Genomic DNA, 231,536 nt, shown 5'->3' with positions numbered 1-231,536 from the left:
ATTTCCTGTCAGCATGAAGCTCTGGTTCCGCTTTCAGAAATGAGAAACAGCACAATTCAAGCATACACATGCATTGAAAGGAACAAGTCTGTTGTCCACTGAAATCACATGCTCACTTTCAGTTTGACAATTGAAGATATTAAAGACAATTTTGCCAACAGTACAACTTTGAAACACGGCAATTATTTTTGCCATAGAGGGCATACTTCGAACAAATAAAAATACAAAAGGTTGATGTGACTATGATTTTGCTGACACACATGACCACCAGAAAAACCATTTTCTCATTTGCACCTTAGTATTATTACTATTAGGTATGAAAATTATTCATGAGAAATGTAACAAATACAAGTATGTTAAGAGTGTAGAAAATATTGTTGCACTTTATGGCAAAAACAACTTGTATCCTCGGGGCGGACATCCAAGCATTTTCACTAAAATTAATTCCAAGCAAAAATAAAGTATTCCACAGTATATAATCAATTAAAAAATAGTTTTTTTACATATTGTCACTATTCTCATCTTGGTTCACAAGTACGTTGGTAACTGCAACTATATTCTCTACATACTTGTTGAGATCATGGACACCATCAGATTTACTGAAGTCTGTCAGATTGTGCAGGAGTCCACTACGTTTAGGATCAAAGTCTTCAACCTGTAGAATAGAACACGCACGCATGAGACAAGCAAACATACTTACTGGTAGCTAACCCTATAATTTCAATATTTCAAGACATAGCTAAATTCAACTGAAAGTAAATACTAAAATGACATGGTTGAGATTCTGCTAATAGGTTCATTGAATTGCATTAACATGCATATAGCTATTTCAAAGTGTTGTCAACTTATTCATTTGGTGAAACACAACTATCTACTATTTATTGTTACAACAACAATATTAGTAGTGTAAACACTGGGGGTTCTACACTGACTTATGAAATTTCGCTGTTTTAAAGCGATCATACCATGAATATGGTGAATGTTTTATGAATTACTGTACATACCTGAGGAAATGGTAAATGGTCCCTATCATCTGGTAAAGGTGGAATGCCCAATGTATCAACAAAATGGTCATTGAGTATTGGGTGACACTGTAACAATAAGATGCATGTTATTGCATGATCAGACATTCAATGATACTGTGTACATTGTACATCTTACTACTGGAAAGAGAAATCAACACTTTATTGCAGTTTGAGGTCGACTTGATATCAATCTCACCAATATCGATGGGAGTTTTTAGATTCCAAATTCTCATCAATTTGAAGGAATTTAAATTTTCATCATTTTTTTAAATATTTTCACTGACAAGCTGGTGAGAATTTGCATTCTTATCAATGAAAATTTGGGTTCTAACAATTGAATGGAGAGAACACAAACACTCATCGGCATCAGTGAGAATAATATCAAGTTTTGGCAAACTGCCATCATTAGTGGTCTGTATTACAATATATTGATGGCTCAATCATGTATTATGAAAGCAAAAGCCATTCTGACTAATTGAAATGTTTTCAGATTTTTGATCCAGTACTTTTTTTCATAAGCTAAACAAAATGTGAATATATTTCTTCCAGATTCTAACAGTGTAAATCATTTACTAATTGGTTCTGATTTTGATATAAACATATCCATCATCACAAATTTCAGTTACGTACTGTTCAAGAGTCAATCTCTGAGCTGTTTATACTGTGCAGATACATGGCAGTGGTCTGCAGTAATTTTTAACATTAATGATATATCTGTTGAAGTTTCATTAAAATCTTTGGAGCAGTTCTTGAAATGTAGATGCTTTAAAAAAAATTTCTACCTTTTTTTTCCACTTTGCACCATTTGATTCAAACTGTTTTATAGATTCATCTACATTGACAAGTTCTTCTTCTTTCTTTTTCAAACACCTATAGGTTTATAAGAAATGGCATGAAATGGAGACATCTCATGTTTTGTGAGCGCATCAACACAAGTACACATTCATATACCGGCATACCAGAATATCATCCCACGTACATGTAGGCTTCTTTTTCCCAACCAATCACCAACTCATCATTGCACACACAGCTTAGTGACTTTCCTTGAGAAATTCCTCCTTCCGACTCATTCATAAATTCAGATTCAAAGAAGAAGCCAGATACGAAGTCTTGATATTATTTCAATTATCGACATGCGAGCCTAGCGTACATGTTATCAGTTTCATCTGAGTTAAAGATTATCTAACATGGCCGATAAAAAATGTGCACATCATTTTATTTTTTTGACATTTCTTAGTGCATGCACATCAGTTATGGAAAACAATTGATTGATTTATTTCACTAGAAAAAAGTAATATACAAGGTAATATACGGTAATATGTACACAATTTGAATAATTCTGGTGTGGACCATGAAAATAGTTCAGCAGAACTCGCCAAGTTCATTGCCCTATCACTTAAAACAAGTCATTGAAAATGACACAGTCCCCGTTAAATTTTTGAAAGTTCTCTTTGCGCTCATCATATTAAAGCGGAGGGGTTGTCTCAAGCGTGTCCTTGAAACTTGAGTTCCAAGTGGCGTATACAACAGATTGTTTATTTACATCAAAACCGTGTTCCGTGTAGTAGTAATATGGCCAAAAATAAAAACAGCCGTTATTTGGCCATCTTAGATCTGATTATGAAACACACTGATATGTATGATGTATGTGCCAAATACAAATAAAAATGGTACATAAATTGTGGAAATATAGTAGTAAGGCCAAAAAGTCAGATGGCTGTCAATCGGCCATCTTTGACCAGATTTTGAAACAAATTGTCATGGACATGCATCCTAACATGTTTACAGTACATGTATGTGCCAAATTTGAATGAAAACTGACTGACAGATTACATCTTGTTTTTGTTTTTTTATCTGGTATCTTGGACGTGCCAAGATACCAGATAAAAACAAACAAACAAGATGCCTGCCAGTCGACCATCTTTGATCCAATTGCGAAATAAATCGTTATGGACATGTATCCTACCATGTATAATCTATGTACCAAGATTGAATGACAACTGACAAAGCATGTCCAAAATACAACATTCTCAAAAACAAGATGGCTGCCAGTCGGCCATTTTGAATCAAATCGCTAAACCACTGCATGTGCATATGTCCCAAATAAGGTACTAGGCACATGCAAAGAATGAACTGAATCGATCCACAGGATCCTGAAATATGACTCTGGACAGACTGGCGCACGGACAGACAGACACACGGACGGACCGACCGACAGACAGACTCAGAAACTCACAGACGGTCAGGGACATGTATCCTAACATGTATGATCTATGTACTAAATTTGAATAAAAACTAACAAAGCATGTCCAAAAAACGACATTTTCAAAAAACAAGATGGCTGCCAGTCGACCATCTTTGATTCAATTGTGAAATAAATCGTCATGGACATGTATCCTAACATTTATAATCTATGTACCAAGTTTGAATGAAAACTGACAAAGCATGTCCAAAATACAACATTTTCAAAAAACAAGATGGCTGCCAGTCGACCATCTTTGATTCAATTGTGAAATAAATCGTCATGGACATGTATCCTAACGTGTATAATCTATGTGCCAAGTTTGAATGAAAACTGACAAAGCATGTCCAAAATACAACATTTTCAAAAAACAAGATGGCTGCCAGTCGGCCTTTTTGAATCAAATCGCTAAACCACTACATGTGCATATGTCCCACATAAAGTACTGGGCACATGCAAAAAATGAACAGAATCGGTCCAAGGGATTCTGAGATATGACTCCGGACAGACGCACGGACGAAGACCGTATTATAAGTCCCTGTTTTCAGACTTCGTCCGAACGGGGACTAATAAATGACTAGTATGAAAAGAAAATGGTATGGTAACATAAATGAGTACCGGTAAGTACGTAATCAGAAAAAAACACGAGTAAATTAAATATCTAAGTTAAAACAAAATAGCAGTAAGTGGTATGCATCATTTGGACGACAGGATGCTCACTGTGATATAAGCAATTTTTTTGACAAGAAACTTTTAAATTTTCCTTCTGAGCCCAACCATCCCTTACTATCATGGGACGTTTCAAGTATCTACAATAGTAAATTATTCAGCTGCGACTTACTCGTCTAGTTTTTTCATTTGTCCCTCCATGACCATCATTTGGTTAGATCCTTGCAGTAAAACCTCATCCATATATTTCTATTGAGAATAAAATGGTTAACAAATTATATTACATACATGTATCAACTATTTTATAATTTTTGTATCTATCATCAGTGTATCATGTTCGATCCAGCTTATATTTCTGCTGTTGACTTTATAAGACTGGTTGTCAACATAATAAACAGGCAGTAGAGGGATGTGATCTTTTACTCACGGAAACAATCTTAACCTTTTTGTTGGACCCAAATTTATCTGCATTTTTTTTTTATTCTTCGATATTTCTAGAAATTAACCCTAAATAGTGAGGCCAACAGGCAAAATTTGAGTAAATTTTCAGTTTTACTTGAAAAATTTAGCTATTTTTGTTCCAAACTTCTGAAGTAAAATACAGAATATAAACGGAACTATATTTGTGAATTTGTGATGAAAAGAGGGAACTGGTGGTGAAAAGGTTGACATAAGATTTTGTGGAATTTGTGAATACAAATTTTGTGAAAGTCACTGACACTCTTTGTTGTAGAACCCTGGAGAAAATTTCACTACTACAAAATTTCTGCAATTTTCATTGACTTGACTCACAAAATTAAAGTGGTTTACACAGTTGGTCATAGCATTTTGACAAACAAAATTTAAACTCCATTGCGAAGTACCATGGTTAGGCAACAACCTTCTCGATATAGGTGTGTGTGGCTAGTACAATACTTGACAACTACCGGTATGAATGTACAAATTACAAAAAGTTTTCTAATGTTGATATTGCAGTACAGCTTGCATGCATTTTTGCACTCGCATAGCCAGCTTGTACATCACACTTTGAGTGCATCACCTTTGCATCCTTTTTTCAGCGTAGTGGTGCATGATCTAAATTCACTTTGAAAAATCACAAATATTTCTGACTGTCTTCGATGATTCTATGTCAGCGAGATCATGTTTTTTTAATTTAATAAAATTAGCATGACTATTTGCGTGTGTGATAGATGGACAATGTTAATGGTAGATGCCACGACAAGAAATGCACTAGGTTGAATGAAAACTGACTATGCAACATCTGACCATGAACCAACAGTTAGATATATATAACTTACACACTGATTGTCCATCCTTTTGTAGTCATTGTACCTGACAGGTGGTACTTTTAATTGAGTCAGCCTAGATAAGAGTCTAAAAAAATAACAGCATATATAACAAACATCATTTACAAATTTTATCCAGTATCTTTCCCTTTCTATGGTATGGTAAACGTTGTTTATCACAACGATAAAAGAATGTCAAACTGCACTACAGTAATTATTCACATGATTACATTGTCTAATTCTATGCACTGTCTGCCATGACTAAACGTAGTAAATTAAGATTTTTGTTCAAAATTTAATAAAAATCTCAAGAAGCCCAGCCATTCCTTGTTTTCGAAACTCATTTATCACGTATACTATTGTCATTGCCATATTGTTCTGAACGCCAAAACATCAACATTGCCAGCTAAGTTGCTGAATGATTTATTATGCACGTCTCGAGATCGTTACATGATTAAAACTGGTTCAAACCAACTTTATGCAGGTGCGCAATTCGGCAAAATGTGTTCATTTATGGGTATTATGAAATACAGACGTACCATCACTGTGTTACCTATAGATTTTGTTTGGATAACTTTGGCATTTATTATTTATATACAAATTTATATGATTGAATGACAATTTGTAAGGCATTGCATCGTGATCTTCTATTTATATTTAGTGTGTCCGAGTTAGACTATTAGATTGACATCTCTTGTCTCAACTTGTTCCGATCGCATAACAATCTCCAAGCGTGCATAGCTAACCAGTCAAATACTTCGCTGGCAATGTTGCTGTTTTGGTGTTCAGAACAATATGGTGGTGACAGTAACACTCAAAAAAAAATCTAGAGAGCACCCAGATTGTGTGTAATCACCATAGATTTAACATGATTCAAAAACATTCATTTGTGGCTGTCCGCGTTGGTGATGCAATTAAAACCACTTTTTAACACCTGAAACAGGGTTTTTCAAAAAGAAGTCCATATTTTGGGAAATTCAAGACTCACGTTTTTTGCATCAAAATTTATGCGTTGAGAAGACTCATCTATGCTCAATAAAGTCAAGCCCCATACTGAAGTTGGCAGACAGAATGTCTCTATTGCACAATTTGAAAATTCCTTGCATTTTTAAGGCATTTTTACTCTGAAAGTGAAGGTGGTTGATACTCAAGGTTACTCACTCTTATCAGCTGTACCATATCATGTGATATGAGATTTTAAATACATCTTACCTGGCTCTCATAATGTTTAGATGCTCTTGCACATTACTGTAACTTACAGCACTTGTATCATTCAATGTTGACCTATTAAAAGAATATAAATACTGTCTGTATTGTGTAGAGTGTATATGTTATGCCAAACATAATGCCTGTGGAAATATTATCAAAAAGAAAAAAAATGTTTACACAAGTGATACACAAAAGCTTGAAAACAGACAATTCTGTCGTATTTGTCACAGTTAAAACATCACCAGCTGAAAGCCTCCACAGCCGAAATTGTCAGCAGATGTGTTACTGGTGAAACTCCTTGATACTGATTAGAAATCACGTACAAGGTAGCCAATCTTTTTATACTAGTTGCCAATAAATCAAAATTTAAAATACTGTTGGGTAAGTCATGAGAATTGGCCAAATGCATACTTTGCATTTTTAACATTATAGCCATTTCAGCATTGGATGCTATGTACGGTAATTCCTCATGCTCAGTTACATTACAGTTAAATGCAATAAAACGCTTATAATGTGATATAATATGTGGCATTTTAACATGGAATCCTATGGTTAAAAGTAAAAATGCAAGCTTTGCCAAATCGTATGAAAAAATCTCATGACGCGTAATCTCATGACATGCACATTTTACTACTAACGTAGGCAATAATGTAACTGAATATATAGCCTATGATGTATTATTGCTGCAACTCGGGCTACAATGCATATTGGACCATCCAGTGTCGGCCATAGCTGGGGTAAGATTTATTTCAGATTTCTCACTGAATGCACTTACATGATAGCACCATCTATCATGTTGACAACCACATCCTTTGTAGACTTTTGTACTGGTTTCCATTTACCAAGAGTCCTTGCTGAAATTTTACGTTCCGTATACACATCGCTCTCTTTTTCTAAAATAAGACAAACAACATTTGATTAATAAGTCAATGATACAAAAACTGTGGCAGTGAATTACTGCTACAAATGTCATTGCATTTTATTACAGTACACATGTTAATCATAGCAAAATAAATTACAGTAAAACATTTATTCCTTTGCAATGTTATAATTTGAACATCTTTGTGAAGATGTAATTTCATGAATGAAGTCACTCATCCCTCTGCATTAACGACCCCCAATAAAATTGTGTGATTTTCCTTAATTTGTGAAATTTCGCAAAAATTATACTCTCATGAAATAAAAGCAGTATAGTGTTATACAGTACCTTGTGGTGGTCTTTGTTTTTCATGCCTCGTCTGCTTGGCCTTAAGGATAGACAACCATAACGCATTGTTATATTACTACAAGTATAGATTATATTATCTCACAGACCCTCTATCACTGGTCTGGAAACGCCTATTGTTTTACATGTACGTGTGAATCGGCGGGATTAGTGGGCTAACGCTTGTAACGGCTCTCCGCGAAGAGCGGTACTATACTGTTGATAGCTTCGAGATACATCGCGTTCAGTGCTGTGATATATTGTTTAACGTTTCCAGAACATATTCGATACCGTATACAAATATTTTTTACCATAGTTGATTCGTAACGTCTTTGTTTTAAAGGAGAGTAAATTTCGTTGTATACAATATGTTGATGCTAGACGTTTTCTTGTGTGAAATTATGTCTTTTTCACCTTTTGTAGTAGAGGGACTGTGCCATGACTTGTAAACTGACTTGTTTTTTCTGTTCCTCTCATTAACGGTACATTCTTGACAACATGACAACATTTATGTTTTTGGTAGATTTGAAATACGTTTAGCACAATGGTCATGTTGAATATACGATTTTGATGATTGTTCGTTCAAAAAATGACACTTATTTTTAAGAAGTAAACGACGTCGTTAAAAACAAAATGGCCGGTCCCAGTTACGATGTTGTACACATTTTACTTCGGTAATTATTTTTTTTCTGCTTATTTTGTTTTTCAGGCATATTAATTGCAACAACTATGTATATCGGCAACACAATCAATTGAAATACTGTTTAATGTCACAAGATGTATGATTTTTGGGTCTTGGTTTTGCACGTCATTGTATTCACGACGGCGCCATTTTGGATCACATCATTCTCTCAGTCGTATAATTGTAACGCTATGCGCTAGTTTCTGTTCCGATTACAAGGGAATGGGGTGATTCTCCAATTCCATTTTTATTTGGTGGTTAAAGAAACTACTTCTGAAACTAATGGGGTGGTTTAATTCTGTTTGGGATGTAATAAAGAGTTTAATTTCATAGACAAATTTTGTTTACGTTCAGACAGCAGTCGTGGAGTTTTGACAGGAGTGTGGGCGTGGCAATCATGCCTCGTAAAAGGTTTCTCCGGTATGTTTTCGGCACTGGTTGAACTACATGGTTTATCTTTATGCACTTCATGGATTTCTTCATCAATGACGTCTTTTAAAACAAAATCCCAATCAATGTTGTCATCGTCGAATTCGACAAAATCGCCGCAAGCCTTCCACATGGTAATGTTGTGATCCGTGTGCTGGTAATGACGCATGCGCAATGACCCAAATCGCTAAGTGTCATGGTAACTTCCAGTGGGTTAATGATATGCACGACTACATCAATGGAAGTTTATTTTCGGGATAACTTGGCGTAAGGTGTCAACGATTTATTTGCCCGTTACGAGGGTTAGTACAATAGAATACTAGGCGTTTCCAGACCGGTGATAGAGGGACTGTGATTATTTTGAACATGTCATGGGACTGAAAAGGGCTTTTTCTCGCTTCTCAAAATTTTAATTCTCACTAGGACCTCTCGTATTCATGTGTTCAGAATTGTTTTGCTAAGCTATACTTTGTGATTGGCTATATGAACGTTCAACAAATAAAGCCAAATTTTGTTTAAATTATGAACCTCTGAGGTCATCAATTCATGTCATAATTGACAATCACCTCCCATCAGCACACAGTCAGCTGGAATACACGTGATAATAAAATAAATGCGATATTTACTACATTGTATATGGGGGCCGCCATCTTGAATGGGGTTATTTAGTTTTATGCCGCATTCAAGATGCCCCCCCCCCCCCCCCGATATAGTAAATATCACATTTATTTTATTATCACGTGTGCGCCAGCTAACTGTACATCAGCGATATGGGAAATGAATCAAAATCCATGAAAATATGTTTATCAAGAAATTTAAAAGCTTTTATATCGATACTTAATCACGTTCATTCACAAATGATTTATTAAATTGTATTAGATGAGGTGACATCAGGGTATCATTTTTACGCTAAGATTATTCATTTTGCTTTCCTCAATTAAATATGCAATTTTTTTGTTATACCGGTAAATGAAGTTTGTTATTTGTTTGTTATGTCACGTTTCTTTGTTGTTTTTGAATACATTTTTGTAGATTAAAAAAAATTGTTATATTTAAGCAATTTAAAAATATGTGGTTTAGCATGTGATTGATGTAATAATTAAATTGCATTTTAATGAAAAAAATCGCATTATTTAAAACTTAAATTGCAATTATTAAATTATACATTCTTGTGTTTCGGTTTTGCACTTTATAGACAATCTAAATAATACCTTGGATGTCGTTAAGCCCCCAGAACTTGCCGATGATGATCGTTTTCTACTCGAGGTATTCCTGTCCTTGTCTGTGTCACTTGAAGATGAAAAGACCAAATGCGATTTCGACTTCGGAGTTATTTTGTGTTTTGAGACATTTTTCGTCGATTTTTCTTTACCATGTATTTTGAGTGGTATCCTCATTGTTTTCTTCTTTTTCGGTCTGCTGGGAGGCATCTTGCCTATTTCAATATTAAGGGCCGAATAGCGTAAATGTATCTTCACCAGGAAATGTGTCCATCATTGTCAAACAACAACAAAACTCGAACTTTCCGCCATTACAAGCCTCGGTGTACGCATGCTCAATGAACTCAGCCTGCCCGACACTCCAAAGAAGAATATGCAACAGAAACACTAAATATGATTGGTCAAACGCTAGACTATTTTTAGTCGTCATCCAATCAAAACTGTCAGAACAGATCATGTTTAGATTTCTTTATATGGCGCGAAAATATGGCGACCGAAGAAATGGAAGTGAGTGCAAGTACATCAAAACAGAAAATGTCAAAGTCTGGCAAGTCGTCGGGTTATGAACTTCCGTGGTATGTACAACAGTGTTATTGTTCAAACTAATGATATATAATTCAACCTAAACAAAAATATTTCAGGGTAGATCCTAATACCTCTATGGTATTCAGTATTTGCAGTCACTCTACTAGTAGAGTGACTTTGCAGTAGAGTGACTGTGGTATTTGTGATGGTATTTTAGTTGGTACACGTATCTTTAATATTGTTATTTTCGCATGTGTGAAACACAGAAGAGCTATGGTTCCTTTGTTGAACACAAATAAGAATTACAAATAATAATCTATACAAAAACACCATTTTCTCAGATCAATAACATATTATTTAAATCCCCACTTTCCAGTCTGAAAACATATCAATAAGTTCATTATCCTTATTAATTAATTAATACAAATGTACTAACCATTCTAAACTAATTAGACATGTGTCATGGTATAAAGTGTGTTTTAAAAAAACACAAACTGCATTCATTTTCACTGACTGGTCTTATGTTATTTTAACATTCTGTTTTACTTGTTACCTTTCCATTTATTTCCATTTATTACTTTCAGCCCAAAATGAATTTGTAATTTCATTATGGTTTAATAAAGCTTTATTATTATTATATTATTATTACATATTAAACACTAAAAAAAACAAAAACGTACAGTGACAACCAAAAACATTGACAACAAAACAATCAGTTTCATGTTGTTTTCCTGTGTTTAAGGTTGGTATTAGACTGGCGCAGTCGGGGCGATTAATTTGTATTTGTAGTTTAAATAAAATTAAAAAAATCGCGAAAAGGAGGTGTTAGCGCGAAATCCCCTGTAACTGCGAAATCACCCCGACTGGTTTATTCTGCATGGCTCTCTATCGACACTGCAGGAACCCGTTGATTTTTCAACGGGTAATTATGTTAATGAGTGTTCGGCACAGATCTAGAAGTAGTACCTACACACGAATTGGTGACGTCATAAAATACATGACCTTCAATCGGGGTCGTTTCCTCGGTATATACGAATTGGTATATACAAATTACAATAAAGATACTTAAGACATTACACATAAGGTAAAACAAATCATGTGACAATATAATGATAATAACGGTAATAAATCCTAGCTTAACAGTTGAACAGAACGATCATATAGTCAGTCGGGTGACGCCGAGGGTCACGCACTGTGTTGCATAATGGCCGTGGTTGAAACTGGGTCATGGCGTGACGGGTGAGGAAGACATCATTAAACACTCAAAATCACAATAAAACGGGGAAGTGGTTGCATATTACGGCGTAGCCAACATGGGAAATAAAAAAACGCCCAATACAAACGACATGGGTTCGAATCACACTAGATACACACTCACCAGAACCGAAGCAATCAGAAACCAGCAATCGTTTTGGCTTTTCCGTTCAACTCATCGGAACACTGGAGTAGTTAGAAAAATGAACACCACTTAATGACCAACGTCGTGGCGTGGTACACAAGCGTGCCATCAAATTAAAACAAAATTAGCTTGAAAAGACAGTGGGTTCGAGTCCCGCTCAGAGCTACCGTAAAAACGTAAATCAAATAAACTGAAATCTCTCAAACCGTAAACAAGTAAACAAAGAACGTTGCAAAAAATTAATAAACCTCACAAAACTGAATGAATAAATAATAAAATAACTAACGTCTTAAACTGGACGACGCGCAATTTGTTCAACAGTTTCCAGATTGTGACAAGAGATAAACAAGACCCAAGTCAAGGTAAGTTTTGTTAAAGTGTCGATAGCGTTCCCTATATTACGAAAACAATTCAGGCAACAGACGAATATCTTCTGTGGTGTTGTTGAATTTATACTGTGTCTGCGGAATTGTTGATTGAGGGTTCGAAGCCAGCAGTTAACATTTTGTTAGAAAGTTTCACAATTAAATCAAATATCCAATGATACCAGTATATTTATTTCATTATTTTAACAACTTGCAATGGTGGAAGTTGGTCAAACACGAGTTCTTACACCTAAATAAGTATCAAATATTTGTCGACACATTTATTCTCTCAACCTTGTAGAGGTGGAAATTAATTTAACAACTTGTAATGGTGGGAATTAATCAAACGAGAGCTGTCTACACCAAAATAAGTCTAAAATATTTGTCCGCACATTTATTCTCTCAATTTAACAACTTGTAATTGTGGGAATTAATCAAACGAGAGCTGTCTACACCAAAATAAGTCTAAAATATTTGTCCGCACATTTATTCTCTCAATTTAACAACTTGTAATGGTGTAAAATAATTAAACGAGAGCTGTCTACACCAAAATAAGTCTAAAATATTTGTCCGCACACTTATTCTCTCAATTTAACAACTTGTAATGGTGTAAAATAATTAAACGAGAGCTGTCTACACCAAAATAAGTCTAAAATATTTGTTCTCACATTTATTCTCTCAATTTAACAACTTGTAATTGTGGGAATTAATCAAACGAGGGCTGTCTACACCAAAATAAGTCTAAAATATTTGTCCGCACACTTATTCTCTCAATTTAACAACTTGTAATGGTGTAAAATAATTAAACGAGAGCTGTCTACACCAAAATAAGTCTAAAATATTTGTCCATACATTTATTCTCTCAATTTAACAACTTGTATTGGTGTAAAATAATTAAACGAGAGCTGTCTACACCAAAATAAGTCTAAAATATTTGTCCGCACATTTATTCTTTCAATTTAACAACCTGTAATTGTGGGAATTAACCAAACGTGAGTTGTTTACATCAAACTAAGTATTAAATATTTGTTGAGACATTTATTCTCTCAATTTAAGGATGTAGTAGACATAACAGTCACTATTTTATACATTTTTTGTTTATTGTCTATTTTGGTGGCATTTGTCTATCTGCATGCAATGGATGTGTTTCCCACTCAAAATATTAACCAGTACACCCAAAAAAGGCAATTTTAACAAAAAAGTTAGGATATGTGTTTATAACAGCAGACCGCTCACTTTGATTTCAGGATAATCGGCTTTGAGCGCAAACAATAAATATTGACCTAATTTGCATAAGTTGGCCTATTTAGCAACGGAAACAACGCACGCACGCCCTGTCTCTGTGATCGTTCTATATTAGTACACCGTGTGTGACACATCAAAAAATTAGCGCTCCTTAAAATTGTTATCAGAATTATTATTAGAAAAGGAAGGAACAAAAAAGGAAGAATATGACTCCAATATCCGAAGAAGCAAAACTTCGTCTCAGAAAAAATAACATCGATCGCGGTTCGGTAAGTTCGGACTCCAACGACGGTGCAACATTTATCTACATGTAGCTCAGAATTGAAGAACTAGAAAAAGTGTCAAGAAGTGCATAAGCAAGGAAATTATCGTCACATGGTGACGATGATGGGGTGGCTGACGCAGATGGATCGCTGAGACTGATCGATGTCTACATTTTAAATAGCGAACTTTTTCGGCGCCATTGCGGTGCTCAAGTTGCAACGAAGGGATTTGACATTGGAGGAAGACACACGGCATGGCTGGGGACCCCACTTCCAAATTAAATGTTCAAATTCAGAATATTATTTTTCCTCAGCCGAGAGAATTTTCACGTCTTTTGAAAAACAAGAAAAAGAGTTCCAAGTAAACAGGAAAATGGTGATCGCCGGAAGAGTGATCGGTAAAGGCCGACGTGTGATGGCAAAATTTGCCAAGTACATGGGTTTACCGGCACCGATCCACGGGGGACCATATAAACAACACGTTGATGAAGTGGAAAACGGGGCCGAGAACGAACTTGAGAAGGAATTCGTAGAAGCGGCGTTAAGCTCAGACAAATAAAATTCAAATCAAGAAACGTTTCAATCACCTCACTCCTTATACGGATTGTCTCCGCCCAATTATGACGTCAAATGTTCAGAGCTGAACTGTACTGCATGTTTACTTCCTGCATGGAGCTCCATAATTCCTGTATACCAGGCAGGGTTATCTTTTTACAGGCCGGCTTTGGGTATGGCAAGGTACTTTTTTCACACGTTGTCCCAAACGACAAATTATTTATCACAACTAAATTTTAATATCCAGTAAAAAACTGAGAAATAAATACAATTGAATAATCGTTACGCCAGTCCCGGTTGCCGCTCGACCGAACAGCGAAACACATACTCTGTCGGATCGAGCTGTTTCTATCTCTCGTCTCCAGCTAGCACGCCTGCATCTACATTAAGAAGGCACATATATATATATATATATATATATTTTTTTTTTTTTTTTTTTTTCTAAGGGGGGTGACCGATATGATCGTTGTCGGCAACTTGGACATTGTGTAGAAAACATGCGGCGATTCACACTGATCACAGTTGGCCGACATTAAAAATTGCAGTAGCTGCCACAATAACCCTAGTCGTGCGGTTCCCGGTTACTAAGGAAGTAACCATAATCTCTCACTTATGTCCAGTCAATAAACAACCTTTGTATGCGCATAGGATTACGTAATTTATCTTTAGTAACTGTACAACGCTATTTCGATGAACGAGTCTCGCCAGTGCTTTGGAGCCTGGTTTACGTTGAATATTGACGATACGCTTGATCACTTTGTAACTTGAACCACACAATCTATAAAATAGAAGTATACTCTTCGCCCGAGTGTAACATTTTTTCTCAAACGACGTCCCAAACTGAAAATATTGGCCAGTTTGTTCAGTGGAAAGGTTATTTGCCGTTTCTGCCAAATGAAAACGGACTAATTAGTGAACTACATTATCGAGTACGCTGCGTTCCCTGGGTATCGCATTGGCTTGAATTTTGCATGGGCTGTTCTACCGAAAGTGTCAAACATGCGGGTGAGAGCGTTTTATCCTAACAATAATCGTTGGCGAGAAATCTTGTTATAAACTAAAAGTAAATTGAGTGTAATTCAGTGACCGCGGTCCAACATTTCAAGCTGGTCTCATGAAATAAATGCATCTCGCTGGGCAAAAATCTTGTCACCCGATTGGATGGGACACCCTGTGGTTAACATTACGATGTTTGTTACTCATCTAACTAGTTCCAGTTTCCTGCAGTACTCGTTTTTTTAAAATAACATTTTTGTTTGTTTACTTAGCAGTCACGTGATAACCATTAAATTCTATCCAAAATTACCCAGAATTTCAGAAAGTGTGAGATAAGAGGTTTCATAAAATATATGGTTTACTATAGTTCAGGACAATTCTTATATGAAAATATCAAGCCTAACTATAACATACTTATGTCTACTACATCCTTAACAACTTGTAATGGTGTAAAATAATTAAACGAGAGTTGTCTACACCAAAATTAATCTCAAATATTTGTCCACACATTTATTGTCACAATTTAACCACTTGTTAATAGTGGAAATTACTTAAACGCGACTTGTTTAATCAGTTGACATCAATGCAACTTGCCCGCAGACAGTGCACAACAGAGTATCATTATTGAGCAATTATAAACAGGAACGTGTCTTGGCATTAGGGTTAGGGTCGGGTCAGGTATGGGCAACAGAATTATTAACAGGAACGTGTCTTGGCATTAGGGTTAGGGTCGGGTCAGGTATGGGCAACGCAAATGGCAAACACCCAATTGGCAAGATGTACACTAACGGGTTATGGCATGCATATAGTTTACACAAGTAAAAACACAAAATTGGCAATTTTTTGGACAATTGTAACTCAACAATAGAAATATGTTGTATTTCTATATATATACACACACTATATAGTCTTATCAAATGCAAACACATCCAGTCAATCCATTGTGGTCTTGTGGGTCAGTTCTCTACATAGTGATCAGGAGGACCTGGGTTCAATTCCCTTGCCTGCCCATCTTTTTCTCGCAAACACCATTTGGCAATAAAGCTAAATATGACAACAAATTATTTAATTTGCATGACTACCCACATAGCTCAGTTGATTTGTACTATGTCAGCAATGTGAGCAATCGCTGGTTCGAATCCAGTATGTTTAGTTAGATTTTTGAATGCTAGTGAAGACAGTGCTCCTATGAATAGGACTTAAATCCTAACTCCTGTGTGAAGACACTCGTGGTACAGTGGACAAGACAGTGCACTGGGAACTCAGAGATCGCAAGTTCAAATCACGGATTGGACACTCCTACAAAAGACATGAAAGACGTTAAAATCATAAACAGCAGATTCAAAAACTCAAGTCAGAAAAACAGAACACAAGAATACTACCCCACATGGAAGCCAGTCGAAGTCGTCGAATAACGAACACAGTTGACAGTTGTAGGTCACGTGCAACAACAGACACGAGGAGCATGGCTGCTCTCCAAATGGGTCCCTTCTTTTGTATTGACCCCCTAAGGATTGCTAATCCCCCTTTCTAACTCTTCCCCCAAAAATAATATATCGCCCCTTTTAAAATGTATTGACTCACAAATTAATGAATATTCATGAGCACAGAAACTGCTACGTCATGAATAAATTAGCATAATTTAAAAAAAATTTGCATAAAGTGTAGGTACTCCTTCTGGAGCTCTGCCGAGTGTTCTAATTGACAATCATCTAAGCCAATCACAACGTCTCTTCAACTGACCTCTGACCGGGAAGACGTCGGTTGATTGAAGCAGCCGATTTTTTTTCAATTCTACGACAGTACGAGTTACATTTTTACACATTGTGATGAATAAGAAACGACGTCTACGGCAAACTCGAATTTCAGCGTGCGGCCATGTTGGGTCTGCAGTGTGAACTGTACCATGTTGACCTCATTATGCACGTATTTCCGCGCCCACTTCATTATAATATGTGCTCATGAATATTTAATAGCAATGAATTTCCTGCAGAATAAACCAGTCGGGGTGATTTCGCGCTAACACCTCCATTTGGCAATTTTTTTTATTTTATTTAAACTACAAAAACAAATTAATCTCCCCGACTGCGCCAGTCTAGGTTGGACCATACATAACTCCAGTGGCAGCCATTTTCACTGTCTTGTACTTTGCTGTTACTAAAAGGTGTGTAAAATAAAATGCATGTTAATAAGCATATAACAACAAATTTAAGAGGAAGCACACCTTTGTTACCATTGGTAACACTTATTTTTTATGACTGATCATAATCTACTGACTGTTGCAGGTTTGATAAGAGGGTGCAAACCTGGGCTAAAAGGGGCTGCGCTCCGGTTCCCCTGTCCGGAAGAACCTCTGGCAATAATGTAACTTTGATTTCATGTATTTGAATAGTTTGATTGCTGCGATTGCTTGGTCGTTTACCATTGAGCATTATTACAATTCATCCAAGATTTTAAAAATTTCATTTTATTGCAATAATGTTTGTACAAATTCATCTTCATATGTGCACATGTATAATTTTTCTATTCAAATGTTCCAGAAATCTGGCCAGTATATGAAATACACAGGATCAGTCAATTATATAATATGCTAGTTAATATACATAATATTTGTCACCACATTTGTATAACAAGATGTGTATGGAGGCAAAAATAGCTAATATCACTTTAGGATTAGTAAGATTTCATTCAGTCTTATTTTTGGTACAGGTCTTGCTTGTCACAGTGACAATGCAATGCTTCATCAAAATATTCATCACAATAATTATCAAAAAATTTAAATAATTCTAGATGAATGTATTTGCTCTTACTATTAGTGGCAGATGCACTTATAGAGCGATGGTGTTTCGTGCTGTGGTGTGTTCATTATGCAACATATACAACACGTGTACATTGTTTACATGATATTCAAACACGTGCTGCATGACGACCGCTGCCCTTTAACTAAATACATAAATGCTCAAACTGAGTCATATTTTATTCCAATATTTAATAATTAAGTAAATACAATTTTTGGTTTGTGAGTTGTCATCTGTAAAAGAATGCATGTATAAAGAAAATATAGCAGTCTCAACATTGCTTCATTTTCTGAATAATTTTCTGAAAAGCTTGTCTAAACTTTCGATTACGCCATGCGTAGATCACTGGATTAATACCAGAATTTATAACTATTAAAGTATCTGCTACCATCTGACCGATTACATCACAGCTTCCTGGAAACAATGGATGGATGCTAACCATGATAAGCTGCGGCAGCCAGCACACTAACAACACGCCTAGAACAATGCATGGAGTAATGGCAGCTTTCAATTCTGTCTGTAAACGGGAATTTTGTTGAATGTGATCAGTCACTTGAAGCTGGTTGTTTATTTTACGAAGCTGTGTTCGCGCAGCTAGGAAAATCCTAATGTATAAGACCACCATTATAGTGAGTGGGATAGCGAAAGATGTGACTAAGAAGCAACATGCTTTCCATCGTCAGTAACATGTCAAGTTGGTCGCACAGGTATGTTTCTGCATCTGTGTCTTGCCCTTTTACCATAAACACGGCAAACATGGTGAAGCCTCCTAACCAGATTGTTGCTATGGCAACCTGAGCTCTAAAGGGAGTAACCCATTGGTGGTAGTGTAAAGGATGAATAATTGCTATGTATCGATCAATATCGATGGCTAACAAATGGAGAATCGAAGTGCAGAATGGATGGTACATTATAATTGATATAAAAATGCATATTCTGGTCTCTGTGACTGTACCAAGGTTGTGAAAAACTACCAAGACCGGAACACTGTTTATGCCGATCATCTCGTCAACAATTGCGAGACTAGCAATAAAATAATTTGTGATTGTGCGGAGACTTTGTTGTTGATAGATTGCGAGTATCACTAGTAGATTACCAAAAATAACCGGAATTGACAGGATCGTGAGAATGCTAAGTTTCACAAAGTACTCCTGATGGTAGGTTAAAATGTTTGTCCTGCATTTATGGTGATCTTCTATCTGCATGTACGTTATATTATTAGTTACATTTATGCCCATCCTGATGTTGTGAATTTATATCAGCGACGTATTATCAATTCAGAGGGTATATATGCGTACGTGGCGGCTATTCAGCTTTAGACTAATTGTGTCCCTCTACCCACCAAGTGAACTTCATACCAGACTTCATAATAGAAATACTAACTCTTCCAATGTAGTTTCAGTTATTATCCCAGGAGCATCATTTGAGTACATGTATTTTCTCAAGATTTTTCAATGATCTGTAAAACAAATTCATGAATACTGTTCAGCTTCTAGAAGAAAATAATATGTCTGCCATATTTGCTTACTTGGTCTATTACAGTGAAAATAACTCGCATTAGAATAATTCAGTATACAGTAAATGTAATAGAGCAAATACACTTCTGTCTTTTCTGAGAATATTGATATTCATATAATGCTGTTTAGTTTCTGTTTGTGAATTTTTCAATGTCAAAATTGCATGTATTGTGGAATCTCATGTACACTTTCACTTTTGAAATAGTTCACATTTGCATTACATTATTTTAGAGATAACATGTAATATTATTCTTTAACCAAGTTTTGTCAGAAATTTGTGTTCTTACCTTTGTTTTGCTCAAAACAAACATGCACACATAGGTTTTTCATGTGTTCTCTGTTGAATTCGCTCGGCAAATCTGGCTTTGAAAAATGAACTGCGAGAAAGAAATACATTGATCACGTACTCATCACTTGTTTTGACATCCTAATGGCATATATGTATGACTGTCACATTTAATTGCATTTTATGATGGTTTTTGTTTGTAAAAAGCTTTTTATCCATGGATAGTTTTGCCCAAAGGTGAACTATTATGTTTTTGTTTCCCTGTCAGTTGAATAATGCAATGTTAGTGGAATAAATGTTACATGTATAACTGCAGAGACATCTAAATGACTGTGATGTCACCTCTATTTTAAATTGCATTATTTTTGGGTGTACATTTGTGTTGCCAGGTAAAAACACAGAAAATGTAAAAGCTTTGCAAATTGTTTTGAAATGTTACATGTATGTCAATTTGATCAAATAAATGACAAACTATGAATTAGTTAAAAGGGTGGCACTAAAGCTTGTTTCCCTGGTTGCAGGGACTGATGTACGTTTGAGTCTGTGTGCAAAACACACAATGGGAGTCTTGGGACTGGTTTGTAGAAAATTTAGCAGTACAGGTCACATGAATGATTTACCTGTCTAAAATGTCAGGTGGCATGCTAAAAGTCTAGTGGCATGACCTAGGAGCCATGGGTAATTAAATAATATTAACACATTCATAGCAAATGTAATCATTTAACATTCAACCTCCACTCCTGAATAAAATCGTAACAAAGTAAAAAAACGACTTGTGATGATTGTTGTTTGCTATGTTAATTATCCATGTCTCCCTACTCTAATTGATCAGTCATTTTGTTTTAAAGGTGTTATCTCTGACGTGCGTTGATTGATCACTATTGTGAAATCTGCCCCAGGACTTAATTATTTATTTTTTCCATTTTTTCAATTGTCTCAATTCTTTATGTACAGGGTTGAAAAATACAGACCACAGGTGCTATCAGAAGTTGTTGGAAATGAAGACACTGTTAGTAGGCTAGCTGTCTTTGCTAAGGAAGGAAATGTACCTAATATCATCATTGCTGTGAGCAAATGTTTTTTTTTATATGAACCTAATGTTTTATGAAAGGGCTCGAATTTAACTTTTTCTTTGGTAGTCCAGATGGACTTTAAATCTGGTAGCTCAAGATCAATCACTGGTAGCCCTATATTGTTAAAGCAGTATTAATGCCGTAAAAATAAAAAAGAATATTTAGTCCCCGTTCGGACGCAGTCCGAAAACGGGGACTTATGTTTTGACCTCCGTGCGTGCGTCTGTGCATGCGTCCGGACCTGTATCTTAGAAATGCCTGGACCAATTACAATCAAACTACATACATACATCATACATGATATTATACATATGCACGTCAATTTGTTTCTTGATCTGATTCAAGATGGCCGAATGGCGGCCATTTTTGTGCTAAAAAATCCTAAAAATCAAGCATTTCTCGGCTGTTTACAGTTGGATTTTGTTCAAACTTGGTATATACATTAGACATTATGGGACCTTGATGCAAATAATTTTGTTTTTCAGATAAGATTAAAAATGGCCGACTGGTGGCCATTTTGTTTTAATGAATGTGGTTCTCGTGCCATATCTCTGACTTGCTTTCACTGATTATGTTCGAATTTTAAATACATCATGTCATAGATAGACAGATATATTGGTTTGACGATCCTATTCAAAATGGCCAAATGGTGGCCATTTTCGTGCTAAAAAATCATCAAATATCAAGCATTTATGGATGGATTTCGTTGGTACATATATTAATCATTACAGGTTCCTGGTGCACATCATTTATTTTTCAGATTGGATTCAAAATGGCTGTCTGGTGGCCATTTTGTTTTAATGAATGGGCTTCTAGACCCATATTTCCGACTTGTTTTGACTGATTATATTCAAATTTTAAATATTCATTATACATCATATCATATATAAACATGTATTCAAAATGGCTGATTTTGAATGCTGTTCCAGAGCAATATCTCTCAATATGAACACGTACTTTTTTGACGATCAGATACAAATGTCAATAATTTTAATGTTAAAAAATCATATTCCTGACATGGTTATATTCCAGCTATATTACTATAAACAAAACTATATATCTTAAATTTGATAACTAATGGGGACTGTGCCATGCATGGCTTGTTTTTCTATAAACAAATGTCATGTTCAGTACATTATTTTGACAGGTAGATAATGTTTCATATATTTGAATGTACCGGTACTAATTTCCTATAGACAGGAGAACCTAACTGAAATAGAGAGTTTATATTTTATAGTTTCACTGCTTTCACTCATTGTGCATTGTGAAATACTGCAAATTCCAAGTTTAAAGTTTTAATGTTACAGTATTCAATTTTATGTCATAAAACTTAAATTGCCACAAAAAAATTGTCTTGATTGTACCGTATAATACCTCATTTAGGCGCCACTTGGATACATTTTCATTTTTGTCTGGCACTAATTTGAGGTCACATTTTGGCAACTTTGTTGCAAATGGTGCTTTATTGAGATCAGTCATTTCTCACACACTCAGAACTAACACTACGGTAACGTAATCCTGTCTATACAATGTTTGTTTTTTAAAATAAAAGAAATCATGTTTTTTTTATTAAATATTTTGGCGTAATTGGACATTTAAATCATTCCAAATGCGTACTATAGTCTAATTTAAATTTTACCGTAGTCAAAAGTATGATTTTTATTGTGACTAGCGTGAATGGGTAAGCTTCGTTTCGACTATGAGCTGTTATCACTAAACAATGCTCAGTATATCTTTTAAAAAAATCATGCCGTTTTCCCATCTAAATCCAAGCCAAAAGATTGTACTACAATACCGACAAATCTCTTCTGTGATGCATTCAATAACATTAACATATTTAAATGAGCTTTGAGCACGTTGGCATCATCCACCATTTTGATTGGTTAATTTACGATTATCAGGTCAAAGAACTCTGTCCCAGGTCAAAGCATGGCGGATATTCTCCAGCATCGAGCATTTAATTTGCGTCCAGAATCATTCACTTACGATGAAACTAAGTTGCATTTCTTAACAATTCAACAAATTTTTTTATACGTTAATATGATCACTACTGAGTAATAATCAAAAATTGGACACGCGAAATAATTAATTAAATCACACAACAAGCGGGAAGGACAATTCAACTCGGCAAGTTGCAACACACGCACTCCAGAAACTCAATGCAGGCTATTCCAACTTAGGTACGCATACCCGAAGAAGGTAATGTTTTTTAAATATAAGGACGCACAATATTAAACGAAATATATGGGAGGGTGATTGTTATTTGTATCAGCAAGCTAGTTGCCGTGTCATAATCAAATACACGCACAGGCTATCATTAAAAGAATAGGTGGGCAATCGCGCGTCCTAGAGTAAATATGGTCTCATCCCAGATTTTTGGTAACCCAGTTGGGCTACCGAATTTGAAAAGTGGTAGCGCCAAGAAAGAGACTGGTAGTGTGTGGATGCTGGGTTACCGCTAATTTCAAGCCCTGTATGATATGTGTATAGTAAAGCCATATAATGCAAAGGTCTTGTGACGTTTTAGAACACAAACGTCTAATTCCATTTTGTGGTTTTTACCGTTACCTTCACCTTCAGTACTTTTTTTTTTTTTTTTTCATTACAAATTTACAAAAAAATCACCACTATAGTCTGCACTTTCTTTCACAAACAATAGCCCAATTTTTTTAATTGACTCAAATTTTGTCTGTTCACTCCAAAATTTGGGTTCATTTCCAGAAATGTTAAAGAACGTAAGGAAAAAGTGAACAAGAAGATCTGATGGTGAAAAGATTAACCCTCTAAATGTCAAGTCAACTTTTTTCCATTTCATAACCATATAATTGTTTTCAAAGTTGGTTTGCAACTTTCCATCAAGCTTTGTAGCCAGTGGGAAATTACTTCAGTCTGATCCAAAATTGTTGACTAACCAAACGATTTGGTAGAATTTTCTGTAATTTGAATTTTAGGCTATATGAGATCTGGCATTTGAATTTAATTGCATCAAGTGAATGATGAAATTCACTGTGACTTCACATAGGATAGATATCACAAACGTCTGAAACATCACTTCCAGAACAAGCTAAATGATTTTGCCAAATTTTTGTTGCTTTTGCTAAAAAATTATTATATTTTGAATGTAGGATATCCTGCCCTGAATTATTTAAGAAGAATCTTTATATTCATATTCTGCAGCTAATTTAGTTCATTTACCATTCTGCAATCAGTTTATGGTTTATCATATTTGGTCTATTAGAAGTGATGCACTAGAAGCGCAATATCCTTGGGGCGGAGCTACGTCACAAGACGTTGCTAGGACGCGCATCACTGTACTATGTATTTCTATGGGGTCTGCGCATGCTGCTGTGGAACGCTTGTCGAAGAGCCAGTGAAAATAGCTAAATTCAGGAAAACACAAACTCAATTTTGAAGTAATCCTGAACAGCCAAATTTATATATGTTGCACACGCAGGAGTAATCTTCTTACACTGTTCAGGAGGGTCCCAACAACTATCCAAAAGTATGTTTTTTCTGAGTTTTCGGCTTTGTTTTCACTGTGATGGTTGCCAGGCTGTGAAAATGCCTGGATATCCGCCCCCGAAAATAAACCCACGAATTGCTTTTGTTACATGCTGTATCATTAAAATATTATTTATTTTGACAATAGAAACACTTACATGTTCTGTATGTAATGTACATAAGTGCATGTGCTACTACCGGTAATAGAAATATTACGGTTTATGGACCCTCAACGATTTATTAAATGGGACTGCAAATATCACCAATACAGAAATACTTTTCTGAAATATTGGGCTGGGCTGTTTTAGACTTACAGAATCTAATGAGTGGTTTAGCGAGCAGAGGGTAATTTCTGACCATCATGTTGACTTATTTATTTCATCAGGGTCCACCAGGAATTGGCAAAACTACCAGTATTCTATGTTTGGCTAGATGTTTACTTGGAACTGCTTTCAAAGATGCCGTGTTGGAACTAAATGCATCCAATGACAGGTATTGTATTCATATCATTTCATGATGCAGAAACATACCTGTGCGACCAACTACTCATGATGGAAAGCATGCTGCTTCTCAACGCCACATCTTTTGCTATTACGCTCACTATCATGGTGGTTCCTTGGGTTGAATAAAATAAAATGTGCAAACAGTATTTAGATGGTGGTCAAATAATTAACTCTTTGGGGGACATCAGGGTTTTTTCTAGAAAAAAACTGCAAGAGGGAGCACTGCAATTCAGCGGCGCCACCAAGTGGGGGAGATAGGGTTCTCCCTACCTACCAGGGTGTGGAGATTTTGATAATTAAAATTATAAAAGTTAAAATGGAGCATACTATGGCTTCCTTGGGGCCAAAATTACCATCAGACAGGTCACAGTTGAAGACTGTGGCCACATGTGATCCCTGGTCAATCAGAATTTTATGGTTGCCAGAGGATCTGCTCCCCAGGGTAAGGAGGCGCATGGCCATGGCATGAGGGCGCTGGGCCCCTGTTCCCTTGTTTAAAAAAATCCCTGGGACATTGTCAACGTTTGATGTTGTATAGTCTGCTCTATGAAATGTTGGTAAAATTGACAAACCTTTTGGTCTAAAAGTAAAAGCAATATGCAAAAGCAAAATGATGATTAAATTTAGTGACAATTTTACAAAATGTGAAATACTTTCACTGAATTTTGGACGGGAAAAATATCTGGCAGTCAAAGGGTTAACCATGTTATTTTATGAACCATGAGCCATTGACTAATTTAGATCCAGTTTAATATTGGATTTACAATGTCAATGAACAATGGAGATTTTTAGTAGTTACTTCCAGGTCTACCTGTTTATGTTACTGTGTATCCCCTAAATTCTTCAGCCAGAAACAAAACCATTCCTTTTCAGCAGTTTATTCTGCTTTGTGTAACCATCTTTTGTAATGATTTTTTACTTCAGAGGCATTGATGTTGTAAGAAATAAAATCAAGATGTTTGCCCAACAGAAAGTAACACTACCCAAAGGAAGACACAAAATTATCATCCTTGATGAGGCAGATAGGTGAGTAGTATTCATGTTACCATGGTGACAGTGATGTCCAAGGTGTAATTGAAAGAGCTGAACTGTTGTGTATCTTTTGATGATGGTCTTCATCCTACTTTCTAAAAGCATGCATGATGTCATGTCTTGTACTTGTTGAAACCAACAGTACACTTAACGTAACCAAGATAATTATAAATGTCTGTCCTTCGTCTGCCTGTCTGCATGCATCCATGACTTGTTGCTGACTGCATTGATGTTTATTTGCAGTATGACAGATGGTGCACAGCAAGCTTTGAGGCGAACTATGGAAATTTATTCAAAAACAACTAGGTTTGCCTTGGCTTGCAACACTTCAGATAAAATTATAGGTAAGGTCTAGAAAAAATGTTTCATGTTTCTGGGCATTGCATAGAAAATTTGTGTAAAGAGCTTTTTATTTAGCTTTTTTTCAGAATTTTAGTTTAAATCATTTGAGTTACCAGTAATTGCCTAATTGAATAAATTGGGTAATTTTCTGATTACTCAGTAACCATTCAATGCAACGTTGTGCAGATGTGTGTTTGGGTTTATTTATTCCTTTTGTTTTAGAGTTCCTAGTTTTCTAGTGGCATAAACCTCAGTACAGTGGATTAGATTGCTTTCACATTGTGCATTTCAAACCATATTAGCCAACAGGCTGCTGGTTTGAATACTGATCTAAAAAAAAATATTAATTTTAAATACCAGTAGTCACTATTTCTTAGAACACAGGAGTTCTTTCTAAAGGTATTTTGATCTGTTATCATGTTCATTGAAAGGTGTATAGTTAGTGTATTTTGTGTTTGAAAATTCAACTGCCATTAACAAATAGGAGTAGATATTGTATTCACTGCCTCTACTCACCCCAGCCCCATGCCTTCCTCTACCCCCACATATCACTGTAGATAACATAATCCAAATGTCAGACACTGAATGGGTAGCCATAGCCCTCAATTGATGACACTGACACATCAATATAACTTTATGTTGTAGAACCTATCCAATCTCGGTGTGCTGTGTTACGGTATTCCAAATTAAGTGATGCCCAAGTATTGAAAAGATTGCTGGAAATATCTGAGAGAGAAAATGTGACTTATAACGATAGCGGACTAGAAGCAATTATATTCACTTCGCAAGGCGACATGCGACAGGTAAACTTCATATTCGTTGATTGTTGATATTTCACTGCATGACACTTGTTTCCTTAAAACACTCGTCAGATCTGTGCATGTTCACATTTCTACTGGTCCATGCTGGTTGATTGTTGAAATTTCACTGACTATGAATGTCAATATTTAAAGAGACACAAGTTAGATGTGTGCATGTGCATTATCTGCTGTTGGAAAGACCTTTACCTACATCACATTAATAAGCACTACAGTGATGTCACTTTATTTATGTGCAATACATGCCATGGAATAATTTGACTTTGATATAATGAAGGACAATTTATGTGGGAGTTGTTTCGTTATTTTTACGAGTAGGGTTTTGTGTTCCCTTGTTTGCTACATTATTGACTTGCACGCCAGTGACAGACAACTAGACATTTCTGTTTGCCTCAGTTTTTCACAAATTGAATACACCTTATTGTTGTCCCCAGAGACATCATACATATGCCAAGATGTTATAAATTCTATTCTGCTCTATTGTGTGTGTATGAATGTTTCTTCATCTGTCTCTTTATACAACCATTCATTCACATTTTTGCTGTTGTCACAGGCTCTCAACAATTTACAATCAACGTGGCAAGGTTTTGGTGATGTCACTGGTGAAAATGTATTCAAGGTAAGATGGAGAAAGCCAGCCAGCAAATATTTTTACTAATTTTTGCTACATATAATTCCTCATCAAATTTGCTGTCAAATCGGAAAACAGACTAGAATTTTTCCAGCACACCTACATCACAAACAAATCTGTGCATGTACTTTTTTCCACAAAGTTGGATTTGCATGAGTGATGCAAAGCATTGCACCCCCTAGGCTCTGTAGAATAGCTCGTATGGCTGTTTTTGGACTCCCTAACCTTGTAACTAATAATTTGAAATACAGTAACTGGTATTTAGAATGAAGGGGAGTATATATCACTTACACAATATGCTTTACTATATGCCATTGATGTAGTGTTCAGACAAGGTTGAAGCAAATTCATGCATGTGCAGTAATGGCTGTTTTAAGATGAATGAAGTCATTTTGTCAAAGATCAACATTTGCTTATCTCTGCTTTGTTATGTCAAAGGTTTGTGATGAACCACACCCACTGGTGATCAAGAACATGCTGGAGTACTGTGTTGACTCTAACATAGATGAAGCTTATCGATTAATGAGGCATCTATGGATGATGGGATACTCGGCTGAAGATATCATTAACAACATGTTTAGAGTCTGTAAGACGGCACAGATACAAGAATATCTCAAGTTAGAATATATTAAGGTGAGTCTTTATGGATACAAATTTCATTGCTCCAAATTTTCATGAAAGTTTTGAACCTTTTTACCACTTTTAATGTATTGCAAGTCACTTTATAATGTTATCAGCATTTCATTAAACTGTCCGTGAAAAAAATAATCATTAGACTGCACAACACTCTTGCAGACATTTACTTAATTGCACTCGTCATCTTAACTTGATGATTTTCTGTAACCAAGGAAATGATCACAGTTCACAGTGCTTTACAAATCAAATCCTCAGAACTAGTTGATTTGTTTTGTCCACATATGTACATGTCCAGCCTTTACTCGCACATGAATGAGCAGTTAACTAAGAAAATTATCAACAACTTGCAAACATTTGCACCAACATTTTTACTAAAACATCAAATTATACTGTTCTCTTTCTTTGCTGCAGGAGATCGGTTACACTCATCTTCGAATAGCAGAGGGTGTACAGACGCTGTTGCAAATGGCTGGACTGTTAGCAAGATTGTGTCAGAAATCTCTTCCTTCGTAAAAACACTCCTGGTTGTATACGATGTTACCATCTATAAAACATGTTTAACTGCTGAAATCCACATTTTAGTATGGAGTATTTTTCCCCCAAAATGCCAAAACCAGCATAATATTGTCATTTCAACTTCCCAAGTAATAGTTATTTAAATCTCTGGCACAGGTGCCTCTTAAATCATGTGTTAAATACATAATTTGGTTACAAATGGCCACTGAAATCTCGTTGAGAGTGAGAGAGCCACACATCTCATGGAGATCTAACAATGTATAAGATCTTGGCCACTATTTTCGTCTATCAATGTTATGTAAAAACAAATAAAATTCATTCTCATCACATTTGTCAAATTCAAAATCTCAGTCATTACATCAAGAATGTATGTACAACTGTAAATAAGAAGAATGTGTTTCCATTTCTTGTACATGTTTCACAACACAACATATATGTAATTCGATGTTTTATAGCAAGTTTTAATTATAAATCACACAGTAGTGGGGGGAGAATCTTGTAAACTATCCAGACCCATAAGATAATACACACAACAGCTTGATAAACACATGACAAATCATACAATTTTTCTTAAAAAAAGCTAAATTGTAGCCAAACAGCTGGATTTCCTACAAATGCTTACATGCCTTGTTAAAAACTTTTTATACATCACACATCTTGTTGCACGTATTCACATTTATCTGTTTGACCATCAGAATCAAGATGGAGATTAACAGCCATTTTAATATTAATCAAAACCCATCATTTCTGCCGTTGCGGAGTCAGATCATTGTTGTACATAGACAGCTATTGTCAGTTTGGTTACCGTACATACATTGAACACATATAACAAGACAAATGTTTTTTTTCAGAACAGATTCAAAATGTGCTTTTTTAGAGCCGTGTCTCTGACATGCATTGTCTGAATACAATAAAACATTACATTATACATCATATCAATTGTGTTATGTTTACTGTTATACCAACAAGGACTGTCTTCTCATGACTTGTTAACATATAATAACATGCACTTAGCTGGGAAATTATTGGTTGATCATTTTCCAGCCAGCATGTTTAATCACAGCGCCCCCGGTGTTTTAAACGGAAGTTCTTTTTGTTTTATTTGTACTGTGGCATAAATGAAATAAGATTTCAAGATTTAGTACGTTTACTCTGTAAATTGCCTAACAATAAATAATATTGTGATACAAATTGTAGTACTTGTTATATTAAACTTTGGACTTTTATCAAGAATCGAGTATTAAAATCATATCTGTTCTTATCTGCAGTAGTGCTCAAGATATTAGTTATGCATATTAATTGAGGTCGAAAGACACTATTCATGGAAGTAGGTAATCTGTTGGATTATCCAAAAGCATCCATGTACGAAGTGGAATACCTATAAATTGGGTTGCACCGTTTAACCCTAAACATGTCAGATATCGGTACACTAATCGGTCTGTGCAATGCAATGATGGAAAACCTGAAAAAGTTGCTAATTATTATGCAAACTAATCTTGTGTGTCCCATCAAATTAGTTCTTGAAATGGTGGAACAGCCAGACACTAACTGTAAATACTCCCATTGTGACTTTGAATAACCAGTTAAAAGCATTAGCTTGACTTGTAATAGTTTTGTTGAAGATCTCGTGCAGTGACTTGATGCTGGAAACTTGCAGAAATGTTCGATGAATAGTGTTTGAATATCAATAAAATAGACAAAGAAAACACAAGACAGTTTTTCAATTGATATATACTATATAATTTAATGTTTAACTTAAGTCTAAAAGCTTAAAAACCTTCTACACAGAAAAAGTGCCCCTTTTAATTAAGCTTATTAACCAATAAAAGACCAAGTACTAAATGTCTGTAAATTTCAATGACAATTTTCCAATGCAAGATTGTTGTGAGAAAAAGTGGAATACTTTACAAACTAGAAACACCTTGTCTTTGACAACACTGTATATCACATCACTTTCAACTGCCATGCTGCAAGTGTCCACTATTATATACATTTCCAGCATTGCTGGTAACAGGGAATTCCAATAGTATATTGTCCATGCCAAGAAAGTGACATTTTACCAGAAGTACATGCATTTATCAGTAGACATTCTCTTCTAAGATGTAGGAAATCCGATATTGATCAGAAAATTTTTGTTTTTGGTACAACTTCATGATTCCAGTCAATTCTGCTGCACCGTACATGTCTACAACGACACGTGAGGGTTGTGGCAAAGGGAACATTAACTAGGATATATATTGAAGTCGCAGTTGTCAGAGGGTAATTTTCTTCACAGCATTATGAAAACCGCACCGCACTGCATACATGATTTGTAATTACATTACTGAACATTTCCAACTAAGGCATGTCACATTTTAACTGCCATCCTCTTGGCATGTTTATTTACCAGTTGTGTTGATGTGCGGACACTCTCGCAAAAAGACTAAGAGGTCATAGCCATCCAGGGTACACGCATCTTGTAAAATGCTATAGGTCACCCAATCTAAGAATTCACAATAAAACAAACTACAATCTACCTTTTTTTTTTTACATTTTATAAGCAAGAGAGAAAACACTAAAGCACCCTCCTCTGAAAGAAAGCTTGTACATTCTCGGCACCCAGGACAAAATATTCAAGCTCAGTCAGTAATACTGATATGCAAATGAAACGGTTCAAATTGACAGCAGTACTTTCCCCTCCCTCTCCAAAATCACAGAACGGTATTTGCTCCATTAAAAGTTTTACTTATTCTGCTTTGTTGTGTTCCTATGGGTCACATTCAGAATACAAGTTTTTACTCGAGGTATAACGCTTCTAATAAAGCAAATATGGCAGCTGTTTGAATACCGCAACACTAAGATGCCTTGGATCTTATTTGCATGACAAAAAAGAACTCATCTTAAATCCTGTACTTTTTGTTGTCACCCTGTAAAATAAATTTGGCTAGTTTGGAAAGAAAACAATTTCAATGATATACATGTATATATATATATATATATTATATAAATTTCTTTTTTGTGCTCAGTTTGGCAAACTAGTCACCTGAGTGGATGAATTATTTTTTCTCAGTGATCAGCAAATTTGGAGAGAGTTCATTTCTTGCAAAAAAGAACTGAAACACCCTTTTCTATTAGACAAAAGTTAAAGTCACCTGCCAACTGCTTTTCAGAATGACCTCTGACCCCATTTGTCTACATTCCATGTGTTGACCTTGTGACCAAAGTTGATGTGATACTACTGTTTTGAACAGATAATCTTGTTTCATTTTGTGCAAAATATTTTAATTTGCTGTGAGAAAAACAAGATCAATCTTCAAATAAATATGTTCCACTGCGCATTGGATAAGCAAAGCACACACAAAGTACGGGAAAGTGACAAAAATAAAGAATAAAACATCTCAATCTACAAAACAACTTCTTTACGCTGTCTTTGTTTTTTAAGTCCTTCAACGCGTTTCTTTCGATCCACCACTTTGTTCCCCATGGTCTGTTTCAAAGCAGGTAGGCTGACATGCTCTCTAGTTTGAAATGCTGCTTCGGGAAGTTTCCGTGATTGGCCCTTGAACGGTATTTTTGGCAATTTAGCAGCCCTAGGGACAAAGAAAACAAAGTATTAAAAGCTCAAAAGTGGTTTTAACAGGAAGGTCGGGATAGATATGCCAATAGGTATTCAGTTCAAGGGATTATTGTTTCCTAGGAAACTGATAATCGAAGGGGTGTCAAACATGGCATAATTAATGAGCAACAACCTGAAAAATGTACTACATTATAAACAACAAAACTGCTTGTCTGAATGCTGTTGATAATTTCACTTTCCCCATTTGTTTGTTCATTTACAAATGTTTCAACACAATGCACATAGATTAATTTTGGGAGAAGAGGAAATCAGGATCAAGATAATCTGTGATTTTCCGTTCACTGAGATCTAGCATAATGCATGAAAGGCGTGAACTAAACATCTGCCACAAAAATCAAATGATATTATTTTGAACCCAAATTACCCTTACTTCATCAAAATTGTCCATCAACAAATGGAAATTTGGCAAAAATAGTTTTGTGTTTGTCAAACCCCACATAATGTTTTGAAGCCACTATAGAGATATGATTTTTGCTTTGTCCTGTTCAATTTTCAACAACCAATTTCACACATTACGCAGGATCTCGCAGTGAACCGAAAATGGTATACTGTCCTAAAACATCAATAAAGATATAAAAATATCTTGAAAAGCAACTTTTATCACCCCTGGAGAGAGATATAGATTGGAGGGCTTAATGTAAATTGTGCATCTCTATATATTATAAGACTTACCCTGTTAGTGGATCGTGATCTCCTTCTTCTGCTGCTACATATGCTTTAGCTAATAAATATGCGTCAGGTGTCCATTTATGTGAATAAAGAACATCTTTTAGGTCTGCTTTTAATCTCATTAACTGTGGAAGACAACATAAACATGTCTAATTAGGAATTGGTATCACAGGAAAACTGGTTCTGATTATTTTTTTGATTATTCTACTGGCCTTGAAGCAAAGAAGACGAGAAGTGTCTGGACCCAGCTGACTGGCATCTACAATGATTCTACTGGCCTTGAAGCAAGGAAGACGAGAAGTGTCTGGGCCCAGCTGACTGGCATCTACAATGATTCTACTGGCCTTGAAGCAAAGAAGACAATAAGTGTCTGGGCCAAGCAGACTGGCATCTACAATGATTCTACTGGACTTGAAGCAAGGAAGACAATAAGTGTCTGGGCCAAGCAGACTGGCATCTACAATGATTCTACTGGACTTGAAGCAAGGAAGACAATAAGTGTCTGGGCCAAGCAGACTGGCATCTACAATGATTCTACTGGACTTGAAGCAAAGAAGACGAGAAGTGTCTGGACCCAGCTGACTGGCATCTACAATGATTCTACTGGACTTGAAGCAAAGAAGACGAGAAGTGTCTGGACCCAGCTGACTGGCATCTACAATGATTCTACTGGACTTCAAGCAAGGAAGACAAGAAGTGCCTGGGCCCAGCAGACTGGCATCTACAATGATTCTACTGCCTTGAAGCAAAGAAGACGAGAAGTGTCTGGACCCAGCTGACTGGCATCTACAATGATTCTACTAGCCTTGAAGCAAAGAAGACGAGAAGTGTCTGGACCCAGCTGACTGGCATCTACAATGATTCTACTGGACTTGAAGCAAAGAAGACGAGAAGTGTCTGGGCCCAGCTGACTGGCATCTACAATGAGTCTACTGGCCTTGAAGCAAAGAAGACGAGAAGTGTCTGGACCCAGCTGACTGGCATCTACAATGAGTCTACTGGCCTTGAAGCAAAGAAGACGAGAAGTGTCTGGACCCAGCTGACTGGCATCTACAATGAGTCTACTGGCCTTGAAGCAAAGAAGACGAGAAGTGTCTGGACCCAGCTGACTGGCATCTACAATGATTCTACTGGACTTCAAGCAAGGAAGACGATAAGTGTCTGGGCCCAGCAGACTGGCATATACAATGATTCTACTTGACTCTAAGTAAGAAAGACATGAAGTATTTGACCCAGCAAACTAGCATCTACAATGATTATTCTTCAGGACCTGGAGCACAAGAAACAAAAGATACTTACCTCATGTGATTGTTTATCATTTTGCCTTTGGAAATGCCTAATGATCATTTCACATTCTTCTAGTGTGGGTGGTCTAGGTGGCTGTGATTTTGGATGTACTTGCAATGGTTCCAATGATGGATTCAATGCTTCTACTGCTAATTGCAACTGTGAATGGGGCCTTGATGGCTTTGCTATCTCAGAAATACTACCTCTGTAGATAAATAATAGAATGAAGAGAGCACCGGTGGAGAGATAATTATTGCACATTAAGGGCAGAGTACTGAAAAAGGTGGTTATTATTATGCACAAACCAAAGGAAGGGGTGGAAATAATCATGTAACTGTTGAAGGGAAAAGTGAATATAAGCAAAAGAACAACACTGGAAAAACAAGCAGCCTATCGGCTGAGATAGCTCCGCTGTTAGCAATGCACATTTCAATTAAAGAACTGAAGACATCATTAGAAAATGAACAATATGAATAGTATCAAAGCAATCGGACTTACAGTTTTTAACAAGAAGTCGAAAATATCACTTTTTACCAAAAATTACAAAAATATTCACCAAAATAAATAGAGAATTGAAGATATCATCACAAAACAAACAAATCTGAGAGAGGTCCACATGTAGTACCTATATATGTAATATCAAAGCAATCGGACTTACAGTTTTCAACAAGAAGTTGAAAATATCACTTTTTACCAAAAATGACAAAAATATTCACCAAAATTAGAGAACTGAAGATATCATCACAAAATGAACAAATCTGAGAAAGGTCTACATGTAGTATCTATATATGTAATATCAAAGCAATTGAACTTTTGGTTTTTAACAAGAAGTCGAAAATATCACTTTTTACCAAAAATTACAAAAATATTCACCAAAATTAGAGAATTGAAGATATCATCACGAAATGAACAAATCTGAGAGAGGTCCACATGTAGTACCTATATATGTAGTATCAAAGCAATTGGACTTGCGGTTTTTAACAAGAAGTCGAAAATATCACTTTTTACCAAAAATGACAAAAATATTCACCAAAATTAGAGAATTGAAGATATCAACATGAAATGAACAAACCTAAGAGAGGTCTACCCAAGGTACATATACACCAAGTATCAAAGCATTCAGGCTTGTAGTTTTCAAGAAGAAGTCGAAAAAGTAAAACATTGACACGGACGACGACGGACAATCACTCATATGATAAGCTCCGCTCGACAAAGTCGACGTTGGAGCTAATAAAAGTGGTTATATCACAGTCTGTATACTGAAGGCGAAATGAATGTGTCATATCACAACCTAAACTTGCCTGTACACTGGAGGTGAAGTAGTTATATCATGGCCTGTACATAAGAGATAATGTGGTCATGCCTTGTGCAATGAGGGTGGGGTGTTTGTATCATGGCATGTACATGTGTACATTTAAGGTGAGGTGTTTGTATCATGCCTTGTACAATGAAGGTGAGAAGGTTATATCATGCCCTGTAACACTGGAGGGGAGGGTAGGTGGTTGTATCATATGGCCTGTGCACTGAGGAAAGGTGATTGTATCATGGCTTACACTGAAGTTGGGGTGGTTATATCATGGCCTGTGTCAACAATTTCAAACTATGTTAAACATTATCAGAATTACCTTGCAGAGTATGGTAAAACTAATTATCAATTTTCAGCCAAACACGAGTTGATAAACAGTGCTTTAAAGACAAAATAATTATTTCATTTAACAATAATATTTTTTAGTTTGCAAACCTCTTTTGAATACATTTTACAGAGATTAGATTAGTTTTTGATCTACAATTGTTGTGTAGTCCGCACAAATCTGCCCAGTAAATTTTCCTCTTGGTTACCAGCCTTGTTTACTTGGGGGGAAAAGACTAATGACATCAGGTCTCATACTACAATTTAAACATCCTATAAAGGACAATGTGAAAACTTAAATAGCAGGTCTACCAGTATTTTGCAAATAGAGCCATCAGCATCATCACAGATGTTCCAAAATGATCGAACTACAAATTGAGATTGGAAATGTTGAATATACAGTGCATCAGCCCACCATTTCAAAACCAATTGGTTTCCGCTAAAATTCAACTTTCAAATCTAATGCATGATCATTGTGGTATCTTATTAAATGAAGACAGCATGCTAACCCTTGCAAAAAGTTGTTAAATAAATTGAGCGGATTACAGGGATGCCTATGTGACCCTGCCCGCGTCTTGATACAAATTCTAATTGAGGTGCGAAACCTAAAATAAGCCAACAGGTCTGCTCAAGACATTTCAAAAGTATGTAATCAGTATCAAACAACGTCATTAAATTTCTATAAACTATAACACAAGGTGATTTATCTATTTATAAGTTTGTCAAATAAGCAAGTAATTTGTTTTCGACTGACATTGGGAGGGGGGTAAAATCAATAAAGTTTTGTGGCATGTTGTTCGACTTTGTATACAAAAAGATTGCACTATAACATTATATTTTGATTTCGATCGAACACACACATGTAATAGGATTTTTGAAGTACAAGAGAATAAATAAATAAACAGAGGATACTATTGGGTTATCAGGAGCAGACAAGGTGTGTTACCGTATGTGACATTATAATATCTGTAGCGGTGATATGCGGAAAAATGTGAAAGCGTGTGATAAATAATTGCTTTGTGCTTTGATTTAATTTTGACCATCAAAATTGAATATCAATACAAAACATGTGAACATGAATTTTAAAGTACTCACAACCAAATTAAATTCAGTGCTCAACCTGAGCGGTATTTTCAAAATGGAGGATGAACATACCATTTTTTAACATACATGTTATAACTTTAAATAGCATATCTTCACAACCATTTTTCTAATAATCACTTTAAGTACTTTGTATAAAACTAAATCTTTGAATCTTTGTCACATACCGTACATAATTACCTAAGTCGTAAAATAAATCGCATATACCGGGAATCCCACTTGTCTGCAGGAATGTTTGAATAAAAAAACAAACACACAAATACCATAACCAATCTAGTAATTTACCTACCTACGAAAGATATTGCTTCTGTCTTTCTGTTTAGACAAATTATTAGAGTGGCTATGGTATATTAAAAACTAGAACAGCACATTGATGGAAGGAAAGCACAACACATTGGAGCTACAATGCTACTCTAGGACACAGGAATTGTTGTATGATGCTAAGCTGGTATTTGGCTGCAAGGATAGTCTAACGACGCCAATGACAAAGTGAACTTTGTATCAAGCATGAGAACACTGTACAACAAAGTTAGCTTTGTATCATCTTTATTTGTAGCAGCCTGACAACGATGTGAAACGGAACTAGCATGACAATGCCACGGGAGGAGTGCATACCAGCCTAGCAACACAAAACAAACTTTCCACTGAAATGTCACAACAGCATAATTACTAATGGTGCAACCATGGTGATAGCAACAACTAATAAACACCACAAACCGAAAGCAATCAGGTGTCAAATGTTTCTGCGGATACAGCCAAGAGTGTTCACCATAGCAATGACCCCAGGAAGTGATTAGGCACTGTTAACTCCAAATTTGTGTTGTTGCTTACCTTTTCGTTAATGTTTGCTCTACTATCTGTTGAAGATAAGCATTGTGACTACGAGCATCTCGCAAAGCGTACCTCAGATTATCAATTTCTTCTTCAAGAAATAATTTCTTCAATTCATCTATTTTTTGTGCTGCAAGAAAAAACATTGACAAGTAATTATGGGATTGCGATATTTGTCGAATATACTGTAATATCACCTGTAATTAAAATATTACACTTACTAACTAGAGCCAAGAAAAGTTTAATTTTCACAGAACAAGCTTTCCAAACCATTAGTATTTTATTTTGCATATCTCTGAATATCAAGCCATTCAGTCAGCTAGCTAATTTCTTTGATTGTTTGCAACATTACCAGCCATATCACGTAATGGTATAGTAAGCATGATTTCAAAACACAGACAGTACAGCACATGTTATGTCTGTGTGCAGCAAATCAATTATGTTTTTTAATAGTCATAATATCAAAAGACAAAAATATTTCATTCATTTTCGACATCCAATAACAAACGCATGAAACAGATGACATACAATCTTCACCTGGACCTATTAAAATTGAGATTCGGGGTAAATAAGCTAAAAGAGCAGGGAAATACTGTTGTTGAATCAAGAAGAACTATTGATAGAAATGCCATGGTTTGCTTGTCACATTCCTATTATGAAATCCTAGAGTAGAGGAGCCCCAAAAGATCGTTTCATGGCAACCAAATTATCAAATTAATGTCATGACACTTTGAACTACAAATGTCATCATGCCTGACTTGAATAACATATCAGTAAAACTTTTGAACCATGAAGCCATAACTCTTCCTTCCATTATAATCATGACAAGGTTTTCCCAACCGTTACCATAAACTACAGTGGTCTTTTTATGTACCGGTAAGTCTGTGTTTATACTACCAACGCAATTTTCCTGTTTATCATGTATTGCCCACAATATGCACAAATTCAGACCATCAAACCCCAATAAAGCCCTACAATGTATGAATGCTATGAAAGTGAAACATTAAAAATACAGTGAAATCAATTCAAATCGATTTTATTCATAAAAGTGCATATACATTTATAAGACCTCTCCAAATTGAAACATTTTTTCAATCGTGTCAATGTTCAGGTTAGACAGAATTAACTGAACTTGTATGGTGAAGAGATAAAATAATAGTTGAATTTATACACCTGTATAAATATCTTGTTCGTCTGGATTGTGTCATTTCATAACTATAAACCACTGCTTAAAAACCTAAAAATTTTTTTATACTTTTCAGAAAACTATTCTTTGCTGGGATGAATAATAAATCGTAACAGAACTGCTCCGAAATAAAGTTGCACCATTTCTGAATGTCTATAAAAGCCACAATTTGAGTGGTTATTAAAGCCTAAAAAACAAAAAAAAGTTTCTCTGATTGGCTAGATGGTTATAGAATTAGGTTTGGATTTACAAACTTGAGTGTATATTAAACTAAATAATTTTCAGACAGTAGAAGACAAAAGATTTGTTGGTTAGCGTGCGAGAAAGTTAGTTAGCATAGGGGAAAACAGAGATGTTAATTCAAAAATTTATTGTCTATATTTGTTTGTGATTGGTCCTGGCACAGTTTGGGAATCATGATGTACATGTAGCTCTGTCTTTGAGAATATTCAAGAGAAAACAAACAAACACAATCTGTAATTTTCCATGTGACAACAAAACAAGACAAAAGTCGTAAAGGTAGGGGTACTTACTGACACACATAATTGGTCAACAATGTTTTATATTATTTATTCAACATAACTTAAAGCAGGCATGATATCGATGTCTCTTTGCAATGAAATCAAATTACAGCTTTTGAGGTCACCAACATTACGGCCCACATATGTACGTGCAGGGCATACAAAAGCCACAGTAACATGAAAAGAACTGTTTTGCCTGCAGTTTATCCCATGAAACCTCAAAGCAACAAAAGGCTACACCCGAGATCTTTAACACTAAGAGGTGGTTGACAGGTCTAATATTCAATGTTAACCACTGCATGAACTCCCTAAACTCGCAAAAAAAAAAGTATATTGATTTTTCACTTGTATATAATCACGAGTCATTCTGACATAGTTTTCAATTATAGCAACCTAGACAACTTTCTCTCTAAACCTATTCACTGGTTGTCACATGCAGAGTTGTTAACAGACAGAAACAAGTCATGCAACTCCAAAACCCTTTTTTCAACACCGTCAACTTTCCCCACTATAACAAAGCAGTATGACGCCTTCAAGATCTGCAATTACTGTAAATGCGAATTCTATCATGCATTTGATAAGCAACAAACAGGGGCATTTAGATTAGATTGTAAAAAGGCAATATATACAGTGACCAGAATGACAAAAATTTGTAGTTATTTTTTTAAATATCTTTGTTGACACAGGTGTTGTTTGATTTTTAACCTGAATACTTTTCCTTCTACTTTAATATCTTATTTAATACAGAATTTTAATCTTGCCCCAAATCAACTTTATTCACATTCCACACAAAAAGTTTAATCAAGACTTGTTGGCAATGGAAAATTATGTCTTTTATGTTAAAACTATTGATTAAATTTATAATGAAGTATTCATTATGTAGTAATTTGTTTCTGAATTTTATGTGTACAAACTGCCAATTTCTACGTTTTCAGGTTAAGCTTAATCAAACTAAGTGAACAGAAGACATACATAGAAGACATAGACCATGCTATTAAGTAGAAAGGGGAATTATCTACATAAAACAAGGAGAACCATGGGCAAGGAAAGGACAAGAAAAAAAAATTCTCTCTTTAATAAAATGCATACAAAAGTGTTCAAACAACAAAATCACATGAAACCATTTCAACTAAATTTGTTTTCACATCAGCTTTAAACAGTGGTAACTTCATGCATACAGGAACAACAAAGCACAAGTTGACTGGGAGTGTTCAAAATAAACATAGATTTACCATGGCAACGATGTTAATGTAATCCAATACTGGGGGCTCTTTGGTAACTAAACTACTCACTTTTCACAAGTAATTAAGCGGTTCTGTGGAGCATGGCTTTGTTCCTCTCCAATAACACACAGATTTCACATCATTGTCAACAACACTCACAGAGAACATTGACACACAACAGGCGCATTCAATTTTACACGGGTGATTAAAAAGTGTAGTGTAATCAAAATACAGTACAATCTTGATTGTTATTTTCAGCAACAGGGGTGGGGGGTGGGGGCATTATCTGATTTTCAGTCCTCCAATGGCTAAATTGACATTCAACTGGTATACAAACAATACTATTAATTTAGCCACCTGTCGCTTTTTAGAAAAAAACACACTAATGATTGCAGAAGAAGAAGAGTAGTCCAATTTAACCATTTAAACATCAACACATTGGTTCTATTAAACTAAGAGTGCGAATGATAAATTTTTACAAAGAGACGAAAACTGGACAGAATAATTGGGGATAGAGCTCAAAGGATGGATTGTGCGAATTAGTAGCAGTAGTGGTATTATATGTATCATTAAAAAAATAATCCACCCAGAACAACACAATAGAAAACCATGTCTACAGTCGTATTCGATCACTAGGGGGAAAAAAGTTTCTATTGAAAATGTTTCTTGGACAATGTCCTTTGGAACTCAATAATGGTAGCAGCCCTTGGGAGAGGTTCTCATGACACAGATATTGAATAATCTATTGTATGGTGGCTGCAGTGAAATGTCTCTAGATGGATAACGTCTATACATAAAAACAGTTATGATAAATCACGGGCGTGACATTGCAGGCAGTGGGGGAGAAAATAGTATTATAAGGTCATTTTATATTTGTGCATTCAGTGTCGCAGGGTTTGTTGCAATATAAAAATGCCAAATGTTAGTGTGCATTGAAAAAGCTGCAGATTACCATGAGGTACCTCTCTGGTGGGACAATACGTGTGACTACAATTGTGGACAGTCCCCAAGTGTGGATCACTCAGATTTCATCCCAGAATGCTCATTGTAGGAAGCTGCTTTATATACTTTATTAATCTTATGACACCCATGTTGTAAACACTCACCTTGTGATCGACTACTGCTACTACTGGCATCTCTTGAACGGAGTGACACCTCACTTAATTCTTAAAAAAAAAAAAACAAAAAAAAAACTATATTAAAAGAATGCACAATGTTTAAGCATCCAAGCAATTCTACTAATTTGCCCATGAATAAATAACTATTTTGGGGTTGTCTAAATTATTAGCAGAAAAACAGTCAAATAATTTATAAGAATATAATTTTGGTAATCAGACTGCAGAACTGGAAACATAAAAGAAATACTGAATTCTAGCAATAATGACTACAAGAAAGAGTAGGGGATCAATTAACAGTAGGATATTTTTTAAAGTTTTTTCATCATAGTCCTTGTGTAAATTTTGTTGAAACATTGTAACTTACACGTGTTGTACATGTCTATCTAAATCCACAAATAAGTAAATTTCTAGAAATGGTTTCTATCTTAAAAGTAAACCTAATTATTTTGCACGGGAGGGATTTTCGTGAGTCGATGAGACTTGCAAAACTTTGTAGCAGGGTCCTGGGAGGTCATGTAGTCACATCAACTTTACACTGGGATCCTGAAGACGTGTAGTCACAACGACTTTTCACTGGGGTCTTAAATACATGTTGTCATAGCAACTTTTGTGCAAATTTGTCCTCATGAATGTCACTGCCATCATCAAATTGCAGTGAAAATTTACATGCTTTACAGTGTGAAAACTACATGTCACACCATAAACTTACCTTTTTTAGGAGTTATACCTTTTGCCATGACTAGTTTGAAATGTAAATCTGTGAATACAAAAAAACATAAGGAGTTTAAAATAGTCAATCATTTCTCTTGTTTACAATTAGCAGTCTGATAATTTTCTTGTTTTCATTTTATTTTTTGAAACACAAGTTGAGTTTATTATTACATATTTATTTTTATCTGCCTACTAGGAATTCAAATAACTAATTTAAAAAGTCAAAATACTGTAAAATACTATATTTTAGCTGGAATTAATTTTCACTGAAAAGTTATTTTCACTGATTTTAGACGAGTTAAATGTAAAATATAAGAAAAAAGGTATATTCACTGGACTTTATTTTCAATCAATCATTTTCTCAGTGAAAATTAATTCCAAGCGAACATAAAGTATTTTACAGTATAGAAATTTTTTTTTAAACATTATTTTTCAGTCAAAGACACCTGTAAACAAATTCTCATAAATGGAAGGATGTATCCTCGTAAATGAAAATGTGAGAGTCTTGTAAGCATTCAGGATATGTAGAGTACATATTTGATGGTGATCTAAACAATGCTAATATTTATCACATGTTGTTTTCTCCTAAATTAAATCAACTGACAGCGAAACATTCTTAGCAACTGAACTGTTTAGATTTAATGTTTCGGCCAGGACTATTACGCCTAAAAAAAAATTCAATGAGAACAGACTTTTTAATTTTATTTGCCAGCAATTAATTATTTGTTCTAGACATATTTGAATTGAGTATATGAACAAATTTAACGTTTTACACATAACGTTAATGTGCTCAATTCAGCTCATTACCAACAGCAGTGAATCAATCAATACATGCATACAGAATACAAATTTCACGTCTTTAATTCACATTTATAATGCATCAATAGCTGAAGCTGCCAAAGAAAATGGTCCTGAATTGTGATCGACTATATTCTAGGACTTCTGTCAGATGTATTTTGTTGAAGTACTACATTTTTTTGTATTTTCAATAAAATGTCATATTGTTTGCAATGTCTACGGTTAATTAATTAATTTCAATATTTTAATGAAATGTTCAGACTGGAGAGATGCTATTGTTTGATTTAATGTCAGGGTTTTTTTCTGAAATACATGGAGTAAAAATTTTAAATATCAGTAGATATAATTTAGCATTAATGCTTGACTGGAAACTTTGAAGCTGAAAGGTACCATTTACAAATTAAATATGAAGTCCGGAAGAATTCAAGTATTACTGCTTTTAATATCAAAGTGGCAACTGGTCACAACAAAGAAAACTACCTTTTAACACTAAACATGTTTGGCGTAAAGAATTTTAAGATATCACAAATTGTGACAATTAGAGACAATTATTATTAATAATTTAAAGATTGAAGAACGTTCATGAAGAATAATTACAAATAAATTGACTCATTAATTTAAGATTAATATATTATATATGACTTTGTTACATATTTTGGCATGCAGAAACTATCGGTACACGTAATGTACTGGCATTTGTTCTAGAAATATTTGAATTAAATGTGTTAAGTGGTTAGATTTAATTTAATATTTATTTGCTCTCCACCAATATTCAATAGTCATCTGATACCTGAGACTGGTTATACACAAAGTGGCCTTTGTTCAAAGTAAAGTAGTAAAATGCTAGTAGTGGAACCATTTTGACGCCTGTCTAACTTGACAACAAATTGTACTCATTTATATGTAACTGTCAACAACTACAAACAGACCTAAAGTTATTGAATCTTCTGTGTAATTTTTTAGGGAGATGTGGCCTTATTATAATTTTAGTTTCAGTGTTTGATCTATGGATTCCTCAAATGAAATTTCATCGGTATAACAAATTAGAGGACACAGTAGGGAAATAAAATCAGTGCAAAATACGGTCTTGGTTTATTTAAAATTCACTAAGTGGATCTCTATTATTTCAGAATCTGTATTAGCAGCTGCATCCCCAATATAGGCTACAACCATTCTTTTTAAACAATTGAGAACCAAAAGTTCCAAATGTATAGATGCACCAATAAAAGCCACATCATCTCTGTTGCATTGTACATTTACCATTTTAATAGCAATCGAGGCTTCTAATAAAGATTTTACTGTAGCCACGGAAACTAGTATTACATGATAGTTACATTTGAATCCTGTGTAAAAAAAAAATGAGAGAATGCACAGCAAATTGATGTGTACTGCTTTAAACCAGTCGAATCAAAATCTGAATAAACTTAAATTTTATGAATTTTAGTCAAACTTTCATTATGGGAAATGTTGATTATTACAAATGTGTATATTTAATACCTAATGTAAGTATCGGTACTGTATATTATTTTGTGCGTTAGTAAAAATCAAGCAATTTTATAGTCGTGAAAATCTCTCTGAAAGCTAACATGGAGTGTCAGAGACTTTCACAAAATATTGTCTAATGAATGTCATACAATTCTGAATGTAAACATTTCTAGCAGTGAAAATAAAATGATTTACGGTATTTCTCATTCTTACAATGTTTAGCAATCTTAACAAGCATTTTCACCCCTAACCTCACACACACAGATTTAATCCAATCTACCCAACTCATAACCTTGTTTTTTCTTTCAATGATGTTAGTCCATACTGAAGCTGATTGTGGAAGCAAATAATCAAGTCTGAAGCAGGGAAATCATCTTGTTCTCATATAACCCCTCACCAAAACCACCCACATTAAATTATACCTTTATTATCTCGTTTAAGACCATCAATTTCTTCATGAAGACTTTTAAGAACGTCTTGGTGTTGCTGTTTGAGAAATTCCAGGCTTTTTTCCAGGTACTGTATTCTCTGCACAGGGTCCATGTCTGCAAGGTCTGCTATATCAAAACCGTCCTCTAACGACATCTCTCGTCTACTCTGTGGGTGTGGTAGTACTTGTAGACGATCTTTCATAAAAGGTTTTGGATATCTCGCCTTGTCCAACGTCGTGATCCGCGACCAGTGCGGAAGGTTATGTAGCGGTGGCAACGAATATCCCGATGCCGATGACATTTGTGTTTCAGAGCAATGTCTTGATAAATATAAAATACTAACTGCGAGTGTTATTGGTCACTCCCACGCTATATACGTCATTTGATATCGACACCGAAAAAAAATGTTTCGCCTGCGAAACAAATGAAAACTTTAAAATTCAGAACAAAATTGCGTTTTTTTTATAGCAACTAATAATTCACTAATGTTAATAATGAGATAAGCAATTCATAACAATGCGTCGCACGCGAGATGACTTCACGTCGACTGGATTTGTAGAGCCTCGCAATTGGGAAGTTACAAAACTCTTGCAATCTTGGGGATTCGTGTTAAAAAAATGAGCGGCTATTGGGATTTTATACTGAATTTCAATACTTCCCATGTAGCGTCCCCGATTGTTCACCGAGCTTCAAGATGGCTGCCTTCATTTCGTGTATCCACAACAAAAACTCAATATCGCAGACAGACGTCAAAAATACGGCTGAATCGCATATATTTGGTGTTCACACTCCGGTTAATAATAGCTAAAATGTATTCCTTCCACTGCTACTGTTTTTCACTCCCGTATATTCGCGAGTATTTCACAGTGAATCCATCAGTTCGGGTCAACTCAGTATTGTCAATGATGCCGCTAACATGGTATGTGTATGCAAATAAGGTGTTGCCATGTGACGCGATTTGCATATCGCCAGCACAAACGCGCTCTCGATGAGGGCGTCAATAAACTTGGGAAAGTGCTGCACTATGTTGGCATTGAGAAATCACACCTGGGGAAGCAGTTTTTTCCCATTACACATCTTTAGAAAAGAAAAAAAAATTCTAAAAAATGTGTATAACCGATTTAACAAAACTGCAATGTTTTTCGAATGAAATCGAACACCCGGTCAGCCTGGGAGGTCAGCAACCCCAAGTCCCCAAGGCAGTCCAAACTCAGAATCGATGTAAAATTTAAAAGAGGTCGATTCCGAGATCAATTATAACATTACTGTGTCCTTGATAAAAGACAAAAGAAATGATCACTTTTATGTGTAAGAGCTTACCTCGTAAATTTCATTAACTCACTCTAGTTTTATTGTCCGCCTGATCTGTTCACCGGGTTTCCAATGCTCAGTGCAGATATTACATGTAAGTAAGTAAGTAAGTAAGTAAGTAAGTAAGTAAGTAAATCTTTATTGCTATCGTATCCCATTTGAGATCTTGACATAAAATACAATAAAGTCAAATACATGTAATAATAATAAAAAAATGAAAATACTAAAAAAACAGGAAATACTAAAAATACTGTAAATGAATGAAATAAATACATATCTCACAATAAGAGATAAATGAATAATTGTAATATAATGTAAATAAATGTAAATCTGTGATGTATTCCCCGGACCTATTATTCTCGAAAAAAAATGTCGCCCCTTTTCCATACATTGTTGATTTTTAATATATATATATGTAATAATATTACTAATAGTTTATATAATACCTCAACTTTCAAATTGATTTATATAATTTTTCCCACCAACATGATAGGATCATGATACAGGGGTCAACTTTTGTTGATTGTTTTTTTCAATTGTTGTCAGTCGTTTGTTTTATGTTCTTTGACTTGCAATTTTCTTATGTGAGTTTTGTTCTAACATCTAGGGTTGGGTTCGTTATCAGGGGCGGACACAGGATTTTTTTTATGGGGGGTCCAAACTTTAAAATCGCCAGACTAAGTTAATGATCATGATTTTTTTATAATATACAAAAACAAATTCCGCCACTGGTTATTTTCACTTTATAAGGAAATCCCGACGGCTACTATTTATTTTTTATGACGCGGAAATAATTTCAAAAGGCACAGTTTTACATTGTTTTGGGGATTCCCCCTTTCCAACAAATATCTCGCCTATCTTGGCCAAATAAATCTTGTAACAAATGCATTTTCCCCCTTAGGGTTTGTCACTAGAGGGCGCGATTCGTAAGACAAGTCTATTGTGTGAAAGTTCACGAAAGTTCATTTTATTGGCTTGGACATACATGTAATATACAACATTACGGATGGGTCCGGATTATACGTACAAATAATACGAATATAATCGAGAGAGCGGAAGGTCAACACTGCCAATATAAGTCATGGGAAATATAATTTGTTGAATTTTTCAAGTACATATGAATATATGCGATGTGGATAACTAGTTTTGAGCATGTTTAAACACTAGGCTACGGGTTATCGTGAAATAACAAAGAAAACGTTGTTATGGCAACAGACGTAGACGTATTCGTTCGACGAATTAAGATCGTTCGCCGGCATTTACGTTTTAAATACAGAGTTGACCATTAGAAGCTCTCGTACATTTTGAAAAAAATAAGTAAATTCCCAGAAAAAATTCAAAACCAAAAAATGTTCCAGCAGCAACGTCAAACCTAACTATAAATCAAAGTGAAGAAAAGCAATAATTTACCAAATAGCCCCGCCAGATCATAGTTTATAATGGCGGAAGCGCTTGAGTGACAACAGCTGACACGAAGGTTGTTCGCAAATATTGGGTTAGTTTGTGGTCTTTGTTCAATAAAAACAATGTTTTTGAGAAGATATACTACATTCTAAATATCGAACAACCAAAGGGTTTCCCTTTGAGCGATATTGCTTTTTTTTGGCGTCATATAAGCACGGTTACTAGTAACCGTAATATAAGCGATTTGTCAAGAAAATGTCACCTATAAATACATGCCTCAATGCCATTTTGTTAGATCACAGTCCCTCTACTGTGGTTAGATACACAACTTGTTCTTGATTGCCTATGTTTTGTGTGGTGACATAGGGGTCACCGAACTTTACTTTGTTGGTTGGTTCATGGAGGTAGAAACCTCCATGGTTGGTTTCAGAACTTCAAAAAAAGTCCATTGTTGCCATTGTGTAAGTTATGCAACTTGTATACTTAAAGGCGTGGGTCGTCGCGCCACGCATGCCCGGGATATGGGTCTCATCAATCTGATTAAATCTGATGTAGTGTATGGGCTTTAATTATTTTGGCTATAAACTTATTGTTATTTTATTTTTTATTACTTTTGTTATTAATGCCTTTTTATTTTATTATTTTATTTTGATTTCGATTTTGTTTTTTTGTTTTTCAATTCTGCCCTTGTTGGCTTTCGCAATTACCAAAACTTCAAAAAATAAATACTAGATCAAAATAAAATAAATATACCAAAAAAAAAGCCAAAACTAGTATCTGATTTGAATCAGATTGGGGTCTCATATAAACAAAGTGACGACTTTGAGGTTGCGCAGATCACAGTCCCTTGATCACCGGTCTCGAAACGCCCATTGTCTTAGGGGGGATTAGCAATAAACATCCAGTGAATGTGTGTATAGCGGTTGTTGGCGTCGCACAGTCACGTGACAATATAGAGTCGTGATAGAGGGACTGCATAGATCAACAAGTGAGATGTTACCAAGCTTTATAGACATATTAATCAGGTATTTTTAAGTGGTTGGAAGGTATCGAAGGAGTCACCGGCGGTAATTGGTGCAAGCCGCGCACAGGTCAAAACTAATACTTGTGATTTCCAGAGCGAATCGGATAGTGAGAAAATCAATGTTTATCAACACAAATGGCACACATGCGCAGTGCGACAACCACCACCCTTTAATGATTCCCATGGTGACGATAACTTTCCATATCTCGACATTGTTTTTATATTTTTTTATTTTTGTTCATTTATAAATATTTTTTTGTTTTACTTGCGTTATTAAATTTTTTAATATATCGGTAGTCAAGGCGATCGAGATACGGCACGTAAAATATTTATAAGTAAACAAAAATAAGAAATATACAAATTAAAAACAATTGTTTAATCAGATTGGCCTTTGGGTGGTTTATCGGCTTTCGACCCGTCAAACAGGACGTCACAAATTTATCACAATGTTGTTTCTCGTCATAATTTGGGCGAAGTTTTGAGTTGTTGTTCTGTGATCTGTAAAATAAAAAATGACCCATTCCCACTGATTTATAATTTAAAATTATCCCCTCACCTTTGCGAGAAAAACATTTTGTTGGTTTTTAAAACTCAACTTTTTAATAATAAAAGTAATACCAACTGGATATAGTAAAAAATTATGTATCCGTGCAAGGTCTGGTCATTTTGAAAACCTGCATTTATACAAAAAAAACACGTATATTTGAAGTTAGATCCCGGGTTCGAGGTGGCTTATTTTCAAACTTATATTTCACAGTGAAGATAGTATTTTAATTTATGAATGTTACATATTTTGGGTTAGTTCTAATTACAAATTTTATGAAAATGTTTGTTGTCTCTCAGTATCCTATGGGTCCGGAATATTATTGTTTTCCTCGAAATCTTTTCCGTATTTTCGCTCAAAATAAACACAGACAAAACAGCCATTTGTCCCAAACTTCTTGTCTATTGTTATCAATAGTAGCATCACTGGCAGTTAATTAATTGATAATTATTCTGAGGCTTAGAAAACTATGAAAACAGCCATGTCAAGTTTGTATCCTGGGACATACCTTGAAAATTCAAGTTTGATCCAGTGAGCTGTAAGCCTCAAAAAGATGCAATGGTACTGTTGTGATACGTGAGAATCGTCTGTGAATAGATTGTATTACTCCACAGCTTTAACACTTAATATGTGTATTGTCACGAGCTAGAAAAGCAGAAAATAAAAAAATATGTTTTTCTGGCCCTGTACATCCCCCTTATTTTATTGCTCGAGAACAGATTGAAATTAGACAGTTCAAGCCAGTGAAAATAAACCTACCGCAATTAATATTTAAACGTTTTGAAATGACGTCGTTGCGCATTGCGCTTGTTGATTGATTAGCTTATGTACAGATTATAACTGTAAAGATGAAGGGAACGCCTTTGTTGCGCTGAGAGTAATACACTAAGGGGAAAACATATTTATATTAACATAAATCATGCACCAAGCGCAAAATGGAAAACGGAAAAACGGAAACTCGTTTTTGTCAAGAATATTTTCAAGTCTGCTCTTTCTAAATTCTATTTGTTCTTGAACCTTTCGCTAACAAACGATTATAAGTTTCAGTTCATCCAGGTTAGTTTTATTAATTCCCTGTCGATTACAAACTTTTGTTTCTGATGGATTAACATCCAACAACTTGACAAATCAGCAGGTGGCATATCAAATGTCCGTCGTCTGCAACTGCATTTCTCGCAACATCTCGCGATAAATTGGGCCACGTGACCAAATATCCAACATGGCGGACGGTTTGAAAGGTCGTAATTTGTGTTTTCTTACGTTTTCTTCGTGATCTCCGCTCTTCTTTCTTGTTTCGTGATCTGATCAGTCAGGTAAGCAATATGTGTATTATACAGTGAATTTGTCTGTGTAAAGATTGCTAAAATTGTCAGAAAACATGCAGAACCACGCGTGTTTGTAAGGTTGACCAACCCCAATTTGGTTTGTTGACAAAAATGACAAGCCCGTGCATGTTTCTTCCTGGGTATTCGAATCGATTTTCGAAATTTTAGCTTTTAAATGAGTATATTATACTGTCTCGTATAATGTTTACGTGATTATACAATTTCGTTGACCGGAAGTGTTATTGTTACAACATATTGACCCAAACGTAGATTGTTCTTCAGTTATTTAAAATTTGAACTCTTCGGAAGAATGAGACAGTACAGTCAGTATTTATTGTTATTTTCGACATACTGGCGGATCGACTGCCTGCCGCATACTATGTATTGTGAACCCGTGATATTCTATCTGCTATGATAGTTAAGGTCAGACAATATTTTAGTATTCCAATGTTTTATTATAATGATGATAATCGTTTATTGCTTAATCGTATTCTTATTTGGATATTCAGGTGTACTAGTATTTTATAGAAATTGAACAGTTCCTTTTATACAAATGTATATTATGAGGTTTACCGGTATATGCATAAAGACAGGAAAAGTATCGACAGGCGCATACCGGAGGAGGTCGGTGCAACTGTGTACTGTCTGATCGCATACTTTCCGATATTCTCGTAATAACCTTATCATACATTTGTAAATCTTACCAAAACAATCGCTTGGTACAGGAAGCCCAGAATTGATCAAAATGATTAAAAATATCTTTTTTTGCTATAAACTTTGTTCTTAAAAGTGTACGCCATCTTACATACTGTATAGGAATACTGCATACTTGTTCCATATTTGGAATGTTGCAATTCTTAATATTGTAGGATGCAGATACCCTGTGCATGATAACAAAATTACAGTTATAATTTATGAGTTTACAACAACAGATGTAAAATAAGTATTGTTTATATTGTATATGTTCCAAACAAATCGTGATTGGCTATATTTTAAAATTGTTACTACATGTATGTGGAACTGTCAAGTAGTCCAGCTACCGTTCCTGAATTGTATACTGATGTCATATTACCATAGAAAACTTTCTAATCTGGCATCTTTGAAGACGAGCTCTTGTGCAATATTCTAAATATCAATTTGCATATGGTCAGACATTTTTCTCATATACATGTATGGCTACCATTTAACTAAAAACTGTGTATGTCTATGGTGCAATCACTCATACTTCATTGCAGCATGCATATACTGTGAAATACTTTATTTTACCTAGAAATAATTTTCACTGAAAAGATTTTTTGAATTATTTGTATGGAGTTTATTTTCAGTAATTCTTGATGAATTGAATGTAAAATATAGGAAAAAATGTATATTTGCTGGATTTTATTTTCACTGAATCATCCTTTCAGCGAAAATAAATTCCAAGTGAAAATAAAGTATTTTACAGTATTTGGTATGTGGCTGCACCCAACAGCTGTTACTGTGAATATCATTTCCATGACAACAACTATTCAATATCAAGGATGAGAATATGTGAAGGTATCTCCACTGCTTGATCAATTTAGTTTCACGTTGATTTTTGTACAGTCTTGTGCATAAGCATTTCTTCATCAAGCTTGATCAATTTCTTGAAAGTTTATAATAAATGTAAATTACATGTATTTAACTGGAAATATGAATGTAATACTGTAAGACAACTTTAATTTGACATGAGTCAAATTTTTGTGAATTTTGAGAGTCAGTGAAGATCTTGTAGCAGTGAATGTCTTCATAAACATTCTCAAATGGCTATAATATTTAGCAGTGAAAATGATTCACAGTAGTTCAATTTTATTCCCACACTGAACTTTCAAAAAATGTTTTAAGGTTAACCAGAAAATGGTGATGTGAAAACTGTATGGATTATTCTCAACTGACAATGTCATCATTAGTATTAGTTGTTGGCATGGAAACTGTATTCACGGTGGCAGCTGTTGGGTGCGGTCACATACCAAATATATGTATGCAGTGATGAAGTATTAAAGTGATGCACAATGTTTAATGAGCTTTTTTTTCTGTCTTCCACAGTGTCGTAACACAACCATGGCAGGCAAAGTCATGCAAAGAAACCAGCTAGATTTCACTGTTCCTAGTGATCAGACGTATAAACCATATCAGCAAGGTATAATTCAAAAATCACTTTTTGCGGTTCCAAATGATGTCATTCCAAAACATGCACATTATCACCAAAATCAGTTACAGTTCAATCTTGATGCTCCCGCGGACCCGACAAACCTGACAACGAGGAGTCTCAAACCAGGACCAATTGTCATTGAAAAGTTGGGCTCGCCACACAGGACTAGAGATCATAGACCACGTTTTTCCCCTTTGAAATTTTCTGTCATCTCCGAGGATAAAATGTCGCTTGCAATGAGGCTGGTTAAAAGGGATATCAAAAGAAAACTACTAGGACAGGGATTCAACATTGCGCAATATCACGAGATGGAATCCCCTAAGAAGACAAAGGTCACATACAGCAAGGAATATAAACAAAAACTCAAACAGAAAAAAGCAAAAGAAAAAACAAAAAGCTCTCATGTAAAGCTTGAGGAGAGGTTTCGTGGAAGTGATGTGAAGTCATCTGAAACACAGACTTCAAGACCAAAGCTCAAAGACCGACATCTACGGTCCACCAAGGTCAAAGACTCTGCAAAGGAGAACACTGTACAAGTTCATATGCAACGTCCATACCAATCCAGTAGAATAGATGGTGCAGCATATCCAGAAAGAGACACTGATAGCCCAGCGACAAAACAAGCAAAGGAGATACGACGGCTGAGGAAAGAGTTGAGGTACTATATTCAGAAGATTGATCAGCTGTCAACAAAAGGTATTATTATGATATATTTTTTTTTAAATATCAGAAAAATTATCATTGCTTAGTTGGAAAGTGCCTGTTTAGTTCACATTCTGCTAGATAGATCAGTTGTACTATATTTTTGTTCTCAACAAATTGTTGATGACAAAAACCTTTGCAAAACATCAACACATGACATGTAAGCAAAGTTTTTTAAGTTATATATGTTTACCTGTGTATAATTTTATTTTTCATAGATGACACAGTTGATGAAGACAAAATACTCCCAGTAAAACCTGATGTAACGAGTGATGGTGAAATGGCTGCCAGAAAGCTATCTCGGCAGTCGGAGCAGGCGAGTAGGAACGCTAGATTACTGTATGCTCTTCAACAACAAGTAAGTTATTTTATATGACCCCCCCCCCCTTCACTTCTCATCTCCAGTTGTGCATGCATAATAAGCAATTTAAATTGGATACAAAACTGCTCAAAAATCACGCATTCATCCATTCCAGAACTGGATCTCTAGCATCGCTGAATGTAAAAATAAATTTCATCTAATACATTCATAGAATATCATATCATCTTGACGCCTGTTAATTTTCTTTCTCAAAACTGTTTAATTGTATTACATGTATATCAAACATAGTAATAATGCTGTGATTCTAATGCATTGCAAACACTGAATATACAATGATTTATGTCAACTTGAATCTCCCTGAAATTAAATTTCCAGATTTAAAAACCTTCCACAACCATTGTGTGATCAGGTTAGTAGGCAGATGAAAGAAAAATGCCTCATACAGAAACTCACCTTATACATGCCTTGAATTTATTAGTCGTGGTTTGATACTACGTTATTTTCATCTGATCTTTGTTTTAACAAAAGATATAAATACGTTTACAATTTGTGTTTTATCTTTCTAGGTTCGTGAAATACAAGATGAATTAATACAAACTGGACCAGATAGTGTCAGTCATTCACAAAAGGTATTTTTTTTTTATTTCTTAAATGCATGATGTCAAACTTGCTTTTTTGCATGATGTGGAATTACCCAGAATCCTTTGCATGCTGTGGAATTACCTAGCTTCTAATGGTTGCTCATTGTTCTTGTACCTTTTTAGAGTCGTACATTGACGAGGCTAGCAGCAGCACATCGCGGGGCAGTAAGAGCATTGCAAACCTTCATTCACCATATGCCATCACATCCCGATAGTAAAAGTGGATTACCAAAGGTGTACAATGAACTGTCTGCACTCATCAAGCAACTATCCATGGTATGCGCCCAGCTGGAGATTGGTGAATCAGGTGTTCCGGATATGATATTGAAGGTTCCAAAAGTAAGTGATCAGTTGATTTGATTTTGACCTCTTCACTGCCATTACTGGCTATTGTCAGTCGATCACCGATAGCATAGTGAATGCTATATGGTTTTCTGAATCAGTAGACCCAAGGAAAAGAGTTCTTTTTGCAATCCCACCCCTAACCCTAACTCTAATGATCACCCCTGCCCCCAGTTCAATTGTAAATGTCTAGAAAACTGTAGGTGTCCTTAGGAGGAGCGTATACAATTAAATTGGGAGGAGTGCTGGAGGGTTGGGGTAAGGTTCGAGCTAGCGATGGGGGTGCATGAGGAACTCTTTCCAACAAGTTAAAATCTTCCTTGGAGTTGAACACGCTAAAAGAGGTTGATCCAAGATTGATGTCATATTTGTATATTCTGTCTTTTTAAATGAAACAGAACGAACATGAGTTATTCAGTCACCAGCTGCGTTCCCCATCGTTCATATCAGACAGTGATTTTATGAGCAGCAAACACGGCTCTAGAAGGCAACTACTGGGTGACTTCCATGACAGTCAGTTTAATAGCCATCCTGAGAGGGAACTATGGGAAGGGAGAAATGACTGGCTGAGAGAAAGGGTGAAGCAGAAGAAGAAGAAAAATAAAAGTGAGTCTTGTCATGTCTTTCAGAATTAGAATTGTAATTAAGGGAAAATATTGCTCTGAGTTTGTGAGTTATGTTAAAATATTTGTGTTTGTCAAAATCTATATCTGACATGCCTCAATAATATGGCTCACATAACACATATGGAAACATATTTATTCAACAAATCTTACAGTGTGGAAAAACTCTCTCAGCGCCTTTCGACAGAACCTAATTTTTATATCAGGGCCTTTTGTAAATATTTATGATTGATTGACATATGTATGTTTCACGATCCAATTCTGAGTTTAGATGTAAAAAAAATCACCAAAATCAAGTTTAGCCACCACCAACACTATTCTGGTATATTTTGTTCAAGTTGACAAATATTTACTTAACTGTAAACATAAAATCCAATTCCAATCCTTGTGTTCTATTTTTTTTCAGAGAAAACCAAACAAATCAAGTCAACTCCTTTAGTTCAAGAAACCTTGTACCAAAGGCCGGGGATAAAAACAGTAGACAGACTACGACAAGATGTCGCCAGGCAAAGAGGTAAGATGAATAACATTACTGTAAACAGAATGTAGTACAAAATACATGTACTGCATCTACATTGTACAGATACATGTAAGAGATCATGTATTCTAATTACATTGTAAAAGCAACTCAGCATTGCACACACACACATTCCATAGGGATTTATCTTTGCATTCCTATCACAAGACATGGGTCAATAAACCATTGAATGTCAAAGTCAACTTCGTCCCCTGGCCTTTCACAAAATAAGACCTACCATAAAAACACTATTATTTCACTGTCTCTATTAATTCATACTCCCAGTTCATTTAAAAAAACTAATTATTATATTACCCTAAATAATCTTTTAGCCGACATATTTCAATCTGACCCCTAAATTAGAGTCCAATTTAGATTTATCATAGTCACTTATGCCTATTCAAGAGTACAATGATTATTGTGACTAGCATGACTGGGTAATGTTTCAACAATGAGCTGTTACATTGTATCATCGTTAAATGTATTTTTCAATGCTTAGTTTATTTTTTAAAAACTACTAATTTTTTTACTTAAAAAAAATATGCTGTTTTCCCACCAAAATCAGTGCCAAAAGATTATACTACAACATTGGTAGATTTCTTCCATGTTGCATTCACCATTCAGTGAGATCACTGAACCATCATTAATATATTTAAATGAGCTATGGTGATTCAAACACATTGGCACTATCAGCATTCCGATTGGTTAATCATTAGCTTGACTGCATATGGGGAAAAACATTGCGAATATTGTATTGCTTTTGACTGAAAACATTGGCTTACGATGAAATTGAGTTTTACTCAAATCTCATAACAATCCAGGGAATTGATTTTTTGTATGTTACAACATTTGCAACACTTCAAAAAACAAGCAGCATGACCGGGTTATGCTATCATGATCATTTGCTACTAAGTAATGCATTTTATTTGGAACTTTTTCTAGACTTTACTTTTCATTATCAACAGCTATTTTAGAACCAAAATAAGCCCTTTCACTCCTCCCTGACACCTATATTAGAGTATTTATGATATACTTTTAATTCGCGGTGCTGGATAATGTAAATCTCTATTTATTTATTTGTTTAATTCTCATGGTGGTGATTTATAATAATAATAAATCTCCCACCACATTTGGAGATGCAATAATTATCTTATTTAAACTCTTCTTCTCGTCCAATATGATGCTGTTGTGGATTCATTATTGTTTAAATACGTGGATAAAGACAGGGATCTGTGCAATAATAGGCAAGAAGTCCCCATCTAAATAAAAATAGTTAATAGTTTTTGAGTATTGTAAGAATATTTATATTTTTTTTTTTCATTGCAGCGGAATCTCATGACACGCCAGAACGTGATGCCGCTATCAGAGCTGGCATAGCAGCTTTGTTGAGAGCAGCTGATGAGTCAGGAAGAAGGGAGCCACCAAAACCAAGAAAGTCTCAGGCCAAATATGCAGCAACTAAACATAAACCAGTGCAGAGTTCACATCCAACAGTGTTCAAACCATCTACAGACAAAACCAGTGTATTATTACCACAAAACCTTAGGGTAAGTTCAAGGCTTTCCACCAACGAAAATGTGCATAATTTGCATATGATTTACATATTCATTTGCTGGATTGGAACTGGTTCAGTAGCTTAATAGTCATTGCCTATTTATTTATATTGTTATAACAGCTTATATGATTGCAAGCAACTAATAATATCGAGTAAATTTATTAAACATGTGGGTCCTGCAAAATAGATGATTGGATTAAAATACATTAGGATCGAATATGATGTGATGTGATTTGATGTGATGCGAAGCGATGCGATGCGAAGTAATGTGCATTGCATTGCATCTCCAGCTCTGGGATGCAGTTTCATTGTTCCCTTTTAATAATGGAATTTTTATCTTCATCATTTAATGAATGTATCACACATTTGGTTGTATGCTTTTGTAACATTAAGTATATTTTCATTTCACAATCACAGTTTAAGAAAACCATCAAACCAACCATCCCTGATATTGACCATCCACACTTCACAGAAGCCACTGTGGCTTCCAAAATGAAAGTGAAGACAGTGCATAGGGAACCGTATACAGAGGTGCCTGACCCAAGACCAATATGGTCCCCACCTGGTAGTCCTAGCAGCAAAGCCAAAGGTGTCAGACCTGTGGGTGAATTGAGTCTCTTAGGGGATCTTGGCTCCGGTATTAGAAGCCCAAGACGTTTGTGCATGGATCCAAGTATTGGAATGTCTCCCGTAAGTAAATTGTGGACATTGGCTATACTTTGCCATGTTTTGTTGCGTTTCATCTAGACCACCCACTGTCCAGATGTTTATTTGGCCAATCCTGTGTACTAGCTTTGTCACATGACTTAAACACCCCAAATTGATTGTGTGTAAAGTCGATGGTCACTCGGTAAGGAAGTACAGTTGTCACATGTTCATATTTCATGTATGTACACATTGTTATGGAACTCGTATGAAACATGACAATGTGCGGTGACTATAGTACTTCAACCTTTTCACCGCCAGTTCCATCTTTTTTTCACAAATTCGTAAAATAGTCCTGTTTATATTCTGCACTTTCCTTCAGAAGATTGGGACAAATTTTTTGAGTAAAAACCAAAAATTGACTCAAAGTATGTTTGTTGGCTCCAGAAATATTGAAAAATATAAGAGAAAAGTGCAGAAAAATTTGGCCAAGAAAGTCTGTAATGGAAAGGTTAAAGTATTTGAATATCTACCAGTAGTAACTCCCTGTAGGCATTACAGTACATCAGTAGTATCTACTGTTAAAAGCATGGTTTACATCCTTTGTTAAACTGCTAATCCAAGAATACATGTTAGAAAAACTCTTGTTTTTGTTTAATTATGTATTAAAGGTTTTGACTATTGTATATTATGGTTTTGCTTGCAGGTTAAACACACTTACAAAAACAAAGAAGCACTGACTGATGCCGAGGAAACGCTCAAAAATAAATTACAGCCTATATTAGACCAAGCGGATGTGAGCATACAATGTTTTTCTGTCTATGTTGTAGTAACTTTTATTAGTTAATATGGATTTGAAAAATAAGGCTTCCTGGGGGATTGGGGGTGGTGTGGTGAATGATTGACTTGAACAAATAAACCTGTTTGCATCGTGCATGCATGCTTTCAGTTCAGTTACATTTCAAGCACAACAGTTATTCAATAGGAGATGTATACATCATGTTATTCAGTTTAAATTTGGGGATGTGTGACAAAAAGTTGCCTTTGGTATTCCAGCTGATGTATATTTTCTGTAAAATACAAAATCAAGTATGGAAATAACAGTCAATAAATAATACATTATATTTTATTATGGAAAACAAATATTTGTACTGAGAAAAATCATCTTTCAATTTTTATTCATAGACTTAAATACAAAGGTTTTGTGATTTGTTCTTGTTAATCCCTCAGATAGTTTCCCATTATGTCCTGTCATTGCGTCCATCATTATGGAGCAATATATGATGAAGAAAGTTGTGTGGATCTCATTTCCTCAACTGAATCTCACAGGATCTCAATAGCCTTATTATGACTAATAATGAGTTTCTGGTGTAAGCCTGACAATTCATTAAAAAATTTCAACTTGTGTTTGCAACTGAGTCATATAATCAGATAGACAGGTTGAAAGGCTATAATCTACTCACTCTTTTATTGCAGGAAATAGCGGACAAGTATCGAGAATTACAACGTACTACTCAACAATCATTGAGATATAATTTATCAGAGAGGGCTTCACAAGCAGTAAGTGTTATCATGTGTTTAGCCTTCTACTTGGAATTATGTAACGGAAATCATTGAAGGACTTTGAACTTTAAATATGTATTATCATCTCACTCAGATGGAAATATGTCATCAAGAATTGCTATACAAATCAAACAGACAGTTCACTATAAGTTGACACTCATCAGTTGTGCATTCAAGGTGTAATGTCTCAGACATTTTATTCAAGCACTCAATTACAGTATAAATCGTAGACCATCAAAGTGTTCAGACGTATACAATCATAAATTGGAGCCAAATTTTTGATTTTGAAGCTTTGCGAAGGCTTTCAATCTCTTCAGCAAAGAAATATACAAATATGTTCTGTAATATCCTCCTATGCATCAGCTTTCAGAAACTGTATCCATTGCTATAGTTTGATAATTATGTGACTGTCTTAATTACAATTAATTATTGTTTTATTTTTGAAGGCTGCTGCTAACGCAGAACTGCTGAGTGAAATGTTACTTGAGGATATACTCTTAGATACTGCAAAGGAATTTCAGAAAATAGAGAATGACAATGAAATGGAACAGAGAGCTATCGCGATACAGGAAGCGCCAACAGTAGAGAATCTTCTACAGAGACTGGAAAGGATGGAGGTGAGTGCTAATTGCAAATTATGTCTACATACATTACTTTTCAGCTCCACTGAATCTGTTGTTCTTTGTTCGTTCATATGCATCCTTCTGTCTGTAGATTTCTTCTTGAAGATCACCTGAGTGTGTTATGGTATGCAAAATGGATTCTATATTTTCATTCATTTTTTTTATTTTTAGACGGAAGAGGACAGAATAAGACAACGATGGAACCAAGTTCAATATGTAGATCCAGAAAAGCGTCATTCATTGACAACCACTGACAGACAAAATGTGCCATCGAGCACACTTGTGTACTCTCAGCCGGAACCTATACATATGTCATCTAAAAGAGCAGATTATGTTGCCACGGCAACTGATGAAGAAGATGACGGTTTGAATATTAAACCAGTCGATGGAGACAGACTAGAGAGGTATAATGATGTAGTTGTGTTATTCTCTTAAAGTTGAGCAACTCTTTTATGTCTCAGATGTCGGATGAACGAGAGAGTTCGTCTAGACACCAACCTCCCGTTGTACGAATTTTAAAAAACACATGTAGGGTGGATACAAAGTGCAAAGCTCACTTTCAGAATGGACTTCTAACTCATTAACCATAGAATTCAAACATGAACAATACAATAGCCAAGTATGAATCAGGAAAACCAAATGACAATGACCTGTCGTGAAAATTGGGAGGTACTAACTGTCAGCCAGCCTTTCTTGTGAAGTCAGGCATAACAAGAAAACGAAAAACAAATACTGCTTCCTGCAAAACTTGAGTTAATTGTCGAAAATTATGCTAAACCTTGTGTATTTATGAAAAACATAAAATTGACTCTTGTTTCTATCTTAAACTTGCTACTATTGTTATTTTGCATGACAATCGGTGTCAGAGAAATAACAAAATTGCTATTAACTTTTCGTTTCAGATGTACTGACGATGAGGTGCCAATGTATACATCATTACACTTCAGTCGACTTCAGCCAGAATTGTCAAAGCATGCTCAAAGCAAAGATAAAAGGCAGGTGAAAGATGACAATACTGAGCAAAAAAAAAACTTGATTCCGTTGTTTTTACCAAGTGAATCAATGCAGCGAATCAATGACTATCGAGAGAAATTTGATGATCATTTGAAGAGGACATCAACTCAATCATATGGCAGTTTTGATCCATGGAAACTTGTATCTGAGTAAGTAAACATTTGGATGTTATATATTTGGATTACTATGGTATATAGATCGCTTTATATCTTTCTCAGTTTTGGTGCTTAATCTAAACGAAATCTACTGTATTGTTAAATGTCACCATATAAATTGGAATAATGCAACACAGTCCCTGTGTATTACAACATTGACTTTCCAGTCAGCTTTGTGTCTTGTCTGATACCATTTCGCAGTCATACATAACTCATTCCTTTTTGACTTGTTTCAAATGCAACAGAACTGGTTATGTATCATTTTAGTTTGATTGCATATGTTTACCTGATTAATTATTCAACCTACTTTTAAAGACAATTTCTCATCATTTTTCAGACTTGCAGATGAGATTGTAGATGATCTGTTTGATGCAGTTACCAAGGAGATGGGTGATGTTTGTGAGTCATATGTGGATGGTGTATACACTGCAGAGTTCAATAAAGAATAGGAATTTTATTATTGCATGACAAATATGTAGTTGATTTTAGACTGTCATCATGCACTTCAGTGATCTGTAATTATCATTCACACGGCTGTACAAAACTCTTTGCAGTGTCATATCAAATTTACATTATTGTGCCATAGGCAGGAAATGCAAAGTCAAAAGCAGAAGTAACAATTGATTGCAGCGTCAAATAGCTTATAAATATTTGGCCCTTGTATTCTTTTCTCTCCCATTGTCATAACCACTGTTCTCCAGATCTCTCAAACCACAATATGAGGGGAAATGAGAGAATAAAATGCTATTTCGGTCCAAAACAAGTCTTGTGGCTATATGGTTTATTGACACATAAACACTAATATTAATAACATCAATCAATGCTTTCATCTGTAGATTGGTTTTACTTAATTCAGTAGTACACAGATTAATAATCATAGGTTGTATATGAAAAAGAACATGTACTAGGTTGAATGCGAAGGTCAAAGTTTGTGAACCATATGTACCTCACACATATTTATAACTACCTTATTATTTATCATTCATTCTTTGTTTGTAGACAGTACAATTCAAACCACATAGTTTTGATAGAGGGTGCTATTGGCAGGTCCACATAATACTTTTTGAATTGTAAGAAGCAGAATGTAGGTTTCCATGGGTACAAACTCCTCATTGTGAGCAATACTGTAAGCAGAATTAAATTTAAGTATGTATATAAATGTGAAGATAAAATAACATGTACTATAATTGTATTTTCATACCTTATTTTAAATCTATTAATATGTAAAATACCGGTATATCGGTGATTGATAGTCATTTTGAGGACATGGCTGTTTAAAACATTTCTTCTTGTCAACTGTTACTCTTAAAGAATTAAAAAGAACTCTTAAATCTTGCCTTAAAACTGTTACTCTTAAAGAATTAAAAAGAACTCTTAAATCTTGCCAAACGAGGTAATTAAGGGAAAAGTCGTATTATATATATACCGGTATATTCATGTTTGTATGTATTAAAATATTAAAATGACTTCATTCATTCATTCATTCATTCTGATTATTGAAAATATTGATTTCACAGAGCACTGTAACCAGAATTTTTCATCACTATTGAGTGCGATTTGCATAGTGATGTCTGGTCACCATCTTTCCTTCTATTCGCCAGGAACTGTTGAATATCTTATATTTCTGGCACAAAAATATTGCACAGTAGACCTGTAGGTGCATTGTTTATTTAAAGATTGTGCACATTAAGTTCATTCACATTTTTTCAGTCCTTACTACATGTACTATTAAGTCTGTCAGCCTATGTTGATGTAAGTTGGTTGGAAATACTGATTTTAATATTAAAATTAACCATTGTACTTAGGGAGAACAAATACTGAAATATTTAAATTGTGATTTCAAAATATGAGAACTGGTATTGTTGCCAGAAATGCTTATTTTGCCAACATTGATGCAGTATTATAAATCAACTTGTATTTTTTAATTAAAATGATTACATAATGAGCAAGAAATGCAGTTGTTTGTATATTGATGTTGACGTGTTAGTATCTCTCAATGACATACTAGTTACATGTGCTGATTACTAGGTTCTACATGTATGTCACTAAACATGGTACAAACAGAAGTACAAATGCTCATTGTAATTCAACCACTGTTTGACTCCCATGTGCAAAGCACACAATGGGAGTCTTTGCAGTCAGTGTCTGTACATGTACATGTGTGTATGTGTGTGTATATGTGTCCCCCTATTTCAGTCTGCTATCGTAAGAACCAAATGTTCGTAATTTGCATAAGAATTAGTCAACACAATAAAACTTAGAACGTTCGTGCTCTAGAATACACAGATCTATTTAGTTTGGGGTTGAAATCTATGTATAATAATTGCTTAACTTGCATAATCTTATAATAATAACAATCTTTTAAAAAACCATTTCATTAAGACTTGGTATATAAATTTCTGGGAACAATGCATTAGTATGACCGATTATTGCATACTAGTACTCAACACATTTCATTGAAATTTGGTTCATAGATGCTCTGAGGTACAGACATGATTAGTTTAATAATGAAAAAAATGCATATTGATCATCTAATTATTATTAGCCACTTTCTTGTATCTCAAAAAATCAGATTTAAATTGAATAGATGTAAAATAAAATGTATTTTCCTGTAAGTATTGTGAACTTCAATAATGCTGATCACATTGATTTCAAATAGTAGACAAATATTAGTTGCCAAGCTTCTTGTTTGGAAGGCTAATTAATTTTTAATATTTCTCCAATACTCTCAGTGCATGTAAATAGTTTCTAAGCTTTCTTTGATTTTTGAAGTCAACTGAGGCCTCTGATTTGCTTGTTTTAAACAAAGTCAAATACTGTGGTTTGTCAACATCACAAATATTGGTGAAAGATGAGATGTCCTTGAGTACCATTTCATTTGCTTGATTGGCTTGGTCCATTGAGCAACGTTGTTAACCCACACATACATGAGTTGCCTCTGGAGAGGTCTGTATGTATGATCCTCGTGAAAATGTTATGTGCACTCAAATTTTTCATGCACCCCTTTACTGTGTACAGTCCTGCTCCTTGTATGTGTGTGTGTGCCACCATGTATATCATAGGGTGAGTGGTGAGTGCGTTAAGGCTGCTTTAGATGAGAAATTATCATCTCATTGTCCCAGCTGATTACTAGTGGATTTATCCAACAATGAAAGCAATCATGAATCATGGGCCATTTCTGTTGCTACAGGACATACGTCATAGTAATCGCTATTCCTGTAAGCTTGGTGGGGACAGTGATCATTTAATCGCCAAGGAGCTTGTGTTGGGACATCACGTCACTTCAGAATGAGTTAGATCACCTTTAGGACTTGACTGCATCCACATGGTCTTCAAACAAATGTATCAAGAGCTCCAGTCACATCATTTGACTGGAAAAAGCTACTTTTATAAACTTTTATTTAACAGCCTCACATACATACTAGCACCCCTAGCTCACCTTAGGTACGCAATAGCTCACCATAGGCACGCAATAGGTCACCATAGGTAAGCAATAGGTTACCATAGGTACGCAATAGGTCACCATAGGTACGCAATAGATCACCATGGGTACGCAATAGATCACCATGGGTATGCAATAGGTTACCATAGGTACGCGATAGATCACCACAGATACGCAATAGGTCACCATAGTTACGCAATAGATCACCATAGGTACGCAGTAGGTCACCATATGTACGCAATATATCACCACAAGTGTGCAATAGGTCACCATGGGTACGAGATAGATCACCATGGGTACGCTATAGATCACCATAAGTACACAATAAATCACCATAGGCATGCAATAGATCACCATAGGTACGCTATAGATCACCATAGGTACGCCATAGATCACCATAGGTACACAATATATTACCACGGGTACGCAATAGATCACCATAGGTACGCAATAGATCACTATAGGCACACAATAGATCACCATAGGTATGCTATAGATCACCATAGATATGCAATAGATTATCACGGGTACGCAGTAGATCACCATAGGTATGCAATACATCATCACGGGTACGCAATAGATCACCATAGGTATGCAATAGATCACCATAGGTACGCAATAGATCACCATAGGTATGCAATAGATCACCATAGGTACACAATAGATCACCACATGTACGCAATAGATCACCATAGGTACACAGTAGATCACTATATGTACGCAATAGATCACCACAGGTACGCAATAGATCACCATAGGTACACAATAGATCACCATATGTACGCAATAGATCACAATAGGTATGTAATAGATCACCAGAGGCACGCAATAGGTCACTATAGGCACGCAATAGATCACCATAGGTACACAATAGATCACCATAGGTACACAATAGATCACCATATGTACGCAATAGATCACTATAGGCACGCAATAGATCACCATAGGTACACAATAGATCACCATAGGTATGCAATAGATCACTATAGGTATGCAATAGATCACCAGAGGCACGCAATAGATCACCATGTGTACGCAATAGATCACCACAGGTACGCAATAGATCACCATATGTACGCAATAGATCACTATAGGCACGCAATAGATCATCATAAGTACGCAATATATCACCATAGGTACGCCATAGATCACCATAGGTACGCAATATATTACCACGGGTACGCAATAGATCACCATAGGTACGCAATAGATCACCACGGGTACGCAATAGATCACCATAAGTACGCAATAGATCACCACGGGTACGCAGTAGATCACCATAGGTACGCCATAGATCACCATAGGTACGGAATATATCACCATTGGTACGCAATAGATCACCATAGGTATGCAATAGATCACCAGAGGCACGCAATAGATCACTATAGGCACGCAATAGATCACCATAGGTACACAATAGATCACCATAGGTATGCAATAGATCACCATAGGTATGCAATAGATCACCAGAGGCACGCAATAGATCACCATGTGTACGCAATAGATCACCACAGGTACGCAATAGATCACCATATGTACGCAATAGATCACTATAGGCACGCAATAGATCATCATAAGTACACAATAGATCACCATAGGTACGCAATATATCACCATAGGTACGCAATAGATCACCATATGTATGCAATAGAGCACCATATGCACGCAATAGATCACCATATGTACGCAATAGATCACCACAGGTACGCAATAGATCACCATGGGTACGCAATAGATCACCATTGGTACGTAATAGATCACCACGGGTACGCAGTAGATCACCATTGGTACGTAATAGATCACCATGGGTACGCAGTAGATCACCATGGGTACGCAATAGATCACCATATGTACGCAATAGATCACCACAGGTACGCAATAGATCACCATATGTACGTAATAGATCACCACAGGTACGCAATATATCACCATTGGTACGTAATAGATCACCATGGGTACGCAGTAGATCAGCATAGGTACACAATAGATCGCCATAGGTACACAATATATCACCATAGGTACGCCATAGATCACCATAGGTACGCAATATATCACCGCGGGTACGCAATAGATCACCATAGGTACGCAATAGAACGCCATATGTACACAATAGATCACCACGGAAACGCAATAGATCACCACAGGTACGCAATAGATCACCATAGGTACGCAACAGATCACCATAGATATGCAATAGATCACCACGGGTACGCAATAGATCACATTCTTGTGAGAATTTAACACTGCATACAAATTCCTGTACAATATTTTCAAATTAATTTAACAAATTACAGTACGAACATACATATATCCTATCTGCATAGCACTTGTAACTGCATTGTTTTCTGGCGCCTCTCAAAAGTTGTGCCAGTGTGCAGTTTAAATGGCTGTAATTATTTAAATTGCACAGTATCACAACAAACTTACTTGTCTCCGGGACAAGACACAAAAAAAAACATGTAACACACATGGAATTCGTAAAACCCTCTAATGAATGTATATTTTGTGTACATTTTTGGGGACTCCTGTATTCCATATTTTTTAGTGGTATAACTCTTTTCAGTCCACGAGGTTCGTAAATTGAAGATGCGGGAAACTATATTCCGTACGACTATTTACTATTTTACAGACTTATATTTTTTATAATGTATTGATACGTAAATAAAAAAATATGTTTTTTATGTCTACCTCTGTATGCATGAACTCTTGGGTATCGTGTATACGATTTTAGTTACACCCAACGAATCCTGGGACATATGCGTGAGAGGTACCCGATAGATTTGAGTTACAAGCGCAGGTACCCTACAGAAATGTGGAGATATGCACATTAAAACTCGGTAGATATGCGAAAGGTATGCAGCAAAACTATTTGAATGTCAAGTACGTATAATACTCACAAGTACGCAAGAAACTATATCCAAGAAGTACTTGAGAAATACGCAGCGTGTACGTGGGAACTATACCCAACAGAGGGGCAATTTCTATCAGAGTACACCTTATATGTTTCATTATTTTGCTAAAATTTCTTATTATATAGGCATCAGTAGCAGTATGTCACAGTCTGGGGGATTTATTTCGTTTTAAAGATTAAATTAAATAAAAACTGAATATCGCGAAAAGGAGGCGTTAACGCGAACTCCCCTGTAACAGTATTGGTTTCGCGTTCACCCCAAACTATTTTTTTTCCAAGTTTTTTATTATTATAATTTAACTGGAAAAAATCACCAAAGCTGGGCCAGTCCAAGGCAACAGCAAAGCTGGTTACTAAGCAACAATCTCCATGGACACTTTCTAAAGTAAAAGAACCACGATATAAACAAAGACAGAGCTTTTATTTTTACAGGGTATCAGGAAACAGTATGTCATACTTGTGGTGTCACGTGATATCATCGATAGTATTAGCTCATAATTGTATCAACAAGCTCTATAAACAATACACACTTCTACGTGAATCGACCCAACTCATCACAATATAATGTTAGTAACTAAATACATATAAATTATGGAAAATGAACACCCCCCGTTATCCATAGAATGTATTTCCCTGAATACAATTTGTGAATTGATAATGTAGTCGCCGTACGGGTGCCACATTACGATAATAAGGGGCTAATCGCGCGTTAATTTCCCGCAAAAAATGAACTGGCCTGGTTAACTAACCCCCCCCCCCCCCCCCGGTTCACCAGAGTTGAAACGTAACAACTATTCCATTTGCAGGGGAGGGACTTCGATCAAACTGAAACTAATGGTGGTATATTGTCGGATGACAGTGTTCAAACAACATGAAGTACTACGATTAAATTTACATTGATTCTAAATCACGTTTATAAAGTTACCATGTTGACCTGGCAGTTAGTTTTCAAATAAATTAAATATACCGCAACCCCCTACAAGGAAATGGTGAAACCATCTCATGATTGATTCGCTTCTCTGGCTCAGCGAGAAATCCGTCATTCTGATATATCGACCTATAGTCATGGCACGGAAAGGTAAGAAACGTGCGGCTGTTAATGCTGCCGAAGATACCGCAGAAAATGTGGAGTCTACCGCCGACAAGGCTACTACCCCAGCCTCACCAACGAAGAAGTCGAAACAGAAGGCGATAGATAAAACAACTGATGCACCTGCCGAAGCAGACATTTCTGACCACGATGGTACTGATGTTGTTGACGAAGATGACAAGCCAGAAGAGGTCGAGGTAAAACCAAGCCAAACAGAAGGCTCCTACAACGAAGACGGCAATGGGAAAGATTCAGAAAGCGATGAACCTTCGAAAAACCTTGAAGATGAAAACGGAGATGAGAAAAAAGTGTCAGAGCCCCCCAAAAGTGGGCGTGGTCGCAAAAAAGCAACACCAAATCCAGACGCAGGGGAAAGTGAAAGTAACGCTGATTCTGCCGATGAGCCACCCAAAAGAAAACGTGGTCGCCCAAACAAAAGAGGTACAGCCAGTAAGACGAAAGAAGCAACTCCGCCGATTGAGGAAGTGAAAGAAAAAAAGACGTCAACTCGTGGTAGGAAACCCCGTGCCGCCAAAACAAAAACGCAGTCAGATGATGAGAAAAAAGAAACTACAGAAACTGGTAAAAAACGTGTCCGTGGCAAACCAACACAAAACAAAGGAGGCGGTGGGGATTATAGTCAAGTTAAAGTCAATATTGAACACTGGTAAGTATTGCCATATATCCTTTTCAAGATACTCAAAATTTCATTTATTTCGTAAATATATCATCTTGTTGCCACCATTAACAATAACATGACGATGACAATGACAGCGACGAAGACTGTATTTCTTCAATAGGCGTCAGTTCTGCCTACTTGATATGAATACTAATTACTGTGCAAACCAGTATTGATACCAGTACAAACCAGTTTACTATACAATGTATTCGGGTGAAAGGTTGTAATATACGATGGTGGTGACACTGGTGACCTTTGTGTGTGGTGATGGGGGGGGGGGGGTATCAGTTTTAAAAGATGATTCATGTGGAGTAACATTAATTTATGCTCTCCTTAACGGTGGTTACAGTGAAGGGCACAAAGCTGGGGACTGAACTTGAAAATATAGATCAGCTTTCATTCAAATTAAAATATTTATTGATTGGTTCAAGAGCTAAACATTGTCTATGACCATAATATGCATGCAATCCCCCACATACTGTGGAATACTTTATTTTCGCTGGAATTAATTTTCGCTGAAAAGGCTTTTTGGGCGTTTTGTATGGAATTTATTTTCACTGATTTCTGATGAGTTTAATGTGAAATATAGGAAAAAAAGTATATTCGCTGGATTTTATTTTCACGGAATCGTCCCTTCAGCGAAAATAGCGAAAATAAATTCCAAGCGAAAATAAAGTATTCTACAGTATTCAAAATGAGACGCATGCTGATTGGATAATGTTGAACTAACTCGTTAATATTATTTTTGAATTAACAATGGCACAATACAAATTTCTGGCTTTATCAATTTGATTTCCAGCATTAATTTTGATTTAAAAAAATGTGTATTTATAGAACAGTTTTAATGACTCCAGTAATATGGTCTTCATTATATTGGTTAATTCTTTGATAGACAAAGGCTTTACTGGAAAGACTCAATTTTAAAACTTGTACTTATTAGTTTAAAAAAAAGTCTATAAACACATTGTCTGATTCTTATGGTTTTGTTGAAGCCATGTGTGACAATACATTGCCATCCCTAACAAATTGTGCATGATTGTGTTAATAAAAAAAAATAACCTTGGCTAATTGTATGATTGTGCATGTCAAGGAGCTGGATCAATCAGAGTTCCTGTAACAATTTGCATTAATTTCAGATTTAAATCAATAGATTTTGCATACATATACACTAGACCTTGGCAGATTCATTCAGCATATTTAAAGGGTAGTAGTCGTCGTGCCACATATGCGCGAGATATATGGGTCTCATATAAAAACAAAGATGGCGACTTTGACTGTTGCGCAGATCAACAAGTACAAATTGGGACGCTACAAAGCTTTAATTAGGTATTTTTTAGGTGGTTGGAAGGTATCAAAGGAGTCACCGATGGTAATTAGTGCAAGTCGCGCACAGGTCAAACCTCGTACTTGTGATTTCCATTCGAAGAGCGCATTGGATTATGGGAAAATCAGTGTTTATCAACTCAAATGTCGCACATGCGCAGCGCGACGACTGCCACGCTTTAAACTTTGGCTTTTTTGGCAAGTTGATATACTACTTATTTTTATTTCTTTTGCATCGTCTTTTGTTGTAGTAAATCTTGACATGTTTATAGACGCAATGCTAAAGTATTAAGCGAGACGTTGTGCAGTGGGTTACCTGGTATTTCAGTGGAATGTAATATTGGACGATCTAAAAGTTTTGAATGTGAACTTATCAAGGAAGATGGCACAGGTAAGTAGTAAGTTTAAAATACAGCCCCCGCCCTAAATTGAGGTGGGAATGTTCGTAATGGGATTGATATGTGAAGTGCCTGAGTGACTTTTAAACTTAGAGCTTACTGACATTAGAACCTATGAGAGGCAGTCTGGCTATTAAATAAAATGTTGGTAGTAATCAATGAGGGTTTATAATTTATCCAAAATAAATTGTACATACGGTATTTGATCTATTAGAAATGTATGCACCTTACATAAATGATAGAAGTGTGTCTATGGTCAAAACAAGGCGTATTTTAATGATCAACTATACAATCGTTTTTGCTAGCCAAGGTACATTTATTTTGCTGTCGCCTCACGATTAAAGCGAGAGGGTCGTCACCTGCGCATGTGTGGGTATTGAGTCCCAAGCGATAACAACACGCGCTAAAAACGCAAAGGCTTGTTAGTAAACAATGACACGCTATGGCCCATCTGACGCATGTTTAGGTGACGACTCCCCGCCGCTTTAACCTTAGTAGAATTCCTACTGTCAACCTATATTCACTGTTGATGAAATCAAATACAACAGTGCATGCTCTGGTGTTTCCATGGTAAATGGAACACAAAGTCAAGTTTTGTGGCGTGTTTTCATGGGAAATCAAATGAGAAGTTGCAAGTTTTTGTCAGTTAATACACATCGTGATGTAAGACTGCTAAATCTATCAGTTTGACGCACCTATTCAAATCATTCCATTTAACAAAGATCAAATAAGATTCCTAACATGATCATGCACAGGTTCATAGAGACGGCTGGGAATGGTTGCATGGTGAAACTGGTGATGGTTTAAAATAAATGCATTTTTTTGTCTATAATATGTGCTTCTAATGGAGATGTGCTTGTAATACCGTACTAGTCCAAAGGGAAAATTTCATCTGATTTAATGTTTATTTACAGAGGTACTAATATGGAGTGGCATTGATCTTCCCCGGAAGTTGAAATTCCCTGAGCCAACAAGTGTTATTGATTTGATCAAAGAAGCTGTATAACAAAAGGCATTACTGAAGTAAGTACAAATCTGAGATTTGGGGGTTGACTAATAGAAACTAGCGTCTTCATGTTTTGATTGTACAGTAACCACTCGCCAAGTCGGGCCTCAGTAAGTTAGGTTTTCGGCCAATTCACAGGTAGTTTGAAAATTCCATTATGTTTTGCAGACAGTTTTGAATTAAAAGAACTAATGTTTCAGTGCACAGTGTATTTAATTGACTGTTAAAGGGCTGGAGGAGACAACTTAACACCTACTGGCCGTCAATTACCAAGCAGTTAGTGAGTCCATTATTCGGGCATGGTAAAAATGGAGGAAAGCCGAGAAAATTTGCGAAATAATTCGACAATGACAACATCGATAAAGCTGTGATAATAAATAATTCTTAATTACAAATTTATTTCAACTTAATCTAGACAGAACTATTGTTTGACATATTGCTGGTTTTTCATCACTGGGACTGGGATATATGGTTTTTTTTTTTTTAGAGGGAGTCTGTTTACTCAGGGTGGGCATGGCTTTGATTGTAGCAACAGTTACATGTACAAATAATAGACAGTGGAGTTTGCCTCCGTGATTATATTTACATTTATTGTTTCAATAAAATAATTTACCAAACAAGACATAAATCTTAAGGTATGTACATGAAATCAATCAATAAACATTAAAATAACTGTTCAGACAAGGGTAAGTACTGCATATTGTATCTGAAGGCGTTCATATGTTCATCAACTTGCTGAATGAGGTTTCTGATTTCTTATTTGTCGTCTGCAGTCCATCGTCAATTTCAGTTTCAATATTGAAGCCCTCTTTACAGAAACATTTTGTGATTGTTCCTGATTTAGTGTTGGTCCATGCACTGTTGATCCATTATATCGCATCAAGTACGTTGACTGACTTGGCTACTTCGCTGGCACATGGTGGGGTGTCGATCATTGCAATAACTGAGCGTAAAAGATCTTTTTCTGTAGCAAGCTTTAAATGCATGAATAATTTCCTGGTCAAGCGGTTGTAGCACATATGTTGTATTGGCAGGGAAGAACTTCAGCGTGATGTTAGACAGCCCAATGTTTGGGCAGTGTGAGGTGGCATTGTCGAGAAAAAGCAAGGTTTTACGGTATCTACGATGCATCAGGCTATTCAGATCACGAAAATACTTCTCAAATAAAACACTTGTCATCCAGGCTTTCTTGTTTGAATTCCAATACACTGGCAGAGTCGTTTGGTCGATATTTTTGAAGCACCTAGGTTTTTTTGATCACAAGCGATTTTTTCACTCGTCATGCTGCACGTAAAACAATACTGTCAGTCTGTCCTTTGAAACATTGCCGCCCTTGCAATTATCAGCTTTTTCTGCCAGTGTTTTTTGGGGTAATGCTCTAAAATAAACTCAAGTCGATCATCTCGTCAGTGTTAACGATGTCTACATTAGTACTTTCTCTGTTGACTTTGAACGATTTTATCGAGTAGCGCCACTCCAACTTTCAAGCTATCCATTCAAAGTTTTGAATGCACACATTACCATTGTTTTACTGCACCAAAAGCTATTCATTACTTGTAGTTTGAAATTTGGTATTGGTTCTGTGACGTTCACGGTAAATTGAACACAATGCATACTTTTTAGGTCAGGCAGACCTGATTACTAGACGGCGTATGTGATGCGGCTGGTTGATATATTCAGGGTGAATATTGGACTCAAAGCCGATGCAGGGTTTGGAGTAGACGGTGGTAGATTTTCACAGGTTGTTTTAACAAGAAATTTTGGGGCTACATAAATCGGTCTTTTCTGACAGATCAGTTTATCCAGGGATAAATTTGGACAAGTTTCATTGTAGTTTAAATCATTTTTTTTTTCACTGGCTTTTAATTTCACTATTTTGATGTTTGAGCTTTTCACTGGGTTTTAAGTTCACACATTTGACAGACAGTAGGTTCCATTGTTACTTTACATATTCACATGTATCTAATGTTATTTAAAGGGCGGTAGTCGTCGCGCCACGATGTATGGGTCTTGTATAAACAAAGATGGTGACTTTGTCTGTTGTGCAGATGAACGAGTACTGACACGTTACAAAACTTTAATTAGGAATTTTCAGGTGATTGGAAGGTATCGAAGGAACCACAGGCGGTATTCAGTGCAAGTCGTGCCTAGTCAAACCTCATACTTGTGATTCCAATTAGAAGAGCGCATTTGATTGTGGGGAAAATCAATGTTTATCAGCACAAATGTCGCACATGTGCAGCGCAACGACCCCGCCCTTTAATTGTCTGTGAAAATAGCAATTAAAAACTAAATAATTATGTCTACAGTACTTGTTTTTCAATTATTTCATTTTACCATCGCAACCCACTTGTCATGTTGAGAATGCAGATTCAATTGATATTTGACCCAAGTCTATTCACATGATGGATTAAGCCAAATATTAATCCATCTGATTAAAGCCTACTTGATGCAGTACCTGAAGTGAATGGGAATAAAAATAGCGTTATCAGGCAAATGTATTAACCAATCAGAATGTTGCAGTACAAACTGATTTTGGTGGAAAAATTATATTTTTAAACTCTTAATTTAGCGAGTTTCCAGCTTAATAGTTTTCCCAATATTGACTGTGGGAAGTTTTCTCCCATAATGCATTGCTTGTATGCGTATTGACATGTTCAGTAGTACAAAATTTTAATTCCACTGAAACTGCCTTAAACAGTACACTTTTACTGCATACTTGGCAGTTGAGCCCCTACTGAATATTGTATAGAAAACTGTTGTATAACAAAAATTCATTCTTAACATATTTTTTTTTTTTTACACCTACAGATACAACAGTCTGGTAAGAAGTTTCATGTCAGTATCAGCATTAATGACGGAATGTAATGAAAGAATTATTTCTGTTGCAGTCCTGAAGCTGTGGTTGTTACACTGTATCTTCTTACCAAACTAACTTTGTATTCCAGTTGCAAGTTGTTTAAGTACCCAAAACATGTTCATTCATACCCACATTATAAAACAAAGGGGGGAGGGTGGGTATAGACAAAACTATTATCTATATACTTGTAAGCTTGTTTATCGTTAAATTTAGAAGTTTTGCTAACCAAGGGACATGTAATAATGGATGTCCTACAGTGGGCGCAAGATATTTACATTCACTTAACTCCTGCACCTGGTAGACTACTTTTCTGAGCACTTGATTAACTGGTAACACACCGGACACTGTATTTGATGTGTGGGCATGTGGCACGGCATAGTTGAACTATTCCATTACTTTGTAGGTACAATAATCATTGCTGTTTATCATGTGAAAGAAATATAAAACTGGGAATGAATATTAACAAGAAATGATAAATGTAAATCCCGTTGATTGGTAGTTTGTTGATATTTGATGTTGTCATTGAGCATATATAAATAATATTAACATTGTCCCATTCTACATTTCTCTTGTAATGGCATGTCCCATTGCCCGTTTCCTTCTAGTTTCACCTCCATACTGTCACCTTATACCAGTTTCAAATATCCTTCAGATCTTGTGTTTTGCAATGATATTAAGAATATGATGTACCATACACACCAAAGTGAAGATTCCTGTGCACAAACATTTCCCATCAATTGTGACAAGCATATTTCCTTTGCTGTTAGAGTGGGGTTTTGTGAGACTAAATTCGATAAAATCAATGATTTCATTTTCAAATTCCTTTATAAACAATTTCAACCTAATAAGAGGCAAATAATCTGTAATTTATACAATTTTTCATAATAGCAATAATTTTCATAGTACCGGTAAATGATGCATTCAAATCTGAAACTTAATTCAACTTTAGTGGGTTTTTGTTAAATAATTGTATCAACAAGGTTTATTTCGTGGAATGTTCAAAATAGAATTTATTAAATGAACAAGCAATCATGAAAAGAAATTTCCAACAAAAACAATGAATAAAACATTGATATTTTTTGAATCCTTATAAGTTGTAATAGTTGAACCCATATGACAAGGCCGTTATTTTGATTAACTGTCATGTTAGCGGGCATATAACGTATCGAGTCTCTGGGGATGTTGCCTTGGTAACTGCCTACCGGTGCTAAAGTTAGGTGTGTAAATATCGTGCGCTCACTGTAAAAGGTCTTAAGTGGTTGACCATTAGAAACTCCAGGTGGTTGCAGAATTGAAAACAAATTTGCACATGAAAAAAATTGATGGGGAAAATGATCTTGCAGGTTCTTTAACAGAAAAAAAAACAAAAAATTGGAACATAATTTTCCTCCCATCCCGTTAGTTTCTAATGGTCCACCAGCCAGTGTAAAATCTGTTGTTTTTTTTTGACAATGTCCTCACAATTGATAATTCGAAACCAGTTTTGACAGTTTATTATTATGAAGATTTAGACTTTCTATATTTTGTGTTCTGTTCAATTTCTTTTGGCCATAGAGGTCAACCTGCATGTTTAATGTGTTTTGTATTGAATGTTATAAAAATTTGTTATGATCTTCAAGAGGTCTGAAATGTGAAAAAAAACTTGTTAATGTCTCCTTTCGTTTACCCATCACAAAAGTTGATCTATTTTTCTATTTCACGTGTATTTTTTATTGTAAATGTTTTAACAAAGCCCTATAATGTTTTGATTTATGTGAGAATAAATACTTTAGTCATGATCTCATTGCTGGTGTGTCAATGTGTATAATTAGCACTGTTTGGACATGCTCAAGAAACTGGCTTGTTTTCACCTCTGCGTCTACTCCTGTATCTTGGTTATGCTTGTTGTCAGATTATGCTTGCACATTAGTTTTGTTTCATGATCCAATTCAAAATGGCCAAATAGCAGCCATTTAATGCTAAATGTTTATCAAAATAGACTCTCAATTTGTAACTGCATCTTGGTTGTGCATAGACTTGTTTAAATCAAGCTTGTCGTGTCCATTACACAAAATATTTCTTGTTGCCCACAATTTTTCTTCCAGTTTGGATTCAAAATCCCCGACTGGTATCAATTTTGTTTCACTGAATATTGTTCAGCAAATACCAGAACCTTGCCCCCCCCCCCAAACAGATTAATTACCATTAGTGTCCTTGTAGCTGTGGTTGAAGTATTAATCACACATCCTATCTTTGCTGTTTGAAGTGCAACACTGACATTGGTCATCATTTACAAGATGTTAAGTGTGACAGCACAGCCATGAAATGTGATTAATGACAAATACTAAATGTGTGTGGCCAATCGTGCACCTAATATGGCCAACTTTAAATGTGTGTGGCCAATCGTGCACCTAATGTGCCTAATCCTAAATAATGTGTGTGGCCAATCTTGCACCTAATTTGGCCAATCCTAAATGTGTGTGGCCAATCTTGCACCTATTGTGGCCAATCCTAAATAATGTGTATGGCCAATCTTGCACCTATTTTGGCCAATCCTAAATAATGTGTGTGGTCAATCGTGCACCTAATGTGCCTAATCCTAAATAATGTGTGTGGCCAATCTTGCACCTAATTTGGCCAATCCTAAACATGTGTTGCCAATATTGCACCTATTGTGGCCAATCCTAAACATGTGTGGCCAATCTTGCACCTATTGTGGCCAATCCTAAATAATGTGTGTGGCCAATCTTGCACCTATTGTGGCCAATCCTAAATAATGTGTGTGGCCAATCTTGCACCTATTGTGGCCAATCCTAAATAATGTGTGTGGCCAATCCTAAGTAATGTGTGTGGCCAATCCTAAACATGTGTGGTCAATCATAAACACGTGTGGCCTAAATAATGTGTGTGGCCAATCTTGCACTGGATGTGGTCATTCTAAATACCAAATGTGGCCAATTCTGAAAAGCAAATGCTGTTTTATGACCGCATTATATCCTCAGATAATACATACAATGAACACTGCTTCCATAAGATAATTGGATTATGTTTGTAATAAATAAATTGACTTATCCTATTTCATATATTTCTATATAGACAATATGACGCCATATACATTTCAACCATGCATTCAATATTGTGGTGCGTATATTGAATATACGTATGTGAGTTCGGTCATTTATTTGATGTATAATAATTTTATGACACATGAAAAGATTTGCATGACCATATACATAAGGTGAAAATAGTTCTGCATCTTTCTTTCTGTTATTGGTATTGCTTCATCTGACAGTTGGTGGCGCTGTATGAATGCGCCCAGGGGCGACCGGACACTGGAAATTAAGTGTATACATCGCATGTGTATTTCGGAATTCATTGTTTTTTCTTCTTCTCAATATCTAGAAGGATATTATTGTTTTGTTTTGCGTTTTATTTTTCAAATGAGGCAAACACATAGAATGTGAGTTGGGTTTTGACCGTCGTGGGATAGTTGGTTACTTGCAATTGCAGTAATTAAAAATTCGTTAGCGACTTTCTAATCGAAGATGTAAAAGCAGAAACTTCAAGTTTGTCAAGTTTATTCAGCATGTCACTGATATCTTGTTGGAAGACATGAATGCCGAATTCAGAAGATTGTCGTGTCGAGTGATACCGGAGATTTCCCAATGAACAGTCATAAAATCCTAACACATATCGGAACTATCGTGCACAGTTTTGATATTTACAGTGCGAGCGTCAAGTTAAATGCAGGTATACATCATCGTGATATCAGAGTGTACATGTTGAATTATATTGCCTGTAATTGAAATAAAGGCCGAATAAAACAATAATTTACCAGATTATGTTTAAAGTAGTGGCTATAGGAAATACATTCAATAATTAGTTGGAATTAAAATATTTATTATTAATGTGTACAGTTCCAAGGAACTGGAGTGCTGTGTCATTCTCTATTCATTATTTGCAAGAAGGGGCGTTATGAAACATATGCCTTGCTTTATTATTAGTATAATAGTTAAGCAATAACAAATCCCATACACACTTCGCTGAAGGATAAGTAAAAACAAGAAATGTTTCCCCATAACTTGATCCTCCTGACTGACAGCTATTGCAGTCAGACACCATATTGGACAAACACACGTGCATTTTTGTCACCATCAAATTCAAAATGGCCGACAAACTGTCATATTGTTAAACAAATGAAGACATCACTCATAAATCATACATCAGGTTATATATTACAAACGAGAACTATGTCATTGATAGTGACATGTTCATTTTCTAAATTGGTCTAATCCTTATCAATTCTCTTTATTTGATACATAGAGTACGTTAAATAGACATTGGGGTTCAAATCACGAGACATTGTCCAGTTATCACATATAAATACGCGCAATTCGTCCCAGCATGGCAACTCTATCCCATAAATATATGCCCTTCAATTGACCCTCACGGTCAAGTATAACAAGACAGTGTAACTAAGATACGATTGTAGATAGCTACGAAAGATCTCACTGCAAAGCGAGCAATCCGCCATGTAACATTGATCAAGCTAAACACAACTCAACGCAAGACGATGGGATACTCGTGTAAAACTTTCGCTATTGAGATTGCGTCATTTACTCGTACATTAATAATAATATGGACTCCGTTGATATTATTGCCCATGCTTATTATTGTCCCGAACAAGGTGCGTACCTCTTATTTGTGTCACTGTTTCATCTCTCGACTATAGTCGTTAATGATAATGCCATCCAGATTAATTTTCTAACTTGTTGTATTCATTTGTATTCGTGTAGATTATAGCAATATATATTTATATATTTAATATGCATAAATAATATATATGGATTTTTTCTTTGTATAAAAAGGTTCATGACCTTACTATATGCATCCATAACTTTAATCATTTACAAACTCAAAGGATATACCATTATTTCTATGGGGGTATATGGGTAAATTAGAAACGAGAAACGAATATTTGTCGAGTAAAACAATAAGGGACATAATAATCTGAATAAATGAGCTCGCATACAAATGTTAGTTACGTTTATAGAATGGGTGACTTAGTTTGTGATCCGAAATAAATGGTTCAATGCAAATATTGTACACACATATATTTATTAATAGTATAAACCGTCATATGTAAATCAATGTAGGTTATTACGTCACTGAACCAAAATAACGTCATTATTATCCAGATGTATTGAGAATCTCTGTATTGGCAAATATTATGATGATATTTACAGAGAATATGTCAGAACAAACTTGAAATTATTAAATTGCACGTGTATTTCAACGTTATTTTAACATATACATAGTATAAACTATCACTAACATATACGTCAATTAAATTAAATAACATAAAAATAACAATGCTGTTCGTGCATGATATAGTCAGGCCCATTTGAGATCTAAAACATGCCCTATTTTAAACAACACAGTGAGATTGTATACTACGTTTTGAATATGACAGTCTAATGCAAACAACAACAACCACCAAAACTCAAACGGTAATAATGGCCCGTTATTTACCGTATGACGATTAACTGGGTTCACGATTCAATACGCGGCCAACGTCACATGATAAATATTCAACATCCTATTTTATCTTCATATCTGATAACAAAATATTTTGACCTTTTCTAACAATATGCCTATAGATAAACACACAACCCGTCGTGTATCATCGCGGGCATAATAAACACCACTTCATCCAGACCCGTGCTTACCCAATTCAGTGTTGTGGGCCTTATTAGTGAATATGTTAACAGGCTTCTTTCTCTCCTTTGGCATATATAACCATTAGTTTCCAAAATCCAGCTCAAAAATGAGTAACAGGGTAAATATGTTTTCACCATCTTGCTTTCCAAAATTTCTATTGGTCAAACCCATATTTGTTATAAGGTCAGCGTCTTTCACAGATATTTATGGTTTTCTTCAACAGAAAGTTTGGGTGGCAAGATAGTAGAAAATGTAAAATTCTTCGTTTGTGAGTTAGATTTTCAGGATGATATTTTCCTTCAGAGAATATGTGTTGCAAAAATCTACCCTGAGTTTCAATGTGCGTATTTATACGATGTGAACATAAAAACGATGAGTAAAGTGTGCCACGTGATACTTAATATCGAATACTAGTATTCGTGGTTCATATTTGGTGGCCACTATTCGTCGTGCCTTCTACTGCTTGGTTAAATGTTTCCATGGCAACGAAATGATTTTAAATTTATTCTCTATATGTTTACATTGATAAAACTCAGAACACGCAAAAGGTTAAAGGATGTGCTATAGGATATGTAAATATGTAAATTTTATAATGTAATATCGATTATTCTCGATTATGCGAATGCCGCATTTGGTTACGGATTCACTCGAGGTACACACCATGTATATGCTTATTTATTAGAATGTCAAACTCAGTCAACATCAAACACTTAAAGCGGGAGGGTCGTCACCTGCGCACGCGCGGGAATTGAGTTCCAAGCGACGATAGCAACACATGCTAAAAACGAAAAGGCTCATGGGTAGACGCTTGTTTGTAAACAATGACACGCTATGGCCATCCAACGCATGCGCAGGTGACAACTCCCCCGCTTTAAAGGCTTGTCAGATCATTAGGGCTTTACACACGCTGTACTGTATCATGATGCTCTTGTAAAGTCCTGATATATATCCTCTTAATTAAAACTGTTCAGAATATTTCTAAATGTCTACCATACATTTTTCCATTTTTGCCTAACTGTGACGTGTGATATGCTTACAGGAGTCTTACTGTGGTTACGTATTGCTACTAATGGCAGTATTCTGGATGACCGAAGCCGTTCCTTTACCGGTGACCTCGTTGTTGCCTCTTGTATTATTCCCCTATTTCGGCATAATGCGATCAAGAGACGTGTGCATGTTATATACCACTGATACTTGTATGATGATACTGGGTGCATTGATGGAAGCTGCTGCAGTAGAAAAATGGAATTTACATCAACGGATAGCCTTGGCTACCTTGAATTTGATTGGATCCAAGCCTCGATGGTAGGATTTCGTTTCTGTATTATAATGAACACAACAGTATGAATTACCATTCATAGCAACGTATGTAAAATGTTGCTAAGCTGTAATGTTTTGGATTTATAATTAATTAATTCAAATAGTGGTATGGAATATTCCTTGATTCAAATTTTGATAATAATATTTATTATAACATATAATAACATATCCCCAATAAAGGGGATACAATAAAATATGCAAATGAAAAATAATGAAAGATACTTTCGTGCAAAGAACTAATCTGTGAAATCAAATCTATTACGAAACTGATGAGGATCTATGATTTCAGTGGCTGGATAAAAATATAAAACATAGTAAATAGTGTGCACATACATAATGAGTAACAGTGCAGTTTTCCTATTGTATTATAAAATATTGGTGTTTTGGTGAATTTGGATTTCGTTAATCCATATATCGATTAGAATAATAATCGAATTTTGTTGGCAACATATCAGTCAATATATCTTACATGCATTTGGTCGCCGTGATTTGGAAAACTTAAAAAAAAGTACAATCTCGTAAATCCGTTACTTTTATTGTACCTCAGGTTAATACTTGGTTTCATGGCCGTGACAGCCTTCTTATCAATGTGGATAGTGAACACTGCTAGTGCCGCCATGATGATGCCTATAGCCTTCGCCGTTATGTATCAGCTAGCAGAAAAGAAAGGACCAAGTGAACAGGTAAACCCAACTGTACCATCATAGCTTACGTGTATGTGTATGTGTACGTGTACGTGTACGTGTACGTGTACGTGTACGTGTACGTGTACGTGTGTGCTGATAAAATATATTTCAAATTTACACAAATTAACCACTAGTTCCTGAACTGGTATCATCTTGTCACATTATATTTAATAAGATTTTCACGTGCTTATTTATCAAACGTTTCAGGAGATTGTTCCAGAATGGCGCCCTGAGCCCGAAGATGACACACATACCACAACGAGTAATGGAGCAACTGTAAACAAGAATGTTGTGATGGATACGACAACCGACAATGACGAGTGGACATGTAAAGATGATGATATACTTACACCAGACCAGAAGGAATTAAAAACGTCAAACATCAATGCGGATCAAAAGTAAGTACTAATTATTTGAAATCACGGTTATATTTTATGGTATCATAGCAACTTATTTTATTACCATATTTTAATCAATATCTAGATAATAAATTATCTTACCCATGTCAGGGAAACTCGACGATAAAAATTTTCCGTTTTCAACATTGGGAAATTCTTTCTTTGTATTGAGGGAAATACAGTATTTATACCAAGTTAAATAATATTTATTAAAGATATTGTTCATACATAAATTGTTGAATACGCTACACTTTTTGTAATTTCATTGAAACTGTTTTTAGTCATAATTCAAAACAGATGAAATGCAAAAATATCGATTAAACAATTAATTGTGGGTTGTTCATGTAATCGGTAGTTATGAAAATTATTATTGGTATACATTTGGTTATGAAATATTCCTAATATTTCTGAGTTTACAATATTTCTGAATTTTCTTCAAAATCGAAAGAATTTCTCAATGTCGAAAATGGAAATTCTTTATCTAAGTGTTTGAATGGTGTGTAATACACGATTTGAATATTACATTCACGTCTCACATTGATTACGTACTGCATTTATTATTTTTTTGTACTTGTTATTATTTATGAAGTATATGTATATATTGTTTAATTTTCCCATGCCTCTAAGACAAAATCATACATATTAATATTTGGAGCAGAGAAGGCATTATTACTGAAAGTTATTTAGAAGATGACGAGCATGTAGAGAATATGAAGGAATTAAATCAAGAAGGCGTCGAGATCCCTGATGAATACAGAATGATGGCAATAGCTCTATGTTTATCAGTTGCCTATTCGGCCAACATAGGGGGCTCGGCCACCCTAATTGGTACAAGCACCAACATGGTAATGATTGGTATCCTCGAACAGTAAGTGATATACTGACATAACAGGATCTACAAATCTACTTCGTAATTTTAGTGCAATTTATAACTAGATCTTTCTTTTCAGCTTTCTTTAATTAAGTGAATTTGTAGATTTTTTTCGTTCAAAACATTATATTCAACTGAAAAGAACTATATGATAAATATAAATCTATGTATGTGACATATGATGCAATTACTTCACAGAAACTATGGTACTGACCACGGGGTAACATTTGGAAGATGGATGTTGTTTGTTCTCCCGTCAGCAATGATATTCCTTGCAATTATGTGGATATGGTTTTTATTTTTTTACTTAGATCTTAAGTAAGTTCCCAAGTAAGACTATAATATTTTCCTTAAACTATCAAATGTTGTATTAAGGTATATTACATCAAAAACTTAAAATGGTACATAAAGGACAAAACAATATAAAAACTGAAAATTACAAACAGTGTATTTATCATACTCACCATTGTCAAGAGCATTCATGTTCATCAATTGGAATACGTATCGTCTTATATCACTTGTTTGTAGAGTCAGTATTATCTACACGTCATTGTTATGAGTTATTGTCATTGCACTATTCGAATAAATATTGTTATCCAGTCTGAAAGTCTTATATTGAAACGATAACAATTGTAGCGATGCACGTTTTGGTTTGTGTGAAGACAAAACGAATGCGTTGCTGAAAAAACACTTCTAAGATGAACAATGATACAATTGACAACGTAGAACCATCGAATATTTCCAAATTTGGTCGTTAAGATTGTGGACCTCTGTGTCACCAAAAAAACGTAATCTCGATCAGAATTATAGTGTACATGTATATTAACATATATGTTGTCTTATTATTACTTTCATTGGTTTTTCACGATAGTCCAAAAAACTGGAAGAGTTTGTCCTGCAAATGTGAAACAACAGAAGACGAAGTTATAATAAAAAATACCTTAAAAGCAGAGTATGCCAAGCTAGGACCGTGGAGGTAAGTGGCATACGTCACATAAGAGCAATGATACATTTCACATAAACACTACCCCTGAGTTAATTCATAATAAAAAAGTTACAACTTTGTAAATTAAATAACCCACTTTGTATATTATTTTTAAAGCTGGGCTGAGATCACCATAGCGTTTCACTTCACTATGATATGCATATTATGGTTGACACGAGATGCATTATGGGGGCAATTATTCCCAGACGAGTAAGTAAATATATATTAGTATATCAATCAGTGAGAAACAATATATATTACGAAATAAAGCTTAGTTGAATCGCATGTCCCAACGCAGCTGTAACTTGATTGGGTGCTAGATGTGTCTGGGTTGTGCATTGTATGTGGGCATTACTTTAAGTATGAGTTTTATCAAAGATTAAGGAATGGTCTGACGCCGTGTGAAACAAATGTGCATTATTCGACATGTGAAAAGGGTCAAACACTTTGAAGAATGTTGAGTGTTATTTAGCCCGGAAACAAACAGTCGCGAATAAGATCAAAATGAACCTCATTTAAGTTTTAAAAACATTACTGATACATTATAAGAACCCCTCATCACGTGGTCACGTTATAAGAATGCTACAATATTGTGATTCCACAAAGATCACACAGCTTATTGTCTCCGGTCGAGGTTTTAACTTTCTTTAAGTGTTTGCGCCGTACTCATTAATTATTGCAGGTATGTTAGTGATACTACTGTAGTTATGTTGGGCATTGTTGTGCTGTTTATACTCCCTGCCTATGACCCTGGTTTTCTGTGCTGCAAGCGATATGACGGTAAATAATAATACAATATGTAGTGAAATCACATCATTATTCGGAGTCATATCCAAACAAATCATTTATAGGTGCTAATTGTTTTTGACGTTGAGGCAACTAGTTCTTTAGAGCAAATATGAAAGAAATGATACAACCTTGAACATATCCTGGAAGTTCTGATGAAGCATATGAAATAAACGTTTTTATAGCAGTTTTGAACAAATCCATTTGCTGTTAATTATGATGTATCGTATTATACTTCCGCCGGTACAAGTACATCAAATTAAAATGAAAATATTCGTATCTGGGCTTTATTTATTTTTAGATGACACCCCAAGAGGTACAACAGTAGCGATCCTCGATTGGCCAACACTACATACAAAAGTACAATGGGGCGTTGTAGTATTGATCGGAGGTGCATATGCTTTAGCTGGTGGGTCAGAGGTAATAATTAAATATTGTGTTTTACCTCCTGCAGACAATGCAGTACAGAATTGTAAGAGTGTTCTTGTGTTTATATGCATGCAAGTTATTGTCCTATAAGTTCTGTTATACGTAAACTTATTTGACGTTTTTAACATGTGTGGCCGTATGAACCATGGATTGGAATCAACAGTTACGGCGTTCGTGTGTTACGCGTGTTGGATTTATTTTTTATCTGGAATATTCGGATACGCAACGTTGTTGCGAATCATGTCTTCGAGCTCGCTTAATAAAACTGGCCAAGTGAGTATGAAATGTTTCACGTTTCATGTTCGTCTGGACGTAGTAGCAACGAATGTTTCGAAATTTTACATAACATGCATAAATTTAGAAAGAAAATGACAGAACAACTTAAGAAGAAGTGGGCGACATTCTTTTCAACGATTTTTTATTAATGTAGTAAGTCACATTAAAGAGATGTCAGTTTCGCGTACTTTTATTTGACTAATTTGAGCATATTTAATTTGAATAATGAAAACATTTTAGTAAATTAAAGGGCGGTGGTCGTCGCGCCGCACATTTGCGACTTCTTTGTTGACAAACATTGATTTTTCCCACAATCCAATGTGCTTTTCTAATGAAAATCGCGAGTACGAGTTTTGATCTGGGCACAAAGTGCACTGATTACCACGGGTGACTCCTTCGATATCTTCCAATCACTAAAGTAATTACGTAGTTAAAGCTTACTCACGTCTCGGTTTGAAGTCGTTGGTCTGCAAAACAATCAAAGTCGCAATCTGTGTACCATATCTTGCGCATGCGCGGCGACCACCGTCCTTTAATTAGTAGTTATCTGTCTGTTATTCAACTCCTTTTTGGGAAATTTTTGTCAACAGGAGTCTGGACTATCGGCTTGGATAGCGAATCAACTTGAAGTGCTAGGTGAACTTCCTGTTAACGCAATTGTTCTTATATCTGTAATAATTGTTGGGATATTTACTGAAATCACAAGTAACTCCGCTGTAGCCGCCATATTTTTACCAATCCTTGCTGCTCTGGTGAGTAGAGCTATCTTTATGGATTTATGAAACTTGTATTTTACCTGTTTGGATTTTACAAAATTATAACGAATGATGAACTGTTGAGTTAATGTTAGGCCTACTTGTGTGCTAAAATAAGTGAATATAACAGTATTCACACAATTTTTTCTAGCTGTATCCACAATGGAACGCCCCTCGATGATATAATCACAAATCTGAAAGAACATAACTTATATGTGACTGTCGATTCATCACTTTAAACTAAAATGAACATAAATATAAAAAAAATAAAAGCATACAAGCAAGACGTGACATGTGATATGTGGACCTCAAGGCATATAACCAATCTTAGTTGTAGACAATTATAATAACATGGACTGCATTCTCATTGGTCGATTACTACCATGTACAACCCACTTATCAGAAGATAACAGGACAATGCTATGGATCAATATACGAGCATACAAACACGGTCGTGTGTGTCTTCGAGTCGTTAATTTTCTATATTTCCCCACATTTGTACGAATATATTGAGCAAAAACCCATCATTGTCTGTTCAGCTTAAAAAATTCTTGACTACGTCTTGATTGTTATCGCGCACATCACCGTCTGCACCCTTTTATCGCGCACATCCCCGTCCTCACCCTTTTATCGCGCACATCCCCGTCCTCATCCCGTTATCGTGCACATCCCCCGCCTTTACCCTTTTATCGCGCACATCCCCGTCCTCACCCCGTTATCGCGCACATCCCCGTCCTCACCCCGTTATCGCGCACATCCCCGTCCTCACCCCGTTATCGCGCACATCCCCGTCCTCACCCCTTTATCGCGCACATCCCCGTTCTCACCCTGTTATCGGGCACATCTCCGTCCTCACCCCGTTATCGCGCACATCCCCGTCCGCGCCCATTTATCGAGTACATTCTCCGTCCTCGTCCTGTTACCTCTCACATCCTCGTCCACCCCCTATTATCGCGCACATCCACGGTCGCGCTCTGTTATCGCGCTATAATGGGAAGTGGCTCGTCTTTTATTCTTTCATGGGCCCTTCATTGTAACGTAGGAGATTGAATCATTGGTCTTCTTTGACATACATTACCTGAATGCTGATACATTATATAATGTCGCCAGGAACATTCCAAAAACATTATATTAGTGTATATATCTTTGTTAAAACAATATAGTCCACACAATTTGTTTCTTTTAAATAAATGTTTATGATATATTTTGTTTTACAGGCAGAAGAACTTTGTATCAACCCTCTGTATTTATTGATTCCAGCTACAATTGTTTGTTCATATGCATTTATGTTGCCAGCCGCCACTCCCCCAAACGCAGTTGCCTTTGGATGTGGGTTATTCGCTGCAACCGAAATGGTAAGTCAAAAATGTAATTTGAAAGTTTTTGTATAAACATAATTATATTAAACCACTAAATATTGAATCCTTCCAACTAGGTAGTCATTATGTGAAAAATATAATTACAATTCCTCTGCACTGGTACTGTAACAGCAGATGAATATATTTAACGAATTTAGTACCACGTGATAAATTTGTGTTTGAGTACGTCAATTTATCAGCCTCGTTCACGGACGTTGAAATATTGAATGTTTATTCACAGATGAGATGCGGTACTTTTCTTAAATTACTTGGAATGTTTTACGTGACTGCATGGGTTATTTTAGTGGGTGTACCCTACTGGGACCTAAATACCTACCCAGATTGGGCTGATGACTCCATGTGTGACAATACTACCATATACGCATGATTGTAATATTTACAATAACGAAAACACGAAGACATGACGTTAGCTGTTCTGAGAGAAGAATGTCACTGATACATCATCACCAAAGAGACATATTTCAAGTTCCTTTTTCAATAAAACCCTGTAATTTAGAACATAGGTTTTTAAATAATAAATAAATAATTGACATAAAATACGTCAGCGTGGTGCAGGATGTTCAGATATAGGGGTGCACATTTATAATGACGTAATTGCCACACTGTATTGTGGGATATATGTATATGAGTAACCACGGGTTAGAGGAGCACGCGCCCCGACTAAATCCGCCATTAATATGCAAAGTAGAATCCTCGCCCAAAGAGCTGTGTTTTTTAGCAGGGAAGGTTGAATCGAGCGGAATAGTGAGAAAATTAGATCACAGACTTGTAGATGTATTTTTCTTATGAGCGTACCTGTCAGATTTATATATAGTTTGTCACTCAATCTATCCCGAAAATATTCTGAATATATCTTTGCATAGGTTGCGTTGATCGGTGTACTATGTTTTTCTATTGTATTATATAAGAGTACAAGTAATAATAAAGTAATAATTTTCTATATAATTTCTACTATGTAATAAAAATGCCGGCAATCTGATTGATCCGTGTATTGTCCTTTTGACATCGCAAAATAACCTAATATTTCACTATATTGGCGGTTTACACAACATTTCTTGAATTATTATTATTATTATAATGAATTATATTAATTCGAATATTGGTGATTCAGATGTCGGATAAAACGCGCGTGTATATGCGTTAGATCACATTTCAAAGCCATGCGTTCATGCAACGATCCAGAACTTGAACCATGAGCCAGAACGTGCTCACAAACTAAGATTTCTGGAGGCTAAATTTGATATCAAATTCAAGGTGTCAAAATATCAGATTTATTTGTTCAGAGTCTCGTTTAATAAATCTGAAATTGTAGGATCACAATGTGTTTCACTTATTCGTCGCAAAATACATGAAACAATAATTACCCGAGTATATACTGATATATACTGTATTATATTAGTTGTTGATTCAAACTTGAAAACCCCGAGCAATATTACTCTTGCTAATCAGATCTCAGTGATTGGCTGTCTCGATGGCCAATCAGCTACTAGTATAGATGAACTGAACATCAATACATAATGGACCCATGTTTTTATCGGTGTTGCGTTCAGTGTAAACAACGCTTGAAACAGATCTTCCAGTAGAGTACATTAAGTGGAGACACTAAATGTGCTAAATAAATTACACGATACCAAAATATATATCTGGTTAATAATCTAATCAAACTAATCGTATGGGTATTTCTATCATGAATTTGTTTTTGCGTATCTGTTGACCGACTTAATTAGTTGATTATTAGCTGAATTGCTGTGTTATGTCTGTCATCGTTTAGGCCTGTTTGAAGTTTTGGACGAAACTTGGCTCAGTGATTTGGAACTAATTACCAGATAACCGCCCGCTATTCTGATTAATTCTGACAGTTTATATCCATAGTTATTAATGTAGTGAACGATTAATCAAAAGATATGACGTATTCAGTACTTAGTGTGATTGGCTTTATGATTGAAGGTTACGCCTTAGAGTCTTTTTACTGCTTTGTAATTGGTTAGAGTTTTGAAAATGAATAAAGAGAGTTTGAGTTGGTCTTGGGGAGCACAGCACGATAGACGCAGTCGAGGGAGCAGTCCTGGAGAGCCTTGGGCGAGCCTTGACGCAGTCTGAGAGTCGAGGGCAGTCCTGGAGAGCCTTGGGGCGAGTGTTGACGCAGTCTAAGAGAGTCTTGGGTCAGCCTTGGATAGTCTTGGGGACTTTTCCCCAGGGCGCTGTGTCTGGAAGAGTGCTCGATTGACCGACTAAGACGAGAGCTGAAACGTATTTCGTTGTGGGTGCCTTATTTGACTGTAAAGTATAAGTGACTTTCCCGATCCCGTACCTCAAGGGGACGCGATAGAGAGACGAGACGAGATTTCCCCCTGACAAGTGTGGAGAACCCAGAGAGAAAGAATTTCCCCCTGATATTTCCCACAGACTTTGAACAAACTGTCACTCTGAATAATCTCAGATTACATAAATGGCAGCTTTCGAATATATTGTCAATATATAACAGAAATAATAAAATAAGTATAAATGACTTTTTCATCCACATATGTTTCGTGAATTTGTGGAGCTTCACTTTTCACTCTCATAATATGTACAGTTTCAAATGTCGCCAAATTGTACTGTAACATCTTTTTGCCAGAACTATGTCAATTAATTTTAATAACGAATTTACCATTGAACTTGTTACTTTTACGTCAAAAAAATCTTCCAAACAATTCAAATCTTTCTAAATTGATTTAAAAAAATATATTATTTGCTTTTAAGTTATTCACCTGGAATGTATTATAAAGAATGATTGGCGGACTAATTATTCAACCACGCGTTACTATGAATTGATTAAACTGAATCGCCAATCAACATTTAGGTTAGAGCCTATTGTTTAACGCTTGTTTAAAAACACGGCCACACTCTGTTACACAGCTATGACTGCTGGTGCCATTATTAAAACCACTTCCAACTTTAATCTAGCGAATGTATTATCAGGCACTAATAGTCACTGTCTCTCGCTCACCGATTGTGAATCTAACATTGAAGCTGACGTCTTGAAGAAAATTGAATTATAAAACATGGAAACAGATGGTATTGATATGCCATACCACATCCAATTGATGACAGCCTGGAAAAGCGCACAATGATTCATAATTTGCAGAAGCCATACCAGTGTAAAGAATGTAAAAAGCGATTCACGGCAACAAGCCATCTAAAAATACACGCAAGCAGGTAAACTGAAAACACGCACGATTATCATGCGAGATTACATTCTAGTGATAAGCTATACCAGTGTGAAAGATGTGACAAGCGTTTTACTAGAACAGGCCATTAGAGAACTCGCATGATGACCCACAATGGCCAGAAACCACATCAGTGTACTAAGCGGTTCAGAGCACCAGGTGAACTGAAGATTCACACCGGTCATGACCAAAAATTCATTTATTTTATTAAAATGCAGCCAACAGACAAGCAACCGAATTATTAATACAATAAAAAATTTGATGAATAAAAATGCCACGTTTGGTACTAAAAAGAAATCACATTTTGCAAGATTTAAACTGAGATGCCATTGGGACCACTGTGACCACGATTGGACACAATCTTATTGGAAATTGTCATTGCGGTCAGAGCGAGTATGAATTGATTTGAATATCTTCGATAAATTGGAGTACTTAACAAAGCTGGGCGGGCCATTCATTTACATACATAATGAACAATAATGATCAAGTAGAAAACCGTGTGGGGCTCCAGGTGTAACTCCACGCACCGTCCCTCAACACCGGTGTTGAGGGACGGTGCTCCACGTAGCCATTTAAAACAACGCTCTATTGCCTATTATGTAAATATGATTAAAATCACAGTAACAATTTTCCACTCATTACGTAAATAGATATTTTATGTAAAACAAAACTATGATAGACCAAGTTAAATGCTTTAGAAAATCAAGATAAATAGAATCACCGTGGTGGCCATTGTCTCTACCCTTGCTAATAAAATCAGTATACCTTACTAAATTAGTGACAGTAGACTTGCCCGTAAACCATGTTGCTCCTTTGTTCAATATGGACTTGCTGGAATGGGCTGAGCAGACAAGACTTTTAGAAGTTGTTAGTGGGCCGGAGAGGAGATGGCGCTGGTTAGTACATGTGCTAAGAATGCCCCGGTTGCCCTTACCTGGAAAACCCAAGGAAGGAGACGAGGACGACCCAAGGAGATCTGGAGACGTTCGATAGAAAAGGAGCGTTGAGACCTAGGCCTCATCTGGGCGACTGCAAGACAGAGGGCAGCAGACCGGAACTCTTGGAGGACCATAGCGACAGCCCCATGTGTCAGCGAGGGCGCTAAGGATCTTAAGTAGTAGTTCCTCAGATATGGAATTTTCAACATGCGCAAATATCTTTAAAATAAATGCTTTAAAAACAGCAGGGAAATAGGTGTTTAATTACTAACAATACTACTATCACACGATTTAAAACTGGAACAAAATTTGAACATTTGAAGACAGAAGGGAAAGTACTCAACTGCATAGATATAGCAAATCGTTAATCTGATATTCAATTTATTGGCACGTTTTTTTAAAAATAATACCAGGTCATTTCTGCAAACATCAAAATACAAAACAACCTGTTTAATTTCGTCAATTGAAAAGTCAATGTTATTCAGTACAGAATTAGAAGAAAAAAACATTGTTCCAGCTATTTGCTTGCAGCTGTTATAAATACATGTTATGTTACACAGTATGTGCAAAAATCAGCTAAAGCTAAGTTGAAATTAAAGTGGATATTTACTGATCAGCGCCCCCAGTGTCCAACTTGGAAAAATTTGATTTAAGTTCGACGATGGCATAGTATTATTAGGACAACATATATTTATGTTCGAGGATGGAATATTAATATCAACCAAACTTAACACGCACGTGTCTCGTGCAATGAATTTAAAGGTACTTGAGAACAATGCACACATACAGTCATGACAATATAAATTACCAAACATTGCTTTTACCCAAATATTTTTAAGGGGAATCGAGGTCATAATCTGCTGTACACCATTGCAGTTGCTTGCCATATACGAGTATAGAAACAATATCTCCAACAATCCTAAAACTGATCCCAAAGCATATTCATTTATCAAGCTTGATCGGCTTAACAACAAAGGTTTTTGAATACTACTACATGGCATACATTAATGAACATGAAATTAATGAACTCAAATAAATGGGGTCAGGTAAGGTCAAGCATTTTTTTCCTGCCAGCATTATTGTGCGATTGTCCTTGTTGGCAATTGACCTTCAGAATTAGATATAGTAGTCCGAGTCGTCCGATAGATTACAATGACTGTCATAGGTACATACTTATCAAGTTAAAGTAGATCAAATCATCAACGAACAAAACATACGACGGCGGACTTTGGAATCTTTGTAAAGATAACCTGGTAATTTACGCTTCATAAGACAGCCACTTGACTTTGACTGGCATGAGAGGGTCAAATTTCCGCATGCACTTCATCAAAAAGTAGAGCAACGTTTTTAAAAGTTTTATATCCAGATTTGAATTTGTTTACATAACTATTCACAAACCAAACTCCACACCCCGAATCTATTTGAGTTCCACAGGCTTCGCAACATGCCGTGTTCTAAATGTGATGTAAACCTAAATCATTTAGTATACACGAAATTGCGTGCTGCGTGTGATTTTAGCACTTAAAAGATTGTCAACCTTTCACCACAAGACTTTCCCGCTCAAATGTTTCTGCACTTTCTTTCTTATCTTCTTCAATATTTTGGAACCAACAGACAAAATTTGAGTCAATTTTCAATTTCCAAAAAATTGGCTATTGTTTTTTCCCAATCTTCTGAAGGAAATCGCAGACTATAAACGGGACTATTTTGTGAATTTGTGATATAAAGAGGGAAATGGTGGCGTTAATATGGTTATTACGACATATTTATATAAAACACAAATAAGATGATGACATCATTGCATTGCATTAGTTATCGACCGCCCATCGTTTATCAACGACCAATCGATTATGAGTAAGAATAACCATGGACGTACTAGAGACACGTCCATGGAATAACGATGATGGGTCTTTGCAGTTACTGTTCTACACATATTCTTTCCTACTTCGTGAAAATGATGACCATTTTGTACATAAAGACATGATTTGATTTTGACTCTAATACGTGGCTATAGAGACAGCCTCCCCTTTCTACGCGTCTGTTAACTCGAAATAACGTGAAATGAATCTGTGCTAAATTCGTGACTGTAGCAAATTTTGATGAGTAACTGTGAACACTAGTCGGTGTATAGAGAATTTACGTTTTTCTTGAAATGATTATAACATGAACTGTAAAAAATCTCAGGTTCCTCTAAATATGATAATAAGATTGATGTATTATAAAGTTATCACGTGCATAACACGACATATACACCCATGGCAGGGACCAAGTCTACACACGGTGGCATCGACCTCCGCTTTACGCAAATAAGCCAGCATTCGATTACTTAACTTGATAACCTTAATTTTTTAAACATCCTTTATACTGTAACAGTAGTAAACTTCTTATATGTTGGCCAAACTTCACGAAACTGACCATCAACAACACTGCAACAATTGTACGTATTGAAGTTTGCTCATGTATTTTGATCTGCACAATGTAAGGACAATTTAATCATCAACCGGTATCCGAGACCATTTTTAAAACAAATCTCGAAATGAGCATGACAATTGTAAGAACTGAAATCGAAATCGAGTAATTCAAATAGTAGTTATATTTGAAGACGAGGCTTTATGTCACAAATATAAGATGAGATGACAACAAAACACACACTGCATCAGAAAACTGGGCTGGTAACCTGGAGTTGTCTGGTCGTACACTACTGTGTATCCATTGATGTCATATGTCACACCGGTCGGTAAGGGTGTGCGTGGCGTAATGATGCGTTATCGACTTAATACCGTTGAACGACCCGCTAGTGACAAATAGATGGCCTTTCAATGGAGGTTGATTAATTCCTGAATATGAATATATGAATAATTTCTGAATTTAGTAAACAATTCGCCAACAAACATTAAAAAATGTGGAATAAATACAAATATCCGTCTTGTCGTAAATATATGTTCAAATTAAAAAAATGTGTAAAAGTTTTATATTGTAAATTGCCAGGCCCACACACACAAAAAAAAAGTTCACAAAATTCCAATATTGAAGAACTTTAGCATTTTTACCAAATATCCATTTTTCTAGTAACTTTGAGTTCGCTCTTTTCACAATGATTTACACTATAAGGTATATAAATATTATCGCCTGTCTTCATCTTGGAGTTAATATTCATTATCACAATATCGGTAGTTTGTGACTTGAACGAGGCTATGGGGCAAATTAAAATCGTCACACAATTTACCAGACATTTGTGGAGTTCATTAACCTACCTACCTACCTACCTAACTACCTAACTACCTAACTACCTACCTACCGACCCACCGACCGACCGACTGACTGACTGACTTACTTAACAAACAAACGTATTCGGTAACTGTCTGTGGACATTCACGTGGATGATATTGGAATATTAAGCTCTCTCATTTTCAATATTCACATCTCACTATAAACTTCAAATGATAATTAGGAATACACAGACAGACTATCATTAACACGCCTCGTGTTTATTGATTTAAAAGGTGGCGGTTGTCGTGTATTTCGTGTGAATATACGGTGTACATCACATTGTGGCATAATAGGTAAATAATGCTAATAGCAGAATTTATTATCTTGTTGTCAATAAAAGGCTACTATGCGTATAATTAGCAGGAGGGGAAAAGCGATGGATAAATAAATATGACATAGGAACTATATTGAACACGGCGCGATGCAAAGATCACCGCCTTTTAAAAAATACGTCTAAACCTGAAGGTCTCATGCCACTAATTAACCAATGGCTGCTCGTAGCCAATTTAAATGCCTAGCAAGAACCAATGAAATTTTTTAAATATTATTTTTCTCAGGTGCTCCCTGTTTGAGGGCGTAATCACCTGGGTCAGAGGTGAGACCAACATGTGGTCTTTTGTTTACTACTTAGCGGCTGTGTACCTGTGGGTTTATTCTGTGTGTTAATGGATGTTCTAATCTTGGTGTTTTTCCAGTGATTTCTCTTGGTGCAATCCAAATACAGTAGGTGTGTCTTGTTTACCTGAGATTTGCAAGAGTTTGAGCTGGCCAACATGTTAGTTTTTTTCATATGGTTGATTACTGGCATGTTGATTTCCCATTTTTGAGCCATATTTTCAACTTTCTTCGTCATTTTCATATAGCAATCTCGTCATATGTTAACATTGTCGTCTATGGAAATTCAATTAGTGGTATGAGCCCTGAACAAACAGTATCTGCGCATGCGTATTTGGTTACAAAATCCGTCTCACATTAGCATTACATTTACTATAGCATTACATTTACGGAGGAGAAGTTTAGATTTTGAAATCAGGTTTATTTTAATATGATTGTTTTACAGTATCTGTCACGACTTTAGAAGCGGGATTGTCTGGTTCGTGGGAGATGAATACATACAAAAATCATGCTGCTGCTGGGCAAGGTTGTTTTAGTTTGTAAGACCGTAAATTCATCTCAGTAACGTTTTTATCGCGTACCACGGACAGATAGGAACGAGTTATAACATCAGCTATATATCATTAGCGGCATCAATTGTTGAAGTCTGCAAAACCTCCTATATTTATCCTCATTCCACTCAATGGGAGACCATGATGCGCTCTATATTAATACATCGTCTCGCTACTCGACACGAACGAGTCTGATTTTTTGGGGCTGATAGAAAACAATGGTTTATATGAATCTTCCTTAAAGGGGCACTTACTTTCTGGATTAAAATTACAATCATATGGATAACAAAAGATAAATTAACATTGTAAACAACATAAACAATAGTGTCCCATGATTCTTTGGTGCAATCCCTAGGTTTGGAAGGTTCTTCTTTAAATGTATCAAATGATTGCACATATAATATATACGGTCCCTCCCTAAGTATATAAATCATTCATTGTTTATATTTATTTATTAAAACGAAAGAAGATTGTCTTGTTATGTGTACCAATTTACAGCTGAAGAACACGTCTCAGTCGCCCCACCTTTGAATGCATCGTGTTTGGTTATGATATCTAAAGTTGTTACGCGATTTTACACATAGATATCTCGCAAGTAATCAAAGATGTACACAAACAAAATACTTGGTTGAACCGACCGGTTACTGAACTGTTCAATATGACCTCAATAGAAGGTAACCCGGGTTCATAACGCAGAGTCATTAAAGATTAGATCGTCGATCGGGTAGATCAATTATGTGTGCGACGACAAATAAGAATTAAACACAAAGAAAAGAGTAGGGAAAAAGTACATAGGAAATACAACTCATGCTAATCACCAATACCGTTGGGGTTGTTACACTAAAGACCGATAGGTCCAGAATCCACTGACCTCTGACCCCGGTAAAGTGTGTGACATACTCATTGAGGAGAACATTATTCATTCACGACTTCGGATGGGAAAATTAGTTAAAGGACGGTGGTCGTCACGCCGCGTCATGTTCGATATGGACGCATAGCGACGTATGCAGCGCGTGTAAAATACATTGTTTATTTACATGAAATACGAACACGCGCTGCGCGACGACCACCGCGCTTTAAGGTCGGCAGTCGGGGGGGGGGGGCTGTCGTTTGTATTCTATCGGCGTTAGTCTGATTATATTGGAGCTCAGAGAAAACTAAAAGTTTATTATCAGTAAAGGGCAGTGATTGTCGCCACTTGTCGCGCTGCGTGCATGGTGACCACCGCCCATCACCTTTCTATAAAACGAGAAAAAAACATCATCTGTGTTTATGTAATTTGCTCACAAGTTATAAAGGTGTTGTCTGGGCATGGGATCATTTTTGCGCTCAATCTTTCTGTAGTGAACCACTTCCAATGACAATAATAAGCCCAATAAGCTCAATCCAGTCACACAGACTGGTCATAAGCGTCCCTTTATAGTAGTGTTGGCATTGAAATACCCGGATATGCGTTGGTAAATACTTCAAGCGATGTACACGTTCAGTAAATTACACCGAGAGATAAACATGAATCGAGTCACGATACGATAGGTCATGGTTTGGCTAAGATGATAACACACAAATTAACGCATATAAACAACATGTCCTTGGTAACTTTGATCCACAATTATCTGGGCTATAGTTTATATTGAAGTTTTAATCCTGAAATGTATGTATTAATGGACTGTTCAATCACCGCTGTAGTAATTCCAGTAACGAATTCGACTTGCCCCAGGGTAATCACATCACATAGCACCGGAAGGAAATTATCGATCACGTCAAGGTGAACAGGAAACGAATATATAGTAGCAAGGTAGATACGGATAAAAATATGTTTTAGTTAGAAATTAATGAAAAGTATAGTATTTTGCTTCATGCTCTTTTTTTATTCTAAGATAAATACAATTAGTGTTATAACTCTGTGTTAGTTGTTCCATATATGGGCCACAGTGTGACGTGGGCATTTCATAAGGCAGCAATTGGAACAATCCGCAGTATAGACGTGTTCTTTATTGGAACCATGGGCCTCACACTCCATGGAACAACGTGCCTCGCACATTCTTTTTCGTATTAAATTTGCGTACGTGAAGTGCGCCACATACGGTAGAATGGAAGAGATGTTTTTGTTTTCTGTTTCAGAGAACGCCTTCGGCCTGTATTTTCAAATCAACATTTAATAATACATGTATTGAGAAAACATTATTTATTAAATGTTAATCTTATTGTTGTGGTGTTGAATAATCTAAATAAAAAAAGTCAAATTTGACTGGGACGAAAGCAAAACTTGTTTTACCTTATGATAGTATCACGTAGCCAGAAAACAAAACATCGAAACAAAATACATTGCAAAAAACTTTAAATAAAACATAAATATACTTCTAACTCGTAACTTGAATTTTGATTCAAACCGTGACGAGAAGGCAGAAAAACTCATATGTATAGCTCCAATAAATCCGTACCCAATCTTTAAGTGTATATTATAGAGAACTATAAAATCATCCCGAATTTTCAGAAAAATACTTCATGCAACGACCACACAGTCAACAAATATAATAAAATATATATGTTTGCTGTATGTATATATTTGTACAGCCGTAAATCGCATTTCTGTTATGGTGCCCTCTCTCTCATGGACATTAACTCATCAATGATACGTTATCTGGTAACGCGGCACTTATTCATTTTGACAACCTTTAGTTACATACGGGTGCACTGATGACCCTATCAGATATTGTAGCCGGCTAGCTTGTGAGCAGTACATCGTCATACATAGCTTGGAAGACCGGACCAACTTCATAATTTTATCGTCGTTTGTGAGTTTCGTCAGCGAGTCACCATGGGTATGACATGTAAAGAGGTTGGCTGGGAGTTTTGGATGTTTCGAGATATATTAATTGTGTTGCTAACACCGCTAGTGTGCCTACCTATGATTATAGTGTTACAAGACTCGGTAAGTGTAGACAAGCATATGTGTATGTTGTGCTCAGCACTGTGTGTGTAATTAACTCGAATACTACAGTGTTTATGTTTAACAGAGTGGCGCGAAATCTACACACACCCACTATGACGTCCATACTCCGAACCCTACTGGATCAAACCTGTCATCAACCTGTATTTCACTGACGCCACCATTAGTACAATGTACAGTAGGTAGTTCGGACCCCCGAATCTAATCAGCAGGGTTAATCAGATCTGTATGTCATGTGACAAAAATAAAAATAGTGATTGTATCGACTTAAATTAACAGATTATAATATTGCATAAATTAAATACCAATATGGTTACAATATCTACCTACGCCACTGTAAATAAATGACGTATATACATGACCTTGACAATGACATTTGTCGCAGTATATCAAGTCTAGAATATGTGCCTATTTATTTCCTATGTGGCGTTCCTACCACCTCACTTCAAAACCCGAAATTTAACAATTTGTTGTTTTATTATCGTCGCCATGCAGCGCGCGTTTGAAGGTAAATATAGTTATATTATATTTTTAATATAAAACCACGACACTTTGTTCGAAAAATATTAGTATTCCACATAACATAATGCATAATACCTGGTGTATAAAATGTGAATAGTCACAACATATTAAATTTTGTCTGTGTATTTTGTAAACTTCTAATTTTCAACGGTTTAAACAAATACACCGGTCTAGAAAATCTGGCTAATAGATGCAAGTAGAAATATTAATTAATTCGTTGGATGTATAACGTATTCTTCGTGAATGTAGGTCTTGCGTATATCACGGTTACTAGTAACCGTGCATATATGCAGTAAGAACTTATACGGTCACACACTGTCATTGTGGAGACTGTCAATCTGACATAATTAGACACCCACTGTTGTTGCCACACTCACGGTTCTTTCAACCAATCACATCCCGATGTTACTGTTAGTAGTTTGTTTGTTGTTTAAGGTAGAGATGCAGTTTACCTGACAGGTATTTTAATTAGTTAATTAGGAAACCAAGATGACCTCCCCTGTCCACAAAACTATATATTTTCGGAAAGCTTATTAGAATTTTGTAAGTATTTTTTTCTATGGACACTGTAGTTTGAAATATGCACAAAAATGTGCTTTTTTTGGTCAAAAGTGATTTAAAAAAATAGCGTCTAAACCATGCTTCTGTTTCTTGTCAAAATTGGTTTACGGGTACATATTTTTACTATGAAGAAAGTGCTATTTTGAAAACTGTCTACCAGTTGTCAATTTTGCAGGGCAGCAGCTCCAATTTCACTACTTCAAGTTTATGCATAAATTAACACCCAGGCTAGTTGTCTGTACGATTGTTGTAAACACATTGTCAATCATTTGTGAAAATTCGAAACAAAAGGTCAAAGCGTCTAGGAGCTATTTTTGTTACAAGTTTTGGGATGTGCACTAAAAAGAAGCTGAGATAATTGCTAATTTGCATAACCATTCAGTCAGTAAGAAGTTTGCTAATGATCATAATTAAAATGGCTGTAACAGTTCCAAATTTAAATGTATTATCGTTTTGTAAAAATTTAAATATAGTGCATAATATAGAGATCCCGTCATTACTTTTTTCACCATGTCTCTTTTTTATTATTTATGTACAGCCTTGCTAAATCTTGCTAAGCATTCAAAAGAGAGAATGTTTTCACTTGTTATCTACATTTTAAAATCGTCTTTTGAGTATGTTTCACTATTCAAAATACTACAAAATTTCAACAGTCCATAGCCAAGACTGTTCGGATAATAAAAAGCAAAAAACGTGCCCACGAACCTGCATCTCCACCTAAGTTAATTGTGACTTGTAACCGATTGAAGTGAATAAACAGTTGCGTTATTGTTACCATGCGGTAAACTTGTCTTCTCGATTTCTCTATTCCGGGTTTCTACCCGCAACCGACTCAACTCGCATGCCCATGCGCACAGTCATTTGTTCATGTCTACTAGCTTCAATATTGAGTTTGTCAATTTCTAAAAACAGGCGAGGATTTCCCACTTGCTAATCAGTAAAATATAACTGTCAATCACTTACATTCGAGAGCGTAAGTGAAACGTCTTACTATAAAGTAGCGAATCAGCAAATAATACAAAAATCACCGAGACTGAGTACAAAAGTCGCCTAAATATGTGGCGTTTTGATAGGTCATGTTACTCTTCATTCGACGATGTATTTTGTTTTGATAGTTTAGATAAGCTGTTTGTTGACAATTACAGCACGGCGTTTTTGTGGTTGTAAAGTTAGTGGTTGTTTACCAAAGACTTGGTTATTAAAAAAAATTAAGGGAGAAATATCAAGAAATAAAAAAAAATCTTGTCCTTTGTTATCTTTATTCTTTAAGGACATATCTCACTATGTCATAATTTTGGTTGGTATCCCAAGGTGAAAATAATAATGTCTTTCTGTGTACTTATTCCTGTAATCGAATAATTAAAGTTAGTTCGTTGTTTTTTTATTGACGATTGTTACACTGTTGTCTATCGACCAATGATAACATATTTTGATCGCTTTTTTATAAACTTAATTGACATTAAAAAATAAATTTGGACGAATAACAAGAGACTGAAAAATAATTTAGGTAAAGCTTATATCCCTGTATTTTGTTACTTTTGTTACATTGGTGGCATATTATAATCACTTTGAGTAGCTTTTTCATTCAGATAATAGTGGTCTTCCACAAAAATAAATGTAGCTACAAAATAAAATAAAACAACGTTTCCGACAAAAGCTGTAATAAAAAAAGTTTCCAATAGACCAATCCTTAAAAATAATGTCGTGACTGTATCGTATTTCCCGTGCTATTGAGTGCTGAGTGACATTGTAGGCTACCGACATTGTCAATAAATCGAACGAATATAGTTAGTTTTTGTCGTTTTTTACTGGATATTAATGTCAATAAAATGGTTCTTTTTGGTGAGTGTGAGAAAGTGTATTTGTGTCATTAGATACCTTGTGACGTCAAACATCATGCAATCCGTATGACACAAGACTGTGACACAAATAACCAGTGTTACCAAATAACCCCATAAAATGACTTTAAAAATCAATAAAACAGTGTACATTCTAGTACCACCTTTGCCAGAGAGAGATATAAACAAGCGATTGTAAATTACATACTCTACGGAATATTTATTTCGAAGTCTATACTTTATTAATAATGTGATTCAATTAAACTATTATTTTGTAAACTTAACGACCGAAATGTGCTACTACAAGATGTGAAAATGGAGAGCGGAACAGACGTTACGGGTCAACGCCCTTTGTCTTTGTTATTGTTGGCCATTATGTGGTGACAGTGACAGTGGTGTATGGTATATTATTGTTGGCCATTCTGTGGTAATAGAGACATTGGTTTATGGTATATTATTGGGGGGGGGACAGTGCAGTGATAACGACATAGTGCATATTAACTTTTATATACAGAAGACACGACCTTTCACCCGATGACTGAATAACTGATAATCACTTCAAGATATTTTACTTATAGTACTATTAGATAGTATACAGACTTTGTATCTTTACAATTAACCCTGCAAACTTGACAGGAATGTACAAGCATATTAACTTACTGACACAGATATTTGACAGATCTAATGACAGATCAACTCAGTAAATATAGCATACATTTATTGTCATGATGTTATCCGATATACGCATTGTCTAATTGTATCTAGATGTCAACGGATAGTCACGTGACTTGTTCGTGCCCCTGAAATGGTATTCTATTCTCTCTCTCTTAATGCCCTACTACCTAACCCTGGTTTTTTAAAATAATAGACGCAATGAAAGAAAACAATAGAACACTATTTGGAGAAAACAAATCCAGTGGTAACCTCGCTCTCATGACCGTGGCGGCCATTTTCTCCTACAATATATTGTGGGACCTTGCACTGTCTGTGAACATAATATCGATAAAGGAATTACATATATATTGTTATTGATGACAGCGTTGTGCTGTTCTCGGTAGAATGTAATTTACAAAAGAAAAACTGCATTCAAGTTGCCAACACGTTGATTCACCACACAAACATCAACACAGTATGGTGACTAATAGTGCTCAGTAGTCAGTATTTGTCGTGTCCATCGTTGTTAGCTTTAACAAGGTTGTTAAACAGTCTGGGTTTCTAGAAGGTGGAGCTAATACATTGTATAAAATCTGCTAGTTAGATTTCATTATGCCATTTAATGTTAAGAAGAGGTGATTTGTAACATGATTGTACAAATGCATTAATTTTATTGTCATACATTTATTCACAACAGCTAACGATTAACTCAACTTAACACACTGCTAAATTTAACAATGAAAGTTAACTTTGAGATAATTCTGTTTACACATATTCGTAAAATAATTTGTGCTTAGGTGTGCCCGAACCCTTTATGCAACTATATTTGTTATGGTCACATTTTCTTTTAAGTTTACACATTATTCAATACAATACACAATAAATATAAATTACACGCGCAATTACGAGCATATAGACATGTAGTACAGAATTCTAATTCACGACAATGTTAATTTATCTAAGCCTAATTCCATAATCAGAAAACCTATCGATGTCGTCAGGTTATTGTGACACATATAACTATATTATATCGGTAATGCCGAACAGCAAAGGGGAACTATATCATAAACTATTTTCAAATTTATTTATTTATTTTTAACAAAATTAGGCTCATTCTACAACCTCTAACTTTTTTGAAACCGAGTTATAAGGTGTCGTACTTATACTACTAACGCACATATTTTCGTGTTGAAAGCTGTAACACAAACACTTCCAATTCTAAGATGGCTAAATGCAAAGAGTAAAAAAAAATATTAGACAGTTACTATACAAAATGGCGTTTACTAGGTACATTTATTACTGAATACAGTTATCTTTCAAGGACAAAACTGGTTTTAGTTGTCGGAGCTGTTAAACAAATTTTTGTCAAAAATAGCGTTTTGTTCAGCTATTCTTAGTTTGCGAGACAGTCTCATTTTGCCCGCTCTATTTTCTACTTGGTTGTCAGGAATGATAACCATTTTTCACTTATTGCCGGATTAGCAAATGCCCACCTTCAATTTTTCGGTACGTCAGACGATAGACATTAGGATTTCGAAGAGTAGCTTAGGGTACTATTCTTTAGAACATTGAAGAATAACTTAGGATACCTTTCTTTAGGACATTGACGAGTAACTTAGGGTACCTTTCTTTAGGATATTGAAGAGTAACTTAGGATACGTTTCTTTAGGACATTGAAGAATAACTTAGGGTACCTTTCTTTAGGACATTGAAGAATAACTTAGGGTACCTTTCTTTAGGACATTGACGAGTAACTTAGGGTACCTTTCTTTAGGACATTGAAGAGTAACTTAGGATACGATTCTTTAGGACATTGACGAGTAACTTAGGGTACCTTTCTTTAGGATATTGAAGAGTAACTTAGGATACGTTTCTTTAGGACATTGAAGAATAACTTAGGGTACCTTTCTTTAGGACATTGACGAGTAACTTAGGGTACCTTTCTCTAGGACATTGAAGAGTAACTTAGGATACGTTTCTTTAGGACATTGAAGAGTAACTTAGGATACGTTTCTTTAGGATATTGAAGAGTAACTTAGGATACGTTTCTTTAGGACATTGAAGAGTAACTTAGGGTACGTTTCTTTAGGACATTGAAGAATAACTTAGGGTACATTTCTTTAGGACATTGACGAGTAACTTAGGGTACCTTTCTTTAGGACATTGAAGAGTAACTTAGGATACGTTTCTTTAGGACATTGAAGAGTAACTTAGGATATGTTTCTTTAGGACATTGAAGAGTAACTTAGGATACGTTTCTTTAGGACATTGAAGAGTAACTTAGGATACGTTTCTTTAGGACATTGAAGAGTAACTTAGGATACGTTTCTTTAGGACATTGAAGAATAACTTAGGGTACATTTCTTTAGGACATTGACGAGTAACTTAGGGTACCTTTCTTTAGGACATTGAAGAGTAACTTAGGATACGTTTCTTTAGGACATTGAAGAGTAACTTAGGATACGTTTCTTTAGGACATTGAAGAGTAACTTAGGATACGTTTCTTTAGGACATTGAAGAGTAACTTAGGATACGTTTCTTTAGGATATTGAAGAGTAACTTAGGGTACATTTCTTTAGGACATTGAAGAATAACTTAGGGTACCTTTCTTTAGGACATTGAAGAGTAACTTAGGATACGTTTCTTTAGGACATTGAAGAGTAACTTAGGGTACCTTTCTTTAGGACATTGAAGAGTAACTTAGGATACGTTTCTTTAGGACATTGAAGGGCAGCTTAGGGTACCTTTCTTTAGTATATTGAAGAGCAACTTAGGGTACATTTCTTTAGGACATTGACGAGTAACTTAGGGTACCTTTCTTTAGGACATTGAAGAGTAACTTAGGATACGTTTCTTTAGGACATTGAAGAGTAACTTAGGATACGTTTCTTTAGGACATTGAAGAGTAACTTATGATACGTTTCTTTAGGACATTAAAGAGTAACTTAGAGTACCTTTCTTTAGGACATTGAAGAGTAACTTAGGATACGTTTCTTTAGGACATTGAAGAGTAACTTAGGGTACCTTTCTTTAGGACATTGAAGAGTAACTTAGGATACGTTTCTTTAGGACATTGAAGAGTAACTTAGGGTACCTTTCTTTAGGACATTGAAGAGTAATTTAGGATACGTTTCTTTAGGACATTGAAGAGTAACTTAGGGTACCTTTCTTCAGTATATTGAAGAGTAACTTAGGATACCCTTCTTTAGGATATTGAAGAGTAACTTAGGAGACGTTCCTTTAGGATATTGAAGAGTAACTTAGGGTACCTTTCTTTAGTATATTGAAGAGTAACTTAGGATACCCTTCTTTAGGATATTGAAGAGTAACTTAGGATACGTTTCTTTAGGACATTGAAGAGTAACTTAGAGTACCTTTCTTTAGTATATTGAAGAGTAACTTAGGATACCCTTCTTTAGGATATTGAAGAATAACTTAGGATACGTTTCTTTAGGATATTGAAGAGTAATTTAGGGTACCTTTCTTCAGTATATTGAAGAGTAACTTAGGATATCTTTCTTTAGGATATTGAAGAGTAATTTAGGATACGTTTCTTTAGGACATTGAAGAGTAACTTAGGGTACCTTTCTTTAGTATATTGAAGAGTAACTTAGGATACCCTTCTTTAGGATATTGAAGAGTAACTTAGGAGACGTTCCTTTAGGATATTGAAGAGTAACTTAGGGTACCTTTCTTTAGGACATTGAAGAGTAACTTAGGATACCCTTCTTTAGGATATTGAAGAGTAACTTAGGAGACGTTCCTTTAGGATATTGAAGAGTAACTTAGGGTACCTTTCTTTAGGACATTGAAGAGTAACTTAGGATACGTTTCTTTAGGACATTGAAGAGTAACTTAGAGTACCTTTCTTTAGTATATTGAAGAGTAACTTAGGATACCTTTCTTTAGGATATTGAAGAATAACTTAGGATACGTTTCTTTAGGATATTGAAGAGTAATTTAGGGTACCTTTCTTTAGGATATTGAAGAATAACTTAGGAGACGTTCCTTTAGGATATTGAAGAGTAACTTAGGGTACCTTTCTTTAGTATATTGAAGAGTAACTTAGGATACCCTTCTTTAGGATATTGAAGAGTAACTTAGGATACCTTTCTTTAGGATATTGAAGAATAACTTAGGGTACATTTCTTTAGGATATTGAAGAGTAACTTAGGGTACATTTCTTTAGGACATTGACGAGTAACTTAGGGTACCTTTCTTTAGGACATTGAAGAGTAACTTAGGATACGTTTCATTAGGACATTGAAGAGTAACTTAGGGTACATTTCTTTAGGACATTGACGAGTAACTTAGGGTACCTTTCTTTAGTATATTGAAGAGTAACTTAGGATACCCTTCTTTAGGATGTTGAAGAGTAACTTAGGATACGTTCCTTTAGGATATTGAAGAGTAACTTAGGGTACCTTTCTTTAGGATATTGTAGAGTATCTTAGGGTACCTTTTATGTACACGAGAACCCCTCTAGCCAATACAGTATAGGTAAGATGTAAACCGAACTGGGTCACAATTTGTCATGTGACGAGATAAGGGAGATAATTTATGCAACATTTAGGAAATGACTCTATGATATGCTAGTTATCACTTCTGAAAGAACGTGTCATGGACACCTGGAGATGATAACTACGGGACATCACTAATGTTTACAAATATTGTGTGTTGTTGTGTGATGAGGTCCACTACGACTGTAGACAGTTATAAGATTGTACTTCATTGTAGGTTATTTTTAAATATTGATTAATTTGTTTCCGATGTACTTGATATACTATAATACGCTGTAGTCACATGATATGCAATAATTGAGCATGCATGGGATTACATAGAATTACGATCACGTGATCACGTGAACTAAACCCATAGTGAATTTGGCGCACACGAGTACAGACTGAATTATTTATTTGTTGAAAAACAAAATGCAACAAAGAAATTAAAAAAATAATTGGCACAGTAATAACACTAACCTCACATTTTCTTGTTGCAAACCTTCAAATAGCGATATTGTGTACTACCCAACATTCTTTTTGTGGTAAAATACTAATTTTTTGATTGTGTAACCAGCCAAGTTATTTCTCAAAACCGACTTAACAACACTTTTTTTATTTCTATTTTAAACATAGAAATTGTATTTGTCATTTGTTATGTCGAAAATTTCAACTAAAATGTGAAGCGCACAGATATAACAGACATAACAGAAAGATTATGTAGAGCAAGTTGACAATTGGTGGAAAAATCTATTATGTGGCACCAAATGAAAGTATATCGAGTAAAATATACTTGGAATGTGTTAATTGGAAGCAATTACGCTTTACTTCAATTAAAATTAAAAAAAAACACATAAAAAAAATAAAAAAGTGCGCACAATGATTCTTCACATGTGCCATTTTTGATACCAACAACACGCCTGAGTTATTTGCCACAGGTCGCAAATGTAATACTATATTATTTGGTTTGAAAGGGGTGCATTTGATCAAAATTCTGACCGACCCAGATTCCTGCGCTTCTAAATATCATCATGCCTACAGCTCTGAATGCATGACGAATGTCTGTTTACATAAAAACAATTCACATGGAAACCGTCCCCGCTTGCTAATATTTGAAACACCAACGCGACTAACTTTAATACATATTAACAACAGTTATCCATCTTCCCGATCTCATAAACTGTTATATATGACACATGATAACCTACAATAGTACATTACGACAAGATGTCATCATTGTATTTAACTAAGACAGCATACATTATTCGCTGCATGTACTCGTTCTATTTGGGTGCCAGCACACAAGGTAGTGTGTGTATTTGTAAACAACACATAGTATGCATTGACATTTGTAAACACGCCCACGCAATACATTGTAGACTAAGGGACTGGAAAAAAAGTACAGGGGCGGGGGGTAGGCCGGCGTTTTTTGCAAGTCGCGTACATAAAACCATATGTCCCTTCACAAACATTTGTATTACATTTGCTGACCTCCCCCTTGAATGGTGCATGAACAATTGTGACCCTCCCTCGTTCTAAGTGTAAGGATAGTAAATATATTAAAACTATATATACATACTTATTGATGTTCTACTACACAGCTTAAAACTTTTCTACTTCAATCAGTTAGTCCAGCTCTCATTGAGAAGAGAACAATGTATGATACTGTGTGTGTACCACATTAGGATGGTACATACACAATTTTACTTGCACCTTTATGAGTATTGTGTTGATTCATGTGCATTCTTTAAAATACGAGATATACATGTTCAATACCACCATTCTATATTCTTATTACACACTCTAGATATACACTTTTTTTATAACAACACTGAGATTCAGTCAAACTTTCCTGGTCTGACGAATTCTAGTAATAAAAGTATCGAGAAGCCTTTTATCCAAAGACTTGCCCACCATACAGTATAAATATGTTAGCGAGAAACGGAATCTTATTCACCAAATCATCTTCAGTGTATTTTTGTCTTAAATCAGTGTGATGTTGAATGAAATAAGATATATGAAACTAACTCAAACAATAAACCTATAAAAACAGGGAATGCCAGCTTTAATAGTCCCCATTCGAAATGAGAACTAATTCGTCCTTCTCTGTTAATTCTTTGCATGTGCCTAGTACTTTACCTGGGACATATGCACATTCAGTGGTTTACTGATTCAATCCAATATGTCTGACTGGCAGCCATTTTTTTTTTGAAAATGCATTCTGTGTCAGTTTTCATTCAAATTTGGTACATACATTATACATGTGAGGATACATGTCTATGTCGATTCGTTTCAGAATTGAATCAAAGATGGTCGACTGACAGCCACTTTGTTTTTTGAAAATGTTGTAACTTATGCATGCTTTGTCAGTTTTTGTTAACATTTGGTTCATGCGTTGTACGTTCTAGATTAAAAGTCCATGAACATTTGTTTTACAATCGGATTAAAGATAGCCGTCTGGTGGCCATCTTGCTTTTTGAAACTACAACTATAAGGCTTTTAGACCATTTTCATTCATGTTTGGCACATACATCATAAATATAGGAATACATGTTCATATCAGTTTGTTCCATAATTTGACCAAAAATGGCCGACTGGTATCCATCTTGTTTTTTTCAAATTATACATTTTATGATACATGTCCATGACAATTAGTTTCACAATCGAATCAAAGATGGTTGACTGCCTGTAATCTTGCTTTTTGACCATATTACTATATCTCTGTACATGAGCCCAGACAAATGAAATTCAGTTTGGATACAAAAAATGCATTAATAGCTTATCCTGTTTAATTTATGACCATATGTTTCGATTTTGGAAGAGTAATTTAATAAATCTAATTTCTGTTAATACTAGACCAGCCATTCATTCACTCTAAATTACTAACTAAACTTTTGGAATTATAACAGTCCCCGTTGGAATTAGGGAAAATATGTCATTCACAATGACTTGTAGCTGCATGCCAGCACAGCCACCATACCAACAAAAGTTTCCCCTAATTGGGGTAATACATTCCTGAAAATGTTACAATCATATTGTGAAAGCATATTATAAAACCTAAATTAAACAGATAAAAATTATAACAAAGAAAGCTAAATATAATGTAAAGGGAAGGGTGGATGCGGAAGAAAGGTCAGTGGAATTAGAAAGGAGAACCATAGGTAGTACCTTTATAGTAGGAAGGTGCTAGCCACACCACTGCTAGATCAAATATTATTATTAACTATTACTGGCGGCCTTAATTCCTCTTACCTTGGATAATCATAGCTTAAAATGATCACATTTTAAAGATCACATTTGAATAATCAGGGTATTAAGTAATGTAGTGTAAAAGTCACATTTGCATATTAATTACAATCTGCTGAAATACATGTATGTTTACAGTGGATATTGGTATTGTAAACACATATTGTATGATAATATTACAGTACAATAAATCTGTGTGTTTTAATCCAGCAGTACTCGTACATAAATATTATTTTTCCCAGTGGCGAACTGCTAGTCGCCAAAGAACTTTCTGTTCCAGTAACTTGTTTTTTTCTCCCAGATCTGGTGTATATTACCGGATGGGAACTTTCATTTCCATTGTCTGATGATTCATTATTAGAATCATCAAACAGTAGGTCATCATCATAGCTTTTAAGTTTTTAACATGTAATTCAATGTAATTACAACTGAATGAGTAATAAGAATAGGTGTTTGTCAATCAGACTGTGCATAAAATCTCGGCTACTTTTATTGTGGTGTCATGAGGCTTGCATTGCACAAAAAATTGAGACCCTTCCCTTTATGCCTGCACAGATTACTGTAACCCTCCCCTCAACACTTGCACGAAAATTAGTGACCCCCCAAAAAACACCAACCTACCCCCTCCTGTACTTTCTGTCCAGTCCATAATGTACACTGAAAGTCCCCTACTTTGTGGCACGTGAACAGTAACACGAGGAACAATGTGACATTGGGTGTTTAAAGGTCGGTTAACGGTAGCTTCACTCATTGACAGAGATATACTGTATACATTTGAAGGGTGGCATACAGACATTCGGAAACAAGTAGAGCGAAAAAGTATGGAGAGGGAACGGATGGATGGAACGAGGACACATTCTAATTTATGATATTAATTAAACCACCTTAACATTGATGCATTTGAATTTTACTGTAATCATGTGAAAATAACCCAATCCTGCGATAACACGTGAAATGTTATTGTACACTACAGGTATCGTACTGCGGATATATCTTAATTATCATGGCTGTGTATTGGGTGATGGAAGCCATGCCCATACCAGTGACGGCACTTCTACCATTGGTGCTTTTTCCGTTGATGGGAATCATGAAAGCCGAGGACGTGTCGCTAATGTACATGAAAGACACCAATGTACTTTTTATCGGAGGTTTAATGATGGCAATTGCGATAGAACAATGGAATTTGCATAGGCGTATAGCATTGGCTGTTCTTATGGTGTGTGGCTCAAAGCCAAGGTGGTAAGTAGGAAACAGTTCTAAGAATAAATATAGCATTGCTAACTAAAAAGCTATGATTTTCCCGACATCTCCAATACCTCCACGTTACACTTATATCATCGATGGCCAATAAATGCAATACTGTCACAGTGTGTTTGATCGGTTGATCGAAGTAATGTGTTGTGTTTGAATAAATCTGCATATGGTGATTACGCATAACACATGTGTATTGTAGAGGGCTGCGAGATCTCGGAAGCATAAAGCTGTTTGGCTACCACATTGCGGGGTGGGGGGATAGAGAATATGCTAACGCATAAACATGCAGACACTTGCAGTCAACGGAGCTGTCCACATTCAGTGAAGACACGGAAATCATTTGCAATGTATTTGTAATTTCATAGTAATCCAGGGGATGACAAATGCCTTACAAACTTTCTAATAAAATAGTTGTGGTAACGTGGAAGAGAATAGAAACTTTCAAATTATAGTGTGTAAAGGGCACATTTTTATTTGTTTCGCAAGAAAAGTGATCAAATGCTTAGTTTTTTTCCGGCGATTCAATTGGTCGTTTTAACTAGCCAATCAAGTGGGTTTCTCTGAGTCAGCGATGATCATTTGTTTAAAAGCATTGCTCATTGGATGCACTTGCAGAAAGCGTGAGTTAAACCTAGTGGTGACGTATTTGAGACAAAAGCTTTCTTTTATTAAACTTAATTCGTGTATGGCTAGACTAGAAACCGAAAAGAAATGCCGAGAAATTCTGAAGAAAAAGCGAACATTGTCTAAGTTTGATAAGGGAAATAGTTACGCAGATGTTGACATGCGCAGGGTCATCCTCACAGGAAATCACGACATGGCCTTACTTGTCACAAAATAAACACTTGGGGACCGGATTCGCCCTCTCTATACCTAACATGTACTTACGTATAGTTTCGGCAGTATCGCAATAGTCGAATGCAATATCTTCACAGAATTAGATTTTCGACGGCATGGAATCCAGGTTTTGGAAATACTGTGAGGGCGCTATTAAATTAATTTCACTGTATACAACATATTGTAAATAAACCAAATATAATCCATATGCATTATCTTTGTTAGGTTAATGCTGGGTTTCATGTGTGTAACAGCATTTTTGTCAATGTGGATAAGTAACACGGCAACTACTGCTATGATGTTACCAATCGCACAGGCGGTATTGGTAACTCTCTCAGACAGACTCGAAGAAAAGGTAAGTGGCACATAACGAAGAACGAAGCTTAGAAAGCATGTTTTTTATGTTCGCAAAAAATAAAAACACTAAACACAGGCTATAAAACTAAGCTATAAAAAGCAAAAATCAAATGAAAACCGTTTTGCCTAACGTGTAATTAGACCATTGGCGTGGTTCGTAATTTGATCACGACGTAGATAGCCATTGGCTAATGTCGCTCACATTTCCAACAAGCGGTAACCAAGAATCGTGACGGTAATACTTTCATATGCACAGAAAGCCGAGGATGCTTCTGCTCCATCAACTCCGGGGACGAAGAAGAAGCGTGCAAACGACGACTTTCCTGATTATGCAATACAAGGCCATGACGCGGATATTCCCTATGTCGTAACAAGAAATAATGATGGCATAGAATATGCTGTAGATGACATACAGTCCAACCATGTATCGTAAGTGTTAATAGTTGTCCTACGAGCATGGACATCCCAGTAATTTTTTGTTGTTTAAAGCGCGGTAGTCGTCGCGCTGCGCATGTGCGAGATGTATGGGTCTCATATAAAACAAAGACTTTGACTGTTGCGCAGATCAACGAGTACGAACTGAGACGTTTCCAAGCTTTAATTAAGTAATTTTCATGTTATTGAAAGGCATCGAAGGAGTCACCGGCGGTAATCAGTGCAAGTCGCGCCAGGTCAAACCTCATACTTGTGATTTCCATTTGAAGAGCGCATTGGATTGTGGGAAAATCAATGTTTATCAACACAAATGTGGCACATACGCAGCGCGACGACTACCGCGCTTTAACCACTATGTACCATCGTCTGAAATAACTGCTAATATTTCGCCTCCTTGGTCGGTATAAGATCGTTACGTTCATTGGCCGATAAATCTGGCACATTGACACAGCTAATTTGAATATGCTAATTTTCCGAAAACTGATATTTGCTATATCGACAAAAGTGCGACCGTCCAATTCTATAAATTTCTATGGTTCAAGAACAAAATATAAGCAGACATTCGATGGCATATAATGATTATAATATCTCAAACATAATTTAATTTATACGAATGAATAATTACGGGGGTATGAATTTAGTTGACTATCCATTTAACTATGTCTTGTTGACACTGCTGGGAAACGGGAATTCAAGCACAATATATTTCTCGCATTTACAGCGCATACAGCAAGCAAGACGAGTCCCAAGTACTCGCAGAAGAAGTTGTAGTAGTTGAACACGAGAACGCATTCGAAGTGGATGAGGACTACAGACTTATGAGTAAAGCGTTCATGTTGTGTGTGGCATATTCCGCTAATATTGGAGGCACAGCTTCACTCATCGGTACTACACCTAACCTGGTGTTGGTCGGCGTTCTTGACGAGTAAGTTGTAGTAAAAAAATGTACGATTATGCATTTAACGCGGTTGTCATTGAACTAATTTTCAAGTACACCATGACCCTTATTTGATTGGATACGGGTTTTGCATACAACCGTACCTAGTCCCTAAAAGTAAGAATAAATGCAATTCTTTCGAGCTACAGGTGTTCATAAGTTAAATTCGGTACTTATCTTAATGTGATGGTATCTAGCTAGGGTGCGAATCATGTCTGACCAGACAGGGCCAGGCGTAATATTAAACAAATAGTTACTGAAGTGGAAGTCAATGACCTGAAGGGGGAATACCTGACCGAAGCGCTCCCGAGTTCTATAATTCTTCTGATAAGCACCAAGAGAAATATGGCACGACCCAGTCACTGAGTTTCCAGTAGCGTTACGGGGCCGGGCAATTAAATGTACTGAATAAAGTACATGGATGTTTTTTATTAAGAAACAAAAATCACTCTATCAAAATATATAGATTATCGTCAGTAATAAAAATGTGACATTTACATTATTAATAGAACGTGTCACTGATATATTATGGCATAACAATAAAACAACATTAATTATATAATTACTTTCAGTCGTTACGGTGCCGAGAACCATCCGATCAACTTTTTATCATTTATGGTATATTCACTACCGGCAGCTATTATCTTTCTTTTTGCGGCGTGGGTATGGCTAATGTGTGTCTATCTTGATTTCAAGTAAGTATTGTCAGCTACATTTTGTTTCACGCCTTTGACATACTCCAACTGAAACGGTTAAATATCAAAGGATTCTTTCAAAAAAATTCTTTAGTTTATTTGTGATCGATTCTTGTGCATCATCGAAGCAGAACTTAAAAACAGTTTTGAATGACGGGATTTCGGATGTATAGTAAAAAGCTTAGTCGCTGAAACGACATGAACGACTCACGAACGAAAATATACCAGGAGTACCCAATGTCGTAGGAGCCTGGCACTGCACCACAGTGGCGGCTAACGCCTTCCAGTTCAGTCATATTGGCATAATATAAACATAAAATGTCCCTATGTATGAACATTAAGGCTCTTTCTGAGGCGACACATCGTTGAAGTTTAAGTTAGCAATTATTACCACCGATTACTGATAGCATAGCCGTTGTTGCACCAGAACCATGATCAGTAGACCTAAGTACAAATCCTACCTTATCCTGAATACCAAAAAGGGTCGACCCCTATCCTTGTTGAGTGTGCCACAGACTCAATGGGAAGGCTAATTCCACTGGCCGAGATTTAGGGGAGCCTTGGTTAAGGTCTGCAGATGACTGTGGGCCTGGTTGACGCAAAGATACCGCATTAAATTGCAATTTGACAGGGAGATGGCCGCACATCCCTGTCATATAGTCTCAAACATGAATATAGCTTCTGTGGCACTAGGTGTCAGCACTAGAATGTACCAATTATTGAATAGATGAACAGAAATAACCTCAGAATGTGGCTTATTGAAGCCTACAAACGAATCTGCTATGAGATCATCTGACTTTAACAACCAACATATACTAACAATTAATAGTATTAATTCCTGTTTTTTTAATTTCATAGTCCAAAAAACTGGTGGATAGATGGTAAATGCTGTTGCCTGTCATGTTCATGTAAATGTAACAAAACAGAAGAAGAGAAAATTGTAGAAAAAGTTATTAAAGAGGAATATGTGAAACTTGGAGATTGGACGTGAGTTTAAATTATTTTCACTAGGTTTTTTTGAATTAAGAAACGTTTTGAAATTTTAATTTTTTATGCACACTGGACTCAGAACACACGCATTTCACGTAATCAACATACTTGTGTGATATTAATTCAAGAATCAATTCGCAGTTCATAGTATTGTATGAAGGCAATTCTAGAATGATCATAAAGTCAGATTACACATTGCAATAAACATGATATCTCAGAGATATTTATGGCTAATACCATTAAGTCAGGAATTATATATTAGCAGAAAGTAAGGAAATCACCTAGCGTTGAGTTTCCAGAAACAGATCAATTAGATATTAGTATATGACATTTATGTCATCCGACGAATCATATCAGATATTATTACTCGTTTCAGATACGCAGAAATCACAGTATTGGTGCATTTCGTATGTTTAGCTCTTCTTTGGATTTTTCGTGACATTAGTGGTTTTGGATGGGGTAATCTCTTCCCAGAAGGGTAAGTATAAACAAATAATGTAAAATTACCGAGCCAAACAAATATATGTTTTAATCAAATTAATCTTTTATTTTGTTTATTTGTCATACATTTCCACGTACACATTTGTTTTTAAATAATGGTAAAATGACAGAAAAGCAATATTATTCAGACTTAGAAATATTTTTTTTAGAAACAATATCAATATATGATACGCAAATGTGACTACATTGTTGGGAAATGTTGGCTGAACAGGACAAGTTTTTAGCAGCAAGCAATATACTACATTAAATCAGAGAAGGTCCTGAAAATAATTGATTGCTGTTTACTGTTGTTTATTTCAGTTAATAAATTTACTCTCCAACCATCTCTTGTTTCGTTTACGACTGAAACATAAGGCTTTATGCTTAAAATGTGTGTAGTTTGGTGGGTCCTCAATTAGTGTTTACCCTTGTATTGTTATTATATTTTTGCCAAAACTCATAGTCTCATGAAAAGGCTCAAAATCTTTTGTGAAAAGCCGACAGATCATTGACCTAGTTTTTTCAATCTAATATAGTTCTGCTTAATTTGTTTTTGATCTTGTTATCAGTACTCAGTGACCTGTCAGTTTTATGCGTAAAATAAAATCCCAAATTATTAACTATTAATAAGAAATATCTAGACAGAAAGACATTTTGTGTGCTGAATATGAACTGAAGGTTAATATGATTGTAGATTATATATTTTTTCTTGCTATTTCAAATATTTGTCTGCAATCTACCTCTATCTCTACAGATACGTAACAGACTCCACACCGGCTATCACAATTGCTGTAGTTTTATTCTGTGTACCGTCTGCATGCCCGTCGTTTTTCTGCTGCAGACCTGTCGAAGGTAGATATTAAATGTGGTCGCATTGCGCCTGTGTCAGATATTAGCTCATTCGGGAAAACTCAATAACACCCGTATTCATGCGGTTATTTCATGCCATAAATTACTGGAAAGTCGTTTTGAACACGCGGTGTGCTACAACTTATAAGTGATTAGTATACGTGTATTCCTAAAGCGACAAACTTCTAAATGAAATGTCCATAGATTAAAAATTCTATAATCATTCTTTTTACCCTAAATAGAGCTTACTCAGCCGATGCAAATAAACGACCATCTATTATTAATGATAACTCATATATATGTAAATTGTATTTACAGATGACGACCCACCAGGATCAAAACCAAGTATATTAAACTGGCCAGCAGTGCATAAAAATCTGCCCTGGGGATTGGTTCTTCTTCTAGGGGGAGGTTATGCACTTGCAGAGGGATGCGAGGTAAGTAAGGATAAATATTGCCGCTGGCATGCATTGGACATAATTTACTGTCGGATACTATTTATTTACCTGTTAATACTACGTTTGCTTTGACGCAACATATTATATATTCCATATATAGGTTCACACTGTGGTTTCATACATTTACCCGTGTTCTCATAGACGATAGTATTAATATTTGATTGAGTATCCTTAAATCAAAAAAATAATCGAATAATGACTGCCAGTTTCCTGCACTACTGTTATTCGTAATCTAATCCACAATATATGCAAAATGTAACTATATGAAATTACTCTCATAAAGGAATGGAAGAAATACAAAATTACATGGTTTATAAAGATCACGGAACCACGTTTAGTCTAGTTGGTCTGTTATGTGACGAATTCGATGCCAAAAACTGGGATATTACATTGTACAACAATGTTTGCAGATACAGTACAACAATTGTAGATAGCCGATCGGTCGATGGGGTGACATCAACATACATCATAAAATACATGATTTATGTATGATCAATTTGTATAGGGGGTGACCTTGAGATTTATGACTAAAGCGAATACTAAATACAAGCAATTTTTCATTGACTGATCTTATCATCGACAGAGGTGAATTATTTATTATGGCATTTATTATGGCACTGCATGTGACACCTCGTGGCATCACACTCCATCTTGTTGCATAGGTTTCAGGGTTGTCCCAATGGATTGGGGAACAACTGGCTGTATTGGACTACCTAGAAGACTGGGTTATTGTTCTTGTGTGTACCACGGTCGTCTGTTTTTTCACTGAAGTGACAAGTAACACTGCCATTGCTACAATCTTTCTCCCGATACTGGCTTCCTTGGTGCGTATAGAAAGCTTTTTTTAAATAGTTGATGAGACTAGACTTTGATTTATAGTACGTACCCAAATACCAATGCACATGCGCGCAACATTCCGCCCAGAAATTTTGTCAAGATACATTAATATATTGTCTGCAAAATTTAGCTCTAATTTTTCTAACACGATTAAAATAATGCATTAAACAGTTATTTTGTTATCTTTTTTTAAATATGTCATATTTGTTATTATAGGCCGAACAGATTTGCATGAATCCACTGTATCTTCTAATGCCGTGTACTATTGTTGTGACGTATGCGTTCATGTTACCCGTAGCAACGCCACCCAATGCTATTGCATTTTCCTATGGTCAACTTACAATCCCAGACATGGTGAGTCAGGGGTAGATCATTACTGTGTATGGATGGGTCTTTTATTCGGATTATGTGTTTATATAATATCTGCTTTTTAACCCAGTCACTCCACTACAATCGAATAACGTATTCCCTGTTATTGAAAAGTCGCGGTGGAAGTAAATGCGGATCAGTATTGACAGGATGCTTCATTCTATTTTAAATGAATATTATTTAATTATTAATGATATGTAAACGGTCTGGTATGGTAACATTGATAGTCGAAGATATGTACAGGGAAATTGTGAGATTATAACATTACCAGTATTCCGTTGACCCAGTGTCAACTAGAGATGGGACGGATAGAATATAAAAATAGTACGGGCATATCTAAATCACGTAGACAAAAACAACATGTTACACAGACTAAAAATAAGAAATCGACCATTTATTGTTTTTGTTTTCAGGTTATTTTTAAGCGCATTAAATCTCGCTACACTAAGGTGTTGGTACATCGAACTTGAAATCTTATGGACAACTTGCGTTCACATGTCTTGAATCCATCATATTCTATTTACATGTATCGGGGAAATCGAGATGTGATTTCTAATTGATCAATTGATAATTAACATTGACTGTCTTATAATATTTAAGGGATAATAAATTTATACATATTTTTCTAGGCATCTGTTGGTTTCATGCTGAACTGCGTTGGTATTATATGGGTTAATGTCTGGGTGAACACCTATGGCGTAGGAGTATTCGATCTTGACGAGTACCCAGAATGGGCCATGTACGAGAATGCCACCTGTCTAGACAACGTGACAACAACGATGGCGCCTTTCACTACGCTAGCGTAACGTGAAAATGAAAGAGACAACGGCGAAAAGATTACATATGCACACCAATATAACGACTATCGTAAAGCTCAGGATAGCATCGGGAAGTGGATTAGGAAAAACTGCACCAGGGATATTAATACGTTTGAGCAGAATTGAAGATTATATTTCATCTGCTTTTATTATTATCGGTTAATACAACAAGGATATTGAAAAAAACAAACAAGTCAGGACCGAAATATAATGATAAATATTCAAAATTTGCTTCTCTGCACTGGGTTTTATGACGAAATTATTTTTTTTTATCTCTAAACTTCGATCGATGACAGACAGGGCTTGAAAAAGGAATTTCTCAGATAGTTTATTATATATCTTCAGATAAATTGGGTATTTGATAAAAAAAAATCTATTGAAATAGGAATTCTGATCGGCTGTTATTTTATGATATAGGTCGTGTTTCCCATGCCTCAAACATCACCAATCGTCATCGATGTTCAATAATTTGTGTAAATCCTTACAGAATACGTTAATACATACATACACATATAAATAAATAAACAAACAAATAAATAAATAAATAAATAAATAAATAAATAAATAAATAAATAAATAAATAAATAAATAAATAAATAAATAAATAAATAAATAAATAAATAAATAAATAAATAAATAAAAGTATTATAAAAATTTAAACCTATGGGTCACCTACTGATCCATCAATTATTGCTATACTTCCTAATATTGTTAAAACATTAAAAAACATTATTTTTGTGAGTTGTCAGTGTGATTACATTTTTAGAAGTACATTTTAATTTGGCTCATACTGCCTAATACAAATTGCACGACAATGTTAATTATTTTACTATGTAAGATCAAGGGGTCATAGTCACGTGATAATTTGAATCTGCATTCTTGAGATTGTTACAATTGTTAGAACAGGTAATTTTTCATATATTAATCAGGAGTACAATTAGTAAAATATACTGGAATTTTATGCGTAGAATTCTACCTCAATGCTAGCCATCCGCGGGCATTAGTCATAGCAAATAAGAGTAAAAAAATGTTTATTTTGAAGAAAAAAATATAAAAATAAGCTTTTTAGAACTATTTTCATATGGATTTATGCTAGAGCAAGATTTCATAAAAGAATCCCGAATATCATCAAATAATTGAAAACCGCTGTTGTGCAAATTTTGAATAAATGAACCGTTCAACTTATAACTAAATTATTGAGTGATATTTTAGCTAAATTGCTCGAAATAAATCAAAATTGGTTAACTTACACCTAGAGATACTAAAAATGTACCAAAAAACCGTAATATTTATTTTTCTACAAAATTAAATAACTGACACTTAATTGCCAGATGAATTGAAGGAATAAATAAAATAGAATGAAATAATTTGAAAACCAACTCACCCTAGGCCTATACTTATATTGAACATATTTTAGGTTGATATTGTCATTTTTATCTGAGTTGGCGTTAAAGAAAATTGATTCTTTTTATGTGGTAAATAGTCACTTGGGCGTGATACAGGACACTTCATGAACTATTTACGTTATTTTAAGTGTAAAAGTCATTTTCCACTTCCTATATGGGTCGGAGAAAAAAAAATTAGCACATTGTTTTTATCCATTGTAATTATTGTTTTGGAATTAAACTTTGTACGATATTTTTCTGAATCGATTAGGAAATACACTAATGTTAGACCTTAGCTTCGACGCTGAAGATACGGTGATCTCGTTTACTCCTCAAATACTGCACTATTAATACTGTACTGTTCTATCCTGTCATTGCGCCACTTTTCATAATATAATTTATACATACATTAGGAGAACAGTGGGCATGGTGATGAGAGAGATATTAGACATAATATATAAAAAAAAAATTCACACGCTTTTCGTGTTCCGTGGCCAGCACACCAGTCCGATTTTAGACGTACAGCATCTAAAAACATTCACACATGTTGATGGTATATCATTAAACAACAACGAGTCCCCAGCAGCGCCATATTGGATTAGGAGACGTGTATATGACAAGATAATACAGGGGGGTAATACAGCTGAACGCATTATCGCGTCCAGGCCCTTCTCAGAGTCAAATATGACGCTATGGGGGATTAATTATTGTTGTTATAAATCACGACCAACAGAATTAATAAAAGATATTTTAATTTTAGTACTTTTTTGTTAGAGTGAATGTACTTGCGAAAAAAAGGTTTACATTATCTTGTGATTATGTGAAACTATGACATCACATAAACCGGATGGTGATGATTTATAATAAACGATACTGAAAACCTCACAGTCACACATTCGAAGTCTATTTTATGTTCGACAGGACGCTCGCCAAGGAGAAGGGGAGAGGTAAACACTTCTTGTTAAATATGACGCTGTGGTGCGTGTATTGTTATTTTATTAGTTGTATCAATTAAGATTGTACAATAGTATCTTATGTGTTTTATGGTATTCAAGAATTTCTTGGGATTGTTATTTTCATTATATAAGTATCATTTCTGACATTTTGTTTTTAAATAGTTGTGAACTTTTTTTTATCCTGTATATCATATTTTCTTTGTTATCAAACCGTGTTTTATTATTTCCATATGACTTATTTCTAACTCCATTACGATATAAAAGTTTAATGTAATATGTACTTCCAAATAATAATAATTATTCAACACCAATACCCTGGCAACAAACGTATTGTACATAAAATGAAAATAATATTAAATACAAAGAAACATCTATATTGCATTTCTAAATAAGTAAGCCAGACTATTACATATTGTGTGTATTTTTAATTGGTTGGTTCATACTCATAATTAACTATTTAACAAAAACAAAACAAAACAAAACAAAACTGTCTGGTGATTTGTTATGTTCATCACCGGTGTTATTTAGACCTCTTTTGACTGATTGTTTTCACACATTTAAAAAACAAAAACATTTTATTTACTATTCTTCTCACAATGATGTGTGACTTTTGATTTGGAAGACGTTTGTCGCAAATGCTATATTAGACTAGTTGGTGTGATGTTTGGCTAAAGTATGCATGGAATGGAACTTTCATTCATTTTGTCTGACTGCTCACAGAATGTAGTGCCATGTTTGTTTTTATTATTGGGGGACGCTTACGCGCGTAATCATTCCATATTTGGAATTCGCATTTCCTTAATATGGCAGGATGAAGATACCCGTAAAATACCACAAAATTACGGCACGCTGTAACATATGGCGTTACGGTGACAGATGTATAATAATAAAACATATTAAAAACATAACTATGTTTTATTACATTTATTGTTTTGATTTCGATTATTTTACTGCTGATGGGTTGTCCTCTGATTTATTTTGAACTGTATATATTTGAAGTATTAAGAAAATAAATGAGTGGTTTTGAAAGAAATGATGATGTTAGTGATTATGTTTTAATTGTAGTAAACACAAGTAACATTCTAGTTTTGTCTTTGAAACCACCTGTAGATTAGATAACGACGTTCATTTCGTGAGCTGTTAATATGCCTTTCTTTTAATCAAATATCGTTGACATACTAAAATAACAAAACTTATCATCACAAGTTTCGCACATGCGTAGTACGGCAACTAATGTCATTTTCGGTGAATACAATCTTGACCTAGATTATTACATGTATTAGATTAATATAGGAGTTGCTCAGAGCATCGAAATTCATGTATTGAGCACATCTCGTACTTGTCCTTTTGTACACAATAATTGGCTTCGGGTCGTGCTTTAATCTTTATGTTTATGAGCGCTAACTTTGCCCTGATTAGATGTGTGACCTTGATGGTACAACACCTACATATATTGTATATATATATTTGTCTGTAAGCTCAGTACCCTATTCATGTGACGTTTTGCATGCACTCGATGTTATGCATTTGCAATGAAAACAAGCAGTAGTTGCTGATAATAGGATTTTTATAGTCACCGATTCGAACCGCTGGCCAAATTTACCAACTTAAACAAATTAAAAGGTGTACAATAAAAACTATTAACTAATGCGTTGTGGAAGTAGTTTAACGTGACTGTGAGCGAAATTTGCAATGTTTTTCGACAACATCGCCAACAACTTGCATTGTCTACCAGTATCCAACCAATTATCATATTTATTGATGCCTATGATATCGCCAAGTCAAAATAGGGATAAAACTATATAGGCATATGATCATTAGTTTTTTTTATAAATAACCTATTAATTGTGCATCGAGGAATATAACTCATCCCATACATAGATTTAATTATATCACTCACTTTTTTCTTATTAGTAGGAGTTAAGCTGCACTCCTGCTTATCAGTTATTTTTTAAATATGAGTTAATATATTTGACTCATTTCATTTCAACTTTATTAATAATTTGTTTAATGAGTTCATCTTCATTTTTGTTTTAAATCTACATTGAACATGATGCTAAATGTCTTCCTCCACGGACTTAACACTATGATAATTATCCGTCATATGTTATACATGAGACCAGCTGATTATAAATCGATAAACGCCATCATGCGTCGAGTTTTGACAATTTTCATGATTCACGTTTCTAATGTAATAACACAATTGCTTTTCTATATTTTCTTTGTGACTTTGCCTTGCGCATATCCATCTAGTAACTGTGCCTAAAACCATCGATCATTATACATATTTGTGACGTCATAGATTGTTTACTTTCATCTACGTGCTGCATGAAACATGTTCATTACATGATATTTGAACACGACTTGATCTGTTACTGTGACGCAGTGACAGTGATGAGACGCATTACCGTGGTTAGCCGAAATCTCGCGTGATTCACTCACAAATATGTTATTAATGTCGTACCCAAGTACCTAACAATACATGTTAGCCATGTCTTCTAATCTCCGCATTCAAAATCACATTGATTTGACATTACGGACATGTATAATGACCATGTATAATAACAATTATTTTTCGTTACCTGAATACATGAATCGGCTTTCTGTATCATGGTTAGCAGTTGGTATAACTATCACTCACGTATGTATGTATGTAATACAAACCATTATGGACAAAGTAAATAATACACGGAGATGTTGGCTTTACGTAACATAACATTACGTAACAGGAAATAATACTCACCGGAATTGGGATGAAGTGGCAGGTTTAAAATGGGAACTAAAATAATAAAAAGTACGTCCTTAATATTTTTTTGAATCTAGATCCTATTTTGAATACTCTTTATTGAGTTCATTGACGTGACAGGGTCTTAGCGAGTGGACTCGCCTTCGGCTCTGGCATCATCAATATTATGGTCATGACCACAATCCCTTGAGCAGGCAACAAATAGTGATATTAACCTCACAAGCATCTGTTATTATTTAACCATAAACCCCCGTGTATTTTGCATGGTTATAAGACAGTTAATGTACATACATGTGTGTTATTTTGTCATTAATTGTTTATTACTAATAAAGGATTTTTAAATCCTTTACTTTTTAAAAGTAATTAACAAAAATAATAAACCGATGTTTAGTGTCACGCGATACCCGGGTGTCCCACGTCCGAGATTTGAACAATTCATATAGTTTGTTGATTAAATGTTCTGATTTTCACTGTTCTAGTGATTTCCTGCCCTCCGAAATTTATCTACTTATTATTCTGCCCTTGTTGGTCGTATAACAGCGTTGATAGGTTCTATCCCACAATACCACAACTTCCACTAGCACAGCTGGGCGAGTGAGCGCAACGAGCGATTTCGGATTCCCTAAATGCAAATGCACACATGCGGGTGGCGCTGTTGACCCTTCATCGGTGACGGGAGTTTCAAACACTCTTCTGTACTGTACTGAGCAATAAATTGTTCAATTGTAGTCATTCAAATCGTCTTCTTCTCACATTAGTTCTTAAAACAAGAAACTAATCTTTACTCTTAATGTGTTACAGTGCAACCCTAGCACAATAACAGTTATTATACAAACAACAGAAAAGCAACCCTTTATAGTGTACAATCAATACTGAATATCGCCCAGTAGCATACAGTGTGTTTAATTTAATTCACATACACCAAGAGATCTACAAGTTTATGATTTGTGGAACAATACATACCACCACAATCGTGTGATTGTCATTGCGTATAATAAATATTTTCCTATGTATTCTTGTTAATACAGGTGATGATCACCCCAAAAATATATTTTATTAATATTTATTGTGTGACTATGGTTATCGTGAGATGCTGAATTGTTCGAGTTAGAGAAAACATATGGTTACATAAATGATTAGGCCAATTTTTAGAAACCATGCCCAAATTATAACTCGATGTTCAATTAACATTTATGGTTAACAGAGTTACAGGCAACACATATTTTTGTTTTTGTTGAACGTCCACATTTTGTAACTTTTTGTTAACCGAACTTCAAGTCGCGGGCAACATAGATTTTTCGTATTGTTTAACGGTGAATCCTGCCCGTAACTCGAACAACAGACTTCCCACAGACTTGACCGTTTTGCATCTATGTTGCAGTTACATTAGTGAAGCTGGTCCTGGAATATTTATGGCAGTTCTTCTATTCCGTCTTCCCTTTGGATTTGCTGTTTTTATGAACACAGAACAAGAGAAGGTAGAGTAATCACCAATTGCGTGTTTACAACTTTCAAATACCGTCTCAAATTAGTCGGAATCGGATTTAATAGACCTGGACATCATATAAATTTTAAATTGTATGAAATCCAAAATTGCTGAATTGATGGATCGTTCATCAACAGTTGGCACGGAGAGTATTATTGCTGTTTGTCTGGCATTTGTTGAAGGAATGGTTCAGGTTTTTAATACTTGCAGTACCAATCTTCACGAGTTATTAACACTCGACCAGGAAGGACATCATTTAGTGTTGAATTTGTGTTTATCTCGTCCTACCTTGTCATTAAAAAATGTTTCCTATTGAGATTTTTTTTATTTCACTTCGGTTTAGATCTATGGTCTCTCTCAGTGGATTCGTAATCAATTATAGTCCCTTTGGGCGTTGGAAGACTGGGTCATCGTTCTTGACACATTGACACAAGGTGATTTTCCGAACAATTGCGAGATCTCGCGAGATGCATGAAACACGCGCGTCGAACGTCTGCCGCAAAAATCGAACGATTTGATTTTGAACTAGAATTTCTGTATTTCGCAGCTTACATTGACCGGCCGATCTTCGACAGAGGAATATTGCTTCCGAATACCCTTACTTAATCGAAATTGCCTATCATCAAATGTGGACAGCACATTATTAAGCATGGAAATGTCCCCGAAATACTTTCGCGTTTGTCGAATCCCACGCGATGTTTGACTCGACTACGACACTATGACCTTTGTTTGTCCTGTTTTTACGTTCGATTTCACGCATAACGCGTGATTCTCGCAGTGAACGGAAAATGGTCTATTGACAAGCAACACTGCAGGCATTCTCATTGTCAGATATGAAAAACAAATTTGAGAGATACTGGGTTTAAATTTATAGATTATTTTTCCGAGTAGACAAACAATTGGTATGTGGCGTGAAAGTATCGTTGCATTGAACGGCAGACTGTACGCCGTACACGGCCTGCCAATGTCTTACCTGGCCATGGAATACAACGTATTTATCTTGAAAATATGCATCTATATATACACTCAAGAAACATTGACACTATTGTCCGACAGCATTTCATTTAAGCTGTAAATAATAATAATCACAAAAACGACGCATAATGAATACATTATTGCTGTGTACTTCAGGACCTTTTATGGCACACCTGTAACTGTGCGATTACTGGAAGCTAAGCGAAAGAAGGAAATAGCCTAGAAGCGAGTTGGTGAGTGTACGAGCTGCATTGAAACTATCCTAGAGAAAAGAAACAACAATGAGTTTTACGTGACTGTAAATAAAAGGCACATCTGAGACCAGGAATCTCTATTTTTTTGTTATGCAAACAGAGCTCTTCACCATCATATCACATCGGTCGCTTTTTACTAACAATGTACTATTTTCACTAAAAATGTAGAAATAATTTTTATCTCTGTACACGTAACCCAAATCTTTTCTCACATTTTTCTCAACCCCCGGGTCAACCTTAGCATATTTGAATGAATAAATTGCGTAATTCGTCCCATTGACTGATACGCGGGTGTACAACATTGATAATGAACTGAAAAACAATTATGCAATATACAAAATGATAAAAAATGTAATGTAGCATTCAATTTTGTAAAAAAAAATATTATTGTTATTTTCATGATATCTTCTCTTTGTTTTTACAAATTAATCAAATCAAAGAAGGATGTAATTTATGCACACTATAGCCGACCGAAGATGAAATGCGTGAACGAGTACACGTGTGCTAGAGTGTTGATATTTCGGAATGTGTAGTCATTGGTCTCATGTAACCTGCACGAAGAAATCGTATCAGGTGTAACCTAACGCAAGATCTACGTACATAATGTTAGGCTTATGAATTTTCATCGCAAAATCATATAGCCTAAAAGTCAACCACATCTTAGACAGCGTGTTTGTTAGACCGCCGTTACGTAATTGTAACTCATTTTGTGTGTTTCCTTAGCGCGGTAAAATGTAAGTGTTTTATCATGTTTTATAACTGTTATTGAGGTTCTAGCAGGTGTTCATGTCGTACTACTGTGTTAGTTACTTTCGAGATCTCAGTGACCTGCATATTCCCGAGCGAGCTTCGAGAGGTGATTAACCACCATAAACACCGTATCCTGTATCATTGGAAACTTGTATAGAGTGTAATTGTATATTAGGTCACCATCTATAAAGCAAAACAATCATATCACCCAATTAAAAATGATCTCACCTCAAACAGTGATGTTACAGCAAAATAGGCGTCACCTTTTAAACTCATTAATGACTTGTTTTACGTACAGTGACGCCTTTGCCGTACAATCTTGCTTCTTATAAAGAATACCCTAAATATCAATATCCATAGTGGCGCGTTGGCTGCATATTCTGGATGGCTAAAGTTCCTTCAAAACCTGAAAGCAACCCCGAAAGCACCAGAGGCCAGCACAACACCAGTACATCGAACGACAATTTGTTATGCGCAGTATCGTTGCGCAGTAGTTTCAATGACGCCATCCTTAAGATATACCACGTAATATCCATTTTCGGCGCTCGTTAGTCCCATAAACAGTGAAAAGAACTCCCTGGCTACGGGCATGACTGATATCATTGTGCACTGTTGATATTGAAGAGACATCATTCATTCTGAACGGCATAGGCAAAGGTGTTGCATCGAACCATCTTTTTCAAGGAGCTGACAAAATGGGGTCCAAATGCAGGGAGATATTTTGGGAGCTATGGTCGTTTTTGGGCATATTTGTGATTATTTTAGTTCCCATTTTATGTCTACCGTTGATTATCATCATCCCGACTTCGGTGAGTGACACGTTAATCTTCGGTTACTGGTTACATTATCACTGTGGACGCACGCGTGAATGAAAGGAACACCTAATTACCAACATCGTCAGTAAACTTGCTAAGGAGTCGCCTGTGCTGATTCAAGTGGCGTCTGGAGATGTTATCATCAGAATAGGCCATCCCATTTTCAATAGGAGGCCAAGATACTTTTAGAGAGGGGCATGATCGGTATATGAATTGTCCATAATAATTGTAATCGTTGTTTTGATTGTACTTTATAATTTATTACATTTAAAATAGACAAAACGGGAAAAATACGAAAATGTAGCATAAATGACTTGAGAGTACGTCCCTCTCAGTAAATACCACTGCCTCCTTTCGAGAACGAGGTGGCCCAAAGTGATTTAAATTGATAACGATCTCCAGACATCATCAACACAGGCAATTCGTAGTAGTAGCCATTGGATAGAAGTTCAACTTGTGATGTGTGAAGTAAGGGGTGCCTTTATGAAGGCGGACAGTTGGCATTCACCTAGAAATATTGTTGTCGGGTGTACCCAAAATATGTTCAATCTGTGCACGTGCTGGACTCGCGCATTCATAATTTAATGGTGTCCATCGTGAAGCTGTTGGGCCCGTTTGCTGTTCTTGGTCTAAATATACGTAAACAAACACAGCAAATAATTGTCGTAACACAAGTATCAGATTACTGCAGGCAGACATCATTCATCCTGGACGGGCAAAGGACCAAATGTGTTGCTTCGAACCATCTTTTTCAAGGAGCTTACAAAATGGGGTCCAAATGCAGGGAGATTTTGGGAGCTATGGTCGTCAGATTTGGCCATCCCATTTTCAATAGGAGGCCAAGATACTCTTAGAGAGGGACATGATCGGTACATGAATTTTCCATAATAATTGTTATCATTGTGGTAATTGTATTTTATAATTTATAACATTTGAAAAAGCGCAAAATGAGAAAAAATAAAAAAAATAGCACAAAGTAACGACTTGAGAGTGCACCCCTCTCAGAAAATACCATTGCCTTTCTTTGGGAATGGGGTGGTGTTTTAAATTGATAACTATCTTCAAACATCAACACAGGTGATTCGTAGTAGTATTCATTGGGTAGAAGAAGACAGTGAATAGTTTGTGTACTCAAGCATACAAGCAAGTTACCATACTGGACAAGTATGACTTGAATGGAAGGATGAGTGAAGTGAAACAGATGCGAAAATGTGCTGTCTCTGACTGGAGTGACCAGAGTGAAGGCAGGACTACCCAAGACGACACTACTTCACCCCAATGTTTCAACCTTCCTGGTGGACTAATTGTAAAGAGCAGTGTAGCCCAACTGAAGTCTGAAAATCTCCAGAAGTTCAAGGTAGTGGTACCCCAAAGAGTGTACTCGCTGAGTTGCATGTACCTGATTGGGTGTACAACCCAGTGAGTTATATTCACAGAAAGTTGAACCTAAAGCAAGTACTCGCTGTGTTGGTTATCAGTAGACGTGTCTCAGAAAGGGAATGTGACTGTTAATTTTGGCAGTGCACCCCTCAGCAAAGATGACAAGAAGAGAATAACCAAGAAAATGAATTGTCAACATGTACTCCCACGTCATGACTGGGATGTGGGTTGTACTTCAGCAGTGGAGCATAGAATTTCTCTGCGTGATTCTACCCCTTTCAGGGAAAGGTCCAGGAGGATTACTCCTGAAGACTTTGATGATGCCAGGATGCACATCCAGGATTTATTTGATGCAGGTATTATTAAGGAATCTATGAGTCAATATGCTTCATCAATTGTCCTGGTGAGGAAAAAGAATGGAACTTTAAAACTATGTGTGGATATCGAACACTGAATCAACGTCAATATACTGTACCAAGAATACATAATGCATTGGATTGTTCAAATGGATGTACATGGTTCCATGTCCTAAATTTGAATATTATCAGATACCTGTGGATGAAGCCAATAAAGAGAAGACTGCATTCATATGTCCTCTAGGGTTCTACCAGTTTGAACGCATGCCGCAAAGTATTACTGGAGCATCCGCTACATTCCAACGCTTGATGGAGAAATGCATGTCTGATATGCATTTATTGGATGTCCTCGTATACCTAGATGACCTGATCGTATTTGGTCGCACCCTGGGAGAAGCAGAGAACTGACTTATGAAGTTGCTTGATAGACAAGCTAAATATGGTTTGAAGCTGTGTGCAGAAAAGTGACAAAATATCTTGTGCACATTGTTAGCAAGGTGAGTTAAACTAGATCCTGACAAAATAGAGGCCTCGAAGACTTTGCCTACTTCCAAAAATATCAGAGAACTAAAATCCTTATTTGGATGTTTAGGTTATTATCGCCGGTTTCTGGCAAACTATGCCCAAATATTGAAACCACTGAATGACTCACATGCTGGGTATCTTCCACCGAAAATACGAAAGAAGATGTCCTAGAAAATGAAAGCTGATGTGACCTATTGCAGTGTGACTGAGCCATCTGGAGATCGGTTGACACCCACCTGTCAACTTACAGACAATGATCCACTTACCTATCTGCAAACTACTGCCAAACTAGATGTAGCAGGTCACCATTGGTCTTGCTGCCTATTATTTTATTCTGCACTATCGTAGAGGATGCCTCAACATTGACGCTGATTCATTATCATGCCGACCCCAAACTGATGCTAGTGATATTCCATCCATGGAGAAAGAAATAGAAAGATTGAGATCTCGGTTAGAGGTTCGTTGTCAAGAACCTGATGAAGTAATACCTTGAGAGGTAGTTGGTGCAATTAGCATACAGTATGGAGTGTGCTGAAGACGTGGTACCATGTTGATGGAGAAGTGGCTTATTGTACTTCTACTTAAAAAAAAACTGTTGAGTTTCAGCTAACCCTTGTAGAGACTGTATTCCCCCAGAATGTATTGAGCCAAACTGTGGACAGTGTGTCCAACGGAACTCCTTACCTTAGAGAACAGCTCCATTAGTTAATATTCGAACCAGTGGTCCCATAGTATGCAAAGATTTTATTACCTTACACCAGACTGCAGTAATACTCAAACTATTCTGGCTGTTACTGATCATTACACCAGATATGCACGAGCGTTTACCACCAAGGACCAAGAGGCCAAAATGGTAGCCAAAGTTCGTTTGAAAAAGTACTTTGTTCCTTATGGCCTGCCAATGCATCTCCACTCTGACCATTGTGAGAGTCGTTTGCTGAAGGAGATATTCCAGATACTGGGCATTTGGAAATCAAGAACGACATCTTACCATCCCAAGGGAGATCCACAGCCTGAACGTTTTAATAGGCCCCTGTTAAACATGCTGTGAACTGTGGAAGACAAAGGACAAAATGCATAGGAGCCAGCATATTAGTTTTTAGTGCATGCCTACAACTGTTATAGAAACAATAGTACCAATGTTTCACCTTAGGCCACACTGATTTATTGTATGGATGACATCTTCTGGAGATCCCAAAACCAATGCGAGAGAGTGAAAAAAAACATCTTGCCAAAAAAAATTCTGCTAAAACCACAGGACTACAGAGCTGGTATTACGAATTGAACCACAACAAAAACAACATGTTTGCCGCCTGACCGACTTTTAGGCCACCATACACCTCCACTCCTCTCCCATTTCTCTCATCGTTGCAGAAGAAATGCGGGACAGCCACTCTGGACAATATGTCCTTAAAGTTGTCTGGGCAAAACTCGCTTGCGGGTACCAATCTCTTGTATAGCTGTGTAAACGTCACATCTCCCTGGCCGACGTCAACTGCATACCAGTCTACAATCCTTCCATTTTTTCCTTTTTGAACTTTTATGCTCACGTATTTTGGTGGCGTGGTCGCCATGTTGGAATTCTCCGCAACGCAATACGCTTGTGCAGAAGATCATTTACGACAAAATTGACACGTTTTGAGGAACGAGTTTTACGACAAGCTGGCGCTTTGCGACAATATGAATCGGCAAGTTCCGGACAGAAAAAACGATCTGTGGAGACTCGTGGTCGTGGATTTTTTTTGAAAACAGGCGAAAACTAATGCGCGCGCAGATGTCATCCATACAATTAAGTCGATGTGGCCTTACTACTAGATGTTTGGACGTGAGGCGCAACTACCCATGGACCTGTGTTTTGGAGAAACTCCTGATGAACACAGCAATACAATCTAGAATACATTCAGCAACTCAGAGGTAGACTCCAGGTAAGCTCCAATTTTTAGCCCTCTACATACATCTATACCGCTTGATATTCATAAACACACACCTATATTCTGTGACACTCCTACATGCATATCAATACCTTAGTTGAATTCTGAGGAGAATAAGGAGGATCATTATGAACGGTAAGCTGTGTCCCCTGATCCTATTGAGCTTGATGACCTGAGTAGTAGGCCTGGAAGGATTAATGCTGGTCGACCTGCAAAGAGGTTGATATTCTAGGTGAACCCACTAGTTACTGTGCCAAAAGTTTTAGATGCTCCACGGTTGTTCCTGCACATATATTTGCGACTTCTTTGTATTATTAATAGTATTTTACTTTGTAGACGGGTAACTACTGAAGTTGACTAGGTTTTGATATGTTGACATTATAGTATCATTGTATTATACACAAATCAATTGTACACTATTTACACTATTAAACACATTATAAACTTCATGTATATGAGTGACTACCAACTATTTTTATAATTAATATGTTATATAAACCTGAATGTACACATATCAGTTGCCCAATTTATCAAAAATAACACGAACCTTAGACAGCAACACTGGCAAATTAACATAAACATTTTCCTTTTAATCCTTTTCCATGTTTCATTGATATATATTGCTTATATTTTTTTTTATTATCACCAGTTTTTTAATTGTTTTTTTAAAACTATTGTCATGCTTTAGATAGTATTTTCTTGTAAAATTTGTATGTTATATATATGTATCCTAGTAGTTAGTGTAACAATTTTAATCCTTTCTGAGGAATTTTAAGTGTTTCATTAAACAATATCTGCTTACTAGCAGCGTGGTACATTAAACAGTAAAATATATTATGGTACATTATTTATACACATTATTTTCTGTCATAGGAATCTTACTGTGGATATATCTTAATAGTGATGTCATTCTATTGGATTTTTGAATGCATGCCTATAGCCGTTACTGCTTTGATACCACTGGCACTATTCCCCGTGTTTGGCATTATGGATGGTGGCGCTACAGCTTCGATGTATTTCAAGGACACCAGCGCTCTGTTACTTGGAGGTATAATGATGGCTATTGCAATTGAACACTGGAATCTTCATCGGCGAATAGCGTTATCTGTATTGATGATTTCCGGCACAAAACAAAGATGGTGAGTAACGCAATTGTGTTAAATGTTTCAAATTGCATCATCTATAGACAAGCTATGTATGTTGACAGTTTGCATACATTTTATACTTTGTACTCGTTGTCTTTTGGCAGGCTGCTCCTGAGCTTTATGTTGGTCACATGGTTTTTATCAGCGTGGATGAGCAATACAGCTACTGCGGCAATGATGCTACCCATAGCCCAAGCTGTCTTAGTTCGATTATCAGAATTAAACACATTACCAAAGGTAAATATCCTATTTGCATACATAAATATCAACAGAGATTTGTAATTCTGCCATTGAAATTATAAACGTGTTTTAACCTTTATGATAGGAAGAGTACACCAAGGAATCTCATCATATAGAGATGGGGGACGTGTATGACGACACCACTGGTACAGAGTATATCGCGAAGAATGACACAGAGCAACAGAACGGTTCTACAATTACTTTACAAGACAACACACCACATGTTCTGTGAGTTGGTCTTTGATTGGATAAACAAGGCACATAAAACACATACACATTTACACATCAACATAACGACAACTACACTACTATTGCAATACAGGAAATCTACAACAAATGCTGGGTTCTTTTCCAACTAACTCGATATTGTCAATATAATGTGAATTGACTACACTTTGGTAGTGTCTCAAAAGCCTGCAGGGAGCATATGTTGATGTATCTGTATTTAACCGCAACTGGGATCTCAGCGCACAAAATAATAATGAGATACACTGATAAAAAAAACTTGTTTTCCATGTTTGTTTGATAAGCATACTAGAGAAAAAAGCTACTGACTCAGAGATAAAGATCGATAATGACAGCAATGGTTTACATTTATCCGAAGATTATCGATTATTTGGAAAAGCTTTGATGTTCGCAATATGTTATGCCGCTAATGTTGGTGGCACAGCTACATTGATTGGTACATCAAGTCAACTTATATTACTGTCAAATTTGGATGAGTAAGTTTAATACATTTTGTAATTGAGTCTATGCGCATGCCTGTTGAGCTATTAATAATCCGGATGAGCTATGTTATTTGAGGGAATACAATATGCATTACCATTGGATTAATGTTTGTATTAGAAAGACAGTTGATAATGTTATTAATACAACTAACGTATATGTTGATAGTCATATATATGTTTCCATATGTATAGTCTGTTTGTTTGTTTGTTTTCAGGCGCTTTGATGATCATCCTCTCAATTTTCTATCTTGGTTTATATTCAGCTTTCCGTCATCTTTGCTATTTATATTCATAACCTGGTTTTGGTTGTTGTTCATGTACTTAGATTTGTGGTATGTTTTTTATTTTTTTTTATTTTTTATTTTCCGCAATACAATATTGTGTAGTAGAGCCTGGCTGCAAGTCGTACAACTCTGTATGTGCATATAGGTTTAAACTGATATAGTATGTACGTGCTGAAAATCCCCACATTTTTGTGATCCGTTATTACAAAGCAATGTGTTCTGTTGAAATACGATTACTACTATGTAGTCAATCCTAGTTGTTTTAGCTGATACATACATGTCACAGAACGCTATGCTTTGTAGAGATCAATATGACACCATGTAAAATACGCCCAACAATAATGGCCAGATCGCTTCCGCCTGTTCCTTTAAAAACAGGTTATTCCTAATGGCATTGGCCACACTCAAATATTGACTAATGTATACCGTTACTAACTCACAGTTCCGCTAATTCCCTGCAGTACTTTGCCTTAATACCCTTCACTGAAACTTCCAACTTCACCAACCACTCTTCCTCACTACCTACTCCGTCATCTTAGCTCCCACAGTATATCCATACTGCCACAGAAGGAGCACATTGCAAAATTACATATGCAAATTAAAATAAAAATAAATAACAAGAACTCATGACATCACTTGCCCTTCAAGATGAAACTTGTAAAGTTTCTGCACATCACATTTTTTGTGATAACTCACAGGGAATAACTTTCCATCATGACCTGCCGCAATCCCAGCATCAGAAGCATTATTACGTAACACGTAAGGCTTGTGTAAACCTGAATATAGATTTACTTGTTATTACACGAATAAAGTTCTGTAAGCCTTCTCTTGTGCTTCTTCCCACATAACATCGATGGGTTGGCCCTTCTTTGTTAAGTCCGTTAATGGTACTGCAATAGCTGCATAGTTAGGTATGTACTCCCTGTAAAATCCAGTCAGTCCAAGAAATGATCTGACTTCCTAGTGGGACAAGGAACATTTATAATCTTGTTTACATTATCCTCATGTGGAATCTGACCCTGACCACTTGATAACCGATGTAATCAATATCACAAGGAGCTATTGTGCATCTGGATGGTCTAGCAGTGAGCTGTGGATCAGCCATCCTGGTGAACAACTCTCTGAGTGCTTTTAAATGCTCACACCAAGTGATAGTGTGAACCAAAATATCATCGATAAAACTAAAAACACTAAACATCACACACCACAGACCTTGGTTGCACAAGAATTCATCATTCTAAATGGGATTTTCAAAAACCTGTGTATGTCCTCCTCCGCCACAGTAACCTGCCAAAACTAATTATCAAGATCCACTTTAGTAAAGTACTTGTCAATACATATATGATTCGAACAATCTGTTTTGCGCTCTATCACGACAGGTGATGCATATGGGGATTCAGTTTCTCCTATCTTCAGCATACTTTGAATGTTCTCTTTCAAAGACTCTCCCACACTATAGTGCAAGGGTAAGGACTCAATTTTATAGGTTCATCAGATCTCAGTTGGATGGTAGTTCCAGGCAGGTCTGTGAATATGTGCTTATACTCATGCACTAGACAGCCAACTGATTGCTTCTGATCATGAGTCAGGCTCCTGTCATATTTCACGTCAGCTACAGACTCTTTTCACCTTTCTATCACAGTGGTGCTTGTACCCTCGCTAGGATTTCTGTATCTCTACCTGGGCAATTTTCAGTGTTTCATCCAAGCACACTCTCAACTCAAACACATACTGATAACTGCTTCTAACTTCTGGTTCCCCTGTCTCTGTTGTCCAAAGTTGCTTCAGAATATGCATAGGACATCCACTCAAATGAAGCAAAACCTGTTGATCATTGAGGCACTTCTCTGTAAGCGAATAGCAATGCATTGATGTTTTCAATGTACCATTTATCGTTTCCACCAACCCATTGCACATTGGATTGACATAAGGAGTGGTTGTCAGTTGCCAAATAAACTTCACACATGCACTCTGACAGAAACTGAGTTCCCATGTCGTGTAAAATCTCCTCTGGTATATCTAAGCTACTGTACATATCAACCAGTGCTTCAGCTACATCTTCTGTACTGATATGTTTCAGGGGTATTGCCTCTGGATACCTGGTAGCATAGTCTACTAATTTCAAGATATACCAATGACCCTTCTCACAAAGAGGATAAATAGGACCAAGTAAATCAATAGCAATCCTGTTGAATGGCTCGTTTATCAGTAGCGTCTTCTGAGGGGAACCTTTGCAATGTTATCTTTAGGTACCGTTCTCTGGAAAATATCACAAAATCGACAAAATCTTGTTATGTCACCATGTATACCCAGTACCAGCTTTCTTCACATTAGGTCTATCACCAAACTTTTTTGATGGTCTACATGTAACAGAGTCCCAAACGACCACAATTATAACATCTGTGAAGGTCTCACTTTGCACTTTCATATGCGGGACAGCCACTCTGGACAATATGTCCTATATATATGGTCATAACTTTGCATTTATAACACTGAATATCATACCCACAGTGGACTTAATTTCCTGACCACCTGCCCTCTGCAATTTTATACATGGATAGTCGCAACGAGAGGTGAACTTTTTGTCATGAGCCCTCGCGATCATACTTAGCCAAGAGTTCTAGGCTGCTTCTCATGCATGCGTATGGACACATCCCTGGGACAAGAATCAATAAACCGTTGCTCTATTATCAATTCACACACGCCATCAAATGATCTATCAGTATCAGACAACTCAACCATTTAAGAAAATAGTTTTTTAGCCTGACTATACACTGTTAAGAACTCTCACCATCCTTAGGCTTGAAGTTCATAAACCTCAATCTATAGCCCTCCTCCGTTTATTCATATCTTTTTAGCAAAGTTTCTTTAACTAACCCATAATCGGTTGTTGCAATATCTGAGAGCCTAGAATATACATCTAAAACAATACTAGTTAACAAAGCACTTAATGACATAGCCAATTTGGATTTATCCAACTCATTACTTGCAGCAAAACAATCAAAAATAGCTACCCAACTCATCCTTCCCATCAACAAAAGCTGGAAGCTTAAGTGATTTTGCTAAATTAGTGTACCTAATATCAGAGTTTTTACTTAGACAACTTTTTAACTCAAGTTGTTTCATTTCCAACTCATGTTTTCTCTTAGCTTCATTGTCTTCAAACTCAGTCTGCTGTCTGCTAACCTTCTTTTGCTCTTCAAGCCCTCTATCAGTCTCTACCATTTTGAAGTCACATTCCCTTCTGCCTTTCTTCACGCTCTATACTCCGATGTTGAGTTATGAAATGTAAAATCTTTACCTTCTAAACTAAGCTTAGAACCTGATTCCATATTGAAGGTACACCTAGATAGTCAAAATAACAATGACTAGGATATACACAATCCCAAACAGCTGTATCAATAAGTCCATTAGTGGCAGGCGTATTGCATTAAAGCTACTAATGCCTGTAACTATTAGAAATTAGTCTCGAAAATGCAGACACATCAGCTGATACTTTGGTAGTTTCACACGCAGCGCTAAGCACCTTCACGCGTGAGTCCACTACCCCGCAAGATGTACGGTGTCCAAAAGATATCTCCCAGCACTGTCAAAGCAAGTGATCTACAATGATCGCAAATTATATAGCCTGGGGAACAAGAAATATTATTTGCAATATATACTTTTTTCAAAATTTCTGGATTAACCTAAGCACTTAAAATTCAAAATACAGAACTAATATGCCACAACATATTTCGGGAGATCCGTATGACACCATGCAAATACACGCCCAACACTAATGGCAAGAACGCCTATGCCCAGTTTTCCTTTAAAACAGGCTATCGCTAACGGCATTGGCCACACTCAAAGATTGAACAACGTTTAGTTTTACTAACCCACAGTTCCGCTGATTTCCTGCAGTACCTCGCCTCAATACCATTCGGTGAAACCTCCGACTTCACCCACCACTCTTCATCACTACCTACTCCGCCATCTTAGTCCCTGCCTATCTATATCCATACTGCCACAGAGGGAGCACGTCGCAAAATCACATAGTTATGCAAATGAAATAAAGATAAATAATAAGAATGATAATACTGTAACATCAGACCAAATGAAAAAAAAACATGCAGACAAAACAGTAGTCCTGTTGTATATTTGAATAAATATACGTAATGTATAAGGTATGTAATATTTTTCAGTCCATGGAGAAAGTCTGGTTTAGCACCATGTTCATGTAGTTCTAAGACAAATGAAGAAGAAATATTGATCAAAAATCTTATCAAGGAAGATTTTAAAAACCTTGGACCTTTTAGGTAAGTAATGTAAAATCTCATGAAGCACTTCTGATGTCGGAATAGTAATTCATTTGCAGATTTAAACATTTAAATGCAAAGGCGCACAAGTGCCACCTTTCGCAAGATGTAGTATTCTAAATGTATTTGAGCATGTTTAGTATATGTTTGTGATCAATAATCAAACAATCCACGTCGGTGATTTCACGATTTAACTGTTCAGGAAAATGAAATGTGTAGACCATTAGCAATGAGAAACTATAGTATGTTATTTTTGAGGTGATGGATGTCTCCAGTACTTGTTAATGCTTTAAATTGCTTGTATACTACATTATTATTGAGGCTTGTGACATGTTTATTCGATGTTAGGCAGTTACTTGTGTAGCTATATATTCGCTGTATATATTATTTTCTCGGATAAACATGTGATTCACTTATAGTTGGGCTGAACTGTGTGTGTTGACGCTGTTCGTTACTCTGTGTGTAGCGTGGATAACCAGGGATATTGGTGGATATGGATGGACAAACCTCTTCCCAGAAGAGTGGGTCACGATTTGTTTCTCTTATCTCATAAGACACGGTAGACGGTGAATTACAGTTAAACTCCATCTGTTCAAAACAATTATATCTAACCACGATGTAATGTGTTTTTCAGCTATGTTACTGATGCGACTCCTGCTATATTTATGGCAATTGTTCTATTCTGTTTTCCCTGTGCTTTTCCAAATTTCTTTGGATTCAGGACAAAAGAAGGTACATTACAATGCGATTTAAATGCTCATATATCCATAATTATGTTCCAGTTGTGCAAACGCGCGACCAGCTTTTTCACAATTTGTCACCTTCATAAGAATGATTATTTGCAATATATATTATTCAATGAATATACCCCGTAACCCTGTTTTAATTAGAATACCTTCAACAGATACATCCAAGACCGCACCCAAAGCAAGCTTGTTAAACTGGAAGATCGTCAATGAAAAGATGCCATGGGGTTTGTATTTGCTACTGGGTGGTGGATTTGCCTTGGCAGAAGGAATGGAGGCAAGTTGATTTAATCTTCGGTCCGACTCTAATAATATCAACAACATTATAACCTGAATAAGTTGTTATTTCTGAATGATAACTCTTCGATTTAGTATAATTCTTAGTATGCCATACATGCTGTTACCATACTTACTTAACTAACTTTGAACCACCTGTATACATTTTTCGATTTAATAAATGTTCAAGATACAAAAAGTGTAAAATGCTTAATGGTGATTTGTGATTAAATAGTTTAGCCATCGAAACAATCAAATGTTCATGTTCACGTGATGTGTATCTTTCTCCAGGTCTCGGGTCTTTCTCAGTGGATTGGTGACCAGTTATCGTCACTTGGGTATTTGGAAGACTGGGTTATTGTTCTTGTCTGTTCTACTTTAGTATGCTTCTTCACAGAAGTGACTAGCAACAGTGCAGTTGCAACCATATTTATACCGATTATAGGGGCTCTGGTATGTGATTAAACATGACATTTTCAACTGTCGTCGAAAATTGTTAACGTTCTTTTCAGACGTTTACAGGGCACATAATGTTTTAAGAAGCATTGTTGTAATAATTGGAAATATACGCTGAATCCCATACACAATATAAATTGAGTATTGGTGCTTGATACTAGTAATACCTCTATCAATCATTTGATTAATGACTGGTCGTGGTAGTCAATAGCAACACCAGTTATACAACATGGAAGAGCATTCTGCAACAAATTGTACTGTATGCTTACATTTCTGGAATACTTTTAAAGTGCGCGATGTTTGATCGCTCATAATTTTAATTTTTATTGAACCTTATGTTTATCTTCATATTTATTGTGGCTATAGGCAGGGAGTATTTGTCTACATCCTCTGTATGTATTGATGCCATGTGCGATCTTGATCTCTTATGGATTTATGTTGCCAGTAGCAAACTTCCCAAATGCCACGGTGTTTGCTAATGGATTGCTGACTATACCTGATATGGTAAGACGCATTATATACTATCCACAGTTGCAGTTAGATGGCCTACAAATGGCAGTATAATTTTAGCTATTCACTATATGGGGTAGATCTATCAACGGAATTCAACAAAATGTTGACGTGAAAAAAGTTATGGACGCTTCGTTATTCGTAAAACGTACTTTCATGTTCACGGTTTTTTAAACCGTCATCGTCATCCAACAGTAAAACCGTCGATAAATGGCCTCTTACGATTTCGGTTTCAAATACCCTGTCAAAGTGGTCTTGGAATAATAAGATACATATATACGCCAGCTGAGAAGAAAATGTCAGTTTATCTTATAAATACCAAAATCTGACTACCCCAATAGGTAATGGGAGATCGAGTTCAAACATAAATTGTACGTAATGGCTTTTAATCGATAATCTAGTTAAATCATTATCATTCATTATCTCTCTTAAGGCAATCACGGGATTAGGACTCAACATACTTGGTATTCTATGGATCAATTTCTGGGTGAATAGTTATGGTAATTATAAAGCGTTATTTGATTTGGATGAGTACCCGGACTGGGCGAAGACTGATAATACAACATGTGCGGACACAACCGTCAATGTCACATTAATTTGACGATAATCTGATCAGATTCCATGCAAATATGCAGATTATACTCTTTTATATATCGGACTAGAACACTATGTGATACTTGGTGTAATGCAACAATTAGTAAAAGTTCTTCATATTCTCTATCGCAAGCACAGGGAATGAAAGTTGACTCAGTTGACTCAGTGTGAGGTGGCAACATAGACACGATCAATTACATGTGATGCATATTACATTACCACTCCTATACACACAAATTAAGACGCTAATTACATGTGATGCATATCACGTTATCACTTCTACATGCACAAAGTGAGGCTTACTAGATGCTAATGGAATTATTAAATTATATAAGGATATTTCATTATATCAAATCCATGTGTGTGAAAAGATTACACATTAGAATGATATTATTTCGCTATTTAATTCCCTTAAATCCTTGTACCAGGTATTATTAGCATAACAAACTTTTCTTTCATTTTCATAAACATTTGCAAATTTCAATGACAGTGGAATATAACCAGCCAATGAACGATCGTAGTTTGCAATAATGTCATCTGAAAATGGTTCAATGTTATTCCATCGGTCATCAAAGACCTCTCGTTTTAATTTGAATAGTAAAATTTATAAAATTAGGGATTTTGTTTGTTGTGTTGATAGTATAACATACGTCACCCTCACGTGACAATGTAAGCATATTACTATTTAATCATAATAAAATTGCAGTAACTTAAATTATAAATATAAAAAAATCGCAGAACAATCGTTCATTCTTGTGGGAAAATGTAATTCATCGCTCGTGCTATGCAACATAATCTAACAAGACTTAACAATTTAAATACCTGAAGTGTTTGCAAATGTATCCATACCGGATCACCCACAGAACTGCTATGTGGGAGGTTTGGTCCCATTTTGACCATGTGCAAAGTAGATGTATTTTAAACCAACTTTTATGTCACATTTCTCGAAATCATGCCCTCAACGGCTGTGGCTATATTTCCTTTAACTTGTGTTGTTTGAATCACGGTTACTAAACGGTTTTGGTAACCGTGTTTGAATCTTTAACATCTCACAAGATACGAAACTCTGTCGCTGTTTTTCCCAGGAAAGGTTTAATATGTAGTTTGGATATTAATTGTTTTCTTGAGAACGGATATATTTGGGTGTAATTTGGTTTTAATCAGATAATTTTAATCAATTTGCAGGTGGATGGATATCCGATGTTAAAGATTGATGACATTAAGATTGAATTAAAAAAAGGGCCATTCTGCTTTTAAAATGTTAAAAATATTAAAGGGATGTTATTTTCATATTATTGTACGTATGTTATATTTACTAATAGATATATAACCAGATTGTACGCTTGCATTTACTGCAGTACGAAATATTTATAATATGTGATATGTTATATTCCTAGGGGTTGTAAGAGTCGTATCATATAGAATTGTGAATCAGAGATTATAACTGTTTTTGACCAACAGTAAATTAAAAGTCACGGTAAGTATCGCTGATGTTCTGAACTACGGACATATTTTTAGACGTTTGAAAATTCCAAACTGAATTATCTTACCACTTTTAGATTCGCATTTAGTTTTCCACTTTCCTATTCCACGGAAACACATTTCCCACTTCGTATATGCCCATAGCTAAAATATCCACACACCATAGTCGGAGAAATAAGAAGCACGCTTGAAATCTTAAAATATCGCATACGATCCAGGTTTTCCCATTAAATGCCACAAGCCACAAATCAACGTCTTCTCACCTATCTGGATCATCAACAAAGATTCGTGTGAAATACTCGACTCTCTATGACTATTGTTGAACACACCAATTTTTTTAACATGTATATTCATTGTTTTTCGTAGTTCATGTATGGTTTAATGTAAGGTCTTATCAGTGCACACGTTTTGACTAAATCTTAACAGCTGAACATTGCGCACGTTGACATGAATGTTTTATTACAATACATTTGCCACGTTAATTTTCCTTACGTTGTCTTATACTTGTATTGTTCCCATTCCGTGAACCTTCATATAAGTAATAATACTATTACACCGTAATGAAACGTAACAATTCATTTTAGCCAGGAAAGTACTTCAATAAACAAGCAAGTATGAATTACATGGAAATTCTAATATTTAATCATATGTAAACAAAAGTACTACTAACACTCAAGTCTTATTTATGCATACGTAAATAAATCAACTATTATGCACACTATGATGAAATAACTCAGCATCAGTCAGCACTAACCTGACAAGCGGCGACATATATACATATTCTCTCCTAAAAATGGGATCCAATTGTAAACAGCTACTTTGGAAAGTTTGGTCATTCAAAGACATCATCGCGTTACTTACGATACCGCTACTGTGTCTTCCATTGATTATAGTTATTCCGACACCGGTAAGTGACCTTCTGCTTTACTATATATGTGTTCAATCGTACATGCCGATTACTGGTATATAACAGTTTAATTAGCGAGTAATTTCCCTTGCTGTCGCCGGTTCGTATCACCTTAAAACAAATCATGACGAATGTCTGTTTAACTACATTGTAATACAAATGAGTTGGAGAAAATTCTCTGGTGTTTTATAAATTCATATGTTGTTGTACCATTAAAAACTTGTGTTGTGATTAGATCTCATTCTTAACGCGTTACAATTGTCACTGAATTGTCACGAGTAGTATAGGTCGCATGGGGCCATATCGAACGCATCGAACACCGCCCCTTGCATGATTTTCTTTAAGATGTGTAATTATTTATATGTGGTGTCATTTGATCAAGATTGATTTCGACCCTTTATTTCGAAGCTACTTACAACATTTTTCCTGATTGGCTACCCAACCCTAACACCTAACATTCAGACCAATCAGAGAGCAGCTTGTTTGATGACGATTTGTTCTTTCTTGTACACATACTTCGACTCAACTGCGTGGAACACGTTCTTATAATTATGATAGATTATTGTGTAATGGTAATATCACTGATTAAATAACAGGCCTACGTAGGGCTGTGTAAATAGTTCACTGCACGGGTCAGGGTACATATTTACAATAAACAAAATAAATATGGTTATTTGTTGAGGTTTGTCAATTGAGGTGTTTATTTAAGTTATATCTACAAATTAGATAGCGAGCAAAAAATTCTTGTAACATTCCAAGTTCATTTCATACAACCACATCAAAATGATTTAGACTTTATTGCGACTCAGTTATTACGTTCTTATTGTTATATATCATTTTTGTTATATATCATATTGTAACTAATATATCATTTTGTTTAAATCATGTTTTAACACGACACGACGTTGTCCTGACACAATATAACTCATGTTGTCAAATATTTGTTGTGGGTCAATATTTTAGATTTTAGATATTGGCAGTTAGTCCAGCTTGACATTCAAAATAAATTACAAACGTACCATGGGGATGTCAAATGTTGAAGTAATCATAATGTTGTTTCTACCCCACAGACATATCCGTTGCACAATTTCATACTGTCCGTGTTTCTTTACGTTAATAGAACGAAATAATATAGGTTACATTGTCAATGTGTAAATGTAAAACATATATGCATTTTATAATATATATGAAATCACATATGTGCTCACTGAGTGGTATAAATATAACTCCATCTTGGTTTAAACTCAACTAATTAACTCAAAGGTATAATTGTATTATAGGAGTCTTATTGTGGGTATGTACTAATAGTGATGTCCCTGTATTGGATATTTGAATGTGTACATATATCGGTAACTTCTCTGATACCGCTAGTCCTATTTCCCACGTTTGGCATACTGGAAGGTGGTGCAACCGCTTCGATGTATTTTAAAGACATAACTGTGCTGATATTTGGGGCTACATGTATGGCATTAGCCATCGAACACTGGAATCTCCATCGACGGATAGCGTTATCTGTATTGGTAGTTTCTGGAACGAAGCTAAGGTGGTGAGTACATTAGTGTTTTAATTAGGTTTCAGGTCTTGGAAAGTATTGGGAGCCTGAAGTATTTGTTGCCACACACACAACAAGTTGAAGGTTTTCAGCGTTATTCCCCGGAGAGCAACTGAAAACATATATGGCCACTCACATGAATGACACAGTACTGTATTTGTGATAACGGGTATCAGTCAAAGAACGCCACTACAGTCGAGCATATTATTTTAATCTCTGCAATAGTCTGTTTAGATGAAAAATATTAAAATAATTTAGGCTACTATTTTAGGTTACTATTAAGCTTCATGTTGATCACGTGGTTTTTATCAGCGTGGATGAGCAATACAGCTACCACTGCAATGATGTTACCCTTAGCCCAATCTGTATTGGCTCGATTATCAGAGATAAAAACATCAGAAATGGTGAGTAGTTAATATATACATAACTTAGATATCTAAACAAGATATTGGGAGTACTATAAATATAACCTCCTACGAACCATTATGCACAAAATGTCAATACAAAGCACTGTCACGTTATATGGGAAGCCACAAATGCCATCATTATTTATAGTTATCATGTTTTCATTTGTTTTCATTGATTGACTAGCCTTCTAATTCCCATCAAAATAAGAAAGATTCGTGTGATAACTCTGAGATTGGAGATGTCATAACGAATGTCCATCAGGAGACATCCGAAAAACGCCCTTCACGGTGAGTACAATCATTTACATGACATTCGTGTGGATTTCCTAATAACTTATCCGTCATAACCGAGATTGTAACCCTAGGACAAACACAGAATAAAGAATGCTGACAGTATTTATGACATAAAACTTATTTTAAATAACAACATAATATATTCTTGCCAAGGTCAATAAATAAAAATATTACATAATAGACAATAAGGTGACATTTGACAGGATTTCAAATTTTGCATCTAATCTGGATTATCGAATTTTTATGATCATAATTTACATACAATACATAATTGATCCAGTTTCTATAGTAACAATCACAACCAATCACAATCAAATGCAATGACCTCGACGTTCATGAGATTTGGACTAAGTTATAAATGTGTTCTGTTTATGATATGATGTGCCATTCATATTTCAAAACACGCACATACACATTTTCCTTTAAATTTGGTGAACAGGTCTTTTTATGGTCATAGGATTGGTGGGAGTGTCACAACTATTAGTTAGTCTACTACGTTGCCCCAACATAAGTACAACATTTTTTCGCATCTATGAATACATATTCGCTAACACAAAGCCTCACACAATTTTCCAAACGAAATGTTTCATACAATGTATGATATTCAAAAAAGAAACGTCAATGAAATGGGAATAGATTGCATCAGTTAATTTGCATATCATTGGAAATAAATATTACACATTCTTGATGAAAATAACATTTTTGCTTTATTATTTTATGTCAATAGTTTGAATAGAAAGGTTTCCAAGACAACTCCCGAGAATGAACCGATTGGTTTACAAGTCGCCGAGGAGTATCGATTGTTTGGGAAAGCTTTAACGCTTGCAATATGTTATTCTGCTAGTATTGGTGGTACGGCCACGCTGATTGGTTCGTCGCCGCAACTTATATTATATGGACAAATGAATGAGTGAGTGAATTTATTGAATTATTCAAACACGTGCTGCCCGACGATCACAGCCCTTTAACATAATTCATTAATTCGACTAGATGTAGGCACAATCTTTAAAGTTTATTTATTTTGATAATCTCATATGCCATCTGTACGTTATTGTACACGGCTAAAATGTTATTATTGGACATCACGAACCCTATGATTGATATACATTTATATATATCTATTCAGAATTGTAAGTAAGTTGTCACAATGCGCTAGTATTAGGGATGAATATTCTACATGATACTAAAACAGTGTTCTTTTGTGTGATATACAACACTCATTTCATATTCGTTGTTTTCGTAAATTTTTCAGAAAAGTGCTAGCAGTCGTCATGTTTTTCTTTTGATAGAAAAATATTTGTTTTGTAATTGCTAGCAATTTTAAGCACGTTTCTCGACTAGAGATTTATTTCCTTTCACCAGCAACTAAAAACTACCAATTTGTAGTGTGTAAGATCAATTCACACGACAAAAAGTATATGCCTTATTTGCATTTTTATTTTCAATTTAATTTTCAGACAATTCGACGATCATCCTCTCAATTTTCTGTCGTGGTTTATATTCAGTTTTCCGTCCTCTTTCCTATTTATATTCATTGCCTGGTTATGGTTGTTGTTCATGTATTTAGATTTATGGTACGTACCAAATATATTTTTTTAAAACACTAATTTTTCGAATAATTGATAACAAAAACAAATATATCTGTAGTGATATATCCGTCACGATATATTTTCATCTTATATCACCAGAGTGCAATGCATGCTGGGTATGCTTCTAGCTCAAAATATTCCAAAACGTGTGTTGCATAATTGTAATAACATGTTCATCGTCTCCCAAATGTGTTAGCCCATGGAGAAAACAGAGATCAACATCGTGCTCCTGCAGCTGTCAGAAAACCCAAGAAGAAATTCTCGTTAAAGAGATTATCAAAACAGAATACAAGAATCTTGGAAAATGTACGTAAGTATCACAGAAGGATATACGGAAGGTGTCAGACAGTGACGTCACCACTACATCAAGGTTACATATTTCTTTTTAAATTATTCAAAAATGTTATGTGCAATGGGAAATTTTGAGTACGCACGCACCCAGACTATAAATTGAACAGTATTTTACGCCTTTTTACGACAACAATTCTCTCTTAAGGCTACATACACTCATTGACGCCACTTGTTTTGCTGTGGCTCTTGATAGTGTCAATACTAATCTGACCTAACACTATCACATCTATCGACATCACATCCAACCATGTATTGAATGGTCTCCCATCACATAAAATAATAACGTGTATTGGGAGAGTTGTTATATACTGACAATAAAGTGAAACATATAGTTGTATGTTTCACTGCTTGCAGTTGGGCCGAACTAAGTGTATTGACGATGTTTGTAAGTCTGTGTCTATTGTGGATATCCAGAAATATTGGTGGATACGGATGGACCATGCTGTTTCCGGAAGAGTAAGTGTATGTTATTTTGTATGAATATTACATTTATCATATTGTATTTTTGTGTTGTAATTGCATACCTAACCAATTTGCCACAAACTAAAAAATAGGTAATATTGGTAATCATTTCACTATATGAACATTTGCAGTTACGTCACTGACGCGACCCCGGCAATATTCATGGCATTTGTTCTGTTCTGTTTTCCATCGGAATTCCCGGGTTTCTTTAGACTAAGAACCAAAGAAGGTAAGCAACCAAATATCTTTCACATTTATAAGCTTTTCCATGAATTACATCGTCCGAGTTCTTTATGGTATGCAGCTTATCATTTTGAAAGTGACAAATAAAGTATTCAATCTTGTTTTGTGTTATGTTTTGATAGATACACCACCAACTACACCCAAACCAAGCTTACTTAATTGGCAAGTGGTGCATAAAAAGATGCCCTGGAGTTTGTTTCTATTAATTGGCGGAGGATATGCGTTGGCTGAAGGAATGGAGGCAAGTGTATTTCCAGTACTCTATATTTGGACTTGTTTAACTTATCATTTTTTGTATCTAATACACAGTTACTCGTGCGTCAAATATCGATAGAGAACAGAGTCATTTTGTCATGGTAGTGAACTAGGAATCCCTTGTTACGTGTTTATGTATACGTGATGTGCATGTAATTTATAGATAATTCTAGTTTTACATTTATACTCTGCTCTTTAGGTCACAGGTTTGTCACGGTGGATTGGTGATCAGCTCTCATCACTTGGGTTTTTATCAGACTGGACCATTGTACTTATATGTTCTACATTAGCGTGCTTTTTTACAGAGGTCACTAGTAATACTGCAGTTGCGACTATATTTCTACCAATAATCGGGCCATTGGTAAGTTTCATGGTTAACCCGTGGCGACCATACCATCGCCATTATATACTCTCAGCGCAACAAAGACATTCGCTTCATTTTGATGAATATTCACAATGGGTTTATATTGAAGAGCATTTGAAAGTTTTCATATAACGTCGTTGTGTTCGTTGATTGGCTAGTTGGGTTGATGCGTCACTGGCATTTACAGGGGGTGTTCAATAAGTAATGCCCCTGACCCACTTCCAGTTGTCTGATTTAGATGCATTTGTAATGATTTACATCTCTGTGGGTTATGTTGCAAAAAACAGATCTGAACTAATAGTGGTTTCTGATTTACAGGTGTTTGAACTAAGTCAGGTGTGAAATGGGCCAGTTGAATATCGTGCAGTGATTTTGTATTTGAAAGACTTTTGATGAAATGAAACAAACTTATGGTGATGATGCCCCATCATATGACCTTGTAAAACGCTCCCAGACCTGGTCGTGCCACTTCTGCCATTGATGAGGCATTTGTCCGTCAAGTTGAGGCAGTCATTTTGAAAGATCGACGCATTACTGTTTGCTAAATATCCCAAGAGGTCAAGTTTAGTGCAGGGTCTGTGAAAACTATCATTCATGACCATTTGCATATGCATAAGGTGTCTAGCAGATAGATTCCCAGGTTACTCACACCTTTCCAGAAACAAGAACGCATCAAGTGCTCGACGATGAATTTGGAGATGTGCCAAGAAGATGAGTCAAAGTTTTTCAAACGACTGATTACACAGAATACAACTTGGGTCCATCACTATGATCAAGAGACCAAAGCCCAGTCAATGCAGTGGAAGCACTTGGACTCACCACCTGCAAAGAAGGCAAGGGTGCAGCCCTCCACTGGCAAGGTCATGCTCACAGTCTTCTGGGACCAGGACAGGGTAGTGATGAAAGATTTCCTGGCAAAGGGTACCACAATTAGAGGAGTCTATTACGCTTCACTTTTGATGAAATTAAGAGAAGTTATCAAAATCAAGAGGCGAGGCAAGATCAGCAAAGTTATCCTCCTGCAGGACAAAAGCTCCGGTCCACAACTCACATGTCGCCAGATCAGAAGCACAGGCGTGTGGCTATGAAATCCTCCCCCGCCCCCTTACTCTCCTTACCTTGCACCATTTGACTTTCATCTCTTTCCAGCCATGAAATTGTTTTTGAAAAGAAAGCGTTTCCCAGGTGATGCAGCCTTGATTTCTGAAGTTACGATGTGGTTGGAAGACCAACCTGGGGTGTTCTACCAAAACGGTGTCCAGAGCTTCATAAAACGATGGGAGAAATGCATAACTCTGGGTGGTTCATATGTAGAGAAAGACTAATAACTGTGCCAAGTTTCATTAATCTCCTGCTATGGGAAATGGGTCAGGGGCATCACTTGTTGAACGCCCCTCGTATAAATATTTATAAAGATGAACAAAATCCCTTTGTTTTGATATCGGCCTCTATCCCAGGAGATGGGGCACTCGAGTTGGGTCATGGGTACCCATGCTCTAACATAAAAATATCTTTTTAAAAAAATACGTACAAATCATTTCAAAACAGGTAGACGTAATTATCTGTCTGAAAACCACCCATAATACGCGTGTTTGTGTTGTAGTATGCGTACCGAGTTCCCATTCAAGTGTATCCGTCATGCTATATACTGTGGTATGATTTACTAACTTAGTTACAAGCTGTAACGTGTATAGTTTTTTATTTAATACCAATTATATTCAAATCAAAACGAATACGATTGGATTGGTAAGACAAGCGCATATCACAATTTAGTGAAATGCGCGTCCATAAATTAGAGCAGCTCACTTCGCTGTGCCGTCCAACTACACGCCTTACCTAACTTCAGTGTAATATTCAAAGATATATACGTTAATTATGTTTTTATTTGTTTTGTAATTAGGCAGAAAGCATTTGCCTGAGTCCTCTATATGTTTTGATGCCATGCTATATTTTGATATCATATGCTTTCATGTTACCAGTGGCAACAGCTCCGAATGCTATGGCGTTTGCAAACGGTTTGCTGACAATTCCGGATATGGTAAGTCAATGTGAATATATGACGAAAACAGCGAGGAACTCAATAATATCCGATTTACAAGGTCACGAAATCGCATATATCGTAAATCAAGTTACTCAATCACGTACTAGAATACGCCATAACTTATTGAAGCTATTCGTGATTTACATGTGCGTCCGAGAACGTGGTATACCCAAATGAAGCAAACATGCATTTTATCTGGTAGTTGTAAATGTGTATATGCCTAAGTGTACTCGTTGTGAACAAAGTGACAATTAAACAATCCCGGTCAAACTGCATTAATGAATATATTGTTAGTATTTGCAATTCTATTCGTAATCATGCGTAAACAGGTGTGCGTTAAATTCGGAATTCTTAGCAACATGCTCGAAGCAAAAATATATAATATTGTTTTAATCATTTCACTTTGGATGTGCATATAACCAGGCACTGGACGACATTTGGAAAAGAAATATCGACTATAAACCTGTCGTAAATCTGTGATCTTCTCTCGTTACTAGGCGTTCACCGGATTAGGACTCAGCATTCTTGGTATTGCATGGATTAACCTATGGGTGAATAGCGTTGGTAATGTACTGTTTGATTTAGATGAGTACCCAGACTGGGCGAAGACTGATAATACAACATGTTTCGATACCACCATGAATATATCACTTAAGTTTGTTGATAAGATGAGTTCACAGTTATAACATACTTGTATTTTACCGTAGTTAGACACATTGTTATGATGACTTGATTATTATTGAGTTCATTACAAACTTCACTGGTAATCAGAAAGATGGGTCAATAAATAACATCATTCTTCACATCACAAACAAACAAAGAAAAATAAGGGTATTCTCCGACATATCAATACAGCACATAAAGTAGAATGTCATATTTCTATTAACATACTGTAAGAATGTTTAAATAAAGATTATGCATAACCAATGTATTTTTAGAAGATCTCTGTACATTATACACACGTGTAAGGAATAACAACATCTGACAGATCGTTTGTGAAATGTGACCCAAGGTATTTCACTGTTTCGACTTCACAAACTTTCACACCACTAAAGACAAACTTGAAATCAAATATCTAATTTGTAACATACACATAGTTTACACTTGAAACTAGACCTTGAATTTTGAGAAGATGATGTATTTGTCCAAGAAAATGGTAATTGAATGAATGGAAATGTACACACTTTTTGAAAGTAGTGTTGGATTGGATTGGCAATATTTGAATTAAAGTGGGGATATTATGAATACAGTACCACAGCATTTACTGTGATCGGGGTATTTTCTACGATGTCTGTATGCAATAGGGATTTTACAGAATCTTACATAAACTTTATTGAACTTGATGCGATGTCGACATGAATCTGAACTGATTGATAAAGTGACATATCAAACAAATAAATGACAATGCATAGTAAACTCTGATATTACATCATCTGACAAACTAGTCTATGGACCAATGACGTCAAATGTGATTTATTAAACTTGAAATCGAAATGGTGTCCAGTTGTAGAGAACTATGCCGGAAGGTGGGGTCGTTCACATAAATCTTTGTAATCCTGCCAGTGACTCTGCTATTAATTATAATCATTCCAACCGGGGTGAGTAAACTTTGCATCTGCTCCAGACAGAACTAATGTATAATGAATGTTGAGGTTCATCAAACTACTTTAAGCTGTTTAGAAACACAGTAATGGCATGCAGGTTTAAAACAACAATCAACTTTTACTTAGGGGCCAATCAGCGACTGCCTCACAGTTAGATGATGATTTCGGACCCAAATACCCCGGGAAAGTGTTCTATGCGTTTCGGGTATGTAGGTGTTCGTATGCAAGAAACTGTTTGTAGGAAATTAAAATAAACTCGTTTCAAGCCGTATTCAACATGGATGCCCACATACATATTAAATATCGGCTGATAAATCGCATTTACTTAATATCACTTGTACGCCGACTGACTGTGATGCCGACATCTATGCGCTTACATGTACAAAGTGCGCATGCTTCTATGTTATGTATGCGTAAATGGTCTCAAGACACAAAACATGAACAGCGTCATCTACCGGTATGCACTCACCATTGGTATCGCCTCGCATACCATTTCTCGAGCAGAATATGCGTTCTTCTGAATGAATTTATTTTAACAGGAATAATACTTATGGCCATCGCTATCGAGAAATGGATCCTCCATCGCAGAATAGCTCTGACGGTGTCCATGATTGTCGTCATGAAGCAGGTAGAAAGTAACTTGCTTGAAGTAGAATTGTACTCCTGGACTTCAACACGTGCTTATAAGTTAACACTTAAACTACCTGTGGATTCCCCACCAACGCAGCTTTCGATTTGTGTTCCACTGAAATAGACAGATATGATAACTCGTATCCGAGTAAATTTGAGGTATTTCTCGTGTTGTAGCCACGCTCACCCATCCTAAAACAGTCGACTGTTTCCGGCTTTCTGACACTAGCCGAAGTAATAGTGCGCTACCAAATGCCAAAATATGAGAGGAATTCAAACTCTTTTTCTGAAACGTTGTATTTTTTGCGTATGCAGAAATGTGTATGGTAATAGTGTGAGAATTTAAGAGTTTCCAAATAATCTGAAGGTGTGACATCAATAGACAAGCGACGTAAAATCAATGAGAACAATTTTGGATGGACATATACGATCATACTGCAGATTAGCCGTTTATAAATACAAAACAAAACATGAATTTGAAGACAAGAGCCGAAAAATTAAACTTAGCACAGTACTATCACTTTTTTGAAGAACCAGATTCCAAAAATACCGAACATCACGAAAATATAATGAACAGATTATTGTTGTTTACTACGAGACCTGTAAATGGGCAATTAATTGAAGCCAAATGAAAGCTAGCCTGCATTGAAGGCATCCGGAAAAAACAAGATTTAGCATGATTGTAAATAAAAGGCACACCTGGGAACAGACATCTTTTTTGTGTGTATGCAAACAGAGTCACATCGATCACATTTTACTAACGATATACTATACTAAAAAAGCAGAAATAACTTTTATCTTTGTACACATCATTTCTCACATTTTACTCAACTCCCGGGTTAACCTAATTTCATCGACCTGATTGAGCGGCCATAACAGCATCAGTCGCGGTTACTAAGGTTACTTATTACAGTAAATACTGCAACAGGCTTTTAATTCTTAAAAAAACGGCATCATATATGAGAATTTTTATATGGATCTCAGGAATCAGGAAATCCATGATGCCATTCGAATTTTGGAATATTGCAAATCTATGCAAGGTTGGATAATACTATAAACCTGCGCCATAATAACATATAATAACCTATTTGAATAGACTGTGATTCTGTGACACGCGAATAAGATATACATTGTGCATGATTACTATGATACTGTGCTACATCTCATAACAATATATATGATGCGTAGTAGGACAAATTATTCACATATTAGAATTGATGAATTTAAATTGATATTTACAAATAGACAAATTGATATTTGGCTCATTGAATTTATGACACTTCAATGATCGGGTTATCATGTATTCCCTCACATCTCAGAAACTTGTGTCGGTGTTATTTAGCTCGCATATTACCTCTAATAGAGAAAACTATGTTAGTTTTAATAGGTGTGATGGTCCATGCATAATTAGCATATTTAAATGGCATATAACAAATGGCGTAATTTGTCCCATCAATTGATACGCAGGTACAACATTGTTAATCCGCTAAAAACAATTATGCAGTATATAAAATGAAAAAAACTGTAATGTGGCAATCAATTCTGAAATAAAATCTTAGTTCAGATAAATAATTATTCAGATATTTATTGCCATGATATCTGTACACTTTACGAGAACAAAGAGATTTGTCTTGAAACAGTAGATTTAATGGCATAAAAGTCCCCTCCCCCTCAATAAAATGTCTTAGCCTTTAGCCTGAAAAAAATATCTCGTAGTTGGGTCTTATCCTGTAATACATTTTTCATGTGTGTAGATGTATGGCAGGAATGTATGTTATACTACGGTGGTAGTTACTATCGAAATCTCAGTAACCTGGATATCCCGGAGCGACCATTGAGCAGTGATTAACCGTCATAAAAAATACTGTACCCTGAATCAGCATCACTGGAAACTAGTATAGAGTGCAATATTGTATTAGGTTACCAGCTATACAGAAGAACAATAATATCGCCTAAATAAAATTATCTCATCTCAAACAGTGATATAACAACAAGATATGCGTCAACTTATGAACTCAATAATGATTTGTTTCATGACTGGTCACGAGGTACATCACCTGCCATAAAGAACGTCAGAAAGATTAGATTACATATCTGAAATTCACTGGGCACAGATGCTATTGTGGAGACATCAGTCATGTTGACCGGGCATATGGCCAAAACATCGAACCATTTTTTTAAGGAGCTGACAAAATGAAGTCCAAATGCAGGGAGATATTTTGGGAGCTATGGTCGTTTTTGGACATATTTGTGATTATTTTAGTTCCTATTTTATGTCTGCCGTTGATTATCATCATCCCGACATCGGTGAGTAAGACGTTAATCTTCGGTTACTGAATATAGTTAGGGAATGGGGTATAAGTTCAACTTGTTGAGTATGGAGATAAACACCAGCATTGTGCAATTCGCGGTCTTCGTCAACGAGTCAAAGTTGACGACGTTATGAAGGCGGTCAGTGGTTAATTCCGAAAAGTTAGCATTCCTCGTGCAATTTCGTATTGTATGATTTTATTGGGGGGTTAGTGTACACACCAGTGTTATTTATACAACACAGGGGGAACAAGATATAGGGGATAACGAAGAAGTGTTCCGATGTCGGCCGAATAATATAGTTCCGATTTAGGGATGTCAGATTGTCAAATACTTGCGTTATATGCAAAGGTGCTTTGGAATGTCATGATATCGTAATCTTGATTGTGTTTGTTTGTTTGCGGTCTGCGGTTTGCGGATATGCTTACTCGTAATGTGGTGGAAGTCTAATTGTTAATCACTAATAGCGGAAGTGATGTTGTGCATTGTCATTCAACTATGCAATTATCAATAAAACATAGTACGACACAATATTTATACAACACAGGGGGAACAAGATATAGGGGATAAAGAAGAAGTGTTCCGATGTCGGCCGAGTAATATAGTTCCGATTTAGGGATGTCAGATTGTCAAATACTTGCGTTATATGCAAAGGTGCTTTGGAATGTCATGATATCGTATTCTTGATTGTGTTTGTTTGTTTGCGGTCTGCGGTTTGCGGATATGCTTACTCGTAATGTGGTGGAAGTCTAATTGTTAATCACTAATAGCGGAAGTGATGTTGTGCATTGTCATTCAACTATGCAATTATCAATAAAATATAGTACGACACAATATTTATACACTTTATTTTCTGTCATAGGAATCTTACTGTGGATATATCTTAATAGTGATGTCATTCTATTGGGTTTTCGAATGCATGCCTATAGCCGTTACTGCTTTGATACCACTGGCCCTATTCCCCGTGTTTGGTATTATGGATGGTGGCGCTACAGCTTCGATGTATTTCAAGGACACCAGCGCTCTGTTACTTGGAGGTATAATGATGGCTATTGCAATTGAACACTGGAATCTTCATCGGCGAATAGCGTTATCTGTTTTGATGATTTCCGGCACGAAACAAAGATGGTGAGTAACGCAACTGTGTTAATGAAGTTTCAAATCGCATCATCTATAGACAAGCTATGTATGTTGACAGTTTGCATACATTTTGTACATTAACTCGTTATCTTTTGGCAGGCTGCTCCTGAGCTTTATGTTGGTCACGTGGTTTTTATCAGCGTGGATGAGCAATACAGCTACCACGGCAATGATGTTACCCATAGCCCAAGCTGTATTGGTTCGATTATCAGAAATAAACACATTACAAAAGGTAAATATCGCCTTTAACATATATATTAGCGGAGTTTCTGTAATTCTGCTTTCGAAATTATAAACGTGTTTTTAACCTTAAATAGGAAGAGTACACCAAGGAATCTCATCATATAGAGATGGGGGACGTGTATGACGACACCACTGGTACGGAGTATATCGTGAAGAATGACACAGAGCAACAGAACGGTTCTTCAAATACTTTACAAGACAACACATCACATTTTCTGTGAGTTGGTCTTTTATTGAATAACAATGCACTACTATAATCCAGGGGTCTTTTCCAACTGACTCGGTCTTACGAACATAAAGAGAATTGACACTCTGGGACTTGTGTCTCAAAAGCCAGCAATTCACCAGGGAAAATTCATTCACCATCTGATGTGACTTTAGAGAAGCGTGCGCTAATTTAAGTGTCTGTGTTTAACTGCACATGGGATCATAGTGCATAACATAACCTTATTATGAATTACATAGATTAATAAACGACTTGCATTTTATGTTTGTGTGATAAGCATACGAGAGGAAAAAGCTACTGATGCAGAGATAAAGATCGAAGATGATAGCAATGGTTTACAGCTATCAGAAGATTATCGATTATTTGGAAAAGCTTTGATGTTAGCAATATGTTACGCCGCTAATGTTGGTGGCACAGCTACATTGATTGGTACATCACCCCAACTTATATTACTGTCAAATTTGGATGAGTAAGTCTTTGCGCATGCCCAGTGAGATATTTTCACTTTTGGGATAGTTTATGATAACAAATAATCTGGATGAGCTATGTTATTTGAGAGAATACAATAGTATTATCATTGGATTAATGTACGTAATAAAAAGACGTAATATCAATAAGACTAAAGTATATTTTGAAAGTCATATATATGTTTCTATATGTATTGTCTGTTTGTTTGTTTGTTTTCAGGCGCTTTGATGATCATCCTCTCAATTTTCTATCTTGGTTTATATTCAGCTTTCCGTCATCTTTCCTATTTATATTCATAACCTGGTTTTGGTTGCTGTTCATGTACTTAGATTTGTGGTATGTTTTTAAATAAATAATTATATATATTTGATTCGCAAAACATGATGTAGTAGAACCTGGATACAAGCTGTACAACAGTGTACGTAAATATATAGTATATACGTGCCCACATGTTAATGATCCGATATTACAAAGGAACGCTTCCTGTTGAAATACGATTACTTTCATACTAGTTGCTTGGTCAGGTAGAAATATACAGACACATATCAGTAGGCTTGTTGTATATTTTCAATGTGAATAAATATACGTATTATTGTAAGTAATATTTTGCAGTCCATGGAGAAAGTCTGGTTTAGCATCATGTTCATGTAGTTGTAAGACGAATGAAGAAGAAATATTGATAAAAAAAATTATCAGGGAAGATTTTAAAAACCTTGGACCTTTTAGGTAAGTAATATTAAATCTCATGAAGCACTTCTGTTGGAGTAGTAATGCATTTATTTGCATGTTTAATAATTGGAAGTTCCATTTTTGCACCCTTTCACAAGATCTCGTATTCTAATTTTATCTATGTGCTTATTAACGCAATAACCTCGTATTGGCTCCACATCAGACCATACCAACACAGGCTGGTCAATCTACACCTGTGTTTTTTCGATTTGTCTGTTCAGGAAAATGAAATGTGTAGATCATAAGCAACAAAGAATTGTCTTTGCATGTTATGTGTGATGGATGTATCCAGTACTTGTTGATGCTTTGAATTGGTTGTACATTACTTTATTATTGAGGCTTGGAACAAACAATGTTTATTCAAAGTTAGCCAGTTAAGTTAAGTATATTAATGTCAATACATAAAATATTCTATTCTCAAATGAACATGTGGTTCACTTATAGTTGGGCTGAACTGTGTGTGTTGACGCTGTTCGTTACGCTGTGTGTAGCGTGGATAACCAGGGATATTGGTGGATACGGATGGACTGACCTCTTCCCAGAAGAGTGAGTGTATTTATTCAGTACCTTCACGGTTTGAATCTTTCATTTTGTTGCAAAACAAGGTAGCCAGAAAATTACATAGTTAAACAACTGTATCTAACCACGATGTAATGTGTTTTTCAGCTATGTCACTGATGCGACCCCGGCTATATTTATAGCAATTGTTCTATTCTGTTTTCCTTGTGCGTTTCCAAGTTTCTTTGGATTCAGGACAAAGGAAGGTACACAAATATTTTAAATGCTCTACCACTAACGCAAATATCCATCATTATTATCAACTTGGGCAAACGCGCGACCATCACTCTCACAACTTGTAAAATTATCCTTACTATTTGTCATTGTATTGAAAGAAACACGCACATTGTTTCATGTTTTTAATTAGAATACATTCAACAGATACATCCAAGACTGCATCAAAATCAAGCCTACTAACCTGGAAAATCGTCAATGAAAAGATGCAATGGGATGTGTTTTTGTTACTGGGTGGTGGGTTTGCCTTAGCGGAAGGAATGGAGGCAAGTTGATTTAATCTTTGTTCCAATCCTAATCATCACCTGAATTAGTTTTTATTTTTAAGTTATACATCATAACACATCGTTTTTGCTGTTACCAAAAAGTGGGTGTAATACACATTTTTATGTACATTTCTAAAACTATGGTATTTCTTAGCTGTGGACAAACGTTGGAAAATTACTACCTTATACTAAATTTATTTGCCTTCAATTACGTTTTGGTGGTCGTCACTGCCGTCCCCGGAATTCTGCTCATAACGTTTTGGTACCAATTTGCGTAGCTATCATCGAAGAAATTCAAAACCGTCGTCGTTGTTTCAAAGCAAATGAAGTAATCAGCATAACTTTTCCCACGTCAGAGTGAATTACATGATGATGAATTGTAATAAAAATGAATCATTGTCCTCCATAAAAATTCACAACGGTTTCTGTCATTTTGGTCGTCACTGGTCACAGGCAACTTGTAGCTTCAATAATTTTGACGTGTTTTTGGTCGCATTGTATATGTCAGTCACACAATTACATGTAAATAAGTACTAGTAAACGGCCAGGACATAGTCAATATGGGAATCACATGTAAGCCCTGTAGACAGCGCTAACATACAGTATCCCATTAATGAACGAAATTCAAATTCAAATCTTATGCTCTTACAAATATTTATTATAAATTCACTAATTAATTAATTAATTTCAATTTTTCACTATTTATTGTCATTTTTGTTAGTGTACCTGTATGTATTAAAAAATGAACACATTATATCTAATTGGTGGTAGGAATTGCCAAGCCAGTTTATAAAATTCTGAACTAATATATTTGAAAAAAACAGTGAAATACGTCTCCAAGAAGTGTTACTGATGGGATATTTTATATTGCAATTTCTTTCAATTTTAATTACTTGTATTTCAATACATTTGTAATAATTAAATATATAATATATATAATCTCTTTATTTCTTTGCTGAGAATGAGAATGAGTTATACATTGTTATATCATGTTTCGTACTATGATTTCTTATCTATATTGGAAAATTGTTCTGGGATTATTAATGTCAATAAACAATATTCAACTATATTTCTGCGTGATGCAAAACACATTCTATAAATGTCAAATTTGTCTTGGTCTAAGAAACTAGGGGCATTATCAGAGAGTGGGTCTTATTTAGGATATCCTGCCAGAGCAACTGCACAAATTGTAAGGAAAATTAACAGATAATAAGGATGGTATTCTCAGAATAGCACCAGCTGTTAAAGACACATAAAACTTTAATTCTCAACAAGAACCAGTTTCTCCAATACATCCCTACTCTCAGCAAAAGCAACCCACTACGAAATCCACTTACCATGAAAGCCACTAATCGTGAAGCTACTAGTTCCATATACAAAAAGTGTTTAGTCTTTCAAGCTTTTCGAAACAATCAAATGTTCACGTGATGTACATCTTTCTCCAGGTCTCAGGTCTCTCTCAGTGGATTGGTGACCAGTTATCGTCACTTGGGTCTTTGGAAGACTGGGTTATTGTTCTTGTCTGTTCTACATTGGTGTGCTTCTTCACAGAAGTGACTAGCAATGCTGCAGTTGCAACCATATTTATACCCATTATAGGGGCTCTGGTATGTGGTTAACATTTAAACGTCCACTATTATCAAAAACTTTTAACATTCTTTTCGGACGTCTACTGGACACATGGTGTTTTAAGAAGCATTGATATAATATTGGAAATATAATAAAATACCACACATAAAATAAATTCAGCATTTGATACTATTCGATCAATAATTCATCGTGGTAGTGAGTAGTAGTTATGCAACTGGGAAGAGCGTTTTGCAACAAATTGTACTCTGTGAAGACATTTCTGGCCTAAGGTTAAAGTGGGAAATTTTATTTGATCGCCCACAATTTTTATTTTTAGTGAACGTTATGTTTTTCTTCATATTTATTGTATTTTATAGGCAGGGAGTATTTGTCTACATCCTCTGTATGTATTGATGCCATGTGCGATCTTGATCTCTTATGCATTTATGTTACCAGTAGCAACCGCCCCAAATGCCATGGCGTTTGCTAATGGATTGCTGACTATACCTGATATGGTAAGACGCATTAGATACTACCCACAATTACAGTAAACTGACGTACAAGTGACAATATTATAAATACAGCGAATTTGACGTTCTTTACTATATGGGACAGTCATCTTTGAAGCTGACCTTCAAGAAACAGCTATGCAATACATACACAATTCAGATTCCCAGAAATCTTAAACTATCCCAGGCAAACGTTTTGGTAACTTTAATTCATCCATCAACAGAATTGAACAAATGATTATGGGCGCTTCTCAATGCATAAAACTTACATTCACGTTCATGTTTTTTAAACCGTCATTGGCACTCAACTGTAAAGCCGTCTATACAAGGTTTCTTACGATCTCAATTTCAAGTTCTTTGTATAATAAGTGTACAGAAAATAACAGTTTATTTTATAAATACACAAAATCTGACTCCCCCAATAGGTAATGGGAGATAAATAAATCATTGAATCTTTTGTAAATGCTCTTAATCTTAATTTAGTTAATCATTATCATTAATTATCTCTTTTTAGGCAATCACGGGATTCGGACTCAACATACTTGGAATTCTATGGATAAATTTGTGGGTGAATAGTTATGGTAGAGGGTTATTTGATTTGGATGAGTACCCAGACTGGGCGAAGACTGATAATACAACATGTGCGGACACAACCGTCAACGTCACATTACTTTAACGATATATGCAGATTATATTTTATATATATTGGACTAGAACACTATGTGATACTTGGTGTAATGCAACAATTAGTTCATAGGAGGAAAACATGATAAAAACGATCAATTACATGTGATGCATATTACAATGCTACATATTTATCAAAATAAATACACTTTAAAAATTGTGCCTATATCTAGTCGAGTTAATGAATTATGTTAAAGGGCTGTGGACGTCCTGCAGCACGTGTTTGGATAATTCAATAAATTGACTCACTCACTCATGCATTCATTTGTCCATATAATACAAGTTGCGGCGACGAACCAATCAGCGTGGCCGTACCACCAATACTAGCAGAATAGCATAGTTCTAGCATTAAGACTTTTCCAAACAATCGATACTTCTCAGCGACTTGTAGACCGATTGGGTCAGTCTCGGGAGTTGACTTGGAAACCTTTCCTTTTAAACTATTGACACAAAATAATAAAACAAAAATGTAATTTTCATCAAGAAAAAAGTTCCAATGAACTGGCAAATTAAATGATAAAACCAATTCCCATGACGTTTCTTCCTTGAATATCATACATTTATGAAACATTTCGTTTGGAAAATTGTGTGAGGCTTTGTGTTAGCCTGTTAGTCTTGCCAAATGTCACCTTATCGTGTATTATGTAATTTGTTTTATTTATTGAACTTTGCAAAGATATATAATGTGGTTATTTAAAATGAGTTTTATTTCATAAATACCTTCATTGTCCTAGGAGATGATTTCTTTTAAAGTAAAATATTAATCTGTTGCATAAATATACACGATGTGGCTCGGTTGACGTTTTCAATATATTTGAAAACAATGTGTGTTTTTTTATATTATTTCATTTCAAAAACCATTGTCAAGTATGTATACATCATTTTACAATGTCGGTTATGACAAATACGGAAAAGTTATTGGCAAATCCGCATGATTCTTAAATAAATGATTTTCCAAGCAGACACTAACAAGCTCATCACTTACCGTAGTGAGCATCCTATCATATTTTATGATGTCTCCTGTATCCGTTTATTCGTGAATTCTGCATGGACATTCGTTATGACACTGAAAACAAATGAAAACATGACAGCTCAAAATAAACTTGACATTTGTGGGTTTCAATATCACGTGACAGTTTTTGTATTGAAATTTTAATAGTTTTCATCTAAAAGACTGACTACTGCTGAAATTATTATAATGTGCTCGACTGTAGTGGCGTTCTTTGACTGATATCCGTTATAACAAATACACTAGTGCGTAATTCATACGAGTGGTCGTGTATGTTTTCTGTTGCTTTCTGTGGAATAACGCTGAAAACATTCAATTCAGAAACCCTATACTTTCCACCTTAGCTTCGTTCCAGAAACTACCAATACAGATAATGCTTTGAGTTTAAACCCAGATGGAGTTATATTTATACCACTCAGTGAGTACATTTGTGATTTGTACAGAATGGAATGTGAAACAAGCTGCTTGAATGTTAGGTGTTAGGGTTGGGTAGCCAATCAGGAAAGATTTTGTAAGTAGCTTCGAAATAAAGGGTCGAAATCAATCTAGAAATCAATCTTAAACAATTACATATTTAAATGTTTGAACTTACACATACAAGACGTCTACATATCTTAAAGAAGAAAACCAGGCAACCAAGCGTAAAGTTCAATGACCTGAAACCTAATGTTGTTTAAACATTTAAGGGGTGGTGTTCGATGCGTTCAATCAAAGACACTAGAAAAAGTGTCTTTGATTCAATATGGCCCATGTGACGTATATACTACTAGTGACAATTCAGTGACAATTATAACGCGTTAAGAATGAGATCTAATCACAACACAAGTTTTTAATGGTACAAATAACTACATATAAATTGATTAAATATCCAGAGACTTTTCTGTAACTCTATTACAATGTAGTTAAACAGACATTAGTCATGATTTTTAAGGTAATGCGAACCGGCGACATCAAGAGAAATTAAACTGTTATATATAAGTGATTCGTTTGTACGATAGAACATATATATACTAACGGCGGAAGGTCACTTACCAGTGTCGGAATAACCATAATCAATGGAAAACTCAGTAGCGGTATCGCAATTAACGTGATGATGTCTTTGAATGACCATAGTTTTCAAAGTAGCTGTTTGTAATTGGGTTCCATTTTTAGAGAGTGTACATGTTGATTTATTTACGTATGCATAAATCAGACTGAAAATTTAATTTACATGTAATTCATACTTGCCTGTTCATTGAAGTACTTTCTTGGCTAAAACGTAAGGACAATTAACGTGGCAAATGTATTGTAATATCACATTCAGGTCAGGGACGTGCCCAATGTTTACCTGTTAAAGGGCGGTGGTCGTCGCGCAGAGCGTGTTCGAATTTTATGTAAACAAACAATGTAATGAGTCCCATATCGAACAGAACGCGGAGCGACGACCACCGCCCTTTAATTGTCAGGTTATGTTGCACGGCACGAGCAATGAATTACATGTGCCATTTTTTTTACCAGAATGAACGATTGTTCTGCGATTTTTTTATATTTATATTTTAATTAACTTTTAATTAATTAATTTTATTATGATTAAATAGTAATATGCTTACATTGACACGTGAGGGTGACGGGTGTTATACTATCAACACAACAAAACAAAATCCCTAATTTTATAAATATTTATCAATTCCAATTCCAATTGAAACGAGGGGTATTTATTGGCCGATGGAATAACATTGAACCATTTCCCGACGACGTTATAGCGAACTGCGTTCATTGGCTGTTTTTATTTCACTGCTATTGAAATTTGCGACTATTTATAAAATGAAGGAAAGGGATTTGTTATATCACAGTCCCTCTATCCCGGTCTGGAAACGCTTCGCGGTCTATTGTCCCAGTGTTGGCAGCGGGTAAATAAAGCGTTCACACCTTGGACAATTAGCCACCACGACGCCGTGAATAAATTCTCATCGGGGAGAAAAAAAAATCGGTCTACTCAGTTTCTGGTAGTGCTAAAAAAATTATACTGCAGGATGTTATTCTTAGAGACATACTGTCACCAGCATTGTAAACTACATCCCAAATATATGCTTGGAAACAAAAATAATGACACGAAAATTCGAATGGCAATGAATCGGCGAGAGGCCATCTTTATTTTGAACGGGAAAAGTGATGCCTAAATATGATACGTATACTGTATATAATATAATAAAACAAGCACAAAGAACCGATCCACCAACTACAACTGGGTTTAAGCTATTCAATAAACAAAAAAACATTGATCATTCTAAAACACATGACGAATAGAAGGGGCCAACCGGTCAAGGTTGTTAGAAGTGTTCCAAGTTGCGATCCCTGAGTGAGTCCTTCAAATTTAAGTGCAATATTCACGAATAATAATGTCAATATACCACTATAGAAAGACTTGCTGGCTAAAGAATTGTGTTGAGCTTCTAAATCTATATAAAGTATCAAATTATGTGTGTGTGTGTGTGTGTTTTCGGTTGTAAAAACTAGAATATGAAAGGAACAATGAATCGATCGTTTCAATAGAATGCTCTGCTATGAAGAAACTATGCTTCACGGAAAGCCATACCCAGCGCAGTCCGAGCACAGCGGTAATTCAGGCCTTAGACAATAGCCGTTTCCAGGCCGGGATAGAGGGATTGTGGTTATATAAATAGTAGCTGGTACAAGGATGTATGGGAATTAAAAGGCGAAATAATATCATTTCACTTGTGTAATTGTTTTCACACACATGGATTTGATATGATGAAATTTAATTATTCTATTAGAATCTCAATTAGCGTCCTAATTTGTGTGTATATGAGTGGTAATGTAATATGCATCAATGTGTAATTGATCGTGTCTATGTTGCCACCACACACTGGGTCAATTGTCTTTCATTCCCTGTGCTGGCGATTGAAAATATGAAGAACTTTTACTAATTGTTGCATTACACCAAGTATCACATCGTGTTCTAGTCCGATATATAAAAGAGTATAATCTGCATATTTGCATGGAATCTGATCAGATTATCGTCAAATTAATGTGACATTGACGGTTGTGTCCGCACATGTTGTATTATCAGTCTTCGCCCAGTCAGGGTACTCATCCAAATCAAATAACGCTCTACCATAACTATTCACCCAAAAATTAATCCATAGAATACCAAGTATGTTGAGTCCTAATCCCGTAATTGCCTAAAAAGAGATAATTAATGATAATGATTTAACTAAATAATCGATTAAGAGCCAATACGAACGATTTTATGTTTGAACTCAATCTACAATTACCTATTGGGGTAGTCAGATTGTGTTAATCATAAAATAACATTTTCTTCTCAGCTGGCGTATATATGTATCTTATTATTCCAACACCATTTTGACGGAGATTTTGAAACCGAAATCGTAAGAAGCCATTTATCGACGGCTTTACTGTTGGATGACGGTTTTAAAAAACCATGAACGTAAAAGTACGTTTTACGAAAAACAAAGCGTCCACGCACAAATTTTGTTGAATTCCGTTGATGGATGAATTAAAGTTACGCTTCATAGACATCTACCAAATATAGTGAATAGCTAATATAATACTGTCAGTTGTCGGCCGGTAACTATGGGTAGTATATAATGCGTCTTACCATATCAGGTATAGTCAGCAATCCATTAGCAAACACCATAGCATTTGGGGCGGTTGCTACTGGCAACATAAATGCATAAGAGATCAAGATCGCACATGGCATCAATACATACAGAGGATGTAGACAAATACTCCCTGCCTATAAAATACAATAAATATAAAGAAAAAAATAAGGTTCAATAAAAATAAAAAAATTGAGTGATCAAACATCGCTCACTTTAAAAGTATGCCAGAAATGTAAGCATACAGTACAATTTGTTGCAAAATGCTGTTCCATGTTGTATAACTGGTGTTGCTATTGACTACCACGACAAGTCATTAATCAAATGATTGACAGAGGTATTACTAGTATCAAGCACCAATACTCAATTTATATTGTGTATGGGATTCAGCGTATATTTCCAATTATTACAACAATGCTTCTTAAAACATTATGTGCCCAGTAAACGTCTGAAAATAATGTTAACAATTTACGACGATACAAAATGTAGCTGTAAATTTAATGTTTAATCACATACCAGAGCCCCTATAATGGGTATAAATATGGTTGCAACTGCAGTGTTGCTAGTCACTTCTGTGAAGAAGCACACCAATGTAGAACAGACAAGAACAATAACCCAGTCTTCCAAAGACCCAAGTGACGATAACTGGTCACCAATCCACTGAGAGAGACCCGAGACCTGGAGAAACATATACATCACGTGAACATTTGATTATTTCGATAGATAGAAACATTTGACACTTTGTATATTAAACCTTTATTAAATAGGAAATTTTGTTCAGTTTGTTCAAAGTTAGTTAAGAAAGTATAGAAATATACATAAAAATGTGAAAAACTCTTACACCATTCTTTGATAACAGCAAGTATGGCATACTGAGAATTATAATAAATCGATGTGTTTTAGAAATAATAACTAATTCAGGCGATGATGTTTGTTGTTGTTGTTGTTGTTGTTGTTGTTGTTGTTGTTGTTGTTGATAGGGATGGAACGAAGATTAAATCAACTTGCCTCCATTCCTTCTGCCAAGGCAAATCCACCACCCAGTAGCAAATACAAACCCCATGGCATCTTTTCATTGACGACCTTCCAGTTTAACAAACTTACTTTGGGTGCGGTCTTAGATGTATCTGTTGAATGTATTTTAATTAAAAACAGGGTTACGGGGTACAATCAATCAATGACAAATATTGCGATTAATCATTAACATGAAAGTTACAAATCGTGAAAAAGCTGGTCGCGCGTTTGCACAACTGGAACATAATTATGGATATATGAGCATTTAAATCGCATTGTAATGTACCTTCTTTTGTCCTGAATCCAAAGAAACTTGGAAAAGCACAGGGAAAACAGAATAGAACAATTGCCATAAATATAGCAGGAGTCGCATCAGTAACATAGCTGAAAAAACACATTATATCGTGGTTAGATACAGTTGTTTTGACAGAGAGAGTTTAACAGTGTAATTCACCGTCTACCGTGTGTTTCAATGAGATAAGAGAAACAAACCGTGAAGGTAGTAAATAGACTCACTCTTCTGGAAATAGGTTTGTCCATCCATATCCACCAATATCCCTGGTTATCCACGCTACACACAGAGTAACGAACAGCGTCAACACACACAGTTCAGCCCAACTATAAGTGAACCACATGTTCATTTGAGAAAGTAATATATACAGGGAATATTGTGTACACTGACATTATAGTTGACTATTAAAGCCACACAAATAACTGCCTAACATCGAATAAACAAGCCTCAATAATAATAATGTAATGTACAACCAATTCAAAGCATTAACAAGTACTAGATATATACATCTATCACCTCAAACATGACAAACAATAATTTCTCATTGTTAATGATACACACATTTCATTTTCTTGAACAGTCAAATCATGAAATTACCGACGTGGATTGACTGGCCTGTGCTGGTAGGGTCTGGTATGGAACCAATACACGGGTTTGTTTGAGTTATTGAGCACATACATATACTAAACATGGTCAAATAAATTTAGAATACTACATCTCGCGAAAGGTGGTACTAGTGGGCCTTTGCATTTAAATGTTTAAATCTGCAAATGAATTACTATTCCGACAGCAGAAGTGATTCATGAGATTTAATATTACTTACCTAAAAGGTCCAAGGTTTTTAAAATCGTCCCTGATAACTTTTTTTATCAATATTTCTTCTTCAGTTGTTTTACAACTACATGAACATGATGCTAAACCAGACTTTCTCCATGGACTGAAAAATATTACATACCTTATACATTACGTATATTTATTCACATTCAAATATACAACAGGGCTACTGTTTTTTGTCTGGATTTTGTTTTATTTGGTCTGATGTATGTATCCGCTAAATCAAATAGAACTGAGCGAAAAGAAGCAATCGTATTCCAACAGAACGCGTGCTTCTACAATAGCGGATGACAAAAATATGGGCACACTTAGCACGTACATACTACGTCAGTGGAAACCTATATTCACGCACAGAGTTGTAAGACTTGCAACCAATCTCTACTAATTCATTCTATTGCGGGTCAAAATATATATATATATATATATATATTGAAAACATACCATAAATCTAAATACATGAACAACAACCAAAACCAGGCAATGAATATAAATAGGAAAGACGACGGAAAGCTGAATATAAACCACGATAGAAAATTGAGAGGATGATCATCGAAGCGCCTGAAAACAAACAAACAAACAAACAAACAGACTATACATATGGAAACATGAATACGATTATCAAAATATACGTTACTTGTATCGATAATACTCCGTCATTTTACGTACATTAATCTAATTGTAATGCCTATTGTATTCTCGCAAATAACATAGCTCATCCTGATTAATTGTTATGATAAACTATACCAAAAGTGACGTCATTTTGAAAATAGGTCACGAGGCATGCGCAAAGTTCTCAATTACAAAATGTATTAAACTTACTCGTCTAAATTTGACAGTAATATAAGTTGGGGCGATGTACCAATCAGTGTAGCTGTGCCACCAACATTAGCAGCATAACATATTGCTAACATCAAAGCTTTTCCAAATAATCGATAATCTTCGGATAGCTGTAAACCATTGCTGTCATCTTCGATCTTTATCTCTGCATCAGGAGCTTTTTCCTCTAGTATGCTTATCACACAAACATAGAAAGCAAGTTTTTTTAATTGATCTGTGTAACTCATGATAAAGTTATTTTTGAGATCTCATGTGCGGTTAAACACCTCGACATACGCTCCCTGCAAGCTTTTGAGACACCCCAAGGTGTAGTCAATTCACATTATATTGGCGATATCGAGTTAGTTGTAAAAGAACCCAGCACGTGTTGTGGATTTCCTGTATTGTAGTAGTAGTGTAGATGTCGTTTTGTGTACGTTATGTGCCTATTTTGTCCAATCAAAAAACCACTTACAGAACATTTGATGTGTTGTCTTGTAAAGTATTTGAAGAACCGTTCTGTTGCTCTGTGTCATTCTTCACGATATACTCCGTACCAGTGGCGTCGTCGTACACGTCCCCCATCTCTATATGATGAGATTCTTTGGTGTACTCTTCCTATCATAAAGGTTAAAAACACGTTTATAATTTCGAAGGCAGAATTACAGAAACTCCGCTGATAAATATGTTAATGGCGATATTTACCTTGGGCAATGTGTTTATTTCTGATAATCGAACCAATACAGCTTGGGCTATGGGTAACATCATTGCCGTGGTAGCTGTATTGCTCATCCACGCTGATAAAAACCACGTGACCAACATAAAGCTCAGAAGCAGCCTGCCAAAAGAAAGCGAGTTAAGTACAAACTGTATTTAATAGTGTTCAACAAGTGCCTCAACATACCTAGGTTTATACATCTATATAATGCGACTTGGAACTTAATTTACACAATTGCGTTACTCACCATCTTTTTTTCGTGCCGGAAATCATCAATACAGATAACGCTATTCGCCGATGAAGATTCCAGTGTTCAATTGCAATAGCCATCATTATACCTCCAAGTAACAGAGCGCTGGTGTCCTTGAAATACATCGAAGCTGTAGCACCACCATCCATAATTCCAAACACGGGGAATAGTGCCAGTGGTATCAGAGAAGTAACAGCTATAGGCATGCATTCAAAAACCCAATAGAATGACATCACTATTAAGATATATCCACAGTAAGATTCCTATGACAGAAAATAATGTGTATAAATAATGTGCCATAATTTTATTGTGGAATGTATAATGTATGCACGGAATTGACTTCCACTATTGTTGATTAACAAGTAAACGTCCACCACACCCCTAGTAAACATATCGGCAAATCATAGAGGCGATATGATATACGACGACAAAAAACATACACAATCAAGATTACACTTTCACGACATTACACTATTTATTTGCCCATAACTCAAGTATTTGAAATTCTGACGTGTACAACAAATACAAGAGGGGGGTGGGGGCAAGGGTTATTTTCGTTCAACGTAATTGCAATATTTTTTGTTCGTACTACGTAAATTGAAAAAATAAATTCCGTAATTCTGTAATCACAGGCTAGACGTACAACGTAATCGATCAAGTATTTTTTTCGTACACTGTAAAAATGTGTCATTTTTCTCGGTACGTACAAGAATTTACATGCAAATAAAAAAATCGTAAATAATAATCCAGGGAAATTACATTATAGAAACCATTCAATGTTCCTTTTTTTAACACTGTAAACTGTAAAAACGTCTTTTTTTCCTTGTAAATTGTAAAAAGCCCTTTTTATTTCCCGTAAAACCGTACCAGCTACCCCCTTGCCTCCCCTCATACAATAAAACAATAACATAGTTGTATGTTCGTACAGGTATGTCTTTCTTTATCTGTTTTACACTTCACCTTGACCCCTAAATTCCGTTCAAAGTACAAACTACAGTGAATTTCTTAACAGTTGCTGGAATGTTATATTTTGACATCAGTTAAATTTTAGAATAACAGGATTTGATAAATTGGGCGTATACTCAAAACATCAAATGGTGTCATGAGACACGCCAATGTTGTTGTTTATTACGAATGTTGTAAAATTAATTTAAATTTATTTATTTAAAGTCAGCGACCCCTTCTCTTGCAGCAATCCGATACTTGTCACGACAATTATTTGCTGTGTTTGTTTACGTACATTTAGAACAAGAACAACAATAATGTAAACGGGACCAACAGCTTCGCGTCCCCTGTGGTTAGACGCCATTCAATTATGAATCTAGCATGTAGACAGAATGTACTATACATCTTTGGGTACACCTGAACGCGACATTTCGCGGATAATGTCAACTTTTCGGAATCAACAGCTGTCCGCCTTCATAAAGACACCCCATTACTAAGTGCGGGGCTACTCGTTGACAAATCGCACGATGTCTATCTTTACACATCACAAGTTGAACTTCTACCCGAAGACTAATAATATAATCAGTAACCGAAGATTAACGTGTTACTCACCGAAGTCGGGATGATGATAATCAACGGCAGACATAAAATGGGAACTAAAATAATCACAAATATGTCCAAAAATGACCATAGCTCCCAAAATATCTCCCTGCATTTGGACCCCATTTTGTTAGCTCCTTGAAACCTTTGGTCCTATGCCCGTTCAGAATGAATGATGTCTTCACAATAGCAACAGTGTACACTGATATGTAATCTAATCTTTCTGTCGTTTTTTTATTGTAAGTGATGTACCTCGTGACCAGTCTATATTGAGTTCATAAGTTGACGCTTATCTTGTGCTAACATCACTGTTTGAGGTGAGATCATTTTTAATTGGGTGATATGATTGTTTTGCTTTATAGATGGTGACCTAATATACAATTACACTCTATACAAGTTTCCAATGATACAGGATACGGTGTTTATGGTGGTTAATCACCTCTCGAAGCTCGCTCGGGAATACGCAAGTCACTGAGATCTCGAAAGTAACTATCGTCACGGTGGTAATATGACATGACCTTCTGATAACATCTACATCTACACCTTCCAAATAAAAATTAATATTCTTACAAAACATTTTGCTCAAATGTATTACAAGATAAAACCCAACGAGATAACATGTCAAAGACGAAGACTGAGACATTTTATTGAGGAGGACCTTTATGCCATTAAAATCATCTAGTGATTATGGACCTATCACAATGTTCCATTGCCGGGCTTTATCTACACTAAATCTCCTGTTTCAAGTCAAATCTCTTCGTTCTCCTAAAGTGTTCCCGGGCGGTCATTGAAACGTTCTAGACCATTTTATATGTGTTTGTATCGTAAAACTTTCTATGACCTTTATACAGATCACGTGACGAAACACTGACACTTTACTGCGCTAAGGAAACACAACAACTTTGAGTTAGAATTTGTAACGGCGGTCTAACAGACAAGCTGCCCATTGAGGTTTCTGGAACAAGATGTTGGTCGTTGACCTTTAGGCTATAAGATTTTATGAGTAATTTCATAAATATTCATAAGTCCATCATTATGTTGATCTTGAGTCACGTTACAGCTGATACGATTTCTGTATGCAGGTTACATGAGAACAATGACTACACATTCCGAAATATCAACGCTCACGCACACGTGTACTCGTTCATGTATTCAAGTTGTGTAATTAATGTTTTTGAACTTTTATAGCGAATTCCATTTCATTTTTGTTTATTGTATTTTTTGAAAACCCAAAAAGAAATCTCGTTGAAGAGATTATCAGAACAGAATATAAGAATCTTGGAAAATTTACGTAAGTATCACAGGATATAAAGAAGGTGTCAGGCAGTAACGTCATCACTACATCAACAAGTTCCATTTTTTTCCCTTTCATTCAATATGTGGGATTTTCCAATGGGCAATATAATGTGCAATAGGAAATACATTTTGTATTAGTCCAGTGGATTTAGCCCTGAAACAGGCCGAACCGGGAAGTAAATAGTACATTAACAAGTTTGGTATCAAAAGATAGGCATTTTTTTTTGTAGATTTACCAAAAAAACTCCCAAGAACTGATAACATGGGCAATTTTTTTACACGAGTAGAGGTAAGGGGTAGTGTTTTTCGTACATTTTAGATTTGTCTTAAATTTATATTTTGCAGAAGTTATTACTTACAGCCTACACATTATTTCATATAGATATTGCTAGTGTTTTCTATGCACTTTTTATTCAGATAAACTGATTTAGATATCCGCCAGTTATAGAACAGAAACTTGCTGATGTCAGCATTTTTTAAAAACTATTTTAATCCTGTCAAGTAGTCAACCAATCTTTTGTTTTACCAGATACCTATCGGTATAACAGAATATCTTTCCTTTATTTCTAAGCACCAGCATCTAGGAAACTAAGCACTGTTTGAACTTTTAATGACTCGTTTGTAATTTCCAGGTTTTTTTTAACACACTGATATTCCCAAAATATAGCTGAATCCTGTTACACAAGGTAAGACTTATATAAACACTTTTTCCTTTCTGTATTAATTGCTCTGTTTAGAGTAATCATATTTTAATATAGTTAAAACAAGTCATTTGCAAGTCCCTGCATGGATGTCAATCATAATAAATTGCTCAGTTTGTAAAGTCAATGTAACTTTTGATTATCATCACGTGATTTCCTTATATGGCACAAAATTATATCGCAATTCTTTTGCTTGAACACTTTCAGACTTTCTGAATGCAAACACTGACAACTTTTACTAAGATTTGAAGGCTTTTGTGCGTACTAAACGCGTCTTGTTTATGCTTGTGATAAATTTAGATTTGCGCGTCCCTGAATTGCAACATTGCAACAACAAAACTCAAAATCCACGAAGATGAGTAGGTGCAACAGGTACAAACCAGACTTCTCAGCATCAGCAATTTTACATGATTTCCACTATCATGCAAAGAATGAAGACCCTGAATCCGAAAAAAATCGGCTCATTAAAACGGTTGCACAACTTATTAAAAATGATATAAAATCGTCCAGCACAACGAGTCATTTATACCCAAACACTGAAGAAATGCAAAGCACTGAGAAAGCCATTGAGTACCTTCCATCCACCCTGAAAGTTTTACTTTAAGATATGTTTGTTGGAAAAGACACTGATGTTAAGGTGGCATCCATAGGGCAGGCCAAAATGCAGTCAGTTCGCCCACAAGTTATAGTGACTCCACTACAAATAGGACTTGCTGTTCAAATGCATCGCCAGTTTAGCTGACGATTTCTCATTTATTCTCTCCATAGTCATGGGTTTTGTTCATCATATGCAGAGGTACAGAAGTTTGAACGTAGTGCCACCTTGCACCAAGGAACTGACATTCCTGGTTTCACACCCGGACATTTTATACAACATGTTGCTGATAATGTTGACCATAATGTCCAGACCATTGACGGGCTGAACACATTTCATGGTATGGGCATAATAACACCAGGGATATTGTGGAACAACGCCATACCTAAAGTTCTTGTCACATCCGGGATGTAGTTTCTGTTGCAAAAGTCAATATTAAATATTATAAGCAGTTATCAAAGGGCATGGCCAAATTAAAGTATGCCCAGTTACCCAGTTTGATAGCAGGTGATGATACATTGAATGTGGATCTTCTGTGGAAAATCTCTTGGTTGTTACATCCATCTAGACCATCTTGGAATGGCTATATGCAAATGGTACATCAAGGTCTTCATCCTGGGGTTTCATCTATAATATTTATGCCAATCGATATGAACCATGTATCTTCTCAACTATGTGCTTCATCAGTGAACAAGCCAAGAAGTATGATGTAACACCAGTGCTCACCTTCGACCAGCCTTTGTGGTGGAAATCACTGGAAATCCAACAGAATGAGCCCACAAGTAGCAATGTGAGGAATATTGTTCTCAGACTGGGGGTCTGCATGTGCAAATGAGTTTGATGAGTGGATCTGGACTTAAGGAACTTTTGGAGACAATATATGCCGAGAATGCTGTTGGACATATGTTGAGTGGCAATGCCATTTCAAGGGCAGTCAATGATGTATGATCTTCCATGACCAAGAAAAGAATCAGACATTAAAGAAGATACCAGTGCTAGTGAATTAACAGATATACCCGAATATGGCAATTCCAGTAATGCAAATCAGTCACAAACAGAAGATACAACAAATGAGTTGAAAGAAGCAGGGACCATCCTAGAGAGGCTGCATGCACATGAGACAGAGATAGAATTGGTTTGTTTGGAGGAAGTACTGGCTCTAATACAGGAAAAAATCAACCAATTTACGGAAACACTCGCTTCCCTAATAACATCCAAGTTATGGTTACAGTACATAGAGATGATTGAAATACTTCAGCAGTTCATTAAAGCTGAAAGAACTGGTAACTGCTCTCTCCATCTAAAAGCTTTGTCAGACATGCTTCCATACTTTGCAGCATCTGGTCATAATCTTTATGCAAAGTCAATGTACATATATCAGATTATGTCAAAACTACCAGAAAGTAATGTGTTTCGATCATTCTTGAATGGATACCATGTGGTTAGGCGGACAGACAGGTACTAGGCAGGTATATCGACTGATCTTGCAATTGAACAAGTGTTGATGAGGAGTGTCAAAACAAGTGGTGTGCTGACAAGGGGTAGAGGTATGTCAGAAATACAACGTACCGTTTTGGCTACTCTCAACACCTGTATGTGCAGAAGTCAACCGTGCAATGCAAGAGTACACTGGTGTTTTTTACATCACAAGTGAGCAACACAAAGAGAGTGCAAAGACCAGGCAAATTAGAGATCATAATGACCTAGTGGAGTTGGTACAGTTTCTTCGTGCAAGAAATTCATTCACAAACAACTCTTCTCTATGTAGTATAGCTACTGGAGTTGTTGCTGATGACACAGTAAATGTCGATAATGCTAGGTCTATTGGTGCTGAAACAATAAAGTCTATGATTGGAAAAAGCGCGAGTGATTTTTCATTCACTAAAAAAGGACAGGCTAAAACATTAAGTGTGAAAACATCATTAAAGCTTGATGCAGATGAAGTACAAGTTGATCTCCAGTTGTTATTTCAAAGACTTGTTTCCATTGCAATGGGAATTGTATCAACATACGAGTTGTCCAGTCTTTTCACCTTCGAGCTGTGTACTCATCCACCAGCATTGTTTGCCTCTGATGGACTGATGCGGGAAGCAAACAAGCCAGCTTTAGCCGAAGCAGTCTGGAAATGTTTTGGTCCCATTACTAATGACATGTCCATTGAGGTTAGGTATGTTATTGATGGAGAATTCCATGGCCACGAGGACTAAAATATAAGGGAATCTGCAAACTTTACCTTGATTACATTGACCGAAAATATGGTAATTAAATAATCAACAGTTGTTTTTGATAGACCATCAACAAAAGACACAACTCATCTTAGGCGTTCAATAGGGAAAATGTCTACTAGTGTAAACTTTGATTCTGACATGGTTATGAATATGAAAAAACAACAGTTCCTTGCAAATGCAGCAAATAAGCAGTGATTCATAATATCCTGGGAACTGAACTGGAAGTGCAGGGAATCAAGGTTCGACATGCTGAAGAAGATGCAAATGTCCTTATAGTGATGACAGCTGTAGACTCTGCTGTCAATGCACCAACGGTAGTTGTTGGTGAGGACACGGACTTGTTAGTGTTGTTGATCTACCATGGCAACTTAAATAGTCACAAACTGTATTTAAAACCAGAGGCACGGCGAAATACAAAAAACGAAGTCAAAGTGTGGGACATAAAACATACCAAACAAACTAGGACCACTTACTTGCAAAAACATATTATTTATACATGCTGTCTTGGGCTGTGACACCACATCCAGGATATATGGCTTAGGAAAGGGTCTGTCCTTGCAAAAATTTCAAACCAACAAGCAGTTTCAATGTCATGCTTCAGTGTTTCACCAACATAATGCTTCAAAAGACGACATTGTGGAGTCAGGAGAAAAAGCGTTGGTCCTTTTATATGGTGGCAAGTCCGATGAAACATTGGATTCACTCAGAATGGGAAAATTCTTTCAGAAAGTTGCTACAAGCGTTACATGTGTAGGGCCTGAGAATATTCCACCAGCATATGCAGCTGTAGGTTACCATAGGTAACGGGTATACCACCAGGTTCTGATGTGGAAAGGGCAAACTCATGTTAATCCAGAAGAATGGGGCTGGAAAGTGAAGAAGGGAAAATTGCTTGCTATCCAAACTGACAAGCCTCCTGCACCTGACAAATTACTAAAAGTTATCAGATGTAAATGTAAAGCAGACTGTCGAACGACACATTGCACATGTAGAAAACATGGACTAGAGTGCTCACCCATGTGTGATGAATGTAGAGGTGTAAGCTGTAGAAATTAACCCAATCTGGATCTTGATGATGATGATGATCAACTATAATATTATAAACTTAGAATTATACTGACTTGATTTGATGATTGGCCAACCAACCTATTTTCATACCAATCCCAAACAGAATGAAGGTATGACAAAACACAAATCTGTAATATTTATTGATATAATCGATACCTCACAAGTCTTGACAATCACTCTTTTAATATTACCACATCAAACCTTGATATGAGCTCTCTTCATTATGTGATAATTGCCACATTCCACATACCTATAACTGTGAAATGTCCTTCATATATATTACCATTGTATCACTAATCTTTACATGATACAATCACATATACTTTGATAAACACGATTCATTTGTATGTTTTTATGCAGATGTTTAATTTGTGGGAGGTGCGAGTTATAGAAACCGACTGCAGCAAAGGCGAATGATGGATCTAAATATGCCCAAATATTCCTGTGTTTTTTTTTAATAATGAAAATGATATATGAACAATAATCGCAGAGTTTTCTATATTGCGTAGAATTTATACTGATAAAATACCAATGAAACAAGACTAATACCAGACCCTGTATATTTCTGAAAATGTCACCACTTGGTTGTGCTGTATATGCATACAGAGGGCGCTATTTGCTTCACCATGCGCAAAAAAATGTTTGGCTGACTAAATGTGGTAAGTGTGATAAATATGTGGATATATTGACCATTATTATCCCATATTCATTTGTATATGCATCAATAAAATGGCTTGATATTTCCATTATATGGGCAATATCAATACCTGAAAAAATCAAATTTCCCTTTGTCTGAATTTAGTAGACTTTTGATATGTTGTTTATAGATGTCTATTGTTGATAAATCTGCTAAGAAACTCTCTGTTGCAATTTTGTCTGGGTTGACCTAAAAATCAAATTAGATTGACTGGACTACTAGTTTTTGAAAGACATCGGCTTCATAAGGTCGACGGACTTCTGACGTCAGCAATGACGTCAGCAATGACGTCATCATGTACATGACGTCATCATGCATGTTGCAGGGATTTGTTATAGATGCAGAATTATATTTCATTCATTGTTTTTAAAATATTGTTGCTATACAGTAATACATTTCAATGGTAAGTAGAGGTTATTGCATGGTTGGATATCTGTGGCAGGTAAAATCAGTGCTAAAAAACAATAAATCTTCAACATGCTCTAACAAAATTGCCCAACGGTTTAGGTCTTGGGTTTTTTTTGGGGTCATTCTCAATGATCTTAGCCAACGTTTGAAACAGAATTCGCTAATGTACTATTCTATTCCGGGTCAAACCCTAAATCCACTGCACTATATCGAGTACGCACGCACCCAGACTATAAGGTGAACAGTTGTTTACGCCTCAGACAATCATTCTCTCTCTCAGGGCTACATACACTTATTGATGTCACTTGTTTTGTTTTTATATTAACCACTGTGTATCAATACTAACCTGACCTAACGACAGCACTATCACACCGATGTCAACAATGTATTGTGGCGGCACATTTACATTTCCAATACAATGAATTTATTTCACCGGCGTTTGGGGGATTGAGTAGTACAAACTGCAAATAGCCGTTGTGGAGCAAAATATTTCGGCCCATTTCAACCTGGTCGTCTAACTTCACACGGTCCATTTCACCGGGGAACGCTTAAGATATACTGACCGTAAATCGCAGAGAAGCTATGCGTAATCCAGATGATACGAATCGTCATGCGTTTGGGGGGGGCATGGCCCCTCTCTGGATCCGCCACTGGCTTTACGTAATCCATTGTGCCCCTCCTTCAGTGGAATTTATAACACGACGCCATGACAGTTTTCACGCAAGGTTGTGACTTCGCGAACGATTTTTCGTCCGTTTCCCTCGAATTGTCAATATTTTTATTCTATTTTTTACCTGACGATTTAACATCAGCAAATTTCGGTGTATGGTGCATTTCTATGAGTTTATTTTACACATATGAAGCGAATGATTCGTTTTATCACTTTTTTTACAAAATGGTGATTATCTCAGTTTCATTTTTTACTCAAAATTTCAATTTCAACTATTTAACTTCTGGACGGTTCATTTTTTTAAATGAAATTTTCAGGGGATGATTATTCAGATCTATCCTAAGTAAATGGCTTCGTATGGTTTCACTGCCTTCACTGGAACAGACACAATAGAGCTGCCAATTAGCGGCTGTGTTAATTGTGAACGATTTATAAAATGTGAATGTTTCAAAGAGCACTGTGTAAAAACTTTTCAATGGAAACACTAATAAATAAGCCATTTTGTTCCTAGTAAACAGAAGTTTTAAATAAGTGTTTTTAAATCAAAATCAGGGTATGCATTCAAAAGTTAAATAGTTTTAAGTGCACTTTCAACTAAAATGCATGATTTTAACCCAAAATCCACACCACTTAATATGGCATAATAGTACATTATTGTAAACCATAAACTCGAAAGTTTAAATAAAGCTCTTTCAAATGATATATAACTTGATGGGTAAAAAATATATTTTACTCGTGTAATTACAGTAATTAGAGCAAATTAAAAATATAGTCTCTCAACCTGCATCTCCACCTTAACGAACTTTAAGGAAAACTTGAAATGATCAAACATTTAATTTGTAATATTACACATTTGTAAAATTACACACGCGCAGCGCGTGTTCAAATTTCATGTAAACAAACAATGTATTTTGCATGCATTGTACATGTCACATGCATTGTACACTGTCCCATATCGAACAGGACGCAGAAAGCCTATCAACTCCCTTTAAATAAGACCTGGGGACATTTTTGAGAAAATGATGTATTACTTTGAGAAAATGGTAATTGAATGAATCAAAAATTTACACATCATTTTGAAAGTGTTTCGTTGAATTGGCAATATTTGAATTCGAGTTAAAATAATATGATTACAGTACCACAGCATTTACTGTAATCGGGCTATTTTCTACGATGTCCGTATGCAATAGTGCTCTCAATTGGAAGGACATCACATACTTGGATTTTACAGAATATTGCATGAACTTGATGCGGTGTTAATATGAATCTAAAGTGACAAATAAGATAAAAAGGCAATGCATAGTATGCAAGCTATATACATAGTGTGTACAAATTCTGATATGACATCATCTGACAGACTAGTTTATGGACCAATGACGTGAAGTGTGATTTATTAAAATCACATAAATCTAATAAATTGTTCACATAAATCTTTGTAATCCTACTAGTGCCTCTGCTATTATTTATAATTATTACACAGAACTAGTGTATAATGAATGTTGAGGTTCATCGAACTACCCAACGCCATTTAGCAACACAGTAATGTTTTACAGGTTAAAAAAAAAAAAAGTTTTACTCCGCAGCCAATCAGCGACGTCCTTACAGTTTGATGTTGATTTCGGTTTCAAATACCCCTAGACATGTAGAAAGTGTTCTATTTTCTTTGTGTACGCATGTGTTCGTATCATCGTATGTATTCCGAGGTGCAAGTGCATTAGTACTCGTACTGGTGTCAACCACTTCCCAAATAACTCGTACACAGTTGCGTTAGGGTAACCAGTTTATTCAAGAAAGCGGTGAAAACTATAACAGGATAAAGAAATCACATTTCAAATGACGTCATCGCTGACTGAACGAACGAGCGTGAACGACTTACGGAAAAATTTATGGAAATTGCGAAAAATACACTTATCAAATTACGACACTCGGAGCTAAGGTGGCCTGATCAACTCATGAGTCAATAAATTCAGAAAAATAACTTACTTCGCTGAGTCTAGTGTTCTTTTAGAAGGACTTTATGTAGCGATCTTCAGTCATACAAAACGCAGTTGGCGTACGCGTATGAGACTCTAGCCCATAATAGTTATAGCGAACTCTGACCTACGCTGAACGTAACGCCCGCGCCTAAAGAGGGCGGTATACTGTTAAAAGTGAAAGGGCGTCCAGCACAGTATGCATTGGATTTTCCACAAAACAAAGGACAAAATCGGCTGAACTCTGATAGTTTTTGAAACCAAAAAGTGTCATTCCAGCTCAACAACAAATCAGCGACGGCCTTACAGTCAGATGACAATTTCGGTTTCAAATACCAAAGGAAAGTGTTCTATGTTCTTCGTGTAATTAGGTGTTCGTATGCAAGGGATTTTTCCACACAAAAACGCCGAATTCGGCCGAATTTTGTTATCGGTTGGCATAATATAACCCCAACTGATCGCATGTTTGTGAAAGATTGGTATTTTTGCCCAGATTTGTAGGAATCTGAAAAACGCGTTTCACAACTTGTTTAGGTATATGCTGCATTCAAGATGGCGGCCCAATATAGTAAATATCGTATTTATTTTATTATCACGTATGCGCCAGCTGACTGTGGGACAGTCGGTCGTGCCCACAGTCAGCTGGCATCGGTGTCGCTGGGTGTATATGATAGAGGGAAGTTGTGCAACCAAATTTGCCGAGTTCGCAGTTTTTCGTCGATAAAATAATAACTAAGGCAAAAAAACTCACGGTTTTTCAGCATTTTTGTAATAAAGACATTATTCTCTATCAATAATCCGCCCAAAATAGGAACATTTCTACTAATTCTTGTTTTTTCGACTTTTTTTCGAAAAACCTGCGATTAGGCTGCAAAAGTAGAACATTCCGGAGGGGGTGAAACGGAAGAGCATCGCCAGGCGATGAACGCGGGGCTTTTTGGCAACGACCACAGGGAGTTGGACAAACTTATGTATTTTAATAAATTATTAAATAATAAAATGTTATATAACTTTTCTTTTACCCCCCTTGTTTATACCACTCTTTCCTTTATCACAACTTTGTTACGTGCTAATGTTATATGCAAATTTTAACGCGCGATGTAGACACGCCCTATTATAGTAAAATATCCCAAGGGTTGAAACGCGCCAGGACTGTGGCATGAGCACAACCGTAAAGCCGGTGGGCATTTAATTTATTCATGAGATGCGTTAATAAACAAGAAATGCTGCGCGCGAAATTTAAAAGTGTAATCTCCGACGCGACGCAACTTCAATGAATCAGTGATTCTTCTGTAAAATGGTTTCTACTTCAAATGTCGTTCGCGTTGCTCTTCGAGATGTTTCTAATGAAAATAATCAAAATAGCAGCAGCACAATTCATGGGAAAATTGTTTACTTCTGATCATGTGACACAACAATATAGTCATTCTTTGCGATAGAGGTCAAAGTTTGCAACATCCGGTTTCCGGCTTTACGGTTGTGCTCCTGCCATGTCGCTCGATCGCAATGAGTTTTAATTTGATAAATATTCAAGTGCAAATGCAATTGTGTCCCTTTCTAATGCCATCTATGTCATTACAGATGCCATATATGTAAAGAAAACGAACTTTGAAAGGTTCGAATGCGTGATTTTATGCCACAGTCCTGGCGCGTTTCAACCCTTGGGATATTTTACTACATGTATAATAAGGTGTGTCTACAACGCGCGTTAAAATTTGCAGATTAACAGGACCTCATGTAATCTAGCAGCAAGAGCAGAATTGGGGCAATATCCTCTTTTAATTGACATCAAAAAACAAATAATAAAATATTAGCTGCATATCGTAGCATTCTACGAACAAGCATTCTATGAACAGAAAAAGTCATCTATATCAAATAGTTGGTTCATATTACAGGAAGCATCATTAGATTTTCTTCTGAAAAGAAAAATCCTCAAAACACAAACAGCAACAATTTGTAAAATTTGACAATCAAATTTACAAAGCAGGTATGTGAACAAGTGGAGAACTGCTATATCAAATGAAAATTCTAAACTCAGAACATATTCAAAATTTAAAACAAAGTATAATGTGGAGCCTTATTTACTTAATTTGAACGGTGAAAATAGAAAAATGTTCACTAAATTCAGGGTTAGCGATCATAGTTTAGCTATTGAAAAAGGCAGACATTCTATCCCAAAAGTACCAATAAATAACAGACTTTGTCAATTTTATAATAACTGCATTGAAGATGAGATCCATTTTCTTTTAGATTGTCAAAAATATGAACAGCAGAGATCTCAACTGTTAAGTAAAATTAAAGTCCTGGCTGACAATAACATTACTTGTTTCACATATTTACTTTCACATCAACAAGAGATATCAAACTTTATTTTAGCTGCGACCAAAATTAGAGATTAGATTTCTTTAATAATTTATTTGTGTATTTTTTTTTTATACATATTTATTTATTTGTGAATTTTAAGTACATTCATTCAAGTTATTTTCAAAATATTGTCTTGTTAACAAACATTCTTTATTGTTGCAAACACCCTATGTAACCTACACTTTTTTTACACGGGAACAATAAAGTTCATTCATTCATATAACATTAGCGCGTAACAAAGTTGTGACGAAGGAAAAAGTGGTATAAACAAAGATTAGTGATTACTTGAAATCGATACTAGGAAGGGGGGTAAAAGAAAAGTTATATAACATTTTATTATTTAATAATTTATTAAAATACACAAGTTTGTCGAACTCCCTGTGCAACGACCGCAAACGTATTCGTGTCCAGCCATCAGGCCACGTAGAGGTCAAAATACGCGTTCTATTTTTAGGCGTTAAGTTTGGCTCTTCCGTTTCACCCCCCTCCGGAATGTTCTACTTTCGCAGCCGAGTCGCAGGTTTTTCAAAAAACGTCGAAAAAACACAAGAATTAGTAGAAATGTTCCTGTTTTGGGCGGATTATTGATAGAGAATAATTTATTTATTACAAAAATGCTGAAACACAGTGAGTTTTTGCCTTAGTTATTATTTTATTGGCGAAAAACTGCGAACTCGGCAAATTTGGTTGCACAACTTCCCTCTATCATATACACCCAGCCACACCGATGCCAGCTGACTGTGGTCGTGCCTAACGGCATTCCGTACTTCCTGTCCCGGCGTTCGCAATTTATTCACGCTTATTACGTGTATACACAATATTTATTATTAATAATATTAATATTAGGTACAACCGACTGTCGACAGTCTAGCCAGTTGACTGTAATGCCGACATTTTTGCACTTGGCCTGTCCACATAAGTCTCAAGACATGGAACAAACAGCGCCATTTATCGGTAGACACCCACCGCCTTGCTTAACATTTCTTGGATAGAATATAACAAGAATCATACTATGATCATGTACCAACAATTATGGTTACATACTGGATTATCGAATGTTTACCAATAGCAGTTACGTCTCAGAAACTGCTGGCTATATTCCCAATATTCAGCACCATGGATGTCAGTCATACTGCGAGCTTATAAGTATGCTGTTATTTGGAGGTATAGCAATCGCCATAACGGCTATTGAGGAATGGATCCTCCACCACAGGATAGCTCTGGCGGTGTCCATGATTGTCGGCATAAAGCACAAGTTAACACGGGGTTAACACTTAACAATATCAGTGATGACATTGTTGGAAGACAGACTGCTCGTAGTATGCATCTTGTCGCGTCAATATATGTATTTCCGACTGGTCGCCATTGATTAAAATTGAATAATACTTCACAACAAATGCCCAGATATTGCCTCTTCTTATATGCATATCCTGAATTTCATGGCTATTATGAATAATAACTTATCGTATTGCTCGGCCTCATTGCACAAAGATAATCACCGATGATCCGAGCAGTTTCATACCACGCCAGGCCCAGTTAAACCTTTTTGGTAAATATGGAACCTGGAACATTTTACAAACACAAAGTCTCGGCTGATATAGCTCCGCTGTTAGCAATGCACATTTCAATTAAAGAACAGAAGATATCATTAGAAAATGAACAATATGTATACTAGTAGTATCAAAGCTATGGGACTTGCTATTTTCTACAAGAATTCAAAAATATCATTTTTCACCATAAATGATTGTGGTTTTTAACAAGAAGAAAATATCACTTTTTACCAAAAATGATAAAAATATTCATCAAAATTAGAGAATTTAAAATATCATGAAATAAACAAATTTGAGAGTGGTCCATATGTAGTACCTATATATGTAATATCAAAGCAATTGGACTTGTGATTTTTTACAAGAAGTCGAAAATATTTTTTTAGCAAAAATGACAAAAGTATTCACCAAAATTAGAGAATTAAAGATATCATTACAAAATGAACAATTCTGAGATAGGTCCACATGTAGTACCTATATATGTAATATCAAAGCAATTGGACTTGCGGTTTTTAACATGAAGTCGAAAATATCATTTTTTACCAAAAATGTTCACCAAAATTAGAGAATTAAAGATATCATTGCAAAATGAACAAATCTGAGAGAGGTCCACATGTAGTACCTATATATGTAATATCAAAGCAATTGACCTGCGGTTTTTAACAAGAAGTTGAAAATATCACATTTTACCAAAAATGACAAAAATATTCACCAAAATTAGAGAATTGAAGATATCATTACAAAATGAGCAAATCTGAGAGAGATCCACATGTAGTACCTATATTTGTAATATCAAAGCAATTGGACTTGCAGTTTTTAACAAGAAGTCGAAAATATCACTTTTTACCAAAAATGACAAAAATATTCACCAAAATTAGAGAATTGAAGATATCATCATGAAATGAACAAATCTGAGAGAGGTCTTAGGCGAGCGGTAGGGACCGGATTTTTTTGTTTTTAATGCACCCCCGCTACACACTAGCAAATCATATATCATTTTGAAGCATAATTCATTGGCTTTCAGAAAAGGTCTGTTGTGGTAATGTAACTTGGTGCAATTTTTGGAAAAACAGGAGTATATAAACATATACTATTTCACTTTTTGGAATGTTTTTTGCCAACTTTATGTTCAATGTATGCATGTTATTACTAATGATTTTCAAATATGTAGCTCACATTTATACTTATACTACATACATGCATCTGGGATGACATTGTTATACTATTCAAACAAATTATGTTGATTTTTCATAAATTAGCATAAATTAGCATAAATTAAACATGGCTGCCAATGTATGTGGTTTTGGATGCCTTACAAATTGTTTTGGGGTTACCACAATCAATGTCATATTTTATATTGCAATTTTTAATGGATTATGAGAATTGTTTCTTATTTCCAGTGACTGTTTTATATATTTATAGAAACGAGAAGATAAATATTTATTATTGCTGTAGCTGTATTGTATTTTTAAAAGTAGGCAAGTGACCTTTCTGCACCAGTCTGAACAAAATGAACAAAATAAGTGATTTGCATGAATTCGCATAGTATATTATTAACTTTTGTTGTAATTGTATTTATTTATTTATTTATTTATTTATTAAATTTTGTAATTGTTTACAGGTATACTCAATATGAATATTAATTAATTTTTTTTGACGTTTGAATTTCCTTGTTAATATTTTAATCAATTTTTCATTTCTGAATTCTAGTTTAAAATAACTGAATTATTATATATATAAGATTCATAAGTGAAGTAATTTGTTGTTATAATCAAAGAGTTATTTAATCAAAATACCATATGAATATTGTAAATGTATATTTATTTTATAAGTGATGTCATTTTCATTTTCATTCTAATTTTAATTGTTCAATACATTTATGTTTAACAAGTGACAACTTAAATTTAACTTTATGGAACAGGACGATAATCATAAACACTGAATCGTGTATCTCCATCGAATGATAATACGATTATTGAATAGTCTTTCAATAATAACAGCCGAATCGGTGAGTAACTAACTGGTATTCAGTAGATAAAACTCATTGCCAAGCAAATCGCTGTACAATGATTAAATAATTCTGTTTTGATCGTATATTCAATAATTGCATTTTGTAATGACATATCGATATGCTGTTATGGTTGTATGTTATATGTAATATAGTAAATTAATACAGATGATGAGCATAATAACATATTTGATTTTATTTATCTCATAGAATTATTTTTTACGGTCTGACTGGTAGTTGTATTGAGTAAGTGGTGATAAAGTGTTAGCACTACTGGTACAGTAGCCACATCAGAGGAACACGAAGCAGTCATATTATTTAACATTAACATGGCTTCTCAACTAAGTCCATTAAAACTAAAAGTTCCTGCAAAGCGTAAAAGGGTTTTGGTTAACTATAATAAATGTATCCTCTGCCAAACTCTAACCAAGGAGAAACTCGGTGAAGCACGTGAGGCTGGGAAATGTACTTTGTTCAGGACATCTGAGGAAAGAAATGATGATGTTCTCGAGCTTCTCAGAGGAGTGGAAGGAACAATTGCAAGTACATCAGAGATATGTTGCTCTTCTGAGTCAACCAGTGATCAACCGGAGAATACAGTGTTGTACCATAGAAGCTGTTATGCAAGCTACACGAGTAAAACTAATGTTGTCCACTGCAAAGCAGGAATGTCACGTCAGGACACATCTCCAATTGAACCTCTTAGTACGCGCAAAACAAGAAAGATAGCTGCAATGGCATCCAATAAAGATGTATGTATTATTTGCCTCAAGAAGTCATACAAACAAGATAAAAGATTATACAAAGTTGCAACAAAGGACAGAGAATTCAACCTAAGACAAGCTGCAAATGCAAGGGGTGATGAGGATATGTTACTTTGCATTGGTCCAGAAGATGGTCCTGATCTTGTTGCCCAAGATGTAGTGTATCACAGCAAATGTATGTCAACTTATATCAGTAAAATAAATCTAGCATCACAAACAAGCAATCGTGAGGACAATGATGGTCAGGATATATTATATGATGAGGCATTCAAAAAGTTGACCAAAGAAATAGAAGATTTTCCACTTTCCATGTTATTAGAGATGTATAAAGCGAATTTGCCAGAAAGTGTAACAAAGGATAGTTATCGGTCAGAAAAGCTGGAAAAGAGACTGGTGAAATATTATGGAGATAAAATTACTATTCAAAAAGAATATGGTCAGGGAAAGTATAATTTGATATTTAGCAGTTCAGTTTCTCTTTGTGATGCCATCAGAGTTACTTCCGAATTAAAGCAGAGAATAAAAGACAAAGAGCAAACATATCAGCCTATAGATGAGACAAATGTATACAATATTCTCCATAAAGCTGTCGGAGTTATTCATCAAGTCCTTAGCAGCATAACACGTTCAAATGAATATCCTGCTTCAAATGAAGTGGGCTTACATGCATCAGAAGAATTTGTACCAAAACCTTTAGCAGTAGCTATGAAGTGGCTAATTGATAAACGTGCATTTGATTCTGGAGATCCTGAATATGAATCATCAGATGATGTCAGGAGGAAGTACCTATCTTTATCTGAATGTGTAATATTCAACAGTCAAAAAGTGATAACTCCTTTCCATTTTGGACTTGCTGTCCAACTGCATCACGAATATGGAAAGAGGGCTATCATAGATACTGTAAAATGACTAATTTTCACTGGGTTTAAATTTCACTGAATTACCATTTCAGGCATATTCAGTGGGTTTTAAATTCACGGTTTTGTTATTTAGATAATGTGTTCTATGCTCAATTTTACATATTCACTGGGTCTTAATTTAGCGCATTTTCCACTCAGCGAAATAAGCTAAATTAAAACCCAGTGAATAATTAACCCCTTTACAGTACTCTGAATTCTTATGGTTTGTGTATTTCCTATGATGAGCTCCGCACATTTATGACTTCTGCTGCAGAGGAACAAATGGATAATAATAGTGATGTTTACATTCCTCCAGAAATCATACCTACAACACAAGGTGGTGCATTAATACATGAAGGAGATGATAATGTTGACATAAAGGCTGAAACGATTGATGAAAAAAACACTTTCCACTCTATGGCAAGGGTTATCTTCCAGCAACAGAATGTCAACTCTACCAGCAACATTCCAAGAGTAAAGAGTGGTGATAAAAAATCACTTATTCCAACAGAAGCAGGAAAATCACTGACTGAATGCAGATACTTCAAAAAGCCAACACAGCGTCCTGTACCTCCAAGATCAGAAAACCCTTTGGAAGTACTGAATAAATGTCTAGTAATGGTAAGTTGATTATTAACAAACTATTTGTGTAATTGTAAAATTAATATCATGGATACAGTGTATTGCCGAATTAAAAACCAAAATTTCTATAATTATAATTTTTTCGATAAATTATCATATTTCAGAAAGAGAACATTGCTGTTCGTGATATTTCATGGGTATTTCTGAGGGTGATGACACGAGGAGTATTGCCTTTATATTCTGATACACCAATGACCCAGGAAATCCCATTCTGGACTGGATACAATACACAGCTATCAAAGACCAGTGATACCTACACAGCAGTGGCCTACGCACCAATAATAGATGCCAAGCCAGCAGATATGGCTACGGTATTTACAACCATGGTCAAATGCAAAGAAATGACTAACCACCTGGGACAAGAAGTAACAGTTCAAACCATGGATCAGCAACTCTTTGCCATTGCTCAACAGGTTAAATGGGCAGAACCTCGTCTTTTCCATCATACAGTACTACGACTTGGCGGTTTTCACACGGCATGTACCTTCATAGCAACACTAGGTAAACTTTGGGGTGAAGCCGGCCTGGGTGATCTACTCACAGATTCTGAGGTGTATGCAGCAGGCACAACTGCGCAGATGCTTGAGGGGAAACAGTATAATCGTGCTGTTCGTGGAATCACTTTAGCATTTGAGGCTTTGATGGCACACTATATTCAGGGATTTGTCAAGTGGTGTCCAACTGCGCTTCCAACTGTAGTATGTGAAAAACTACAAACTGTACAATTTGAAGTTTCTACTGGCATGTGCTGTGAAGAATCTGTCACTGGCTTGGAGAATGTTGTATCAAAACATGTGCTTCCAAATTTGAAAAGGTATGAAAAATGGGGCTCTACACAATCTCCTACCTTCAAGTTCTGGGTAATGTTTCTTCATGCAGTATCAACATTGTTGATGAACATACGAGCTGAAAGAGAAGGTGATTGGTCCATGCACCTACAAAGTGTATATGACATGCTGCCATATTTCTTTGTTTGTGACAGGGTTAACTATTCGAGATGGACACCGATTTACCTACTGAGCATGATAGAAATACCTGATAACATCAAGACTTTATTTGAAAGTGGACAGTTTTCAGTGCGACAAACAGCAGGTAGATTCAACGGCATCTGGTCAGACCTGGGCACAGAGAAAACTATAATCCGTGATGCTAAAGGAGACAGTGGAATAATTGGACTCACCAGAAAGAAGCCTGCTTTGGTTCGTTGGACCCTGACTCGTCACTTGCTAAGTGCTTATGACAACTCCATGAAGGAACGTAGTGGACTAAAAACAAATGACTCACATGGTCACAAGCAACAATACCCTGCTGCCATGAAACGTGATGAACAGCATGTTCAGACATTGATTAGCCACATATCTGACAGTATGACAAGCCCATTTGAGGTAGATAACCATCCTGAGAATGTCCTCATCAATATAGCCACAGGACTGCATGCAAGTGCTGATGTACAAGCATCCTTACTAAATGCCACTGACAAAGGAGAAGAAAAATGTGCAACATTTATCCAATCATCACTCTCATCAACATCCAAGAAAACAATATAGGATGCCATCCCAAGATCTGGCCTTCTCACATTCTCTGATATGACCAAAATGACAAAGATCTCCTGCAAATGAAAAAATATATATATGTGAAGATGAATTCAGAGTTGATATTCCGTAGAGCTTTGGTCATAGCAAAGACACAGGAGCTAACCATGGACTTTCTCCTACAATACCCAATAACAGCAATACCAACTTCACTATTCCATGAAGATGGTCAGATGCGCAAAACAAGAAAGGATGATCTGGCTCACAAGCTTGAGGATAAGGTGAAGAGTGTAGTTAGCCTGCCACAACTGCCTGCTTGGGATACTGTATATATAAGAGATGCAATGGCAATTATCCAGTCTACGAATGGTAATCAATTCAAAACATTTGACGACCTGGCCAAGGTGTACCTCCATGGAATGATACAATGTTTCTCAGGGGCAAACACTGTTGTTGAGGTATATGATAGATATGACAACCCAGAATCAGTTAAACAAGGAGAACATGATAGACGGCAAGCATTTGGACCAGAGGGAAGGCAGTATCAAGTCATCGGTGGACGAGCAGTGCCACCATGGAGAAAATTTCTAAACAGTCCAAGTAATAAAGCAGCACTTGCAGCCTTTTTGTCTCAGTATGTAGTAAATATGTCATTAGATCACCTTAATCAGAATCCGCATCACACCATATCTCTGGCTGGAGGTTTTACTGATGGCACTGTCACCAAATGTTTAAGTGCAGGCGTCTGATACAGATGTAATGGTTCTACTGATACATTATTTCATTCAGATGAAGAACACCTCACAGGTTTGGATGCGACTGGGTCGCACTACTTCTATATCTGACAAATGCCGTTTTCTTCCTATCCATGATGTTTCAGCAGCAATTGGTGACACATTCTGCAAGATTCTCCCAGCTGTTCACTATTTAACTGGATGTGATTCAGTATCTGCTTTTTTGGGATTGGGAAGAAGAAGGTCGTTAAATTGATTGAAGACAAGGGATCTGATTGCTATTCCGATTTAGATCTCATTGGTAAAGATAATAATAATGCAGGTTATGCAGCTGCAGAGAAGTTGGTGATGCATTTGTATGATACAATATCTCGTCAGGAGCAATCAAACCTTTGTAAAATGAGAGCAAAGATGGCCCAAAGGAAAGAAAAGTCACTCAACAAACTACCACCAAGCAAGCCTAGCTTTGAGCAGCATGTTTTACGGGCATCGTGGCAAACCAGGGTGTGGGTGTCATCACACATTGCCAAACCAGATGTTGTATCTCCTGTTGGACATGGATGGCAGACGAATGAAGAAACTAGATGCATTTTACCCATATTTTTTATGGGTCCATCTACAGCAGAGATTATAGATGATCTGCTCTGCTCGTGTTCCAAGACAAGAAGCACATGTGTAGAAGAGTGTACCTGTACACAAAGTGGTCTAGCCTGTACAGAACTGTGTCCATGCAATGCTAGTGATAGATATGGAAATGTGATAGCTGACGATGATGACTCAGATGATGACATTACATATGCTTGAGTCAATTGTATATATAATCTCACCATATTGAAACGAGCATGATGTGATTGATCTCAACGGTTTTCATGTATAGTTGTCATTATATCTTTCTAGTCTGTGACTTGGGGAAACACAAGTTGGGGTTAAATATGGGGGAGTGATATCCAAAGAGACATATCAGGAAATCCTTTATTTATGACACACGTAGTATACTACAGTATATGTTGTTTCACTGTATTGAATGATCGTATTAGTTATAATTTTGATTGCAAGGTCAGTATGAGACATGTCACACTGTTTATGCTAGGCTATAATTTGTGTTATAAACTCATTTGTTACTTTGTTTCACGAAAAACACAGATTTACAAATTAGTTTAATTTTAAAACGCGTGATATAAGTGGTGCAGGCTTCTGAACTGAGATATTTTCATACAATTGTGATGCGATTGTACTTTACTAACAAAAGCTATACAACCATTTGTGTATTTAACAATCAGTATTGAGTTTTGCTTTCATAACTGCATAATGTCCACACACCTTTTTTTCTACCTTTGTAAAATTGCACTTGTCATTATTGTATGCATATAATAATGATATATCATGTATTATAATTTAAATGTTATTGATATTCCATAATGTACGACTGTTGTTGACATTATTTATGAACCGATGTAGATGAAACTACTCAAATGTATTGTTACTTTGTAAATGGGAACCGTTACATCCTATATCAGCCATATTTAATTTATGCAAATATATGCAAATTGTTATTTATTTGTCACTGTAGTTGTCACTTTATTCACTATAATAGATTATTTCACAAAATATAATGTTTGTTTCACATAAATCACATCAAACCAGACGATTTACAGCATTTTACGAGTAGAAAGGAGATTTTACCAACATCAAGTTTTCAAGAAGAAGTCAAAAAAGTAAAACATTGACACGGACGACGGACAATCACTCATATGATAAGCTCCGCTCGACAAAGTCGACAGCGGAGCTAAAAAGTCAACGGCTGAGCTATAAAGTTGACACAGACACAGATCACTCATATAACAAGCTCCGCAATGTGCGTAATGCATTTATCAACATTATACAGAGCGTAAGTATTTAATTATATGGATGGATGGATGGTTTCTAGAACACAACATATATTTAAAGCGCGGTAGTCGTCGCACTGCGCATGTGCGAGATGAATGGGTGTCATATAAACAAAGATGGCGACTTTGACTGTTGCGCAGATCAACGAGTACAAACTGAGACGTTTCCAAGCTTTAATCAAGTAATTTTCATGTTATTGGAAGGCATCGAAGGAGTCAGTGGTGGTAATCAGTGCAAGTCGCGCCCAGGTCAAACCTCATACTTGTGATTTCCATTTGAAGAGCGCATTGGATTGTGGGAAAATCAATGTTTATCAACACAAATATGGCATATGCGCAGCGCGACGACAACCGCGCTTTAAGATAATAGATGCATTTTCAAGTAAGTAAAATTCTCTGTCTCATGGAAGGTAGTGAATTACCATGACTACCACATTTTATACTTGTCCTTCCATATTTTTAAACAAACTCGATACTTTATGATTTTTTTCATGCTTCTTTAACTGCTTCCAAAGTCGAAATTTCTCATTACACTGATCACACTGGTAAGGTTTGGTTCCGTCATGCAGCCGTATATGTGCCATCAAACTTCGTTTGTTTGTGAATAACTTTCCACACTTGTCACACTGAAATGGCTTCTCACCTGTGTGTAGTCGTACATGACAGTTCAAGATATGTTTGGTGCTAAAGCTTTTGTAGCAGTGATTGCATTTGTGAAGCTTTTCCTTGTCACTTCTATGGGTCTGTTGGTGATATCTGAAAGAACACAAGGCTGCAAAATCCTTTTCACATATGGTGCATTTATAAGGTCTTTCTCCTGTATGTTTACGTTGATGTACAATAAGGTATTGCTTTGCCCTGAACGATTTCTCACACACAGTGCACTGATGTTGTTTCTTGTCAGTGTGAATCTGCAAATGTTCCCTTAAACTCATCTCTGATTTATAATCACGACTACACTGCTGACATTTGTATTGCCGTTCAGAGACATGCACATTTTGTTGGTGACGCGTCAGACAACTTATTGTACTAAAACTTTTGCCACATTTTTTACACAAAGTGTGGTCGTAGCTTTTCTGAGTGTGTGTTTTTTTATGAAGACTCAATTCCCTGGATTGTGTAAAACCTTTTTCACAGCGATCACATTGAAAGGGCCACACATCAGCATGATCTGCCATGTGGTGTTTTTTGAGAAGGTTTTTCATTCTAAAAGCAGTGCCACATTCACTGCACTTGTATTGTTTCTCGCTAGTATGTATTCTCATATGTACATTGAGATTACCGATTGTACAGAATCTTTTCTCACACTGCTTACATTGAAATGGTTTAACACCTGTATGATATTGCATATGAACACTCAATATTGACTTATTTTCAAAGATCTTCCCACATTGTTTACATACATGTGTGATACAGCCCTTTGAAATACTTTTGCCAGTGTGAAATCGCACATGTTTCTTCAATTCGCTCTTTTTTAAATAGCTCTTCCCACAACGTTTACATACATGCCGGAAAGATGAATGGGAAAAATGTAAAGCAGACACGTGGCTTTTTAAGCTGCTTTCTGTAATGAATCTGTGATCACACACAATGCATTTGTACAGTTTCTCACGAGTATGTGTTCTCATGTGACACACTAAATCTGAATTCTGACTGAAACTTTGTCCACAGTGATCACACTGAAAAGACACTATACGGGAATGACTCTTTACATGACTGATTAGACGAGCTTTCAATCTAAATTTAGCCCCACATTCAATGCACTTGTATGTTTTCTTACCGGTATGCATCTTTATATGTTTTTTGAGATTACCAACTGTGTAGTATCTTTTTTCACAATGTTTACATTTGAAGGGTTTAACATCAGAATGAATCAGCATATGGCGATCCAATCGAGACTTTCGTAGGAATTCTTTCCCACATTGTTCGCATTTGAGTGTTGTGTGTTTTTTACCTATGTGTTTTGACAAGTGTCTTTTCAGAAGAGTCATATTTTTACAGCTATATTCACAATATGGACATTTATACTGTTCATTTTCAGCATGTGCTTCCATATGCCGAGTGAAACTGTGTTGTGATGCAAACCTCTGGCCACATTTCTTGCATTCAATTGAAGTCTCCTTATGGGTTTTCATATGACGAAATTGGGCTGTCTTGGTAAAAAATCGATACTTGCAGTATTCACACCCATATGGGCCTTGGAGAGAATGTTTCTTAACATGCACGGCCAATTCTTTAGGCGTTTTAAATGTGTGCGTACAATATTTACATTTGTGAGGTTTGTCATGTTTTGTATGATATGACTTCCAATGTGTTTCTAAGTTTTTCTGGCTACAGAATGTTTTCTTACAAGTTTGACACTTTAATCTCTTGACAGTACTACGCGAGTTGATACTAATTGTTTCATTATTCACATGTTCCTCATTTAGTTCTTGTCTGACAAGTTTATTATTAGTATGAGACTGCATATGTGCAACACTTTCAAAAGTGGTTGTTTCATCACATGACCATAGACTTTCAAAGTTGTCTGTACAAACAGGTGTTCGTTGATCTGGAGAAAGTTTTCTTCCTAATATAATGCGTTTATAAAGTTCACTTGCATTTTGCTGATCAGAGGTCTCTGCGGTAACAGAATTATTCATAGCTTGCTCATCGCTAAAACAGTTTTTATTTGAATGCTGGCAACCCACATCTGCACCTATTATTTTTGTCTTGACATTATAACATGAATTTGTATTCTTTTCTCCGTTATTTACGGACTCTTTTCCATTCAGTTCTTGTCCAGCCAGTTGATAACCAGAATGTGATTGAATATGTTTACCTATGTGACACACCTTACAAAAATATACAAAATCAAGCTCAGTATGAGTTCTCGTATGAGCATTTAGTGTTTCTAATGAAGGAAAACATAATCCACACTTCAAGCATTGCAGCATTAAATATTTGGTGTCACTGCTTTGCATCGGAGCTATTGTTTTATCATCTGTACTAACTTGTGCTAGGTGGCTTGAACAAAGTAATTCTTTTAATATTGTGTGGCCATCAGAATCAGTAGATGCATTTTGCTGACTAGAAGTCTCCACAGGAACAGAAGATTCATCCACACCATTTTTATCCTCATTATCTCTGAAAGTTTCTTCCCGTGAAGATTGGTTTCCCAAGTCTTCACTTGGCAATATTTCTGTCTTGTCAGTATTTGATGAATTAGTATTCATTCTTTCATTATTTATAAATTCCTGTTGAGGTATATCATGTTCTGACACTGTATGTACATTTGTAGATGCATTTTGTTGATCAGAAAAAGAAGTATAAACCTCAGCTTGAATACTTCTAAAAGAGTCTTCATCTGACTGATGGCAAGCGAGGTCTTTGCTTGGCAATATTTCTGTATTGACAGTGGTACATGTATAGTTGTTAGTAAGTTCTAATTGAGGTGCTTCATATCTAGAGAGTTGACTATCTTTATGAACAGAAAAGTTCTCAGGAACAAAGCTTTTTAAAGAAGCTGTACTGACAGTTGTTCTCTTATCTAGGAAGAATTCTCCATATAGTGTATGTTCACGTGTAGATGTATTTTGTTGATCAGAAAAAGTTGAATGACCCACAGCTTGAAAATCTGGAAAAGAATCTTCATCTGACCGCTGGCAAAACAAGTCTCTGCTTGGTACTATTTCTGTCTTGACAGGGTTGTACGAATTGGTATTCATTGTTTTGTTATTAACAGGTTCTAATTGTGGTATTTCGTGTTCACAAAGTTGACCATCTGTACGAACTGAAAAGTTCTCAGGAACAAAACTATTTAAAGAAGCTTTAATAACAGGTGTTCTCTGATCTGGGGAGAATTCTCCTTTTAATATTGTATGTTCAATTGTAGATGTATTTTGTTGATCAGAAAACGTAGAATGACCCACAGCTTGATTCTCTCGAAAAGAATCTTCCTCTGACTGCTGGCAAAACAAGTCTCTGCTTGGTACTATTTCTGTCTTGACAGGGTTGCACGAATTGGTATTCATTGTTTTGTTATTAACAGGTTCCAATTGTGGTATTTCGTGTTCACAAAGTTGACTATCTGTATGAACTGAAAAGTCCCCAGGAACAAAACTATCTAAAGAAGCTGGACTCACAGGTGTTCTCTGATCTGAGTCGAGATTTTCTGCATTTTGTTGGTCAGAGTTCTTCATAGGAACACCTTCGATATCCACAATAATACAACTTGATTCATTATTCACAGAGTATTCCCTGTCCATCATCAACATTAGCTTGCTGTCTTGTTCTTCAACTAGATCATTCCCAATTGATTTTTGCTTGTCCATTATCACCAGTATCTGGTTGTCTTGTTCCATCATCTCAGTTTGTTTGTTAAGTTTGGAACATGTACAATCTACTTGAGTTTCTACAGAAACAGAAGACTCAACTAAAATAACATCAACTGATTCATTCCTTTGTGATTTTTTCGGGTCCTTTAACTTATTCTTTTTATCGTGATCAATTTTTTTGGTGCATTTCACTGTTTTGCAAACTATCGCACTTGTGAGATCTTGTTCTTCATTGTCACGAGTAAAACTCTCTGCTTTACAGCCCGGCTCTAGCGTAGTCTCATTATTAAACACTTTATTGGAATACTGTTCACTCAGTTTCACAACAGGCTGTTGTAGCCCAACCTCTCTAAGGTCAGGCTCCTGTTTTATTTCAACTTCATATTGCTCAAGACCAAACTTATCCAAACGACGTGTATATTCATTTTTAGTTTCTGCAGCATCTGAATGCTTGTAAGCCAAGTTTCCATTTGGTAATATTTCTGTCTTAGTGACACTGCGTTTTTTAAATAATAACTTCTCTGTGTTTTCTTTAAGTAATAACCCTGATGTATGTGACGTTCCAGGCTGGTGTCCACTCTTTAGTTGTATTTCCATGGGTGCAGAAAGGTTGTCCATTCTCGGCATACAATACCTGTAAAAAAGTAAAACATAGTTAAACTATTGATTACCTTGCCCATAATTTGTGAATTATGCTGTGATTTATGATGAAACTTATGTTTCTAAACTCAATGAAACAAGTCATTGAAAATGAAACAGTCCCTGTTAAATTTTTGAAAGTTCTCTTTGAGCTCGTCATATTAAAGCGGAGGGGTTGTAACGAGCGTGTCCTTGAAACTTGAGTTCCAAGTGGCGTATACAACAGATTGTTTATTTACATCAAAACACGTGTTCCGTGTAGAAGTAATATGGCCAAAAATAAAAACAGCCAATATTCGGCCATCTTTGATCTGATTATGAAACACACTGATATGTATGATGTATGTGCCAAATACGGATAAAAATGGTACATAAATTGTGGAAATAAAGTAGTAAGGCCAAAAAGTCAGATGGCTGTCAATCAGCCATCCTTGACCTGATTTTGAAACAAATTGTCATGGACATGCATCCTAACATGTATAAAATACATGTATGTGCCAAATTTGAATGAAAACTGACAGAGCACGTCCAAGATAAGATACCGCATAAAAAAACAAAAACAAGATGCCTACCAGTCGACCATCTTTGATCCAATTGCGAAATAAATCGTCATGGACATGTAATCTAACATGTATAATCTATGTACCAAGTTTGAATGACAACTGACAAAGCATGTCCAAAATACAACATTTTCAAAAAACAAGATGGCTGCCAGTCGGCCATTTTGAATCGAATCGCTAAACCACTGCATGTGCAAATGTACCACATAAGGTACCAGGCACATGGAAAGAATGAACATAATCGGTCCACAGGATTCTGAAATATGACTCTGGACAGACAGACTGACGGACGGACGGACGGACGGACAGACAGACTCAGGAACTCACGGACGGTCTGGAACATGTATCCTAACATGTATGTACTAAATTTGAATGAAAACTGACAAAGCATGTCCAAAATACCACATTTTCAAAAAACAAGATGGCTGCCAGACGACCATATTTGATCCAGATGTGAAATAAATTGTCTTGGACATGTATCCTAACATGTATAATCTATGTACCAAGTTTGAATAAAAACTGACAAAGCATGTCCAAAATACATGTACAACATTTTCAAAAAACAAGATGGCTGCCAGTTGGCCATTTTGAATTAAATCGTTAAACCACTGCATGTGCATATGTCCCACATAAGGTACTAGGCACATGCAAAGAATGAACGGAATCGGTCCAAGGGATAATGAGATATGACCCTGGTCGGACGCACAGACGCACGGACGGAGACCAAATTAACTAACAAGCCATGCATGGCACAGTCCCCGTTAGTTATCAAATTTAAGATATATAGTTTTGTTTATAGTAATATAACCATGTCAGGAATATGATTTTTTAACATTAAAAGGATTGACATTTGTATCTGATCGTCAAACAAGTACTTGTCCATATTGAGAGATATTGCTCTGGAACAGCATTCAAAATCAGCCATTTTGAATACATGTATATATATATAACATGATGTATAACGAATATATAACATTTAAATATAATAAGTCAAAGCATTTAAGAGATATCCGATCTCAAGAAAAATTAATGATGCGCATCAGGAACCTGTAATGCTAATACATGTATATGTACAAAGTTTGAACGAAATCCATCCATAAATGCCAGAAATGCTTGATATTTGATGATTGTTTAGCACAAAAAAGGCCACCATTTGTCCATTTTGAATAGCTGGGCTCTCTCTGGAATTTGCTAGGTAATAGTAAATTTACTAATCGAGAAAAAAAAGTATTAGTAAACTTTGTCTGGAAACTGCAGAGCATTTTCCCGCGACCGAGCGCAACGAGGGAGACAGAACGAAAACAAGACCAGCATGCTGAAAATGGTACTTGCTGGTGCAACCTGAGCTCTAATTTTGTGTGTAATTTCATGACATCAAATTAGGCAGTCTGCTCCACAAAATGTACCATTTATGATGATACAACAAAACATCACAACAAAATATGCAATGTAGACACCAGAACCTTTATTTGAATAACTCAGTATTAACATATTCATGATAAGCTCACATTGTTAACAGTGGGGAAAATAGTCATCATTCACAAGTTCACTAAGTTCACTGCCTAGAACACAAGTCATCCTGTGAATAAATTTTCACGGGAAATTTCTCAGAAAAAAAATTCCATGCCAATCAATATTATTATGAAGTACTCTCCCGTGCTCATCATGCAAACCCGCATGTTGACGTTTATGACGACACAAAATGACTATTTATTTTCATCGAAATTTCTGAATTAAAGTGAAAAAGTAACTAAAGTAACTTTCGGTCTTGTAACTCAATCTCAATGCTAAGAATGCCCGGTAAGAATGTTACACAAATTATAGTATTTTTCGATCGATTCGCTAACATTGTCTCACCTTCCATTAGCTGTGGAATCGTAGCCCTATGTTGCCGACCGCATTATTTACATGACAGACACTGGCCGGCCCATGTTCGACATACAACAACAAAAATAACAAGCAGCCTGTCGGCTGAGATAGCTCCGCTGTTAGCAAAGCAAATGGCAATTAAAGAACAGAAGATATCATTAGAAAATGAACAAATCTGAGAGAGGTCCACATGTAGTACCTATATGTATAATATATCAAAGCAATTGGACTTGCGGTTTTCAACAAGAAGTCGAAAATATCACTTTTTACCAAAAATTACAAAAATATTCATCAAAATTAGAGAATTAAAGATATCATTATGAAATGAACAAATCTGAGAGAGGTCCACATGTAGTACCTATATATGTAATATCAAAGCAATTGGACTTGCGGTTTCAACAAGAAGTCGAAAATATCACTTTTTTACCGAAAATTACAAAAATATTCACCGAAATTAGAGAATTAAAGATATCATTACAAAATGAACAAATCTGAGAGAGGTCCACATGTAGTACCTATATATGTAATATCAAAGCAATTGGACTTGCAGTTTTCAACAAGAAGTCGAAAATATCACTTTTTACCAAAAATTACAAAAATATTCACCAAAATTAGAGAATTAAAGATATCATTACAAAATGAACAAATCTGAGAGAGGTCCACATGTAGTACCTATATATGTAATATCAAAGCAATTGGACTTGCGGTTTTCAACAAGAAGTCGAAAATATCACTTTTTACCAAAAATTACAAAAATATTCACCAAAATTAGAGAATTGAAGATATCATTACAAAATGAACAAATCTGAGAGAGGTCGACATGTAGTACTTATATATGTAATATCAAAGCAATTGAACTTGCGGTTTTCAACAAGAAGTCGAAAATATCACTTTTTACCAAAAATGACAAAAATATTCACCAAAATTAGAGAATTAAAGATATCATTACAAAATGAACAAATCTGAGAGAGGTCTACCCAAGGTACATATACACCAAGTATCAAAGCATTCAGGCTTGTAGTTTTCAAGAAGAAGTCGAAAAAGTAAAACATTGACACGGACGACAACGACGGACAATCACTCATATGATAAGCTCCGCTCGACAAAGTCGACAGCGGAGCTAAAAACAAGACGTCCGAATGAAATTGGTAGGGCAAAATTAGATTGTATGTCGCACCAAAGAGCTACGGAACCGCAGCTAACCTTCCATTATTTCTGAAATCGTGCTGCAGTACGATCACCTTTCCGTTTCTTGGTGCTGTCAGGGTTAGGACACCCATGGGTTTCTGGTTCTGAACACGATTTAGCGGTTTCTCCATCTCGTCGTGAAAAATACTCGTCGAGCAGTTGTCTGCTCCTTTTTGACGTAGTCTCCATTTTCAATAAATAAACAAATCACGTGTTTGATAAGGGCGACATGAAACCGTCCCATACTGAGAGTATCTTGAAACACATGTCGACTAAACTACGCATGTGCGATGACACCAAAATAACTTTAGAGTGGAAAAGTGCATTCAGTGGCAGTTCCGTGTTGATCGCGATCACCATGCATGTAACAATTGTTGCAATCTTAGAAGTAACGGGACATTGTTAAAATGGCAATCATTCAAACCGTAACACGCGTAATGATCACAGTCGAACCTTGACAATTAAATGAGGCGATTTTGTACAAAATGTGTTCGTAAATCCTACTAATAGATATTTATTTTGTTCGTAAATCTTGTCCAAATTTCGTAATTTACGACATTTGCGAGCGACAGCGAGAGCACAGAATAGGATCGTCAAACCAAAATATCTGTCTATCTATGACATGATGTATAATGAATATTTAAAATTTGAACATAATCAGTGAAAGCAAGTCAAAGATATGGCACGAGAACCACATTCATTTTGAATCTTATCTGAAAAACAAAATTATTTGCATCAAGGTCCCATAATGTCTAGTGTATATACCAAGTTTGAACAAAATCCATCTGTAAACAGCCGAGAAATGGTTGATTTTTAGGTTTTTTTAGAAAAAAAAAAGGCGCCATTTGGCTATCTTGAATCAGATCGTAAAACAAAATGATGTGCATCAAGGTCCTATAATGTCTAATGTATATACCAAGTTTGAACAAAATCCATCTGTAAACAGCCGAGAAATGCTGCCATTCAGCCATCTTGAATCAGATTGTGAAACAAATTGATGTACATATGTATAATATCATACACACGCACGCACACACACACGCACGCACCCACGCACGCACGCATGCACGCAGGCACACACACGGAGGTCAAAACATAAGTCCTGTTTTCAGACTGCATCCGAACGGGGACTAATAACTATTAATTTATCAAAAACATGGCCATGTCAGTTCAAAAATTCAGAGAATACATTTTTTGGTTAAATTTGTCTGTGAGACTGAGTTATCAAAATATGATTACCGTAAAAATCATATTTGAGGCCGCAGCTTTAATAGAAGCCGCAATATGAGCCGCACCCCAAACTTTCAGAAACCAAACAGCCACCACATATTTCAGAAATTTAATTTTAAATTATGGCATAATTTTTTGAACATTTCAATCTTTTTTGATGCCAGTGTTCTCCACAAGGGGTTTTAAGTGGGCGGCCCGCCCATCAAGTTTTACGGCCGCCTGGTAACTCTCAACACCCGCCCACCAACGTACATCCAGCTGAAATTATTTGTAAAAAGCTTGCATTTTTCTAAGCCTAAACAAAAGAGTAGTTGCCCAACCCTTTATTTTGCTAAGTGTTTCAAGAGTCCAGACATAAACAATGACCACTGGAAGTCTGCAAGCAGTATTCAAGGCAATGTGTCCATCGCCTGAATTCATTGTCGCCCGACATTGTTGCCACTTTAATATTGCTCACGATACGCAACTACAGTGGTTTCAATTTACAGCTGTATTTTTAATAATCATCTTCTGATCATGAAAGAAGGAAGTAAATACGAACGAAATGTATATGCACAGAAAATAAACAAATATATTAGCAGATTGCATGTAAACTCGAACAAAAATTTAAATTCTAGCCGTATTTACAACTTTCGCTCGATTTTCATCATGAAAACAGCATGGAGAAGGCAAACTAATGACCTTTTGGCCTACCCCATTCGACGATAACGATTTAGTATCTAAGTTGCATGGGGGAACAATGCATTCTGGGTGTTCATGTTTTGAATTTGGAAAGCAGTAAAAAAACACCAAATATGGCTGACAGATTAGTTTTTGTATTAGTATTTGTAATTGGCAATTGAATACATATTTTAGTTATCTTTTCCACATACTTTTTTTCAATTTACCGATTTTGTTATGTTCAATCTTTCGAGAACATAGCAGATTCTGATTTTGCTGATTGCTAGCATTTTTTCTTGAATTCCAAAACAACGTGTGAAAACGCAACGAACGTGTCGTGACCATACATGCATAAATGTATCGTACCGTCCATCAGCACAGTGAGTACTGATGCCACAAATAACAAGCAGCCTATCCGCTGAGATAGCTCCGCTGTTAGCAATGCACATTTCAATTAAAGAACTGAAGACATCATTAGAAAATGAACAATATGTATAGTATCAAAGCAATCGGACTATTGGTTTTTAACAAGAAGTCGAAAATATCACTTTCTACCAAAAATGACAAAAATATTCACCAAAATTAGAGAATTTAAGATATCATCACGAAATGAACAAATCTGAGAACGGTCTACATGTAGTATCTATATATGTAATATCAAAGCAATTGAACTTTTGGTTTTTAACAAGAAGTCGAAAATATCACTTTTTACCAAAAATGACAAAAATATTCACCAAAATTAGAGAATCGAAGATATCATCACGAAATGAACAAATCTGAAAAAAGTCTACATGTAGTATCTATATACGTAATATCAAAGCAATTGAACTATTGGTTTTTAACAAGAAGTCGAAAATATCACTTTTTACCAAAAATTACAAAAATATTCACCAAAATTAGAGAATTGAAGACATCATCACAAAATGAACAAATCTGAGAGAGGTCCACATGTAGTATCTACATATGTAATATCAAAGCAATTGAACTTTTGGTTTTTAACAAGAAGACGAGAATATCACTTTTTACCAAAAATGACAAAAATATTCACCAAAATTAGAGAATTGAAGACATCAACACAAAATGAACAAATCTGAGAGAGGTCCACATGTAGTATCTACATATGTAATATCATATCAAAGCAATTAGACTTGCGGTTTTTAACAAGAAGTCGAAAATATCACTTTTTACCAAAAATGACAAAAATATTCACCAAAATTAGAGAATTGAAGACATCAACACAAAATGAACAAATCTGAGAGAGGTCCACATGTAGTATCTACATATGTAATATCAAAGCAATTGAACTATTGGTTTTTAACAAGAAGTCGAAAATATCACTTTTTACCAAAAATTACAAAAATATTCACTAAAATTAGACAATTAAAGATATCATCACGAAATGAACAAACCTGAGAGAGGTCCACATGTAGTACCAATATATATAATATCAAAGCAATTAGACTTGCGGTTTTTAACAAGAAGTCGAAAATATCACTTTTTACCAAAAATTACAAAAATATTCACCAAAATTAGAGAATTAAAGATATCATTACAAAATGAACAAATCTGAGAGAGGTCTACCCAAGGTACATATACACCAAGTATCAAAGCATTCAGGCTTGTAGTTTTCAAGAAGAAGTCGAAAAAGTAAAACATTGACACGGACGACAACGACGGACAATCACTCATATGATAAGCTCCGCTCGACAAAGTCGACAGCGGAGCTAAAAACAAGACGTCCGAATGAAATTGGTAGGGCAAAATTAGATTGTATGTCGCACCAAAGAGCTACGGAACCGCAGCTAACCTTCCATTATTTCTGAAATCGTGCTGCAGTACGATCACCTTTCCGTTTCTTGGTGCTGTCAGGGTTAGGACACCCATGGGTTTCTGGTTCTGAACACGATTTAGCGGTTTCTCCATCTCGTCGTGAAAAATACTCGTCGAGCAGTTGTCTGCTCCTTTTTGACGTAGTCTCCATTTTCAATAAATAAACAAATCACGTGTTTGATAAGGGCGACATGAAACCGTCCCATACTGAGAGTAAAGTCGCGGGGTATCTTGAAACACATGTCGACTAAACTACGCATGTGCGATGACACCAAAATAACTTTAGAGTGGAAAAGTGCATTCAGTGGCAGTTCCGTGTTGATCGCGATCACCATGCATGTAACAATTGTTGCAATCTTAGAAGTAACGGGACATTGTTAAAATGGCAATCATTCAAACCGTAACACGCGTAATGATCACAGTCGAACCTTGACAATTAAATGAGGCGATTTTGTACAAAATGTGTTCGTAAATCCTACTAATAGATATTTATTTTGTTCGTAAATCTTGTCCAAATTTCGTAATTTACGACATTTGCGAGCGACAGCGAGAGCACAGAATAAGATCGTCAAACCAAAATATCTGTCTATCTATGACATGATGTATAATGAATATTTAAAATTTGAACATAATCAGTGAAAGCAAGTCAAAGATATGGCACGAGAACCACATTCATTTTGAATCTTATCTGAAAAACAAAATTATTTGCATCAAGGTCCCATAATGTCTAGTGTATATACCAAGTTTGAACAAAATCCATCTGTAAACAGCCGAGAAATGGTTGATTTTTAGGTTTTTTTAGCACAAAAAAAGGCACCATTTGGCTATCTTGAATCAGATCGTAAAACAAAATGATGTGCATCAAGGTCCTATAATGTCTAATGTATATACCAAGTTTGAACAAAATCCATCTGTAAACAGCCGAGAAATGCTGCCATTCAGCCATCTTGAATCAGATTGTGAAACAAATTGATGTACATATGTATAATATCATACACACGCACACACACACGCACGCACGCACACACGCACGCATGCACGCAGGCACACACACGGAGGTCAAAACATAAGTCCTGTTTTCAGACTGCATCCGAACGGGGACTAATAACTATTAATTTATCAAAAACATGGCCATGTCAGTTCAAAAATTCAGAGAATACATTTTTTGGTTAAATTTGTCTGTGAGACTGAGTTATCAAAATATGATTACCGTAAAAATCATATTTGAGGCCGCAGCTTTAATAGAAGCCGCAATATGAGCCGCACCCCAAACTTTCAGAAACCAAACAGCCACCACATATTTCAGAAATTTAATTTTAAATTATGGCATAATTTTTTGAACATTTCAATCTTTTTTGATGCCAGTGTTCTCCACAAGGGGTTTTAGGTGGGCGGCCCGCCCATCAAGTTTTACGGCCGCCTGGTAACTCTCAACACCCGCCCACCAACGTACATCCAGCTGAAATTATTTGTAAAAAGCTTGCATTTTTCTAAGCCTAAACAAAAGAGTAGTTGCCCAACCCTTTATTTTGCTAAGTGTTTCAAGAGTCCAGACATAAACAATGACCACTGGAAGTCTGCAAGCAGTATTCAAGGCAATGTGTCCATCGCCTGAATTCATTGTCGCCCGACATTGTTGCCACTTTAATATTGCTCACGATACGCAACTACAGTGGTTTCAATTTACAGCTGTATTTTTAATAATCATCTTCTGATCATGAAAGAAGGAAGTAAATACGAACGAAATGTATATGCACAGAAAATAAACAAATATATTAGCAGATTGCATGTAAACTCGAACAAAAATTTAAATTCTAGCCGTATTTACAACTTTCGCTCGATTTTCATCATGAAAACAGCATGGAGAAGGCAAACTAATGACCTTTTGGCCTACCCCATTCGACGATAACGATTTAGTATCTAAGTTGCATGGGGGAACAATGCATTCTGGGTGTTCATGTTTTGAATTTGGAAAGCAGTAAAAAAACACCAAATATGGCTGACAGATTAGTTTTTGTATTAGTATTTGTAATTGGCAATTGAATACATATTTTAGTTATCTTTTCCACATACTTTTTTTCAATTTACCGATTTTGTTATGTTCAATCTTTCGAGAACATAGCAGATTCTGATTTTGCTGATTGCTAGCATTTTTTCTTGAATTCCAAAACAACGTGTGAAAACGCAACGAACGTGTCGTGACCATACATGCATAAATGTATCGTACCGTCCATCAGCACAGTGAGTACTGATGCCACAAATAACAAGCAGCCTATCGGCTGAGATAGCTCCGCTGTTAGCAATGCACATTTCAATTAAAGAACTGAAGACATCATTAGAAAATGAACAATATGTATAGTATCAAAGCAATCGGACTATTGGTTTTTAACAAGAAGTCGAAAATATCACTTTCTACCAAAAATGACAAAAATATTCACCAAAATTAGAGAATTTAAGATATCATCACGAAATGAACAAATCTGAGAACGGTCTGCATGTAGTATCTATATATGTAATATCAAAGCAATTGAACTTTTGGTTTTTAACAAGAAGTCGAAAATATCACTTTTTACCAAAAATGACAAAAATATTCACCAAAATTAGAGAATCGAAGATATCATCACGAAATGAACAAATCTGAAAAAAGTCTACATGTAGTATCTATATACGTAATATCAAAGCAATTGAACTATTGGTTTTTAACAAGAAGTCGAAAATATCACTTTTTACCAAAAATTACAAAAATATTCACCAAAATTAGAGAATTGAAGACATCATCACAAAATGAACAAATCTGAGAGAGGTCCACATGTAGTATCTACATATGTAATATCAAAGCAATTGAACTTTTGGTTTTTAACAAGAAGACGAGAATATCACTTTTTACCAAAAATTACAAAAATATTCACTAAAATTAGAGAATTAAAGATATCATCACGAAATGAACAAACCTGAGAGAGGTCCACATGTAGTACCAATATATATAATATCAAAGCAATTAGACTTGCGGTTTTTAACAAGAAGTCGAAAATATCACTTTTTACCAAAAATGACAAAAATATTCACCAAAATTAGAGAATTGAAGACATCAACACAAAATGAACAAATCTGAGAGAGGTCCACATGTAGTATCTACATATGTAATATCAAAGCAAATGAACTTTTGGTTTTTAACAAGAAGACGAGAATATCACTTTTTACCAAAAATTACAAAAATATTCACTAAAATTAGAGAATTAAAGATATCATCACGAAATGAACAAACCTGAGAGAGGTCCACATGTAGTACCAATATATATAATATCAAAGCAATTAGACTTGCGGTTTTTAACAAGAAGTCGAAAATATAACTTTTTACCAAAAATGACAAAAATATTCACCAAAATTAGAGAATTGAAGATATCATCATGAAATGAACAAATCTGAGAGAGGTCTACCCAAGGTACATATACACGAAGTATCAAAGCATTCAGCCTTGTAGTTTTCAAGAAGAAGTCGAAAAAGTAAAACATTGACACGGACGACGACGACAGACGACGCCAGACAATCACTCATATAATAAGCTCCGCTTGACAAGTCGACAGTGGAGCTAAAAATATTATGGGTTTTATTTTGACAAATCGTTCGTTTTAGCTTCGGGGACAAATCACCTTGTACATTTTTACCAAACGCTTCAGCGTGGTATTAAGAGTTTGTTTTCAGGGGTGGGTGATACCAAGGTGGGAAATGGATGCACATATGGGGTTAATTCCTTGAATTGCAATATAGAGGGTTCAAGCTGAAATACAATATATAGTGTTTTCATGTTTCGTCTGATATTTCTGTGGTATTCTCCTGCTGTAAGTAATGCACGATTTGTTCCGAAATTCAGTATATTGTGTGTATTCCAGGGTTATTCGTTTTTTGCTGAAAACACCCCTATTTTTTTAGTGACATAGTCGAATAGTCTCACTCCCACTGGGAAATCTGCATTGTTGCTTGAATGTGAGTTAATTAAACACATTTTCCAGACCGGCGAAAGAGTATACAACAGCCAATTTTAACAGCCTGTCACGTGATTTTAGTCTGAATGTCAACATGAAGAGGCTAGTCCATTTTACGCAGGAGTAATTGGGAGTAGAATATGTGAGGGATAGTATCAACAGAGATGTGTATAGTGAAAAGTAATATCTATCCTTCATTTGCATCTCTGAGCATTTCTGTTTTAGTATATTGGTTTGAAAATGTTGAACTTGCATGATTTGCAATGTGTTTTTTTAATGGGACTCCCCTATTGATCGAATCCCGGGTTTGAACGAGAACGGCACACCACGTGATTCGTTTGAATACAATGCTGATGGCAAACATGCAGTGTTACTGCAGTACTGCACTGACGGGATGACTTACTGGTACTGCATGCTACAACTTCGCTTGTGATGTTGCTTGTTAGCCATGGATTACATGAATCTTGATTACCAGTCAAATGTTGCTCATTTGACGTTGGTAATCTTTATTTGGAACTGAGTAACTTCCTGGTACTTCGTACTATGATAAAAATCAGTCAACATACATCAAGTTCTCTCAATCGTAGTATTCCATGTGATGTACACCTAATATGCCAAAAATGTTGCTGAACGATTTGAACTGAATAAAAATAGCAGACGAAAATTTGTTTACAAAATAAAAATACTTCGGTTGCCAATGAAAACCGGTAAAAAAACAAGCAATATGTTTTCGGCTGTTATCATGGAAGGACATGAACGTGAAGCTAACGTCGGTTTATAACTAAAACCGGGCACCTGATACGAGGTTTGCAAAATAACATGGCAGTCATTAGAAGTCACTTTATTTTATTGTTAGGACGTATTCAACCGTTAAATGTATAATTTCCAACCGTTTTGCGATAGTATTTTCTAGATTGGAGGCAGCATTTACATTTTATTCAAAGTTCAAAGCTGCGTTGGGATTCCGTTGACAGTGGTAACAATGTCGGCGCCGGTGATCTCTTACCAGTGCGCAACGTAGCCACAATAAAAGGCATGATCATTTGGGCACTGCTATTACAAGACTTTGGCTGTTGCCATGGTAGCGGTGGGTCAGGATTGTTTTTCCAATTAGTGATGGTACGACCTGCCTGTCAAGTATGAACCGTGACAAAATCAGCCAAGCCAAAAAAAATCACAGAAGAGTTAAAAAGCCATTCCTGCTGAACAGTTACTCTAACTTCGGGGTCAACTTTCTCATTAATGAAAACAGATATCAAAAATTCAAATAGTAACTTTTTGCCCACACTCAAGCCGAGTACAATGAGCTATGTCTGAGGTGTTGTATCACAGGGAGTTGGACAAACTTATGTATTTTAATAAATTATTGAATAATAAAATGTTATATAACTTTTTCTTTTACCCCCCTCCCCTTCCTGGTATCTATTTCAAGTATTTTTGTCAGGTTCAAATCGTTCACCAGCATTTTTGGCATGTTAGATGTACATCACATAGAATACTAGGATTGGGAGAACTTAATGTTTGTTGACCACCTGGAATCTGAGTTTTATAAATCTTGAAGGGCTCTCGGAAGATCCACCCGCTGCCTGGACCCGCAGTAAAATCTCCGATTAATATAGAGCCGCAACCATCAACATCGATATACCATGAGGTTTCTGTTGGCGACGTTGCGGCGTTACTCAGTTCCAAATAAAGATTACCAACGCCAAATTAGCAAAATTTAACCGGTAACCAAGACTCAGTTCATCCACGACAAGCAAGCAACATCACAAACGAGGTTGTAGTGTGCAGCTCACGAGTCAGCTACGACCGATTTCAACGAAAGTCATTCCGTCAGTGGAGTACTGCAGTTGCACGGCATGTTTGCCAATGCACAGATCTGTGGAGGAACTTTTAACTTCAACATCAACCGTGTATCGTAGTCGCCCAGTTTAAGTTCTGGTTCTGTCGTGGTCCCAACTAAAGGGCAACAGTCGTCGTGTCGCGTCCTGTTCGATATGGGACTCATAGTGACGTATACAACGCATGTAAAATACATTGTTTATTTACATGAAATTCGAACACGCGCTGTGCTACGACCACCGCGCTTAAACATCCACGAGTTATTTATTCGGACAATGACTTAAATTAGACGTCTGATTATTTTATTTTCACACGTACAGCGACACGCATTCTACACTGACAAGCGTTGCTAGGTCGCAGCACTGTCTTGGAGCATATTAATGGGCAATTGGGTTCCCCGATCTAAATTTCTATCCCGGTTTGTTGCACGTTCTTTTTTTAATATGAAATAATCAAATATGGGACACGTGTATAATAACAGAACCCCACACCCTCCCCGTGGCTTCGCTCGTGAAAGTACGGCAGCAGGATACACCGCATCACTCGTGAAAATAACTTCCATACGCAATGAAAGCCACGGGGAGGGTATCTGTCATAATACTTCATTATCACTGAAAACATTTTTCCCCTGAAATAAATTCCAGTGAATATGCCATTTCCCTCATACTCTATTGAGACACAGCGCAGTGAAAATTGGATTCACATGTAATGCTTGAAAACATGTCAGAAAAAATAAATTAAGTGAAATTCTACGTGACTTCATAATAGTTGGAAATGAACACATTACACCCGACCCTACCACTTTATATACAATGTAAACTACACCCCAAAACATCCTTTCACCCACAGTTACTACCATGTTTCACCAGTGTATTCTATTTGACGTCAGGAGAAATTGAAATAAACAAATTAATTATAATTTCAGCCTCTAGTTGACCACTGATTAAATAAACTACCTCGTCTTTATGTCAACTTGCAGTTATTCGTTGCCTACACCAGTGACTTCAAAATATATGTTTCAATCCCAGGAATTTCACTCGCTGTTAATTGCATGGGAGTGGCAGTCTTTAATGAATTTCTATTGTCATGTCAATTTCTTGCGATTACTCGAACATTAAGCTGTAACCACATACCGCCTAGGTGCTGTAATTAAATCCTGGTGTAAGCACCATATGAACTATGAACAATGCATGTGAAGCCAGCTGTGGGGTATATTCAATCCTATAGATTTCTCATTGTTTGGTAACTATTTGCTGCAAATGCAACAAAAATCAATATAAAAAATATTACCCACACAGTATTCTACAGGTTACTTGTCTACATTATAACTCAACTATGTTTTGTACTTGCTCTTCGTTACTCAAATTGCATTACATGAACGCAGATTTCAAACTTTTGTAAATATTGATATTGACCAATCTGTTTGTATTTCAAAAGATTGTAACATGTTTCAATTAAATTAAATCAAAGAAAGCTTAGAAAGAACTCCCATGTGCTGAGAGTATTGGAGACACATTAAATATAATTTGAAATTACTTAGCTGAAAACTAATTATGCAAATCAGAAAATTAACAAGAACAGATTTGATTGTAAAACTAATGAGGTCTGCGCAATGTAACAAAAACTCTATGTACCAAGTTTAATTGAAATGTGATTAGAACCAAAAAATTATGAATTATTATGCTAATTGGGGAAATAATATGAACAGAGTTTGACCCCAAACTAATTAGGTTTGTACATTGTCCTAGAGCATCTTTGTACTAAGTTTCATTAAAATGGAAATTAGTACTTTAGATATCAGTGTGAAAGCTTAAAATTGGTTAATTATGCAAATTGGGTAATTAATATGTACAGATTTTAACCCACAATTATCCAGGTCTGTCTATTGTCCTACAGCATCCATGTATAAACATTCATTGATATGTGATGATTACCGTAAAAACCCGCAAATAAGCGCCACCCTCAATTAAGAGCCACTCAGTGAAAATTTGTTACATTTGACCCTCCATTAAGAGCCACCAAGAGTTGAGTGGTTTTGTCAATAAGAACCCAGAAATAAGTGCCAGCCACCCGGTTGTTTACAATCGGGCAGACACCGAGCTTATCGTGCCTCACTTCCACCTGCATTGTTTATTGCCCCATAGAAGGAGTGAGACAAATAAAGATTATCCCCATAACTTGCCTGATGTCCTGTGTAATTGAGAACGGAAGAATGAAAGACGAAAGAAATGCACTGAGAGCGTGAATGTGACTGTGAACTTGTCCATTTTATATTTCTGACACACAATCGACTAATTCACAAACTATTCATAGTAACTACTAGTATGCTTTTTGTCGAAACACCGAAGGACACGTTGAGATATTCATTGTCAATGTTGTCTTTATAACCAAGTAAAGAACGTCACGATTTTAGAACGCCTTTATCGGAAAATCGGAGGTATCGAAAATACATTCTCACAGACGGACCGGAACAGGAAGTCAGCAGAAAACAAAAGATTTTTTCCTTAGCGCGGGGGGAATTTGGTTAGCGTGAGGGAAAACAGAGGTGTTAATCCGGTCATGGCAACGTTTGAGGGATCGTGACGTAGCTCCGACTGTGAGAATGTAATGATTACGCAGCCCACTCTCGCTGATCGTGATTTTGGGTTATTTTTTGCATTTTATTTGAGACGTTCGTTTTTGGATGATTCAAGACAAAATGTTCAGGGAAGTAACAAAATAACTGGCATTAGTTTGGAGAGGACTCTCTTGCCGAAAATAATCAAAATTGAAGTCGAATGGATTAGTTCCACAAACTTGTGCGATCAACTTGTCTTACAGCAAAGTGAAGTCTACGTGACCGGCCTGACCCAAATATTAAAATTAGCTATTTGTGAGAATTGAAAATAATCTGAACTTGTACCAATCAGAAAATGCCTTGTAACAGGCCTGGGCTTTTGTGAATGATTTCGTCTCTCCGATTGGTCACAGGAAATTATTTTTAATACATGTAATTGTTACTTTCTCGGTATCGTTTCGTATTTGGTTATATAGGGGTGGGGCTATAGTTTGACCCTGTTTGCGTGGACTGTGAAGTACGTGAATATCATTATAAGCTGGCTTGATTATGAAACAGGAAATATAAACCAAAGCTGTACTGTCAGACGTCTAGCGCAATTAAAACAATGCCCAAGTACCCAAGCTGTACAAATCTATAGAAAAACGTGTTTTTATTTATTGTTTTTGCCATAAATACAAGTGATTGGGCATCATTTTTATCATTCGTTCCATGCTTCCTTTGCAAGTATGTCCTCTCCTGTCGCTGCTGGTCAGATCAATTCTATCCGAAACTATTTTATATTGTCACCAAATCAACCACCACGCCAGCCACAGCCACGCAAGTTATTCCCAGTTTTCAAGAAAAAAGTTTGCCGTACCAAACTTGGTAAACAATTGTACAAGTGATTCGAGTGTTGGGTCAGACACTGAGAGTGCTACCAAATCCGACTTCAGGCATCGCTACGCATTGTCAGTGAAACGTGACTTCAGGCATTGCTACACATTGTCGATGAAACGTCGAATCGTCGTATTTATTTGACATTTGTTATTCCCATAACAGTATTTTTACAGAATAAATTAATTGCAACGTTACATCATTAATAATTACTTGTCTGTTTTGGTTGTGTGTGTGTTTGCCTATCCCCTTCCCTATTTCACAATGAAAAACCGAAAATTGACTAATCATTATGCAAATTAGGTAATTAGTATCCACGGATTATTACCAAAAACTAATCAAAACCTAGCATTAGTTCAGAAAATTTATGTACCAAGTTTCATCAAAATCCAATGAGTGGTTGTTTAGATATCAGTGGAACAGTCATGGAACCACTAAAAAATAGCTAATTATCATGCAAATTAGGTAATTAATATGCACGGATTTTTACCAAAAACTAATCAAATCTGCGCATATGTTCAGAGCATCTATGTACCAAGTTTCATCAAAATCCAATGTGTGGTTCTTTAGATATCAGTGGAACAGTCATAGAACAGCTAAAAATTAGCTAATTATCATGCAAATTAGGTAATTAACGAGCATGGATTTTAACCAAAACCTAATCAAAATCTAGCATTAGTTCAGAGCATCTATGTACCAAGTTTCATCAAAATCCAATGAGTGGTTCTTTAGATATTAGTGGAACAGTCATAGAACAGCTAAAAAATAGCTAATTATCATGCAAATTAGGTAATTAACGAGCATGGATTTTTACCAAAACCTAATCAAATCTGCGCATTGGCCCAGAGCATCTATGAACCAAGTTTCATCAAAAACCGATGTATGGTTCTTGAAATAGCAGTGGAACAGTCGAACACACATACACACATACACACACACACACACACACACACACACACACACACACACACACACACACACACACACACACTAACTGCAAAGACTCCCATTTTGTGCTTCGCACATGGGAGTCAAAAAAGAATAGTAAATAACTTAGTGTGTATTGCAGTTCATGACACTAAAATGCTATGCAAATTAATATGCTAATTAGGCCGCCCACCAGCTATTTTGGATTGTGGAGAACACTGGACACCTAGATTAAAGTCTAATTTAGGTTTTCCGTAGTCATTGACGCTTATTCAAGAGTACAGTGTTTATTGTGGGTAGTGTGAATGGGTGTGTTTCGATAATGAGCTGTTATCGTCAAAAGTGTTAAATTCTTCTTTAGCTTATCTTTTGAAAACAACTAATTTCTTGATTTAAAATAAAATCACGCCATTTTCCCATCAAAATTAAAGCCAAACGATCACACTACAACAACGGTAAATCTCTTCAGTGTTGCATTCACCATGAAGTTGCTGAACTACCATTAACATATTTAAATGAGCTATGGTAATTTAAATCAGTTGGCACCATCCAGCGTTTTGATTGGTTAATTAGCGACTTGACCTATCTAAAAACTGTTTCAAGTCACTAGAGTGTTTGAACAAACATGGCAGATTTATTGGATCGAGCGTTCACATGTGACCGAAATCATTCGTTTGCGGTGAAGCTAAGTTGAATTTTCACAACAATTCAACGAATTTATTTTTTGTACGTTATTGTAGTCACTACTGAGTAATAATCATCAATTGTAACACTTCGAAAACAAGTAAGTTATTCACTTGTGTGAAACGCAGTATTCCTGGCTGGATTGCGTTACGGTGATCATTTGCTACTAAGAATTAGAGTGACGTCTATTCAAGAGATTATAGTATACGGTACCGTAATCTGCAAATGCATACAAATCTATTTGTAGATATTATTTATTGTGCAGTATGTTATACAGTGTGAAATTTTGTTTATGTACAAGTTTGTCTGTGTGTAAAAATCCGAAAGTGTGCTTAGAATTGCAACAAAGTTGCAATCAAGTGTCGTGCATCTCATTAGCATATCATTATCTCTTCTGGCCTTTGTTTTCTGCGAAAAATTTCCCACTGTTACCGAAGTGAATGCTCTAATTAAAGCCGCACCAAGACTTCACGCATCTGAATTCGCCCATTGAAAAAATGAATTTAAAGCCGCGGCCTCAAATAGGAATTTTACAGTAATTAATAAAATGATGAAGTCAACAGTAATGCTATAACCAACGTAACATTGTCAGCTGCCAGTCTTGCGGTGAAATTATGGGTATTTACTGCTGTGATATGACTTTTTGGTGACAAAATACACACATTTCGAAATTCCCGTTAATTAAAATTAAATGATTATCTTAGCAAGAACACCAAAGTAGGCAATGAGGTGTTGTTTTTGAACACCATGGAAAATCATGCAGTCTGTGCCACCATTCGTTCGGCGGTGACAATGTTGCCGCTACACGGGGTTTTAACCATAGACCTAATGTTTTAACAAATGGTTTACCATGGCAGTAAAAATATGGGTACGGTAATACACTTTTCTAGGCCACAACTTCTAACTTTTTGTTCAGTGGTGTTATCACCTCTCGGTGACCTGCTACGATAACAAGCCGGAATTACACCCTAAAACAGTGAACCCTGAGCTTGATGAATCATCTTCGGAAGACGATAAGTGATGGCCTGTTTTGTAAACAATTCTTTGTCTGGGGACCAAGGGTGCACAGGAAATATAACAAGACACCGACAATTTAAACAGGGTGCCAATTTGAGATAACAGGGTGCGGCGCCCTAAAACCCTCGTGGAGAACCCTAAAGCCTCTAGACACAAACACGGGCAGACGAAACAAGTTTACGGTAAAAATATAAATATGGTAACAATAACTCTGTGATAACAGAATAATAGTACAAATATTTTTCTGATAAATCAAAGACAAGGAAGCTTGTCTTATTATAATTTGCAGGTACTTCTTTAAGGTGGTGTTTAGTGGGAAAATGCATTTAGAGGTGGAATTTGTTTTTTACTTTTTATATAGCAGAAAACGTTCTTGTTCTTGAGTGAAAATTTCAAAATTCTATTGTGAGTAGAGCACCTAATAAACTAGGTTTAAATTATTAAAAACAAACACATGTGGCCATGGTCTTACTTTAACTGTTTAATTTGCATAAATGTTGATTGATTGCTGGAGCTTAACAGTAATATGCAAATCATGTTTTGGGAGACCAGTTTCGTTTCATGTGTACTTAATTTCACTATGGAGCTTCTGCCACGATTTCACAAATGCCGTTCGTATGCAACACATCATTTTATATCCCAAGATTTATTTATTATATACAAAAATGCCACGCGGAGTAAAAAGGAGAACATGTCCAAAAAAGAAAGACGGACACTATGTTAGGGGAAAAAAGAATGTTACTGAAGGAATCAGACCGTGGTTCCTATTATAACCAAAGAGAAGACAGGATTTTTAGTGCATACTGTACCGAAAGTAACAGCTCCATGACAGAGTCCGACTCAGAGTATGAAACAGACACGGGATCATACATCTGTACAATAGAAAAAACAGATATGCCAATTTATGTCTCGATGAAAAAAGTGGGCCGTAATGACAGTATAATGGAAAAAGATTCTGAAGTCCTGAGAATAATCGACCTAATGTCCCTGAACAAATGCTTGGAGAAAGCCGCGACATGTGCCCTATGTGGTAAAAGAACTTTGACCCTGCATGAATAGGCTGGTGGAGTTTTCTTGAGTTGAGATGTTTGAATGGCGACTGTAGTCGAGCTGTGGAGATGACTTCATCAAAACAAAATGGAAAGCATTTTTAGATTAACAGAAAGAAAATTCTGGGAATGAAAGCAATCAGCAAAGGAATAATTCAAATTGTTAAAGGGGAGCAGAGGTGTGGCTTTTTGACACTCTGTACATGAAATTTGAGATCTATGAATGAATTCTGTCGAGAAAAATAACTTATATGTGCTGCGAAATGCCCTAAATATCGGGTATAAAACGGGCTGTGAAGCAGACGACAAACGTCCGCTTTTCTTGGCATCATTTCGCCTCTAGAGGGCCAGTCAAATGACGTCATCAGTGAACACTGATAATTGAACCCATTCATGCTAGTATGTCAATCCCATAGAAATGGTACTATGAAAGACCTTGTTAACTGACTACTTAAAAGTTGAAACATGGCGAAATGTGTGCGTATGAATGCCATTACGATTCATGTTAAGTTTCGCGAAATCCCAAATAAAAAATCACATTGTTGGTTGCGAGAAGTCGGCAGAAGAACTAACCTGAAAATGAAGACACGTTCAGCGCTTTAGCTATAGTAAACAGTGAGTAAATAAATATTGTTTGAGTTAAAAACTAAATGAGAAATATGCTAATATCACTTGAAATACAGTAATCATTTCGCCCAACTTCCCACTTTTAATCGACCGCTTATCGCTTAATTTCCGACCGCACTGTATTTTCCGACCGGAAAACGACCGCATTTTTATCGTAATTTTTCTCTCACCAAATGTGCGCTGGTGACGGTGACGATCTCGGTGACCACCTACACCAGAACGGTCATATTTTGCATCTAACTCAACCCCATGCAACAAACTTAATACTATGTGTTCATTATGGTCCATTCTTCCTTGACAAACAAGTACATAAGTGGCAATTTAGTCAAAGATGAGAAAACTACACAAGAAATTTGCCTTATTTACACGTATCGGCAATGAAAGCTGCCCAGCGAGTTCCCTAAACTAAAAACAACCTAAAGTATGTGGCTTGGCGTTTGACCTACATGTAAACAAGACATGAATGTCACAGTCCCCGTTATTTAATAATAAAATACTCGTGTTAAAATAATACATGGAACATCTGCAAACAACTGAATTGATATGTACTCTACATGTACATTCATTGACCCAGGTCCAAAATCTCAGAGTACACAAGGGCAACCAAACTACCGGGGTATGTCTCATACATGCTCAAGAAACTGCATTCATAAATCTGAGTAAACCTAGATGTACCATTTAATAACAACTTGCCTTCATTGTTAAAGGGGAACTAAATAGAGCCTAATTTGGTGTTTGTATTTATCGAGTTATGTATAATGATTATAAATTTAAAAAAAAAATGAAAAAAAAAATGATTATCTTCAGAGTTACAATGTATGAGTTAAATATGAGAAACCACAAACATGCAAAAGACTTCCGTTTGCGCCATCTTGCCATAAAAAAACGCCCTCGTAAGATATAAACAGGAAAGGTAACAAAGCATGATGACGAAATAGTATCTGATTAAATATAAGCAACTTAGGAAGCCATAGTTGGCTGGACTGGTGAATTGACTTCTAGTCTAGGTTGTTTCGACTTTTACGTTAATGTTATTTACAAGCGTATCAACATACAAACATTATGAATGTGCGATTGATCGAGACAGGCATTTTTTTTTTCTAACTGTCTAATAAATGCTGATTCAGTACTGCACTGTGCGTGCAAATTATTTCAAAGTCTGGATGCTGGAGAATGCAATCTTGAATTCGTAGGGTGGTGGTGGAAACATTTTCGTCCATGTATTCACGGGACAATTGTCACAGGAACACCAAGCAGATTGTTCACAGACTTCCGTGTAATTTGAAATAAAACTATCATCCGAAAAAGGAGCATCGTCGACGATATACTCTCATCACTCACACTGGACTGATCTGAATCTTCACAGTACACCGTACTTCTCTGATCATAAGCCCGGAGGCATGAATACGCAAGGGAAAATTAAGGGATGAGCTTATACTCGAGGACCAACTCAGTGTTGGGGTTAAACATTGTAACCATCTTGCCAACAACAAAAAATTATTCGTTAACCACGCCAGGCTTGGGAAAATAATACTTATTACTTGTTAAGAAAAAAATGCGTCATTTCCACGACACTTACAATGAAGAAACAAACATGTTCATAAAAAACACGCACATTTTATTACAATACGATTTATATACAGTCTGAATTTATGGTGTAATAATGGGTAGGGTCTGTGGGAAACAGTCGAAGGCATTTATCATTATCTTCGTTTTGGTATGTTTTCGATCGTACACAAACTCTCGGCGCAAAGCAATTTTTCACCATGAGGTTTTTCAGCACGATTTGACCTGAAACAACTTCCTTTAACCTAACAGGTCATGTCTTTCATTAACCAATCAAAATGATGTGTCGTAATGATGAAATTTTTCGATTATTGGCGACGATTTTTTAACGCAATGGGGAAGTGAATTACCGCAATGTTAAAATGCAATCTGTAGCACTGATTGCAATATTTTTTACCTAAAAACTGGCAATTCACAAATTTCCGAAAAGTAAAAGATGGTTAATAGTAACCGTGGGTAAACTGAGTGTGGAGAAAGAATTTAAAAACCTTTTACGATCGCCAACATGTCACATTGTTCAAACCCTAGGCCTTTCATGATAGTCTCAAAGTAAACAATGCCCAATAACAAGGTACACGACTTAACGATCACATTTTTGGCTTTTCAAAAGCTACTACTCAAAGAAATATGGATTACTCAAGTATTGCAACATCGGGGTTCATCCTGAGTAAATGACAGAATAGAAAGGATGCGAACCACGTTGTGTACGTTCGCCATGCATGCACTCTGAAATTAATGCGAGTTTTCTCATAAAAGCACAAACCAAACTACCATGCCAATCACGATTATTAATTATGAAATGAAACACACTTTTTACACGCATATTTTAAAGAGTATTGTCGTTGCCCAGTAAAAACACTCTGGGCTTATAATCGTAAATGCCCTCAACTCGATAAATACCTAGATAGAGGAATGGGCTTCATACTCGGGAAGGGCTGACGATCGGGGAAGTACGGTACTACTGGGCTTCCACTCTCAGAATAATGTGGTTCAAATGCATAATGCTCTAACCCAAGTTCTAAAAAGCACATTGTGCATATAAAAGTTCAGTGTTTCCCCTAGAAGTATGAGAATAATAGCCAAGTGGCTATTGCAACCTCCAAAATATTAGCCAAAAATAAGTTTCTGTAGCCAGTTCCTGTCACATAGAAGCTGACAAATGAAAACCAGGCTTTTACACACACAAACAATTGAGTTAACTATAAAAAAAAAAAAGTGGGACCCCAGAGGGGAATAAAATTTAAGCATGAAATATAATGTTTATATGAAACACACAACTTTGTGATGTAACTGACATTTATTAACACGTTCAAGTCAAGTAATAAAAGTTAACATTAATATTACATAATAGTCTGCAATAGATGCATAAATGTCAATTTTACATTGGTGATATTTTTCTTGGCGTACCAGGACACACTGCATAGGCCTGCTAATACAGCATGCTTCGCTTCGGAAAAACGCATTTTTCATTGTAAGCTTTATATCCCGTGAATGGAAATTTATCTTGCATTGCTTGTTTATGATCCCTTGTCGATGCATGTTTCTTCACATTGTCAAGTTTCAGTTTATCACATCCATTAGTGAAGATATTACGTTTACTTGTTTCTTTACAAAACATCAAGTTCTTCCGAATCGTGTAATCAAGTTCTAGCCATGGATATGATTTAACCCAGTCATCACGCACACCTCGGTTGACGCATGGAGCTATCTTTTTTTAGCTCCATGGTTGACGCGACTTCCCATTTTCTTGGTACTTTCAGGACCTTGATTTTTCTTCGGTTTATCATCCGTTGTGACATTTATTTGAACTTCGTGATCACCCTCAGACTTGTCTTTTTTCGAAGGAATTGGTTTTACCTGTCCTTCCATGAAACTGTCAAGCGTACCCTGATAAATTCGTTTGCTACAAGCAGAGCCTTGCATATTGGCAGCCATTTTAAAAGAATGTTATGATGACGTCATTCATATAATACAGCGCACGCTATTGGATAACAAACGGAGTGAGGTCACAAGACACCCAATTGGAATCAGCCTTACAAAATAGAGTTGTTTTATGAAAATTAGACAAGTGTTTACGTGTTTCGATTTTTTTCACGTGGAAATCTTTCTTGGCAGGCAAATAGAAAAAGTTCACTCAATTTCGTTATAATTTTAGCAATCGCCAAATGACGAATTGAAGAAACTTTTTATTAGCCATTCTGTTTGTTTTTTCGCCACTTGGAGATTTGGCGAACGGTAGCGGAAACACTGTTAAAAGTTGAGTTTATCAGTGTTCTCCATAAATAAAATTTGAAGAGAGGTGCTAATTTGCATAAAATTAGCATATCTAATTTGCATATATAATCAAACATTTCAAAGACAATTCTTAGCACTTTTATATTTACATCAACCTTAAATACAGTGTACAAGTACTATATTACTATATCATTCATTTCTTTTAAATTTCTTTCAAGTATTTTCATTTTCATAAGTTTTATAATGCACTGACATATAGTAATACCAAAAAACCCAAGTAATAAAAAGAAAAAAATATTTTCACATAACAAAATTACCGTTTAAAATAAAAAATCGAATCCGATGACTGTAAATAAATTGATCATTATATTGATTGCATTATGGGTACTGAGGACAAAGGTCAAATCAGATACCTTGACATCCATGTTGTTTCAGTGTTATACGTTTTGTTTTGGTGATTCTTTTGATGATTCTTTTTACTTTTCGCCAATAAAAGGCAAGTAACAAGCAATTGAACCAATAAATTGTTGTTGGTTCTTCTGTTCTTAAGTATCTAAGCTAATTCAGGAATGATGAGGGAGCTTGTTTTGACTCCCCCCATTGCGTGATTAATGCAATGCTTGTGACAATCACTTCACGCATCTAGCCATTGTTTTTTGTTTCTTTTTCAGCCAGTTTTTCCCCCAGACATCCAATCAATTGTCCTAGTTGTCACCTATGCCACTATCTGTCTCTTAGTTCTTTGTTTTATCGCCTGTCATTTAATAAGAGGTCTCTCAATAAAGTCGTCGGGACATCTTCCGGGACTCGTGAAACAGCTGTTCACTGAAAACAAAGGAGGGCGCTGAAGATATACAGAGGGGCGCTACAAATTGAAGAGGGGCTCAAATAAATTGAAGAGGGGCTCAAATAAATTGAAGAGGGGCGCTGCGCCCCTCTCAACCCCTCGTGGAGAACACTGGTTTATACTAGTAGTACACAATGCTTGGCAGCATGAACGGCTATGTACAGTGGCATGATTCACAGTCAGTTCGCCCCAATGCACATTCGCCCCAGACCAGTTCGCCCCACAGTCAGTTCGCCCCACAGTCAGTTCGCCCCAAAGTCGGTTCGCCCCAAGTTTACTGGTGTTCGTTTTCGCGGTTATGCGTGCAAGGAAATGTGGTTTTGAAATATTTTAAAAATTATACTAAAGTAAAGCCACATCGAAGGACGCTGATCGCCGCGATTCATGATTGTAGCATATCGCCCGAACCCGTGCTGTGCCGTGTGCTGTGATCGCAGACTCGTTGACCTAATAGTCCGTACGACACTCTCCGACCCGATAGATTTTATAATTGGCGTTCACAGGTCAAAGCAGCCAGCAATCTTTCCGTTCAGGCTTCGATGAAAGTACGAGAATACATAACATCGAAGTTCTTAAGTGTACGATAATGTAACGATTATAAAATACATAACATCGAAGTTCTTACAATAACGAACAGGGAGCGACTATAAAATACATAACATCGAAGTTCTTTAAATTTACGATAATACATAACATCGAAGTTCTTAAAATAACGAACAGGTAACGACTATAAAATACATAACATCGAAGTTCTTAAAATAACGAACAGGTAACGACTTTAAAATAGGGCAAAAAATCGCTATCACAGCGCATGGCAAAAAAAAGGCAAAGTATCGCTATCACGACGCATATGGCACGCCACCGGTTCGACTCTTCGGGCGATATGCTACAATCGCGGCGATCAGCCTCCTTCGATGTGGTTTTTACTTAAGTATAATTTTTAAAATATTTCAAAACCACATTTCCTTGCACGCATAACCGCGAAAACGAACACCAGTAAACTTGGGGCGAACCGACTTTGGGGCGAACTGACTTTGGGGCGAACTGGTCTGGGGCGAATGTGCATTGGGGCGAACTGACTGACCACCCAGTGGCATATATGAATGCGATCAGATACTAAAACGTCATAGCTTTGAAAAGTACCCGGATGTTAAATATATTCGTTCGTTATTTATTCCCCTCCATGAATGGCCTCCATGGTGTTTAATTGCAAGCACTTCAAATGCCTATCCAAGCTACAGTTATAATTAAAACAAAATTAAACCACTGCAATATTATTTCGAATACAGTTTAGAATATACACAACTATAAATTAAGGCCGCATTTAGGTTCGCTTTAATTCAGGTCTTTGTTTATTACCAGGACCTTGGTTTGTTTCATTATCACCACTATAATTCCCATCAAAATGTAGCCCTGACACCCCTCTACATTTTTCACTGAGATTGGTAATGTCACTGATTCAGATCAAGGTCATGACATCACTAAAAACCTGAGCTAATTATTTCTAAGCTAATTATTTATTCTGAGCATGCTCAGTTGCTCTGTCAGTGCAGTAGGGAGAGGTAATTTTGGGTGAAAATCTTGAAAAAGACCCACTTAGGATTTTCAGATCAGGAAAAACTTGTTTATTAACCTGCCAAGTTTCACTGATATCTGCTGCAGAATTTCTGAGAAAATGTTGGAGACGGAAAGCGGGAAATGGACATTAACAAAACCCATTTTATGAAGTCCCCTTTTCAGGCTGCGCGGGGACTAAAAGGGCCCCGGGTCAATCACACAACTCTCTTTCTTTGGGTGATGTCGTATACCGACGGATGCAACAGGAGACTCACACAGACTGAAACCCTACCGATGCAATCATGAAGCAATCACAGACCTCCAAAGTACACACCAACACATGACGCGTAAAGTACATACATTGTCTGACTGAGATTAGATTCATCAGTGTCGGCAATAAACTGGACGCAAAAGTTCGTAACTCGCTAAATTTCAACGAATTGTTCCATTTTAGCAATGAGTATAATATTACCTTATTCCAGTACTTCCTGGGCACAATATTACTGCATCAGTATATCAACGTTTCGGAAAACTCGGCGGGATCCCAACAACACTATGGTTATATTATGGGGTAAAACGATTTACATTTACAGTACGAGTGTTCGACATATTATATTCTATCATTACAAATTATTAACAAAGTTAAAAAAACACAATGTACTGAAATAAATACTGATGAAATTTACATTACTCCAAGTTTTGTAGAAATTGTATCTATTTTGTCAGATTCATGTGTTCAATGAATCATGTGGCTAAAAATACTCAGATGAGTTCATACTTTGCCCCGCAATGCACTTACAGGGCTCATACCACTAATTGAATTTCCATAGACGACAATGTTAACATATGACGAGATTGCTATATGAAAATGATGAAGAAAGTTGAAAACATGGCTCAAAAATGGGAAATCAACATGCCAGTAATCAACCATATGAAAAAAACTAACATGTTGGCCAGCTCAAACTCTTACAAATCTCAGGTAAACAAGACGGTGTACACCTACTGTGAGAGTGCTGTTTACCCTTCTTGAGTGTATGGGGGCGCTGTTCACCCTTCTTGAGTGTGTGAGGGCGCTGTTTATCCTTGAGTGTTATTTATATTTTCTTTAAATATTCATATTTCTACCTTTGAGATGTATTGTAAATTCTTTATTTTTATTATTAATTTCTGTAGAGGATATGTAATGTATTATTTCAATGTATTTTGTAATTTTGAGAAAACACTTCTTTTGCCGAGGTCATGTGACATGACAGACTCCATCTTGTAAACTTCTGTTTGCAAACACTTTTCGTTTGCTGTCTGCAATTTCACCCAGTTTCAATCTTTATCAGTCTCTAGAAGTTTGAAAACCATTTCATGATTTTCTGGTAAGTTTAATCTTTGTAATTGAGGTTACTGAAGTTGTTATTTAAAATATTTTCGAAACTTTTATATTTTGTGTTGAACTTTATGCATATCGTCTATGACAATGCATATCGTCTATGACATTTTTGAATTGTACTTCTGCTTTATATAAAATGTCACATCCCCTTCGGATATCATTGCTAAAGTTCTTGATATATATTCTATGCCCAATTTTTATGAGTTTATTGTCAGTCAAGCACATTTTTCTTTATAATCTTCTAAAATGTGTACAATTGCATGTATTTGACATATAGAGCTCGAGCTGTGTGAATGGCAACCTGAAGCTGAGGAGAGCACTGTATCTCACTCAATTTAAAGTTGTTCTAGTCAGGGTGAGCTATTTTGTATATTTCTATATAATGTATTTCTGAGATTTATTGCCGTTATATTTCTTAGATGAATATATTTTTATTTATCATGTTTGCCAGCAGCATAAACTTTCTGTTTTTCTGACAAATATGTATTTATATCTCCTTGATATCAAAATGTACATGTA

General features: G+C 35.9%; 15 protein-coding genes and 1 long non-coding RNA gene across 18 annotated transcripts; 10 read left to right on the top strand and 6 right to left on the bottom strand.

The window, feature by feature from the left end:
- Positions 1 to 356: 356 nt before the first annotated feature.
- Positions 357 to 10,274, bottom strand: LOC100378034 (centromere protein Q-like). Its single transcript, XM_085491617.1, has 9 exons — positions 9,958 to 10,274; positions 7,639 to 7,678; positions 7,207 to 7,324; positions 6,435 to 6,506; positions 5,235 to 5,310; positions 4,109 to 4,185; positions 1,808 to 1,895; positions 1,005 to 1,091; positions 357 to 655 (listed from the first exon to the last, which is right to left on the bottom strand). Exons 1-9 carry the CDS (start codon positions 10,174 to 10,176, stop codon positions 500 to 502), a joined length of 933 nt encoding a protein of 310 aa, XP_085347743.1. The 5' UTR covers positions 10,177 to 10,274; the 3' UTR covers positions 357 to 499.
- Positions 10,275 to 10,426: 152 nt separating this feature from the next.
- Positions 10,427 to 29,902, top strand: LOC100377740 (replication factor C subunit 2-like). The gene is made up of 9 exons (XM_085491295.1): positions 10,427 to 10,541; positions 20,870 to 20,981; positions 24,875 to 24,981; positions 25,917 to 26,018; positions 26,268 to 26,368; positions 27,012 to 27,169; positions 27,738 to 27,803; positions 28,254 to 28,448; positions 28,863 to 29,902. The coding sequence occupies exons 1-9, from the start codon at positions 10,453 to 10,455 to the stop codon at positions 28,962 to 28,964; spliced, it is 1,032 nt and encodes a 343-aa protein (XP_085347421.1). The 5' UTR covers positions 10,427 to 10,452; the 3' UTR covers positions 28,965 to 29,902.
- On the bottom strand, positions 18,287 to 19,955 carry LOC100329073 (adrenergic receptor-like protein). The gene is given in 3 exon segments (NM_001171213.1): positions 18,287 to 18,791; positions 18,793 to 19,571; positions 19,917 to 19,955. Coding segments are annotated over 2 exon segments (966 nt in total). The 5' UTR covers positions 19,351 to 19,571; positions 19,917 to 19,955; the 3' UTR covers positions 18,287 to 18,383.
- Positions 29,903 to 30,683: 781 nt separating the features above from the next.
- On the bottom strand, positions 30,684 to 46,497 carry LOC100377585 (coiled-coil domain-containing protein 74A-like). 2 transcript variants are annotated; one of them, XM_006821030.3, is made up of 7 exons: positions 45,566 to 46,497; positions 42,859 to 42,906; positions 42,138 to 42,197; positions 38,102 to 38,231; positions 34,552 to 34,744; positions 33,256 to 33,377; positions 30,684 to 32,536 (listed from the first exon to the last, which is right to left on the bottom strand). In XM_006821030.3, exons 1-7 carry the CDS (start codon positions 45,873 to 45,875, stop codon positions 32,350 to 32,352), a joined length of 1,050 nt encoding a protein of 349 aa, XP_006821093.1. In that variant the 5' UTR covers positions 45,876 to 46,497; the 3' UTR covers positions 30,684 to 32,349. The 2 variants fall into 2 exon arrangements, with proteins under 2 accessions (XP_006821093.1, XP_006821094.1); XM_006821031.3 differs by having other exon boundaries at positions 38,174 to 38,231.
- A 4,561-nt stretch (positions 46,498 to 51,058) lies between these two features.
- LOC100377435 (protein moonraker-like) lies at positions 51,059 to 64,007 on the top strand. The gene is made up of 15 exons (XM_002738436.4): positions 51,059 to 51,170; positions 53,247 to 54,048; positions 54,273 to 54,412; positions 54,943 to 55,005; positions 55,141 to 55,356; positions 55,758 to 55,965; positions 56,389 to 56,496; positions 57,826 to 58,046; positions 58,472 to 58,744; positions 59,406 to 59,495; positions 60,176 to 60,259; positions 60,709 to 60,879; positions 61,057 to 61,289; positions 61,788 to 62,048; positions 62,392 to 64,007. The coding sequence occupies exons 2-15, from the start codon at positions 53,262 to 53,264 to the stop codon at positions 62,501 to 62,503; spliced, it is 2,967 nt and encodes a 988-aa protein (XP_002738482.1). The 5' UTR covers positions 51,059 to 51,170; positions 53,247 to 53,261; the 3' UTR covers positions 62,504 to 64,007.
- A 5,409-nt stretch (positions 64,008 to 69,416) lies between these two features.
- On the top strand, positions 69,417 to 76,209 carry LOC102801251 (uncharacterized). Its single transcript, XM_006821029.3, has 4 exons — positions 69,417 to 70,164; positions 71,751 to 71,890; positions 72,812 to 72,920; positions 75,715 to 76,209. Exons 1-2 carry the CDS (start codon positions 69,473 to 69,475, stop codon positions 71,758 to 71,760), a joined length of 702 nt encoding a protein of 233 aa, XP_006821092.1. The 5' UTR covers positions 69,417 to 69,472; the 3' UTR covers positions 71,761 to 71,890; positions 72,812 to 72,920; positions 75,715 to 76,209.
- LOC144359195 (Na(+)/citrate cotransporter-like) lies at positions 71,882 to 89,715 on the top strand. The gene is made up of 13 exons (XM_078012417.2): positions 71,882 to 71,890; positions 82,503 to 82,768; positions 83,331 to 83,466; positions 83,677 to 83,867; positions 84,526 to 84,735; positions 84,937 to 85,056; positions 85,610 to 85,714; positions 85,841 to 85,933; positions 86,406 to 86,503; positions 86,811 to 86,929; positions 87,805 to 87,966; positions 89,187 to 89,324; positions 89,569 to 89,715. Exons 1-13 carry the CDS (start codon positions 71,882 to 71,884, stop codon positions 89,713 to 89,715), a joined length of 1,794 nt encoding a protein of 597 aa, XP_077868543.2.
- An 11,034-nt stretch (positions 89,716 to 100,749) lies between these two features.
- Positions 100,750 to 121,534, top strand: LOC102805438 (Na(+)/citrate cotransporter-like). The gene is made up of 13 exons (XM_078012416.2): positions 100,750 to 100,863; positions 113,175 to 113,440; positions 114,518 to 114,647; positions 114,906 to 115,078; positions 115,806 to 116,009; positions 116,594 to 116,716; positions 117,575 to 117,703; positions 118,083 to 118,184; positions 118,941 to 119,038; positions 119,354 to 119,472; positions 120,156 to 120,317; positions 120,547 to 120,684; positions 121,329 to 121,534. Exons 1-13 carry the CDS (start codon positions 100,750 to 100,752, stop codon positions 121,503 to 121,505), a joined length of 1,935 nt encoding a protein of 644 aa, XP_077868542.2. The 3' UTR covers positions 121,506 to 121,534.
- An 11,652-nt stretch (positions 121,535 to 133,186) lies between these two features.
- On the top strand, positions 133,187 to 142,338 carry LOC144359194 (solute carrier family 13 member 2-like). Its single transcript, XM_078012415.2, has 8 exons — positions 133,187 to 135,070; positions 135,950 to 136,215; positions 136,326 to 136,458; positions 136,547 to 136,689; positions 136,992 to 137,183; positions 137,405 to 137,521; positions 141,655 to 141,768; positions 142,188 to 142,338. The coding sequence occupies exons 2-8, from the start codon at positions 135,980 to 135,982 to the stop codon at positions 142,336 to 142,338; spliced, it is 1,086 nt and encodes a 361-aa protein (XP_077868541.2). The 5' UTR covers positions 133,187 to 135,070; positions 135,950 to 135,979.
- Positions 142,339 to 142,367: 29 nt separating this feature from the next.
- LOC144359187 (solute carrier family 13 member 2-like) lies at positions 142,368 to 145,685 on the top strand. 2 transcript variants are annotated; one of them, XM_078012390.2, is made up of 6 exons: positions 142,368 to 142,500; positions 142,673 to 142,791; positions 143,082 to 143,243; positions 143,613 to 143,750; positions 144,190 to 144,256; positions 145,536 to 145,685. In XM_078012390.2, the coding sequence occupies exons 1-6, from the start codon at positions 142,434 to 142,436 to the stop codon at positions 145,562 to 145,564; spliced, it is 582 nt and encodes a 193-aa protein (XP_077868516.2). In that variant the 5' UTR covers positions 142,368 to 142,433; the 3' UTR covers positions 145,565 to 145,685. The 2 variants fall into 2 exon arrangements, with proteins under 2 accessions (XP_077868516.2, XP_085347742.1); XM_085491616.1 differs by having other exon boundaries at positions 144,190 to 145,685.
- Positions 145,686 to 146,625: 940 nt separating this feature from the next.
- LOC102805202 (solute carrier family 13 member 2-like) lies at positions 146,626 to 149,906 on the top strand. Its single transcript, XM_006821050.3, has 5 exons — positions 146,626 to 146,739; positions 148,020 to 148,285; positions 148,563 to 148,695; positions 148,883 to 148,986; positions 149,720 to 149,906. The coding sequence occupies exons 1-5, from the start codon at positions 146,626 to 146,628 to the stop codon at positions 149,904 to 149,906; spliced, it is 804 nt and encodes a 267-aa protein (XP_006821113.2).
- A 4,106-nt stretch (positions 149,907 to 154,012) lies between these two features.
- On the top strand, positions 154,013 to 155,224 carry LOC146733811 (Na(+)/citrate cotransporter-like). The gene is made up of 2 exons (XM_085491615.1): positions 154,013 to 154,294; positions 154,795 to 155,224. The coding sequence occupies exons 1-2, from the start codon at positions 154,193 to 154,195 to the stop codon at positions 154,981 to 154,983; spliced, it is 291 nt and encodes a 96-aa protein (XP_085347741.1). The 5' UTR covers positions 154,013 to 154,192; the 3' UTR covers positions 154,984 to 155,224.
- Positions 155,225 to 158,724: 3,500 nt separating this feature from the next.
- On the top strand, positions 158,725 to 165,557 carry LOC102805092 (solute carrier family 13 member 2-like). The gene is made up of 12 exons (XM_078012414.2): positions 158,725 to 158,838; positions 159,704 to 159,969; positions 160,081 to 160,213; positions 160,299 to 160,441; positions 160,728 to 160,919; positions 161,138 to 161,254; positions 161,531 to 161,644; positions 162,092 to 162,193; positions 162,573 to 162,705; positions 164,151 to 164,312; positions 164,652 to 164,789; positions 165,298 to 165,557. The coding sequence occupies exons 1-12, from the start codon at positions 158,725 to 158,727 to the stop codon at positions 165,457 to 165,459; spliced, it is 1,776 nt and encodes a 591-aa protein (XP_077868540.2). The 3' UTR covers positions 165,460 to 165,557.
- Positions 165,558 to 169,351: 3,794 nt separating this feature from the next.
- On the bottom strand, positions 169,352 to 175,691 carry LOC102804978 (solute carrier family 13 member 2-like). The gene is made up of 11 exons (XM_078012413.2): positions 175,578 to 175,691; positions 174,018 to 174,283; positions 173,758 to 173,890; positions 173,528 to 173,670; positions 173,056 to 173,247; positions 171,627 to 171,728; positions 171,397 to 171,494; positions 171,105 to 171,223; positions 170,613 to 170,774; positions 170,096 to 170,233; positions 169,352 to 169,658 (listed from the first exon to the last, which is right to left on the bottom strand). The coding sequence occupies exons 1-11, from the start codon at positions 175,689 to 175,691 to the stop codon at positions 169,497 to 169,499; spliced, it is 1,629 nt and encodes a 542-aa protein (XP_077868539.2). The 3' UTR covers positions 169,352 to 169,496.
- Positions 172,278 to 172,774, bottom strand: LOC144359200 (uncharacterized). Its single transcript, XR_013421963.2, has 2 exons — positions 172,678 to 172,774; positions 172,278 to 172,339 (listed from the first exon to the last, which is right to left on the bottom strand). It is a non-coding gene; the product is annotated as an uncharacterized LOC144359200 (long non-coding RNA).
- A 22,278-nt stretch (positions 175,692 to 197,969) lies between the features above and the next one.
- Positions 197,970 to 200,531, bottom strand: LOC100375804 (uncharacterized). Its single transcript, XM_078006620.2, has one exon. It carries the CDS (start codon positions 200,511 to 200,513, stop codon positions 198,015 to 198,017), a length of 2,499 nt encoding a protein of 832 aa, XP_077862746.2. The 5' UTR covers positions 200,514 to 200,531; the 3' UTR covers positions 197,970 to 198,014.
- Between the last annotated feature and the right edge of the window lie 31,005 nt (positions 200,532 to 231,536).

Source organism: Saccoglossus kowalevskii, chromosome 16, assembly GCF_978046115.1.
Source record: "Saccoglossus kowalevskii chromosome 16, keSacKowa6.1, whole genome shotgun sequence".
In the NCBI taxonomy this organism is placed as follows: Eukaryota; Metazoa; Hemichordata; class Enteropneusta; family Harrimaniidae; genus Saccoglossus; species Saccoglossus kowalevskii.
Note: the sequence above shows the minus strand (reverse complement) of the source record. Positions and strands in the feature narration are given on the sequence as shown.

Coding starts and splice junctions, on each gene's coding strand:
- LOC100378034 (XM_085491617.1), bottom strand. CDS start 10,176: ATGCCTCCCAGCAGACCGAAAAAGAAGAAAACAATGAGGATACCACTC. Junction 7,679..9,957: donor GGGGCTTAACGACATCCAAG/GTATTATTTAGA, acceptor TCTATCCTTAAG/GCCAAGCAGACGAGGCATGA. Junction 6,507..7,206: donor ATGATAGATGGTGCTATCAT/GTAAGTGCATTC, acceptor TTCTTTTAATAG/GTCAACATTGAATGATACAA.
- LOC100377740 (XM_085491295.1), top strand. CDS start 10,453: ATGGCGACCGAAGAAATGGAAGTGAGTGCAAGTACATCAAAACAGAAA. Junction 20,982..24,874: donor TACCTAATATCATCATTGCT/GTGAGCAAATGT, acceptor TTATTTCATCAG/GGTCCACCAGGAATTGGCAA. Junction 28,449..28,862: donor TCAAGTTAGAATATATTAAG/GTGAGTCTTTAT, acceptor TCTTTGCTGCAG/GAGATCGGTTACACTCATCT.
- LOC100377585 (XM_006821030.3), bottom strand. CDS start 45,875: ATGTCATCGGCATCGGGATATTCGTTGCCACCGCTACATAACCTTCCG. Junction 42,198..42,858: donor AGGTATAACTCCTAAAAAAG/GTAAGTTTATGG, acceptor TTTTTTTTTAAG/AATTAAGTGAGGTGTCACTC. Junction 33,378..34,551: donor ATGATAAACAATCACATGAG/GTAAGTATCTTT, acceptor TGTCTTCCACAG/TTAATGAGATTAAAAGCAGA.
- LOC100377435 (XM_002738436.4), top strand. CDS start 53,262: ATGGCAGGCAAAGTCATGCAAAGAAACCAGCTAGATTTCACTGTTCCT. Junction 55,966..56,388: donor GAAGAAGAAGAAAAATAAAA/GTGAGTCTTGTC, acceptor ATTTTTTTTCAG/AGAAAACCAAACAAATCAAG. Junction 62,049..62,391: donor CCATGGAAACTTGTATCTGA/GTAAGTAAACAT, acceptor ATCATTTTTCAG/ACTTGCAGATGAGATTGTAG.
- LOC102801251 (XM_006821029.3), top strand. CDS start 69,473: ATGGCACGGAAAGGTAAGAAACGTGCGGCTGTTAATGCTGCCGAAGAT.
- LOC144359195 (XM_078012417.2), top strand. Junction 85,057..85,609: donor TTTTTTTACTTAGATCTTAA/GTAAGTTCCCAA, acceptor TTTTCACGATAG/TCCAAAAAACTGGAAGAGTT. Junction 86,930..87,804: donor CTTTAGCTGGTGGGTCAGAG/GTAATAATTAAA, acceptor TTTTGTCAACAG/GAGTCTGGACTATCGGCTTG.
- LOC102805438 (XM_078012416.2), top strand. CDS start 100,750: ATGGGTATGACATGTAAAGAGGTTGGCTGGGAGTTTTGGATGTTTCGA. Junction 117,704..118,082: donor GTGAAACTTGGAGATTGGAC/GTGAGTTTAAAT, acceptor TACTCGTTTCAG/ATACGCAGAAATCACAGTAT. Junction 119,473..120,155: donor CACTTGCAGAGGGATGCGAG/GTAAGTAAGGAT, acceptor CTTGTTGCATAG/GTTTCAGGGTTGTCCCAATG.
- LOC144359194 (XM_078012415.2), top strand. CDS start 135,980: ATGTCATTCTATTGGATTTTTGAATGCATGCCTATAGCCGTTACTGCT. Junction 136,459..136,546: donor AATTAAACACATTACCAAAG/GTAAATATCCTA, acceptor CCTTTATGATAG/GAAGAGTACACCAAGGAATC. Junction 137,184..137,404: donor TTACTGTCAAATTTGGATGA/GTAAGTTTAATA, acceptor GTTTGTTTTCAG/GCGCTTTGATGATCATCCTC.
- LOC144359187 (XM_085491616.1), top strand. CDS start 142,434: ATGGCAATTGTTCTATTCTGTTTTCCCTGTGCTTTTCCAAATTTCTTT. Junction 142,501..142,672: donor TGGATTCAGGACAAAAGAAG/GTACATTACAAT, acceptor TACCTTCAACAG/ATACATCCAAGACCGCACCC. Junction 143,244..143,612: donor TACCGATTATAGGGGCTCTG/GTATGTGATTAA, acceptor TTGTGGCTATAG/GCAGGGAGTATTTGTCTACA.
- LOC102805202 (XM_006821050.3), top strand. CDS start 146,626: ATGGGATCCAATTGTAAACAGCTACTTTGGAAAGTTTGGTCATTCAAA. Junction 148,696..148,882: donor AGATAAAAACATCAGAAATG/GTGAGTAGTTAA, acceptor TTGATTGACTAG/CCTTCTAATTCCCATCAAAA. Junction 148,987..149,719: donor TCCGAAAAACGCCCTTCACG/GTGAGTACAATC, acceptor TTATGTCAATAG/TTTGAATAGAAAGGTTTCCA.
- LOC146733811 (XM_085491615.1), top strand. CDS start 154,193: ATGCCATGCTATATTTTGATATCATATGCTTTCATGTTACCAGTGGCA. Junction 154,295..154,794: donor TGCTGACAATTCCGGATATG/GTAAGTCAATGT, acceptor TCTCGTTACTAG/GCGTTCACCGGATTAGGACT.
- LOC102805092 (XM_078012414.2), top strand. CDS start 158,725: ATGAAGTCCAAATGCAGGGAGATATTTTGGGAGCTATGGTCGTTTTTG. Junction 158,839..159,703: donor TTATCATCATCCCGACATCG/GTGAGTAAGACG, acceptor TTTCTGTCATAG/GAATCTTACTGTGGATATAT. Junction 162,706..164,150: donor CCTTAGCGGAAGGAATGGAG/GCAAGTTGATTT, acceptor ATCTTTCTCCAG/GTCTCAGGTCTCTCTCAGTG.
- LOC102804978 (XM_078012413.2), bottom strand. CDS start 175,691: ATGGGGTCCAAATGCAGGGAGATATTTTGGGAGCTATGGTCATTTTTG. Junction 171,729..173,055: donor TTACTGTCAAATTTAGACGA/GTAAGTTTAATA, acceptor GTTCACTTATAG/TTGGGCTGAACTGTGTGTGT. Junction 170,234..170,612: donor TACCCATTATAGGGGCTCTG/GTATGTGATTAA, acceptor TGTATTTTATAG/GCAGGGAGTATTTGTCTACA.
- LOC100375804 (XM_078006620.2), bottom strand. CDS start 200,513: ATGCTGCAATGCTTGAAGTGTGGATTATGTTTTCCTTCATTAGAAACA.